A 255,427-nucleotide genomic window follows, 5' to 3' on the forward strand; every position below is an offset into this window, starting at 1 on the left:
CTTAATTTGCTTTTTCGTGAATGTCGTCTATCGGCGGTAAAAACTAAGTTTTTAAAAATTACGTGTCGCCTCTGTTACAATTGATACTTGTGCACTAGTTTGTCTGTGCACACCTGTTTGTGCACATCTTGGTACAGTAATACGTATTACATAATGACTGCATACTACTATTGCGTAATCAATTATACAGCGCGTTGCGCCCTCTACATTATACGAAGTAGAAAAAACTTCACACCAATTATATTCTCATTGTTTTCGATGACGAAATGAATGACACATTTTAGAGAGAAAATCTTAATGCATTAATTTATAAACATTTTCTTTTATGACTGTTAAAGAATAATTAACAGTTGCATACTGTAAACAGTGGTAAAAGTTTTAAAGGTTAAATCAATAAAGCAGAATTCATTTGGAATTAACGATACAGTATAAATAAAATTGCAATCAAACAAATAGTAGACTGAACTTTCGCCTATTAATTCACATAAACTTTTAGCCTATTCTCTATGAAGTTTGGCCAGTATCATATGTAAATTCCACTATACAGCACCACATATGAAACATATAAGGTCTGTAGAGCCTGTAACTTAAAAGCACTGATAATCGTGTGTAAAATGTGCAGTACCACATTGATCGATCAATTAAAAGGCTATCTCAGCGTAATTCCAATACCATTATGATAATTACAGTTTACTTGAATTCCATAATGGATTTCTAAATTGAAAGATCAAAGAATACCGACGTATTTAAACAATTTTAAAAGTTCTAATGCTTAAGCGACAAAGGTAAGGAAATAATGCATGGAATGAATCCTGTTAACGTATTAGAAAATAGAGGGCGCTATATTAATTTACAATAAATAAAATTGAGAATTGTTTAAATAATGTAAGGCACATACACATTCTTGCTGATTCACAAAAGTTCCAACTTTAAGAAAAATTTACACCTCTTTGATGTTGCTTATACTTTATTGCCAAGGCTTCATTATATATCGATGATATGGCCTTATCATATTATTAGCATAAGTTCACAAATCAGAAGACATCCCTATGACAATTAAAATTATATTTCAAAGGCAAATGGCAAATGAGAAATGCTAACCTGCAAAGCAGAGGAACAAACACAAATTGGGAACGGTAATAACGAAAAAAGTTGAGAGTGGAGCATTAGTACGCTGTCTTCATGTCATTTAAGACAATCGTAGGCCTACATAAACAGGTCCACGGGGATGAGTAATTGTTATTTTGAATTAGTCTGTTAAAATGCTGTTCAATCCAGGTCGATAACGCTTTTATGTTACATTAACTGGCACTATTTGTGGATCGTCTGTGTTCCTTTGCCTTATATATTTCTAAAAGCAATTTGCGTCCTTTGATCTAACATTAAGGTTACCGTACTAACTGATCTACGTTTTATCGGTGTGTTTAAATCTTTAATGTATTTCACGGGACTGCAGCTATTGTGGAATTGTGAAACATAAAAAGAAATAATTGTCTTGTCGGCATATCAAGTGGATTTCAACGGTTTTATATTCTAACAAAATAGCTTTTATAGATTGTTTAAAAGTATTGATCATTATTGTATTAACAAGAATAATTATTTCTGATCAATGTATTTCTGAGACGAACTGAAGAGAAAATTCGAATTTAAATAAAGCGCTCTGACCGATTTGGTAGGAAAGCGGCAGAGGTCGAGGTCGACACAGTAACTCGACATTTGAATAAGCCGGCACTAATAATTTTTCTTTAAATCAATAGGCATGTGGTCAGTTGATAATTGATAAATAAAGTGGTAACGTTACAAGCAAGAAAATACACTTACATACAGACGCAAATGGAAAATTTTAACATTGTAAAACCATCTGGTATCGGTGTTATTTAAGTATGTACGGTGTTATTTAGGTATATACGGTATGACGTAACGGTAACTACAGGGTTATTAATGATTTATTCATTCATTCATCTTTTTATTTCAGAATATCATGGTGACATAATATATCCATAGCAAAAGAGAAAAAAAAATCTTAATCTAAGAGCTCATAGAACAAAAACAAAAATATATATAAAAAGACAATGCAACAAGGCATACCATTGTATGTTCATTTAGTTTCCATTAATGTTCATGAATTAATTATTTGATTGATAATTTTTTTCTGGCAATTAATAGGCTTAATTTGTGTCAGCAACTCAATTGCTTATTGACCACCTAAACCCTAATTCTGACTGGCGATAGTCAGTTAAATTCTATTTAGCGACAGCTGCAAAATCAGGTGATTCTCCAATGAGAATATCTGCAAGTCTGTCAGTGCGTAAATGACCATAAGTTGTAAGAATAGACTTGAATAGCCTAGGCCTATATGTTAAAATCCCGGATTCATTCGGTAGTACACTCAGCAATACATTACCGGCAGGCCCGTAGCCAGGGGTGGGGGGGGGGGTTTATGGTTCGAACCCCACCCCTCCCCCCCCCCCCTTTAGAGCGAACCCCCCCTTAAGCGACTGCGAACCCCCATTCCCGACATGCCCAATACCTCACCCTCATCTCCGAAAATCGTCCAAATACGTGCCCCACAGTACAACAAGTTGTTCGTAAATTGAAAAATTCGTAAACTCGTTCGAAATAACTCATACAGTACCTTCTTCCCTGTATGAGCGTACTTCGAGCGATAGGCCTACGTGTCTGTAAATTTCTAAGAGTTGCAAATGAATTGCCGATTTTAACCTGAAAAATAAATATTTGGTCCCTGCATGTAACATGATATTGACGCGTCTCACAGCGAGCTGGGGCACGAACGATTCGTACAAAGGACACCGCCAGACAACTGCGTACCAATTGTTTAGATCACTGGCAGTCAGACAGCATGCATAAAGTATATAGCCTTCCGACATACATCGGTATTTATGTGTGGCTATGAAGTGTAATGTATCATAGAGGATTATAGTGAATATTAATATTTTACACTATAATATCTATGGTATCATGTACTGTAGTTCACATTATGGCATCCGATTATTTTTTTCTAGACCACCAGCCGATACGTACTCAAATGTATCAATATCACCTATTTACATTGGCATAATTAATTTCCTCAACAAATTGCTGTAAATAAATATTATAGATAGAGCTATAATAAGAATTGCATTTGCCTTCACCCAGTGTGCTTTTTTCGGGGCTTCTCCTAGACGTACGTTCGCATTGAACTTGAACGCAAAATAAAATACCGAGTAAATGATCAAACAATCGGCGGTTCCGCACAGAGCACGCGCATCTAACATACAGCAACAAATGTTATCGTTTAAATAGTCCACGAGTCCATGTACGATCGTTTTGCTCATTGGTAGCATGCTGCATGAGAGTGTCTTTTCCGGCCATCTAGGGGTGTCATTTAACAAAATTCGCTTCGCCTCAGGCCCCACCCCATGGGGGGGGGGGGGGGGGTGGTGACCCAAATACTTAGTGTCCGAACCCCCCCTTGACAAATCCTGGCTATGGCCCTGACCGGTATTGAAATTCAATTCAGAGAAACAAACTGCGTGGAGCTTTTCCGTAACAAACAATTTTCAAACCTATTATTACATCCCTAATGTAAGGTCATTCATAATTGGGTTTTCAGCACGCGACACGTTGGGAATTTAGATGATATTTCCAATGTGAATAAATGTACTGATTTCCCGACGGCAAAAGCCATAGGCCTACTTATTAAATCGATGATATAGATTATGAACCTAGCGCGCACTGCCGGTCACTGCCTGAAAACGTGGTTTAGTGTCAGTCTGTTGACGCATTAATGCGTCAACTGTTGCTTTGTCTAATGGTGAAGAAGTTAACAAAAGCGATATAATTTGTATATCATTCAAGAGTTATTTGATTGGATTTAATCGTTGACTTGAGATTGGATTTATTCGACTTATTCTATATTAATATTGTTATTTTTTAGGATCTAATTTGTTTAATCGATTTATTGGAACATGTGTAGTAGTTAAATCTACGATGAGGTAAATATTTATCAAACCTCGCATGAAAATTGAGAAATGAGTCTAACATGGTCAAACAATTGATTATTATGTGCATTTTGTTTTGTCATACATAGGCCTTTATTTATTTTTGAGGCAGATCTGAGAGGGTTGGTCACCACAGTCTCCATAACTTCATGCTCAGACTTCATAAGAAAAATAAATATTGGCCTGATATATTTATTGTTATGTATATATTTCACAATATAAATCTGTATAGGCCTTTAAAAAAAAAAATATATATATATATATAATATATACTTATTTATTTAATGCCTGTTTGGGTGATTAATGTCATAGCCTGTCATTACCCCTTGGCAACCTTTTAACCTATGCACGTTTTTACCGGTTAATGTTGCTTTGAATCTTGCTATTCTTAGATTTGAACATCAATACATGTTTATAGGTTATAAAGTAAGTTTAATTACTTTCGTCATTCTAGAATCTCCGTAAATCAGGCTTTAATAATCAGACTATTGGGGGATGAAATCGTCAGTAGTAAAAATCTGCTGCCGCGTGTGATGGATGAAATGATGAGATGGTTTTTTTATTTATGAAAAATTATATAAAGAGTTTTTGGAAGGTCATGAACCGAACAAAAATGAAACGTTGACTGAAATGGTGAATCGTGGATACTATACCCCTCCTCATTCCTTCACACACGTGATGGACACACTCCGTCCTTGCAAATAGCTATCCCCTCTGTGGTAAAAAAACGTAGGAAATGGATGATCAATATACTCGTATGCCCATTCTACAATAACCCTGCTTAGCCTGGATTGGTAAAGAGAAACTGTATATCAGGCTTTGTTCTGATGTGATTACAACAAGTAATACTTTTGGAAAGGTGGTTTAGAACTTTAGATGGTTCTGTTCCAAAGATATTTTTAAAGCGCATTTCACTGTAGTGTCCCATCAAGCATTTTTAAAGTTTGATATATATAGATTGGTTAAATGTTTGAAATTGTGACCTAGAACTGGAAGAGCTTCGAACCCACTTCTTAATGGGTTTAAGTTATGGCGCCCAACGGTGAGAAAAGATTAATGATTTTGCTCTATTTCAACTCGTTGTGTGTCTTCAAGCCATCACCACAAATTGCTCGTTTACAACTATCAAAGAAACAACAATTGAATACCGCGGGGATTTATAATTGTCAATCTGCCTCGTAAATGCCAGGAAGTAATGTTTTTGCGTTTCTTCAAACACTTTTTATAACCTTTAAACAGCATTATGGTATAATCAATTGACACTATTTTCCTGTAGTTCCCTGGAAACTGGCATTGTTTAATAGCAACCACTATTATTAATATTATTTATTCATAATTTACCACATTGGCATATCAGTGTTATGTGTTATTTATATTTAAAGCTACAATCATCATCACCCGGCTCTGCAGCTGTCTTTATCTGACAGACTATTGCCAGTCATCTAGAAAAGAGTAGCTCTTAAATACACGATATCTCTGTCATTGGGTTCATATATCCATCACTCCTGAGGATGATCAAAGCATATTGACCGAAACGTCGAGAAACTCAACAGTTCTTTTCAGACCTAATATACGTGGTGTGCCGCAAACTTTATATCAACAACATTTTATTTCGCCATGCAAACCTTCGAACAATATAATGTATAACGTGATATATGTATTCAGGATACTACCATCATAGAAGAGTGAGTGCTTCTATTTAGGCCTACAGAAAAGCAGCTTAGATATAATTGCTTGCCATAATTATGCTTTGATATACTTTCTCTTGCTTTTGAATCTAAAAATTCAGAAAACAATGTCGCGAGTTTCTAGAAACGAGAAGTGAGCTTATAATTTGTGTTTGTTTTATATTAGGCCTTTGTATGTATTACCGATACTGTTTATGCGTATATTACAGAGGCCTGTTACAGAACCTCATATTTTAATTGAGTTTGTTTAGCATGTTCGATTTACTGTTTATGCATATACGGAGGCCTAGTCACAAAACCTCATAGTTTAATTGCGTTTGTTACGTTTGCAATCGTTCATTCACATCACTTGGGAAACACAAGACGCCAGTACCATTGCAGAATAATGTTCAATGTATCAAAATACATAAATTTAATTAATCATATGCAATGAATTTGTTTGTCTCCACTGAGTTAAATTGTGGCTTACTGTTGTATTTAATTGATAAAACAGATTATTTCAATCATTAATAATAATAACGGTTTATATAATACAAATAAATCAATACTTACGGTACTTTATATTACAAAGGTTCGGAAACACTCAGTAATATTCATCATTCCTATTTAGTCATTTGCATACAACTTGAATAGAACTGCTTTGAGACACAAATGCAAAACAATGTAAAGTACATGTACTCGACAAAACAAAGAGTCACGTCATTCAGTGTCCAGCAGGCGGATAGAAACTATTGAATAAATATTGTTGGAGAGGTGGTGATGGACCGGCAATGTCTACTATGGTAGAACTTCAAAAAGTGTTTAGGAGATGTGTTTATAGTCTTGCAAGATAGAATGCGTTCTCTTATTTATTCGTTTACTTAAAACAAAAACGGATTCAATACGGAGAGCTCTACAATATTTTAATAATTTACTACCACTCGGCGGTTTAATCCACAAAGGTCTAGATTCTAGACGGCGATTGGACTATTATGGTAAACAGATACATAGTTTGCAGATATATTTTTGTGTGGCATGCACCACTTTTATTCAATTTCATTCAATAGCAACAATAATAGTTAAACGCACATATATGGCGTTTCATACAATACTTGAATTGCAGAAAAATGTAAACGCTGACTGGTGGACAATAACATACAAATAACAATAAAAAGACTTTGGGCAAATCTAGGTTCTCTTCACAAAAGTAGATTGATGTCATTAATTGTGGTATTTAAATTGATGCCATCGAAAGATGCTAACATTGTAAATAAAGTAAGATACGTTTCCATGATGTAGGCCTAAGCGTTGATTTGTTATTATAATTGAAATATAGGACAATCGCCTGAGAAGAATGGATCTCATAAACCTTTAAAAGCATAGGGTAATAATGTGACATACAATAAAACATTCAATTAAATGCTATGAATTCCTTTCACCCTGGCATATTTTCAACAAAATATTAATATTAATGTTCATGAATAGCATAGGCCTATTTTGTTTATACAAAATATAGTTTTAGAGTAGAACATGAAATAAAATAATAATAGAGTACCTCGGATGCTGATCTTGTTTGTATGAGAGAGATGAGGCAATGGAAGTGAAATAGGAAGGTCGGAGTTCTAGTAGTTTGTTTGGTCGGGACCACTCAAATAATTTAATTTTTCATCCATCGTTGTTATTATTTACGTTTCATCAAGGTGTCTTAAAGCAGTTCGCACTAGAAATGCCACAACGTTATATCATCTCTGTTGAGACGTACGCAAAATGGCACAGCGCATACGTCACTTTGGTCTATGCGCTCCTGCCTCTTAGTGGGAACCAAGCTTTAGCTGTTGTGATAATTTACAACAATCGTGTCGATATGTTTGCGTAAGTTGTATCTTTTTTTTTAAACAATAATTTTTTTTTTCAGCTGACAACTTCAAGCTGTATAATAAATATAAATCCACCAATCAATATAAATTTATCGAATGAAAAATAAAATAACTGTAATATATTAATGCATGAGTGCTTACAACAGTTGAATTGATTTGATAAATTGAGACACATTATTTTTATTTATTTTATACGATGAAGCTGTCAAGTTCATACATCGAATCCATTTATCACATTTGCGTATGAAAAGTGAAAAAGGGGGAAAATGCTTATTAGAATTTGATACGTTCATAAGCCGACTGTTATTAACTTGGACATCGATTGAATTAAGGTAATGACAAGTAGAGAATTGCTGACGTGTATCAATAACTTGCTATCCAGAAAGTCAACTATCGTGTGGTAATTGACACCTAAGAAATCAAACAATTAGGCCCTATTGTTCATATTCCCCGAAATTTGGAATATTAATTTCAATCATATTCAGTATCTAAAATGCTAATGTTGACACTAGCCATCTGAGTGGATTTACAATCCACTGTGTTTTACAATGGAAATATTGCGATTCATTAAGGTCGATTACATCTATTATACTGTTATTATACCTCAGCTATTACTGCGTCCGATAATTAGTGCATGATTTACTGACAGAGCAGTGCACTCACGACATTTGGACATGTTCGATTTTCACAGCAAATACTTAACACAGAATCGAAAAAGCATTATGAGTATGTGGTCTTGAACGATCATACAATGCGATTTATGACCAAAACAGGTGTTTTCGCATGCAGTCACATTAGTTAAATAATGTCGATAGGCCGGAAGGAGAGTCGATGCCTCAAAACAGAGTGTTCCGAATATGAAATATGATAGGCCTACTCCTTGTTTGTCAATATTGAGGACTTGACCAACCACAATCACATGATACATAGGCCTATGATGACCATAATCAACCCGGTAATCATAACAAGAATAATGAAGAATACAACGTCATAATTATTTCAAAACCATCGGAGGTTGTTGTGTTTGTCAAAATATCATCAGCACATAAAACGGTACTGAATAGTATAGTAGTATTGACAACCAACTCTTTCAGTTTTTAATAACTGAAGTATGACACATCAGGAAGAGATTTAACTTACTTGGACAGCATACTTGTTCTGGAAACACAAATCAAGTTTAGGGTTACTATCACCGACAATGGATGCATAATGACGGTTTAAAATAAATTATTATGGATAGCCTATATTAATTACAGAGACAGGCTGAGCTCACATATTACTCACGATTTTTCCAAAAAAAGTATAACAATTAAAATTCATATGTTTTTGACACCCTCAATTCATAAAACTGAAATTAAATCATTCGATGCTCCTAATTGTTTTCTTGCCCAAAAGATATTTTGTTAAGAAGGTGTCTTAAATAGGATTATTAAACTAATCAAATTAAATGTATGGTTAAATTTGATAGCTGAGTAAATCGATGAAAAATGTTCAACTTAAATACATTAATACTTGTAAGTTACAGTACGAAAGGCATCGAAAAGTGTTTTTAAATTTATACAATACACACTGAAAATAAAAAAAAACACTCCGATTAATGGTTCTTATAATGCCATTTTCGGTTCAAATGTTAAATCAAGATACTTCCCTATTGTTATTTGGAGTTACGGTTATACTATGTTAAGATACATTACACACTATTAAACATATCCGTGAGGATACGTACTATACATGAATAATGAAACACATTTACCGTAATTCCACGAAGATATGACTGTGACATTAATTTAATGGATTTAAATTAAGGCCTGGACAATTACTTGATGAAAGGAGAGATTTAGTGCATCTGTTGAACTATGATGTTTAAACGTAAGACCGTCATTCTTAGAAATATATTTTTATCATATTTATTACATATAGTATTAGTACAATTTTACTTTTCTCAGCCCCACGATGGAAATCCACACTGAAAAATGGTTTATTAAAAAGAGATTATGCAGTTTCAGTTTCGATTCGAAACAGAATAGAATAATTTAAATAGAACCCAAAATGCCAGAATCCAACAACGGAGTAAGTTAATAATTTTAATAAACGAAAATCTCTACTCACCGACAAGAATATACTCCCACTTAAAATACAACACAAGAGTCACGTCAGATTGCAACCACTACGACTGCCATGGGGACTGTCGACTTTTTTTGTCACTCCTTATGTTATTTGAAGGTACCTAGGTCTAATATAAAAGCATCGAAAGTGTTACTTGCGTACGCTTGATTACGCTGAAATATTGTTCTTACAAAATTAAGAATACGCACGCTTTATAAGCTCCTTCTCGCGTGACGTTTACCAGTTCAATGAATCTTCCAGCGAATAGTTATTGTTACCTTTTCTCAGTTCTGATTGCTTCTAAATTACGCTTGCAATAATTGGTCGATACTCAGCTTAGCTAAGTAGTCAAGAGAATCAGAACGTTAGGCCAGGTTCTCTAGAGTGCTTTACATTCTTCAGTTTAAATTCCAGCGGGAATTGTCGCATTGAATACCTGACAGACTATTCTCATCAGTTGCGCTGTAGATATCAATATATTACGGGATAATAACGATTTATTAGTAGAAAACTAACATTTTTAACTACAAATATACCATCAAATTCTTCCAATCGTCTATTTTGCTATTTTGTTTGTCTGTATTGTTGTATATCGGATGCTATTTTTCTCAGAATGTCCGCCACAAGTGCGATATTTTTCTTACTAATTATCATTTTTATAGTAAAAAAAAAAGAAAGAATATTATTCTTTTTAAGGTATCTTCGTGGCTATGCATTTGTATATTTGTATGTCGGTCCGTGGCGGAGATAATATTTCCTCCATGGTCGGTCAAAATCTAATACAAAACAACGACACTCTAAATCCATCCGTACTTTCTCTGGCTCAATAGCATGCAGTTGTACACTGGTGGTCTCTAATCTATGTTCGTAATGAACACGTCACATACAGATCGGGCAAACCCTTTATCCTATTCATGCTCGTTTATGCATAACGTCATTATAAGTATTTCATCACGCGTAACGGATTGTAACTAGTGCCATCACACATTGTAGAAAATGAAGTGGAAAAGTACCCACCAAAACAACATTTGTTTTTGTTCGGCATGGGTAGCATGAACATGTTATATAACTGTCTTACAAATAGTTCAAAGTAGACACAAAATTAGAAAGAAAAGAAAACCTAAAAACCATGACAAATGTATATGGCATAAAATTAATTAATACAGGCCAAATTATTAATAATGTACGTAATATAATAATTAAATTAATTCAATAATAACAGTAAGTTACATAATCCATTACATCGAATATTAAATATAAGTAGATCTGGTAGGCTTGTTGAGGTAAACCAGGGAATTAAAACCCACTACAAAGAGATAGAGATTATTTTCGTGCAATATTATTAGCAAATCAAATATCTATAAGGTAATCTGTTATTTTGTAATTCTAATTTGTTTTAATGTTAAAATTACAAAACTGTTCAACATAACAGCATTTACTAATTTTGATGTAATTTCTTTCTCTGGAAACAGATTTCATAAATGTTTTTAAAATAATGACGAAATAATCGTAGCCAAAATTAGGCTATTTATAATATTCCGTATGTAAAGCTTGGTTCCCACTAGAACGTAACGCAAGGACGTAAACGCAACGCAAGCGTTTTAACCATTGACAAGCGAAGTAATAGACAGTTAGCAATCACAAGCGAATAAGCCATCGCTTGTGATTGGTCAATTCACTTGCGTTGCGTTGCGTTACGTCGTTGTGTTGCGTCGCTAGTGGGAACCACGCTTCCGTCATCATACTATACACAACACCACCACAAATTTCCTTGCCTTCAACGTCGATTACAATGGAAGTAGTAGAATTATTGATTTGTTTAAAAATATATATAAATGTTTCGTACTCGTTGGATTTCATAGAAAATATGACTGTTATTGCAGTTTCTTTACTTGGTAGAACAATGTACCATTGTATACCATGTTTGTGTTTGTATCATTATCTATTAGCTTCTATAATCATCGTCATTACCGTCATGGTAATCATTATTGTCACCATAGTTTATTACGTCATAATTGTGACAATTACCAGAAACATCCTTCTTATGGTAAGCACGTCGTCAACTAGTAGGCAAGTCTACAGACTCCACTCTTATCAGTATATTATTATCACCATAGGCCTTACCGCCATTAATATTATCAGTTACCAAGAGTGACAGTTTTCATTTTTCTTGTCCATTATATATCTTTTAAACATTGCCTTAATGTACCTCTTTACTTTCAAAATTTGTGTTACAAAAGAATAGAGATTTTACTGTGTAATTTGAACTATCATATCCACTGATATGAAAGTGCTAATTTTCAACAAGCTCCTGTAACACAAATAAAATCCCAAAAATTATGAAACATGGGAGAAACTATAGATCGATAATTATTGGAATGTATGATCAATAGAAATGTGTTGCCCCCACCTGGCCTTTAATGTATACAGGTAGTTAGTCACTACCGTACATTGTCTCTACTGACGAAACTAAACTAATTCCTCCATTGTCGGATGTACCACTTCCGTCACGTCTCCATTGCAAAAGTAGGAATATCATGTGTATTTTCAGAACATTATAATACGGTGACAAATGTACAGTAATGTACTCATTGTCATTGCAAGAGCCATAAGCGAGCTAAATCACTCTCCTCAACGATCATGTTCCCAGGTTTTCAATAGGCCTACATAAACAAAATATTACGATAATAAGTCTCTTCTTTACCACTTGTCGTCGATAAGCTTGATCCAAACTAAATACAGTAAAGGAATGATATAGAGTGTTCAGTAAGGTAAGCATTTCTGATTATCATCACCGTCATTGGTGGATGTAATGAAACGCAATTAGTAACGCTTTCTAATCGGACCAGCTAGGTAATTACGCCTAATATCTGCTTTTAATAGAAGAAAACTTGCGAAATTCATGACCCGTACAGTAACTTTGCCGCACTTGCCCGACCTACATATGTATATTTCTATTTTATTGTCTCTATTTTCTAATTTTAACCTAAACCTATGCTTTCCCAAGTCGCATTATTTTTTGAAGTGGAGCTGCGTTGCTCATGTGGAAAATCTTAGAAGCAAGAACCTGCAAATTGGTAAATTAAGAATTTTAACTTCAAAACTATAGATAGCCTAAAGCTTGTATTCGTCGTTGTGTCACTATAAAGTTTAAATATTTTCAATATTTAATTCGCAATCATGAAATAAAGTAAAATTCGAGTAATGTATTTTAAATTATTAATAATACAGATTGATAGGTAGTCAATTGAGCAGTGATTAGACCTACTCATCTTTTCATTTTTTCAACTATACGTTCTACTTCTTTTATTACTTCAATTGCATTAGTGTCATTATGTTACCGCTTTTGTCAACTGAACATAAAGAGCTGACATACCGTATCCACTTTCACCCCAGTTACATCATGGCACCGGTTTTAGCGATCATAGACAGAGAATCGGTTGATGGTGGTACAGAAGTAGGCCTAATTATGTTTAAAAAAGGCTTCATCAAACATGTCACGTCACACATCCACGACAAAATTAATTCTGTAATAGGTCGCTAAAAGTCACACAGATGGACAAACAAACATACGCCTACTTACTTTTCACAAGTAATTGGACCAATCACGACGCGACGAAATTAACAGAACTTTTCCGTTGCACCGCCCATCAGTAAAAACCAACTTGATATAGCCTTGTGAGAATTGAACCACGCTTTATATCGTATAAAGTACGCCATGTCACTATGCCCTCATGGCCGTCATGTTGCCCTTTTGGTAATGTGTGCGAGTTATAACAATATAGTTATGGTACTAAGTACTAAGTCACACAATACAAACATAGTAATGCAAGAAGAGGGTGATAATAATAAATGCGACAATGACTGGCATAAATGTGCGGTTATTAATATCCTTGAAGTAGAAATTAAAAATGATTATTAAACTCACCAGAAAGTCAATGATTTCGAGAAATGTGACGACAGATAATAAGTCACAACTTAGTGCCGTATATTTAAGTAGAAATTGTTATATAAAATGTACCGTAGTTAATGACTTTAAATGCATATAATTAATTAGCTGATCCATAAAGATAATGTATAGAGATAATTGATCAGCATTGTGTGTACTTAATCCATCGTGTTTGAAATCGAAGCGAAAAGTCAGATGCCATTCCGGCGGGGGATAGTTTATTACCATTAGTTAAGGTCCTATGTAAAGCACCTAGAGGGGTCAGTGATCCATTAGGCGCTATATAAATACTGTTTATTATTATTATTATTATTATTAGTGTTAGTGTTATTGTTATTGTTATTGTTATTATTATTATTATTCACACTTTGTATAAGGTTAGACCTATACTTAGTTGAAATTGTAGGCATCGCGCAAACTGTTATCATGGAGATAATTAAAATGTTTCAGAAAGCGTCTTTCTGTAATCATCATCTCTTTTTGTCTAGCTGCTGTCTTCTTACGATATACTGTAAATTATAAATTTGAACAAAATTTTCAATTTCACTCGAAAGAGATCGTCTCTCAAAATGAGGTACTGTAGTTGCTTTTCACGAAAGAGATAGTAGCAATTTATTGTTATTGTTTTTGTGAAAGGTGTTTTGTTTCTTTTAAAAAACACGACTCAATTTTGAGATCGAATTCAGGAGTAACTTGTGCCATAACACCAATTAATATGTTAATAATTAATGAAGTTGCATTGTTAAAGGATTAAACATTAATATTGCATAAAATAATACCTTATACAAAGTGTGAATGGCATCTGACTTTCGCTCACGTTCATCAAATTTAGATAATTAAACATCGCAGTTCCATCTGCTTATTCTCGCGGTTCCTGACAATACATGACGTCGAATTGTATAAAAACAGCAAGTCAAACAGTTGTGAATGCCTTGGTTGCTTGCTAGTTAATCTGCGCTAATGGGACTTCTTCTGACTAAATAAACGTGGGATTATAAGTACACTATTAGTTGAATTTCACCCGATTCTCTTTGCTGTACCTCACATACTATAAATCTATAGTTCCGAAGTAGGCCTAGGAATATTTTAGATAGACAACATTTCATTTATATCACATGTGGTGCATGTAGCATTTAGGGTTTGGTTACTAAAGTTACACGTGAAACACACAGTGTTGTTTTACCAATAAATAATCCTATGATAGGAAATAGATACAGTACAGATGATTTGTTGTGTTTTTGATGCCAATGGCAATTACGATTCTCGATCCTGGCAGATTTTAGAGAAAAAAAAGTACAATGGTACTGGACGGACGGCTCTCTCTATAATCTCTCTTTCTCGAATACGACATAAGTTATATATTAGTAATATAAATACTGTAGGGCCTACAGCATCGTTACGAAATAATAATGTAGATGGATGGGCTTTGTATTAAAAGAAACCCACAAATATAAGAATGCCTCTTCCTTATTTTTCAAACGAAAAGAAATCTAAAAAAAAGTCAATTTCGAAATTAATTCACTGGGCTTCTTTTTTACTCGAGGTACCCGAGTCTAGGACTCGCTCATCTTCTCGTCTTCCATTTCCTCCTTCTCCTCCATCTGGACACTATTGAGACAACTTTCAAGTCATACTAGTTCTTTACGCGTCATGCATATACTAGGGTAGTAGGTGAACAAAGCTATAAAGAGAAAATGTTCGTACTTCAACTGGATGCAGAACTATGACGTCATAAACATGGTACCAATCGAAAAAAATTGCGATTTATAAAGTAATACGCCTCCCTTATTCGTTGGTATTGAGCTGGGATTTGGCATGAATATACTACAGGGACATGTCCTCAAAGCTATAGAGCCGGATTTTTAGTCGCGTGGACGCGACTCTATAGTTCACTATGTCGGTCGGTCGGTCTGTCGGTCTGTCTGTCGGTCCGGTATCACTATGCGTTTTATCGCTTTACTGTACTTTTTGAACTGTTTTGATGTAGAGACAATTAGTCGCGTGGGTGGACGCGACTCTATAGTTCACTATGTCGGTCGGTCTGTCGGTCTGTCTGTCGGTCCGGTATCACTATGCGTTTTATCGCTTTTCTGTACTTTTTGAACTGTTTTGATGTAGAGACAATTAGTCGCGTGGGTGGATGCGACTCTATAGTTCACTATGTCGGTCGGTCTGTCGATCTGTCGGTCTGTCTGTCGGTCCGGCATCACAATGCGTTTTATCGCTTTTCTGTACTTTTTGAACTGTTTTAATAATAATAATAATAAGATTTTTATAGCGCACATACCACTCCAGAGTGCTCAAGGCGCATTTAAAAATAAAAAAGAAAATAAATCATACAAATTCCTGAAAAATAAAATGCAATTTCTTTGGAGGGTCCCCATCCGTTGTCGTTCTGTCGCGGTCCCGGACCCCTACCTAGGTGACCAAACAAAGGAGCAGGATACACATTTGCCTTGCCACAGACGACCGGGTGCTCAGAGACAACAACCAAGACAGAGGCACCCCAAAGATAATGCTGGCCAGGAAAAGGTATACAAAACAATTCTAAGTCTAAAAAAACTTTAAGAAACCTCATGATTTCCATATGCCTTAATGAATAAATGTGTTTTTAATAATTTTTTAAAAGTATCAACAGTTTGGCAAAATCTTATAGAGCTCGGTAGAGCATTCCACAGACGAGGAGCAGTAACGGAGAATGCTCTGTCACCCCATGAGTGGTGAGACTTAGGCTGATGTAGAAGCAGCGAGTCACTAGAACGCAGATTACGTCCGGGAACATACAGCCTAAGCATGTCAGAAATATACTCAGGAGCCATGCCATTTATAGACTTAAAAACAAAGAGTAATATTTTAAAAACAATGCGGTACCTAACAGGGAGCCAATGCAATATTTCCAAAGTATTTGATATGTGTCCATATCTTGGTAATTTTTTAACAACTCGTGCCGCTGTATTTTGAATCAGTTGGAGCCTGTGGAGTTGTTTTTGTGGTAGCCCGTATAGCAAAGAGTTTCCCATATCTAGTCGTGAAGTGACAAAAGCATGAACAAGTTGTTTAGCTGCTGTCTCATTTATAAACTTGCGAATCCTTCGAATGTTTCGCAAGTGAAAAGACGACGCAGAAATAGTTTTTGAGATATGAGAAATCATAGTCATACCCACATCCATTTCAACCCCAAGATTTCTAACCTGCCTAGCCGGGTCAATTTGGGTTTCACCAATGTGAATAAAGCTTGGTGGCAGTTTTTCCAACTGCTGTTTTGATCCAAAGAGAACAAATTCTGTTTTTTCATCATTTAATTTAAGAAAGTTGTTTTTCATCCAGACACGCAATTCATAGATCCAATGTTGGAGCAATTCCAAAGAAATGTCACTGTGTTTCATAGTAGGTTTAAAAGAAATATAAATCTGAGTATCATCAGCATAAACATGATAGCACAGATCATATTTACTTATGATATCCCGTATCGGGTGTAAATAAATAGTAAACCATTGCGGCCCAAGAACAGATCCTTGTGGTACCGAAAAATTTAGAAAAGAAGCTTTTGAAATAGCATCACCAATACATACGTGTTGAGGTCGTTTTTCCAAATATGACCGACACCAATCAAGTGCATTTCCTTCAATACCAATATAAGTACTGAGTCTATTTAGCAACACAGAATGATCAACCGTATCAAATGCTGCACTTAAATCTAATAATACTAGAGCAGTTAGCTTTCCATCATCCATCCCACGTAGGATGTCATTATTTACACGAAGTAATGCCGTTTCAGTACTGTGATGCGCTTTGTAGGCAGATTGATACGGATCAAGTAGGCCATGTTTTTGTACATGCGACAAAATCCGTTTAGAAACAACCTTCTCAATTATTTTTCCTAAAAAACTAAGATTCGAGATAGGTCTGTAGTTTTTCAGAATCTCGGGATCTAGACCTGTTTTTTTCAATGTGGGTCGAACATGGGTGACTTTTAGAGACTCTGGGAAAGAACCACTTTCAAGAGACTTATTAACAATATGTGTGATTAATGGAATAAATGCAGAAGTACATTTCTTAATCAGTGAAGTTGGTACCGGGTCAAGTGCACACGATTTAGAGGGAGAATTTTTGACAATTTTTAAAATTTCCTCATCACTTGCAGGTTCGACCGTATAGACCTAGTTAAACCATAAGATATATTATATTTATCAGAAGCAGTTATAACTTCGGCAGTATTTTCATTTTCTAGTGAATCACGAATTGATTTAATTTTATTTACAAAAAACACAGAAAATCTTTCAGCAAGAGCTTCATCGGAGACAGACGAAGGAAGGACCGATGACTTGGAGTGATGTAAAAGTTTATTTACTATATTGAAAAGTTTCTTTTGATCACCTGTGCAGTCACTAACCAGACTAGAGTAATACCGCGTCTTGGCCTTTTCTATCAGTCCATTTACAACGCATCTTTGAACACAGTATTCCTGTCTATCCTTAAGAAGCTTTGATTTCATCCATTTACGTTCAAGTTGACGACGTACTTTCCTTTCAGATCGAATTTCATCGGTATACCACGGTTTAGCTTCCTTTTGCCTAATTGTTTTGTTCTGAACTGGCGCATGTAAATCAAGTACAGCTCTGAGATCAGAATAGCTTTCTACACTGTCTTCAAGAATTACACTTACATCGGTTATATTAGACACACAGGCTTTAATGTCATTTGTGAATTTCTCAATATCAATTTGTTTTAGGTTGCAACTTTTTCTTACAGCTTTGTGTGTTGTGGGCCGTTTAAGATCAAACTTGCAAAATATGGCAAAATGATCTGACAGGCCAGGGTGTATCTTTACATCCCTGCCTTGTGTGCAATGTCATCAATTTTCGCGCCTCTCATTGTCTGACAGATTACGTTCAGATTTGTTGACCTGCTAAGTCGTTTTGGTTTAAACTGTTTTATCATCGAATCTCCAATAATCAAAATTTTTTATCTAAAGCTGTATCAGAGTGTATCTGTTTGTGTTTGTTTCTATATTGGCTTAGTTGATCCTGGTATGCAGCAGACGCAGATGATTTTGATTTGGTCAGTTTTGAAGGAGTAGAAGATGGCTGCCTGTTGGTAAGCTCCTCAAACAGATTATCAATCAATTGTTCAGTTTGTGTAATAGAATCGTTTGTGTTAGAAGAAACTTTCCTTGTTTGCGTTGTCGTAGAACTTGTGTGACTTTCCATTATTTGTTTTCTCGTCCTACGTTGTAGTTCAAAATCTGAGGTGTCGATGGCAATTTGCATTCTTTTTAGTTCATATATTTCGTCTTTAGCTATGGATAAGCTACGCTCCGTTTCTGTAACTTGTTGACGTAATGTCTTTATTTGTTCTTCTTTGTTCATTGTCCGTTTTTCCCATAACTTCCAAGACTCAAAGTCAAGTTTCAGATTTTTGTTTTCCTTCTCCAATTTTTTCATTCTTTCATTAGATTTGTCGATCTCAGCTCTAATTTTAGAAATGTCATCATTTTTTTTTGGGACAGTGTATTTTTAGATGCCTTTGTTTCAGAGACTCAACCTCAGATTTTAGTGATTTGTTTTCTGTTCTGAGATTTTCATTTTCTGTTCTTACAATTTGTAGCTTAAGCTCATAGTTTTCTTCCATATAGTTGACAATAATATTGTTAAACCTTTTATCAAAGGTTCCAGGATGTTGCTCATTCATTGGAGAGAATTCATCACAGATTCTTAATAAGGTTGGCGGAGAACAAGCAGTTTGTGAGTTTGGATTAGAATCCATTTTTGTTAGTGTCGGGGGAGAATCAGATATGTCGATCCTCTCCATTTCTTTTTCCATATGTATACCATTTGTATTAGCTTGGCATTTGTATATCTTCTTTTTTTCGTTTTTCTTTTTCTGTTTCTTATCAGCCATCGCCTAGTCGTATCAAAAAGCTATTGTAAACCGAGAGTCGATCAAGCGTGAAATTTTTTTTTTTTTTTAACTTTAGAAACTTTTTCGAAATTGCTTCCTTTTCTGTTGGTGTGTGTGTGTGTCTGTTGATCTTTTTGTGTATGTGTAGTTATATGTTTACATTTATATATATAAGTATATAATATTCTTACATGGCTTCCCAACATACAAGTTTCAATTGGATTTTTGTTTCCAATTGATCGATACTTTCTTGGTTTTTTTTGCCTCTTTCATTTTGTATATAACTGAATCATCTTTTTATACATTATGATTTACTGTATTATATCTCTAAAAAAAAAAAATAATTATTTATTTATAAAATATCAGAAATTATAATGTTTTTTTTACTCAAATATGAATGAAAGAAATAAATGTTTATTTGAATTTGAAAAAATTTGAATTTGAAAGACCAAAAACAAAAGAAAACAAAAGATCTTGACAGTCCTTTCAGTGTTGCGTAATAGCTTGCACTGGGCGGCGATTCCTTTGATCTGACAAAAGGCGCTAAAAATACGTGTCAATCTTCTCAGTAAAATCAGTTTAAATTTGTAAAAACAGCTAACAGAGATATTAAACTTTGATATTTCTTGTAACTAAGGTCGAGATCTTCACGATCGTTGATAAGTTGATTCTTTACAAAAAAAGTTTAATGTCAAATATTAAAGTAGACGGAAATTATAGAATGGTCGATTCAATTTATTTGAGTAACCTACTATACGATCGGTTTTCGTGGGGGACCAACGTAACGGCTTAGCGTTACAATACACTGACTGGAGCCTACCTGATGATCAATTTGAAAAACCAAGTTTCAACACAGATTTCAACTCCGATGCAGGTTTATTTAAGTTCAGCAGTTTTCGTATGTCTTCAGTGCTATCTATATTAAAAATCCGTTGGTTAAGAACTGAGATTTTTCGATGTTTTTAGAGCAGCAGTATTAGACAATTTTAAAAACCAACCGTTGTTTCACGACAATTAGTCGCGTGGACGCGACTCAATAGTTCATTATGTCGGTCGGTCTGTAGGTTTGTCGGTCTGTCGGTCTGTCTGTCGGTCCGGTATCACTATGCGTTTTATCGTTTTTCTGTACTTTTTGAACTGTTTTGATGTACAGACAAGTTTTAACTATGTCGGTCGGTCTGTCGGTCGGTCGGTCTGTCGGGTATCACTTTGCGTTTTCTGTACTTTTTTAACTGTTTTGATGTACAGAAAAGTTTTAAAGTACATTACTTTTTGAAAGTTCATTTTTTCTGAGAGCACGCGACTTATGGCTGTTGGCCTTAATTTCAAATCTGATGCAGCCATATGACGTCTCGAAGATGGTACCTTGGTGCCAAACAATTTTCGTCGTAATATAGCCGTGTTTGGTGTAATTTCAAAGGTCTTGACTTGGAGAATAATAATATATACAGTAAACACCTATTTTTGATATTGTAACGTCACTTCTGCTCCCCGAAATAGCAAAAAAATCACTTTGAGATTTCATAATTTACCGTAATTATGCCATTTCCGGTTATGTGACGTAACTTTTCGGAAGATAGTCGTATTTGGTAGCGAGGTTATTGATGTGTATGTGACGTTACTTCCCGTCTTATGACGTCATTACAGCTTCTTTTGCTGTACCCCGAGTATCGCACATCCGTGCTTGTTTATAAAGTACAGTGACTACTGTCGAATAAGTAGGCCTACAGCCCTCGATTTTAATTCAATTCAAGATTCAAGATATTCAAACTTCATAAAAGACGGATTTGATTATGATGAAGATGATGGTGATGATGACGATGATGATAGTGGTGATGATGATGACGGTGATAATGACGACGATTGAAAAAAATCAATTTGAAAGCCCAATTTGTGTCTCAAGTACTTGCAACTTGTTACGTTTCTAACTATCCCCTGGACAATTACCACCCGTACAACTACCACCCGTACAACTACCACCCGGACAACTACCACCCGTACAACTACCACCCGGACAACTACCACCCGTACAACTACCACCCGTACAACTACCACCCATCCAACTACCACCCGTACAACTACCACCCGTAAAACTACCACCCGCACAACTACCACCCGTACAACTACTACCCGGACAACTACCCCCTAGGAAAACTACCCTCTAGGAGAACCACTTATGACAACTAAGATCCGGACAACTAATCTCTAGGACAACTACCACACGGACAATTACCCCCTAGAAAACTTTCCTCTAGGACAACTACCCTCTTAGGACAACTAACACCCGGACAACTACCCACTAGGATAACTACCGTACACCCTAGGACAACTATCCCCTAGGACAACTACCCTCTAGGACAACTACTTTTTACTACAATTGCTATGCCCCTAGGACAACTACCCTTCCAGAACAACAACACCTTCTGAACAACCGCACCTCTAAAATATCTAATATCATGACACCTACACCGCCTTTTTTCTCACACTTTGATTATGATCTTGTAAAACTTTCTGAACTTCAAAACATAGGGAATAGAGAGATTGATCTTAAATGAAAGTTTTGGATATTTCAATATTCGTCAGCAGTTATTTGACATTAAATGAGAATTGATAACACTCCAAATTATCTTAAAACGTATTCCAATCTTGAAAAATGGGGTTATTTATTCTTTCGTGACATGAAGATGCCGTATATAAATCTAGGAACATACAGTTACCTAGCTGCACCAGTCAATCGAAAATCATAATTTAAAAAAAAAAAAAAAATTATCATCCCCTTTATATCGATATTTTGTTCTCTCTCTTCTTTTCCAAAGAGTAAGAACTTATGTCATGCTGTTCAATGATATACGTTTACTGCAAGTCCAGTAATATGGAATATTAGTTTGGCTGTTACTACTCAGAAGAACTTGAATTATTTTTTTTAATACATTTTCTCCCCACTCCTCCTTAGAAAATAGAACAAAAAACGTGTTTAAAGAACCTAAAGAATAATTATACCCATGATGTGTTTATGTCTAACTTAAACATTTATCCTCATTTTATTTTATTCCAATTCGTAGGCCTATTCTACAGCAAATTTATTATTCATTTTATGTAAGTATTTCGATGTGGAGAGCCTCTCGACGGTTATTTTTATTTGTAACTTTTAGGTTATCCGGCCTCATTGACTTACTTTTGTATTGTTTTTTTGTAATGTTCTGTATATTGGCGAAATAAATGATATGATATGATATAAAGAACCTCCTAATTTTACTTTAGATTTTACAAAGCCTACACTATTAATTAATTAATTAATTACATTAGACGATTTGAAAATAAATTTTTCTCTCTTCCCTCTCTCTCCCCTTTGAAAGGTTCATAAAAGCCTTCCTATTATGAAAATATAGCTAACTGTGCCAATTGAGGAAATCATTTGCATTCTTTTTCCCAAAAAGTTTTTTGGAAATAAAAGAATCTTAGGTACATAGGCCTACGTCAATATAATACCGGTAGAATATTTTAATAATTTCACGTCAAATATTGTAAAATGTATAATTGTGGTACACCGCTTATGTAGTCCCTCTTCACACACAATTTGATTGGTCTAGGACAACTACCCTTTGGTCAACTAGGTCTACCACCCGGACAAACCGCTGGACAACTCCCTCTTAGGACAACTACCCCTTAGGACAATTACCCCCCTAGGACAATACCCCCTAGGACAATTTCCCCCTAGGACAATTTCCCCCTAGGACAACAGCCCTCTAGGACAACTACCCCCTGGACAACTGCCCCTAGCTAGGACAATTATCCCTAGCTAGGACAACTACCCTCTTGGACAACTGCTCCATGTAGTCCTACAACTACCCCTAGGACAACTGTACAGCTTTTGACAACTAACGATTGGTAACCAAATTCTTGGTAATTGTCCGGGTGGGAGGGAGGTTGTCCTAGGGGAAAGTTGTCTGGGTGGTAATTTAAAAGCAAATCATGTGATTCATATTTCATATTTTATTGTTTATAATTTAATATTTATCATACAAAATTAACCAAAGATTGTAGGCGGCGCTATACAATCTCTTATTTGACAAAAAAACTATAAATACAATTATTATACGACGTTCGTACGTGCCATCATCACTACTGCACTCCACTGATCATTTTTCTATGAAGATAAGGAATACCAAGATAAGTCTGTCCGAGTTTATCAGTAATAAATTATAATTTGAGATCCTAAATCTGACCTAGGCTAGGCCTACCTACCAGTGAGTATAATAACCTCATTAACAAAGTATATCATTGGCTTGACTCTGTAATAATAAGTATATCCACTGACTACTCGCCTCGCCTACACTGTTGTGTTGGCCTTCTCGCTAGTCTATACGGGGAACAGACGATGGTATCGGATCATCTCGGTCGCGTTTCATTTCGGTCGCGCTTCCGGTAAATCGAACTTCCGGCGATTTCTATGGAACGCCGCTCAATGCAGTACTGTACACTGTAAGCTCTAATTAAAGATCGAAGTGTAGTCTCTATTATTTTTTAGGTGTTTATTTAAAAATGATTTTATATAATTAATAATCATTATATTTAAATAAATATTGTAAAAACAGTATGTATGTTATTAATATTAGTTTAACTTTTTTTTAAATGTTTTTATAATTATATTATAAGCATTATATTTTGATATATTTTGTAAATATTCTATTTGTTTCTGACGGGAAAAATAACATACAAACTCACTTTACACTTTTGTCAATGATCATTCAATCTTTTTATTTTTAAAACAAAAACATAATTATACACAAATATTGTTTTGCATTAATGTAATGCAAAACAAACTCGTTTCACACTGTTTTTTAATTCAATCCTTTTATTTTTGAAACAAAAACGCATATACAATACAAATGTTTACATTCATCATTCAAATTGAAACCTTTTTATTTACATCTACAAACGTTATTTAATTTATCTATTTTTTTAATCTTTTATTTATTAGCAATATTTACATCTATCTCATCTACAAATCGCGAACATCATTTGATATACAGTAACGCGCGATCCAGCGTAAGGAGCGATCTCTCTGATCGTTGGCCTGCACGATACTCGTCCCAGAGGCGTAAGAGCGTTCTAGTTGCACGTCGGTAAGCTTGTCGCTGAAGCCGGTCAACAACTTCGCGATGAACTAATTCCTTTGTGATGTGAACATTCTGACTCTCTTCATGCAGCAGCCCGATTAAGAGGTAGAGTTGAAGTTTTGCAGAAATAACAAAAATAACGATATACTATAATTATCATGAGCAAGTTAACAACATAATACATAATATTAATAATTGATAAGTAATTTTCTTACCACGTCGTCCTTTTCGATTCAGTCTGTTGTGATACTGGTGTCTCGAAAACAGAGACCTCGAAAACAGAGACCAGGGTCTCTGTTTTCGAGAAAATCTCGAAAACAGAGACCCCCACTAAAACGTCTCAATATTACGTAATATAGGGGGTCTCTGTTTTCGAGATTTTCTCGAAAACAGAGACCCTGGGTCTCTGGTCTCTGTTTCCCCTATATAATACGTTATATAGGGGGTCTCTGTTCAACAGAGACCCCCACTAAAGCGTCTCAATATTACATTATATAGGGGGTCTCTATTTTCGAGAAAAACTCGAAAACAGAGACCCCCTATATAACGTATTATTTAGACGTTTTAGTGGGGGTGGAGTCCCCACTAAAACGTCTCAAGAATGACGTATCAGTAATAAACGGTAACTGATATGCCGATCAAAGAACATGCCGCAACGATAAGAAGAAATTAATGAGTTCTTGAACGCGTGTATTTTGGAATATATACAAGGTCGACGTCCTAGAAGTAAGATGTATAAATGCATGCTGTGCCTTTTAGAAGCTAAAAAGCGGGAGATTATTTAAAAAGCTGACACTAGTTTCGTAACATTTATTTACAAGCATAAAAAATAATAACGTACAATGCAATAACAAAATGATATGAGGTCAGACTTTGAGGCAGACTGGAGGATGAAGACAAATATATTGTGTTGGGCGAGCCTTAAAAAAGAAATGAATTAAAAAAAAAATAAAAAAATTGATAAATAAATAAACATAAATTCACGGTTTTTGCGATAAAAGTTGGGTGTTAATAATTTATGACCAAGCTTGGTGGGTATTTGCAACACTCTTAATAAACAGGGATTATATTAGGGGGTCTCGGGAAATCTCGAAAAAAGAGACCCCCAATATAATGATACGTTTTAGTGGGGGTCTCTGTTTTCGAATTTTTCTCAAAAACAGAGACCCCCTATATAACGTAATATTGACTTAATATTGAGACGTTTTAGTGGGGTCTCTGTTTTCGAGATTTTGTCGAAAACAGAGACCCTGTGTCTCGGGTCTCTGTTTTCGAGGTCTCTGTTTTCGAGACACCTGTTGTGATACCCCTCAAGGTCGCTGTTGGTCCTCTATGTTGTTGGGACAATATGGTTTCATTCTAATTCAATAGCACGAGACATAATGCGACACGTCAATGCATTATGCTTTTAAAAAATGTTACATTACATACATAATCGTAATAATATCTTTCAGTGCAATATAGTGTATAAAAAAGCTCAGTAAATTCTCTCACTGATTTTAACTGGCACCAAACAAATATTCCCAATTTATTCATTCATAATTATTAACATATTGGAGTCGTCTTCGTAAGCTACTTGTTGTGTCCTTAAAATATAGATAAACATTGTTACAAATGCAAACATGTTTATAAATTCGAACTGCACGTACCGAGTGCTGAAAGAGAGTTAAATCGGACAGTTAAGTCTCAATCCTACAATAGCATCCATTTTCGTATGCTTTATGCATAATTGACGCGCCATACACCACGATCAATATTGTTGAAAATTGACCTTAATTGACACGCGACCGAAATGAAACGCGACCGAGATGATCGTAATTCCAGACGATCGGGACCACGGACGACCGATCGTCCAGTGTTTTCAGAACCACGTTGGGCCCGATCGTCTTACCAGTTGGTCCCGATCGTCTTAGCGTTGGGCCCGATAGTCTTTTGTGTTATACAAAATAATGTGCCACATTTCATCATTTTTCCGCTAGTGCTCAGTGTCAACGTGCTTTTCTTGCGTACTTAAGATTTTAATTTAAAAGTAATAAATTATATTTTTTCTGATTTTATCATAATTTTACCCTATTTTCCCACAACTGGTTTTAAGAATTTCTTACCAATACTCTCGATTTATGAATAAATGTGATTGATTTTGATTGTTATTATTGTGTTGTTTGTATTCGCGTATTTATTTATTTTTTATTTTCCCGAGAATGTTTTGGGCCCGATCGTCTTGTTTGTTGGGCCCGGTCGTCTGGGCCCGATCGTCTCTGGGCCCGATCGTCTTTCACCCTTGATAGTCTCACGAATTGGGCCCGATTGTCTTGAAGTGGGCCCGATCGTCTGGGCCCGGTCGTCCGTGGTCCCGATCGTCTGATAACCGTCTATACTAGGCTAGGGAGGCCTAGGCTAGGCTTAGATTAGGTCTAGGCTAGGCCTCCTCCAAGCCTAGGCTATAGGGTTTATATTTTGACTCAAAATCTTAGGCCTAGTTATTTATAATTAAGTAACAAACTAGACTTTAATTAATTCTGACATTTAATTTTTTAAAACATGCAGACGCAGTGCTACACATACTGTACAAAAATACGATCACAAAACGTTTATGTAGGGCCCTAGGCCTAGGCTAGCCCTATGCCTAGGCTAGCCCTATGCCTATTATACAGGCTATAGGCCTACCCTTGTCATCCTCCTATGACCCGATGCATCAGTACGCATTATAAAATATTAACAGTAACTGTTGTGTGTAGGCCACCTATGTGTGTGTATTATGTGTCGTAGAATAATATTAATATATTGTCGAAATAGACTAACGCCCGTATTCTTAAACCGGACTTTAGTCGTAGTTCGAAGTTCGACTTGGAAAAGTCGTAGTTCGAGCTATTACTTCAAATTCGATTCAAAAACGAAGTATCGAAGTTTGCAGTTCGACTTAATGAAGTCAAGCTTTTAGTCGAGTTGCACACGTCTGGGTAACAAAGGCTATACATTGGCCAATGACAAGAGAGTATTTGAGGAGCAGACGAAATTTTTCGCATTGATATCACTTTCCATTTCTTACAACACTTTTTACGCATCAGGACTATATACATGAAAAATAATTTTAATCGTTAATTATTAGAACAATATCAGTATTAATTTAACAGTGAAGTATATTTGATTAACAACAAATAAAATCTTTAAAATAGATTTAGGAACCATGGCGGTACGGTAACTTTTATATTTTCTAGGCCCCCAACAAAGTATGATCGCCACGAACCACGCACTTCATAGCGTGACAAGAAAGCGCTAGGCCCCCTAAACATTCCATCGCGTGGTGAATTGCCGCATCTCCCATTGTCGCTATGGCGTGACGTAGCTCAAGTCGGACTTGCGCGAAGAAAATAATGTAATTTGTATACAGTTGTAAATAAAGATGATTTTCATTATTATAATTTATACCAATGTATATTTAATTAAGCTAATATAAATATAGATATTTCATTCTTCAATATCTGGCCAATATAACAACTCAATGACTGTTACGTTTTTTATAAACATCGTTTAAAAACCATTTAGTCGACCATTTAGTCTGCCCCCTCCAGGACTAAAAAAATCGATCAAAATCCGTCTCGATTTAGTCGAGGTTGGCCTGATTTAGTCGGTGATTTAGTTGAAGTTCGGTTTATGAATTAAAATGACGTCATTTTTTTAGTTTTAGCTCGAACTACGACTAAAGTCCGGTTTAAGAATACGGGCGTAAAAGTTGGTGAATGTATTAAGGATGGTGAGTAGAATGAATGTGATTTGTAAAATAAATCTTATATTTTTATGCTTTCTAAGTATCGTGCGCAGAAACATTTTTTTAAACATGCAAAAAGGCCTAATTTGTTACGTTTTAGATCACCGGTTATCTTTACTGTGTGGTCAACTTTATTACTGTAAGTTCCATCACCACCACCACCCAGCCCTGGCATCCAATCCCTGTAATCCTTTAATTAAATACATCTATCCAATTTTAGTATGTACTGTATTTAAGCTTAGAATTAGAGTTCTTGTGTTTCGATGTATGGCTTAAAGTATGTCAAATACAGGTTAAATGGCCCCTTTACTGTATGCTTTTCATACAATCCTTGCTTAATCTGTAAATTGTAAATGTAAAACTCTTTTTTTAACTGGTCAACAAGCTACTGTCATACAGTATGTTTTCAAATTTATTTACACTTTTGTACGATTTGTATTTTATTAAACAAATAATCCAACACAACCCTCCATTCCATGTATTTTCAACATCTTCAATGAGCAAACTAAGATTTTTGATGAACATACAAATGTAGAAATAAATGTATATTTTGACTAACAAAAAGTTTAAAATCAATTTTAGTTTTGAAAAGAGTCCTTTACAATAAAATGTAATGATAAAAAACAAGAAGATTGATGTTTCGGAACCACCATGGAACCATTTTCAAGATCAAGTGATCAAATTATACAAAAACAACAAACACCATTGGGTGACAGGAAATACTAATTGATTGGTTATTATTAACATCAAAGAAGGCCTACAATACAGTACTAAGAAATTAAGTATTAAGCTCCTCCTTCTTAATTAATAAACAATTAAAAATTTGGATTTGCACTTAGACAATATCCTGAAATGATTAAAAGTTTCAATAGGACTTATATTATGTTGCTTTAAATGCTCTTCTATGGTGCCTTTACTGTGTTCAAAAGAGTCCTGTAATTTAATTGAAAAGAAAGCTTTTGAGATACAAACAATGTATGAGGTGATGAAACAGGAAGTAAATTATGGGCATCATACAGTACATAGCAAAACTGTCATGCTAATTAATACAAATTTTAAAATACTGTACATACAGTACTAATTGTTTTAAACTTAGGGAAATTGTTATAAAATACAAACTGTACATTTTAAAATACTACAGTATATGATTTCTTAAAATGTAAGCCTTACTGTGTAATTTTAAGAATACAGATCTTTTGTACCCCCTCAAACGTACGACCATAATATTTAAATTATCTGAAACATGTGATTGAATGATATGATACCCATAATGCATTAAACAAATTATCGCCATTTTTATCAAGACTGCCTTATGATGCGCAGAGCATTTTTCTGTGCTTATTCTTCATTGAAAAGTCTTCTGAAAAGGAAAATTATCTGATTACTAATACTATACTAATTACAAGTAATCCATAAGTAAATATAGGATATTAAAGGTAAGAAATAATTAGCTTTAGAGTTTGTGACGTTCATTGTACAGTACTGTAGGTTCAAAATGCTAAAGCTGGTATTGTTGAGTAGGCCTACACTTTGGTATTTGCCATCCAAAATTATTATTATTATACAGTACTACAACTTTCAAATATTTTTAAACATTTAACCCTGAACATATATTTAGGTTGTAACTAGTTAGTAAAGGACATTAATAATAAAACTGTGCGTTTAGTAATTAATGTCGCCATTTTAATTCTGGAATGAATAATCATTGGATTACATAAACCAATTGGGCGTACTTGGCACTTCCTACTAGTATCAGTCTATTGTAAGGTTAAATGGCCTTACAGTCACAAGGAAATAAAATATGCAGTATGTCATTTTATAAACATCATTGTTTTTCCAAATTTAAAAACACAAATAAACCTGTCTTTATTACATCCACAGAAACTTGTTGGCTGCTTTCTTGATTGGTTTTTCAATAACTATATTAAAATATAGTAAATAATGTACAGTATAATGTTCAAATGGTTTAATATTAATCGTTAATAATTCACATCAATGACAAATAAAAATTAACTGTTAATCCTATATTTCAGCTTAAAAAATATAATTTGTACTAGGATTTTGTACCTTATATATTATGTTTTCCATAAATAAATTGTCCCCAATCTATTTTTAAAACATAATGTAATCATCATACAATAGTTCTGACTCATTAAATAAATAAACTGATAACCTGAATGATACAACAACACCTGATACTGATTCAATACTGTTACTTGTGATAAAATGATTATTAAGAAAATCATTAGAATTATTATTTTTACTCTTTAAAAATTATGTATATTATTATTAAAAATAAATATTTGTATCAAAAATGTTTAATTTATCACATTAATGAGTTTACAAAAAAAGTGGATATAGTTTGTTCTAATAATACATTGATATAACATTAGTATTCCAGTAAAGATAATTTTAAAATTGTGCACTGTTGCTTATCTTTTATGGTGTTAGTTCCATGAAATACAGTAGGGTACGGCAAGGGTTTATTGTGGGGAATCCCCTTTTAGGCTTTGTAAATGAAACTGGTTAAAGCCAGTACTGGTATGCATGTCAGAAGTTAGCACCCTTTAACTAGGCTGTGATTAGACAATTTTTATGTTTATGGATTTTCTAAAATAGTTTAAATTGTCTCCACAATTTACAGTTGTTTAAATTAGGAGGATTTTTTTTTTTAATTTCCTTTTTTTAACCAACTAGCAGCCCTTTGCTAGTTGTAAAAAATCTTTAACTTAGCAAAATGAGTAACCAAACTACAATATGAAGCAAGCAATTAATTTTTGGGTAAATTAACTAGATTAATTCTACGCAAAATGTAATCAAACAGAATTAAAAGATAAAAGCCTTTTCTATACCTTTACTATACTATTAAAATACACTCATTGACTGCCTGAAGATGGTTAAAAATAATGCCCGATATAACCATAACAAAATCCCTTTTATTAGGTTATAAGGCCTAAAAAAAAAAATTGTTTGTTTGCTGTCAAGTTTTTTTTTTTTGGTAGGGGGGCGGGTGGAAAAAAGTTTTTTTTTTTTTTTTTTTTTTTTTTTTAATGTTAATTTCTCTGTTAATTGCTCGCGAATTTGAGAGTAACAAAACACACTGAATAAAACAACGAGCTCAAACATCTATTCATAATTTGTTTCACACTTTAATTCTGTTTTGGGCGCGTTAGGCCCCGTGTCTAAACTAGCCTATAGGCTAGGCCTACTACACAGTAGGTCGTTGTTAGCAGGCCTAATTAAATATTTTTATTTTTAGAAGTTAGTGTACCGTATATTTCGGTGTATATAAAGTCGCACCTGTGTATAATAAGACGCACCCGACCCCTAACTGAGAGTAAAATATCGGTATTTTGTATATCGTCGATGTATAAGACGGCCGCGCCCAGCCTCAACAAGAAGGGAAGTCCCCCATTCCGTCAGTTCTTTCTAACTTGTTATGAATGAGTTTCGCACCCGCAACATCGAGTGCATGACCGCACGTGTGTGTGGGCTAGCCTCGCTCGATCCTTTTATCGAGAGGCGCACGTTTTCACGGACAATCGTATTCGATTAGTATCTATGTATCCGGGTATGTATCCTAGAAGTGTGTACGCTAAGGTCTATGCTATAATCAACTGGAGAATATACTAGTCGAATACTGTGTACACAATGTGGTTGCCAAAAGGAGGGCTCGCTCGCGCTGGGGGTACGACGGTTGTGCGTATAACTATAATACTATTCCAATCGTAAACGTTTTCAAATGAAATTTTATCGGAGCGCCTAAAACAGCTCCATAATAAACAAATCTTTTCATCATATTTAGTACAAAATCACGCTAAAATGCCTTGAAAACTAGCAGGTTGCTGTTACGCTAGTACACTGTAGCTAGGCTAGGCCTACTCTTTAGACTTTAGTAATACTAATAGGCCTAGGCCTTACCTTAAAAAGCCCAGGCTTGCCCACGAGGTGGCGATATCTGTGTGTTGAGGCATTTATGTTCGGTTTATAAGACGCACCCTTAATTTAGAGGTTAAATTTGCGTGTCAAAAGTGCGATTATACACCGAAATATACGCTACGTTATTATTTTTATTGTTTCATTCTCGCACACTCGATTTTTACACCTTTTCGGCCAAAAAAAATCATTAAAAAAACTTTTTTTTAAAAGCGCCCTCAACGTAAAAAAAAAACTTTTTCTTATTTCCGCCCCAAATTTTTGGCGAAATTAGGGGCGGCGGATGACAGCAAACAAACTATTTTTTTTTTTTTGGCCTAACTATATTTTCACCATTTACTGTAATGTATTGCCAATAAATAAGTTTGCACAGTAGCAAATGGTTATAATACAAAACTACCTAAGTACTGCTACTAAAGTACTACACATTATAATTGTATGTATAATTACACAGTACAATACAGTCAGTAGCAAAAAAGTAGACTGACAATTTAGTTTAGTTTATTAGCTAAATTTTTAAAAACAATTTTTCTCTGACTGTGCACTAACTGAACAGTAAACTTCTGATAACTGTACAAACAACGGATCATTCTTTTTAGCTGTGTACTTTTGATGATTATTGGTTTTAAATAAATAAATAAAATGTTATAATATATTATGACAATTTAGTAGTAGTTATTGAATTCGAAAGAAATATTAATAATAATTTAACATACCGTAATGTATTATTATTATACAAATATTATTTATTATTATAAAAAGGTATACTGTATGTAACAAATAATATTATACTGTACAACTTTTTTTTTTTTATTATTTTATTTTCTATATATTTCATAAAACAGTATACATTACTTAACTTGGTTACTGTACATTACAAAAGTAATACAAAATAATAATAAAGTAACCTTTTCAAGTTAAAAAAACATATGGCTATTTTTATACATAAATATCAAAACAGATTTCATTTAAACAAAAAAAAAAATGATGCGAAATAAAGTATTATTAAATACTGTATTTTTAAAAACTGTACTTTTCAATTTCTTTATACCTCTAGTCTCATATACCGATTTGAAGTGATTTATGTGAGGTTTTTGTTCGTTAACTTTGCAGTTAACTTATAAATATACAATTTTGCAGTCAGTATTAAGTTATTAATTGCATGATTATTTCTATAATTTTCAATACCAAAACATATCCTTTCTTGGGGTCTAGGACAACTACCACCCGGACAACTACCACCCGGACAATAACCCCCTGGACAATGACCCTCCTAGGACAACTACTCTCTTAGGAAAACTACCCCCTAGGATAATTACCCCCTAGGACAACTACCCGCTTAGGACAACTACCCGCTTAGGACAACTACCCTCTAGGACAACTACCCTCTAGGACAACTACCCTCTAGGACAACTACCCTCTAGGAAAATTACCCCCTAGGAAAACTACCCTCTAGCTACCCACTAGGAACAACTACAGCTTACGATTGGTAACCAAATTAATTAAGCTGCTTCTTTTGGGGCTAATTGTATTGTAAAATCAAATGGTGTGTAAAGAGGGGACTACGAGGGTGTTGTACCAAACTGTAGCGATATTTATTTTTTTTAAACTTCTAGTACAAACTATGAAAAACGATTTCCTCAATTGGCGCAGTTAGCTATGTTTTTTTAAAATAGGAAGACTAAGAAATGTATGAACTGTCAAACGGGGGAGAGAGAGATTGATTTTCAAATCGTCTAATGTAATCAATTGTTTTATATTATAGTATAGGTTTTTTTTAATCTAAAGTCAAATTAGGAGGTTCTGTTCTGTAGAAAACGAATTGGAATAAAATGAAATAAGTAGAAATTTTTTAGTCATAAACATATCATGGATATAATGATTCTTTAGGTTCTAAAAACGTTTATTGTCTTAATTTCTCAGGAGTGGAAAAAAAATGGAAAAACAAATCAATTTAAGTTCTTCTATGAAGTAGTAACAGCCAAACCAATATTTCATTATTACTGGACTTGTAGTAGTAAACGTATAATATCATTAAACAGCATAACATAATTAAGCTCTTACGGTAAAACATTTCTTTTGAAAAAGAAAAGAGAGAACAAAATCGGGCCAATTTTATCGACAATAAGGGGCTGCTCTCCAGTCCCATTATCTTACAAATTCCCTCTAGTCCAACTGCTATGCCCCTAGGATAACTACCCCTCTAGAACAACAACACTCTCTGAACAACCACATCTTCACCTTAGATTATAATTACGATCTTGTAAAACTTACTGAACTTCAAAACATAGGGAGAGAGGTTGATCTTAAATGACAATGTTTGATTGACTGGTGCAGACTGTAGGTAAACTGTATGTTCCTAGATTTATATACGGCATCTTCATGTCACACAAGAATAAAATAAGCCACCCCTTTATTTTTCAAGAATACGTTTTAATAATTTGATCAATTCGCGTTTAATGTAAAATAACTGCCGACGATACGCATATTAAAAAAATCAAAAGCTTTCATATGATCAATCACTCTCCCTATGTTTTAAAGTTCAGTAAGTTTTACAAGATCGTAAATTATAACCTAAGGTGTAGGTGTCATGATATAGGTGTGGTTGTTCAGAGGGTGTTGTTGTCCTAGGGGCATAGCAGCTGAGTTGGACTAGAAGGTAGTTGTCCTAGGAGGGTAGTTGTCCTAGAGGGTAGTTGTCCTAGATGGTAGTTGTCCTAAATGGTAGTTGTCCTAGGGGGTAGTTGTCCTAGTGGGTAGTTGTCCGGATGGGAGTTGTCCTAAGGGGGGTAGTTGTCCTAGAGAGTAGTTGTCCTAGAGGGTAGTTGTCCTAGGGGTAATTGTCCGGGTGATAGTTGTCCGGGTGATAGTTGTCCGGGTGATAGTTGTCCGGGTGATAGTTGTCCGGGTGATAGTTGTCCGGGTGATAGTTGTCCTAGGGGGTAATTGTCCGGGTGATAGTTGTCCTAGGGCCGGGTCATTGTCCGGGTGGTAGTTGTCCGGGTGGTAGTTTTCCAGGGGGTAATTTTCCAGGGGGTAGTTGTCCGGATACGCCTTTCTTTATCTAAAGTCACTTTTCTTTTAATCTTTTGTTCAATAATAACTTGTATTTTCCTCCACATGATAACAATTACTTGGCATTCCACGAATATGTGTATTAAAGTTTGTTCTTTTTCTAAACAAAATTCACAAATTGGTGATTCAACAATTGATATCTTATGTAGAAAAGAGTTAGTATAAATGATACGAGGAATAAATTTATATTCAAAGTTTTTAAGTTTGGTATTGATTGTGCATTTATGCAAAGTTATGAATATCATATCCCATTGAAATTGTGTATTAACTATTATCAAGTTCATTTTCCCATCTGGACTCGATTCTTTCAGGCACTGGTGCATATTATTCAACTTAATGAGAATACAAGTGTTTACAGCTTCTTTTTGTTTTCATCAAATTATTTATTTTAGAATTTTCGATTATTAAATTTAATGGGTTTTGTATCGGTATTCTCAAATATTAGTTGCTTCCAGTGCCTTGGAATTGAGTGTACAATTTGATGGTAAAATAAAAAATTTGGTTTAAAATTGAATCGTTAAGAATTTGGTTGCTATGAGTCAAAATATCTTTAATGTATTTGATATTTTTGTCCCACCAAACCTTATTTATACTGAATTCCTTGATTTCAAAACAAGAGCTATTCCATATTGGATTGTGATAAGATTTCTTTAACAGAGCTCGGTTCTTTGAAACTATACTCGCTCCAAGCTAATAGAACGTCTTTATTAAAACCATTGAACTGTTTAAGCATCGCGATAAAGTCGTTTCCAAATTTATGTAGGTCGCTTTAGAAAAAAAGTTTCCATTTACCATCGTTTTTTCCTAGATATCTTTTAACCCAACATGCTTTTAGACCCGCTACGTCCCATTAGGACTACTCAATCGGAAGCTGAAGCAAGCACCAGTTATAGTTCTAAGGACGACAGTTTTGCGAAAATGGAAACTCCACTATAATGACTCATTTATTAGATGAAATCAAGCAGCAGTTATAGTACTACACTTTGACATTTTTGTTAAAATGGAAACTCGACTATAATTTATAGGTACCAACTGTATTTCTGGTATTTATGAGTCCCATAACAATACTGTATTTGGCTGTCAGATAATCATTGAATTATTATCAAAACAGTCCATGAAAGTTTTTGTTTGTAATATGATACTTCACACTTGAAGTATCTAAGGGTATGTTCACTTCCAACCGATCTCTGAACTCAGGGCTTCCCCACAATGAAATAAGGTATTTTACTTCGGTTTCTCGCCAATGCGCACGCTTCGATGACATTTTAAATTAATTAATTATATAATAATATTAATAATAATACTGTACGTATAGTGTAACAACAAAAAAAAACAAATGGATCAGCTTGGCTATACGATGAGGAGCACATGTCACGATGTGATGTGGCGAATATTGTAATTTGATTGGCTAGATATCTAACCTAGGTCATATTCATCGATGCGTGACTTTCGTATTGTAAGCGACGTCCACTAAACTCATACCTTGAGCTTTCGTAGCGTACGAAATATCAGTGTCGTACGAGGTGGCTTCCACTAATCTTTTCCTGGTTCAGACCTATGGACTTGTGCACCGCGTACAATACGAAAGCATAACTCCGTAGGTCTGAACAGGCCCTAAGGCAGTGATGAAGTGACCTCCAGACTTGACCTTAGCAATAAAATAAACTAAATTGAGTCTGTTTCATATCAAAGTTATTCACTTCTGTAACAAAATTCACATTATAAAAAGAGAAAAGAAACGTTTAATTATAACTAAAAAACCATTGTCTGACAGACAATTGAAGTATTTTTTGGCTTTTAATTACATTTTTTCAGGTAAAATAACTATTATGTGACAATAAAATGACAAATTCAAAAACAAATTTGAAATAAAAAATATTTTTCAGAGGGACAATATATCTTTAAAACTGTTACGTCAATAAGCGAGCAGCGTTTTTTGTAAGAAATATTTCTTGTTTATTATAATTTCCACATTCTAAATTTAGTAAGTATTTCGTATTCTTTTCACCTTCCTCCACACATTTGGCTCTTGATCTAATCATAGAACCATGTATTTTAAATTCATAAAGTTGTTCAAGTTAATTTTTTTTAATTTTAATTTGTTCGTTTAGTGTTTGATCATTTTTATTGCAAAATTGATCTTCTAAAATTTGTATTTTATTTTGTAGTTTTTGAATGTTTTTTTTTTTTTTCATTTTATTTTGTTTACTAGCAAATTTGATTGTTGTTCTTCTTATGTTACATTTTGTCATTTCCCAAATAGTGTTAGGATTATTTTATGCACATTCTATCTTGGTGGTTTTTATTGTTTCTATAATATCCTTCACGTAGTTGGGATCCTGTAATAAACTAGTGTTCAGCTTCCAAAAACCAGGGCCTCTTTTGTGTATCAATCCATGTATTGAAAGAGATTAATGAATGGTCAGTTTTTTAAAGCCCGATATAATTGCAGTGTCGTTTACGTGTGCCCATAGAGAATATGAGATAACAAAATAGTCAATTCTACAAAATATTGGTGGGGAGTGATTTGAGTGCCATGTAAATAATTGTTTCTTTGGGTTCTGTACTCTCCAAATATCAATTAAATCTAAGTTGTCTATAACTTTATTAATTTGCTCGGTGCATTTTGGATGCGTTTGTCCCTTGCCATGTTTTTTATCGACAGATGAATTCAAAAGTGTATTAAAATCACCTCCAATGATAATAGGGTTTTTTCCGAATTCCTCAATTTTGTCACATAAAAGTTAAAAAAAAGTTACTGATTCAAGATTCAAGAATTTTTTTTTTAAACAACAATAAAAAACAAACATAAAAAATGTTGCAACAATTTAAAACGTGCAGTATTATAACAGATTAAAATACAAGATAAAAAGTTAAAAATAAAAAAACTGTTAAAAATGTAAAACTATTTAAAAATTGCATTATCGTCTTACATTAGAATTAAAAATATGAATGCTATTTACAACGAAGGATTTTCTAGTTCTACAAAAATTTGCTCTTGGAGGTCGTAGCCTAATACCTGATCTATTTAAGTTATAACAGTAATGTAACAGATGAGTGGGGTCTTTCATAATATTGTTTACTTTTTTTTAAATACTTTTTCATAGATAAATGAACAAGGCGTTAGATCAGCTTTAATAATACGTTGTGCAATTTTACGTGGTCTCTCAATCAGTATAGTTACCATAAAAACATCCAATGCTAAAAGATAAAATACTTTGAATAATACTTTGATAAAATAGAATTAAAATAGTGTTATCAACTCTAATTTGCTTGAGTTTTCTGAGAAAGTAGAGCCTTTGAGATGCCTTCTTGGAAATCATGAGAGAGTTTGACTCCCATTTTAATTTGTTGTCAATTATAGTACCTAAGTATTTGTATTGGGTTACTCTTTCAACCTCGGTTTCTTTAATAGTTATTACATTATGTTAAACTGCGGTTTTACGAAAATCTATTATCATCTCTTTGGTTTTAGTAATATTAAGTATTATTAAGTATTAAGTTCATATCCTCACACCAATTAACAAAACAATTACTGTCATCATTATTGGGTCCGTAAATGTTTGCAATGGTAAATGATTATGATTGTGTTAATTTGATTTTGATAATTTTAGGTTTAATTTTATATTTTCTTTTGTCCATTTATATACTGTATTTTGTTTACATTTATGTATTGTAGTTAAGAACTGAACCACTTTGGAAATCAGTACATTGTATTGAAAGTGTATTTCAGAATAAAGAAAGATTAAATAAATATTAAATAAATATATATAAATTTTTCATAATTGACATGTTTGCAATGATTATTTTACCATACTGGACAACCTGTCCTTAAAATAAAAAAACCTTTAAATTAGAGATAATATTTCTTCATAAAATTACTGAATCATCATTTAAAAATACCAAATGTTGTCATTTCCATATTATTTCCCAAATGATAAGTAATGTAAACCAAGCAAGTAATCATTTCAAAATAAAAAATACTTTACCACAATGCTTCTATATTGCATTGTTTGGCTTCCTCTAATCTGTTTACTCCTTTATATTTTACAGAAAATGGCAATCAAGAACTGTCAAGGGCAACTCCATCGTCCTCCGGACATCACCCAAGTTGGGAAATTAGTTGTTGTTGTGCAAGATAAACAATTTTCATCTGAACATATTACAACAATCAGTGGTCCTGATATTGGTAATTATCAATATCAGTGTTCAATCTATAGTGAAGAACATAGTAGTGAACCTACTGAAAAAGCAGGACCATTAAGAGGTCATGGTGATGTGAATTATGAACAAGGTATTATGGAAAGCTTTTTCATGCTAGTCCTGTATATTAAAAAATAATTAAAGATATATTGTCCCCCTAAAAAAAAAAAAAAAAATGTTTTTGTTGAATTATGCCATTTTATTATCACATAATAGTTATTCTCTTTGACCAAAAAATGGATTAAAAAAAAATTATTTGCCTTGAACAAAATGAAATTTAAAGCAAAACAAATATTTAAATTGATTGTAATGTAATTCAATGGGTTTTTTGGTTGAATAAAGTAATTTATTTTGTATTTTTACAAGTGAAACATTAATTTGTATCGTTTTCTACGGAAGTGATTAACTTGATTAAAACATTTTCGCGACCCATCAATTTTTTTTGCAACCCATAGGTTGAGGAACGGCGCAGTAGACCATCTCTGAATGGTAATTTACTTTTTTCCAAACCTATACTATACAGTACTAGTTACTGTTATTTGTTCATGACCACCATCTTGTTTCTTTTACAGTCACGATGACATCTTCCAGTGATAAAGAGAGCATTGAATATGGACATTCAGTTTTACACGTATTGGGCAAGAGCATCCTAACCGCAATTCCACAAACACACAGCAGTGACCCTAAGTTTGAGAGTACTGCAAGTGAAAGTGGGAAGCAATCTGTTGGAAATGACTCTCACAGTACTAAAGAAGGGAACAATTACCACAACAAAGATACACAGCAGAAGCATCAACAGGTATGGATTACATTTTTTTAATCTATTACCAAAATAAAATGTAGTATAAATCATTGGCACCTTGAGAAAAATTGGAGATATTGTGAGTAATGTCTGGTATGATAGGTCTGTAAAACCTGTTTTCCACTAGTTGAATTATTTGTGTAATTCAAAAGCTTAAATTCCTGTGCATATGTATTTAATGTATAATCAAAGCTCATTGTGAAAAACAGCCTTAAAAAGCACTCCAGTAAAGTATTAACAGTGTCCGCCCATTTATGCCCATGTTTGACGTTCTAAACTCTCTTTGCTGGCAAACCATAGTGGGGTTTCCAATGTTCCTGATATTACTATGTTTTTTCCTTTAATTTTTGTAAATAAATCTAAAAATGTTTCATTGTAGACTGGTGCTTGTGGAGATAATTCCTGTGATCCAAGTTTACCTAGCTCTGGTGGGTCTGGTGATGGAAGAGGGGGTGATGATGGCAACCAGAACAATGGTAATAGAAAGAAAAAGGAATTTATTCTTTCAAGCCAAGAAGAGGAGGAGAAGAAAGATGAGGATAGTAAGAAGCAGAAGGAAGACAAAGAAGAAATGAAGGAAAGTGAAGAATCTGGTAAAAAGTTAGTTGAGGGGGATGCCACAACAGTTACTGCCGAAGAAGAAAAACATCACAAGGTTTGTATAGAGGGTATAATTAGTTTAAATTAGTATGGAAACTTCGCTCCAACATGATTGTAAAAAAATGCCTCATGAAGTTCTCATTTCCACCATTGTTAGTCTTACTACTGTATTGTATTATTGGGGTTCATGCAAGCTACTTTCGAGAACATGGCATTCTTTGCCACCAGTTAAAGACACAAACAAGGCTACGTTATTTATAGTTTGATATTTCTAATAATGCCTTTATATAAATATCTGACCTGTTATGATTTATCACAATCTGCTTTCGCCAACCATCAAAAAGAAAGCTCTTGCCTTTAATTTCCAATGTTCGCTAAGCTAAAATATTTAAGAATCTTATAGTTGTTTTCTTAGTCTACTGTATTTATTTTGTTACTGCTTGTTTCAACGAAGAATGAATACATTGTCAATTTGGAAAGTCAATTTAAAATATTCAATTCTTTTTAAAATCCACCGCAATCTGTTTTTTTATAAACGTTATGTTAGATACATCCTTTAAATTTAAAATTTCTATTTCACTTCATCCTTTATTTTTTTTTATTCTGTCTTGTGCTGTGTTAATATTATTACTTATTAAATTAAAAAATGAATTAAAATTTAGAATGTTAGGGGTGATTCCTGTAATGTTGTGGATACAGATACTAAGAAAAGAGAAAATGAAGTTAATAACAAGGCTTGCAATAGAAGAAGGGTTTCACAGAACAGCAATTCAAAAGAGCACCAACAACCAGTTAGTAATATGCCAATGATTTTACTATTGTCCAGGAAATGTTCTTGTGTATTTGATATTATATGATAATTATATAAAGGAATAACAATATTAAATCAAATAAAGAAGCGGAAATGTAAAAGACCAGAAATGTTTTACCAGATAATATTAAACCCGTTTTCACATGGTTTAAATTTGGTTACAACTTAGTAGGACAAGTTCTTGCTCATACCCCAGTTCTGCAAATATGTAGTAAAAAATGTCTTTACATCTGTAGTCCTGTCTATTAAGAAATTAATGTAAAACTAGACAGACTTTTTGTAAAATATTCACAACTACTGATTTTCCTTTTTTAATAAAAAACCCATGAAAAATAAAACCAAACTTTTTCAGTTAATATCAATTTGTGGTGATATCGCAGGCTGTTCCTCTCAAGTAACAAATAAATGTTTTATTTTATTATATTTTTTCAGACATACATCAACATTCCTCAATGTATTGGGGAAGCCTGCAGAGATTGGCATAATGAAAGGAATGGCTTAACAGTCCGTCCGACTGAGTATTCACGATCTGGTGATTACTATCTAAGACACCTTCAAAAATGTTGTCTGGGGCATTTGCATTGTGAAGCTTGCCGTCTGTACCTAGACAGCTTTATACAGCTATTGTCAAACTTAGAGGAAGAATGTTCAGCTACAATGTATTCATTCCTTTCAGAATACATGAAGTCAACCAGTAAGCATTTTTATTCATTCAATTATTAGTACACAAGTACAATACATGGACTCAAGCTCAAATATTTATCAACTCTGGTAGAACCAGTGTTTCACTCAAACTCAAGACACTCTTACTTTCCAGTATGCTATCTCAAGGCAGAAATGTCAGTTTGAAGTTGCACTCACTGCTTCACTATACCAATGCCCATCAAATTTGATCAAACTGAATAAAACCATTATTGGAGTTAAAATGAACCCTTATACATGTTTTGTTTTGTTTATATTCAAACTCATGGATAAAGAAAACGATTATTCAATATTTTTTTGGTAGAATTTGCTTTCGCACATGTTCAGACTTAATATTCTACATTGATAACCCTGATGAATATGTAGTATACATATTATTATTTTTATCACTTATTTTATTATAACTTTTTTCACAGAAAAGGAAGACAAATATTGTATAATATTGAAATGGCTAAATGCAACCCGGACTGTTGAGGAATGTAGACTAGATCTGAAAAGACTGCATTTAAGCAATAGTACTAGCCAAGGAGCACGACCTAAAAAGAAAATAAAATATGCAGGAAGTAGCTCTAATGAGCCAATGGACACAACTACAACTCCTTCACCAGATGAGAGTCGGTGGGGGTTCCAAACACGTCCTAAAGTGGTTCATGGCACTAGACAAGACCTGGACAGATGGGCACGAATGAACATGAGTATGAATGATGCAACAGATTGCCGTGTAAATGATGGGGTTCTATTAAACAGAGTATGTTTTCCTAATACTGGTTATCATTGAAGTAAACAAATAAGTATTCCTCTTTATTATAAAAGGAAATTGAATTGAATTTAGTTTTAGATTGAGCTTAAAATTAATTTTAGTGTTACAAAGGACATTTGTTATTTTAAACATACAGTACTGTAAATATTTTGATTGATAGATGTAAATAAAAGTAATGAAGCATATAATTGGTAGGATGTTTGCATACCAAGCAGAAGGTTCCAAGTTCGATTTTCAATTGAGGCGACATTTCTCATTATCACAGATTTCCTCACCTTTTTCATTCCAGTATATCACTTTGGTTTTTGAGTTTGAGCTAATTGCACTAATATACAAAATGATCTCTCCTGTTTTCCTCAGAATTTGTACCCATGTGAAGGCTGTTATAGACCTACAGCCGAATTCACTCAATTGAAACAGCTAGGAAGTGGTAGTAGTGGGGAAGTTTGTTTGGCTGAAGATAACTCTACAAGCCAAAAGTTTGTTTGTAAATGTGTAAGTGTTTTTGTGTGTTTTTAAATAAGATTTCAATTTTAGAAAAATATGAAGACAGTACTCTTCCTTTTTTTTAAATATAGTATACACGCAATAATGTTAAATTTCTAATTTTGGAATTATTCAAGCCGCGTTCTAATAAAATCTACAGTTTGCACTGTTGTTCTTTCATAATTTTTTGTGGATATGAAAAAAAAAAAGAATCACTATTGTTTTAAGATCTTATTTTTTTTAGGTTAATATTGAGCAATATGATATTAACGAAGTCCTTGTATGGAAAAGGCTAGATCACCCACGTATTGTACCGCTGTGGGGTGTTGTGAGGGATGGCAACTACATTTACATGCTGAGCAAGTTCATTCCTTCAAATCCAATACCCACTCGAATTGCAAACAGTGACCTCTCCATCAGTGATGCGGAGGTTGTCAATTATATACAGCAGATTCTTGAAGTACTGGTTTATATCCATTCATTGAACATTGTTCATATGGATATTAAGCGTAAGTTTTGTTGTTTAAATAAAGCCTAGAGTACTCGGATTAAAACTCAGTATTACAACTCAGATTGCAAATCAAATTGCCACTCAGAATGCAACCCAAATTTCAGTCGATGCTTTCCCACCTTTCAGTACTTCCTATAAAATCTGGCTATGACTTTAACTACAATTTGCATTGCATAGCAACAAAGGCATTTTAGGTGGTATCATGGTGTCAGCTGTGTTGTCCTCTAGGGGTATTACTGTAGATGGTTCTCGTCAAACTGGCACCTTTGTGCAAAATTCAGTGCCCATTAAGAAATAAATATTGATATTGATGGTTTATATTTTTTAAAAAAGCATATAAGTGTAGGCCTAACAACAAGATCTAGGGCTATCTAGGCTGCCACATATTTATGCCCCGTCGACCTTCAAATTTATCCCACATCAGCTGTTAGTGTTATAATAATTTTAAAATAGATAGCTTTAGTCTAGCAGCAAGCCAATGAATCTAATTGAATTTAATTGTATTTCTAACAGCCGGAAATCTTCTTTTGACGGACAATGGCATAGTCCTGATTGATTGGGGACTCTCTGCAAATTTGAACGACAATGGCGTTCTTCGTCTACAAGAAGCTAGAGGAACAGAAGTCTTTATGGCACCTGAAGTTGTTTGTAAGTTTATGAAACTTTCTTAAAATAAAGTTGATAAGATTTTCCCATTTTGATCAATGTTCCATTATCTGATTACTAATATGGATCAACATGTGAATGTCACACAGAACAATAAGCAGGTTGTGATAGCAGAATTTATATTCTTGACAGCTGTTTGACCTCCTGAGGTAATTGTCTGTCAGATCTCATTGCGAAGAGTCACTATTTGTCAGAATTTTATGAAAGGTCATTGTCAAAAAACAGTGGCCTAAGACTAGCCTAGGCTAAGTTTACACCTTTCACTCTGCCTGGTGAAATCAATTATTACAGACAACATTTTTACTTCCAAACAACAATCTTTTCATAAAAATGTGCTTGCAATTTGTAATGTCTAGTATCAACTATTTATGTGTATTGATCCACGACAATAAAATCAATTTCATTTTTTTCTTGCAGGTTGTGAGAGCTTTAATGCTGCTGTTGATATATGGAGTCTAATGTGTACTGCCATACAACTGTTTACTGGCTTACCACCGTGGATGAATAGGTTTCCTCAATTGTTTACTTACCAACTAGTGGTTAGTCTATTTTAATTATTTATTTTTATTTTAGGATGATTGATTGTATACAAATATTGATTAGGATGAGGTTCATGATGCAAAATATATGATCTGCAGACTATACTACACTCCCTAGATGAGGTCGATATAGTACACAAGTTTTCATAGCATCGTTTTTTATTGAAGGTTTAGGTTTAATATCTAAAAAGTTAAGGTTGCGACTCTGCGCCACTGTTGTGATGCCAGGCCTCATTTCTAAAACCATGTAACAGCTATCATATGGTACTTATGAATCTTTATTTCTAGATTGGGAAATATCCTCCTCCCTTAGAGGATATACCTGAAACACTTGATCCTGCCATTAGGACATTTCTAAAAGCAGGATTAGAGGCAGATTTTCATAACCGACCAACAGCACATGAACTCCTTGGAAATCCAATTTTCTCAATGGGTAATAACAAGCTATTTTTTTTTTTAAATGATATACATGTTGAAATTAATGATGCTTCACCAGAAATTAGAGAATCACAGTATTACTTTAGAAGCCCTGATTCTGTTTCCAGATTCTTTTATTCTGAATTGTGGGCTAGGTAATCTACCTAATAAAGCCTGTTTAGCCCCCTCCTAAATCCGCACCTGATAATCATTTCATCATTTTTTATAAATAAATTTATATTTAAATATGTAAAGCTGTTTAGTTCTCTATACACAAAAAGCATGTGTCTGCAAATGTGTTTATTACATATTAAAGGCAATGCTACTGTATGTGTAGTGGGTTTGTTGAGCAGCGCCTAATTTTGCTTTGTTGATTGGTGCATAGTATCTAATTATTAATATTTAAAATATATTAAGATTTATTTGAAATTCTTTGATAGTTTTAACATTTGTCTTTGTCCTTATTTTACTCTTTTTTATTGATTATATTTTTTCAGACTCGTTTACCAGATTGCCAACACAGCACTTCAATGCAGTTCAGCCTACAGCAGATGAAATGGAATATACTCCAATACCACCACCTGATGAGTATATTGATGATGTAGCAATGTTCCCTGCCCTTGGGGAAGAAGAGGCTATATCAGTTTCTGTCGAATCCATCTTGAAAACTCATGGCAGTGTCAACCGAAAGCACCACCATCAAGAGGATTGTACACCAGGTCTTGATAGTAGCATCACTTCTCAGCAGCTGCAGGAGAGTGGATGCCATCATACATCTGGAGCTACTGGAAGATATCAGTACAGGGAAGATAGATTGGAGGATGAATTAAGTGAAAGCCTAAGACAGTTGCAGATTAGTGATGATGAGGATCTATATGGACCTGGTTCACCTAATTTCTTGGACCAAGAACCAATTGATGAAAGTGAACATGCAGTCCCTTCAAATTCATCAGATGATCACTTTCATTGTTTGTATGTAACTAGTGAACAACCACCTGTAAATTTGTTTGATGCAAACTTCCCTGATCTTGGTTCACCATACAAATTGTCTGAGCTCAGTAACACATCAGATGTGACAAGAAGAAGATTGTCAAGTTATAAAGATATTGCTGGTTCATACTCTGGTAGCGATGTGATAGAACATCAAATTGCAAATTCTGCTTCACCAGAAAAAGACAAATGGTCGTATCAGAACCACCAAGATGAACCTTCTGGTATGCTGTTATTTTTTCATGTTACTTATTTTATCTCTTTACTTATATGGTTTCTTTGGCTTATTTATACTTAACACAAGATAGATGAACATTTAATAAAAATAAATATTAGCTCATAAAAATATGAAAATGTGAAATGTATCAGTATACACTGACAGTATAGTTCAGTACAGTATATTTAAACCAGACCATATAAAAAATATATAATACATACACTTCCAAGCAATGAATACATGTCATCATGTCAGAGGTCAATATTATTTCTATTTCATTATACCTTTTTTTTAGTCTTAATATTGAAAATCCTGACATGACATTATTCAAATTTAATAAATTTTAAACTGAGTGTACTGCCAACTGAATGGTTATACATTTGTTTATCCTTTACTTACATTAAAGATGAAAAATAAATTAATAACATTCTTTTAGTCGAATATGCTATTTTATTGTTACATAATAGTTATTTAAAAAAATCGTTATTTACCTGGGAAAACTGTAATTTATAGGAAAAAACTAATTAATTAATTTGATTTTTTGTTAAATTCAACTGCATTTTTTCTTTGTCAAAATCAGTATTATTTTTTATATTACTACTACAGTAAATGGTCTATTCAAATTAATTTTCCATGTTTGAGAGACAATAAGAGTACAATTAAGTATTACATATATTTCTACTTCCTTGCAGAGGAAAATAAACAGTCTTCTTCAACATCCTCAGGTGGTCAGTTGAACCGTCAAAGGAAACGGAATGAAAGTCGAAGGTCCTCCAGTCATTCAAGTGTTTTTGAGCACATGTTTCCAGATCTTGGTAGCATGGCAGCCTCATCGGCAGATGAACTCAGTACTGCTGAAGAACCAAGTGAGAGATCATTAAGTACACCACATGTTGCCTCTTGTTGTTCTTCAATACCAGCAAGAAATGTGAAAGAGGATTACCATGAAAGTGATACTGCTGGTTCTTCTCCACCAACAGGTAATTATAGATGTGTGTACTTCCAAATCCTTGTAGTTTTTACTTTTTAAATTGTTTCATCTATATTATTTCAACAAAAACATTTTTTAGCAAACTAGTTGTTCCTTGACATATTTTAACATTTATAATGCATTTTCGTTATCTTTTGGATTGAGACACAGTAGAACCCAATCCAGCAACAAGAGATCTCAATTTTATTGATTTTAATATACATCATTGTTATTAATCGTTTTATGTATATTATATATATTATTTTTTTCAGATTTCGGAAAAAAATATACCCCGCCAAAGGTAATGTTTAAATGTAGTGTATTTATGATTTTTTTATTCAATATTCAAATAGTGTCATTAGTAACAAGCAAACAAACACATGCGATCGATTACATATACCTCCTTGGCGGAGGTAAATGATGATTTGGATTAATATTCAACACACATCTCATAATTTGTATATTAAAAATAAATTTTAATTACTCGGCTCGGGTACTAATAAAAAGACTACAGACAATGGCAATTTTTAATGACTTGTGACAAATTCTAAAGACGTGTGACAAGTCCTAGAGACTTGTGACAATCCTAGGGACTTGTGACAAATCCTAAAGACTTGTGACAAGTCCTAGAGACTTGTGACAAATCATAAAGACTTGTGAAAAGTCGTAGAGACTTGGAACAAATCATAAAGACTTGTGACAAATCCTAAAGAAGCGTGACAAGTCCTAGAGACTTTTAAGACAAATCCTAAAAGAGACTTGTTGCAAGTCCTACTGTAGAGACAATTTTTTCTGTAAGAAATAATATGTGATATTGAATTGAACAACATATGTTTATTATTGCTTTGTAGGTTGATAATGGCACCTCCGGGTATGTTTCAGAGGCAACTGCCCAACCCCACAACTCTGAACGTAGAAGGACTTCATCAGCAAGTAAGGAATTCATGTATATTTATCTTATTTGAAAGAGAGAGACAATCTAAATTTCAAAGTTTGATATAAATACTGTAATGAGAATGAGTAATGAGAATATCCAGAACATTTTCGTAGTATCTTCAATTCTAAGCTTCTTTCACATAGTGGCCAGATTCAATTTGTCGCGCTGAAGAAAATATCACTAGCTTGAGCATGCTTTCAGATCGAGCACAAATTTGGTTATATGTTGCCAAGCGAGGTCATTCATGCTTACTGTTGATTAGTTAAACAAAAAATTGTACAATTTCAGCCAAAAAATGGCTTCTTGACCAATCGCACTGAATTCGGAGTTCGATTCATGTACGTATTCAATCGTAGGATTTTAGTGTGAACAAAAAACCCATTTTCCATGATATTTTTCCTGGCACGATGTGAAAGCAGCTTTACCCTGTTCTTGCATATATTTGAGTAGTACTACAACATCTTGACACACACTCTATAATGATAATTATTATTAATGTTTGGTATTGCTTTTTTTAGATCATATTGTATCCATAAACGTGCTTGGTCAAGTAATATTTGCATTTAGCTCCACACTATATGGAAACCTGGCTGAAGGAATAAGCCAGGAGGTAGGTTATATGGCTCATCGAAGAAATTTAAAAATTGCTCCGATCGAGCTGAAGTTTGGGTAAAACCTTCAAACTTGATTGCAGATGCAGCTTAGTATAAGAAAAAAACAAGTTGTTATGTTGTTATGGTCAAATCTAAAAAATTTCCAAATTTCTCCGATCGAGCTGAAACTTTAAGTAATCCTGAGGATATAGGGCGAGTATGAATCTAATAAATGATGTTTTAAACTACCTTTGACCCATCGGATATACTATATTAATTGAGGAAATGTCTGTAATTAATTAAAAATTACACATTGTTCTTGCAGGTGTATAAAATATTTAAGGCAAAACATATCCCAATTAGCCGATTTATACTTACTGACGAGCATGGTGAACAATTTGATGAGAACAATCCAGTAGATCCATCAATTGAAGTGAGAGTGGCCATAGCTTGTGATGAAGACAAGTGGACCTGGTGCGTAACGCCAGAAAACTAAATACAGTAATCTTAAAATATACTTGGTGCATGCCTTTGCAGCTCAAAACCAAGTTATATTTGGATTGGGCACATTTAGTCAACAAAGATCATTAGTGTAGACTAGATGAACATATCTGGTTAATTTTGCTTTAAAAACTCGGTATCTTTTTCCGAATTAGTAATCCTCACCATATGATCAGTCCATGTTTAAAAGTGTTCTTTACCAAACATGGCTTTAAATTCTGAAAATTGTCGGTATTATCAAGTTGCCTAAGGAACAGTAGTGTTGACCAAATCATCATATCTGGTGAACATTCATTTTGTATTCTTTAAAAATGGGATAAAAATCAGTGCCAAATTGTTAACAGAATTAGTAAATTGTACATCAGATGATTGGTCTAAACTGAACTATGTTAATGTAATGAAGTCTCAACACAAATTGTTTGCATTCATTTAAAAAAAGTAAAAAAATATATATATTTTAGAAACGTATGTATCATATATATTGGACAAACCTTTTCTCAATATTTTCTGAAGCAGAAATACATTTTTACAATTGTTATGGATATTTTATCTCATTTAATAAAATAAGTTATACACTTTGCATTCTAAATATTTAAAAATCCGATTCTAATTTAATGTAACTTAGAAACCATTTAAAACATTCTGATCATTGAGGTGACATTATTTGATTAATGCTTTGTATATCCCAAAAGAAAAATTACGAAGAACCTTAATTTCACATTTATTTCTTTGGAGCAACGATGGCAGGAGCTATGCTATGTTAAAAGTGTGTACTCCCAATTTATTCCATGTATTAACTTTAATATTATTATACATAAAATAATGCAAGAATGCTTCTTCTTGCATGTACATAAAGTAATAATATTGAACAAATACATATTTTAATTTTTGCCTTTATAGAGAAATTTAATATAAATAAAATTATATGTATGTTAGTGATTAGAATTGTTCAATTCACTCATTTCATACTGTGTTTTAACCGTATTGTTTTTATAATTGAATATTTTATTTTCTAAATAAAAAAGAAATATATGTATTTTTTTATAAAAATTGTAAATTAAAAATGAATTATATTTAATTTATATAATTTATAATTTTAATCTCTGGTTATTCTAAATTTTGATTGAATCATTTGATTAGAATGTAAGGCATACATTTAAAACTTGGAAGCAGTCATTCCTCCATAATGCAATGAGGTAGATACTTACACTACTAACATACAAGAAGGGACAATAATAGTAATATAAAAACGGTACTTAACTTAAGGGACCAAACTTAAAATAACATTTCCACAAATGTATTAAAGAAATATATTTACAATGTACTTTGGCTCAAATAAAACTGCCCTGACAAATACATTTTACCAAAAAAGCTTATTAAAAATAAGGTTCTATGTGCTTTTTATAAATAATTTAACTTCCAATGTGTGTATATATATTTAAATTAAACGTTTTTGTCACCTGATGAACTTTCAAATTAATTATGATTTAGTCATATTAAGATTCATAATCTTATATTAGTTAATACCTTGAATATAAGCCTACTTTCTGTAAATCTTAAATGAAATCTGCATATAATGTTTACAAGTATAGGATGTTTTCATTTATGTATAATGTTCTGAATACTATAATCGATTATTAGTAAGACAATACAGTAATAATATGTAGCTTTCGATTTGCGACCACCAGTTTCGACGTCATGTTGCAATTAAGGTGCTTCATCGCCAAATTTCTCACCGGTTTTTTGTGGATTATTATCATGCGTACGCTTAGGTACAAATCGAAAGCACCCAGTAGAGATATTCAACAATTTAACCCATAACAATGCATTGGTATGAGCTGGTGCTGTACAATAGTCTATTGCTTGTGTTGGAAATGTAAGAAAAACATCGCCAGAACTATAATTGTACAGATCTTAAGTCTGGATTTGTTATTAGACTACTCGTTATTAAAGTTGTTTATGGTAGCAGCCAAAACAGCGATGGATATTATAAGCATTTAAACCATTATTAGGCTACAGTGGCATGTCGTTTTAAGATCATAACTAAAATGTTGTAGCATTTTAAAATTTTATTAAATTACCGTATCTATAGTTGTTTTTAGCATTTAAGATCGTGTCGTCTTTAAACATTATACGTACGTGTTGCCTTATTATAATATCTAAGTTGCGGACGTGACGTTGTTTCGGAGCAACAACATGTAGTGTCTGTAAGCGTTAACTGTATACAGTCAATAGCCACCATCTATCTAGTATAACAGTTATCAAGCACCAAGTTAATAAACTAATTGCAAAATTAAAATGTGGACTGTAATTGTGTGTTTGGATCGTGTTTGTACACAGTACATTTAGTGCGATGGCAAACATCGAACTACAGACGATAAACAACAAGTTTCCTTCTAGCATAATAGGGTAACCATAAAAATATTTGTTTTAATCTATACTAATCATGACGTTATTTCATTGAACGTGTAAAAATATTTTTTTCATCAAAGGCAGCATAAGTGGTTATCCTAGTAATTCTAGGATGAAACACCTTTTGTTTATGTAAAAGATTAAATGCATATTATCATCGTCATCGTTGATCGTTATCGCCCTATTATAAAAGGGCTTTCAGATAATTGTCGCTTGTGATTGGCCAATTCACTTGCGTTGTAACTACGTCGTTGCGTTGCGTCCAATAGTGGTAAACGCTTCTCCCACCACACGACGCAACGCAATGACGTTAGCGCAACGCAAGCGAGTTGGCCAATGACAAGCGACGGTTCGGATAAACCATCGATTAGTCAATTTGCTTACGTTGCGAATTTTTGCCTTATCACATGAATTGCTGCTTCTTCGCCATTGTGGCTTAAACATTATCTGTAAGTGCTGTACAAAATTGCACTCGTATCCCATTGATTCTGAAATTACTATCGTTGATTCTGATACAGACTGGTTGTGCTTTTAACAAATTTTACACAATGTTAAATACAAAAACATCCAATTACCATAAGCGAGTCTCTTATGTGTCAGACAAAAACATGTGCATAGACTCCATTTTATAATTCCCTTTAATAAAATGAGCTACTTCAAAAGCCGAATGTGGCGCCAAAACTTAATAAAATAAGGATTAGGCCTACATGAACACTTTTTTGATACAAAAGATATTAACTTAGCCTAACGTAAATGAATTTTTTCTAATTTTCTTGGTTATTTATTATAAAATTGAAAGCATTTTTAGTTGAATACTGTAGTTGGATTCGCTACGAACTTCATAACAAAATGATACGTGCGTGATGGCATGAGAACGGGTCAATGATCCACTTTCTCCCCTTCACCCTATATTTTATCTCGCAAAAATAGCATTCTGCCGTATGTCGCCCTCTATAATAATTATTATCAACTGTTATAGTTGAAAAACATTAAATTATTTCAAATATATGATCTACAATGACAATGTATTAATTTGAGGTAAGTTGGTCAAGTAAAATGAAAGTGGTGCATTGTTTAACCCTATATATTTCACAGATTTGTGTCAAAAACACTGGATCTTCTTACTATATATTATCTTAACTTAATTTATGTGTTGGTTTGATCAGGGATTAACAGCTTCCTGGTTTGACTAGGGAGATATCTCCCTGGTTTGATTGGCCCTGTGAGTTGATCTTGATATGCTGGTGCTAGTGGCATTCTAAATATGTTCTTGCTCAGATATATATCTTCCGAAATTATCATCTTTGTCTTTCATTAATGACGTCATTTAAAAAAATAGTACAGTATTTCCCCTCTGCTACATTGCATATCAGTATGTATGCTGTTTTCAGCGAGACAAGATGCAACAGAATAGAACAGAATAGAATAATAACGAAACCACAAAAAAACGTTAATTCAGTTTGAATATTTTAATACGTAAAAGATAACGGTACGAAATACTTCAGGAATACTGTTTAATTCAAGCATTACTGAACATCTTCTAAATTTGAACATATTATCTATCGTATAATATAATATTAATTTTGCCTCAGCTGACCATTACTCTGACCACCAACCCACGTAAACGAAACCTACGATAAATAAAATCAGACAGTACGAGTCAACTACCATAGACTACATTCTGTAGCCTCAGATCATTTTCAAAGACCGTCTCGAAGTAATCTTCGTCTACGACGATGGACGAAATACATTAAGACCAAATGTAATATTTCCCTCATTCAAATAAATCCCCAGTCCTCCTTCACCCCACTCTCATACACATGGAGTATGTTTTACAATACATTCAAGTTTAACATTAGCACTATGCTACAAACGGTGTGTAGCATGCACCTATCATGTTACGATCATATTTCTTAACTTTATCTCTCAGCAAATATTTATTAATTATATACTTATATTCATATTTTCTTTTAAACAAATAATTAATTTATATACAAAAACTCTGATAAATAAACCTTATAGACATCATGAGCACACGATTATCCAATATAAACTATCAATACATTTACAATAATTACAATATTTACAATAATGTATGACACAAGATGATGTCACAATATAAAATGTCGTGTAAAATTTAGATACAATAAGATTAACAATAACATTAACTGATATTTTAAAAAGTATACCCCTGGATTTGCCGATACAATGTATTAAATGTAACCCTGTTTGCCGTTCAAAAAATCTTATTTAAATGCTTTATAGGCCTACTGTATACAACCTAAATAGATTGTCAATACACGAGACACTAACTGGCTTACCCACATAAGTAATTGTTGTGTGTATCGAGCCTCTTGTCAGGCCATCATACGGTTAGAGGAGGTCAAGAAAGTAAGAATGTTGGTTGGGTACAGAAGATATGTCCCCTTAGTAGTGGATCTATTATAATTCCCCTTTTGGACCCATAATTGCTTACCACATCTATCTATTTTTAGTCATGGTGATTCCACCCACTGACAAAATGACGGATTTATTAAATGCTTACGGGTCACGGCAACATTATGCATTTTATCGACAACTTAAATTATATTATTAATGATTAATATGTTAATTACAATGTCATGCCTTGAATGTTAGATATAGGTCAATCACGTGAGTGTAAATAGTCGACACTCGCCAATAACGGGACACGTTTGATTTTATACGGTAACTAGTTATGACATTAGGATTAATTATTGTGATAAGCACCTTTTAAAAAACATAATCGCAAGCCCTACTGTATTTAAAATCACCAGTCTACTACTCAAATTAGTCAGTGACACATCAAAGAAACTGACAAATCACAGGAATTCAAACGGTATATACCGAATTGTGCTTGGCTTTGTACGCCGCCGGTATTGACGCTGTTTCCCTATATCATAAAAAGTCGAACGTGAACCGTTTTTAGCCTATGCCAATTATTGTTTATATTGGGTACATTTTTTAGAAGAACTGTCGTTTAAGTTAAGAATACCCAACAACATGGGTTTATGATATACAAGCATCATCATGATATGACGGAAGTGTTCACAGTATAACCATGGAGGAATATTTCCTCCATGGTATAACATACTGTAGTTAACTTATATATTGTATTCCTGGCGTCTAGATGTATATTGGATAAAACATTAAATGAATCATATTTATCAATCTATTAATGCATTTCCTATGGGAATATAATCTGTAATAACGATTTTTGTCAATAAAGATTTATAAAACATATCAGTCTAAAAGTACATTGACATATTATGTTAACGATTCTAACGTAAATGTGTTTGTGAAACCAAGTTAGACTCAAATCTTCCAGATGATAAAAACACGCGAATCTTCCATGTAAGATACCGGTCCCCATCTAATACAAATGTTATTAGTAACTTGTCTGACTCAAATCATCCAGACGTTTTGAAGTTCTTGGTAATGTCAATCTTATGTATAAAAAAGAGAACGACTGGAATTCATCACGTGACATACGGTACATCATACCATATCGTGCTTATCAATATTCATTTTAAAATGTTCTTTTTTCATTGAAAAGTTTTTAGGGAGATCATTTCTGTTCTGTTGCTTTGCTTCGTGCTGGAGTTTCCAGATATATGTATTGTTCAATTTACACTGTAAAAGATCAAGATTGTTGTCCGTAATTGTTATATTTTTCACATTATTTGCGTCCCAGAATTCTTGTCGCATAGATGTCGGTCGGTATTGTGGTAATTTATGTCCACTGTTGAATCTTTCGAAATGTTTTTCTTCGTTTTTTAGCATCCTAGCTGCTAACAATATTAAAATGAATAAAATGCAGGCGCCTCCGATTGGAACAGCGATTACTGCGGCTCGGAACCAGACAGTTCGGTTTACGGAATGGTATGGCTGAGTATTTCTACTATCTGAAATATTAAAAAAATATAAAGAAATATTAATTTAGCTATAACACTGGACCATCATTTCTGATTTGTTTATGGTATTCATTATCCTACGATTTTCTCAAAACCATGTTATTTAGACTCCATAACGATACGATGTTTTCAGAATTCTGGTTATTGTGGTAGAGTGCCTATAGATAATTGGTTTCTGAATAACCACTGTCATAAATTTTCCAGCTGGAATGGTTCGTTCTATAAATAAAGTTGAAATAAAATAAACAGGTACACTGCCCTCTACCTTATCATTTATTAGATGCGCGCCCATTTCAATTTTGTGAGTCTGTGTGTATTAGACATTCAATTGTATTCAAATTGTATTTTATCACCATTATTATATGCATGCTTAGAAAACAAGTAGACTTGTTCGTATTGTATACGTTATCTTCGTGTAACTGTACACAAGCACCCGTAACGTAAACACAATGAATGGCTCATAATTGCAATAACTTTCTTTTCGACAACAAATGAATGACACAAAAGTTTAATATTTGCTACTTTCAATGTAGAACAGAAGCGTAAATCAAGTGTACGACTTGGTGCCATCAACCTCAGTAAATAACGCAACAGAGCGTGGAGAGACCATAGGAGTATCGATATCAATATTTCCAGCTTATTACAAAAACCCAATGGTCCGTATGCTAGGCGACATTCATACTACTTACTAGACCAATACAAACACCAACTAATCGAATTCTACCGACATGTTTTTTTCGCGCATTACTGGATATGAACACAATAGTTTCTATTACACCAGACGATGTAGACCACTGCAAATTTACTTTATCATTCCAAACAGTTAATAATATATATATGTATATATATATTCGTTATTAATTGGTTTATTTGTAATAAATTCATTTCCTCGAATTAGCTAACTTGCTTTAATTAGAAAACGACGATTTAATTTTTGAAGACAATCAGCAGAGGCGTCGTGAATAATTTTGCCGCAATTAATCGCAGTCAACAATATTAGAAGTCGACCTCATTGCACGGTATTGTTTCAAATGAATAATGTTTATGCAAAAAACATATCGTCAACAGGCTCAAATGGCGCCAAGACGGAGAGGCTGATGTTTGTATTGACAAAAGTGCACGAGTTGTTTTACCATCAACAGTGAATGGTGTTCGTTGTAGAAGTGATTTTGAACGCAGTCGTCTTTATCGGAAAGTGCACTCCACGAGGGCCATCTCCCGTGGGATATAACGTATTTAATACATCACATGGGTAGATTTGTGTATTACGTCAATGCTAATGCAATGCTACTCAGTATGGCACTGTGTATTTGGCTAAGCACAATAAAAAATCATGGAGTGTAAAGTTATGATGCACACATTGCTGTAGGCCTATACGGCATCGTATCGGTATAATAGACGGATCCAAATTGGGATGGGAGTTATATATTATATGTATTAGGACACACAGCCCCACGGATAAAATTCGGTAAAAGACAATTCAACGGATAGGTTAAAAGTTCAGTATTTCATGTTACAATATAATTGACAGAGAACTGTACTACCGTAAATTTTAAAAAGAGAAAAAAATATTGTTAACAATAACGGAGTCAGTTAATTAGCCTGTAGCGTCAGTCCTTGAACGTGTTGCTAATTGTTGTGTGCGATTAATATGTATTGTTTGGTTTTTACTGGTACTGTAATCTAAACTTCCGGTGTGACAAAATGGCCGTCGGAGACAAGTAATCAAGCCCAATACAGTTACAGTAGCAGAAGTGTTATAAATATCGACAACATTTGTCCTCCACGAGAAAGACCATCTCAATATCAAATTCATGAAAACGGTGGTTTATGTGCATGGAAAACAAATGACACGAGGTTTGATGGAATCGCTGTGACTTTTTTTGGCCTATTGTTTCTATTGTATTTAGAGCTTGGCTTTTGAAGGTTTGTTGAGCTCTGTGTAGACAACAACAAGACGTCGTGCCGTGACGTTATATCATTCTTGTTTGTTTGATTTGTATGCCATATTTATGTTATGTTTGATAATCACTTTAACATTCTTTCAAGCACTGATGTTTCAAACTACTTTTAATTTTAAATTTATACTGAAGAAATATTAATTAGTAAACCTAATGTGAATCCGAATAACGATCGAACATTGTATTATTATATATTTATTTATTATCGTATTTTATTTAAAACTTTAAATAGTATACACATAGGCCAATGCGATATTACAGCCCTGCATATCCATACCATTATTTGTGACCGAAACCCAAGTCTGTATTATCTGTGAGCTCAGGTAGTATACGTATGAAACGCCATATGTGCCAAAATATTATCTTTAATATTAATTCTAACAGTCTATAACCTAGAATACACTGAAACCAACGTAGTTTCATTATGTATTATTTCAGGATTTGGCCGTTTAATCTTTGTTCCAAGAATTATTAGTGTGACTGCACCTTTAAATATATTAGGCTAAACGCACCAGTACCGAACCATATCAAGAGTCCTCCATGGTGTGAGATACGGAGATTATATCAATACTGGTGCAATTGTACACTGAAAGATAAATATCTAAAGTCCTTTTCATACCATACAATGTTTCAGTTATAATACAGGTTTCAGGTTGCCTGTATTTATTCTTGATACACCTGTCTATATAATTGTATCTAATTATCTCTATAACTTTACAACTGTAAAAATATAATAATTGTATCTACAGTAATTATCTTATATAACTTTACAATTGTATAAAGTATAAATTGTCTTGACCATTAAAATAACAAAGTTGAATTGACAATACATGTTTTGTAGGTTGTATACACATTCAGTCGCGTTGAATCCGTTTTTACTCAGTGATACAGCAAGGATGTTTTTAGTGGTATGGTGTACAACTGTGTACGATATGATACTGCAATTATCGCACTTTGTAATTACGTCGTCGCACTTTATACTTACATCAAAGTTCGCGCACTTTGACTTCGAGAATTTTCGTGATTTTGTGTTTAAGTACATTGCTTATTTCGAGGGTTTAGATTTGTTACATAGATAAATGGCCTATGTGGGTCTTTTATAAAGCCTATTATACACTGCAAGGAAAAGAGAAAATCCCTGTTAAGTTGTGCATTTTCTTGACAAACATATAGAGTGACAGCCTCAGTAACTACAATGAGACATTACAACACATTTCTCCATCCAAACAGTGGAAAACTCTGGGTTTGCAACTAGACTTAAAACATCACTATGCTATACTGTACATTCCTATTTTGTATACTAAAGTACGGTAGCCAAGTTGTCAGTAGGCAACCGTTATATGTCAAAATACATAGAATACTCAGAGCAGGAAATCATGTTTAATCAGTTGGCCTTCACGGGAGCCAGTACGATGCCTTCGGAAGCTAGTCTTGTAAATGCTAAGCCTGGTTAACTTATTAAATACTGACTGTATTCAGTATCGTAAACTACAAAAAAATGTTTAAATCACACACATTGCTTCAACATTTATGGTGTCATTTAATATTAATATATATTTTAATTTAACGGGAATACAATTATTAAAGAAAATGTTAAATACTTGCAGTGCGAAAAGGTCAGAGTAAGAAGTGATCCCTCCGTGATTATTTCCTTCATAACTCATGATATGGGTGTGTGTATGATTCGAGTCAACGGTTCTGTACTGTACAGCCATACCCAAATGACCTACAGTCCGATTACAATCTAACAATGACCCAGGTGAAACAAACTGAACCCCACCCCTCCCCGTAAGTTGTAACACCATAAAACAGGTCCATACTACAGCAACAATAATACTGTAGTAATATTAATAATACATAAATAATGACAATAATATGTTAAACAAAATCACACTGAGTACCGTAAATTAGAAAATATGCCTAGCGTACTTATTAACAAATCGACATGCAAAGAAAACAAATGTTGTCGGTGGGTGATCATAACGGGTGGTGGCAGGCCTAGCCTCTGACAGGCCTTTTATTACCTCCACTCTGCGTTTAGAAAGCATACAGCTGTTTTTCATATTTAACAATGTTAATATTATTTACACTTACAGACTATGTAACATTTTGTTCGTTTGTTTTTTGTAAACATATTGAGACGGTGGCTTTTGACGCATATTACTGTGTAGTGGCGATTACGTATTAATTTTTAGAAAAAAAAATGTTATTTTAAATTAGTTAAGCCATGGACATAATGCTATAACAAATATTTGTTTATTGCCGTTCCCCTTTCCTAGGCATATAGATAGGGTATAGGATAATAAGGATTAGTATAGTATTTCTCTACAAATCAGTTCATTTCAAATTTGTTTATAGTTTTACTTTCATTTTTTTACGCCAGAGGAATTAATGAAAGCCTATTTAGGACTATGCCATTTACTAAAAATATTTTCTGGTAACGCTTCATTCAAATTGTTTCGAAGAACGGAAGATGTGGCCGTCTTCCGTTCCGTTAAACGGGACATGCGTGAATGTATTGGCTTTAAGCAGTCAATTCTAACTTTTATTGACCTTGAACTTATAAATAAAATTATGAATTTTTGATGAATTAAAATTATTTGATCTCACTTTCAGTCACTTGGAAAGACCATGCATGGAACTACACAGACTACAAATATTGCTGTAATTATCGTTAATGACCGTTTCAAGACTGTGCCGTATGTGGGACTTACTCATAATAATTACGATTCCAACAGTGCGGTAAGTTAGGCAATGTCAAAGGCTGGATGGAACCCCACTGGCTTACATTATGTCATTCAACGTACCATGTTGTTAAAATACATGTTTCCCATTAATAATACATCATACTCCGCGGTGTGTTCGTCAAATTACTCAGGAGATTTTGGACTTGTAAAGGGTCACCTCTGTCTGGTATGTCCCCAATTACGCAAAATACAAATCACTTTGAACTAATAGGCCAGTGCCGCTCTTAGCAGATGATATTGACTTGACTGAAATAAACTTTTTCGATCACGAACAGGCAAGTAAAATTTATGGTAAATCTCCACATTATGACAATATTTGTCCAATAAGCAAATTCCGTGCACACGTCACATCGTGTTGTTTTTTAGGATCTCTAAATGCATGATGTCCCTCGCAACTGTATAAACCAGACCTCTGCGGTGTCTGTGGTTACGCAATTACGTACACTGTAAAACGCAAGTAATTTGACCAATCACAATACGACGATTTGCGTGTACGTGTATACGTCAATGTGCTGTGTGAAACAAGGTTTATAGTGTGGGCCCTACTTACATTTCAATATGCAATACAGTGTAAATACTCCGAGTTTAGTAAGATATTTGGCAAAATACTTCGCCCAAGGACATATCTGAGAAAAACCAGGGATCGGCGTGAGAGGGGGTAATTGGTCAGGCGACAAGTGGACGATCTAAACAGATTCCTTATCTTTTAGTTACATAAGGACAGTGTTGTCAAAATAGTATCAATTTACATATCCACAATAAAAGTAGTTTATGTACCGGCTATTAGATTCAACATTTGTGAATTTCGAACAACCCAGTGAAAAGTGAGATTCACAGGAAAAACGAATCAATGTGTCTCCTGCAACAGAGGGATCAATATAATCGAATCTGAACATATATTTAATTAATAATAAATATTTCATTATATTAATCATTATAATTAAGTGCTAATACTATCGTTATTAATACCGTAATCATTTGTGCTTTGCATACGGTACATCCCCCTCATTTCCACCTATTCGAACTCTGTATCCGCTTGTGTTGAATAACAAATATTCCTACAAAAGTGTCAGACAGACGCTCTGATTGTGTCCCAAAATACAATATTAACTTAATATTACATGTATATTTTAGCATTCGCTTACCTAATTCATTACGGTCTCTTTCCGGAATTGTGATTGGTCTATCCACACTTATATCATAATTACACATGTCACTGGTACAACATAACACCGTCAGTGTTTCTGTGTTATTAATATTTTCCCTGGTTTGACATAAATTTACTGCTAAATCCTCTACACAACCGTGTGTGTAGGAACGGCTGCCGTGGATAGAATCTTCGATATATTCCGTATAACAACCAGTATCTGATTTGCACATGTAACTGTATCCTACGCAACTCGGCGCGTTGCAATAACAATGTATTTCCCCTAAAATACACAACAAAAAAAACAACAAACAAATATTAATAATTGTTCTGTATTAAAAAAAAAGAAGCATTTTACGATATGAAGTTATGACACCGCCGCCGTACAATTAAATAGCTGCGCTTGGTGTAAGTGCGTCTAGTAAGAAAACGGGAACCTTGTGATTATTATGCATTGTAAGGAATTTACTAATATGCACAATAACAGTATTTTGCAATGAAGAAGACCATATGAAATACACAGTATCTAGTTATTAAATATTATATTTCGAGTATCTTTTCACTGAAAATCAAGATATTAATCAATCATTATAACACGATTTATTGAATTATCACATCGATACATGCACCAATAGTAACTTGTGATGGCATACCGAACTGCAAGATATAGGCCTAATAAGTAGGCCTAGGCCTACTTGCCGTACCATGGGCATCTGCATGTTTGCATCATAAGCCACATTAGGTATGTAGCGCTTTTTAGGCGATAATCAACGACAAAAATGGATTTCTTTCTCAATAAGATCGATACCTGCTTTCTTACTATGTGTTTAAATGTGTATAAGACTGTGCATGTAAAGCAGCGGCAAACGAAAACGCCACCTTAAAATTCCTAGTGCGGGAGACACAGGAAGTCAGAAAGTCATTCACCCTATTTTTCACAAACATACACAAGGTACAATACAATATGATGTCGTTAATTCTAAAATTCTAAATATTGCAGATATTTATATTTTCCCACTAAAATTACGATGGGAAAAAGTAAAATCAAAGAACCGGAATTTTAAACGACCGCAGCAACCATGCATGGTGTATCTTTGCATAAAACTACTAAAGAAACGTTAACAAAAGGTAAGCCGAGTCGCTTTATTACACCAACTTGACGTCTATAATTTTCTATTTTGTATTGTAGAACAACAGAGACAGTTTTTCAACGGTATTGAAGCGTTTGACTATGACTACTGATTCTATTGTGTTGTAGTAGATTGTATGTCCTATGCCTGTCAAGCGAGCAATCGTTTTCAAGCACAAAACACCGAAAATTGGTCATTAAGCCACCCGTCTGTGCCTAAATAAAGGAAATCTTTGTTATAGGTGATATTGGTAGGAGCCAGATGCAGAGAAACCCAAATCCCGAAATACTAACTCGATGACAACGGTAACGAAATAATAATAAAACGAAGCGACCAATCGATTTATGCGATGCATGTGCACTTCCAGCCAGTCTCCTAGCCGATTGTACTCCGTCACGTCGGCGACAGTGTAGAATCACTTACAACAGTGAAAGAGATGATTCAAATAATAAATTTAATTAGTCAAACCGTTAAAAAACAGTCCCCGCTTAATTGGGGCTTTTGTTCTTTAATGAAGTTTTGTTTTTACCAGCTACTTTCTTTGCGCTATCACGAGCAAGACAACGTAGCGCCACATCAGTAAACGTTAAATTTAATTTGTCGGTAAAGTAATAATTGCTCTAGTTTTTTTCTGAAACCAATAGTAAGTGCAACTATTTATTATAGGCAATCATTATTTCTACAGACTTATAATAACATTTTATTTTCTAAAGTACATGGCAAAACTACTATACTGGTAACACAATTTTACAACAGTTACATATGGATATAGATAGAAAGAGATAAATAAGGGTAGTTTTAACAAAGTTAAGGGTGGATGGGAAAACAATATTACATTTCACGTATTGAGATGTACTATGGAAGAGAACTTAAATATGATTTAGGGTGGAAGACTTTAGAAGATGGGTACCGCTAAACTCCACCCAACAATCCATTGTTACACTTTCGATTTTTAACAGTAGGCCTATACGAGCGCACATAACAGCAGACCTTTTTCAAGATTTTTCAACATCTAGATCATTCAATTTCTGTCATCGCTTTCTGTCAAATTTACAATTAAAATGCAGACACAAATGCTTTTTAATTCTTCATAAACCGCCAATACATTTATATTCGATTCGTTTTTCGAACATAAATATTGTTAAACTGTCTATATCATGGGAGTCATTAACGTACTTTTTCTATGAATTACAAAACACATAAAGTACACCGTGTAATTAACGTGCTACATTCAAATTCAAATCTTACTTTTAATTAGGTCATTGCACGTTTTAATTCATATCGATGGTTTTTCATTCAGACACATTAAAAAGTAATTGTGTGTTTTTATTATTGTTTCAAGCGCCAGACAACGGCTGTGTTCCCATTGTTGGAGGATCGATCAGATCTGAGGACTTGGCGTCCAAGATCTTGTGATTTTCCCCCGTTGGAACCAGTGAACAAAAGAGATGATCATCATTGTCTATGGTGGTTAAATCAAAACTACGCCTTTTTAAAAAGTGAGCGGCATTTGCACGAGGTCAGTTACAGTGTATTGTTATCCTTCGAAAACGTGTTATTTTTCTCGAAAATGTAATAACGTAACTAAAGGACATACTATACCCATAGGATCATGTGGTGACGACTTGTGTCTTGATTCACGTCCAATTCATATATAACAGTGAGCCACAATCACATCGCTAAAACCAAAGGCTAGACTGGCCAAGGCTAAAGTATATTCAGTACATTTTGTCATGTGATTTTATAGTTATCACTTTTATTGGCATAAAAAAAAAACAATTTAAACATAAACATAATTTTGAAATTGATGCAATGCTTATAGTTCTATTTTAACAGAAGTAGAATTTCCCCATATAAGAATTCTTTCTCGTTCGCCATTAAAAAAAAAATATTTATATAAACATATAATATTAGCATTAAATACTTTACATTATTGGGTATACAGTAAATACAAACTCTATTAGAAAGTTGATATTGAATTGAAATCGCCTTACGAATATTTTAATAGAAGGATGAGTTAGAAAAATGTTGTTTTTTTAATTTTATTTAATAGTATTTATGTATTAAAAATAACAACACTGCAGATAGGGTTGTAGTTAATCGTAAATTAAACAAACATTTGGTATGTACTGTAGGCCTACATTGTCAATCAGTAAGAACCCGTGAGAGTAGTTTGTACAAGGGATTTACAGAATAAGCAATTACGTTAGTAGACCACATACTGCTGTACACACAAGTGTGTATAGACACATCAATGGTATTAGTACCCTGACGATTGATATAATCTCAAGTTAATTTGTTTTAAGACGTCTTGATTCAACTAAAATCAGGGGTAAATCCAGGAAGGACACTTATCTTTAAAGCTAACGTAAATAAAATGCCAATTGAATCAATTTGAGATATCATTTGGAGACTAAGCAGAGATGGAATGTTAAATGTAAAAAGCCACAAGAACATAAAAATGACCGTGAAGCAACGGATGCCATTTTATGGATTAAATCGGTTTTACCTACAGGCGGATAACTTCCGGAAGAAATGAAAACCGTATTGATTGTACAGTACTTACGCCGTCGTACAATACCGGTACCTATGTACCGTATTAATAATGATATCTGTAAGGCCTATTAGTTCCGAATTGTTACTGTAAAAATTTAAACAATCTGTTGAGACCGTCCTGGTACGTCTTTTATACTGTGAATTGAAATGCTGTATTAATTAAGTTCTGTCATGGCGGCTTTTTTTGTACAGCTATACGTCATAGAAACATGACGAATAGACTAATAACGGAACATGACGCTGCTAAATTTCACGACGGTAAATATATTTTCTACGTCGTATGTTTCACGCAGTTGATTGATTGCATAATAATAACCGATATTATTCGTGTGTATATCATCAACAGCTTACATTTAGATGCTGCCCTTGTTCACCTTGTCGACGCGAAATATAAATCGTAATAAATATTGTAAAGATTTCGAAAGCCCTGTGCGATAACATATTTTCAGAACAGACTGTCGAGTCACGGATTCTACGAATATATTACATACATACTGAAATAGGCCTACATGTTAGATAGTAGGCAACATTTATCATGTAAAATGTAATACTTTAGTAGTACAATTATTTATTTAAAACGTGTTAAGGTCGAAACGAAATGTCACAAATTGTTGTTTCACGATTTTATTATTTGTTTTCCATGAGGTTTACTAACTAAACGACGAATACATTTTTGCTTCTACGATTTTAACCTACTTGTTCAATTATTATTATTATTTGTATTATGGTAATGGTATTACAGTACATTTTAAATTGTCAGCTACGGCCACGTGTTGGAAAGTACACTGTAGGCCTGTTGAAATGTTGACACTGTAGATGGAAACGCACAGTGAACCATAACAATCAAATAACTTACAGAAATCACACATGATAATGCTTTCTTTCCACAGTATCATGGAAATCAACAGTAGCTCAAATGGTTCACCGACGACATATGATTTTATAACATGAAAATGTCACTTGTTATAAATATAGCCTAGGTAAACATGAACGGGAAGACGGTATGCAATCCCTAAACACCGTACTCAAATGAACTGAATATCCATGGGGGATGGCTATATATTTTATATAAGAAAGTCGGTATGAAAATAATAACAGTTTTCCGGCCAAATAAATATTTTGCTAAGGGGTCATAAATTATTAGAGCAAAATGTGAACTTTAAGGAATGTTTCAGAACGTTCCCGAATAATGACATTTTGATGCAATATGTTACCGTATTGTACATAACTTTTAACAATAACATATCGTTGAATAGCCTAATGCCTACCGTGCTGTATAAGGCCTATTTACGGTAGCCTTTCTTTTAAGGATTCAGTTGAAAAGAAATACACTTCCAATACAAATGTGATTCAGTAGGCCTAACTAATAACAATTTAAAATAAATAGATAATAAAAAAAGTATATACATTTAGGCCTATAAACATCATAAACAGTAACAGTAAAAGGTAATTTGATTGATCTTTATTATGTTTCAGTAAATGTTTAAAAGTTGCAAGAGTCATGAAATGTTTTGAGAGAATTCCATAATTATGAACAGTTATACTGTAGGCGTACTGCACTCTGAACGGGTGTTTGTATACACAAACAACATTGTCCACTTAGGACCTTTTCTAATCGGATCTCATGTTATGATGAAATAATAGAATGAAGTATTTTATCACTCTAAACCATGCCTAATCATCGTGTTGGAATCAGAACCCATATGAAGAAATGGACTATTAAAAAAGAGTATTTCAAAATTGCAAGAACTTTCTTAACATTTTATTATAATGTTGAATAAAACGTTGCATTAAGTAGGGCAGAATGTCTGTTCTTGAAGCACGGAGTGGTTCGAGCATGGTTTTATGACAGGTAGAGATGGAAAATTCATGGGCATTTTCCTTCTCCTCGAGCCCGAACATTGCATCTGTTGCCAATATATCACGTATCGGCATGGCTTATTGTTGGTGATTTATGTGTTTGAAACACAAACACGGCGTGTGAGCACCAAGAACTTCTTTTTACGAGAAGACTTCTTTGGTTAGGGGCAATAGAAAGTTGTTTTAAGTTTGCTGGTTAAAACGTTTATAATTTATATAGGGTGAAACAATTTTTTTTGGGGGCGTTTTTTTTGTGGGGGAGGGGGAGGGGGATTTAGTACTAGCCATTCACCCGCAACTAACTTTATTGATGGTATTTTTTTGTAGCCTACGGATTAAATAAACTGAGTACGCCTACATAGGCTACAACTATATACAGTCGGGTCACCAGTATGGTCTAATCTCTCATATAAAAACATACATTGTTACACTTTGTTACGGCGTGTAACGTCACTAGTTCTGAGAATTACGTACCATCCATACCTTGAAAGTCAATTACATTGACTCAAATGTAATATATTGTTTGGCCCTAATGTAAAGAGAAAATATCGATGCTGTATGTATATTAAACTCATCATACTTTGCTATAGGTATACTGTAGTAAGTACGATTATTTTAATGTCATAATGCTTTTTCCAGTTCCTACTAAGTGACATAATCTAAAAATGACAATTAAAAAACAATCATTACAAAAATTGTGTTCATGAGACATTTTAAAATGAATTAGCTCTGGGTATACAGTACAATGTATAACTCGATTATGTAAATGACTAAAATATCATGCGCACGCAGACATATAATGTAGAAAACTGATTTATTTGTGAAATCTGTCGATCCAGAACTCATCAATTGCTTAGAGAGTTAGAGCTGTAGGTGCCACACAGCCTCGTGCATTTTGAAATATTGGATCTACTCATCCGCTTTCGTCTACTAGATAAGCATATAAATATGAAATGAACAGATTATGATTAGGATATCGTAGCCCCGATCGAGGAGAGCGGCGCCGGAGATCTGGAAGCCGTGCACTAGTAGATGAAAGATTTTTCCGGGTGTTTTTTAAACTACTTTAAACTCTAATTTACATCCGTCGTAAATTTATAGGCCGTGGTAATGAACCTGTTTACTGTATGAAGTAAGTGCAATTGAAAGTGGTTCGGTTTGTACATTTGTACTGAGTCGTATATATTTATGCAGCAAATGTAAAAAGCCCGTGACTCATTCTAACTGTGTAAAGACTCAAATTAATGATGCAGAATGTTGTAGAAAGATAGTGGATTTAGTTGTGCGTGTTGAAGATAATAAAAGTCAGTTTAAAATAGACATAAACTAAAAAACAAATATTTACAATTTTCTCAATTTGTAAACATAAACGTTAGGCTATTACTTTAATAGGCCTATATATTCAAAACTATAAACTCCGTCGTGATATTTGGGTAATTAAAATGATTATTGCATTCAGTTTAGTAATTTATATTCATCGTATTTTTATTACTAATATTCATCGTATTTTTATTACTAAATGTAATTGTGATAATACGTTGAAGGTGTATGGAGGAGTAGACAGTAGTATGCTGTAATATTCGTATTCGTATATAGGCGGCCATTGGGGTCGTAAATATTAATCACGTTGGCCATAAATCATAGTTATGTTTAAATATCCTTCATTGTTTATTTAACTTACGTAAATAGTGTCGTTAACAAACATTCATGATTCACTATCTTGTAATTAAATACAATATTGTAAAAATGATCTTTATCACGTAGGCCTAATATTTTCAAACTTCAATTGGGAGCTATACAACAATTAACTCTATGCTTACGGGTTGTTTATTTTTCGCATCCTGCCATAATGTACTTTGCTAGTGGGTACCTACTATAGCTACGTGATGACATTTGTAATTTTCGTTTTTTGTGTAAGAATAATTATGCATAGTCTGTTTTGAAAACATAAAAATATTAAAGCAATACTGTAATTATCACCGTCAAAACAGACTTATATGCGAAGTACAGAAACACACGTTGTAAACAACAATGAATCGATTATTTTAGTTAAAACATCACTTTGTAAAAAAATATTAATCACGATTGGAATGTTTTACCATTTTAAAGCATTAATGACACTGTAATGAGTGTTGTATGTTAATGAATAGATATTACTTGAATTAGATTAGAAATCTTAGGAGACCGTTCTGTTCTGTTAAGAAACTAAACTACGCCCTGATAGTACAAGTACCTGGAAAGGACGCCGACTTTATTCCTGAAAGCAATAATTAAGAAGCCAGACAGACAACGCGACGTCAGTCATACTCATCACAATTCTATTAAACTTTAATATATACAATAGTTATTAGATTGTTTGTGCTGTTTAGACGACGGATAATGCAAAGTTGCCAGGGTATAGTCAACAGCAGGTCAATGACACGGATAAATCGGAAGTCGGTTTAGCTTGGAGTGGCTCGAGTTCAATTGCTAACTACCTTGGAATTACATTAATGCACTGATATATTTAAACGGCTTTCGTAACCTGATGATGATGTATACCTAATACGGTATTCGATTTTAATTAAGTTTACTAAACTTCTAATTGACCACAGTATTAATCTTATGGCGTTACAGTCACTTGTAATTCTGTGTCCACACGCGCATTAAAATGTCGTTATGCTACGTGTAAAAATATGTCTACACGTAAACTATTGTGATTTTCCAGTTGTGTGAAAACACGTTTAATACCGTTGAACTACGAAAATAAACCATCTGAACTAAGATTAAATAAGTAAGAACGTTTACACGCGTATAAACACATGATCCGCCGACCGGTCTTCAACATTTGATTTTACATCACTACCAATGCGTAGGCCACTGTAGTACTGAGAGATTCTAGCAAAGTTGGTTCTTGAACAAAATATAAACATAGGCCATATAGCAACAGATAAGATTTACAATCTGAATTCGAATTCTTGGCAATCAAATATGTCGTAAGTCATTGCTTCAATCTCACTTATATAAATAAAGTAAACTAATACAAAATAAGATAAACAGTGCTTAAATTAACACAGGGATATCAATACCTCATGAGAATTATAACGGTATCAAAATTACACGAGAGAGTTTATTGTAACGCGATTATTGTCTCCAGTCTACACGGGTGAACGTCATGAATTTAGAACGTTCACAAATCCAGGAGCTAAATATTGTCCTTTTATTTAGCTTTAAAGTTTAATTAATTCACAATTTCTATTATTTGTATGTCCTATATCGGTAATAAATTAAGGAATTATAGTTTATAGCCTAAGTCAAGTAATTCCATTATTATATTTATATTATATAGATACATCGATACTTATTAGTTCTACTAATTTAGCTACATTATCCATATAGGTATTGGTAAGTTAAAAGACCAGAGAAAAGACTACACCAATTAGATAGGCCAATATCAACTGATTTATTAGTGTCTCCCAGACTTTTGTTTCTGTACATGGGTTCATACATACGGTAGTTAAAAGCTGGATTTGGTGTGTTGTCGGCGGTGGTATCAATGCCCGAATTAATTCGACGAAAAGCGTAGGGCCTACATTACAACTGAAGTCACTAAATAGATTAGCTAACAAAAACAACATGTCCCGGCGTATCGCCAAGACCATTCATTAGACTAAAGGCCGATTATAATGTCTACTACTGTATTGTCTAATTTTACCTCATTATCATCAAAAGGCTGTGTGTGGACAGGTCAATAATGATCTAAACAGTCATTATCGTTATACAGAAAACGACTAATCGATCATAATCAGCCACAAAAGACTAAAGCTCTGTCTACAGTACACTATCAAACTTTATGGATGTAACACAAAATGTGATGTGCCCATATTCAATTCAATTCACATTTATTTAGTTATCGTATTAGAATTACAATTTCAGTATCATAACTTATGGCAAGGATCCTGCATAAAGAAGTTTACAATGGACATGATGATGTCATATCACTACCATATTTGGTTATATCACTACCATATTTCGACACATCACGCTTTTTTTTGTCTAACTTTTTTGTCTAACTGTAGACATAGCTTAATACAAATTAAAGTAAGACTCGATAATATATTGTAAATGAAACACCAACGCAAGCACAAGTGACAGAGGGGTGTAACAAGGTATTATCAGATCCTTACTTATGATTTTTACATAATTTGGCCAATGTTTTTTTTGTCCATCCATCAATAGTACGGCCTCGGGCCGAAGGACGCTAGAGGTCCAGCAAAAATGTTTGTGTTTAAAGTTCTGGATTTCTCATTTTCTTTTTCTTGGTATGTTGGTTTTCATTACGACTATTCATACTTGCTTGATACTTGCTTGATGTTATGGGTCGGTTAGAAAGCTAAATATAGCTTATATGACCCTTCTTGTCTTCGTATGACTCCGGGCTCCGGGTACACATAATGTTCCAAAGTGATTATAAATATGAAAAGGTAAACTTGCAGTCAAGGGACTTCCAATGACCATTGAGGAGTGACTTGAACAGATTTAAATTTGGAGCATTTACAACATTAGATGGCAAGTTATTCCATGAGTCCACAACTCTACAACTGAAGGAAAACTTCCTGGAATTAAGCCTAAACTTGTTTTTATATAGCTTGTATTCATGACCTCTAGTTCCATGACAATCAACAAATGTAAAAAACTTTCTGCATTCAATAGCGTCAAGACCATTTATAATTCTGAAGATTTGGATCATATCCGCTCTTAATCGTCTGTACTCCAGTGTAGGTAAACCCAAAAACTTCAATCTATACGGATATGCCAAATGTTTTATTTCTGACAATGATTTGGTAGCTCTTCGTTGAACCGACTCGATTTTCTTAATCAGTCCAATTTGATGAGGTGCCCAGACACAACAGTTAAATTCCAAGATAGGGCGGACTAAAGATTTGTATAGACTAAGAAACATATCCTTATCATTGTAACAAAAAGTCCTTTTGATGAGACCCACTATTTTATTTGCCTTAGCAACACAGCAATTTATATGATAATCAAAATTCAATTTATGATCAAAGTATACTCCGAGATCCTTTTCTATAGCAGTCTCTTCAATTTTAACTTTATCTTGTACATTTACAAAATACTCATTCTTCTCATTTGTTTTCCCTATATACAACATCTTGCACTTGTTGGCATTGAAAGGTAGTTGCCATCTGGTCGACCAATTAAACATATTATCAAGTGAGATCTGCAATTTTTCTTTGGATTCCCCATAATCATAAACTTTAGTATCATCAGCGAACATCTTAACTTCTGATACTGCAACTTCAGGCAAGTCATTGATAAAGAGTAAGAATAAAATCGGACCAAGCACACTTCCTTGCGGAACACCACTTATCACATCCGACCATTTCGACAGAGTCCCATTTAACATTACTCGTTGTCTTCTACCTTTTAAGAAGTCTTGAATCCAATTATAGACGTTACCGGAGATACCATAAGCTTCAACCTTCCTTAACAGTCTCATATGAGGTACAGAATCGAAGGCCTTTTGGAAGTCCAAATATGCCACATCAATATCACGCCCTTCATCTAAAAGCTTAGACCAATGTTCTACTATCTCTAATAGTTGAGTTGTTGTGGATCTACCGGACCTAAAGCCATGTTGATGTTCCGATAATAAGTTATTGTTGACAAAATGCTTAATTAAAGAATCTCTAATAATACTTTCCATAACTTTACAACAAACAGCAGTCAAGCTAACAGGCCGATAATTATTTACTTCCACCCTGCTTCCTTTTTTAAAAATAGGTACAATATGAGCTTCTTTCCAATTCCGAGGAACAATACCTTCTTTCAATGAATTAGAAAAAATTTTACTTAGCGGCTCAGAAATATAAGCTCTGCACTCTCTTAAAATCATAGGGTGAATACCATCAGGTCCTGGGCTCTTAGTCACATTTAACTTCTTTAAATATTTTTCAACAATTTGGGGTGATATTTCAACTTCAGAACAAACTGTATCAAAAACTCTTCTTTGAAACTCTGGTACGTTATCAATATCTTCCCTTACAAAAACTGTAGAGAAAAAAGTATTAAGTATCTCAGTCTTGGACTGATCATCACTGTGTGCCACATTGTTCTCATCTTTCAGGGATGGTAGTCTCGCTTTAACCTTGGTTTTGGAGTTTACATATCGCCAGAATGATTTGGGTTTCTGTTTTATTTCTGAAGCAATCATTTTTTCAAAGTTCCAAATGGCCTTCCTTTTCATGGATGTTACTTTATTTCTAGCATCTTTAAATTTTGCTTTATTAGATCTGCTTGGACAATGGTTATACCTAAACCATGCTTTTCTTTTAAGCTTTATCATTTTCTTCATACCCTTGTTTATCCAAAGAGGCTCTTTGACCTTACTGTTGTCCCCCTTTTTTGCCTTGGGAATGTGCCGTCCACTAGTTTCTGCAATAATTTCACTAAACAAATTCCAACACTCTTCTGTTCCACCATTTTCAAATTTCCCCTCCCAATCAATCTTTTTTAGTTCTTCATTTATTTGAACATAATCACCGTAATGATAATTTGGTTTTAACAAGATATTGTCTTGCGACTCAATGTAACAATCAAATTTAAATGTTAATACTGCGTGATCGCTTTTACCGAGTGGTGCACTGTAACAAATGTCATCGATCATGTCCTCTTCATTTGTAAAAACCAAGTCTAAAAGACTAGGATTCTGTCCATCTCTAAATCTAGTTGCTTGTGTTACATGTTGAAAGTAAAAATGATCCTGAACCCAGTTCATAAAATTTGTTCCATCATGACTATCAGAGTATCCTGATGCTTGATTAATCCAATCAATGCTACCAAAATTAAAATCACCAGTTATTAATAAATGTGAAAAGTTAATGCAGCATATATTACTCAATTTATCCAAAAATAAAACGTTCTGCTCCTGACTATTACTAGGGCTCCTATACGCACAAACTAAAAGTAAGGAATCATTGTTTTTCAATGAAAGTTTCACATAAATAATATCTCCAATATCTCCACTGGATGATTCTGTCACATATCCACATAAATCTTCTTTTAAATATATGGCAACACCTCTACCGTCAAAATTTGTGGAAAAAAATACTTGATATCCATCCAATTTTAAATCAATCTCCTGTATTAAATTCTTCTTACTTGGATTCTTTGGGAATATCTCAGTCAACATAATTATACTTGGTTTATTAATTGAAATCAAAATCTCCATCTCATTCTTTTTACTTAAAAACGAGTCAACGTTAGAATATAAGACCTTAATAGAATTTTTTTCAAAACAGTTAGGGTCTCTTGCACCATCAAATAAATTACTTCTAAAATTAATGTTTTCTTCTTCCATTGTATAATTTGCATTTACAGGATCAGCGAAAATTTTCTTGGGGTCTTTGTATAATTTTACCCCTGGAGATAAATAGATTAGGTTCACCTGCACTAATTCGCTCCTGCAACTCTACTCTCAGCTTTCTATTGGTTTCTCTTTGTTGGAATGTTAAATCCGGTGAAATATATACATTGTTTTCCCATCCTTCTAGTTTCTTAAGATTTTTAGCTCTTGACAGAATTTCTCTTTTAGTTGCTATTTCCTTACACCACACTCTTATCATTCTTGACCTTCTGATATTTTTATTTTGACCAGACACGTCCTTGGGTGTTATTCTTGAAATATGCATTTCGCTTGGTTGAAGTCTTAATTTATCAAGAATACAATTTATTTTATCCTGGTCATGACTAGATTTTTCCTCTTGGGAAACACCAACTGGAGCCTCAGGGACTCCTTTAAAGATCAAATTATTAACTCTCTTATCCCTTTCTCGATGTTCACGCACCACAATCTGGACCTTCTCCTCAATTAATTTTTCTATTTCAACTTTTCTAACTTCTTCTTTTTTATTAATAATATCAACTGCAGAAGCCAAGCTATCCAATTTGAGCATTATTGTTGATAGCGCTTTCCTAACACCAGACAATCCAGTTCCCAAAGATTCTTTGCTAGGGCTAGGCCTACCCAGGCCCATCTGTGCTTCCACACATCCATCACACATCCAGATTAGATTTTTATTTCCCTTTTGTAAAACATTGTATTCTTTAGTGGACATCGACTTTGTACAGCTTAAATGGACCCAAACATTACAGCTTTCACACATTAATGCTTTGTCCCCTTCATTTACCGCGTCTTCACACGTTCTACATTTTACCTTATTAGGCACACTTTCGTTACTGCTGGCATCGGCCGAAACACCTGCATCAGGCAGAAGAGAAGCCTCGTTGGACCTTTTTTTATTCATATTTAGATATTCATTACGCTTTACACTAAAAAGCCTTGGCGAAACATAACTCAACCATGGAGAAATTGCAGCTAAAAACTGTTTAAAAACCCGTGTATAGGATATTACGACCGAATCAGAATCAATTAAAACCGTCCGTTATATTGGTGTTTTCTTCTCTGTTGGAAAAGAAAACATCATTTATTCAAAATAACGATTATCCTCTTACTCATAGAAACGATCCCAGTACTTATCTCAATAAGTGTAATGAGCAGTCTTTACATAATAAATACATTATGCCTAAACATACAATATAATTGTAGTTTGGGAAATATGTGAAAACTGTTCGCAAGATTATCATAAATTAGTAATTTAGATCAATTAAAGTTAGACAGAATTATGTCTTCAATGAACGCTAAATGAGGAAAGTAGACAAGAAGTGACCAGCTGTGTAATTGATAATAAGTTAATTTGGTTGGTTAGAATTTGGGAAGGGGTTTTCCTTCAAATTCTATTGGTCAGTGGCAGGCGTCTACTGTACTTAGGAAACAAACTCACGTATCATTTTCCCCCAACAACTGTTTTTTGTAGGCCTACTTTAATGTAAGTTATCTTTGAGGGTTATAATGTCCCTTGGGTGGGGAGCGTGTCGCTAGATTCTCGGATGCTTCCCAAATTATACAATAATCCTTGCCGCCTAGATTTTAATCAATTTTGATAAGCGACATTTAATGGAGAAACATGTTCTTTAAATGAGAATGCCATTGATGAATCATGACATGACAAGGTTAGCTTCTTGTTCAAGATGAGTCCATTAACGTTAAGATATCCGCTAATTATCGCCAATGTTAAAGCACGGCCAAGCTGGCAACCTTTCCAACATATTGTACTTTTTTATTCGTTTGTGCTGATTATCATACTATATTGCACGGTTCGCAAAAACGTTGTGCCCAAAGGTTTTCAAAGAAATGAAACTTACGGTACCGGTAACTTCTCGTTTCTCAATCAACTTTATACCTTCCAAAAATATATATAAAAATGTAGGCCTATTCCTTCAATAATGAAAACATAAACTAAAAAATCTTTCAATCGTTGTGTTAATGTGCCAGGTTATTACAATCACTTACATTTGAATGATTATTAATTAAGATAATCTATAACCATCTTCGGATATTCTCTGGTTCTATTACTGTATACTGGTAGTCCACTAACAAAGAATTTAACATTAATTATTTCGTCCTTTTGAAAGAACGTCAAGCCGTAAATCCCGTGTGGTTGGAAGCAGTTCACTTATCATACCGTCGATTAATTTACTTTTGGTTAATTACCATGCAGATAGAAGTTGGTGGATTTTATAATCGTTGATGTCGACGATTAAAATGCCAAGCTAAATTTGTAAAACAAACTAAACCCACGACATTAAGGAAACCAGGCGCCATCATCAGTAACTAGTTGTAATGCTTTCTCTTATCATGGAAAGTTGATTTTGTTACAATTTAAAAAAATAGGCTTAATTATGGTAGAATTATTTTTACTCTTACTATAAACCTACTAGAACACAGAAACTTATGAACATAATACCCATATTTTGAATCGAATCAGGGAAGAGTTTATTCTATTAGAATCAGTTAAAAACAATATGAACAACCTAAATTAGGAATGATTATTTGGTATCTGGTTTACTGAATACAACATAGCTTAAAACAAGGGTATACACCCGAATGAAGATATGGACACTTGTTCAAAGAATTGTTTTAGCTTTTAATTTAAGAAGTTTATAAAAAGTCAATTGATTTCTGATGGAGATCGAAACGTTCGAGTAATACTCTGTTTTTTACACTTATAGCTCTTTTTAAAAAGGAAATTGTATTGTTTATGATGGAAACATGTTCGACGTTTCATTTATCTATTCGATCATACAAGAATCTGAAATTTACATAATAGTTTTATCGAAAAGATAATTATACTTTAGCAAATTATTTGGGCGTAATGTTATTACTAGGGCTGGTTATTACAAGGGAGAATAATACAAAATAAACAGTTTAAACAAATAAACCAATTACTAGTACTTAATTAATGAAATAATTGAGGTTTGCTAAGTGTTGACTTTATCTATAATCAGTATACAGTCACAATTAGTTGTTTATTTAACTTCTAACAATTGATTAGATTGCATAATGGTGGTGTGGCACCAAAATACATTGGCATGAGGTTATACCCTTCAAATATAAAATCTACTACACAAAGTTGAAAAGGATCTCATGTATAATAGCCCTCGCCATGCCCATGGTGTTCGTAAAAACTGGCATGGTAAATAAATAAAGCGACTCATGTTTGTATAGCCAAGCTTGTAAGGATGGGTCGCTTTTATTATAAACAAACTGAAACGTAGAGTGTATAACTTTATAATTTAGATCATAAATTGTTGTTGGTGACAATATAATTTGACATATTGAAATCTAAGTTAAAATAATGTCATGTAGTTAGCAGGCTTCAAAAGTAAAAGATATACCAACATAATAGAAGCATAGAGGGATTTTTTACCTCCGTGATAGAAGTAAAATAAGTAGGCCTATGCACATCAATTATTAAAAACTCACCTTCAACTTTTGCGATGATGAGGGAAAGTAGCGATAGAACTGCAAACTCCCAAGGTATATGTAAAATCATATTGAAGTCTCAACCAACGTCAACGATCAATGCTGTAAAGTTTTCAAAATTAAATCACTGAATAAAGAAGAGTCTACAAAATAGTGTTTTTAATTCCACGTCAAACACACACTGAGCTTCACTTCCTGTTACAACTTAATTTGGTTGAGTATACCGAGACAGAATGCCTGCTTAATATCCTTTTACAATCAGGCAACTGATGTTGATAAAAAATGTTCTCTCTGCCATAAACAGTAGGCAATTGGTGGTCCTTACTGGGAGCACTTAAGTACACTCACTAAACGGCTGACTGACTTTGCTTGACTGTGTACAGTTCAGTAGTATTGGGTAGGCGGAGATAAAGGCGGGTCTTAGCAGCGTAGGCTAATTAGTAGGTAAATAGCGGCGGGCGCCGGCTAGGCGCCCAAGTTTACATTGCAAATTAGTGATGTGTAAAGTATCAAACAATCGATGGACAACCGTGGCTGTTATATAGTATTGTAACGAGGTTTACACAATAGTATTGAAAATAGCTTGTAACAAATACGTACAGAATATTGATGAACATAAATCCTCTTTATATTCAAAGTCACTGTCTATGTGGTTTTAGCGCTATTCATAATGTTTTTCTACGGATATCAACTTTCATCCGATCTCTGCGCTCACACGTTTTTGTTTGTTTTTCCGACATTGATCAGTAAATGCGTTGTCCATACTGTACTGTTGTACCAAAAAATAGGACAAGTCCATGTTTTACCGTTCACCGAATTAAATATTAATTTTACCAAATCACAAACATAAACACACGCTTACGATGCTCTTCCCGAGCACTTTTACATAAATATTGTTTGTAGATATTGCATTATGTTTTATTAAATGACGCCCAGGGCCTCTTCTTGAAACGACACCTCACAATGAAGCGGATTGATTAATACCACCGCTATAGATCTTTTAAAATTGTATATAAATAATAGGAATTAATTGTATAGCCTACTAATTATAATTCATTTTTTTTTCAATAACGATAACTAATCGTCTAAAAATATGCTTGTATTGATTGGAGGAAAATAAACGTCTACAAATTGTATAGAATAGGGTAACAAAAGCTATAGAATTAATTGTATAGCCCTAACTGTACTGTACATTTTGTTTTGCTGGTGTTACTATGATAATAATAGTATCATTTGATGCTCGTTTCCCTACTAAGTAACACCAGCAAAACAATACACATACAAAACAAAAACACATACTAAATATCTCTGAACTAATTCCGTTCGGTATTTCTTACAATACGGTACTGATATTATATAGGCCTATAGGCTTAAAATAAATGTAGGCATCTTTTTATTTTCGATTTTTTTCAATCGTTTTACTCATATTCTATATCATGAATTATGTGATTATAAATACTCCGTAGAATATTCATAGAATGATTATGTTTACGGTATTGTTCTGTAACCAGTCTGTCACTTCAGCTCAAACATAATGACCAGCCTATTGTAATCGGTACCATCATTGTCACACTGGTCAGTAAATGTCCTGGTACCGCCACCACTGACAGATTATTCTGTGATTGTTTTATTTTTATTGTTAATTAAGAGATTAGTCTAAGCTTGACGGGTAGACCTGTAAATAAGAATGCCAGGCACAGGTTCGTGTTGATTATAGCATAGAGTAATACTGTAGTTACTCCATGATTATAGATAGCCGCTTTGAACTAAATGCTAATTATAATGAACAGTTTATACACATCGTACATAGAAAAACACACAACACAGAAAGGGGGTGGGGGCTATTCTACGTAGCCCATTTAGAGAATGGCTGGGTCTCCGTCTAATTGTAAAATAATGAAAAAAAGTAGCCAACACAGATCACGGTCAAATTGAGTACAATAACCGCTTTAGTATTTTCTGATAATAATATAATACGGAACAGGTATAATATAAAAAAGACATGACTGATAATTATGATGGTATATAATTTGTTCGATAGGATTCATGACATAAAACGGCTACCGTACCTTTAAAAAAGCACAATGCGTAGCGTCCTTGTGATGTTTTTTATTTTAGGAGTGGAGTTGTGGCTTATGATGCTTGTCTACCACTACTCCAATGCTCCTGGGTTCAAGTCCCGTCACATTTCAGGATTTTTTCTAAGGACCAATTTACTCCACTCCCAACGACTTGTAATAAGAATTTGTTTATGTGGAGCATCTTGTGTATATGTTTGTCTTGTGAACCTCTGAGGGTCCCTAATGATCAGCAATAGGTGGATGGATCACCCTCATTAAATATGGTTAAAAAAAAAAATGTTTTCGTATTAACATCAATTAGCTGCGTGTGTATAACACTAATGTATTTATAGAAATCACAAAGGTGTAATACAGTAGGCTATCCATATTTGCATATAATTCTAAACAAACGAACGCCTGAATGATCTTGGTAGTTTGTATTGAACAAACTGAAAGTAGGGCCTAATAATCAAGTATCAAGTACAGTAGTCTGTAACTTTTTAAAACTTTATTTTCAAGAAGCGACTTTGTATAATAATATTAGGATTGTAATTATAATAGCGATTGACGAAATAACGTTGGTATTCTGGTCTCCTTATTAATTATAAGCCAATATACTAATAACCGATATATAACAATAGGCCTAACATTAAATTATAAATGTTTAATAATAAAACTAATACCGGTATTTGATGTAATATTTGGAAATGTTGTCGTCAAGAGCATAGGCCTACCAAAAAATGTATAGAAACATAATCGGTAAGTTATATTCAAATGATTGTTATAAATTGTTATCATAACATTTTGAAGATTCAGTATGCCCTTAATTGTTGAGCTTATAAACACACTAGTCAAATGAAAATCCCCGAGAAAAATCAATTCAGGTTCGTGTTGATTTCCTATGCTAATTCTTGTTGTAAGTAATTATGAATTGAAATTAGGCCCAACTGAAAAGTTACGTCTGTAGCAATGTTGAGGGCGCTATATGAATAGTATTGTCAGAGCCATATATATAAATATGGCTCTTTGTATTGTAATACCAGGTTATTTCCATATATTAAATAGCACATGTTGGTAAAATATGAAACATTAAAATGATGATTTTTTTTTCATTCATTCTTAATACAATTCCTTGACGAAGTAGAACACATGCCACAACACACAATATTATTATATATCTCAATATATGTATTTATTATGCTAGGACGGAACAAAGTGGGCACTGACCAACAGTATCAAATTTAATGATACCTCTATATTATTATTTATATAATTATTTATGTTATGCTTATAATATTTTTAAATTTACATAGGCCTATCTGTACATATATTAATTGAGGTGTTAATGATTTAAATTTCTTCTTTTCTTCTTCTTTAAATATTGCACAATGCATACATGTAAACACAAACTAATTGCACTATCGACAGAAGATATTTATTTGTTGTAATATTTAAATTTAAAGCCTACTTTATATTTATTCACAAACGTTTTTTTTATTTTGAGTTGAGTTTTTTTTTAGTTTAATGTTAAAGAACATCACACATGGTTTCTTGAGTCATTACATACGTGACATTTTTTACATCAACATTCATTTTGAAGGTAGTGTTTGAGGAATTAGGGCTGTGTTCTAAAAATGCTTATAGGGTATTTATTTATAAAAGTCTAGCGATGGTTACTATAGGATGGTATAACATAGTTACCCATTGCGATGTGTTCATGGACCTACAAGACAAAAACAAAACATTATAAATTGATTTATTGAATAAATAAACAATGAAGAATGAGATTTATTTAGTTAGAATAGATTATTGCTTTAAAATTGAGACTAGGACTGTTTATTTCCAGGACAACCACATGGGAGAGACCTTGGCATAATCTGTGTCTGACATCACCATGGTTGCTATTAGTTTTACCCGGTTTGATCATATGTTAGAGAAAAAGAAATGTAATGGCCACCCAAAAATGAGTGAGTGACTTCACATGCCATGTGAAGAGTTTAGGTTACTCTTTTTGAAACAAAACTGATGGCAACTCCAATTTTGGACCAAGTATGGACATCATTTTGGTACCAAATCATACAATACCATGACAAATAGATGAAATAATTGTTACTAATGACATATGGCGGCCATATTGAATTCCAAGATTTTTTTTTTTTAACCATATATTTTATATGGGCCATGTATGTAATGATGGATCCTTGAATTATTATTTTCTCATGAAGGCTGTTTTAAGACTGATATCAATAGTTACATGAACATCAACTTACCACTTTGACATGGGTGATCACATGTACAACCAGTGTACAATGGGATGGCACCATCTTCAAGTTCTCCATTAGGACATGTCAACTTGATGATGTCATAGGTTGGTCGTTCGTTGCCATCATCATCACGTAATGGTGCATCTATGTAACCTTGGCAGCAACGGCAACCAGATGTATTTGGCGAGTCTAAAATTATCTCACTGCTCATTTGACATCGTCCAATGCAAACTGGAATGCTGACATCATCTGCGCGGCATCCACGGCTGTTGGTAACGTTACGTGGCTCGATCGCTAAATGGCATGAATCTTCAGGTTCTAACAAAGAAAAAAAAATATTGGTAAACAATTTGAAAAGAAAATAATTGATACATTTCTATTTACCTTGGTTTATATATTCACACACTATTAAATATATTTACATTGTGTATACATATACTTCAATATTATACACATTTACTATGCATTATGCATCTTATTGTTTCATCGTCATGGTAAATTTCCAACCACAAACATGCATGTCTAAACAAATAGGAACCAATTGTGAGTGATGTGCCCAAATATGGTAGTGATATGATGTCATCATGTCCCTATATGGACACACAACATAAAGTTTGGTAGTGTAGACAGTCCTTTAGTCAGAAATGGTGTAGGAGGATATAGTTTGAACACTGGCTTACCATATGTTTTCTCACACACAGGACAGCATTCACCTTCTTTAACAACCAGTTCATATCCCTATTTAAAATTAAACATAACATAACATATACATAAGCATAATAATAAACAGAAATGTATTCACATACTGTTCATAAGATTGTTCATACAATTCAAACATAATTGAAAGTCATATAAAAGCATTAGTATTATGCAATGTTTTTTTATGAATATTGATATTGAAGTTACTAGTCAAATTATCATTTTCTGGATTTATAATATTAAGGTGTTTGAATTTGTTGACATGCATTTCATATTTTCTTCTTGTAAATATACAATAAAAAAAAAAAAAATATGTACATTTTTAGATTTAAGTTGGTCAAAATAAGCCCTTTCACTATTAATAAATATAATCAACTTAGGAAACTGAGGAAAATGTAGACCACATACAGTCCATTATTTTCTGTGCTTTGGTTCCTTTTATTTTTTACTTACGCTTTCACATAGAGGTACTTCACAGTAGCTGTAGCATTCTACTTCTCCATTCTTACAAGAGCACTCTGTGCAGTTGTCTGTCTTCCAGATATCACCAGCTTCATGAACGGTGCCTTCATGTACGCACTCACACTCATGTGGTGGAACACATTCTCCGTCTTCGTTCAGATAATAACCGACATCGCAGATACAGGCCTCATATGTTTCACCATCACATTCTAGTTCCTCATTGGAGGCATAATTGCGACAAGACTGAATCATGCAGTCTTTGGTGTAACGATTGAATACCTCATTGTCTTCACATACTGTGAATATTAAAAGTAGAAACGTTTTTTAATTTGCATACTGTGCAGTACATTAAAGAGACTATCCTGTAGTAATACATTAAAAATGTAGAGTAAAGTTCTGTTTACACTATCAAACTAGTTGGACAAAAAAAGTAATGTGCCCAAATTTGGTAGTGATATGACATCATCGTGTACATTTACGGACAGATCACATTTTTTTGTCACATAAAGTGTGATAGTGTAGACAGAGCTTAAGAAACTAATGAAACAGGATTTGTTTTAGTATTAGATAACACTGGACTGAAGCCTTGTTCTGAATTTAGCAGAAGGAGCTTAGAGATATCTGATTTAGAGAAGGTGTCAAAAATGTTATCAATATACGTACTGCAGTCTCCAGCATAACATTCCTCTTCTTTGATGTCCTCTCCGTGGCACTCTTCACCACCATATTGTCTTGCTGGGTTATTGGGTGTACGTGTGGCAGCTCTTCTTCCGGATCCACAATTGGTGGAACATTCTGACCAATCGGACCAATTGCTCCAACCACAATCAACTACAAATATTAAATAAATCAAAATTATTAGCAATCGGGTATGGTGTCAATACAAACAGTGAAACAGAGGTAATCATGGGTTGTTAAGTCTTATACACATATAAGTTAGTATATGTATTAAAATCTGCTCAGTTATGATAAAACTAAGTGTGTAATATAGTATTTTTATAATTTTTAAATATAATAGCTACTCAGCATAGTCAATGGTCACTCACAATTTTAGTATGCGGTTTTAAAAATGCATGTTTGTATTTTATATGATAAGAAATTGTAAATTATACAGTAAGCATTGTATTATAGTCTAATCTGATGGTGAGTGATATTCATAACATTATGTAACATCTCTGTCAATAGGAAATTATCAAATGATTTTAATTTTTAATTTTAGATAATTATCACATACCATCACAATCTTCATCTCCGCAAACGAATCCACCCATCTCGCATGTACAGTTGTTACATTTATGTTGGATGACCGTTCCTGGTACATATTCTTCGTCGAGCAATGTCAAAGGACTTCCACCAAACACAGATGGTTCAACAACACAACGGCATTCGGTTGGTTCAACACATTCTCCATCTTGTAATACCTAAAACAAAGCAAAAATTGAAAAGTATTTATTTTCGTCCTCTGGCTTAAAGATGTATTGTCCTCCAAAAACATGAAAAATGAAGATTAATTAAAGCAGACTTTGAATAGGTTATTTTGTAGTTTTAATAAGTGGAGTTGTGGCTTGGTGGTTATGATGCCTGTCTACCACTCTAAGGATCCTGGGTTCAAGTCCTGTCACATGTCAGGATTTTTTCTAAGGACAAAATTATAACTCCACTCCCAAAGACTTGCAAAAGACTTTGTTTATGTAGAGCATCTTGTGTATATGTTTGTGAACCTGTGAGGGTCCCTAATGATCAGCAATTGCTGGATGGATCACCCTCATTAAATATAGTTTAAAAAAAAAGAAAAAAAAAAAATTCAACCAACCAACCAACTTTTTTCAGGTAAACAAATTTTTTTTCTATCAAATTTTTGGTCAAAGTGGATAACTATTATAAGACAGTAAAATGGCATATTCAACAAAAAAAATTTTAATAATTATTTTTTCAGTGGGACAATACATCTTTAAGTGGAAATACACTGAAGAAATTTGGATTAGGCCGTTTAGGCCTACCCAAAATCAGCACACCGGAAGACAATCCCATACACTTTCTAAATAGGGTTCAGACACATTCTTTAAGATGCACTGTATGTACATGGGACCAAAGGTGGATTTACCTCCAATCTGAAGAACAGGACAATGAGACAAGCATCTTGCCTAAGGATACAATCAATATGGCACAGACAGGCACAAACCCATGCCTATCACATCCTAGTCTGATTGCTTTATCATTACACCATTTCTCCTGGTCTATACAGCATGTGATTTTCCGGGTGCAACATTGCTTAACCTTGGTTTGTCTGTGCAATTAACTGACAATGAATAACAGTATGTATAAAACAAGAACCATTCTTACCATTGCAGCTGGGCACCTGCAGCCAGGTACACATTCCTCTTGTTGACAACTGTTGCCATCATGCATGTCACCACATGTTGTTGGACAGATATTTGCACAATCAGACTCAACCAATGGGGCTTCACATATGGCTAGAGAAGAACAAATATATGTATTTATATTGTTACTATATATGCATCCAATTTACTCATATTGTAACTATTGCCATAGGTTTAGTGTGCCAAAGAGTAGTATTTAGTTTATATTTACATATTTAGTTATTCATCATCATCAACAACAATAAAAATAATAAATTACACTATGATTTTTCATCATGATAATGAAATATAACTTACTACATGGGTCCATGTTACAGTGTTTAGTTGCTGTAAGTGGTTCTGTGCACGGAACACCATTGAACATATCTGGTATCAAGATCTCACGAGACTTGTGCATCTCACCACTATCACATGTGACTGGACAATCGCTCCAATCCGACCACTCGGAGTAGATACAGTCGACTAAAATATAATTAATAATATAAAAGTCAGGGAATAAATTTAATATAGAGGTAGTTTGGAAAATAATTCTGACTACTATAATTATAAAATTCTTTAATTCTGAAACTACTGTAACCACTTGTTTACCCTTTCTTATAATGCAGCAGACACTACTACTACTACTGTATTGGTTGTATGAGCAGAGCTTGAATTTTGTACATAACAATTACAAAGAGATTACATATTACAGAACAAGAACTATGTACGCAGAAGAAAACATTCTGTTGGTATTTTTCTAATAAACACTACACAATATTTTCGTACCTGGGCATGGATTGATATTGCAGTGTCGTTCATCCATTTCTTCTCCAGGGCAAGGGTTATCAGCAGATTCTCCAATGCAGATACGCTCACGTATTTGAACTCCAGCATTGCATGTGGCAGAACAAATTGTCCACTCTGACCATTCTGTCATGTAAGCGCAGTCGTCATCTACGCAGTTGAGGGCACCATCCTCGCAAGTACTAAGGGAAATAGAACATTCTTTAATTAATCACAGATTCTCACACATTTTTATGTAATATTAAAGGGACGGAGGCCTAATTTAAATATATATGTATATTTACATGTCATTTCACCTACCAATTCAAACAGTTGAAATGTAACATCTCGCCTGGTAAGAATACTCCTTCAGGGCCTGAACCAGTTGGCACTGGTAGTGGTAGACTAGTTGTTGGGCTTGGTGCTGGTCGATTTGTTACACCGCCAACAGGTACAGGAGTCAAAGCTGGTGGTTCTTGTCCTGCAATCATTAAAGTAATTTTATAAAGTTCACATTAAAAATATTTGTTACACTGTTTATTGTAAGTAATTTTCCACTCCTTAACTGGTTCTTTTTTAGTAATTATGTCCACATGTCTTGACTCATGCATGCACCTTTAATATTATTACAGTAACACACATTTATTTAATGAATAATAGCACCAGTAAGATTATCTGTTCTGTAAAATACTGTTGTAAATGTCGATAATCAGTTTACAGTTACTACATTATACTGGAAACAATCAAAGACGTTGTAGATTATAATAAAATGTTAACATATTGTTACCTGTGTATGTGCATCCAAGTATGCTCATTCTAAGCTTGGCTGGGTGGTCTGGGCTGACTAGTGGTACGATTGAGATGGACTGAGCTCTTAGGCCACCAAAAGGTAGTGGAACTTCAACAGTAGTTGAATCGTCTACATTGGCATTGAAAATCTATGGAATACACAATTAAGCAAACCTTTTAAAATACTGTATGCAAGTACTAACAAGGTTTGGCCCATGTTAACTAAAAAATATATTGTATATATTACAAACAATCACATAATTCTCATGTCATACATAAACAACTTACAAGAGGTGTTCCATCTTGTCCACGTAATGTTTGTAAATTATCAGCGTTTTTCTCCTTGTAGACAATTACTAATCTTTCCATGTAAGCATTTGTTGAAGGACCAGCTCCAGAAATTGCTAATTTAGTTATAAACTTCTCTTCTTCATAGGTGATTGTTATGAATTCACCAGACCAGCCTTCTCCCTCTGGAAGAATTTCCTCTGGGATATCAGCTGGCATATCCAAGGGTTCAAGACAGTCCTCTGGAGAAGATAATATAATAATACATTGAAGAATTAACAGAAATGTGCTTTGTAGTTGTCAGAGGTGGTGAGGATACACATTTCCACTCAGCCTAAAGTTTTCTTTTACAAACCTTATGTCAACCCAGCACCCTACACTTAAAAACTCTAGAAGTAAAACTATAGTTAATGTAATTTTCAAAGCTTTCTTTACAGTATTTATTTAATGTCAAAATATGATTTGCTGTGATTGATTGAATTACATACATATTTCTTTCATGGTAATTAGTTAACAGTATCATTGACAGTTAATGCTGTTTTTTTCATGGCTTTTGAATTAGCTAGGGATATACACATTTTACTGTAGAAAACACTTATATAAGAAACTCACCTGGGAATTCAAAGATGAAATACTCCTCTGATTTTGGTTTTGATGGGAGAACAGGTGTGACCTCTTTGTTTTCTTCAATGACCTTTTGGAGAATTGTCATATCCATATTACAATAGCATTCTTCTACAGGCACACAGAAGCCATCTTGCATGTACTCTCCTTCAGGGCATTTACATCCAGAAAGACAAAAGTCTTCTTGGACACATTCAATGCCTTGCGATTTCTCCAAGCATGTAGTCTGGCATTCATTAGCACAGAAATCAAATACCATTCCCCTTGATTCACAATCCTCACCTAACGGTCATAAGAAATGAATTAATGACATGATTAGTTACAATACTTTATTGAATACATGTGGGTTTTAGTTAACAAAATACAAAATGATAAAATGATGAAAGGGTATATATTTATTACATTAATATTACATTTAATTGTTTCATATTGTTGTGACATGCTTACCTGGACAAAGGTGTGTATTACAATGTTCAATTACACTGAGTACGCCATTACATGGCTTACCACCGAACAAATCATACTGTTCAATACCGCGCCATCTACTGCGGTGTCCGCCATTACATGCTGCACTGCATGGGGACCATGGATTCCATTCAGCGAAAACACAATCAACTGTAAAAAAAAAAATACCATTTGATAAACATATCTATATATAATAACTATTACTGATTTATCATGGAAAGTGAGAGCTATGTATGGCTGTCAGAACAACTATACAAATGTATTCATTCAAATCAAATTGGTTATTAATGTGCATGCATACTAAAATTTGCATTTATTTTTTGTGACATGAAAAAATCTGCAGCCAATCATAACTCAATTTTTACTACTATAACTACTATAATGACTTAAATACTCACTTGGACAAGGGCTTCTTGTTGGACATTGAGATGTTTGCATTGGAATACCTTCACAGCCAATACCACCATCTTCAACTGGTGGGTTTGGTGAGGGGTTGGTGCAAGACCTGTATCGTACCACAGTGCCAGGTTCTGTTCCACAGGAGACGTTACAATCACTCCATGGCTCCCAGTTACTCCATCCTCCTGGAACTAGATATCAAATAATAGGATAATGATAATTATTTTACTGAACAGAAGGAAGTGGAAAAACATACAACAAGCAATGAATAGATGTAAATTAGATCATATAAAAAAAAATTACCTTTGCATTCTATTTCTGAGCATTTAAGATCTCCAGATTTGCATTCACTAATAATAAGAAAAATCAAATATTTATAAAAGGAAACACTGAAAACTAAAACCAGACAAAGTTAATTATTATTAATTATAAATGAATAGCCTTCTTAAATTAATATTGATAAGTGAGTCATAGTCTGGTATGATAGATGCTTATAAAAGTGTAAGTTTTTAATTTAAATCATAAACACTTGTAAAGGGACAAATCATGTGAAACTATAAGTATATAAAAAAGTCATCCATTTGATAAGAACATTTTGAGTAGCGTTTAAAATGTTATGGATTGAAAAGAACGAGATGTAGGCTGTGTTAAAATAGAGAAGTACAGCTGTATGGAGGAAGTAGACTGTCATGGACCTGCAAAATGGCAGATGACAACGTAGACAAGGTAGGCAAAGAAAAGTTGCTTCCATTTACGCTGACTCTCACCAGCTTGAAACTCATAGATACCGTAATATATAATTAGAATCTATTTATACTTCTGAATTCATAGTTAGACAATTCTTACCAGTAGGCACAGTCAAGTGTTATGTTCATTCCGGCTTCAACTTCATAACCAGACAACGGATTGGATCCTGATGGTGTTGTTATAGATGGCAGTTGGTTGTATATATCTTGAATGTCTACAACACATCTACACTCTTCTGGTTTAACACATTCGCCATCTTGCATTACAGTACCCTACAGTAAACAAAAAAATGTATATATAAAAAAAAAAATAATATTCGTATATGCAATGAATGATTCTAATTTAAATTACCATAGCATAAGTAGAGTTACCTACTGATAAAATAGACTAGCCAATAAATAATTAGGTACCTTTCATATCGATGTCTATAACGAACTTATTAAAAGCATGAGCATATCTGTTTAATATTTTAAGGTGTTGAAGAAGCAGTATACCAACCACATGCACATAAGAATATTCTGCGACCGTACCCTGAAGCCTAGCTATTCTATGTCTAGGCCTAAACAGTGTTTATGGACTATTGTAGAAGTTACAACTAACCTCTGGGCAGCCACATCCATAAACACATTCTGCATTGTCATTAGCACATTCAGAAGTAGAGCTGAGATCAACACAGCTAAGTTCACACTCATTCAAACAGTCTCGGAATACAAGTGGTTCTTCGCAAACTATTATAAGAGTAAAGAAAATCATATAAATTATAATTACATATAATGTATCTTTCTTATAATAAAAATAATACTGCAGTTTAGTTTTTACTGTTATGAATGCATAGGGCTTATAGCATGTACAGACTGTTCTATTATTCTATAGGGATGACAAAGTACATTTAAATTTACACCAAATGGCACATGGAATGGTAATCCCTTACCTGGACAGGCAGGTATTTCACACATCCTAGTCTTTGTTACTGCTCCAACACATGGTTCTCCACCATTTTGTTCTGGAAGTCTCTGTCTGGTTGTGAACTGCTCTTCAGTTCCACAATCTTTGGTGCATTCAGACCATGTTTCCCACTCAAGCCATTCACAATCAACTATACGTATAAATAAAAGATAGTATAAAACGCATAAGATATCAATGCTGTTGTTAATTTTCTATTGAATAATCTGTTATTTGTGGGCATGATAATTCCATTATACAGTACCTGGACAATACTTCTCATAGCAAATCTCAGTCTGTGTATCATCACCATCGCAGTCTTCTCCACCGTACTGTGGTTCTGGACAGCCACACTCCCGTTGGCGTATGATCTCACCCATACCGCATTCTTCAGAACAATTTGACCAAGGTTTCCATTCACACCATTCACCATTAACTGTAGGAAGTAGGAGATAAAAACAATTGTTGATATTGGATTGCTTCTTTGATACTGGAGAGAAAACTTTAATTGGTTGGAAGCTCCGTCTTTACTTGGGGCATTGATCCCTTTGCAGCTCAAAAAATGAAGCTTTACTGGGATTGGGTGCAGATAAAGCGTCAAAGTCAACTCATAGATATTTATAGTATTTCTATTTATAGTAGGTCTTTATACTGCAAGTGTTGAAAAGATGGTTATCAGGGTTAAAAATTCCAATATACTGTACCTGGACATGGGGACATGGTACAGTTTTCAGTTTCAGATGCTGTTCCATTTAAGCACACAATTCCAACCTCGGTTTCATTGCAGCTACGTGTACGAACGATACTTCCTTCACCACATGTTACGCTGCAGCTTGACCAGCGAGACCACTCAGGTGGAACATCTGCAAACAATTATATAATATATAAGTTTAACTAACTTAGAATAATTGTATTATATTCCTAAAGTTTCTATTAAACTATTAACTAGAACGTACTTAACCTAATTGTATATATTATATATTTTAAACTTACAAGTACATGTTCTTGTGCATTCCATAAATCCATTTCGGCAAACACTGTTGGAATAAGGAAAACAATTGATTATTATGTTTACTCTACATATATGGTTTATAATAGGATTGCTGATTTAATAGAGAGTCTAGCATTAGACTTTTTAACAAGCCTTTTAAATGTTTCATTTATTCTGTTTTTTTATATTTTACTTTATTATGGCTATTATTATTCTCAATTTAGTCATAGGTGACAAACATGTTCACAGGACAAACATGCCTCTAAGTTATGGGCTCACAAAATACAATACAAAAAGAAAAAGAAATGTTACCATTCAGAGCATTTGGTTTCCACAACTTCATCTCCTTGATAGATAACTCCTTCATGTATGCAATACACAGGACAATCTTCCAGGTCACATGACTCACTTTCTTGATTATCTCCCTCACATTCCTTTCCTCCATTGGAGGCTGGAGGGTTGTTACCAGATCTAGAAATGTTGAAATTTAAATGTTAATTATTCAGTTCCCAGCTATTTTTTCATACTCTTTTATGTTTACTATTAGAAGTCCTTGTATTCAAACCCACGATCCGTAGTCTAGTCCAACACACTGCCCCACACGCCCTTACATATACTATTTCCTTACCTGTATCTGTATTTAGTTTCGTCTCCACATTCTTGTGTACATTCATACCACACTGACCATGAGCTCCACTCACAATCAACGGCGCAAAGTTCTTCAGTGCATTCAATTCGACCATTCATACATGTACTGGAGGTTAATATAAATAAACAATTGTTAACCCCGATTGAAGAAATAATGGACTTTATCAGAAAATCAAACATTGTTTTATTTTACTATCATTTATATTACTTTAATATAATTATTAAAACTCAAATAGGAAAATACAGTACCATTAACATGATAACTACAGATCATATTTTTATTAGAACAATGAATTCAATAGTATTATAAGGGAATTCAAACTTTACCGTAGATGAATTATTTATCAAATTCTTTCAAAAGATTTATTTTTATATTTTGCGATATATTTCAGAATGAATAGTAGGTACAATTGAACCTCCTTAAGCGACCACCTACTGTAAGCAACCATCTCCCTTAAAGACTGTTTGTTCTCCCTATCTAATTAGTGCATTTGGTACCTCCCATAAGCGGCTACCTCCCTTAAAAATTAATTAACATGATAACTACAGATCATATTTTTATTAGAACAATGAATTCAATAGTATTATAAGGGAATTCAAACTTTACCGTAGATGAATTATTTATCAAATTCTTTCAAAAGATTTATTTTTATATTTTGCGATATATTTCAGAATGAATGAATACACATTCACATACCAATTGTTGCAATCAATTTTCTCTGTAGCTCCAACAGGCCACAGTTCATTATTCTCATCCAAACATTCACACTGACTTTGCTGGACACAGTTACCATTATAATCTGCCAGCATGCCATCTGGGCATCTGCAACCAGGCTCACAGTCTTCCTCGTCGCTGCACTCCATACCCTGTTTCAGCTGGTCACAGCGACTAGGGCAACGGTTAGCACATATTGGGTCATACACCATGGGAGATTGGCATTCCTCCTCTAAAAATTGTAAGTTGAAATCACATTAGAAATCAGATTTGAATATTGTAAAAAAGAGAACCACTTTGTAGTAAAGTGAAAGCAGTATCCTTAGATTAGTTACTGAAGTTTTTGTAACAAATTTACACCCATTTTAAAGCATAACCTACTACAAACGTACAAAATAATGTAATGCCTTCATGATGAAAATTAGTATATGTAGAGTACAATCTCGAACCTAAATAAAAGCAATAAAACAGAGCAGTAAAAATAGAACCTACCACAAGGTGCAACATTACAGGTCTTAGTCTCCTCACTGGATCCATTACAATATTGACCTCCATTCTTTGGAGGTGGGTTTGAACAGGTTCGCTTTCGGGACATTTCACCACCTTCACATTCTGCTGTGCAGTTGGACCATGGTGTCCATGGCGACCACTCACCAGGTACTAGAATAATTTGTAGAGAGTGTATTATAATCTGATGTTGGTCATGACCTCACTTTTGTTAAAATACAACATAGGCCTAAAACTTATAAACACATCCGATGACCTGGCTGTTAATTGACTACTATGTCAGAATATGCTCCCAGTAGGCATTCATTAATTATGTGGGAAAATTCATACTGTAGATATAGTTTTTGATATTTTCTATAACGGATAATAAACAATTACTAACAAACATATATGACAAATTATTATGACATGGTAACCTGTGTATCATATGCAATGTGTTGTTGTAACAGACTGCCAACTTCTTAGAATTACTCTTACTATAATTAGACCATACTGAAAATACTACCGAAATACCACATTCATGTACACACAGTATAAAGAGTCAATCTCATATAACATTTATACATACTTGGGCAAGCATCTGTGTTGCAGGATTGAGTTTCACTTATTATTATGGGAGAATCACATTCTTCGCCACCGTTTTCAGGAGGATTGTAAGAACGTGTTCGCTTTTGTCCACCAACACCACATGATTTGCTACATTCTGTCCATGGAGTCCAATCACCATAAGAACAGTCTACTGAGCATTCTGGATCACCAGCTTCACAAACTGCAAAATTGTTAGATATTTTATCATATAAAACTAAAGTACATCACATACAACAAATAATAATATATTTTCTGATAAGACAAAAACAATCTTTTTGACAGCTTTTTTATATTTTATTTCCAAGGTATTGTATTTAGAATATAATATGTTTGGTTCAATTTGTAATCAAACTATTGCCAGTATACAATTTCAATATTTAAATACAATGATGTTATAGAAATATGTGAGCATATGTAAGCATACCTATTCCTATTGCAATGCAATAAAACTTATACCCAAGAAAAGCCCAAGTGGTTAATGGTCACTCAACATTTTCTTATCATATTCTCTTTATGAACTTTTTATCACTGGATGTTTCTCCTCCCTTTCCGATATAACATAGGTAAATATACTTACTATGGAAACAACCAAAGTATTCAACTTTCATGTATGGTGTAGCACTCTCAGGCCATGATATTATAGCAAGTTTCACTGCTTTAATTTCTCCTAATGATTCAGGTAGCAAGAATGTTTGTAGTACGTCATAACCATCAGCTGGTATTTGTAACGCCTAAAATGAAATTAAATAATACTAAGTGAATTAAATGTGTGAAATCATGCATTTTCTATCCTTTAAATAACATATTTTCAACTAAAGTTTTCATATTTTATTCAGCAACATTTTATGGTGGTAAATGTACTTGACAACTGTTATTATTATTATTATTATTATTATAATAGACAGGCAGCCCAGAGACATTTGGTTAGATGAGCTAGGTACCAATATCTGACTATTTAAGTGTTTTGGGAGTCACTTGAAGTCAATGAAAATGGGAGTCTGCCGGGTACCCCCTGCTGCGTCTAGACCGGGGGGACCCCAAAACGTGCTAAAAAATCGACCCAGGTTAGATGAGAGAGATACCACTTAATTTTACCACCATGGGATGCCCATTGGCATCCTTATACCAGTATCACAAACGAAAATCTCTGTTGCAAAAGGCCCGCCAGATCCCCCGAGGGAGGGCCTAAAAAGGGGTTAGCATAGATGAGTGAGGTACCACTCAAAATTAATGCCAAATGAACAAGTTGTGTTCATACAATACTAAATGGATAACAACAGACTAATTATCTGCTGCACCGCAAGTGCCAGACACCCTAAAGTTAGACTAGAGATCCCCCTTCCCCCAACTAGCCCAGCTTAGATATTGTAGATACCACCAACAACCAATGTTATATGATTTAGCACATTGTAAGCAATACCAAATTAACCTATTACAAACTATCTGTACACTGCCTTGGCCCTGGCAGACCCCTCTAAAGGTGACTAGAGACTCCATTTTCCCAACTGGTATCTACAATATCTAAGCTGGGATAGTTGGGGAAAGTGGGTCTCTAGTCTAACTTTAGAGGGGTATGCCAGGGCCAAGGCAGTGTACTAGTCTGTAATAGGTCATTTGGTATTGCTTACAATGTGCTAAATCATATTCATTGGTTGCTGGTGGTATCTACAATATCTAAGCTGGGATAGTTGGGGAAAGGGGGTCTCTAGTCTAACTTTAGAGGGGTCTGCCAGGGCCAAGGCAGTGTACAGATAGTCTGTAATAGGTCATTTGGTGTTGCTTACAATGTGCTAAATCATATAACATTGGTTGCTGGTGGTATCTACAATATCTAAGCTGGGCTAGTTGGGGGAAGGGGGGTCTCTAGTCTAACTTTAGGGTGTCTGGCACTTGCGATGCAGCAGACAATTACGCCCGTATTCTTAAACCGGACTTTAGTCGTAGTTCGAGCTAAAACTAAAAAAATGACGTCATTTTTATTCATAAACCGAACTTCAACTAAATCACCGACTAAATCAGGCCAACCTCGACTAAATCGAGACGGATTTTGATCGATTTTTTTAGTCCTGGAGTGGGCAGGCTAAATGGTCGACTAAATGGTTTTTAAACGATGTTTATAAAAAAGTAACAGTCATTGAGTTGTTATATTGGCCAGATATTGAAGAATGAAATATCTATATTTATATTAGCTCAATTAAATATACATTGGTATAAGTTATAATAACGAAAATCATCTTTATTTACAACTGTATACAAATTACATTATTTTCTTCGCGCAAGTCCGACTTGAACTACGTGACGCCATAGCGACAATGGCAGATGCGGAAATTCACCACGCGATGAAATGTTTAGGGGGCCTAGCGCTCTCTTGTCACGCTATGAAGTGCGTGGTTCGTCGCGATCATACTTTGTTGGGGGCCTAGAAAATATAAAAGTTATCGTACCGCCATGGTTCCCAAATATATTTTGAAGATTTTGTTTGTTGTTAATCAAAAGTACTTCACTGTTAAATTAATACTGATCTTGTTCTAATAATTAACGATTAAAATTATTTTTCATGTATATAGTACTGATGCGTAAAAAGTTTTGTAAGAAAATGGAAAGTGATATCAATGCGCAAAATTTCGTCTGCTCCTCAAATACTCTCTTGTCATTGGCCAATGTATAGCCTTTGGTACCCAGACGTGTGCAACTCGACTAAAAGCTCGACTTTATTAAGTCGAACTTCAAACTTCGTTTTTGAATCGAATTTGAAGTAATAGCTCGAACTACGACTTTTTCAAGTCGAACTTCGAACTACGACTAAAGTCCGGTTTAAGAATACGGGCGTTAGTCTGTTGTTATCCATTTAGTATTGTATGAACACAACTTGTTCATTTGGCATTAATTTTGAGTGGTACCTCACTCATCTATGCTAACCCCATTTTAGGCCCTCCCTCGGGAGGGTCTGGTGGGCCTTTTGCAGCAGAGAAAAAGTCTGTCGTTTGTGATACTGATATAAGGATGCCAATGGGCATCCCATGGTGGTAAAATTAGGTGGTATCTCTTTCATCTAACCGGGGTCGATTTTTTAGCACGTTTCGGGGTCCCCCCGGTCTAGACGCAGCAGGGGGTACCCGGCAGACTCCCATTTTCATTGACTTAAAGTGACCCCCAACACACTTAAATAGTCAGATATTGGTACCTAGCTCATCTAACCAAATGTCTCTGGGCTGCCGGTCTATAAACTACTACTGTTATCATTATTATTTTCAAATACAATAAAATGCCTCCTTTGGAAAGTCTCTTTAAGCCCTATAATTGCTACATAAAGGGTCACTTTGTTGAATCCTAAAGGACCCTTAATAGGGGCTCTATTAATTGTATTAAAAAAACATATTACAAACCTCTGGGAAGTATATGAAGTCTTCACTATCTTCTGGTATGTATTCCATTGACAGTTCCTTTACTTTGCCTATGATCTTCAAAGTCCTTAGTATGACTGGGGTACTAAAATGTGCTGTGATCGTTGGTAACTGACCCTCTGCAACATTTGGTGTCCATTGTTTCTCCGTGTACAAGAGAGTGTTCTCGACAGGGGCGTTATCAGATGTTGTACGAGTTACGATGAGGCCGTCAACTTGACTGAGGTTCTCATCACACTCAGCTGCAAAATTGAACATTATTTTTCCAGTTGCATGGAATATTCTATTTTCCTTACAAGGGGTTTTCATATTTGGGAATAATGGCAGATTTAGAGTATATACAGGTAGGGATCTTACAAAATAAACTATATTTTTGAAGATGAATTTTTTAAATATTACAACATAGTTAAATATCTAGCAATTAGTGGTTAATGTGCTACTTCTTATAATTGTTTGGCCAATAATTTGGCACTGCACAACATTTGCACAATTAATAATAAATTTAATAACAAACTTTAAGAAATATTCTTTAATGAATAATAACTGTTCTTACATGGACATGGTCCTGAATTACATTCTTCAGTCTCAACACCTGCCTCGATGCCACCCTCACATTCACCCTGAGTTGGTGGTATCATGCATGTTCTGCTACGGACAATCTCTCCAATACCACACTCTGATGAGCACTCTGACCATGGTGACCATATTGTCCAACCTGGTAATGATGTGGTTGGTCGAAGTGTAGTAAATATTCTTGGTAAGGTGACAATCGTTGTACCTGGTTAATAAAACAGATTATCTGTCTGTGTTAGAGCATGTATCAATCAAAATGTACAGACTTATGGATTAATTCAGCTGTACTACCAAAATAATAGTTTAGTTAAACAAACAAGCAATAGTGTATACAAAAGCTCTGTTTACATTATCAATCTGACAAAAAAAGTATGGTACCAAATATGGTAGTGATATGCTTAAATATGGTAGTGATATGACATTATTATGTCCATATATGGGCGCATTGCATTTTTTTTGTCACATACAGTTTGATAGTGTACAAAGATTTTAATTGAGGTTGTTAAATGGTCAATTCATACCTTCATAGTCACAGCCAATCAGTTCTACTCTAACTCGGATATTCTCTAGATCACTCTGCAAAAACGCAATGATGACCTCGCTAGCATAGATGACCTCTTTGAAAGCGATTGTCTTGGGTACTATATCATTTACATTTGCCTCATATCCCTGTAAAGAGTCACAAAATATATTTGGTCAACTCATAATGAAACAACATGGCATGCTACTTTTGTATATGTTTATTGATCTAGTGTATGTTATCTTTATGGTTAATGCAATGTAAAAACACTAGATTTATCACAGTAAACATTTTTCAATTTTTTAGGAATTTGATTTCGGTGTCTGCTAGTTTAAACTTCCTTGGTTTATTATAAAGGAGTGCTTATTTAACTTGGTAAAATTCAATGCATCACTTACGACTTGATCTTCTGGTTCTGAAACCATCAACCTCTCATCAGATCCAGGGGTCTTATAGTAAACACGGATACGTTTGGCATAAAGGTCTGTATCAGATCCACCTCCACGGATATTGAGGCCAGAAACTTGTTTAGGCACATCCAATGTTATCGTGAGAGATGTACTGTTATCACTTGGTGCCCATCCATAGATACCAATCTCATCAGCTGGACTTGTGAATGACACACTTTCTGGTGTTTCTGGGCCAGTCTCCAAGATTTCACTACAAACTGCGATTAAACAGACACTCAGTTGTTATTGAGGTTATCTATATGCTATGATAATGTATATTCTATGGTTGTTGTATTAGTGGTGGAACAAGCCAAAAAGGGCAATGTATATTTTATTGATACCAATGGTTTAATTAAAATTCAATTATTCCATCATTTTCCAAGTCAAAACATCTATACAAAACAAGTTAAAAAGCTTGTTCTTAGGATTTGAAAATACACATACCTGGAGGAATGATAGTTGTGAGCCTACCAACTCTTGGAGTTACTGGAACTTGCAGTGTGCTCTTAAGCATGGCATTTGTTACAAAAGTTGTTGGTGTAACTCCTGTGGTTGGTGATACAGTAGAAATTGAGGCTGAAGTTGGAAGCAATGTTGTAACTACAAGTTAAACATTTAAAAAAAGATAATTAGTACATAACAAATTACAAATAATTGACATCAAATTGCCATTAAAGATTTCAACATTACATACTTTTAGCATATATGAGATTTCTTACCTTGAGCAGCACATCCAAGTACCTGAAGCCTAAGACGGACTTCTCGATTGATGTTGAAGAAACGCAGCAAAAGTCGTGATGTCACAACTGGTGTTGGCAATTCAATCATTGTTGGAGTTGAATCATCATCATTACCAGTAAATCGCTATAAAACAAAGTAACAATGTTTAATCAATCTAAAAAAAATAGACTTATAGAATTTAGCCATTGTAAGATTCCATAAGAAGTTAGATCACCAACATCGTCAGATCAGGTCTGAATAATTATGAGGTTAAAGCAAGGGTACACTAGGTTTGACATGATTAGGCCACTGAGGCATAATACAGTTTACTGCTGGTAGTTTGTAATTTCCTGGATATATTGTGATGTTAAAAGTTCAATGAATATAGCCGCAGTATATGTCATTGCAATATTGCGGATACAAGCCATAACAAGATATTTATTTATAGTATAGTATAAATATAAACCAATACATATTATTAAACAAATCCTTTACCTCTGGAATGGCAGTAGGACTGTTGCTACCAACTGGATAGTAATAAATCAAGAGCTCTTCCACATATTGGTCAGTTCCAATTCCACCTCCAACAATGTTGAGAGCGCTAACTGTCACCATTTCGGAAAGCTCTATCTCAATGTTGTCTGCTCCAGACCAACCAAATGAGTTGTCTTCATTAGGTAGACTGTTCAAGTTTAGGTTAGAAGGTGTGTCTTCAGCGAAGTCAATTACATTATAGCATGCTATAAAATGATAAAAATAATTACACACATTAAGTATAAAATGAGGCCCAAGGCAATAATAAAATAATATTTTGATTTTAGAGTATTTATTATTGTATTAATTAGGAAGAATATGTGGATTACCTTCAGCAGTTGTAGTAGCATTGAATGCTGGGAAAGCAGTAGTTGTTACTGAGAAAAAAAAACAAGATGATTAAATTTACTAAAACTAAAGGCCGACATTTAGACAGCGTCATACAACAAGGTTCATCGAGTCGTCTCATCATGATGATGCTGTCTTTGTTGGCCTTAACATAATCAAAATCAATTAACTAGATATTGTTCATTATATGTTTTACAATCCGTGTGCATCTCAACATACAGTGATGCGATTTATTTTAAATTACATAAATTGTATTCACATCTAGATAATGTAAAGAAAGGCCACTCGGCACGTATTATGTATTTTGATTTTCAGTCTGCGTTTAATACCATACAACCCCATATCTTAGCAGACAAAATGTTGAATATGGAGTTTCCCCGTCCGATTGTTCGTTTAGTTTTAAATTTCATTTGTGATAGAAAACAATTTGTTAATATTAATGGTGTTAAGTCAGAAATCGTAACCTCTGACACCGGTGTTCCTCAGGGTACTGTCAACGCACCTAAATTATATTCCTTGTATACGGCCAATTACAGATCTTTAAATGATGAGCTTTGCCCCGTTGTTAAATTCGCTGATGACACTAGTACTATTGGTCTCATAGTTTCAAACAATGATGAAAATTATCGTAGCGAAATACAAAGATTTGTATAAATTTTGTGACGATAATTATCTCCAAATAAATGCATCAAAAACAAAAGAGATGATCATTGATTTTAGGACTAAACATAAATTTAATTTTCAACCAATCACTATCAAAGGTAAAGAAATTGAAATTGTTGACCAGTACAAGTATCTAGGAATTGTTTTCAATGATAAACTGAATTGGGGAGACCATATAGACTACATCAGCAAAAAATTAAATCCCACAATGTATTGTATGAGAACTTTATATAAATTTAAATCCTGTGATTTGATGTTACTTTCGTTTTATAGATCCGTTATATGTAGTGTTTGGACGTATTGCCTCTCCTGTTGGGCTGGTAATGTTACCGGAGGGAATAAAGGACGCCTTGAAACTTTCATCCGTCGGGCTGGTAAAATGATTGGTCTGGAACTGCCTTCCTTTACCGATGTGCACCTAGAACACCTCCAGAAAGATTTCGAACGCATTGAGTCGGATGCCTCTCATCCTCTCCACAAAGTGATCATAGACCAACTTAATCCAAGTGGTAGATTGAGGCTCCTCAGTGTGAAAACAAATCGATTTGCTAAATCCTTTATTCCCTCCGGTATCATCCAGTACAACGGGAAGTCAAGAAGATAATTTCATCTTGTAATTTTTTAGATGTTTTTATATGAATGGTTTTATGCTATATTTGTTTTTATTGTGTTTTCTTTGTTATTATGACGAGCTATGAATTTCCTTGTTGAGGATCAATAAAAAAAAAAAAAAAAAAAAAAAAAAAGTTATCTTATCTTAACATATTACCTTCCAATCCAGCAGATAATATGTGAAGCAAGCGGGATATATTTGGGCATGTTATAAATGTATATATGTATGCATACAGTTTGTATGCAATAATGTCTTAATGCGTTTAGACAAGAGAATATACATACCTGCAGCTTCCATACATCCCAAAAGAGACAAACGGAGTGTTGGTGAACTTGAGTTCTTGTTTGTCCAGTCAATGATGTTGATTCTGATTGATGTCACAGCTGGAAGTTGTATCAGAAGATAATGCTCTGTGGCTACAGAGTTGTCATCTGATGGAATTACTTCAAAGTTCTGTAAATTTTAAGATCATGTTGTAATTACAAATTGTTTATTATTCAGATATAATTTAAGTTAGATTCAAAATAGCACATGCCCCTATGTTGCAATAATAGACCTTGTTTGATGTACCATTAACTCTAAGATATGTACAATTGTTGTTTATACTTGTGTTGAAATTACAGACGTTCTTTTGATACATGTGTTAAAGACGTTTATATGGTTACAGCGTCTGGACCCGTTCGATTCCCCTTTGAGAGAATAATGACAATTGTCTATACAGATATTAAGGATCTCATGAAATTAAATTAAATATCAAAATAACTTAATTAATGCAATACCATAGTTTCTAAATTTATTACACACTTTCTTTTAGTTAGAATCAAATATATTTTGTGAAGATAAATTGTTTAAATTTCCAATTGATGTATAAATACTGAATAAATCAACAAAATAAAAAGCTTTTACCTGATTTAGACTTCTGTATGTGCTTTCACCTTCTGGCATATAGTCTAGTGCCATCATAGTTACAACGTCATCCTGATTTCCTTGGGTGATAAAAGCTGTAATGCGAACTGGTGTTATGAAATTGACAATCACATTCAGAGGAGACTCGCCATTAGCAGAGTACCAAGGTTGGGCATCATCAAGAGCAGATTTGCTACCATTCTGACCGTCGGATAACTCACGACCACTCTCTAAATAGTCCAGGTTTTCTTTACAAACTTCTACAAAAAAAGATAATTTCCACAATAAAAAAGAGCACTAAATGGACAAACATATTACAAAACAATAGTTTTTCTTCCCTGCTAACAAATATAGTATGGTTTGTTCAGTTTGTCAAACTGTCCAGTGCTTTAGAAATACATGTTTAGTAATTAAATATATAAAGTTAGTATTATTTTATTTCAAAATATTATACCTTCTTCGCATCCCAAAACTTCCATTCGTAAGCGTACTTCTTTCTCTGAATTAAATATTCTGAATGAAAGTTGTGAAGTGACAAATGAATCACTCAGAATGTTTGAGTTGTTACTGAAGTCAATGGTGATCAGTGCACTATCACTATCACTCACAGTAATAAACTGTAAGAAAAAAAAAACAAGAATTAGTGCTAAAATGCGTTTATATAAACAAACACATGAAATGAATAATAATTGCCATTTTCTAAGTGATAATCTGAACAGAAACAAATCCAATAGTTGCATATTGCTTGTACAATGAAATTCAGTGTTCCAAAATAACAGGTCATATAACCTCTCTATACGGAAGATGATGAATCAGTAAGTCTCTGCTCAGCCCTATGTAAAACATCAAACTAATCGTCCAGGGAATGGAATCTTTCAAAACTGAATTAATTTCTTATGTAATTTATAATATTAAACAAGTTTATTTTTATCCATAAGGCATACTTATATATGTAAATAATAGAGAAGCAGATGTCGATATGGAAACATTGTTTTTTTTATACAATAATTATATATTATCCTACCAGGCTGCTAATGCTAACTGGTGTGTCCGAGTCTTCTGGTAAATAGTACACAAGCATATTATCAACATACGCATCTGATCCTAGACCACCTCCTAAGATGTTAAATCCTGTGATTCTATAGGTACCATTAAGGTTTACAGTAAGAATTCCTCCAGATGATGCTGTGTAGCCGTAAACTCCATTCACATCTGGTTCACTGTCAAAGCTTAGACTTTGTGGAGCATCTAGCATCGGTACAACTTCAGTACAAGCTAGACATTGAAACAAAGCTTGGTTACAAAATTGTTTGGAATTATCGAAAAAAAAAAGAATACACATTTCTCTTATTATTATATAGTCAAAACTATTATTTGTTTACAACTCAGGTTAAGCAATAAACTCTATATTTAAAGTTGACAAAGGTAATTAATTGATCCTTTACAGTAATATTCATAATTTCAGTATTGTTAATATATAATTACCCGGGATTGATGATGTCATTAACATTCCAGTGGTTTGGCTATATGTGGTCGTAGACTGTCCAGTGGTTGATGTGACATTGCTTGCTGTAGTTGTACCACGAGCAGCAGTGGTTGTAGCTCGTTCAGTAACAGCAGCAGTTGTTGTAGCAATTCCTGCAACAGTAGTAGACTGACGAGCAGTGGTAGTACTCTGTCCAGCAATTGTAGTAGCAATTCCTGCAACAGTAGTAGACTGACGAGCAGTGGTAGTACTCTGTCCAGCAATGGTAGTAGGAAGTTTAGCAAGAGTAGTAGACTGACGAGCAGTCGTAGTAGCCTGTCCAGCAATGGTAGTAGCAATTCCTGCAACAGTAGTAGACTGACGAGCAGTGGTAGTAGCCTGTCCAGCAATGGTAGTAGCAATTCCTGCAACAGTAGTAGACTGACGAGCAGTGGTAGTACTCTGTCCAGCAATGGTAGTAGCAATTCCTGCAACAGTAGTAGACTGACGAGCAGTGGTAGTACTCTGTCCAGCAATGGTAGTAGCAATTCCTGCAACAGTAGTAGACTGACGAGCAGTGGTAGTACTCTGTCCAGCAATGGTAGTAGGAAGTTTAGCAAGAGTAGTAGACTGACGAGCAGTGGTAGTACTCTGTCCAGCAATGGTAGTAGCAATTCCTGCAACAGTAGTAGACTGACGAGCAGTGGTAGTACTCTGTCCAGCAATGGTAGTAGCAATTCCTGCAACAGTAGTAGACTGACGAGCAGTGGTAGTACTCTGTCCAGCAATGGTAGTAGCAATTCCTGCAACAGTAGTAGACTGACGAGCAGTGGTAGTACTCTGTCCAGCAATGGTAGTAGGAAGTTTAGCAAGAGTCGTTGCCTTACCAGCAGTAGTTGTAGCCTGACCAGATGTGGTTGTAGCCTGTCTTGCTATAGTTGTAGCCTGTTTAGCTGTAGTTGTGGGCTGGCCAGCAACAGTTGTAACATGAGCTGTTGTTAACTCAATGCTGGATGTTGATCCTGCAATTGTCCATACACCAGTTGGACTAACTGTTGGCATCTGAGGTGTAGTACCTTAGCAAAGTTAAATTATATACAGATATCAATAAATAAATTGATATATGCATTTTGTATGTAATACAGTACTTATAATGTATTGTAAACATAAATGTGTAATTGTTTGAAAAGAAGGTAATTAATTATTAAAATACATTACATTCCAATACATTCAATAACGTAAAAACAAAATCAATTAACATGTTTAAAAAAATTACTTTTTTTAGTTGTTGCTCCTGGTAGTGAGGTTAGTGTCACCAAAGGTCTATTGGTTGTTATTCTTTGCGTTGTCGTCGATCTTAATGTGGTAATAGCTGGAGGTGCACCACGCGTTGTTACAATGGGTGTGGTGGGAACAGCCGTAGGTGCTTCGGTTACAACTGGAATTGATGTTGTTGCTTTAAAACATAAATAATTGGAATCAACAAAATAAAACAAATTCAAAAGTCCAAATATCTAAAATCTAAAAGTTAGACTACCAATACCAAGATGTGAACACTGAAAAGACAAATAGTAAATCAAGTGAAGACAGTGTGCAGTAAACAAGATAAAGGAAACCTACCTTTATGACAACCAAGGACTTCTACACGTAGGCGCAACTTCTCTGGTTCAATGTCAAGAATGCGAATAATCAAAGTCTTAGCTTCAACTCTTGTATCAAAGATAATGGTTTTTGGAGTCACACTGTCAGTGTTGGCTGATATTATCTGCAAAAAGATTACAGTATTTAATTTTCTGCTAAAATTTCTTAACATATGGCTGCTTTAAGAATGTAGTCCATGCTGTCACCACTAAAATATGGAATAAAGCTAATAATTAAAAAATAAATATCTTATACAATTTGACTTCATCAAATTTCACAAACTTTGTCATAGTAAATTTACCTGGTCATTATTTTGAGTAAACACCTGAGGCACAATGACTTCTTCGTTGGTATAATAGATCACAATTGTTTTTGCATATAAATCGGTTTCTGGTCCTCCACCAAGTACATTAATACCAGTAACCATCATCTCTGATATCAAGTTAATGGTCAAAGATTCAGAATCAACTGGTTGCCAGCCATATGCGCCATTAATCATTTCGCTATCAAAAAATAACTCTGGTGGTGTATCCTCGGAAAGTGGTAATACTTCTCGACATACATGGCCAGTTGTCTCTGGTTTAGGTGGCAAATTGGTAGTAGATATAGATGGAGGTGAACCAGTTGTTTGTGGCATAGTTGATACCACACTTGTAGTTGTCATCCCTGGTGCTACCGTAGTACTTGGTACTCCAGGTGTTTTCGGAGTTGCTGTAGCAATAGGTGGCTCAAATGTAAGTAGAGGTTTGGTTGTTCTTTCACCAGAAAGAATGCCTGTAGTTGCCTGAAATATTCGTGCAGTTGTGGTTGCTCCAACTGTTGTCGTCTGCTCTACAACAGGTGTTGTTGATGGCTGAGCTGGACCAGTAGTCTGTCTTGGAGCCTCTGTGGGTGACCTAAATGTTGGTAAAGGTTTGGTTGTTCTTTCCCCAGAAAGAATGCCTGTAGTTGCCTGAATTATTCGTGCAGTTGTGGTTGCTCCAACTGTAGTTGTCTGCCCTTCAACAGGTGTTGTTGAAGGCTGAGCTGGACCAGTTGTCTGACTTGGAGCTTCTGTGGGCGGCTTAAATGTTGGTAGAGGTTTGGTTGTTATTTCACCTGAAAGAATTCCTGTGGTTGCCTGAATAATTCGTGGAGTTGTTGTTGCTATAAAACAAGTGTAATTTAATAAATTACGAAACAAAACAAACACATGAAGCACAGTTTATAAAAAAAAAATTTCTTATGAAACTGGAAATTTCCTAACAAATTATCTGTTTAGGTTTTAAGCAATTAAAAAAAGCAGACATTATATAAAGATATTTTTAGCTGTCTTAAGGTTTTCCAGTTTGGAGAGAGAAATTGGAAGTAAAGGTACCATACTATAAATAATAAATCTAAGAATATAAAACTGAAAAAAGACTTTTACTACTACATGATATAAAACATTTCATTAGCAGATAATAAAACTGATTGAAGCGAATAGCTAAAATTGTTCATGCTTAATTTGAGTTTATGAAAATAAGGATATAAATATTTCACCTTCTAAATGACATCCATAGACTGTAGCTCTCAGTGTAAGTGTTCCAACATAATCCAATATTACAATTCGCAGTCCAGTTACCAAAGGCAGATTTGGCATAAATGTTTCTATTTTACCACTATTATCTGCAGTCGGTACAATATCAAATACCTAAAAGAAGTATACATTATATTAATAAAATAACGATGACAGTATGTATAATGTAAGCATGCGAAGAAATGTTTGTCAAACAAATTTATTCAATAGTTTGTCACCTTTCATGCAGGGGGTAGGGGGTGGTGGCATAGGTTTAGGTATTAACTGAATTAAAAGCATTACTTGTTGAGATTCTGTGAAATCTGAAGCACCGACTCTTCTAAGGTCAACACGGAAACGTGTTATAACATTGTCATCTTCTCCTTGAATCACTATGCTAGCTGGTTTAACATTATCAGTAAATGTAAATTCTAGCCACGCATTCTCTACACCAAAGATATTTGGTGACCAAGGATTAATGCTATCGATTTCGGTGAGAGATGGTGATTGATTATCCGACGTACTCCGTGTTGTTTCAACACCAACATTCATTCCAATATTATCTCTGCAGGCTAAAACAAAAAAAAAAAACACGCAAAAAGGCTCAATTTAGCAATAGCTAATTATTAACTATTCTATTAACAATATTAACTCCAAAAATTGGGCAGGTATTAGCACAATTGAACATGTTTTATTACCATGAATAGTTGTCATCACAGCTTCTGAAGTAGTTACTGGTCTTGTAGTTGGAGCAGCTGCAGTGGTTGATCTATGGGACAGTGGAATTGTTGTTGCAAGAGCTACTGTTGTTGATGCTTTTGTTGTTCCTGGTGCTACAGAGGTTGTTGATATTACTGATGTTGTAGCTTCTGTGGGCAAAACTGTTGTGACTTCATGAAGACATCCAAATACTCCAACTCGTAATGTTGGCACAGAATCATCGTACAAAGAAATCTGGATTCTAATTGCTTCAACAATAGGGAAGTCTTCTGGAAGTTCAAATGCCACTGGTATTGAATTATCCTCAAAGTATGGAACTGTTAATACTTTTTCCCATCTAGTCAGTAATAAATCACTGGGTTCCTTGTAGAATAATTGCATAGTTGTTACAGCATCAGGACCATTTCCTTGTACTTGAAGGGCTCTAACACTGACAGGTGTTTCAAACTCAATATCTACAAATGGATTGGGTTCTTCCTGTAGATTACTTGGATACCATGGTTCCTCGCTGTTGAGTTTGGTACTGTCTGGGTTGTTTACATTGTCAGAAGTACTTCTGGTGGTTGTCAGTTGTTCAACCTCATCCAAGTTCATTTCACATACTGAATAAAAAATAATATTGATTTTAGAAATTACATTAAAACATTTGTTTGGCTGTGAAATATATTTCTGAAAAAGTATAATAGTTAAAATTAAACCTTACCTGCACTAGTTGTCATCACAGCTTCTGAAGTAGTTACTGGTCTTGTAGTTGGAGCAGTTGCAGTGGTTGATCTATGCGACATTGGAATTGTTGTTGCAAGAGCTACTGTTGTTGATGCTTTTGTTGTTCCTGGTGCTACAGAGGTTGTTGATATTACTGATGTTGTAGCTTCTGTGGGCAAAACTGTTGTGACTTCATGAAGACATCCAAATACTCCAACTCGTAATGTTGGCACAGAATCATCATACAAAGAAATCTGGATTCTAATTGCTTCAACAACAGGGAAGTCTTCTGGAAGTTCAAATGCCACTGGTATTGAATTATCCTCAAAGTATGGAACTGTTAAAACTTTTTCCCATCTAGTCAGTACTAAATCATTGGGTTCCTTGTAGAATAATTGCATAGTTGTTACAGCATCAGGACCATTTCCTTGTACTTGAAGGGCTCTAACACTGACAGGTGTTTCAAACTCAATATCTACAAATGGATTGGGTTCTTCCTGTAGATTACTTGGATACCATGGATCCTCACTGTTGAGTTTGGTACTGTCTGGGTTGTTTACATTGTCAGAAGTACTTCTGGTGGTTGTCAGTTGTTCAACCTCATCTAAGTTCATTTCACATACTGAATAAAAATAATATTGATTTTAGAAATTACATTAAAACATTTGTTTGGCTGTGAAATATATTTCTGAAAAAGTATAATAGTTAAAATTAAACCTTACCTGCACTAGTTGTCATCACAGCTTCTGAAGTAGTTACTGGTCTTGTAGTTGGAGCAGTTGCAGTGGTTGATCTATGCGACATTGGAATTGTTGTTGCAAGAGCTACTGTTGTTGATGCTTTTGTTGTTCCTGGTGCTACAGAGGTTGTTGATATTACTGATGTTGTAGCTTCTGTGGGCAAAACTGTTGTGACTTCATGAAGACATCCAAATACTCCAACTCGTAATGTTGGCACAGAATCATCATACAAAGAAATCTGGATTCTAATTGCTTCAACAACAGGGAAGTCTTCTGGAAGTTCAAATGCCACTGGTATTGAATTATCCTCAAAGTATGGAACTGTTAAAACTTTTTCCCATCTAGTCAGTACTAAATCATTGGGTTCCTTGTAGAATAATTGCATAGTTGTTACAGCATCAGGACCATTTCCTTGTACTTGAAGGGCTCTAACACTGACAGGTGTTTCAAACTCAATATCTACAAATGGATTGGGTTCTTCCTGTAGATTACTTGGATACCATGGATCCTCACTGTTGAGTTTGGTACTGTCTGGGTTGTTTACATTGTCAGAAGTACTTCTGGTGGTTGTCAGTTGTTCAACCTCATCTAAGTTCATTTCACATACTAAATAAAAATAATATTGATTTTAGAAATTACATTAAAACATTTGTTTGGCTGTGAAATATATTTCTGAAAAAGTATAATAGTTAAAATTAAACCTTACCTGCACTAGTTGTCATCACAGCTTCTGAAGTAGTTACTGGTCTTGTAGTTGGAGCAGTTGCAGTGGTTGATCTATGCGACATTGGAATTGTTGTTGCAAGAGCTACTGTTGTTGATGCTTTTGTTGTTCCTGGTGCTACAGAGGTTGTTGATATTACTGATGTTGTAGCTTATGAAAAATAATGTTGATGTTAGAAATGATACTAAACATTTAGTTTAGCATTTATCTATATTGACAAAAACATGCTAACTTTTCTGGCTGTTTTACTTTATCGTTTTGATTTAGCTTTTCACTTTTTTTTGTATCTCCATTGAGATCCAGCCACTGATACCCACAGCATTTTCATTTTTTCAATTATTTGCCTTTGGATTTATATATATATATATATATTCCTTCCAAATTCCTTCACTTGCACTGATAAAGGGCTAGTGTTGCCCGAAAGCTCTGCTAACTTTTCTGGCTGTTTACTTTATCGTTTTGATTTAGCTTTTCGCTTTTTATTTTTGTATCTCCATTGAGATCCAGCCACTGATACCCACAGCATTGTCATTTTTTTCAGTAATTTGCTTTTGGATTTATATATATATATATATATAGTTATATTACCTAGACTAGTTGTTACGACTTCTTTTGGAGTAGTAACTGGCCTTGTACTTGGGGCAGCTGCAGTTGTTGATGCTCCTGAATGATTGAAAAATAATTGTAAATTATTAATGGAAATGATATCAAAACCTGTAGTCACTAATAGTTATAGTCTAGTATCATTGAAAAAATAATTATTGAAAGTTGTATTACCTGGACTAGTTGTTACCACTTCTTTTGGAGTAGTAACTGGCCTGGTACTTGGTGCAACTGCAGTAGTTGGTCTTTGAGACAGTAAACTTGTAGTTGCAAGCACTGTGGTTGTTGGTGCTTCAGATTCTGTTGTTCCTTGTGCTGCAGAAGTTGTAGATATTACTCCTGTTGGGAAAAATAATATTTTAAGTAGCTTTTACACCATTAGATTTTAAATATTTCGTTTGTTTTTTGCTTGCAAAAATGGCAATAAAAGTAAATGAAAAATATAATAATTCAAATTATAATAAAGAAGCATAAGAATAATTACCAGAGACAGATGTTGCTACAGATTCTTGAGTTGTTGCTGATAAACCTGTATTTCTTGTACTTGAAGAAGCTGCCATTGTTGTTGTACGTTGATGGAATGGAGTTGTAGTATGAACTGAAGACAGTCCCGTTGTAGCTCCCACAGTAGTGGTCTTTAGTTCTGAAATAGTAATTTAATAAAAGTAAAATCCACATGCCATACCCTATCAGAATAATGTTCAAAGCATTGCAAGGGGTCCGGCCGTATGTAAAACTTATACAATATCTTAGAAGATTACAACTGTTACAAATTATAACATGTAATAAAAAGCTGTAACACATTTCTGTAGTTTAAGCAGGGTATTAGACTGCATTACACATCTGTATGATCAATTTGCACTATTTATGAAAGTTGGGAATACTTGTAATATAAATATACACAAAATTTAGTTTTACCAAGTTTTGTAGTAGGCAAAATGGATAGTGTAGTTGAAGGAACTCCAGGTCCTTTAGTACTTGCTGAAGCAGTGGTAGACTGTTGAGGTAATGCAGTAGAGGTTCCAACTGGCACTGCTTCTGTTGTAGATCCTATTGTGGTTTGAATTTCTGTAAACAAAAAACATTGTCAAGTATTCTATAAATAACAATAACTAAAGTGGATCACATACAAGTACACAAATATTCATGTATTATTACTCATACTAGCTTATTATATACTGTATTTTATTTACTGTATAAAAAAACAATTTTCCATTTATCTTCCCTTTAACAACACAAACTTTTAAATAGACTACCATATCACATTTCCACACATGTACATTATACGGATTTTGGCTCCAACATTTCCTGAATAATTAGAATCCAGAGCAAGTGGGAATGACCCAAGACAGCATTGTGGGTACCTTGAAGAATGTGATAGGTGGTGTGAAAGAGTACATGCAGCTATCAAATCCATAAGATTGAAACTGAGAAAATCAAGATGGCTGTGAAAGGTGAAAATCAGATTTGTGGGAAACCTGGTTGCGGCAATCAAATCGGTCAAGTGAACACTCTATGCTACATTGCCACAAACTTCAAAGCACTCTCAGACTAATAGAAAATACATTAATATTTATCTGTTCACCTTGTTCTGTAGTTGCTAAAACCGATAATGTTGTTGAGGGAACTCCAGGCCCTTTAGTACTTGGAGCTGCTGCAGTAGTAGACTGTTGAGGGGACGATGTTCCAACTTGTCCTATTGTGGTTTTAATCTCTGTAAGTTTGAACAAATATCAGTTCATGAGGATAAAACATTCAATACAAATATTAATATTTTAAAAATGATCAAAATTGATTGAATATTTCAATATGACACAAATGTTTTATTACCTGAACTAGTTGTAATCACAGGTTGTAGAGTAGTTGCTGGCCTTGAACTAGTAGTTGTTGCTTTTTGAGACAGAGTTGTCGTTGCAAGCACTGCTGTTGTTCCTGGTGCTGCAGATATTACTGATGTTGTAGCTTCTGTGGGCAATACTGTTGTGACATCATGTAAACATCCAAATACTCCAACTCGTAATGTTGGCACAGAATCATCATACGAAGAAATCTGGACTCTAATTGCTTCAACAACAGGGAAGTCTTCTGGAAGGTCAAATGCCACTGGTATTATATTATCCTCAAAGTATGGAACCGTTAACACTTTTTCCCATCTAGTCAGTACTAAATCATTGGGTTCTTTGTAGAATAATTGCATAGTTGTTACAGTATCAGGACCGTTTCCTTGTACTTGAAGGGCTCTAACACTGACAGGTGTTTCAAACTCAATATCTACAAATGGTTTGGGTTCTTCCTGTAGATTACTTGGATACCATGGTTCCTCGCTGTTGAGTTTGGTACTGTCTGGGTTGTTTACATTGTCAGAAGTGCTTCTGGTGGTTGTCAGTTGTTCAACCTCATCCAAGTTCATTTTACATACTGAAAATTAAAAATAAAACAGTAAAAATCATGTCAGATGGTAAAAATTTGTTTGCACCACCTTTCAGCTTCAATAATATAATTAAAAGAATTTTAAATTACCTGGGCCAGTTGTCATTTGTACTTTTGGTGTAGTTATTGGTCTCTTTGTACTTGGAGCTGGTGCAGTGGTTGACTTTTTAGAAAATGGAGTAATAGTTCCAAGTGGAGCAGTTGTTGGTGCTTCTGACTCAGTAGTAACTGGTGCGGCAGAAGTTGTAGATATTACCGAAACGGTTGTAGATTCAGCTGGTAAAGCTGTTGTTACTTCATGTAAACATCCAAAAACTCCGATTCTTAGTGTTGGGTTAGTATCTTCATATTTATACATTTCAACTCGTAGAAGCTCAATGGCTGGAAAATCTTCAGGAAGATTAGCATTCAGCAAAACTGAGTTATCGGGTTGGTCTTGAACAATGATTAATTTATTCCACGATGTCAGCTGTTTAGAATTAGGTTCTTTATAGTACAATCTCAGTGTGGAAACCGAATTGTCACCATCTCCTTGAATCTGAAGAGCAGTTACGCTTACAGGTACACTGAATGCAATATCTACATAAGGTTTTGTATCTTCTTCTAGATTATTTGGATACCATGGGTTATCATTGTCAATCTTGGTACTGTCTGGATTTGCTACTTCGTCAGAAGTACTTCTGGTAGTTTTTAACTCTTCAACCTCATCCAAGTTCATTTCACATACTGAAAAAATAAACAAAACAGTAAAAATCATGTCAGACGTATCTTTGCACACCTTTGCCACTTCAATGATATGATTTTAAAATGTTAAATTACCTAGACCAGTTGTCATGTGTACTTCTGGTGTAGTTATTGGTCTCTTTGTAGTTGGAGCAGGTGCAGTGGTTGATTTTTTAGAAAATGGAGTTATGGTTCCAAGTGGAGCTGTTGTTGGTGCTTCTGACTCAGTGGTACCTGGTGCCTCAGAAATTGTAGAAATTACTGAAACGGTTGTAGATTCAGCTGGTGAAGCTGTTGTCACGTCATGTAAACATCCAAATACTCCAACTCGTAATGTTGGCACAGAATCATCATACGAAGAAATCTGGACTCTAATTGCTTTAACAACAGGGAAGTCTTCTGGAAGTTCAAATGCCACTGGTATTGAATTATCCTCAAAGTATGGAACTGTTAACACTTTTTCCCATCTAGTCAGTACTAAATCATTGGGTTCTTTGTAGAATAATTGCATAGTTGTTACAGTATCAGGACCGTTTCCTTGTACTTGAAGGGCTCTAACACTGACAGGTGTTTCAAACTCAATATCTAAAAATGGTTTGGGTTCTTCCTGAAGATTACTTGGATACCATGGTTCCTCGCTGTTGAGTTTGGTACTGTCTGGGTTGTTTACATTGTCAGAAGTGCTTCTGGTGGTTGTCAGTTGTTCAACCTCATCCAAGTTCATTTTACATACTGAAAATTAAAAATAAAACAGTAAAAATCATGTCAGATGGTAAAAATTTGTTTGCACCACCTTTCAGCTTCAATAATATAATTAAAAGAATTTTAAATTACCTGGGCCAGTTGTCATTTGTACTTTTGGTGTAGTTATTGGTCTCTTTGTACTTGGAGCTGGTGCAGTGGTTGACTTTTTAGAAAATGGAGTAACAGTTCCAAGTGGAGCAGTTGTTGGTGCTTCTGACTCAGTAGTAACTGGTGCGGCAGAAGTTGTAGATATTACCGAAACGGTTGTAGATTCAGCTGGTAAAGCTGTTGTTACTTCATGTAAACATCCAAAAACTCCGATTCTTAGTGTTGGGTTAGTATCTTCATATTTATACATTTCAACTCGTAGAAGCTCAATGGCTGGAAAATCTTCAGGAAGATTAGCATTCAGCAAAACTGAGTTATCGGGTTGGTCTTGAACAATGATTAATTTATTCCACGATGTCAGCTGTTTAGAATTAGGTTCTTTATAGTACAATCTCAGTGTGGAAACCGAATTGTCACCATCTCCTTGAATCTGAAGAGCAGTTACGCTTACAGGTACACTGAATGCAATATCTACATAAGGTTTTGTATCTTCTTCTAGATTATTTGGATACCATGGGTTATCATTGTCAATCTTGGTACTGTCTGGATTTGCTACTTCGTCAGAAGTACTTCTGGTAGTTTCTAACTCTTCAACCTCATCCAAGTTCATTTCACATACTGAAAAAATAAACAAAACAGTAAAAATCATGTCAGACGTATCTTTGCACACCTTTGCCACTTCAATGATATGATTTTAAAATGTTAAATTACCTAGACCAGTTGTCATGTGTACTTCTGGTGTAGTTATTAGTCTCTTTGTAGTTGGAGCAGGTGCAGTGGTTGATTTTTTAGAAAATGGAGTTATGGTTCCAAGTGGAGCTGTTGTTGGTGCTTCTGACTCAGTGGTACCTGGTGCCTCAGAAATTGTAGAAATTACTGAAACGGTTGTAGATTCAGCTGGTGAAGCTGTTGTCACGTCATGTAAACATCCAAATACTCCAACTCGTAATGTTGGCACAGAATCATCATACAAAGAAATCTGGACTCTAATTGCTTTAACAACAGGGAAGTCTTCTGGAAGTTCAAATGCCACTGGTATTGAATTATCCTCAAAGTATGGAACTGTTAATACTTTTTCCCATCTAGTCAGTACTAAATCATTGGGTTCTTTGTAGAATAATTGCATAGTTGTTACAGTATCAGGACCGTTTCCTTGTACTTGAAGGGCTCTAACACTGACAGGTGTTTCAAACTCAATATCTACAAATGGTTGGGGTTCTTCCTGTAGATTACTTGGATACCATGGTTCCTCACTGTTGAGTTTGGTACTGTCTGGGTTGTTTACATTGTCAGAAGTACTTCTGGTGGTTGTCAGTTGTTCAACCTCATCCAAGTTCATTTTACATACTGAAAATTTTAATAAAACAGTAAAAATCATGTCAGATGGTAAAAATGTGTTGGCACCACCTTTCAGCTTCAATAATATAATTAAAAGAATTTTAAATTACCTGGGCCAGTTGTCATTTGTACTTTTGGTGTAGTTATTGGTCTCTTTGTAATTGGAGCTGGTGCAGTGGTTGACTTTTTAGAAAATGGAGTCATAGTTCCAAGTGGAGAAGTTGTTGGTGCTTCTGACTCAGTAGTAACTGGTGCTGCAGAAGTTGTAGATATTACCGAAACGGTTGTAGATTCAGCTGGTAAAGCTGTTGTTACTTCATGTAAACATCCAAAAACTCCGATTCTTAGTGTTGGGTTAGTATCTTCATATTTATACATTTCAACTCGTAGAAGCTCAATAGCTGGAAAATCTTCAGGAAGAAGAGCATTCAGCAAAACTGAGTTATCGGGTTGGTCTTGAACAATGATTAATTTATTCCATGATGTCAGCTGTTTAGAATTAGGTTCTTTATAGTACAATCTCAGTGTGGAAACCGAATTGTCACCATCTCCTTGAATCTGAAGAGCAGTTACGCTTACAGGTACACTGAATGCAATATCTACATAAGGTTTTGTATCTTCTTCTAGATTATTTGGATACCATGGGTTATCATTGTCAATCTTGGTACTGTCTGGATTTGCTACCTCGTCAGAAGTACTTCTGGTAGTTTCTAACTCTTCAACCTCATCCAAATTCATTTCACATACTGAAAAAATAAACAAAACAGTAAAAATCATGTCAGACGTATCTTTGCACACCTTTGCCACTTCAATGATATGATTTTAAAATGTTAAATTACCTAGACCAGTTGTCATGTGTACTTCTGGTGTAGTTATTGGTCTCTTTGTAGTTGGAGCAGGTGCAGTGGTTGATTTTTTAGAAAATGGAGTTATGGTTCCAAGTGGAGCTGTTGTTGGTGCTTCTGACTCAGTGGTACCTGGTGCCTCAGAAATTGTAGAAATTACTGAAACGGTTGTAGATTCAGCTGGTGAAGCTGTTGTCACGTCATGTAAACATCCAAATACTCCAACTCGTAATGTTGGCACAGAATCATCATACAAAGAAATCTGGACTCTAATTGCTTTAACAACAGGGAAGTCTTCTGGAAGTTCAAATGCCACTGGTATTGAATTATCCTCAAAGTATGGAACTGTTAACACTTTTTCCCATCTAGTTAGTACTAAATCATTGGGTTCTTTGTAGAATAATTGCATAGTTGTTACAGCATCAGGACCGTTTCCTTGTACTTGAAGGGCTCTAACACTGACAGGTGTTTCAAACTCAATATCTACAAATGGTTTGGGTTCTTCCTGTAGATTACTTGGATACCATGGTTCCTCGCTGTTGAGTTTGGTACTGTCTGGGTTGTTTACATTGTCAGAAGTACTTCTGGTGGTTGTCAGTTGTTCAATATCATCCAAGTTCATTTTACATACTGAAAATGTTAATAAAACAGTAAAAATCATGTCAGATGGTAAAAATGTGTTGGCACCCCCTTTCAGCTTCAATAATATAATTAAAAGAATTTTAAATTACCTGGGCCAGTTGTCATTTGTACTTTTGGTGTAGTTATTGGTCTCTTTGTAATTGGAGCTGGTGCAGTGGTTGACTTTTTAGAAAATGGAGTCATAGTTCCAAGTGGAGAAGTTGTTGGTGCTTCTAACTCAGTAGTAACTGGTGCTGCAGAAGTTGTAGATATTACCGAAACGGTTGTAGATTCAGCTGGAAAAGCTGTTGTTACTTCATGTAAACATCCAAAAACTCCAATTCTTAGTGTTGGGTTAGTATCTTCATATTTATACATTTCAACTCGTAGAAGCTCAATGGCTGGAAAATCTTCAGGAAGATTAGCATTCAGCAAAACTGAGTTATCGGGTTGGTCTTGAACAATGATTAATTTATTCCACGATGTCAGCTGTTTAGAATTAGGTTCTTTATAGTACAATCTCAGTGTGGACACCGAATTGTCACCATCTCCTTGAATCTGAAGAGCAGTTACGCTTACAGGTACACTGAATGCAATATCTACATAAGGTTTTGCATCTTCTTCTAGATTATTTGGATACCATGGGTTATCATTGTCAATCTTGGTACTGTCTGGATTTTCTACTTCGTCAGAAGTACTTCTGGTAGTTTGTAACTCTTCAACCTCATCCAAGTTCATTTCACATACTAATCAGATAAAAAAATGATATACAATATTTAATTCATACATTATATTTATTGAACAAAAAACAATACATAATTCAAAATTACATTTTATTAGAAACTGTTGATTACCTGGGCCAGTTGTCATCACAACTCTAGGTGTTGTTGTCAGTTCAGCTGTAATTGGTACTGGTTCAGTTGTCTGAACTTTTCCTGTAGTAGTAACTGGTCCTTTAGTAGTGGGTGCTGCTGCAGTGGTCGTTATTGGTTGCAGCAGTGTCGTTGATGGAACGGATACTGATTCTGGAGTAGTAGCTGGTTTGCTAGTACTTACTGATGCTACTGTAGTAGTTAAAAAGTGCAGAGGTGTAGTTGAAGTAAATGGTCGTGGTCTTGTTGTCAGAACTTTTCCTGCAGTAGTAGCAGCTGGTCCTCTTGTAGTTGGTGCTGCAGCAATAGTGGTTTTTAGCTGCATAGGTGTAGTTGATTCAACTGATACTGGTCCAGTTGTCTGACCATTTTCTGTAGTAGTAGCTGGTCCTCTCGTACTTGGTGCTGCTGCAGTGGTGCTTATTGGCTGCAGAGGTGTAGTTGATGCAACCAAGACTTGCCCTGTTGTCTGTACTTTTTCTGTAGTAGTAGCAGCTGGTCCTTGTGTACTTGGTGCAACCGCTGTAGTAGATACATGTTGCAGAGGTGTAGTTGACTCAACTAATACTGGTCCTGTTGTCAGGCCTTTTTCTGTGGTAGTGGCTGGTCCTCTTGTACTTGGTGCTACTTCTGTAGTAGATACATGCTGCAGAGGTGTAGTTGATGCAACTGATACTGGTCCTGTTGTCTGAACTTTTCCTGTAGTAGTAGCTGGTCTTCTCGTACTTGGTGCTGCTGCAGTAGTGGTTATTGGCTGCAGAGGTGTAGTTGATGCACCTGAGACTAGCCCTGTTGTCTGTACTTTTTCTGTAGTTGTAGCAGCTGGTCCTTGTGTACTTGGTGCAACCGCTGTAGTAGATACATGTTGCATAGGTGTAGTTGATGCAACTGATAATGGTCCTGTTGTCAGAACTTTTTCTGTAGTAGTGGCTGGTCCTCTACTACTTGGTGCTGCTGCAATAGTGGTTATTGGCTGCATAGGTGTAGTTGATGCAACTGATACTGATCCTGTTGTCTGACTATTTTCTGTAGTAGTGGCTGGTCCTCTCGTACTTGGTGCTGCTGCAGTAGTGGTTATTGGCTGCAGAAGTGTAGTTGATGCAACTGAGACTTGCCCTGTTGTCTGTACTTTTTCTGTAGTAGTAGCAGCTGGTCCTTGTGTACTTGGTGCAACCGCTGTAGTAGATACATGTTCCATAGGTGTAGTTGATGCAACTGATATTGGTCCTGTTGTCATAACTTTTTCTGTAGTAGTGGCTGGTCCTCTAGTACTTGGTGCTGCTGCAGTAGTGGATATTGGCTGCAGAGGTGTAGTTAATGGAACTGATACCGATCCTGTTGTAGTTGAAGCCAATGGTATTACAGTAGTACTTTGTGCTGTTGCAGTAGTAGATACTTTCACTGTTGGTTGCACTGTTGTAATCTTTTGTACGCAGCCAAACAAACCAATTCTTAATGTTGGTACACCATCATATGAATCAATTTTAACCCTCATAAAATGTATTACAGGGAATTCGTCAGGAAGTGTAAGTGTTAACGGACTAGAATTATCAATCTGATCTGGAACTGTTATTAAATTATTCCATAAAGACATTGTGTTTGAATTAGCCTCTTTGTAATACAATTTAAGTCTAGATACAGAATTTTGATTATGTCCTTGTATATGAATTGCTTTCACACTGACTGACTCATCAAACGAAATATCTACGTAAGGATTTGGTTCTTCAGCAAGTCCACTTGGATACCATGGTTGATTGCTGTCAAGTTTGGTACTATCTGAATTTTCTACATTATCAGAAGTTGTTCTGGTTGTAGCCAACTGTTCAACTTGATCCAAATCCATGTAACAAACTAGAAATATTGACATGATAAAACATATTGAATAGTAATTTTAGATATAAGAAAATATTGAGATTTTTAAGGGAATATTTAGCAAACAAAAGTCTATTTTACACAGTGTTTTTAATGGATGAACTAGAAATGAAAAAAAGTTGTTTATTTTATCATTTGACTAACATTTTTTGTAAATAAAATTAAACTAATAAAATTCAAATTATTCCATACATGAATTGGATTTATTTTAAAGTTATATTTAATATGGGTTGGGGAACATGTGGGGAAGATGAATGTCTTTACATCTTTACTGTTTCAATACTAAACTAAACTCTCACAACAATAGGCTAATTCTGGTTTGCAGAAAGCATTGTAGAATACATTTTACATGGTAATAAATTATTTGAGAGCTTTCAATTGTTAGAAAACTGGATCTTAATTACCTTTAGTTGTAGTTTGATAACTTTCTATTGTGGTTGGTGGTTTGAACGTCTTAGCTGGCAAAGTAGTACGTTCTCCTGACAAAATGCTAGTTGTCAAATCTAAAATAAAAAAAAAGAAAAAAGGTAACAATTAATATAGCCTTTATCTATTTTAAGACACATCATTATTGACAATTTGTCCATTCAATCTTTTAAAATGGCATTTGCCATAAGGCTAATTACCTTGTTCTCTAGTGGTTGATACGCTAGAAGTTGTAGCTGGTACTTTTGTGCTTGGCACAGTTCTAGTTGTTTGTCCTTCTGGGAAGGGTGTTAGTGTGCCCAGTGGTGGAACTCCTGTTGTTGATCTAGATATTCCAGCAGTTGTACCTAGTGCTTTTGTGCTTGATACAACTCCAGTTGTTTGTCTTTCTGGGAAAGGTGTTATTGTGCCAAGTGGTGGAACACCTGTTGTTGATCCAGATACTCCGGCAGTTGTACCTGGTTCTTTTGTACTTGATACAGCTCCAGTTGTTTGTCCTTCTGGGAAAGGTGTTATTGTGCCAAGTGGTGGAACGCCTGTTGTTGATCTAGATATTACAGCAGTTGTACCTGGTGCTTTTGTGCTTGATACAGCTCCAGTTGTTTTTCCTTCTGGGAAAGGTGTTATTGTGCCAAGTGGTGGAACGCCTGTGGTTGATCCAGATAATTCGGCAGTTGTACCTGGTGCTTTTGTGCTTGGTACAGCTCCAGTTGTCTGTCCTTCTGGGAAGGGTGTTAGTGTGCCAAGTGGTGGAACTCCTGTTGTTGATCTGGATACTCCGGCAGTTGTACTTCGGGCCTTTGTACTAGGTACAGCTCCAGTTGTCTGTCCTTCTGGGAAGGGTGTTATTGTGCCAAGTGGTGGAATGCCAGTTGTTGATCCAGACACTCCAGTAGTTGTACCTGGTGCTTTTGTGCTTGGTACAGCTCCAGTTGTCTGTCCTTCTGGGAAGGGTGTTAGTGTGCCAAGTGGTGGAACACCAGTTGTTGATCCAGATACTCTGGCAGTTGTACTTGGGGCCTTTGTACTAGGTACAGCTCCAGTTGTCTGTCCTTCTGGGAATGGTGTTATTGTGCCAAGTGGTGGAACTCCTGTTGTTGATCCAGATACTCCAGCAGTTGTCCCTGGTTCTTTTGTACTTGATACAGCTCCAGTTGTTTGTCCTTCTGGGAAAGGTGTTATTGTGCCAAGTGGTAGAACGCCTGTTGTTGATCTAGATATTACAGCAGTTGTACCTGGTGCTTTTGTGCTTGATACAGCTCCAGTTGTTTTTCCTTCTGGGAAAGGTGTTATTGTGCCAAGTGGTGGAACGCCTGTGGTTGATCCAGATACTTCGGCAGTTGTACCTGGTGCTTTTGTGCTTGGTACAGCTCCAGTTGTCTGTCCTTCTGGGAAGGGTGTTGGTGTGCCAAGTGGTGGAACTCCTGTTGTTGATCTGGATACTCCGGCAGTTGTACTTCGGGCCTTTGTACTAGGTACAGCTCCAGTTGTCTGTCCTTCTGGGAAGGGTGTTATTGTGCCAAGTGGTGGAATGCCAGTTGTTGATCCAGACACTCCAGTAGTTGTACCTGGTGCTTTTGTGCTTGGTACAGCTCCAGTTGTCTGTCCTTCTGGGAAGGGTGTTAGTGTGCCAAGTGGTGGAACACCTGTTGTTGATCCAGATACTCCGACAGTTGTACTTGGGGCCTTTGTACTAGGTACAGCTCCAGTTGTCTGTCCTTCTGGGAATGGTGTTATTGTGCCAAGTGGTGGAACTCCTGTTGTTGATCCAGATACTCCAGCAGTTGTCCCTGGTTCTTTTGTACTTGATACAACTCCAGTTGTTTGTCTTTCTGGGAAAGGTGTTATTGTGCCAAGTGGTGGAACGCCTGTTGTTGATCTAGATATTCCAGCAGTTGTACCTGGTGCTTTTGTGCTTGGTACAGCTCCAGTTGTCTGTCCTTCTGGGAAGGGTGTTAGTGTGCCAAGTGTTGGAACTCCCGTTGTTGATCCAGATAGTCCGGCAGTTGTACCTGGTGCTTTTGTGCTTGGTACAGCTCCAGTTGTCTGTCCTTCTGTGAAGGGTGTTAGTGTGCCAAGTGTTGGAACTCCCGTTGTTGATCCAGATAGTCCGGCAGTTGTACTTCGGGTCTTTGTGCTTGATACAGCTCCAGTTGTCTGTCCTTCTTGGAAAGGTGTTATTGTGCCAAGTGGTGGAACTCCTGTTGTTGATCCAGATACTCCAGCAGTTGTACCTGGTGCATTTGTACTAGGTACAGCTCCAGTTGTTTGTCTTTCTGGGAAAGGTGTTATTGTGCCAAGTGGTGGAACAGATACCCTGACAGTTGTACCTGGTGCTTTTGTGCTTGATGCAGTTCCAGTTGTTTGTCCTTCTGGGAAAGGTGTTATTGTGCCAAGTGGTGGAACGCCTGTTGTTGATCCAGATACTCCGGCAGTTGTACCTTGTGCTTTTGTGGTTGGTACAGCTCCAGTTGTCTGTCCTTCTGGGAAGGGTGTTAGTGTGCCAAGTGGTGGAACTCCCGTTGTTGATTCAGATAGTCTGGCAGTTGTACTTGGGGCCTTTGTACTAGGTACAGCTCCAGTTGTCTGTCCTGGTAAGGGTGTTAGTGTGCCAAGTGGTGGAATGCCTGTTGTTGATCCAGACACTCCAGCAGTTGTACCTGGTGCCTTTGTACCAGGTACAGCTCCAGTTGTCTGTCCTTCTGGGAAAGGTGTTATTGTACCAAGTGTTGGAACTCCTGTTGTTGATCCAGATACTCCAGCAGTTGTACCTGGTGCCTTTGTACTAGGTACAGCTCCAGTTGTCTGTCTTTCTGGGAAAGGTGTTATTGTGCCAAGTGGTGGAATGCCTGTTGTTGATCTAGATATTCCAGCAGTTGTACCTGGTACTGTTGTGCTTGATACAGCTCCAGTTGTTTGTCCTTCTTGGAAAGGTGTTATTGTGCCAAGTGGTGGAACGCCTGTTGTTGATCCAGATACTCCGGCAGTTGTACCTTGTGCTTTTGTGGTTGGTACAGCTCCAGTTGTCTGTCCTTCGGGGAAGGGTGTTAGTGTGCCAAGTGGTGGAACTCCCGTTGTTGATTCAGATAGTCCGGCAGTGGTACTTGGGGCCTTTGTACTAGGTACAGCTCCAGTTGTCTGTCCTTCTGGGAAAGGTGTTATTGTACCAAGTGGTGGAACTCCTGTTGTTGATCCAGATACTCCAGCAGTTGTACCTGGTGCCTTTGTACTAGGTACAGCTCCAGTTGTCTGTCTTTCTGGGAAAGGTGTTATTGTGCCAAGTGGTGGAACGCCTGTTGTTGACTCAGATACCCTGACAGTTGTACCTGGTGCTTTTGTACTAGGGACAGCTCCAGTTGTCTGGCCTTCTGGGAAGGGTGTTAGTGTGCCAAGTGGTGGGATTCCTGATGTTGATATTCCAGCAGTTGTACCTGGTGCTTTTGTGCTTGATACAGCTCCAGTTGTCTGGCCTTCTGGGAAGGGTGTTAGTGTGCCAAGTGGTGGAACTCCTGTTGTTGATCTTGATATTCCAGCAGTTGTACCTGGTGCTTTTGTACTAGGTACAGCTCCAGTTGTCTGTCCTTCTGGGAAGGGTGTTAGTGTGCCAAGTGGTGGAATGCCTGTTGTTGATCCAGACACTCCAGCAGTTGTACCTGGTGCCTTTGTACTAGGTACAGCTCCAGTTGTCTGTCCTTGTGGGAAAGGTGTTATTGTGCCAAGTGGTGGAAATCCTGTTGTTGATCCAGATACTCCAGCAGTTGTACCTGGTGCCTTTGTACTAGGTACAGCTCCAGTTGTTTGTCTTTCTGGGAAAGGTGTTATTGTGCCAAGTGGTGGAGCGCCTGTTGTTGATTCAGATAGTCCGGCAGTTGTACTTCGGGCCTTTGTACTAGGTACAGCTCCAGTTGTTTGTCCTTCTGGGAAAGGTGTTATTGTGCCAAGTGGTGGAACTCCTGTTGTTGATCCAGATACTCCAGCCGTTGTACCTGGTGCCTTTGTACTAGGTACAGCTCCAGTTGTCTGGCCTTCTGGGAAGGGTGTTAGTGTGCCAAGTGGTGGAACTCCTGTTGTTGATCTTGATATTCCAGCAGTTGTACCTGGTGCTTTTGTACTAGGGACAGCTCCAGTTGTCTGGCCTTCTGGGAAGGGTGTTAGTGTGCCAAGTGGTGGGATTCCTGTTGTTGATATTCCAGCAGTTGTACCTGGTGCTTTTGTGCTTGATACAGCTCCAGTTGTTTGTCCTTCTGGGAAAGGTGTTATTGTGCCAAGTGGTGGAACTCCTGTTGTTGATCCTGATACTCTGGCAGTTGTACCTGGTGCCTTTGTACTAGGCAAAGCTCCAGTTGTCTGTCCTTCTGGGAAGGGTGTTAGTGTGCCAAGTGGTGGGATTCCTGTTGTTGTACCTGGTGCAGCTCCAGTTGTCTGTCCAGCAAATGGTGTTACTGTTCCAAGTGCTGGAGATGTTGTTGGAATCGATGTTGTTACTGCAAATTTGAATATGAATATATATTTTACAAATCAATAATTAAAATGTGAAAGCATTTGTTGGTTGGGAATCAAATTTTATTTAAATCTTGATTTGGGTGATAATAATAATATTTAATCAATTTTACAAAGCAATACTTTTTTTGTGACCATTAAACAATTTTCATAACAATTAATAAAAATAAATTATCAAATGAATACTTACGGTCTAAGTAACAGCCCAATACTTGAATTCGTACACGTGGCTTAAGACTACTTTCAACAGGAGTAATAACCAGGGATGCGGCTTCAATGCCTGGTTCGAGTAATGTAATGGTAACAGAATTCAATTCATCTAAATTTCCAATAAACACCTATTATATATAAAAAAAAACTTGTAATTTACATCTTAGATAATCATTGTTAGGGGACTGTCATTAAGTTTTATTTTTCTAAAAAGGGGTAAAATATTTAAAATCTAGAATCTTCTTATACATCATTTTAACTTTTTATGAAATATTTAATTGTTATATAATATAATATAACTTTATAGTGTTGTTTGAATCATTTGAACATACAGTATTTCATCCTGAAATATGTGCAAAAGAAGTCATTATGTTATTACAAATTGATCATAGCTTGTACTAGTATAAACCAATCAAATAAAAATTATCATCCCTTCAACCCAAGTTGAAGGGAATATGGTAATAAATTACATACACTTTGTCCATCTGCAGTTTGGACATCTAGTAAATCAACTTGACCTGGACGTCTGTATTGTAGTGTGAACGCTTCCAAGTATTCATTGCTACCAGATCCACCTCCCATTAGATTAAATGCGGTTACCAAAGCTGGGCTGTCTAAATCAATGAGTAACTTGGGCTCAACAGGAGAAGATGTCCAGCCATAGATTCCATTCTGATCAGGTTGACTGACAAAACCAAGACGGGGGTCAGATGCTTCTGAAAGCTCTATTATCTCAGAACAAGGACCTGTATATGAATTTAAGATGCCATTTCATGATTTCAATATAATCAGAAGTAAATGTTGAAATATGCATTCAGCTATGAATGTACTACAATAAGGAACATTAAAAAAAACAGAATCCAACAGTGGTGTTGGTAGTCTATGGGTGAGAGTTGTTCTCAAATACGAACAGCCATTCGACATGAATATAAAATTGGAGAAATTATTCTATTTTATAATTGATCCAAATTTTATTGAACAATGTATATAAAAATCCAACTTTTATAACACTGTAATGTCACCAACAATAAAAAGGAACCTTCTGGATTGAAAAACAGAATTTACAATTCACAAATGGAAAGCAGAAAGAATGTTCATCCTGCATCTCTTACCTAGTGTCTTAATTATCATAGGTGTCGTGGAACCATGTGTTACAGCTACAGTAGTCGACATGATGGTTGTTGGTGCTTGAGATGTTGTCATCCTTGGAGTAGTAACTAAAAATATTTACAAAATAAAAGTGTGAGATGGCAACATTGTTGTAAATATTAAACAAAAAAATAAATACGAGAAGAGAAATCATACTTCAGAAAAAAGGAAAAATGTTAAAGACATTATTTTTCACAATTTTTCACTCAGTCCGCCTCCTGAAAATATAACCTTTCATCTGTCATAAACATTCATATGTATAGTAGTATCTGTATAATTCATATCCCAATAATGATTTACTTGAGGAAATGACATTAACATACCTGTGTAATCACACCCAAGCAACTGAATTCGAAGACGTATCTCAACATTTGCATTAAAAATTTGAAAGGCAATGGCATTAGTATAAATGCTTCCAAGATATTCAGGAATAGAAATGCTTATCGGGTCCATGCCATTGGTGTTGCCTTCAAAGGTCTGTATTGGTAAATTGAAACATATTTTAACATAATTTGCATGCTTTTGGTAACACTTTTGAAAATATGTATATATAACATTCAACCCTCTCAATATCAAACTCTCTGAAAACCAGAAAATCTCACAAAACCAGATTTTTCTTGAGGTACAAAAGGTCCCAAATTCGTTTTTACCATTAAAAACACATTCTGAATATCAGACTTCCCAGAAATCCAGACATTTTAGGTCAGCACAAAGGTCTCCGGTATTGGGAGAGTTGACTGTTGGAAGAGCCATGCTCTTAATTATGTTTGTTTACTTGGAGTTACACTTGTATTATCTATCTATCTGATTGTTATAATTATTATATTGTTAAAATTGTATTCATTAAAAATTAAAAAAATGATTGATTATATTAATTGTTTAGATGCAATAAAAAGCTCTATGTATAAGTATATACATCCAAAACACAAAAATAATATAACATACATATAAACTAGGAATTTAAAATATAATGATAATTGTTATCAAACCTTCGTCTGAGGTGAACTAGCATCAGATGCTATGGAAGCATATTTGTCAGAATTTGGAGGCAAGTACGATATTTGGAACTCCTCTGGATATGCATTCGAGCCTGGACCACCTCCAAGAATTATGACTCCAGTTATCTCCATAACCTCTGGTAAAGAAATGAGAAGAACTGGATACTCTGGTCTTGCTGGGCTCCAGCCATATGTCCCATCTTCATTTTGCTCAGAGTCAAAGTTTACTTCCTGTGGATTGTTTGGTCCAAGATCAATGACACTATCACAAGCTAAAATAGAAATACAATTTTAGTTGAAACAAACAAAAATATTTATTATTTAGTTAAAAAGATAATTTAATATCTTTTGTATTTGTAGGGAAATACTTTAGTGCACGTCAGGGATGATTTGATTTTTTTTAATTCCTCAAAAAAAAAAGGAAACATGAGGATTGGATTGAGGAAAATATTGGGTAAAAGACAGAAAGAAGAGATCAAAGAAACATGGAATGACTAATATTCAATAATAAAAGGGAGAACATATTTTTAGATTATTTGCAAGAATAAACTTACAATATTGTGTTGTTAATTTCTTAAATTCTGTTGTCTCCGGTGCAGCTGTTGTTCCTGGTGCCATTGTTGTCTTCCAATTATATGGTGGTGTGACCTTTTTAGTGGTCTGAAGTTTGGTAGTAAAAACACTTGGCTGACCAGTTGTTGTATGACTTGGACCACCAGGTGTGGTCATTGGTTTAGTCAGCATAGGTGTAGTGTACACGCTTGGAATACCAGAAGTGGTCTGACTGGGTGGACCAGATGTGGTTGAAAAAACTACAGTAGTTTGTCCTTTATAAGGAAATAAGAAAACATGAAATGTTTATGATTAACAATACTAAAGCTGTAAATATGGAAAATTAAGTTTTAATGACCTAAAAATATATAAATTAATACTAAAATAATAATTGGTTTAAAGGAATGGTTGAAAATAACTAAACGTTAAAGTAGTGAAACATTATTTATATAAGAGGAGACTGAACTGGACTATTTTTGTTGTTTGTTATATTGATTTATATAAGATCTTTATCTTATTATTATATTATTGAGTCTAAAAGCAGTAATATTATTAATAATAATATATCTTAATTATGGTCTATTTTATATTCATTGTTAATTTCAAACATTCAGTTAGAAAAATTACTGACTCACAGTGGCCTAGGTTGCTTTTGTTTTTCCTAACCTGTTGATATTGGTTTTTTTGTTTGGTCAAATAAAATAAAAGAAATGTTGGTTGGACAATTCATACATTAGTTTTTGGAATTAGTTCTAACCTTCCTTATCACATCCAAGTGGTTGCATTCTGAGTCTCACTTCAAATAGTTCATTAACTGGTTGAATGATGATACTTGATGTAAGCACTGATTCTGTTAACTGTACAAGTTGAACAGTACTATCATCTGAGTTTCCAGGGTAATACTATAAAGAACAACACATAAAGCAAAACATTTAGGCCTGTATTCTTGAAAAGGGACTAACTTTAGTTCTGGACTAAGGACAGTCCTGAACTATCTTAGATCCCGTATTCTTTAAACCTGGACCAACTGGTTATGGACTAAACAATGAAAATGATTGTCTTTTGAGGTTTGAGATTTTACAGGGGTTCTAAAATTAAGTTAAGAGTGTACTCAGACTAACCAATCACATGAGACCTTTGATATGTAATATAAAAAAAACATACAAAACCAATAATGGTTCAAGAATTTACAAGATTTGTATTATTTAAGTGAATAAAGTAATAACAGGAAAATGAAAATGATACTTATTTTTTGGTTTAAACAAAAAACCTGGTACCTTAAATAAAATACAAAGTTAAACCTACTGTACCTGCAGACCCTCAGGAGGTGGTACTTTCAAGGCGTCGCCTTGCTCATCGACGTACACAACTTCAAATTTCTCAACAAATGCATTTGAAGATGGTCCACCACCCTGTATAAGGATAGCTGTTACGTAAGATTCTGTAGCCAATTGTGCAACAATGAAAGGGACATCTGTTGGAGTCCATCCATAAACATTGTTAACATCTGGTGTGCCATCAAGATATGCTTCTGGATTGATGGTCTGGAATGGTAGGGCTTCTTGGCAAACTGAATAAGTAAATTAGTAATGATTAAGTATTACAGTTATAGTCACATTAAATAGCAATTGCAATAAAATACATATTTTAAAATGTTATAACTGTAGATTTCAAACTTATTCATAATTCATCTCAGCTTTGCAAACAGCAACGTTCCTTACAGTGAGGCATATTATATTTCCATGGATATAGAAAAAACATTTTAAACTAAAAAGGTATGAAGTAAAAATATAAACAGAAATACAGAATTTCAACATTTAATTAATATATGAAAAATGTTACATACCTTGTGGTGGTGCAGTTGTTGGACCTGAAATTTAAATAAAATAAATTAGACCATGTATTTTTTTATGTTGTGGAACCTAAGGTAATTGCAATAGATAATGGCAACTAGGTAGGAACTACATAACCTTTTGTCTTCATCATATTATTTCATTGAATCAAAGGTATACATTTCCTTTTTAAAGTAGTTGTAGACATTTGATTTAAACATAAAAGATTTCAGTAAAGAGTGAATGTCTAAAAACAATGAGAAAATGTTGTTTTACCTGAACATCCAAGTAGCTGTACTCTAAGCCGTATAACATGTTCAATGTTGATAATTCGAATCATGATCACTGATGCATACACTGGACTCGGTAAGGATACAGTGACAGGTGTGATACCATCCGTGTTGCCAGTAAATAACTAATAAAATATAGAATAAATAGTTAAGACAATTTGCTATAAGTAATATAAAGAATTATAGGCAATAAGTACTACTGTACTACCAATTATGTTTGCATCAGAGAGGTATGTTAATTGGTCAGATGTTTTGCCATACTCTAACCCAATTGTTTTGGAAACTCAGTACATTAAGAATACTAAAGTAATTACAAGCTTAGTGGTCTGGAGGTTATCTGAGCATCCAGTAAAAAATGTTTGTTGCTCAACATAATAATTTGATAAACTGAATTTAGGAATTACCCCAAACAGTTTACAATAACAAAATTGATATCTTCCTTTGCAAGCATCTTATTAAATTAACCTTTAATTCTTGTGTAGCAATGGCTAATTTTGCTTTCTTTGTTAGAGTAGAATGCATGTATTTCTCACACAATCACATCTGTTATGTTTATTAACATTGCAATCAATAGTGCGTAAAGTCAACTACTGCATTTACCCCAGGAATAGTATGAAGTGCCCCTGGTGCATCTGGTGTACTGTACATCATGGTGAACCTTTCTACAAAGGCAATAGAGTTGGCTCCTCCTCCCATCAATATTATAGCAGTTACAGTCTCAGGAGATGCAAGTTCTAGTGAAACTAGTGTGTCTCCATTTACAGGTGTCCATCCATATAAGCCTGACTGGTCTGGAGAACTATCAATTAACAGCTTCGGATCTGTATCAGCGGATAACTCTAATGGCTTGTCACATACACCTATATATTGCACAAATATGAGTAATTTAGAGCTTCATTTTATTTTTTTCTTTTACTTTTATTAGCTTAAAGGAAGTTAGCTGTATATATATATATATAATAGTCCCTGTGCAATGTTACCCAGGGTGCAGACCTTATGTTGTTAAATATCATATATTGATATCAATTGTTTTGATTAATACTATCTATTTAGATAAATTTTTGTAATGAATCAAATTAGTGAATAGTAGGCAAAGTACAACAAGTAAAACCACAAACTTTAAAAAATTAATATAAACAATAATTTACTTGGAGTGACTGATGTTACTGGTACATGTGGTGTTGCATTTGGAGTTGTTGGTTTCCTAGAGGTCACTACTGGACTTCTGGAAGTTGTTCCTTCTGCTGGTGTAGTTACCTCTGGTTGTGCTGGAGTTGTACCTATAAATGTTGAACAATTTAAATTAATTTTGTAACATCTTTTAACTTTACAATAGAAAAAAAAAAATGAGTATAAATAAATGCACCATGTTATATAGCTTTACACTGATGATGGGAAGTGCTTCTCGAAACATATATGCATGTATTTTATTTTGTTAAAATAAAAGATGAAATTAAAACAGCTCAAACGAGTTGTTTATCAAGTAAAACAAATAAGTAAAATAAATTACCTTCATGTTCACAGCCAAGAACTTGAAGCCTTAGCCTGACATCGTTATTGTTTATATTTAAAATTCGAATTGTCAGCGAGGTTGCCACAACAGGTGTTGACAAAATGACGGTTTTAACAGTAGAATCATCATCATTACCAGGGTAACTCTAAAATAATAGAATGAAAAAATATATTAAGAAAACTAAAGTTGCCTGTGTTAAGCATCCACCTCGCAATAAAGTCCTTTTGCACTATTTCCTACATTATATTAGTGAATACTAATATGCCGATTTTAACTCTTGATAATGAATACTCTTCATCCTATGACTGCAATCCACTGCTGAATGTAACCCTTCTAAAAAAATTGCATTTTAACTTATCAAGTATGCTTATCGTTAATCTTTTAAAGAAAAAAAAAATTACCGATTGTCCTTCTGGTGGGCTGACTTGTAAAGCTTCTCCAGGCTTTGATGGCGAAACATACATAACTAAGAAATTCTCCACAAAAGCATTAGTTCCATCTCCTCCTCCCAAAATATTTAAACCCGTCACAATCATTGGTTCCAAAAGGTCAACTTTCAAGAGGTTGAAACCTGCACTTGCTGGAGCCCAACCATAAACACCTTCTGCATCTGGTGAACTTTCAAATGGCAACATGGAGTCTTCTGGCAAATCGAGCGGAAGGATTTCCTGGCAGACATCTAATGGAGCAAACAGTTTGTAGCATCATTTTTAATTTTGGTGAAAGCTCAACAGTTACAAATTATTCATTACATTTTACTTGCTATAAAACCAGAAAATCAAAATACTTACGTGGTGTGGTTGAGCCTACAGGTTTTGCTGTGCTTGGGGCACCTGCTATGGTGGTTGGAATCTCTGGTGGTCCTGTGGTACTAAGAGCTGCACCTGTAGTCCCAGAAGCTGGTCCTGTTGTACCAAGAGCTGGTCCTGTAGTACTAGAAGCAGCTGGTCTTGTAGTACTAGGTGCAGCTGGTCCTGTTGTACTTTTAATAGGTTCAATCGTGGCAGGTCTGATTGTTGTTCCTTAATAAAAATGTATAACCAAATTGATTATATCTACTGGTTTTATTAATAACACTACTGTATGTTACAAGACAGTTCACAAGACAGTTTCATTATACCTTTGAGAGGTATTTATTCTGGAAATAACGTCTTGTGTAGAATTGTGTAGATACTGTATGAAATAGACAGAATAATAAATAACTTACCTTCATGTGCACAACCAAGAACCTCAAGTCTTAGTCTGATGTTAGTATTATCGGTATTGAAAACTCTGAGAGTCAATGATGACGCATACACTGGTTCTGATAACATAACAGTTTTGACAGTTGAAGCATCATCATTTCCAGGGTAACTCTAAAACAACAGAAGTAAAATGTGTTCATTAGATTGTGTGTATGTAACACATGAAGAAAGTAAATCATATAATTACATTATTAATCTATTTTATGAAGCAATGGAATTATAATAATTACCAATTGTCCATCTGGTGGGCTAACTTGTTGGTTTATACCAGGCATCGATGGTGAAACATACATAATAACTAAACTCTCTACAAATGCATCAGAATCTGCACCTCCTCCCAAAATATTTAAACCAGTCACAATCATTGGTTCCAAAAGGTCAACTTTCAAGAGGTTTACATCACTTGCTGGAGCCCAACCATAAACACCTTCTGCATCTGGTGAGCTATCAAATGGCAGCTTGGAGTCTTCTGGCAAATCGAGTGGAATGATCTCTTTACAAACATCTGGAAAAAATATATACAAAATTAAACAGATTTAGATATCAAAGAGTAGATAGAATTGATATAGAATGTGTCTTTTTAAAATGTATTACAAAGATATATGTTATTCTTTTTTTCTTTAAGAAGAAATATCTAAACTTCCCAGTGAAAATGTTTAAATAAATGATGACAAAGATAAAAGTATACAATTGAAAACAAACTGAACCAAGAAGTCAAATATGTCTACGATATAAACCACCATAGAAAGTATATTGAATTGTTTTTAAAATTCACAAAACAGCATTTTTTAATAAATTTTTTGGTTAGGATTTCAGAACTATTATACAGTATTATATAAATATTTAAAAATATTTACGTGGAGTTGTTGGTCCTTCAGTTTGTACTGCACTTGATGTGGTTCTTGGTACAGATGTTGTTACTAAAGATTTACAAATTATACTCAATAAGTTCAGAGAAAAAAGGTGTCAGTATTGAATAAGTTAGTTAAACATAATAGAGTATCTATGTACTGTTAACTAGGATTATGAGAAAACATTGAAATGGGAAGTGGGTCATGTTAGGGTGAAAAAGTTTCCTACAAAAAAGCTATAAAAATCTTTGTTAATTCATTGAAAAGAAAGTAAAGATTAACTAACCCTCGTGTTCACAACCCAGTACTTGAAGTCTTAGTCTGATGTTTTTATTATCGGTATTGAAAACTCTGAGAGTCAATGATGACACATACACTGGTTCTGATAACATAACAGTTTTGACAGTTGAAGCATCATCATTTCCAGGGTAACTCTAAAACAACAGAAGTAAAATGTGTTCATTTGATTGTGTGTATGTAACACATGAAGAAAGTAAATCATATATTTGAATTATTAATCTATTTTATAAAGCAATGGAATTATAATAATTACCAATTGTCCATCTGGTGGGCTAACTTGTTGGTTTATTCCAGGCATCGATGGTGAAACATACATAATAACTAAACTCTCTACAAATGCATCAGAATCTGCACCTCCTCCCAAAATATTTAAACCAGTCACAATCATGGGTTCCAAAAGGTCAACCTTCAAGAGGCTTACATCACTTGGTGGAGCCCAACCATAAACACCTTCTGCATCTGGTGAGCTATCAAATGGCAGCTTGGAGTCTTCTGGCAAATCGAGCGGAATGATCTCTTTACAAACATCTGAAAAAAACCCAAAATATTTGAAGTGAAAATTCACAATAGACAGAATTAGAAACCACTAATGACATTTTTTTTTGTATGTGGTTTCTCTCTGTAAAGTGCTTTGATATTCTGAAAAGGTGCTTTATAAATAATGAATAATAATAATAGAATCATTTTTTTCAATTTAGTATATTTCTTATTAGTTGTGTTTTAAAATATGACCGGAGATATAGATAAAAATAACACTTACGTGGAGTTGTTAGTTCTGCCCCAGTAGTCAACTGGATGTGTGGTTGTGTAGTCATAACAGGTCTTATTGTTGTTCCTAAAGAACACATTTTAAAAACTCTTAGAAACTAAACAGACCTCTCTTTTTCTAATTACAACATATTTTGTAATCTAGGCTCAAAGCTTTCTATTTCTATTAGAAACCTGTTAATTAATCTATTCTTAAAAATTAGTTACACTATTCTATTTAAATATAGAATAAAATAAGAGTGTATTGGTAAAAACAATGTTTGTTGGCTTTTAACAGTATAATTAGTAACCTTGCAATATTGTTACATTTTAATGGTTTTTTTTATTATATATATATATATATACAGTATATGTCTTTTTTGTATGTTAAATTTTTGTGTAGTTTTGCTGTGAATTTGTCAATTTTTGGTCCGTCATTTTAATGTTTCAATGTACTACAATATTTTCAGACAAATATCTGCTTTTTATAAATTCTTTATATTATACCTGAATAAATAAATAAATATTGTTTCTGTATGCAGCATATGTATCTATAAAAAAAATCACTTATACAGTACTAATGTTTTTAAGGTTATTGGAAAGTATATTAAATCAAACAATTTACCTTCATGTGCACAACCAAGAACCTCAAGTCTAAGTCTGATGTTATTATTATCGGTATTTAAAACTCTGAGAGTCAATGATGACGCATATACAGGTTCTGATAACATAACAGTTTTTACTGTTGAAGCATCATCATTTCCAAGGTAACTCTACAAAAAACAAACTTATTACTATGTGTTGTGTATGTAAATTTAAAACAATAATGATGAAAGTAATCATATAATATTAATCTGCTATATAAAAGAAAGAAATTATAATAATTACCAATTGTCCTTCTGGTGGGCTAACTTGTTGGTTTATTCCAGGCATCGATGGTGAAACATACATAATAGCTAAACTCTCCACAAATGCATCAGAATCTGCACCTCCTCCCAAAATATTTAAACCAGTCACAATCATTGGTTCTAAAAGGTCAACCTTCAAGAGGTTTACATCACTTGCTGGAGCCCAACCATAAACACCTTCTGCATCTGGTGAGCTATCAAATGACAGCTTGGAGTCTTCTGGCAAATCGAGTGGAATGATCTCTTTACAAACATCTGGAAAAAATATATACAAAAATTAAACAGATTTAGATATCAAAGAGTAGATAGAATTGATATAGAATGTATCTTTTTAAAATGTATTACAAAGATATATGTTATTCTTTTTTCTATTTAATAAGAAATATCTAAACTTCCCAGTGAAAATGTTTAAATAAATGATGACAAAGATAAAAGTATACAATTGAAAACAGACTGAACCAAGAAGTCAAATATGTCTACGATATAAACCACCATAGAAAGTATATTGAATTGTTTTTAAAATTCCCAAAACAGCATTTTTTAATAAATATTTTGGTTAGGATTTCAGAACTATTATACAGTATTATATAAATATTTAAAAATATTTACGTGGAGTTGTTGGTCCTTCAGTTTGTACTGCACTTGATGTGGTTCTTGGTACAGATGTTGTTACTAAAGATTTACAAATTATACTCAATAAGTTCAGGGAAAAAGGGTGTCAGTATTGAATAAGTTAGTTAAACATAATAGAGTATCTATGTACTGTTAACTAGGATTATGAGAAAACAGTGACATGGGAAGTGGGTCATGTTAGGGTGAAAAAGTTTCCTACAAAAAAGCTATAAAAATCTTTGTTAATTCATTGAAAAGAAAGTAAAGATTAACTAACCCTCGTGTTCACAACCCAGTACTTGAAGCCTTAGTCTGATGTTTTTATTATCGGTATTGAAAACTCTGAGAGTCAATGATGACGCATACACTGGTTCTGATAACATAACAGTTTTGACAGTTGAAGCATCATCATTTCCAGGGTAACTCTAAAACAACAGAAGTAAAATGTGTTCATTTGATTGTGTGTATGTAACACATGAAGAAAGTAAATCATATATTTGAATTATTAATCTATTTTATAAAGCAATGGAATTATAATAATTACCAATTGTCCATCTGGTGGGCTAACTTGTTGGTTTATTCCAGGCATCGATGGTGAAACATACATAATAACTAAACTCTCTACAAATGCATTATAATCTGCACCTCCTCCCAAAATATTTAAACCAGTCACAATCATGGGTTCCAAAAGGTCAACCTTCAAGAGGCTTACATCACTTGGTGGAGCCCAACCATAAACACCTTCTGCATCTGGTGAGCTATCAAATGGCAGCTTGGAGTCTTCTGGCAAATCGAGCGGAATGATCTCTTTACAAACATCTGGAAAAAAAACAAAATATTTGAAGTGAAAATCCACAATAGACAGAATTAGAAACCACTAATGACATTTTTTTTTTGCATGTGGTTTCTCTCTGTAAAGTGCTTTGATATTCTGAAAAGGTGCTTTATAAATAATGAATAATAATAATAGAATCATTTTTTTTAATTTAGTATATTTCTTATTAGTAGTGTTTTAAAATATGACCGGAGATATAGATAAAAATAACACTTACGTGGAGTTGTTAGTTCTGCCCCAGTAGTCAACTGGATGTGTGGTTGTGTAGTCATAACAGGTCTTATTGTTGTTCCTAAAGAACACATTTTAAAAACTCTTAGAAACTAAACAGACCTCTCTTTTTCTAATTACAACATATTTTGTAATCTAGGCTCAAAGCTTTCTATTTCTATTAGAAACCTGTTAATTAATCTATTCTTAAAAATTAGTTACACTATTCTATTAAAATATAGAATAAAATAAAAGAGTGTATTGGTAAAAACAATATTTGTTTGCTTTTAACAGTATAATTAGTAACCTTGCAATATTGTTACATTTTAATGTTTTTTTTTATTATATATATAGTATATGTCTTTTTTGTATGTTAAATTTTTGTGTAGTTTTGCTGTGAATTTGTCAATTTTTGGTCCGTCATTTTAATGTTTCATTGTACTACAATATTTTCAGACTAATATCTGCTTTTTGTAAATTCTTTATATTATACCTGAATAAATAAATAAATATTGTTTCTGTATGCAGCATATGTATCTATAAAAAAGTTCACTTATACAGTACTAATGTTTTTAAGGTTATTGGAAAGTATATTAAATCAAACAATTTACCTTCATGTGCACAACCAAGAACCTCAAGTCTAAGTCTGATGTTATTATTATCGGTATTTAAAACTCTGAGAGTCAATGATGACGCATATACAGGTTCTGATAACATAACAGTTTTTACTGTTGAAGCATCATCATTTCCAAGGTAACTCTACAAAAAACAAACTTATTACTATGTGTTGTGTATGTAAATTTAAAACAATAATGATGAAAGTAATCATATAATATTAATCTACTATATAAAAGAAAGAAATTATAATAATTACCAATTGTCCTTCTGGTGGGCTAACTTGTTGGTTTATTCCAGGCATCGATGGTGAAACATACATAATAGCTAAACTCTCCACAAATGCATCAGAATCTGCACCTCCTCCCAAAATATTTAAACCAGTCACAATCATTGGTTCTAAAAGGTCAACCTTCAAGAGGTTTACATCACTTGCTGGAGCCCAACCATAAACACCTTCTGCATCTGGTGAGCTATCAAATGGCAGCTTGGAGTCTTCTGGCAAATCGAGTGGAATGATCTCTTTACAAACATCTGGAAAAAACATATATACAAAAATTAAACAGATTTAGATATCAAAGAGTAGATAGAATTGATATAGAATGTGTCTTTTTAAAATGTATTACAAAGATATATGTTATTCTTTTTCTATTTAATAAGAAATATCTAAACTTCCCAGTGAAAATGTTTAAATAAATGATGACAAAGATAAAAGTATACAATTGAAAACAGACTGAACCAAGAAGTCAAATATGTCTACGATATAAACCACCATAGAAAGTATATTGAATTGTTTTTAAAATTCCCAAAACAGCATTTTTTAATAAATATTTTGGTTAGGATTTCAGAACTATTATACAGTATTATATAAATATTAAAAAATATTTACATGGAGTTGTTGGTCCTTCAGTTTGTACTGCACTTGATGTGGTTCTTGGTACAGATGTTGTTACTAAAGATTTACAAATTATACTCAATAAGTTCAGGGAAAAAGGGTGTCAGTATTGAATAAGTTAGTTAAACAATAGAGTATCTATGTACTGTTAACTAGAATTATGAGAAAACATTGACATGGGAAGATGGTCAAGTTTGGGTGAATCAGTTTCGTTAAAAAAGCGGTAACTTCAAGAATGCTTATACCCGGGTCAGTCTGGTAAAGCCAATATTATGGGTGTGATTCATTTTCCTCAATCCAACTATTTCAAACAAAATTTTAAAGTCGAATTTGATTATATTAAGTCTCAATATAGAAATGTATGGTATGAATAAAATCATTACAACAGCTATTCTATTAAAGACACTTTATCTTAATTTTTTTTTAGGTTTTTTAAAATAATGCATAATTACTTTACAAATATTAAATCAACAGCATTTGTATAACATTCTGTTAAACCATAAGACAAGGTATATGGTTAATATGATAAAAAGAGACAAGGACATTCATTCACAAGACCCATATAGTATTCTATAAACATCTTTGTTAATTCATTGAAAAAAAAGTAAAGATTAACCTACCCTCGTGTTCACAACCCAGTACTTGAAGTCTTAGTCTGATGTCTTTATTATTGGTATTGATAACTCTGATAGTCAATGATGATGCATACACTGGTGTTGACAAAATCACTGTTTTTACAGTAGAATCATCATCATTTCCAGGGTAACTCTACAAGAATTAAATTGTTTAATATAATTATTATCAAATTACTGCAAAGTGGCATTGGATTACATTTTATTTTCCATCTGACAACAATTAGATGTCTAACTATTTACTAGTTTGTCTACATAAGCAGTATGCTTAATAATAAACATTAATTAGTTATACAATAATTACCAATTGTCCTTCTGGTGAGCTAACTTGTTGGTTTATTCCAGGCATTGATGGTGAAACATACATAATAGCTAAACTCTCCACAAATGCATCAGAATCTGCACCTCCTCCCAAAATATTTAAACCAGTCACAATCATTGGTTCCAAAAGGTCAACCTTCAAGAGGCTTACATCACTTGGTGGAGCCCAACCATAAACACCTTCTGCATCTGGTGAGCTATCAAATGGCAGCTTGGAATCTTCTGGCAAATCAAGAGGTAAGATCTTCTGGCAGACATCTAAGAAAATAAAATATGTAGAGTGTATTTAATAGAAAAGACTATATTGAAGTAGTGTATTTAAAAAAAACTGAACTGTCCACAATTATGTTATCATTACTGTAACTTCCATAAGGATAGTAACATAGCTGGGGACATAGTTGGGGACAGACTATTCAGAACTCACACAGTATGTGTACATGTATGCAAGTCTCGGCCTAGTCTTGTCCGAGTCTCTAATTATTGTCTTTTCAATGTTGTTAGTGTTAGAGGCAAGCACCACCAGCAGATCATCACATTTTGACAATTTTGTCCAAGTTAATTCCATCTCAAGTATACATATGAAATGCCATATGTGCAAAAATGATTATATTTTTACCAATAATAAGAAGAATCACTGAACCTAGATTTATCTTAGCCAGACATTCCCTTAAATTGTTTGATTAAATAAAAATAAACTACCATAATTAGTTGACATTGTTACTTACGTGGTGTTGTTTGTTGTGGATGTTCGGTACTTGGTGCAGCAGGGATTGTGGTTGAGCCAACAGGTCCTGTTGGAGTGACAGTCACAATATGTGGCTGTGTGCTCTGTGGTTGAGCTGTTGTAGTAACTAAAAGATACAACCACATTTAATATTCAACTGTAAACCTTGATATTACTAAATAAGACATTGCATAAATTAAGTTTGAAAAAAAAGAAAACCTGAATAAAAAAATCAGTTTAGATTATTGCTTTCTTCTTATGATGCTAAAGTTCATGTAAAAGTTAGTTGTTCCAACAGTAAAATCTTCCAATCATTTACATTTTGAATTTAGGTTTTGGTCACATTTGCAGAGGATAAGTGTAAACTTGTAACTGTAAACTTGTCAAAGACACTTTGGTTAAACTGTCTACAGAAAGTTAATCACAAAGATAATAATAGAGATATTTGTATTGACATATGTTTCTAAAACTGTTTAAAAGAGTTCTCATTTTCTTCTTTTTTTTTACGTATTACTATCCAAGTTATTGAAGCCAAATGAACCATTTACTTTATATAAACATGAAACATGATGTGACATGGCATGGTTGACAAAACAGGTTGACTTGGCATGATTTTAGTTTAATTCAACTGCAGGATGATTTAAGAATATCTTTAGCTGCAGTAACTTACCTCGTTCATAACATCCAAGAACTTGAACTCGTAGACGTGCAAGCCTCTCTTGCAGACCAACGTGAATAATCAACTTTTCGGTAATGATAACATCAGGTAAAGTCAAGACAGCTACATTTGTGTCATCAACATTTCCTTCAAATAACTTAAATGCAAAGAAAATTAATCTTTAAAATAACATTGAAATCTCTGCTTCATAAAATAGAAATTCAACCAATTTTTTTTAAACAATTTTTAAAAATTGCTGAAAAAAAGTTTTAAGTCCATTTGATCATACATTTTTAACCGATTGATCTAAGATCTGCGAATGGGAAGGGCATCTAAGAAAACAGGGAATTATTTTTGTCAAATCATGAATATATAACCAGATACGTCAATCAGAATAACTTTAAATTAAAATAAATAGGTTAAATGAGCAAGGGTTGAGTCTATTCGAGTCAGCTGTACGGCAGATATTGTCAAATAATAATTGCATATAGTATAGAATTACATTAAAAATAAATAATTTGACAACATAACATAGCTATTACAGCCAAATAGGGAAAAGAGAATTAAGAAAGCAGACCATCTTAAACAGCACAAAAGATTTGGTCATGTAGTTCAGGATGAGATAATTTTAAAACATTTCAGATGAAATATTATAATTTATATAGAAAAGCAAAAATAATAATAGTAAATGTAGAGTACCTTTGGAAGAAAACCACTGTCATCCATTACATAAACCTCTCTGTCACTGCCAATCTCAATGGAAGAAATTTGGAGACGTTCAGAGAACTCGCCAGTATTAGATCCACCACCAAGAATATTTAGGCCTGTGATTCGAACTGGTTCCGTAAATATTAATTCTACAGAGTTATCTAGAATACTGGGTGACCAGCCATAAATACCATCGGCATCTGGTGCACTGACAAAATGTAACTTATCTGGTGCATCAAAGGCTAAAGTTTTGCTACAATAGCCTGCAAATAAAACAGATTTAATTTTTATTATTAATTTAATATAAAAAAAAAATTAATATTACATTAGAATATAGTAGAAAAATAAATTTATTCATTCATTCATCAGTGAAAAATGACAGATAAATAAAAAACAACATCAACAATATCTTTATATATGTAATAAAAAGGGTGCTTTATTACCTGTTGTAGCAAGTACAGCTGTAGTTGGTATAGGTGTAGTAAATTGTCCTGAAAAAAAAAGAAAATTAAATGAATACATATCAAATTATGTATTTGTGTTGTTTTATAGTTCTCCATTTCGAAATTGTTTATATCTAGCAAGCTATCTTCATTGTTTTCTACTCTCTCCACCCTCTATTCACCAGCCTGTCTGTCCTTTGTTTTTATTTCTTTTATTCCAGACCACTCAGGCAGCGTTTGTCTGCTTTATATTGTCAATTCTCACTTATACTGATGAAGGGCTAGTGTTGCCTGAAAGCACTGCAAATTGTTCTGACTGTTTTACTTTATTGTTTTTATTTAGCTTTTTGCTTATTTTATTTGTATCTCCATTGAGATCTTGCAACTGATACCCACAGCGGTGTCATTTTTTAAGTCACCTGCCTTTGTATTTGTTTCCGTAATTTGATTTCATTTGTTTGTTTCTTTTCTATGTAGCTTAGAAATAAATACAATACTGTGATTATATATTTTAGTACAGAATTGATGATATTGTTTGTTATACAGTAGTATTTAAATTGTCTTAAACTCCTTTAGATTTCCTTACAATATTTTATTTTTCCGTCTGGAAAAAATCCAAATATCACATCTAAATATTTTGTTCGTTATGAAGGCTTGCATGATACTTACCAACTTGTTCACAGCCGATAACTTTGATTTTAAGTTCAACTGGAGTAACTTGCTGAAGAACTCGAATCATAAGCTTTGCTGTTCGTTGAGGAAGAGGAAACTCAATGAGCACTGGTGTTGAATCATCAAAATTAGCAGCAAAGAACTAGAAAAAAACCATTTGTTTTAATATTATGTCTAGATAATTTTACCTGACATAAAACTGCCTTTACCCTACAGTTAAGAGCATTAATTTTTATTTGTTGCTGTTTTGATTAGACAAATTTCTAAAAGCTCTGACTACACTATCAAATGTTATGTGACACAAAATGGTATGTGCCCATATATGGACAAAGTCATATAACAAGTCTTTAGGAGTGGAGGTTTTTTAATAAACTGAGAAAAATAATTGATGAAAAACTGTTTCCATATTTTAGAAGGTGCACTGAATGTACACAAGTCTTTTATTTAAAGTTCTGTCTACATTATTAATCTCGTTTGACAAAAAATATGATGTGCCCAAATATGGTAGCGATATTAGGTTATTGTGTCCATCGCATTTTTTCGTCACATAAAGTGTGATAGTAGACAGATCATGTAGATTTAAACTTACATTTTGTTGTGTCTCACTGATTATGACAGATGGAATATTACCATCTTCTGTTAGGTACATAATCTGTATATTCTCCACATATGCATTGCTTCCTGGTCCTCCCCCCATTACAACCAATCCTGTGACTGTGCTCAGATATTTTAGTGGGATGTCAAGCATGGGACCATCCTCAGTTGGACTCCAGCCAGGTCCTGCACTGTCCACTAAGACAAAGTCAGGTACGGAATCAGCAACAGGGATATCTTGATCACAAACAACTATAAGAAAAAAGATTACATTATTTAGATATGTTGAAAATATGTTGTTGATACAGTGTCACCTCAGTAAAAACATTGATAGTTTTAAAGTACTGTGTAAGAATGGTTTAACCAACTCTTAATCACACATCACCCACTTTAATCAATCTAGTAACTTATCTGAATACTTACGAACTTTCGTGAGTGGTTTAACCGTAGAACAGGACTGTTCATCACTCTGATCAAAGCAATCGTAAATGCCATCACATCTTTCCTCGATTGGTATACACTCATGGAATTCCAAACACTGCCATTCATTCAAATCACAACCAATGTAGGGTGTGGTCACTGTGATAAAAACAAACACATCGTTAAAATAGTCATATTAACAGACTCTCTACAGTAGGACTCAACTTGAAAAATAGAAATCTCATTTGAAGTACAAAAGGAGCCGATTTTGTTTGTACTACAGTCAAACCTACCAATACCAATCATCCTTGGGCTGGCCTAATGTTTGGTATTATAAATGTGTTTGTAATGGTAAAGCACATTTGTGACCTTTTGGATGATCTCAAGAATATTCTAGTTTTCAGAGAGTTTGTAGTTTTCAGAAAGTTTGATATTATATTAGGAGAGTTGTCTAAAAAAGAAGAACCGGAATATTATTGTCTAGTGCAAGGTGTCGAATTTTACTAACAACACAACAATTCATAATCCCAAATATTGGGTAATAATAGTGATTTTATAAAATTGTAAAGTAAAAATAGGTTAAAACACTCTCTTAGAATATTACCTTTATAGTAATGCATAGAAATTAAAGATAGACACAATAAAATATTACTTATCACAGGGAAAATTTTCATTAGGAAAATGTGATTATCCAAAACAACTGATCAATCTGAATTTGTAGTAGGACAAGTGTTGTATTGCGTTTCTGGCTATACTATTAATAAATATGTAGGTACAGTAGGTATTTTGTAGGATTTGACTATGTTCCCTGCATCATCACCTAACATTGTCATACACCCCCAACTCTAACAATTGTACTGTCCATAATAGGTGGTTATTGTCCTACATTCCATCTGTAGGATCACCTATGGTATACATACTCTTGAAGCAGTCTTGAGGGTGAACCAGGCACATTCCACCATCCTCGGCCTTTACTGCGCTGTCATCACAAAAGCAACTAGCGCACATTGGGTAATCACTTTCACATTCACCATCTACGAAGTTGCCATCACAGTCCACATAACAAGTACACTCATCAGGACAGGGCCCTATTAAAAAATATGAACAATTTAATATGATGATGATAATACATTTAAAATGTAATACGAAAATGGTAACATGGCAAAATATAGATGGTAATTGTGATATCATTTTGAAATTCCAATAAAATATAAAAATATAAAAGTCACGAAGTTTGCTACTTTTTAAAAGTAAATTATAGAAACAAAAATACATTTTGTTATTAAAATCAATTAACAATAGTTGACCAATCATTATGACAGTGTTTTGTTTAGATAAACAATAATCAAAAGGTAGTCACTCATACAAGTATAGTACCATATTATAGAAATTTTCATAAGATAGAAGAGTAAGTTAATACAGTATTTAGAATTCCTTAAATGTCACCAAACTGTTTTTGAAATTTAAAATTTTAGACTATCCTCACGATAAATTTAATGTACGTAAAATTATGGTACATAATAATTAGACAATAGATAATAATCGTAATAATTTAAGACACATTAAAAGATGAAGAACATTTTATTGTATCCTAATGCCATTTAACATGGTACAGATTTGACACTGGGAACAACAGTACATCAGTCAGCAATATGAATTGAACCAAATTCAAAATGACAATACTGTACAATGACAATTCCTTTTTTGAGTGCTACTTACCATCACAGCCTATCTCATCACTACCATCTCCACAGTCATCATGCTTATCACATAGTTGTGGCAGTGGGATGCAGGTGCCTTGCGTGTTACAGCTAAATTCGGTGGGTGCACAGGTTGGTTCTTCTACAAAAGAGAAAAACAAAACATATTATATTAGTAAGTAAAAATATATGTTTACTGCATCTCTAAAGAATGATTTGTTTTTGTAGGTAGTGTGAACTACATAAACCAAACTAAATAAATTGGGCAAAAAATATGTGAAACACAAGCAATTGATCTATCACATGCACATGTTTGCTTCTAATTGGTCAAATTACTTCCATTCTGCCGTGTATTTGTTATAGCTTAATGGCTGGATGAGTGGTATGATGTGTTATGATATGTTACAGTATGTTTTGTCCATGGAAATCCAAGAATAAATAGTGTGCAGGTTAGTAACAGTTTCTTGTTGATGAAGCTCAACTAATATAATAATAAACATCAGGAACATTTTCACCAGTGTAGAATAGCAAAAAGCTATACAGAACAACCTTATTGCTACACATTTTGAAAATTGTGTAGCAAAAAATACAATACAAAACTATGTTTCTCGACTTAAAAATCAGTTTGATTAGCAATATTGCTAAACAAAATTTTTAAATGAAATTTTTCCCTGAACATTTCTCCAATTTTTAAGTATGGACATTACAATATTATTTTTAAGTTAAAGAATTTAATGTACAGTTTTAACAATCCTAAACAAAAATAAAAATTGTTTTAGACTTAATATTATAAATATGTCTGTCAATATCCTCAACTTTCCTTAATAGGCACCTAATCATTTGGCAGCTAGCCTAGGCGAGTCTATACTGCTAAATCTTCTACCTAGCACTTACCGCATGACTCTTCATCAGAATTGTCGCCGAATCCGCAATCATGTTCACCGTCGCAAACAAAAGTATGTGGAATACATACACCATTGCTACAAAGAAATTCCAAGTCGTCATCACATGTATTGGGACCTGAAATCAGATTGAAAGAATGTTTTACACTACAAACATATATAAACAACAACACCAATATGACATGCCAATTAATAATAATACTAGCCTAATAATTAATTAATAGAAATCTATTATTATTAGTATTAGGTGGGTGGAGATGTTGCCAAATTTAGTAGTCATCCTCTAGGTATAACCTACTGTACCATATTGTATCTAACTAGCCTAGACTCAGTCAGGGTCACATTCGACCGCTGTTGATGAGCGTTTTCGCAACTTAGGATTTAAGGGAAATATCTCACTTAAGTGTGATTGGTGAATACGGCCACTGGGCCTAAGGACTAGGCCGAGGCCTAGTTAAGCCTAGGCCTAGGCATAGCCTTATAATAGCTCAGTAGCTACGAAAATTCACTCTATCGCAGGAGGAAGTCTTAACTTTGACGACTGTCTATTTTAGCTCACTCAGGCCTAGGCCTAGACCTAGCCAAGAAAGTAAAGTAATTAGATATTTTACATCTTTACATTTGTAAAGTAAATAAAATCTGACATTTTTTGGCACTAAACAAAACTTTTTCAAGTTGTTTTGGTCTCAAGTTTCAACAAAAGTAATCCTAAAGAGGGCGCTATAACACTTAACTGTACACACAGAGCTATGGCCCTATAACTAATATTGTTATGCATAGTAATAATAATTGTGTACAGTTAATTAATATTTGTCTAATGAAACTGTTTCAAAATGGAATTTATTTAGTTTCTTTTAGATAGATATAATGATTATTTTGAATAGGCATGGGCCATTAAAATTTTACATAATGATGTTTCACTTTTAAATAACAGAAATTGGATGGGAAAAAAAATTAACAGAAAAGTAGTTAAGCTAATAATGTTTCTGGTTATGTTTGATTTATTTTGTCTTTTTAAACAACCTGTATTTTTTTTTGGCAAAGGTGAATAATATTCAAAGTTTAAAGTGTGTTCATCTTATTTGTCATTATTTGGGAAAAATGAACGTTAAAACACAACTTACCACATTGGAACTCATCTGATTCATCTGTACAATCCGGCATTCCATCGCATTTGTAATTAATGTTTATGCAATGTCCATTTCTACACGTGAATTCATTAACTGTACAGTTGTAGACTAAAAAAGAACGAAGTCAAATATTAATATTACATTACAATTACACATTAATATAATTCAAACCTATTTGGTAGGACTACACCAGTAATTTTGCGGGGTGGGTGGGGGGGGGGGGGGTAGGAAAACATTTACATTAATATGTTCCCATTCCAGATTTTCACTGAATATAGATTGTCCTTAGTGTTAAAAGATAATTATAATGCTTATAGTTCGTTCCATGAAAAAGTGTCCGCCTAATAGGAGTGTCAATTGAATCATGTGTCACAAGTTATGGATTCTACAGTTTATATAGGATAATAAAAGGAATCTGTATCTGTAACATACATTTTTCTTACATAAAACAAAAGAAATGTTCATCCTAGAACTAAAGAATAAAAATGTCCAATCAAATGACGTCATGATGAGTAGGAGCAATAAAATCGGCAAGATCAAATGGTTTGTCTCTGTGGCAGCGACAGGCACCGCGAGTCGCGGAATATATGTACATAATACAGTACTGTTGGTATTTTTCGCAGCCAGACCTAAGATCAAAGTGTGAAATCCTATCTTGGAAAGGGGAGAGCTCAGCGTCCTGTTGTTAGATTGAAATCGGTATCGGGAAGATGTTAAGTATTGTTCCAAACGTGTTATTTTGTTGGATTTTATAAAATATTGTTTTTGATCAAAAGACAGCATATGTTATCCTATGGTTAATTTCTTAGGCCTGCGATAATCTTACCACAATCAGTTTCATCACTAGAATCTCCACAATCCTCAGCAGCATCACAAGTCCATTCAACAGGGATGCATTTACCATTGTCACAACTGAACTCATCAGGAGCACATGTCTCGATTCCTACAATAACAAATATATATGAATCATAGTATATACACGTACAAATACTGCAGCAAATAATTGTTTCAACAATAATGGAGAATGATTATATAAAGTAATTATGTTGTACTAAAAGCTTATCTTGTTGTATGAACATTCCAAAGTCCAACTTACCGAAACATGGATCTCCAAGACATGTTATGTTGCCATTCATGCATGTGCTGTAAATATTTATTTTGGGAACAAAACAAAGAATTAATTAATAAACCTGTACTGTTAAAAACTAAAAGAAAAGCAATTCACTTGATTTTTGAAATTCTGAGTTTAGGTTCTATTGTCATTGTACACATGCGTTATGATTATATCGGAGATAATTAGGCCTAGGCCTACTTACCAGTTTTTACAATTGATTGAAAATGAACTTCCAGTGGGATAAATGACATTGTTATGTTCACATGGGCATTCTTCAGCAGGAACACATTCTTGGCCTGTCAATTTAAATCATAATTCAATGAAATCCTTGTGTTTTTGCAGTCATATTAAATTTATGCATTCTATACTCAATTGTAAATAGGTAATATATTCTGTAACGTACAAGACTTAAACTTGGTCGGTTAATGGTTTTGTTTTATTTAGAATGTTTGATTATGGATAAAATAATTGTAAAAAATACGAAGTATCGAATGGATGTTTGACACCGAGAATGAAGCGCTCTTGCAAATCTTATTCATTAATGTTGGAATGAAAGTAGTTAATTCTATAAAACATTATGATTGCTTCTTTAGGAAATCACTTTGCATGTTTCCAATAAGCTTTCATGCTTACCTCGTAGTACCATTCCACTTGGACAGAAACAACCCTCCACACATCCAGTACAATACTCTTCTGGGATTGGATGTCTTTCGTCACACTTCTCCTGACACACAGGCCCACATGCCATGTATGTTGTACCGTAATCACATTGCATTGCTACATATAAGTAGGTGTTTAAATATGAATATGAACATTGTAGTTAAGTCAGTATACAGTAGGCAGCCTATACCGATACCAAATGTATTGGCACTCTTTGATCTTGAAAATTATACTGATATTTAGTTATAATTATAAATATCAATTATAACAGAAGACAGATAATAGGTCTCTGACTCATCACAAGTCTAACGTGTAAGTCTAAAGTATAGATGCCATCCATGTAAGACGGAGGTAGGTTCTTCTTTCTTACTTATCAGAAATAATAGGCCTACATACCATATTTGTTGGTTATAACCGTTTGGTTGCTAATGAAAAATATATCAATAACCAAAACCATTGAAACTTACGACATAGATCCTGTGATCTCCATCTAATGTAGATACCATGTTTGTTACACTGTTCAGCATATGCAGCAATAGCTGTACACAAACATTCACAATCTCCGCCAAATGTACAGCTAAAAGTAACGATTTGTTTGGGTTTATAATTGTGAATGTATTTTGTGAAAATGTTTAATAATCATAAAAGCGACATACATTTTACAAGGCATATTAAAATCCATTGAAACTAAAACGTGTCTCGATATAGAGGCGCACTACAAAACAAGGTCTCAAAAGGTTTGACAGATTCGTTCCGTTCGTTCTAAAAGTAAACATTGAATATTTACAAATTGTGTAGAGGATTTGAGGATAAATGATTAATATCAACAGAAATATCTAGCTTCAAATTTACATCAAGCAAAACGTGTGCCGATATAGAGGGCGCACTACAATTTAAATATGCATAGCCATTATGCTCTGGAAATATGACACTTCTTTCAGTTTTCATTTTTAATTCAATCAATCAAAGTAACATTTATTTCTCTTCTTGTCATTCATAGAAAATAAAAATTAACAGTAAATATGATAAAAAATAAGAGGGGAAACATTCCTAAAAAGCGAAGCTTGTATAAGGCAGCCCATTTAATTTATTTTACCATTTCAATTACTGAATATAAAAGATAACAACTTATTTGGGTGGATTACCGTAAGGGCAAAGCTCGTTTAAATTGCCGGTCATCCATTATTAGTTCAGTAACATTACAAGCAAAATGAAATCAGGACAAAGGTGCAATACCTAACAAGAAATGTGAAACCTAAAACTGTCAGCACAAGTTGTGTAAATGACTTCAGTCTATTTTTTTCAATCTTATTCATTTATGATGTTGGTGTTTTAGTTTGGTTTCTTGTGCTAATGGATCAGATGTGATATGATTGTATCGGTATTTTCACTTTCGATATAATAATTATAATGATATTATACTTACGCGCATGCATCGTATTCACACCATCTTATGAATATTTCTGGATCGACTGCGGTATGACACGGCTGAAAGAGGTCATGTCTCATGATATCACAACTCTTTTGGGCCCAAGTGAGCCTGTTGCGATTTACCTACAAAACAAAAATGAAATCCATAAAATGATACACGATTACATTAAATAAACTCCTTTACTAGGCGTAATAACCCGCGTTTTCACAACAAAAATAAGTTAAAATGAGCCTAACAATTGGATACAGCTTTTGTCAGATACTTTTGAAAATACCTTTTCCAGAAAATCATTTATCGAAAAAATTGCCTCTCGCATACAAATCTGTATCAAGTTTAGTATTTTTCATTGTTGTCACAAGCGCTTTGAGCACTTTGTGGATATGTGCACCTTATCAATATCATTATCGCATATTTGCTTATCGCATTACACAAAAAAGCAAGTCAGTTCTCAACCTACCTCACAAGGGTCAGGGATAATATCAGAATTCACATCAATGCACATATTTTCTGAAACCTTCCATGAATTAGCAAAGTTATCAGCCCTAGCTTCAATAACACCATCCTGGCTAAGAAAATCATTGTGGGCAATTCCATCGTAGTTACCACATAGACCTTCTACTTTACCATTATACTCGGGTTGAATTGTAATGTACAGTCTTGTAGCTGAAAATAAATTATGAAATGATAATACACGTCACTCTAACAAGTTTATTTTTTCTTCATAAGCTTAAAACACCTAAACGTAAATGTTTATTTTCATAACATTTCCGTTTCTATTAAATCGAATGTTTCATATGGACAGAAGATTCATAAGGTTGACTACTTCTATGTTGATATAATATAAAGTTAGCGGTACACCACGCATATTGGTTCTGAAAAGAACTGTTTTCCCGACGTTTCGATCAATATGCTTTGACGGCCCCAGGAGTGAGAATGTGTATTACTACTTATAGTTTTGATCCCAGAAACAACAAATCTATTTATAATGTGGTTAGTTTCTAAATTGCTTTGTAATATTGGACGTGTTTGAAATAAATCAGTAAAAAGATAATGTTCTTGTTCTATTTTCCTAAAACAGCAGTTTACATTCAAAGTGCAGTGGTGTATTTTGCTGTGTTGGCTGTGTAGCCTATATACTAGCATTACTCTTCAAATGTTTCGATTCAAACAAAGGCCAGGTTAGGTGTTAGGATAGCGACAATGCAGTATGCACTTTTTAAAACTGATCAGTAAGAATAAAGAACCTACCTCCATCCCACATGATATCCAAACCAACATCTGAACGCAAAATAACGTACATTCCAGAGTAGTCCAACCTCAGACTATTGTAAACCTTTGGTAGCTGTACGCCTAGGTCATTCACCAGAACTTCTCTTCCTCTGAGAAGTTCAACTGTAACGGACCCGATAGTGGCGTGGACTGACTTTGTGCAAGTAACACCTGCAGCACCACATGGTACGTTTTCAGCAGTAACAACAAAGGCATTGTCTACCTCTTTAGCCAATACATATCGACAATTACCCATAAAAGAGTATTTTTTGCCGTCAAAGGTGATGTAATGAGGATCACCAGTGGCAATACATGTTCCTAAAATAAAGAAAAAACAATATGATTAGAATCCTTCATTAGTAGCATTAGTTTTATGAGATCAAACAAAAATAATAAACACAGTTTTTAAATATCAGTAAAGTAGTATTTACCTGAACATTTATGTTTTGTACAATCCCAGTGACGCCCACCGCAAACGCTGTTGAACACAACAATACATTTAAATATTAATAAAGAAATTAGTAACAACTATGCGAAAGAAATAGGCTTTGATCAGTTTTCTTCATTGCACATCAAGAGGAACGATCATTGGAATGGCTCAATTGGATGTTTAATTGTTTATGATTGAGTACAGAGTTAATTCAATTGTGATAAAGGAATCAGTTAAATACAAGTTACTTACCATTCATTGCAATCTTTTTTTATTTTTTCTCCATTTTCATATCTCAAACCGTTATGCCTACATGAACATTTATGTGGTTCAACGCATATATCATCCTTAAAAATGTAAGTATATTTTTAAATACATTAATAAATAATGGTACTAATTACCTATACACAATTTTCCTATTACTGACAGGTCACATGGTTGAATTTGTCTAGTTCATACCTTTACGGCCCCACAGAAAGTTATCTTAGGTTATGGGCCACACAAATATTTTGAAAGATCATCATCTTCTTTCACAACATATATATTTACTTTGTATACTTTTTGTACTTATTATTTTATTTATTTTATTTATTTTATTTTTGCAAATACTAACAACACAAAATTTTATTTTAGTACTAAATGAGAAACGAGACAGAATGCTCATGTTGCCATTCCAACCAAGCCAGAACATACCAAAACAGGGTATTTATGTTTAAAACAATTGTTTAAAACATCTTTAAAATGTTTCAAACCTTCACACATAAAATGAATCTCTGGGATCAAAAATATCAATTTATAAAAATAATTATCAAATATTCACGTCATTTTATCATTCCTCCTCATGATACTTACATCAAGGACAAGGCCTTCTGGACAGGTGCAACCAGGTGTGTATGATAATCTACAGGTGGGTTCCAAGTTAAAGTTTTCACACGTTTTTGGACATTGAGTTGTGAATTGCTGGAAAACTTGATTTTTTGGACATACTACATCTACGTCACAATCATTGTAGTCGCATTCGAATGTTCCGTTCAGACACGTGCTATAAAATCATTTTAGTAAAGAAAATCGTTGTTGTAAATTATTTTAGGCCTACATTCATAATTGTATTTTATCTATTTCTTATTCTTATTTAGCCTCAAATAGTCATAATGTCAAATGTACTACAGTGCATCGGTCAACAACAGCTTATGACTGCAGACCAGTCGACGACCCAGCATCCAGACTGCTCTCCACATATGACATTTGGAACGGCCTCAGGAACATCATGGTTTGTATATTAATTGTATTGTAACTTTTAATAAACTAACAGATCTTTTTTGTTACCTTCTTCTAAAAAAAGGATTAGTGGTATCTTAAGTGATGTAATATCTATTTGCCTTGCACAGGTTAAATTTTCTAATTTGCTATTCTTGAGTTAAATATATGATAACGATACGTACCAATTCTGACATGGATGTTCGATTACACTCCTTGATGGATATGTCTTCCCATTATATACGCAGCTACATGCGTGATGCGGTACGCACTGTCCAGTAGAGTCCAACACTTTGCCTTCTTGACAGTTGCAACCAGCCACACATTGTTTGTATGAACAATCTGATTTGTATGTAAGATCTGCGCATGAATGTTCACAAGCATTGCCACACTCTTGGTACTCTTGTCCGCCAACAGAACATGTCATTTCTACGAATATCAGATATAAGTACAATAATTGTATGCGTTTATTAATGTGAATGAATTAAACAGGAATCTCAACAGCATATTTCGAATAAAGGAAGCATATTTTCAACTTACCACAATTGCTTTCACTGAGATCCTCATGTAACCTCCAGTCATGTACTGGTGTACCGGCAAGAGCACATTCTCTAGCATAAGCCGCTATTGATCCACATAGATCTACGTCATGGTCATTCCCACCACATACGTCATGCATACAGTTTTCATAGTAAAGATCAACCTCAACCAAACCATGACAAGCTTCAAAAACTGAAGACTTTAGAAAGCTACAATCGTTCTCAGCTCTGATTACATTACGGGCGTTGATACTACATGATTCATACGTCAAACGGTCAACAAGCTCTGGACAGTCTTCATTCTCAAGAACGTAACCAGCAGCAAAGAGAGCAACACTGGCCTCGATATCCATATCACGTGTAGTGAAGTCGTTCTCTTCAACACCGTCGTAGGTTCCACAAAGACCACGGACCTAAAATGATAATATTTTTTTTTATAAAGTTATAACTGTTATCGAATGTGTAATAGCCTAATGTAATCATTATTCATAATCGAGGGTCTGGACTGTTTAGCTTCGGCTACCGATAAGTTTGCATCTTTGATGATTGCTTAAATTTGCTTTTGTTTATTGTGCAGTATTTGGCACAGAATGTGTAAAGCAATACAATAATCTACAAACATATAATTACAAAAGCAAACATCTCAACTTACAGAGTACATATAGACAGGGTTAACATTTAGGTAAACTCGTCTTCCTCCATCGTAAGTTACTGTTAGCCCGAAAGTTTCCACAATAATGAACATTGAAGAGCCAAAGTGTACGTGCATATCGGTGTTCTTATACGGCAAAGAAGCGACTTCTCCGTTGACTGAGACTTGGTATCCTGGACCAAGCTTAAGTATTGTATCGTCAACAGTTAGCGACAATGATGTGATACACACCAGTGATCCGTCACTACCGCAATCCTCAAATGTAGCTGACACGTGAAACTTCTTGCTTATAAATTCCTTTAAAGAATAAAAATAAAAATAAGAAAAACATCATCGAATGTTGTTCTTAAAAGGCAACTACAGATATTTAGGACGCATACATATCGATGCCTATAATGACGAATGTAAAATTGTATTGAAATAATGTTAATGGTCAGGATCGAAGAATAAACGTGCAGTACACCGTTTTCCGATAACGTGTTAATATTATCATTGACACGTTACCTACGCTGTCCAAAGTATCGAACGGTTAACACCAAATTATTGTGGAGGTGATCCATGCGCATTACGAAAAACCTAAAGCTTGGTTCCCACATAGATCAACGCAAGAACAAGCGCAACTTGACACACATATATCATCCGAACTTTAGCTTGCAATTGGTCAACTAGCTTGCGTTGCGTGAGTGAGTGGCCGAGCGGTTAAGACAGTGGAACCGTAAGAGTGAGTGGCCGAGCGGTTAAGACAGTGGAACCGTATCACGTAGCCATAACATCGGCAGGGGTTCGAGGCTCACTCATTCCATGGTTCTGGTGGTAGAACGAGTCTTCTCGGATAAGGACCTATAAACCGTAGGTCCAGTGAACACAACTTGCTCGTGTGCACTTTAAAGAACCTAGTATATCTTTCGAGACGAGTAGGGGGTTACCCCGGTGTATTAGTACATCACAGTCACTGATCACCAACTGGGCCCTATGGGAGATCAGTCTTTGACTGAAGAGGTCACCCAGTATAAAGATAAAACAAACAAACAAAACAAACAAATACGCCATTTTGTCTTTAGTGAGAAATAGATTTAACAATTATTGGTTTTATGCCGTAATGAAGTATCTTACCTCGAGAAGCATGTATGAGCATAATCCGTGGAAAGTATAGTCCTTCTTATCTATTGTGGTGATGTGACCTGCTCCAGTGATTGAGCAAGATCCAGTACATATTTCAGATTCACATGTCCACTTGCCATTCAGACAAGTACTGAAATAAAGAAAGTAATTAATAAGCCATTTTGAAATAGAATGTAAAATGATAGAAGTGTTGATTTACAGCATCTATGAAGAGGTATATGGTTTAAAGGTTTGCATGGCGAATACACACAAGTAAAGTTAGGTTTGTAGTAACGTTTACACAGAATGTACTCCAAACTTAACTTTAACTCAACTCAAACCATAATATTTAATACATCCTGGCGTTAAGTATGTAGAGTGTAGTCACTCATAATATGAACAGCTTGGAAGTCAGAAAAAGTACAAGGCAATAATACCAATGTATGTGTACCGTCTGAAAGTACAGGCCTACTGCGGTACTGAAAGGAGTTTATCTAGGCCTAATTTATTGTCGCATTGTACAGTGACACCTCCTTCTTACAAGAAGTTAAACAAACGTGTCTTACATACTGTAGTGTTTATATTATATGTATTATACTAGCCTATATAGCTATAAGATGACTTACCATTGATTACACTCCTGCATAATAAAAGACCCATTGTAGTACTTTTCCCTGTTATATATACATGGACACAACTCCCTCTCTATACATTCACCCTCTTCCAGATACGTTCCTTCTGGACATTGGCAACCGGGAAGACATGTGGTAGGGCAGTACTGCTCAAGATTGTAGTTTGCTGAAGCGCATGTGTTTTTACAACTAGACTTGCATTCGGTGTACACTTGCTTACCGGGACATGTTTTAGCTATAATAATAAAATAATTTCAAATAGTAGGCCTATTGCTAAAATTATAAATACAACGCCATTCAGAGACCCGATACATAAAAATGCACGTGAAAAGACAATTTTACACATATATATTTTTACACAAATTGTGCTGACTATGCAAAAAAATATTGTCCTTAAAATTATACACCTTCCCCCTATAGTGAACACAGCCGGCCAACTCGTCGACAACATTTTGTGGAGAACCATCTTTTGGCCACGGCGATGTCGACAGAGATTTGCCAAAATACTTAGCCGGCCGAATAACAGTTGACAACTCGTCGACAACAATTTGTGAAAAACCCCTTTTTGGCCACGACGATAAAATACTTCACTTAACATACTTTAAAGTGAAACTTACGACAAAAGTCTTCAGATCTCCACTGTAATGCTACATTGTTGCTGGAACATTCTCTTGCGTATGACGTCAAGACGTTACAAAGAGACGATTCAGATTCGATGCCCAATGAACACAAGTCACGCATACAGTTATCGTGATAGAAACTTGGATCAACCTAAATAAAATATATGTAAAAGCATTATGATTACATAGCCTATGTAAATACGTGAACGTGATTGCTTGAAATGGCATCACAAATATAATTGCCTCGGGAAATCTCAAATGTTATAATACACCTACATTTTGACTGAACGCGTACATGTTTGCTAGCAAACCAAAAAAAATTCCATAAGCAATGTTATTCATATATTTTCTAGATTACTGTAGGCATAGGATAACTGGCTGTGTTTTTAGTTAGTTATTGATTGTAGCCTACTTATTAATTATATCCTAAATCTATGTAAAAATTATGTGTACGGTGTATTTTGGTTAGATTGCTGTTTTTTAAAGTAACTAAGTAGAAATTGTAAATGTGTGTGATCGAGCGTCTGAGATCCAATAGAATTTTCTAGATTTTTAAATATTTGTGTAAATAATAATAATAAAACGTAAATAAACGCTACTGATATAGTTCGTTTCAAATTCAATAATAACACCTTTGAAACAAAACCCTAAAATATTTTGTTTTCCTTTATCATAATATAATATAAATGGTACAGTAGTAGTCTAGTCAACAAAAAGACAATGAATATACTCACATGTTCATGACATGGTGCAAATATATCTCGCCTAAGGTTGTTGCATTCCATTCTGGCGTAGTCAGCAAGTTCGGGATAGGTGAAACATGGATGCTCAATATCGGGTACATCGTCACATACCTAATTATAGTGTTAACATGTCAAATGTTAGTAGAAATACACAAATATATATATTTAGCATTAGTTACACATTTTTATTCGAAAGGATAATTATTCTTGTTCGATCGCTTACCTCTCTAAATGACAGAGACTTCCATGAGTTACCAAGTGATGACGTAAAACGGGTCTGGAGTCCGTTCCTCATTGTCATATCGTCTGGTGAGAATAGTATGAAATTAAAATATCATTTATAATAATGATAATACTAGCCTTACATCGAAAAAAACGATTTGATTCTAAGCATAACTATAACTGTACTTAATTATGTTCTGTCCATATTTTTGTTTGAAATAAATAATATAATATGTGATGTAATAATATAACTGTCATTTAAATTGTTATCATTATCATCATCATCATCATCATCATCACTGTCAACTCCATCGATCAATCCTGGTCTTACCTGACTGATCTCCATTATAGTTTCCACACAAACCCTCCGTGAGGCCTTGGAGCTGTTGTACTAGCGTGATGTATATCCTGAACTCATTGTCCCATTTTGCTCGTATACCTATGCCAGTCTCCAAAAAATGTAAATCACCGTCCTTCCAAATACTGGCACCTATAATATTGAAATAAATGGTGGATATACTGTATATTATACATAAAACACAATAACGCTATTTGGTATTACTTTTATTGATAAAATAAAAGTAAAGTGATATACTTTACATTTAAGATAATCTTTTAATACATTCACAAGTGAAACGTTTCTTGATAGAATTTGCATATACAGGGAGTAAAACATGTTGACAATTGTGTTGACATGAGTTACAAAACAAAGTAATCATTGCGGCAGATTCACATTTGCTATAGCAACAGCATTCCATAAGTGAGTAGTTTTAGAAGATAGCATTGTGGAATAGAGTCTCTGAAGATTACAAATAAAATAATAGTTTGTTTACCTTTATCAGCAAACGGTAATTGTGAAACCTCTACGCCATTAAAGTTAATCGAATCACCATCTATAATAAGACTATCTACCAGTCCAAGTTGAATCGTCAAACGCTTAAATATAATCAAAGAGCTTACATTATGTTGATCAATAAGAAAAGCTAATAAGAAACAAATATCTTAAATATATATATATTAATTAATTAAATTTCAGTATATCACCGGGCGGTTTCGAATTAATGTTCATTGCCTAATGTGTTTATATATATATATATATAAACACAATAGGCAAAGAGCATTAATTCTAAACCGCCGGTGATATACTGAAATTTAATTAATTAATTTGAAACGATAAAGATGAGGAAATCTGTGAGAATGAGAAAAAGTCGCCCCAACCGAAACTCGAACTCGGACCGCCTGCTTGATATACAGATGTCCTAACCATTAGACCACTTGGGCTTTCATGGTATTGTTCGAACTCGATTGGATAACGACTCTTTAACATTCTGGGCGTGGTACGGCGGAACAGCACTAGTCCTCAGTTGTACGCACGCGCAACAGAGATCAAATTGATACGCCCTCATATATATATATATATATATATATATATATATATATATATATATATATATATATAATAGAATTATAATTCTTTGCCTCTATAAGAAGAAGAAAAATATAATATAATATGTTTAAAACCATATATATATAAATCAAAGAGCTGCATAGGCAGGATATAGAAAAAAATCAAGATCAAATAAGTTAAAACTGCCTCAATATAGGCTAGATTTATTTTTACGACATGTTTCGGGCATAGCCCATCATCAGGTGAAGAGAATTGTAACAAAGGATAACATATATAAGTCACAAAATGACATAATAAAACAAATCAGCCAATCAAAGATGTTAACAAACAAAAGGCATAGTTATAAAGACACGCCTCCAAAAGCTATGGGGTACAAAGCAGGAATGGTTGCTTATAAAGCAGGAAATTTAAAACAAAGACAAAAGCTTCAAGTGTAAATAATTGTTAATATGTGAATGTCTCTGGCAAAATTAAAGTTTAAAAGATCTAAATTGTACATTTATGCCGGTAGGGGCATATATATATATATTTTTTCACCAGTGAAAAGATTATCTTAATAATATATATATATATATATAAATCCAAAGGCAAATTACTGAAAAAAATGACAATGCTGTGGGTATCAGTGGCTGGATCTCAATGGAGATAAAAAAATAAAAAGCGAAAAGCTAAATCAAAACGATAAAGTAAACAGCCAGAAAAGTTAGCAGAGCTTTCGGGCAACACTAGCCCTTCATCAGTGCAAGTGTATATATACACAAATCAGGCAAAGAACATTAATTCTAAACCGCCCGGTGATATACTGAAATTTAATTAATTAATTTGAAACGATAAAGATGAGGAAACCTGTGAGAATGAGAAAAATATTAGCAGACGGTCCGAGTTCGAGTCTCGGTTGAGGCGACTTTTTCTCATTCTCACAGATTTCCTCATCTTTATCGTTACAAATTAATTAATTAAATTTCAGTATATAACCGGGCGGTTTAGAATTAATGTTCTTTGCCTGCTGTGTTTATATATATAAAAGTATCTCTTCGGAGATCCCGCCTCGTGAATAAAAATACTGAAAGATATATGAGGGCGTATCAATTTGATCTCTGTTGCGCGTGCGTACAACTGAGGACTAGTGCTGTTCCGCCGTACCACGCCGAGAATGTTAAAGAGTCGCTATCCAATCGAGTTTGAACAATACCATGAATGCCCCAGTGGTGGTCTAATGGTTAGGGCAACTGCATATCAAGCAGACGGTCCGAGTTCGAGTCTCGGTTGGGGCGACTTTTTCTCATTCTCACAGATTTCCTCATCTTTATCGTTACAAATTAATTAATTCAATTTCAGTATATCACCGGGTGGTTTAGAATTAATGTTCTTTGCCTGTTGTGTTTATATATATATATATAACAGTTATATTTGGATGATGTCGAATACCTGATTTTAGTATAAATAAGAACAGTATGTTAATCCATATTATTTGTTTGTGGTTACTATTACACCTCATGTGATTTATGTATTCATAAATATTAACATTGTGTATATGTTGGAAAGAAAGAGAAAAGAGATTATGTTTGGTATGAATTCATTTTAAATCTCTCCTAAAATCTATTATTTTAAAGCAATAGCATTAGACCTATTATATTTCATTTTATTTATTAAAATTACAAACGGCAGTGAAAACAAAATCAAAAGTGTAAAATCGTATTATAACCTTTGTTATAAGTACTGAACACCAACAGATATAAAACAAGTGTTTTTGGAAATGTATAGGCCTAACATGACATTAAGCGGAAATGGCAGGAATTGTTTGGCCTACTGTTGCATTTACTTACCTTTCGACACAAGAGTGGGTCGGTACAGTCGATATTCCGCACGAGCACACTCCACGTTTCATCGATATCAGCCGCTAAGATGTATTCACAACCTCCGAGGAAGTTATATCGAAGACCGTCAAATGTTCGGAAATGTTCGGTTCCCCAAAACACACATGTTGCAAATGGAAGTAAGCTCTCTGTTGTGCTTGTCACGTTTTCAGCTAAAACAAGAAAAAGATAATATAATATGTTTAAAACCATATATCGATATAACATATAAAGCTTGCGGTACACCACGTGTATTAGTTCTGAGTTTAGAGTTTCTCGACGTTTCGATCGATATGCTTTGATCGTCCTAAGGATGAGGACGATCAAAGCATATTGATAAACTCAACAGTTCTATTCAGAACTAATACACGTGGTGTACCACAAGCTTTATATCAACATTTGATTTCGCCATGCAAACCTTCAAACAATCAGGGAGTTGTTATTACAACTCCCTGAAACAATATAAAACCATATACATGTATTGTTATAAAATTAGATAAAATCTTTGTTAATATAAAATAGTGTTATTTGTTAAGCTTTGTCTACGCTATTAAACTATTTTGACAAAAAAAAGTGTTACGTGCCCAAATGGTAGTGGTATTTCAAAATATGGTAGTGATATGACATCATACAGTCCATATATGGGCAATTAATAAAATGTGGTAGTATAGACAGAGCTTGAGAGAATTAAGAAACATAAAGGTTGGGTTGTTTTCTCAGAATGGTTACACTTTACAAAAAGTCTACAAATTATCAAATTCCTGTGACGAGTCAACATTGACATAGTGGATCAAGAAACATATCAATTCATGTTTTCTACTTACGTTCCAATAAGTTACACTGGTCTCCGAAAAAGTTAGTTGGACAATCACACTTGTTAGGCTCTAGACAAATACCTCCATTCTCACATGGCAATGAGCATATTGCTATTTTTGACAAACAGAATAGAAATAAAAATCAGAAAGAAGAAATATACTGACATTTTGGTATGGTATTTTGTATATGATATAATTTGATATATCTATATTATAAGTGAGAGAGTTTGTCTGTTTGTCTGTTTGTTCGTTATACAAATTTTTGTTACTGCACGTAATCTTACATATGGGGTATCAAAATGACCGCAATTGTACCGGGAATGTTTACCGTTACTGTGTTCAACTACATCACGATGCCTCCAAGGAAAAAAAGTATTTAATTATTCCTGGGAAGCGGCTGGGAGTTTGGGGTGGGCCTATCACCATGACCGAAACTGTATTTGGTTTGTTTTAAACTACATTTGAAAACTGCTACTGAGGGATTATGGGTTGGGAGTGATAATAACATAACTTCAACAAATCACCCAGTGTATCTGGGGTGTGTTTGTAGGGGGAGGTGGAAGAGCGAAAATATTGTCGTAATGAAGTAGCCTATATGCTTGGAATTGTACTAGGAAAAGTTACTATATTTGAACTGTCATGGGGAGGAGTTAAGGTTTGTTGTTTGTGGCTGGGGTGGTGAGAGGAGAAAGAAGGCTGGGGGACCGCAGTATCTAAATTAGATATTTTAATTATCAGCCAATATAACACCTATTCATTTACACAATTTACAACGTACTTCAACCATTACTAGACCCATCATAGCTATGTATACTCCTCTCAATTTGAAGCTTACGTTGAATTGAATTTGTCCATCACTGGGAAGAATTGGTTTTTAAAAAAGAGTATGGGGTGTTATTGAAGAAGGGTGGAGATTGGTGAGTATAGACAGATACTGGCGTCGGGTGTTGAGAAGGCTTTAAACTAATTTTGAAACCCGCCCTGGGGCGGGTATAATTGCTAGTCTATATTATAAGTGAGAGAGTTTGTCTGTTTGTCTGTCTGTTTGTTTGTTTGTCTGTTTGTTCGTTATACAAATTTTTGTTACTGCACGTAATCTTACATATGGGGTATCAAAATGACCGCAATTGTACCGGGAATGTTCTAAGCTATATTTCAACATCATCCGCCACCTAGGATCTATGTTAGGGACCAAAATGTGGTCAAAACCCCCACTTTCGATGTTTGTTCGTTATACAAATTTCCGTTTCTGCACGTAACCATACGTATGGGGTATCAAAATGATGGCAATTGTACCCGGAAGGTTTTAAACTACATTTAAAAAAATTCCCCCGACTCCTGGGGTTTTTGTGGGAGGGGTGGGGGCGGGGGGTGGTGTGGTGGTTTGTGATGTCATTTTTTGCTAGGGCTCGGGGTTGTAGGCTATCGAATTGTAAAATTATACTACAAAAGTTTTACAGTATTTTAATTATCGTCAGCAAGGCGTATATAGATTTACATATTTTATTCATTAACCAATATGACACCTATTCAATTACACATTTAGCAAAGTACTTTAACCATATCCAGCTACTATGTATCGGTCTCTTGGATTGTCTCATTACAGACATCCATACATGTGTGAACATACACATGTTGTTTACTGTTACTGTGTTGAACTACATCACCAATCCTCCAAGGAAAACACGTCAATTGTGGGAGAGTGGGGTTGGGAGATAGGGTTTGGGTTTCAGGAGATAGTGGGGATTTCGCTTACACCAGAATTGTGGTTGGAAAATGTATTTAATCATCCCTGGGAAGCTGATGGGAGTTTGGGGTGGCGTATCAAAATGATAGCAATTGTACCCGGAAGGTTTTAAACTACATTTAAAAAATTCCCCCGACTCCTGGGGTTTTTGTGGGAGGGGTGGGGGCGGGGGGGGGAGCGAAAATACTAGCGTAATGAAGTAGCCCGATTGGATTGTACTAGGAAAAGTTACTAAATTTGAACTGTCCAGGGGAGGAGTTAAGGTTTGTTGATGGTGGCTGGGATGGTGAAAGGAGAAAGAAGGCTGGGGGACCTTAGACCCATCGTAGCTATGCATACTCCTCTCAATTCGAAGCTTAGGTTGAATTGAATTTGTCCATCACTGGGAAGAATTTGTTTTTAAGAAAGAGTATGGGGTGTTATTGAAGAGGGGTGGAGGTTGGTGAGTATAGACAGATACTGGCGTCGGTTGTTATATACTGAGAAGGCTGTAAACTAATTTTGAAACCCGCCCTGGGGCGGGTATAATTGCTAGTTACTTATATGTATAATGTAGGAAAGGCAAATTATAGTCGTATAGGTAGGCCTACATACAATAATGAATGATCAGAATGTTATTATCATTCCAATCATTAGTCATTATTATGTTTACTAAAAATATTATTAATGTATTGATATAACTTATATGGAATAAGATTAACATTTTTAAAATGTACTTACGTATTGTACATAGCTCGCCTCGATACCCTTCGCAACATGTCTTGACAAAATCGAATACCTCGACATATTCGTAGACGGCAGGCCTAAGAAAAAACAATGTAAAAACAATCACTTTTTAACCGTCTTAACCGTTTATTTGATGGAAGAGTCGAACAGTGCCGTACCAGAACTGGAAATATTATTCCACCTCCTAGATTTGAATGCTATGGTAGAATGCTGAGAAATTCAAATAATCTATCACAATAAGATGAAAATTAAGCCATTTGCTTATTTATTCCCATGCATTTTTTTATGTTTTATATCACTTTGTAAATCATGTGCAATTTACAGATGTGACATCTGTGACATGTGACTGTTTAATTAAATTAAAGATTATTAATAAAAGATACAGTATCATTTTGAGTTAGGCCTAAACAAGGCTCTAAATAAGGCCAAATAAACTTAAACTACTAATCAAACTTTTAAGCCATATGTCTATCGTTTTTACTATTAGCTTTTTTACAAAAAGGAATAAATGTTTTACAATAAAATTTAATGACAAAAAAAACAAGAAGATCGACGTTTCTGAACCATCATGGAACCATTTTCAAGATCAAGTGATCGAATTATACAAAACAACAACTTAAGTTCTTAGTATTGTAGGCCTTCTTCTCTTAATTAACCAATCAATTAGTATTTCCTGTCACCTATTTGTGTTTGTTGTTTTGTATAATTCGATCACTTGATCTTGAAAATGGTTCCATGATGGTTCCGAAACGTCAATCTTCTTGTTTTTTGTCATTAAATGTTATTGTAAAGTTATAATAGCAAGCGTCTATTATTTATTAAGAAATAAATGTTACATAAATAAAAAAAATCAAAAGAATGATTTTACATTTGAAATTGCACGTTATTGTTACGGTCCTTTATAGTTACTTTGGCTTTTGCTATTCTAATTCATTGATATAACTTACAAATGGTGTATTTTCAATAAATTACTTGTGGTTCAGTTATGCTACATAAAATATAAATCAAAATATAGGTGTGTAGGTGTTTAGTTTTAATTACGCTATTAGACTATTCATAGGTTTTACTCCATAACTTAAAATGCATTAAAATGATACGATATTTGGAAATATCTATTTAGGCTACTCCTGTTACATTTACAAATACAGACAATACTATGGTTACGTAAAAATCCAGTTTCCATGGCATTGGATGTATAGTTTTTCCACAGCTGCGATAACGAATCCGTTTTAAATTTCTTTGGTTGATAATATATATATATGAATATGGTATTCAGTTACACTATAAATAATGGATGGGTAACAAAAGCAGGAATACAATATCTGAATGTCTGTGAATTATTATATAGTTTTATATACAGCTCAGATTATATAACAATATCATATTCATTAAAATTGAATGTTTCACATCAGATCCAACTGTAATATATATAAACCATCTTGCGATTGTAAAGATTATTATATAGACCCATCTGAAAATTATTTTTCATACAGTACAAAAGTTCGGTTGTCGTACCCTGTTTTTACTTTGTCAACGTTGTCAATGCGTTACCAATTGTAATCTCTATTATTTAATAAACCTGTATTATTAATTACGGTTTTAGCAGGTAAATACCTTTTTTTCGATCGAATGTTTGGTCAATAGTTTGATCAACAATGGATTGAGATTCCAAAATATTTCGAATTTTACACTAAAATTACCATGACGCAAAATGTTCAGGAATGTGTAAAATAAATACACTACCGGTATTAGCTATAATTGTCAAGGAAATGTGTTTGACATTATTATATACAAGACAGATTTAGGAAATTTTAAACATGTGTTCATATTTACAATTGCATCATAATGAACAGGTTGTGCCAATAATATACATGCACCTTTTGTTTAAAAGAACGTTTGTCGAAAAACAAAGCAGCATGGATTATCTCTATTTGTTTACACAGTAGTAACACCTTAAGGTGTGCGGTACAAACAAAAAGGTATTGTAAAGGTGAATTTAAAATTCAATTTTGAGCACCTAAGTAAATAGCTCACATAAAACCATGGCTTATAAAAATAGGAATATTAGTTTTGTGGAAACCATTATTATGACGTATAGATTCACATCAATTGGCCTATACGAAAATAAAATCGATCGAACATCATTAGGAAACACAGAAACTTTAAAGACAGATACATTGTCCATGAAAACATGAAATGATACAATTAAACTTAAAGGTAAATGTGTGGTTTTAATAAAGTTTATTCAATCATTTACTATGATTCAATTTAAGTCTCACCTTATCAACAAGTAACAATTTTCGGAATAGATAATGATGAATATTGATTCAAATTAATCAATATAATTATTCTGATAGCAAAGTTGTCTATAGGCCTATGCCGATATAAACGTAAATCTGTTAAATGTCTTCAATAAGGACCTTTCCTTTAAAAATATTACAATATGAATTCACAATAGTATTGTTTATTTGTATATTAATATTTAATTGGAACGGGTTAACTTTCTTTCATATGAAATGTATACTGTTTTGAAACAAATGTATAATGGAATCAATTATAAATCCAAAGGAAAATTAAAGAAAACAAGGCCAACAGCCATAAGTCGCGTGCTAAAACGCATAATAATACCGGGCCAACAGACAGACCGACAGACCGACCGACCGACATAGTGAACTATAGAGTTAAAAATGACAATGCTGTGGGTATCAGTGACTGGATCTCAATGGAGATAGAAAAAATAAGCGAAAAGCTAAATCAAAACGATAAAGTAAAACAGCCAGAAAAGTTAGCAGAGCTTTCGGCCAACACTAGCCCTTCATCGGTGCAAGTGGAATCAATTATAAAAATATATTTTTTAAATCACTTAATTTAACCAGAAGCCATAGAATACAGTCTTTAATTTTATTTTTCAATTTTTTTGTTTGGAAAACATGAAAGAAGTAGCTCTAATAATTAACGTCAATATAATAACCCGCTTATAATCCTATGCTGTTATTTATATATAATATATGTTATTTATTTCTTTCTTATAAACTCAAAATGTTTTAATTCTAAACTATTTTCATTATACGATATCAATTATTTAATATTAATAACAATTTCAATTCGACTTTTATTTCAGAAAATTGTCCATATGATATAATACATTTCAGAGAAAACAAAAAAAGATGAAGGAGAGAGGACCAAAACTTTTATCTATGTTTTTATCAAATGGCAATTACAAATCTTATCAGAATTATTGACATTAAAAATATTGGCATCGGATAAAAAATCAAATATGTTTAATTAAACTTAAAAGTAATTTTGCACATAACTATTGGATAGTTTGCAACACATTGTGAAGAGAAAGGACAATTTACTTGTAAACATTGTGATGCACTTTTTAAAAATAGGTTTAGTTACTTGATTGTTTCTGCTCTTATTACATCCCAGCCTATTGGTGCTCTTTGTTTTTATGATCTAAGTTCGTTGTAAGTAGTCTATATAACCTGCATGTGATTTAGAATTTTAAAATAAAGAGACCTAGACCTATATAATACTATAACTTACTTGAAAATTGGACAATCTTCACTCTGAACGTTTGCCTCGTAGGCATCAATATCTAATTGGAATCCATTTTTCTCAAACGCTTGCACGGTAGCACAGTTGACGGTTAAGTTCAAACGAGGCGATGATTCTATTTGTTGTGTACCCTTCAGAATTTCATCGCAAAAATGTGTCCTACAAAAGAGAATAGTAACAAATAGTTAGTTATCTGTGGTTTTTAGCCAGGTGGTTTGCAATGATAGAACGATATACTTTTCATTTTCTGTTTGTGAACATCAAAATGAAAACAATTATAATAAGTTACAATAGATATTGCAATATATTATAATGGTTCAGAAATAATATTCTTGTTAATTTCAATAGGAAATGAATTGTAATAAGAATGGAATCAATTCAAACGAACGATAAAAATAACTAATGATATGATTCAAACCAGTATTTATGTGAATATGCTATTAAGGAAATAATTCATAACGATATTGAGCAATTTTATGTTGTACAATTTTTATATTACGAAATTTAAATGATGTTCTGATAATCTTTGAAAATCATCGTTTATTGATAAATTAAATGAGTGAATGCACAACGATATATGAAAGAAACGAATGAATGAAAGGATAAACGAATAAAAATGGTATAATGTAAGAATAAATGCATGCCTGATTGAGCGAGTGAACTAAATTAATAAATGGTGGCAATGAATCAGTGAAATGAATCGAAGGAAGGAAGAAAATACGAACGAATGAATGAGTGAATAAAGAAAGAATTAATTAATTATGTTGATACAATAGTAAATGATGTATGGGTGATCGAATTTGTGAATGACGGATATAAATTCGGATGAAGAAAAGGAGAAAATTGTGGAGGAAAACAGATCATGCTTTTAACAAAGCTTACGCAAAGTGAAAAAAAAAACAAGTTAAACTAAAAACCATATAATTTAATTATTTAAAATTAAATAATGACTAATTTTACTCACGTTTGTGCTTTGGCTATTGAAAATATTAGAATTGCTAAATAGCATTCTAAGACCAAGCGGTAAACCATTTCTGGTCCCTGAGCGAAACACTACAAAAATATTCCCAGTGATATAGCCGTAGTTTTATCAAAAATTAAAACTTAAGCTTAATATCTATTAATTAGTCGGTTACAACTTTTCGCTCGTGTATCTATTGTACAATTATCGCCTCTGTGATTTTGAGTTTCAATTTAAGGGTTCGCTGTTGTATTACATGCGTCAAATTGTATACTTATCTCCACTTGTTGTATACCTGTTGACCAGGGTAGGCGACAGCTGTGAGGCGTAACAATGGTTCAGCGGGGGAACTTACTGTCCGTATCCTTGTGTTGGGCACTTCACATTTGCTAAGTCAGCTAAATTCAATTAGTTTATGTGTTCAATTGGCACTCCTGCGTATATTGCTCTTCCCACAGGTTGCCATAACGAGTTGCTTCTTTACAATTTTCATTAAATAAAAACAATCGCATACTGAATATTGCTACCTACTTCAGTTAATGTGTGATTGAATAACGTTTGCCTGCTAATTTCATTTGCAAATGATTTCAACTTTAAAAATCTCTCTACTTGTAATGTTGTAAATTGTGTTTTAATATGGACCTGTCACAATAAACTAAATAGATTTCAACGTTTTGTTTAGTATAACAAGGTGGGCTACTTATAACATCAAGGATTGGAAGTTATACTTTAATTTATTTCATCACAAATATACTGTATAATTATTAGGCTATACATTGAAATAATAATATTTACAATGTTTGTATTTTAAGTTACTTTTCGGTGTCTAGCTGTTGTGATCGACTATGTTGTTGAAATCTCTGTAGCTGCAAAAAAATGAAGAATGTATTTTCATACTTTTACATGGCAGAATCAATATTTAATGATTAATATTGGAAAGGATTGTTCTAATTTGATTTACACATCATCATTACTCTTTCGTTATTCTTATAGATATTATTATCTATCAAATATAAATCTATGAATTGACAAATCTATGATTACAAGGATGGGCCTAAGCATTTGACATAGCATCTTTAAATTCTTTATCATTAGGTTTATTTATTAAGAAGAAGTAAGCACGAGAAGTTGATGATCAATCTTTTTTAAACTGATAACAAACAAATCAAATAACACTTAATTACAAATCGGTTATACTAAAAAACACAAGGTATACATCTCACACACACTTGACACACACGCTTGACGCACAATTGACACAAAATGCTACTCTTATTATAGTACAGTATTATTAATTACGCCTTCTTATAAAACAAAGAGAAAGATATTTTGAATAGCAGAAATAACACCTGTAGCTGTATATTAACCATTCACACTTAGGCTAAGGGAAACACTTAACCTTAAAATTAAGAGAAATAAATCTGCTAAGTTAATAAAAATACTTAAATATGTATTGAGTTAAGTGAAATATTTATTATGGTGTTTTGTAGAAGAACATTTTTCTCAATTGTTATTGTAAAACACAGACTTTTGTATTGCTTTGTTGGTAAACACTACAGAAACAGACTGATGCCATATATTATATGATATTATTAGACCATTTTCGATTTCCTACTAGGCCTATACTATAACACTAGTAATGAATGTGTGAGAAGTTTAATAGTTTTGAAAAAATGCAAATTTCTTATAATACACTTCTTATCTAGTTTACATTTTTCTACCAGGTAAATTATTAAGCTGATTGAGTATTTCTTCTGCACCTACACTCCAGATGCAATGTTTTCCACACATTTGAACGTTGAGTTTGGTTCAGCCAATTTGTTCAAATCTTATTTTGTTTTAAACACCCGCTTTGATTGACCCAGCCTACTGAAGTATCTTTTAACCATGTTTACGTTGGATTTGGGAGATTAATTTAAACCTCAACAACGACAAAAACCTCCTTCTTTAAAAAACGCCCTTTTTTCGGGGACACTCCTATTCAGCAGCAAGGGACACTCCTACAGTTTAGTGGACACTTATCTTTTAACCCTATTATTATAAGGTTCCCTATTATTCAACGTACACTCCAATTGTAAAGGGTAGGCTTAAAGATGTATGACCCCCATGAAAAGTAGAGATTAAAAAAATCAAATTTTGAATAGGCCATTTTGCAGTTTTAAAGTTATTCAATTCTGTATAGAAAAAACTCAATAAAAATAAGTTTTTCCTTATAAAAAGACAAAATAAACTGTAAATTTTAACTAAAAACCATCGCTGACAAACAATTTAGGTTTTTTTTTGCTTTAAATTACAATTTTTTCAGGAAAATATATATTTTTTCGATCCAGTTTTTGGTCAAAGCGAATAACTATTATGTGACATTAAAATGGCATATTTAACAACAGCAAAATCAAACTAGATTTGAACTCGTCACTTTGACGATTTCGGGTTATCCACGAAAACGCAACATGCACATACTTTAATACGTTAACAAAATTTGGGGTCACTTTCGATCCTGAAGAGCTATAATAGATTCAAAATTTGCATTAATAGAAATTAGAAATTTTAAATGCGCGTGCGTGCGTAACTTTCTATGAAACATGCCATTTTTAATCCATAGAAAGTTTGCTCTTGATATGACTTAAATTTTCACCAAGTGTCAATATAAAATGACTTCTGGTTTTTAATCTATGATCAATCATTGAAATTCATAAAATTGCGCGTAATTTACGCTGCGTGACTCTCTAAAATCATAAAACGAAGTTTCCTGCACTTCTACAGTTAGAGGTCAATCAAGTTTTACGATGTAATGTTGATCAGAGAATTAGAGATACACGTGACACAAAATACTGGGAAAGAAAGAAGAATATAAAAAAAAAGATCGTGACAATAACAAGGGTTATCCGCCAAAAGTGCAGATAACCAAAAAAATATATTTTTCTAGAGTGACCGTGGTTCCATATTATATCTGCTGCCCCCAATAGTCCTATGTGAGATTAAACAAAATGGCAGCCTCCATTGCCAAATGTGTTGAAACATGTTATGTGGCTGCTGGATGTAATCGTGTGCCGCATTGTGTGAATTGGGGCCGTCAAAATGTTGTAGCTTATGGTTCGAATATAAATATTATTCTGTATGACCCAGGTGTAAGTCATCATAATCTACGACATATTGTTAACCTAGGCTAGTTTGTAGGCCCATTAAAACATGTTTCTTTGTCGATTTATCATTCATTGATTACGTACGTGGTGGTGTAATTATTGCCTGGATTCTGAGGAATGTAAACCATGATGCCTCCTACAACCGTCCTATAGTTAACGCCGTTTCCAAGAGGTTGTAAAGTAAAGTTTAGTATTGAACTCAATTGAATACTTTGTATAATTAAATTTTTACATTAGAAATGTAAAAACCCAGAATTTAACAGTAACAAGCAGGATCACTGTTTCACTGACTGCACAGCATGCAGTAGCCTGTATGTAGTTGTAGGCCATCATGGACTACTAGGCCCTAGCCTAGGCCTAATTGGTAAAAATTAAAAAAATTGTTGGCTAGTGGGGTCATTATAACATTAACACATGTTACCTCCTGGTACCACACGAAACCTACTATTACTATTAAACACTGCCTGATTTGGTGTTCGTATTTCTGTTTATTTACTAATTTGTCTAACTCTAAATTTACCAAAAGTAAAGCTCAGATGAAATCGGTCGCGCTTGAAATCGGTCGCGTTTGAAATCGGTCGCGATAAAATCAACTTTCGGTATTTTGTATGGCGCGCCGCTAGAGCTATACTTTTGATGATATCGGTCGCATTTGAAATCGGTCGCGTTCGCGCTATTTTGTATGGATCGAGTGGGATGCATGCTCTAGAGCGAGGGATATACATTTTTCGTTTATATAGATTTAATTGATATTTTTTAGGAACTAGATTATTTATGTGGATATTTTTTACTTGGTTAATAAGTATTTATTATCAATCTTTAAATAAATTTTGTTTTTTGTATTTCACAGGTCTCGGAGAAGGACTGTGTCTTTTCAAAATGGCCATTTCTAGACACGTTCGTTTAAATATTATATTAGGCATAATGTTATATTAGGCATATAATAATTTCTCTATTTATATGTACTGTAATTAATATATTATATAGAGAATATACGTCTGTCGTGTCTTTTATTATGCAAACAATTACGTATGGTTTTAGGATATTAATAAAATATATAGATAATATGCCGTTATAAATCAATCTACCGGCCATCTACAGTAGGACTATGATGTACAATGATAGATGTGAGAATAATAATGTATGGATAATAAAGGTGGACACGATTTTCAAAGATCTGCACTGATATTTAAACATTTAGATTTACGAACGGCGTATGAATGCGAGACACTGAGTTGCACTTACTTAATTATTTACATTAAATGATTATTATAAATGAAGAAATAAAAGATATTCAAATTAAAATCTATAGTAGGCCTATCGCCGACGTATATACGTAAATTATATATAAATCATACTGTCAAATTATAGAAACAGTGCTTTATTCGGAATGATTATGGATAAGCAAGCCTGTGAGCTACAGCGACTTTAATTGCTTTTGCTTATCCTTGCCTCCTTAGATTTCCACGTGTCTTGATTTTGTTACCTATGTTTTAAATGTATTTCGATTTTAAAGGCTAAATGAAGAAGGAATGAATGAATGAACATGATCTCATAATCGCGTCGAGCATCTATAGCTCATTGGATCGTTTCACAAAAACACATGCAGGAGGCCTATATGCCTATAGACGTTTCAAACGTATGGTTATTAGTAATAGACGTCATCTTTACCTCGCCATGGACAACGATCGTACGTATTTTGTCCATGATTTAACACTAACAAGTGCGTGTTTTTTAAAAAGGGGAAACCCCGTCAGCAAAATAACGTATTGTTAGGGGAAACAGCTGCACGATCATAGAAGGCGCATCTCCACAATATGGCTTATTCGGGGGTTTATTTCAGTAACTCGCCTTTTAACCATCCGCATATAATGATCATTTTACTAAAAACTATTTGAAACATTAGAAATAAAAATATACACATGATTTGCCTTAACAATAATCATTATAAATACATAATAGAAAAATAACGCTTAAAAAAAGAACAATGTTTCGACTCCATCATGGAGTCATTATCAAGTTCAATGAATAAAATTTAAAAAAACAACTAATTAAATAACACAAGCCAAGGGTCAAAGTTTAAATAACAAAAGACCTATAATCATTATACACTTAATATTATCCTACATAACGGATAGAAATAAAATAGAAATAAAAATAAGGTGATCGAATAGTATTAGTATGTTGTTAACGACATGGATATGATATAATCTGCCACAGTATGCATAAGTATAAAAATGGATACGCTGGCTTTACGGGCTATATTGTAAAAATTATTGTTTTTAAATAAATTGTTCTCTTTTACGTAATTGTTTGCATAATAAAAGACACGACAGACGTATATTCTCTATATAATAATATATTAATTACATTACATATAAATAGAGGTAAATTATTATATGCCTAATATAACATTATGCCTAATATAATATTTAAACATGTTTTAGAAATGGCCATTCTCCGAGACCTGTGAAATACACAAAAAAAATAATTTAATGATTGATAATAAATATTTATTAACCAAGTAAAAAATATCGACATAAATAATCTAGTTCCTAAAAAATATCAATTAAATCAATATAAACGAAACATGTATATCCCGCTCTAGCATGCATCCCGCTCGATCCATACAAAATAGCGCGACCGATTTCAAACGCGACCGATATCATCAAAAGTATAGCTCTAGCGGCGCGCCATACAAAATACCGGAAGTTGATTTTATCGCGACCGATTTCAAACGCGACCGATTTCAGACGCGACCGATTTCATCGTAAACCGCTGCCAGTTGGCCTAACCCTTTTTGCCCTCTAGCCGTTTGTGATGTATCGGCCAGTGTATAGTACAGTAAGACCATTTTTTTTGGTAAAATTTATTAAAAATTTACTATACTTTACTTGCTTTATTTTTTAATAATTACTTTAATTGCAGTCAAAATTTACAACAGGGAAAGTAACATCAGTTTTACACGATCACACTGATAGAGTAAACTCTGTAAAATGGGTACAACAAATACCACAGGTCAGACAGACAGACTGTGTGAATGAGTTGGTATCGGCTTCTTCAGACAAAACTGTAAAAGTTTGGAAAGAAAAGGCAAACCAGGTATTATAAATTAATTAAAATAGTACCAGAATAAGTTTTGAAACAAAAGCTAAATATGAATATCGAATTAAATTAATGTCAGGTGTTCTATTATTATTTATCTTTATTTTATCCCTATCACCTCCTCTCTTATTAAAAATATTGTTCAAATTCATCATTACTAACCATTCACACACAACACCCTTAAAATAATACAAATAAATCTCTTAAAGTAAAGTTTAAAAAATTATTTTAGTAGGCCTATTCTTAGAAAATATCTGTGTGATTGGTGAATACGGCTGTTTTCTTTAACTTCAAATAGTAATAAAAACAATCAAATTACTTGTTACTACTTAATAATAATAATTTTGATGATTTACTTTCACAGTATAATGTTATATCAACATTAGAAGGCCATGATGGGATAGTGACCATAGTTGACGCCATTTATCTACCTTCAGATGAGCAGGCCCCATCGTCTACCCTTAGAACTTTGATCGCATCAGCATCAACTGATTCGACCATCAAAATATGGGAAAGGGAACACGATGGAAATGAATTTAAACTTCTACAGACTATATCGCGGCATAAAGGCTTTGCTTTATGTTTAGCTTGGAGTGTATTACCAAATACAAACAGTAAGATTCAGTTATATTATATGAAAAGAACCCTCTTTTGAAACACCTATATTCATTGGCACATCCCCAATAAGAAGACACCAAATTAAGGGTATATCTTGTAGTTGTTACACTGTTAGCCTTTGTGTTGCCAGCTATATGATCATACCAATTTAATTTTGTCACACATTTTTCTCTAAATTTGTTTACAGCTCCAATCCTAGCAGTTGGTGATGATGACTGTAACATACTGTTGTATGTTGAGAATAATGCACAATTTGTTTTAGTAAATACAATGCGAGGACATGAAGACTGGGTAAGAGCTGTGCAAGTGGTTACTACAGGTAGGTTGTATTACTAACTTGTATCCTAGGAAAGCATCTGAAGTTGGTTATCCTGAATATAGTAGTACTTACTACTAGGGACTTTTAGATTGAGTGACTTTGCACACGACGGTCAAGTCCACATGGGTCAGATATAGACAGATATATATATACAGATTTAAGAACTTTTAGATTTAAGTGGACATTTTCGTTGACGTGCCAGTGAACGTATGACTTAATGACCTTGTAATCTCTAAAGTAGCGCTCATCCGTGGTGCTATTCCACCGCACTGGGCCGGTGGAAGTACACAGGCATAGGCCAGGCTAAGTGTGTAGCTTACGCCTAGCCAAGATCCTTAATTTTCAGAACAAAGGCTGCCATCCTAGCAATAAGACCCAGGGAATTACCTGTATTATTAAAAGCTTTATTTAAAATAACTAATACAAATCAGTAATTCACAGTTTGCAAATATAATTTGACTGAAAATCACTTTACTACATTCTCAGAAAATCATCGCGAGATTCTCAGCCATGGTTTTGGTAAACATTTGCAGTGTTATGATGTCATACGGCCAGTATTCATGTCACAGAGAATCATCAAAATGCCACTGAGCAAGCACTCAAATTTGCCAGTTGACGTACCAGTCGCCTAGCGTATGAGCATATTTAAAAAATTACGTAATAGGGTAGCAGTCGACATAGTCGACATAAAAATCTAAAATTCCTTATTATAGTCCCCAGATCACCATTGGCTATGCTGATATGTTAGACTTGATAGCTGCATACTGTCAAATTTCAAAATACTTTTCAGATGAAGGTGATTTATTGTTGGCTAGCTGTGGGCAAGATTGTTTTATTCGTCTGTGGAGAATATCGCCTGAAAAAGATGACACTTTACAAAACCAGAATCAAGATATTAAAATACAGGGAAACAGATTCTCTGTTACTTGTCAAGGTATATATTTAAAATACAAATTGCAGATAAGTGTGTTAATAATAATGATAATAATGGTAGTCTTATACAGCGCCTAATTCAAATTTGTGCTTTACAAAAACGATCGAATAAATATCTTAAGATAATCAAAAATAAAGAAGAACCAGAGGAACCATTTACACCACTCCCATATGAGAGCTTGCCGGAACAGAATTCACAGGAACTCAAGTGGAAAAGACATCTATCTATCATACATGATCTGTTGCCATAAAAACAATGGCCAGTTTTGAAACATTATGTTTATTTTGCATAGGAGAACAATATGGTGTGATAAGCTCATCAATGTAGGATGGCGAGTCATCGATGATCATATAAATCAATCATATTTTCTCAAAACTTTTTAGCGTTATGGTAGTTTTCTGATATCAAGTTTGTGGTACACCATGTATATTAGCTGTTGAGTTTCTCAACATTTCGATCAATATACTTTTTCCTCAGGATTGAATGCGGGAAATCCAGAAAACTTGAAATATAAATGAAATTGTGTGAGATTGGTGTAAAAGCTAAAACAATAGCACGGTTTACAGTGGGAGGGATTGAAACTAGCTATACAAGAGAATTGTTTCTCATAAACAAAAGAAATGTCAAGAAACTCAATAATTCTTTTCAGAACTAATATACATGGTGTCCCACAAACATTGATTTCGCCATGCAATAATGTATTTGATATAGGTGTTTTTAACATTTGTTTTTTAGACAAGACCAAAGAGTTCATGGTGTCATTGGAATCTGTGCTGGTAGGCCATGAAAACTGGGTGTATGATATTCACTGGAGGTCTGCGGAATTTCAAGGTAATTAGGGAGCTTTAAATTTGAAGACCGACGACTTTTCCTAGGTCAGGTCAATCAATGTGTTGTAAGTTTGTCTGGACTTAGAAATTATCATCATCTGTGTTAAGGTGGAAAACACGTCCCAATATCACAGTTGATTACTTACATACTTTAGTTGTCAGTCATCGCAAACCGAAAAATCCATATTGACCAGCACATATTAAAATGTTTTCTTCAATCAGGATATATTTCTAATAATATAATTATATATACATCGAAACTGCTATAAAAAAAAAAAGATATTCCTTGATGTCAAACATTGACGTACAAACCATGTCAGCCAAAAAATTTGACCAGAGTGCCATTGGTAACAACCTATCACCCTAGGTTGCCTCCATTACGGGCTATTATTGAGAAACATATGCCCATTCTACAGTCCACAAAACGTCTCAGGACTGTTTTTCCGGAACCACCCATTATTGCATTTCGTAGACCTCCCAACCTTTGTGATATACTTTATTAGTCAGATCCAAATTTAAGAGTGAAATTAACTCTCATGTCACCTTTGCAGCAAATCTTGCAAAACTTGTTCATTGGTTGATTCTACTGAAAAATTTAAGAGTAACCAAACTGGCCGCATTTTTCGGATAAAACAATCAATTAATTTTCTAACCAAAAACGTCATTTATCTCATATACTGTAATATTTGTGGCAAACAGTATGTCGGAGAAACAAAAAACACTCTCCGTATAAGAATGACAAAACACAGATCAGCTATCAAAACATTAAAGCTTGATCAACCTGTAGCCGAACATTTTAATTCAGCTGGTTACTCGATTGCAAATTTCAGAGTTATTGCAATAGACCACGATGTCAAATGGAGCGACAAAACTCGCAAAGAAAACCACTGGGAATTACAACTTAAAACCACCGTAACCTTTTGGACTTAACATTAGGAACATACTCCCAGATTGGTAAGATTATTCCATTGACTACCAAAATGTAAGTTTCAATATTAATCACCATTTAAGCTGTTTTTTAGTTTCATTCCAAAATTGTTTATCTCTCTACCAAGCTACCTTCTTTGTTTTCTACTCTTATTCAGAATCCACCCTGCCTCCTTTGTTGTATTTCTTTTATTCCTGTCCACCCAGCCAGCACTTGCCAGCTGGGTGTCACGAAAGCTCAGACCACGAAAGCTCAGACCCCCTAAGACCTAAGATCACGAAAGCTAAGACCCAACACCTAAGATTACAAATATTTATCTTTCGCACCTGCCTTGTATTTTAACTCCTAACATTTATTCTGAATACCACACCTTAGAATTGGCACTTTCATGAAAAAGAATCACATAAAAAGTAACAAATACATTTTTAAATTGATGATTTTACAGACGTTTTTCTGGCACACAAAATGACTAGCCTACAGTACAGTAGGCCTACCCCATGGGCCATGTTCAATGTTTTTGTTTCTATGGAACGTCAAAAGAGCAAAAATTATATAGAGGGCTGAAAACTCTGTGGAGTCCATCTACAGTGTGGATGGAACAATGTAAAATTAAAATTGTAATGATAATAGTATAATCATGCAAGTACGAAGAAATAAATACTGGCAAATAAATTTTAATTTAAAAATCATGATAAGTTTTTTTGTTTCGTTTTCTTTCTGTTTTTATACTTGTACTATTATTGTTGCTCTTTTGGCGCTCCATAGAAACAAAAACATTGAGCATGGCCTGGGGAGCTCGAGGAGTTACATTACAGTATACAAAGAAACACATCTGTAAAATCATCAATTTAAAGGATTTATTTATTTGTTATTATGTGTTTCTCCTTCTGAAAGTACTTATAAGTCCTAATTTTAATGTGTGGTGTTCAGAATAAAGTTAGTCAACAAATTTGGAGTCAAAATACAAGAAAGGCAGGTGCGTAAGAAAAACATCCTCTGAACCAACACAATGGAGTAAATATATACCAACAAACAACCCGTCAAGTTTGTTTGTTGTAAAGAAAAAATATACATTTACTCAACGGGCGAAAATAATGTGATTTTATCTATGTTTTGCGGTAGTATTAAATTATATTTATGGTAATAAATGAAACCTACTGTGTTTAAAATTATGTATGGATAAACAAGTATTGTTTTTAAGCTGTAGTATATCTTAGTATTTGTAATCTTAGGTGTTGGGTCTTAGCTTTCGTGATCTTAGGTCTTAGGGGGTCTGAGCTTTCGTGGTCTGAGCTTTCGTGACACCCCTTGCCAGCTCTTATACAATGACGTTATCCAAATTCCTTCACTTGCACTGATGAAAGGCTAGTGTTGCCCGAAAGCTCTGCTTACATTTCTGGCTGTTTTACTTATCGTTTTAATAATATAATTATGTAATACATTTACCGTACATCGTGACAATAAAATATTTATTCAGAAGACCCCTCAAATTAAAATTATGCTGCTATAATAGACTCATGCTTTTCATTCATATATTTATTTCTTTCAATCTACTTATAAAGATGGAGTGCACCACCAACCTATGCATTTAGTGTCTGCATCGATGGACAAAACAATGATCATCTGGAAGCTTGATACCGATTCAGGAATTTGGATGGACAGTGTAAGGATTATAAATAATTGTTTTATTAAATTACTTAAAATTATACTGTATATTCTTGTTAAAGGAGCTGTTGCCTTTTGGTTAAATCATGAAGTTGTAATTACAACTGCCTGGTTAAATCAAGGCAATCTAACAACAGGACACTGTTTAATGGGCAACCGTATTTGCTGTTTTGGATGAAAATCTTTTGTCATATGTTGTTGTACACTGGTTTGTCTACAGGTACGTGTTGGTGAGGTTGGAGGGAATACTCTAGGCCTGTATGGATGTCAGTTTAGTCCTAGTGGTGATGCAATACTAGGGCATGGATTCCAAGGAGCATTCCATCTTTGGCACAAGGAAGGTATAGATGTAAGTAAACCAGTGATGGATGGTTGAGTGACATGATAGAATAAAAAAGTGGACGTTGCTGTGGAAACAATACCTAAACACTTGTTAATTGTTTTCTGTATTTGTGGTGATGATATTTTTTTGTTCAACAATATATCAATCAAACCGTTTATATTGGTTTTTTTTTTGTGTTTATTTTTATTCATTTACATTTTTTTAAAAATGATTTATGATATTTTTGCTTTATTTGTGTGGTTGATTTGTTACTGTCATTCTGTTCAAAGGATAGGTGTAATTAATTAAAACTTCAACAACGCGATTAGTGGATACGGTTGGCAGGCTGCCGAGACTAAACACTTTTAATTTGACGGCCTGGCATGGTATTTGTAGATCCGGCCATGGCGGTACACAATAAAGGAGGTTGCATAGTTGATACGTGACGTAACGACTCGTGAAACGGTTATTTTTTACTTTTTTTAGTGTTTATTCTTAAAATGCAGAAAAGTGATATAGCCTATCGTGTATAGAAACATCGGTGTGCCACATGTGAGCACATATCATTCAGTGGTTTCGGAGGAGATACAACAAATTATGTGAATAATAGCATTAATATAGATAATAAAAATGAATACTTTTTTTTCCAATAGTGTGATAATAAATGGTCCCCGGGTGTGGTTGTTAGTGGTCACTTTGGGTCAGTTGAAGGTCTTGATTGGGATCCTCAGAATGGAAACTTTTTACTGAGTGTTGGTTCAGACCAGACTACTAGATTACATGCACCATGGGTACAAGATAATTCAGTAAGTTGTTTTTATATTATGTATGTCACAGTATACGTAAGGTTAGATAAATATAGAAAATTAAATATATCCCATAAAAGATGAAGAGAATAAAATATAAAGATAAAGTAAAAATTTACTATATAAAATTATAATTTATGTATAAGATAATGTATCGTTTATTTTATTATTTTTATATATTTTACCGTTTATATTAAACCGTGTTCTACTGTATTATTGATGTTTTATAAAAATATGGATTTTTTTTTTCCAAGAAATAATTTCCCAATAAAAGAGAAAAAATACTATCCAATAAATACAAATAAGAGATTTAAAATCTGATACAATACAAATAAGAGTTTACACTGATTAACATTTGGTTTATTTATTAATTGCCACTCTACATATATTAAGGCCAATTTACACACATGAGCAGTATCGGTAAGTAAAATACCGCAATTTAACTTGTCCCACAAAAAATCTGTATCCATCCTGATCTGAACCAACCGGCCGCTCCAGTGTTTTGTGTAAATAGTCATAAGAAATAACATAGACTCTATATATTTGTTTTCTGGTTACTATTACCGGTTACCATTACCGCTCGTCTGTGTAGATTGCCCATGTTTATTTTTTCAGTTACATTGTTACACAAAATTGATTGACTATTAAAGTATTAGTCATGCAATACATGAAACATATCTTTTAGATTTTGAAGATAAACATTTTTAAATAAACAAGCTAGATACACAATGTAGTGTATTTATTAATTTATGTAGTTTAGAGGGGTCATGCTAATTTTCACCCGGTAGGGTTTAATGAGATAAAATGTTATCAAGTACATGCTAACATAATATTTAATGTTATTGTGATATTTAATTTATTACATTTTTTTTAAATAATATAAAAAATTGTCAAAATATCTTATATTTTTTCCGAAACTCATGAGCGCCCTCTGTGATAAGTGATGTTTTGTTGACACGTTGCGACGAATGAAAGGTTTAACAATATTTGAACTGATTTTAACTTGTTTCTGGAAAGAAAAATATATATATCTAATGGCCCATTTACACTTGGACGATAACAATCGACGATAAATAGATAAGCATGTACTTTTCATTATAAAACAAGAAATCTAAATTTTATACACAATAATATCGTGACAATACAACGATTTTATAGTTTTTATAATCAGGACAACATTTGGTTGGGTTTTAAAAAATATTATTTTTATCAAAGACAGCATAAATGATTATCCTATAGTTCTAGAACGAAAACCTTTCTAATATCTTTTGTTTAATGTAAGAGAAATGCATGCTTTTCTATTTATCGTCAATCGTTATCGTCCTAGTGTAAAATGGGCCTTACATCTAAATAACATGTACTTGACATATTTATATCATAAATTCTTACCAGGTGATACCCCCTACCTTTTGATTCCGGCCCAAGTACATACGTGGCACATTGAGTCTGAGGCAGGTCGTTTCCAATAGGTGAAAAATACGCGGTATAGGCCTAAACTAGACTAACAGGAATAGGCCTAGTGTATAAATTATAGAATATAAAAAAAAAGTTTTGATTGGTTGAACAATTGTTCACCTATTGCCTGTGGTGGTGGGGTGGAAACAACCTCCTTAGGACTTGATGTGTTGCATGTACTTGTGCAGGTTTCGATCCAAGTCGGCCCTAAACCGTCTCGGCCAAAGTCAAGTCGGCCCCAAGTCAAGTCGGCCTCAAGTCAACTCGGCCGCAAGTCAACTCGGCCTCAAGCCAACTCGGCCTCACGTCAACTCGGCCAAAAAATAATCGGTCAACTCGGCCCATTAAAGTATGGAACGCAAAAAGTGCAAATGAAGGGGATTGATAAAATAATATTTCTTCACAATTTTTTAACTATGAATAATTCTGACTTTTAATGAATATTATTATTTAGACAAAATATTTAGCAAAAAAATAGGAATGATTTCACCAACTTTCCTTTATTTACGTTTAATAAAATTTCGTAGCTGAGCCTCCCTGTGCGTTTGCCAGCTTTTTCGATATCTACAACTGCTACGTGTTTTCGCTGACCGGGGGATTCCCCTTTTTTTTAAACGCAAATCATGCACAAAAACGATGTACGATCATTTTTTCTATGGCCAAATGGTGGAACGTAGGCCTCCGTCTTCGATTTCCTAAAATACGGTACCTGCACGTGTTTTTTGTAACACGCGGGTACTTCTATTCATATCGGCAATGAGTTCATTTTTTTATATGATATTATATTTTTTATTTCTTCATTTTTTTTAAAACGTGGATAGTAAGAATCGTAATAATATTAAGCACTTTTTGCGTTCCATACTTTATTGTGGCCGAGTTGACCGATTAGTTTTTGGCCGAGTTGACGTGAGGCCGAGTTGACTTGAGGCCGAGTTGACTTGAGGCCGAGTTGACTTGGGGCCGACTTGACGTGGGGCCGACTTGACTTTGGCCGAGACGGTTTGGGGCCGACTTGACCTGCACCCCTTGTGCAAGTTTGAGCAAGTTGGCTCCATGCAGCAGTCACATTTTCTTATTTGACCCGATGTCAAGGGTCATATTTGTTGAGACGGCCGAAATGGTAAAAGAGCTGAAGGTAGTAATGGCGTTCCATATACATATACTGTACATACCTACCATAACGCCATGTACAGCCATATCTAACATCTGAAAATATACTATTTACAGTCTTTTCACTTGCATTTGTCTTCTTATCACAGATCAGTTGGCATGAGTTAGCACGCCCTCAAGTACATGGCTACGATATGCAGTGTTTATCAATGGTTTCTGGCAATAGATTTGTATCGGGTGCTGATGAGAAAGTAAGTCAAGCTACATTGTCAGGAAACTCCTGCGATTGATAAACGGAGGTCTGCTACGTAATGCATAGCTTTTGAAAAATGTAACTTTGTTTCTAATTTGTTAAGGTTGTTCGTGTATTTGATGCACCATTGAATTTTCTAAAGAATTTCTTACATTTATCAAAGATTGAGCTTTCAGCAGATGAATTGGAAAAGGTAAATTTTTTATAAATATAATACAGTATGTAAACATAATATGTTGAACTCCGATAGTTTCAAAGCATATACCTTTCAATTCAATTCAAAATTCTTTAATCATCCCACACGGGGCAATTCAAATAAAAAGGTCTGGATTAAAATGATCTTACAAAATATACAAAATATCACAATACACAGTAAAAAAAAACAAGAGTCAAGGTTCAAGAATTTAAGAGTCGAATAGCCACTGGCAAAAATGAATTCCTTTTCATATCATCCTATGAACAGTCTAAAACCAGTAGATTTGATACTAAGAAGCCTAAATATAATGACATTTTAAATTTGGTTATATCCATTTACAATGAGTGTAAAATAGGCATGTTCCTTTTTAGCCTTTAATCTTGTTTTCTTTTATAGTCTGCTACAAATGCTCCAATGGGTGCAAGCGTTCCTGCTCTTGGTCTTTCTAACAAGGCTGTATACAAAGTTGAATCCACGGCACCAGAACCAGACAGAGAAATTAACCATCCCAGTGAGCTGTATACAGAGATATACTTCTCATCTGTCAACTTAAACAGTGAGTTAATTTATTATATGATTTTTTTCTTGTTTATCACCATTTATCTAGTTTTCTCCAGTATCATAGGAATATATTGTAATACTGTAAAACGTAACATATATCTCCTCAGATCATTTATTATCATATCAAGGCCTACATTAACCTTTAACCTAGTCTGGGTTCCAGACGGAGTTTTGTCTTAATATTAGTAAAAAGATAAATATTTTGGCACATATGGCGTTTCATACGTATACTACTTGATTTTGGATACTCCGTCTGGGGAAACATGCACAAGTCACGTGGTTTGACACCAAGAATTCTTGGTGCATACGATTATCCGGTTGACTAGTTTCAGCTGCATGCGATTGGCTACTCACTCGTACACCGTTTTAATATTCATATTTAAGAATTTCAAAGGACTCAACAACTAAGATGATGCGCATGCGCTATGTTACGTTCAGACAATGTGTACTTGGGTACATTGATGAAAGTTTCTGAAGGCTAGAAATGATTTTATATGCCTAGTATAGTCTGATAAACATTTGATCGGATTTTTCCCAAGAACATGAAAACTCGTCTTGATATGATAGGCTAGCTTCTCCGCAAATCAAACATTGAATGGATCATTTATTACGCGGAGATACTTTGATTTAATTCCCACCCGGCCCGTTTTATTTGGCAGGTCATACGTGCGAGGGTTCACCCATGCGAGTTGAGTAGGACCTACGAAGGAGGCCTAGGCCAAGGACTAAACAATTAATAAACCAAACAACTTGGCAACACGATTTTATATTTCAACAGTCTCGATCGTACATTCAGCACTGTACGTACTCGATCTTTTTCATTTTGAAACAAAATTAATGATCATTAGTTGATTTTGAAATCCATATTTACATACCGCCCGCCCCATATAGTTTATAGCCAAATACGCTATGATAACCTACGTCAATCTTATCGAATGTTTGCGGTCTGCAAATCGATTTCTATACGTGTTTCACAAGTCTGTATTTTCAGACAAAAATTGCGGTTGAAATAAAAACAAATAAATTAAAAAAAACCAATACAGACTTGGGGCAAGTCTACCTTTAACCTAACCTTACAATAGTAGAGGCACTTGTGATACAAATTAGATGTTGAATTGCCAAATATTCCTATGATACTGGCAAAATATTATATTATGATAATATTAATTTATGGTTTTTTTTGCAATAAAAATGTTTGAATTGAATTCTGATATTTTTAGACTTGAAAATATATTTCTTCATTTCCAGAACCTCCAACTGAGGAACATCTACTGCAAAATAGCCTCTGGCCTGAAACACAAAAGCTGTATGGACATGGATTTGAAATATTCTGTCTAGCCAGCCATCCAGCAGGCACATTGGTGGCTTCTGCCTGCAAGGTAAGATATTTTAGCATCATGACAATGGCTGGTTTAAAACTAATCCCAGGCCTATTATGGCACAATGTAGTTCAGGGAATTACATAGGAAGATACATTTATAAGTAGTTGAAAAAGGGGAGATTTATGATGTTGTTTCTAAGTCTATACATGTAGTTTAAGAAGTATTAACTATATTAAACTATTTTAAACTGATAATCAGGTAGCTTGTATACTATAGCTGGGCAGATTATGGCCAAAAGTCCTCTAGAAAAGTTGAGGTGGCAATGGAAGTACAGTACTACCAGCTAATAAGCAAAGATGTAATATTTAATACAATAATTACATTGATAATAAAGATACGTAGATACATAGTTTATGGGTTAAGATACATAGATACAAGTGGCTTGTCTTTGTAGTCCTAAGCATAAACATAAAACATATACGGACGCATTACAATTACATTAACAAAAAATGACATTTTGAGACAGAAAAAGAAAAAAAAACAAAGTGAGATAAGCAAAATATTTACAACCCCAATTTTGAAGTAGCAATAGTAGCTAGCAATATGCATCTAATCTGCCGACCTAATATGTCCAGACTGGGCTTTTGGGCCCAACACATGTATAAATAGATCAGGAATTGGGATTAAATAAATACTCATACATTTAAGTATTTATGTTTATATACGGCTTTACCACGTTGAAACACCGGTTTTCGTCAGATCACCGAAGTTAAGCGACGTTGGGCCTGGTTAGAGCTTGGATGGGAGACCATCTGGGAATAACAGGTGCTGTATACGGAGCTGGGGTCCCATTAGGCATTTGAAATCAGCACTGCTGACTCTTATGGCAGCCCCTGCATCTAGTATCTGCCTCAGACCTCTGGTCAAGGTGGGCACTGGACGAGAGAAGCCCTTGATCAATGTTAGGACCAATCAAGGTGCTTTAAACAGTCCTGGCTTTGTTTGTATCAAACCTGTTAGTGGCGGTAATTATCGCTGTTGGTTTCGATTAAATAAAATAAAATAAAAAAAATTATGAGCATGAATCCCTTTTTAATTAATTTTCATAGCAGCTTAATACACTATAGTGCAACGTTAAATAAATATAATATTCATTTATGAATAACTTAATTTAAATACGGGTGCAAATGTTTATAATGTGTAACAAGGCCATATAGATGGCTGCAGTCGCGTGCTTAGTGTTTACCGACCGACCGACAAACCTACCAACTGACCAAAATTACTGAACATGTTTAAAAATGTTGAAATGTTTAAAAACAGTTATATTTTTTAAATTTACACGTGCGTAGCCTGTCACTTTTGATGTGCTCGTATAACGTAATTTCGAGTTGAAAAGTAAGTCAAGAAAACAGAAATCGGGCAAAAAGAGTGCGCAATAACATTTAACGCGCAGTGCGCATGCAAAAATCAGCGCACTCATGGCAATTTTGTAAACGCTTAAAATTGCCTGAAACGTACTCTTATTTCATCGAAAATAAATTTGGAAAATTTTAAGCGCGCGTACGCATGCGTTACATGCGCTACGCACGTAATTGTATTGCCATATGATGATTTATGCCCTGAAATTTATGAGTACCAAATTTTATTTTATTGTGATTCATGGTTGTGAAGATATGATTACAAACGTGATTTTGTTAAATCGTGCGTAGACCGCGTAATTTTTTATTGCGCACCGTGAAAACATAACCACATCGATTCCTGGCCATAATGAATATACTGTGAAAAATTGACTTAGCTAGATTAAACTGATATCAAGATAAGGTCACAAAGCGATAAAACGCATAGTGATACCGGACCGACACACCGACAGACCGACCGACATAGTGAACTATAGAGTCGCTTCCACGCAACTAAAAATTAATGCACCATGTAATATAACTTCCCACTGAAGACGGGATTGCTTCCCGAAATATGTATGCATGTTTATAACCATCATTTAATAAAGATGTTTTGTTTATGAAGTATAGATCTGAATTTGTATTTTCTCCATGCATTTACTAATTCAGGCTACAAGACCTGAACATGCTGCTATCATATTATGGGATACCTCTACATGGAAGAAACAGTGTCAACTCTACTCACATTCATTGACCATTACACAGCTTGCTTTCTCTCATGATGGCAACCTCTTGCTATCTGTATCACGTGACAGAACCTGGTCACTGTTTAAGCGTAACCAAGATTCTCCACAAGATGGCCCATTGTACAGTAGGATTGCATGTACAGATAAAAAGACAATGATACATGGGCGTATCATCTGGGCGTGTTCCTGGTCACATGATGATCTATATTTTGTTACTGCTTCAAGAGATAAGAAGGTATGAAATGAATTTTTATTTATTAAGGTCATGTGTTATTGTATTTGAATATTATTAATAATAGTATCGTTAGTTGTGAAAGATCTGTACATAATATTATTAACCCAGTTAATTGGATCAAACATGTATGGAAACATACTCACACAATGCAGTTAGTAACCAGCGCAAAGTTGTGGATTTACCTAACCAGGTACCCATTTGAACACCTCAGTGGAGAAAGCCAAACGTAAGTAAAGTGTCTTGCCCATACAAGCAATGTGACAAGCGTTAGATTTGAACCCATGATCAGTTGACTAACGTCCAACACACTGCGCCACACACCCTGTGTTATAGGATCAAACTTTACCCTAAAATAAACTTTAACTAAAAAACATGTTATGGTGTTTAAACCCTACCAATTGGAAAGCTAAATTACTAACCATTCAACCATTGAGTTGGCTTGAAAAAAAGCGTTGACATAACACTTCTGAAAAAGAGGCTGTTCTATGGTGTCAGAAGATGCTGTACAGTAGCCCATGTGAGATGGAGTTTTCTGCAGATAACACAAGACTACAGGTTTATTGTCCATGTACAAGTATCGAGTGTAATCACTACAGTACACTGTAAAAAAACATAGTATATTTTAAATTATTTCAACATAAAAATTCTCTAATTAAGTTTAAACATGATGCTTGTATGAAAATGATAAGAGGTGATAGTGAGGCCATGCTTAGGAGGAGGAAAATTAGGAAAATTTATGTGTTAAATTTATTTTATATTGTATTTTTTAAAGGTAATAGTCTGGGGAAAAGGCTCTCCTCCAACAACTGAAAGTTGCCTTGGTGACTATAAAGCATGTTCTGTACCTCTTGATATCAAGGATTCAGCCACTGCCGTTGCATTTGCCCCTGTCTTTGTTCAAGATGGAAGGTATTCTAGCTATTTCTTGCTATGTAAATAGTTGATCAATTCTGAAATAAAATAATTATTGATTGATAATTACTAATGATGATTCTAGTAGTTCTAATATTACTAATTTTCTTTTTATTATTAATTCAGTTATATATTAAGTATTGGAACTGAATTGGGATTAATAAAACTGTACAAATGGCATCCGAAAACAATGGAATGGACACTTTGCTTGGATTTCAACCAAAGGTAATGTAATAAATGTCATTAACCATACTACACAATTTTTTTAATACAGTATTATTGTATAATCCTTTTGTAAAACGTATATAAAGCAGGCTCTGAATGCGCTGTTTTATATCGTTTTCCCACAATTTTATGCACTCATCAATACCACTTTCAAGTTAATTTGTTTGCCAATAATAGTCATTTAATACTAACCACCACTTCCTATGTTATACTATCTCTCATTCGTCATTCCAAAGCTACCCCTCGTAACAATTCCACAATGTACCCTGGTTTCATTAAATGAGATTGCCTGTTCACTCTTTCTTTAAACCTAACACCACACATCCATCTTTATTGCTCTTTTTAAAATATTACATTTCATTCACTTTTTAAAATTTTTGTTAACATTACTAATTAATTACTTTTGCAGCTTGTGCCATTCACTTACTGTCAAACGCTTACGATGGAGACCTAAGGTAGGACGAGCTGGACACAAGGTTCTAAAGGAGGATGGAGGAAAGAACTGGCTTCAACTTGCTAGCTGTAGTAGGGACTGTTCTGTGAAAATATTTGATGTTAATCTTGATGTATTATGATGTCAATATATTATTATTGTATGATCTTGAAAATACTTATTAAACATGTATTGGCACGTTCAACCACACAATCTACTATTCGCATGACCATCTACTGTATGTCGCTATTGATACAGAAGGACCTTTGACACTCGGAAAATTCATGATATTTTCCCCAAAACAATTATAGTCTTTTCACAGAGGTAATCTGATGTCGAAAATGTTTAATACTGTACACACACACACAGTTAATCTGGTATAGAAATGTTTAATTGTACAAATGACACTTTGTAATACTGTCAACACTCACAATTCAATACACACTTAGGCTGGCCTAATATATCTTCTAGAAATTTGGAAAGAGTTTTTAAATAAAAAGAAAGTTTTGGGAGAGTTCCAGTCTTCAGAGAGTTATCCAGTATTTGGTATTTGGAGAGTCAACTGTCTGTTGCCTATGATATATCGCACAAATAAAGTTGCTGCGCTTATTATAATTGAAGTGCACCTAATGTATGTTTTTTTTAATAAGAAATATAGACTTTGCTCCCTGCTAATTAATATTTAGAGGAGCATTTTTACGTTTGTCTGTTGCTACTGGTTACTACACGCATCCATATACATGGAACCAACATGACCGGGATTGTACAGGGAAGAAACTGAATTTAAAACTGAGCTGAACCGGTACCTTTGCTAGCAAATCAATTGTATTAACCTTTATTTCAGACTTGCTGTCCATATAATAACATTACGTAGAGAATAACGGGACAACTCAGTGAATATTGAATCTGAAATGTTTGTTTCCAATCCAATATTCATAGTTATGTTCTCATTGTCACAAATGTCCCTATATCCTATCAGTACGCCTATTTCACCGGGCGGCTTATACACTGTATTTTGTTTTGTACATGTTTATTATAGTGTTACATATTTATATATTGTTCATCCACATTTGTTAATTTGTTTGTATCATTCTTAATTCTTAATTTGTCTAGTAGGCATAATGTATCTGTGTAAAAAATAATTTAAAATTGATATATATTTGATGTCAATTTGAGAACAAAATTGATAAATGTGAATTATACATTATTGGGAGGGGGTGGGGCGGAGTATATGACAACTTGTTGTTTATGTTAAAGCCATGCACCTATAACACTGTGTTAATAACAGTTGGTGCACGACCTTAGTTAATATTTTACATTGTGCTTGATACCGTTATAAGCAGTGAATCCGTAATTCTAATTGCATAATGATTACGGTTTTGTTATCTTATCAATCATGATTATGCTATTTGTAAACTGGTACAGTAATAATCTTATGACCGATCATCGCAAACACCATGTAGTATACCATCTGTTTGATAATCTATTAATTTATTTTGACAAAGACAAACATTATTCTTCTCAATGTTTGTATGAGGCTTTACGTTTCCAGCGATCATTTTGAATACCGCAGTCAACGGGATCGGTCGCTCATCATCTTCGGCGAACTATTAGTCTGGGCTGTTTTTATCCATTTTATAGTATGGTTGGAAACAGCAGCTATCTGCTACTATGTGTAGCCTGTATTGTGGCCCTACCAACGTTTACCGTGTCCACGGCTGAAATTGCTTTCTTGCCACCGGAGGCAAGACAGATGTTTAAGGATTTCGGTAGATTGGACATCGGACAAGTTGAGAGAAATGTCACCCACACGACTGGTATTTTGAAAGATATTTTAGTAAGGCTACTCGCGCCAGATTACATAGACGCCATAAAGAATGCAAAAGGTGTATCGGAAGAGTGTAAAGAGAATTTTCTGACTTACATTGAAGATAAACAGAATAACGAAGATTATGCAAACAGAAGTAAGAACCTAGTCCTATTTAATTTTCTATTTTTTTTTATGTTAACCGATCATCTACAAGCTTTACTTTCTTGTTTTTGGTGCTTGTATTATACTTGCTGTACTAAATAACTCATACATCATGTTTTGATTTGTTAATTTATACAAAATTTTTATTTTCTATGGACCAGAAATATATTTAATTTAATAGATATTATTTTATACGAGTGAAAACAAATCAGTTCAGCAGTTATCAGTTATTGAAATGATTCCCTGTGAATTTGCCTATTTAGTTTATACTAGATACCGTAACTCTTACGATTTGAAATTATCTTATCGAATTGATAATTTAATAAGATAAGCTCAAGAATGCAAGTAGAATACATATGATGCATGATTAGATACCTCCACAATTTTAATTTACCTACATTATCTGCCCCTAATTCGTTTTATGACTTAATTATGGTATTTATAATATCTAGAGTGGTCATTACCATCTGTATCTGTTACTATTGCTACAGTAGGCATATAGGCATACAGAATGTAACTGAAAATAGAACTAATGTAGCCTTACAAAACAATACATTATATAAAAAAATAAACAACTTACACACAATGTTCGTTAAGCATACCTTGTTTCATTTTCTTTTAGTGTATTACTCTAATGGTGACCGAGATTTTATGAGGAATCTATACAGGTTTAACTTTGCAAATTGGGGCAATTATGAACTGTGTACTAATGTTTATGAATATGCCTATGCACCATTTAAGACCAAGCAGTGTGCCATTGGTATTCCCTTTTATGTCGTAAGTTAAGAACTAAAGAATATTTCTAATTATGATATTGACAATGCATAAACGCATTAGGCCTACATCAACATTTATTTGACTAACCATGGGAACAATACAACTCAGCAGACAAGATACAAAACAAAGGTTGCACGCCCTGTTCAAAATGTTTTACTGTAAAATTCGAGAGATTGTATACGCATGCGCGCGTACTAAATAACTAGTTCTTATGTTATATTTTGTACTTCTGGATGAAGTATGAATCCTCTTGTCGAGACAATAGTTAACTGTTTTCAATTGTAAAGGCCTACACAAAAACAGTGTTTTTAAAGACCTTGATACCAATATTCATTCGAACCTTTTTTTAATCTTCTTTTTTATTTTAGCCTACAAAGACGGCAATCTGTGTCCCAGCATCATGTAGCAAAGCAGATGTCAGACTGCTTACGATAGCCGGTAAGTTAAATACACCTAAAATAATCCATAAATTCAGATGTAGAATATTACGGGGCGCCGTTTGGGACATTGATAATTTTGTCGAAATATTACAATTTTGTCAACACAAAATTCATTTTGTATTGACAAAATTCATTTTGTGTTGACAAAATGTATTATGTGTGGACAAAATTCATTTTGTCTCGACAAAATTAATTCTGTGTAAACAAAATTCATTCTGTTTAGACAAAATTAATTCTGTGTTGACAAAATTAATTCTGTGTAGACAAAATTAATTCTGTGTAGACAAAATTCATTTTGTGGCGACAAAATTCATTCTGTAACGACAAAATTCATTTTGTGTAGACAAAATAAATTCTGTGTGGACAAAATTAATTCTGTGTAGACAAACTTCATTCTGTGTGGACAAAATTCATTTTGTGGCGACAAAATGTATTCTGTGCAGACAAAATTTATTCTGTGTAGACAAAATGCATTCTGTGTAGACAAAATTCATTTTGTTGCAACAAAATGAATTTTGTTAGCCGAGCCTACTCAAACATTTTGTCCCACGCTTGAGTAGGCTCGGTTTTAACATTTAAATTAGAAGGCGGAGTTTAAACGTGAAAAGGGCAAGACAGGGTGAAGCTATGATGACAGCGCGCGAATCTTTGACATTTGTTATTGGTTCAGTTATTATGCCTCCGTCTCTATTGCTATCATATTAATCTATTTTATAATATCAGGGACCCCTGAAAATATCAGATATGATCAGTATTCATACTTTGACAATTTAATATCTACGTCGTCAGTAATAATAATTATTATTATAACTAGATGGTACGCTCGCTTCACTCGCGTACCATCTAGGTCGTGCCCACAGATGGTTCTCGAATACATAATAATTTCAGCGTTAAAAAACTGGCGATTTCAAATGTACGTACCGCAGGACAATAATACATGTCGTTTACAGGAACGAATAAATAGACACTGTGATTTATGTACTCAACTAAAATTAGCACACTGGGAATTACTTCCGAAAGAGAAACTTGTCACAAAATGAGACCAATTGTTTAAGTCAAATTTAAACAAACTTAATTTGTGCTTTGTATGTAACATTAAGGTTGAGGGATGGGGAAGAGGATGGGTGCAAAGAGGAACAATTTTTAAATATATTCTTTATTCATTTAGTAACGAAATATTAATTGAACTTATTCAACCTTATGTTCCTAAGCGGTCTCTGAGATCTAGATCTGAGTCTCTTCTTGCCCATATATTAATTCATCCTTCCATCCACTAAGTTTTATGGAAATCGTTCATTTTCTTCGACATCCGTTTCTCTATGGAATGCGTTGCCTATTGAAATCCGTCAGGCTACGGTACTTCCACCAGTGCAGTGTCTTCAAATCTCTCCTCAAAACCCACCTTTTTAATTTGTAATTTTCTAAATTTTTTCTGTCTTTGTAAAGCGCATTGAGGCTTTCAGCATAATGCGATATATCAAGTACCAGTTATTATTATTATTATTGTTTTCATGTTTTACAAATAATATACGACTAAACACAGTAAAACATTGTGATGTAATACTTTGTTTGTTGTCACCGTCCTAGTCGATTGAAATAGTACAGTACATGTAACGATACATCACTACGACGTGTATATGTTTATATGTGCCTTGAGCACTCTTGAGTGGTATGTGCGCTATAAAAATCCTATTATTATTATTATTATTATATAATGTAAAACAATTTGTGAAAACCACCTCTATTCGGGGAAAATCATAAATTCGATTTAATCGTCAATAAATATTAAATTATCTAACTCAACTTAATTAGTAGGCCTAATGGTTTTTCAATTGTTTCTTAGAGCCAATTCATACTTAAGTTGGTTCCTACCCTACCCACCAAAGTTGTTCGGCGTTTAGGGCATGTGATGTACCGTAGGCCTATCCTCTACTGGTTTTACAACGCTACCCATGCCAGTGAGGGAAGGGGGATGATGTGGGTGGTTTAACTGCAATAATAACGATTTGTACATAATATACGGCGAGTGAAAACGCTAGCTCATTATCCATTTAAAAAAAATGTATATCCAACCTCTGCAGCACAAAAAATGGATCGAATTTCTGTTATGAGTATACAGTACTTGCCTTTACGACGCCTGAGGGAATAGACACTTGTGGAACAGAGATTGGAATGTTCCATTCATCGCAAATCAATACATTTGTATAAACGTATATTAAATCTATCAAAATAGTATTTTTTAAAGAAAATCGGCCTGTCTTCAACATTATGATGCTGTACTCGAGCTGTTCAACCGGTTTTCAGCCATTAAAAACAATTATCGTAGGAGGAGATAGGAAAATGCGAAGCATCCTCGTATTATCGTCTGCGGGTATTTTTCAAGACGGACATCCATTAGACAGTGTATACCACGATCGAAAAACACCCCTATTTGTGGCAAATCGTTGAACCTAAATTCGTTTTAATCGTCAATAACTAATTATCGAACTCAATTTAATTAGTAAACAGGGTTACATCAGGTGGTTAAAATCAGTACCGAAAGTACGAACCAACTTTATATACCACCGAGTAAACATTCTAGAAATAACGCGCGATTTACCTAATTTTGCCCTTACGTAAATTTATATATAGATGTATTCTATATAAAAAAATCGGAAAATGGTTTTCATTAGAGCCCTGCTTATTACTTAAGTAAAATTGTAGTAATGGGGCTATTTAATATTTTGTCGTTTAAAATATTATTTATTAATCTTATAAAATGTATATAGGCCTACTTTATTTTAAAATTAAAGATGTATTGTCTCCCAAAATCATGAAAAATAAAGATTTTTAAAATCGGACTTTGAATAGGACATTATGCAGTTTTAATGAAGTTGTTCACTTCCATAAGAAAAAAGAAGGGGGAAAAAAATTATTTCACCTATAAAAAGACAAAATAAACAGTTAAATTACCCAAAAACTCAAGACAATTTGACCATTTTTTGCTTTAAATTACAGTTTTTTCAGGTAAATAATCTTTAAGATAATAATAATCATTGCAGAAATAATGATGCTGAAAGCTGTCCGTTATTTGAAGAAAAAAAACATTTAAAGAACTTACTACAAACGATTGCTCACGTTAGTGTTATTATAACAGTCATCCACCCTGCGAAACCTATTAACCTCTAACCTACAGTAGTAAGTAGGCCAGGTAGCCTACGTTGGCTAGGTTCAGGACTGATTGCCCATAAAACATTCGATGTATAATATCAACACCCCAGACTGTAATAATGACCTTCCCAGACCGAAAACCATTCTGGTTTGACTGAGGGTCTGGGCTTCTCCAAGATTACGCAAGTTGTCTAGGACCTCTTGAGGTAAAGCTTCAATAATGGGGCTATTCGATTCGATTCGAACATTCGATGTATAAATATCAACACCCCAGACAGTGTAATAATGACCTTTCCAGACCGAAAACCATTTTGCCCGAAATTACGATACTCTCTCGATACAACTCCATATTTTATTAGTGGAAAATGCATTTTTATTTAACATCAATTTTATCAAGCCAGCCAAAGACTGAATACGTACATCAAAAGTACAAAGAAGAATGTAAACCTATAAACAATTATTTGCAATTAGCAATGTATAATAAATAAAATTGTAAAATAAGCATAGAAACATAACATTTATATCTAGCATTTTTAACATTATTATATTCAAACAACAGCATCGGACTCTGTTTTCAATAAAAATCGTTTGATTCGTGAGTCGAGGTAAAGAAAGTGCTTTACCATTTTTCTTTCAAAAGCATATAGCAAACAATTGGACAACAGCCACTGTAAGTCGCGTGCAGTTCAAAGAGTACAGAAAACGCGATAAAACGCAAAGTGATACCGGACCGACCGACCGACAGACCGACAGACCGACCGACAAAGTGAACTATAGAGTCGCTTTCACGCGACTAAAAACAAACAATCGGAATTAATTTTAAATATACATTGTTATACGTCAGTATAAAGTGTACTTATACTCGACGCAAAGTATTCAAGTTCCATATTAGACTGTTGCTTAATTAGTTTGCTTTTACTCACGGTAGATAAATTAATTTAAATTGCTTACCTATTAACAATTTGTTGGCACCGGTGGTAGAGGAGGTCGTAAAATGATATTCGCGCGCTGTTTGATCGTAGGCCTATAACTGTCAATCTTCGAGTTTCCAATAACAACCCCGCCTTCTTAATTTAAATGTTAAAACGTGTTGTCCCACGCTTGAGTAGGCTCGGCTAACAAAATTCATTTTGTCGTGACAAAATTAATTTTGTTGCAACAAAATGAATTTTGTCTATACAGAATGAATTTTGTCTACACAGAATGAATTTTGTCTACACAGAATACATTTTGTCGCCCCAAAATGAATTTTGTCCACACAGAATTAATTTTGTCTACACAGAATTAATTTTGTCCACACAGAATTAATTTTGTCTACACAAAATGAATTTTGTCGTTACAGAAGGAATTTTGTCTACACAGAATGAATTTTGTCAACACAGAATTAATTTTGTCTACACAGAATGAATTTTGTTTACACAGAATTAATTTTGTCAAGACAAAATGAATTTTGTCAAGACAAAATTAATTTTGTCCACACAGAATAAATGTTGTCAACACAAAATGAATTTTGTCAATACAAAATTAATTTTGTGTTGACAAAATGAATTTTGTATTGACAAAATTAATTATGTGTAGACAAAATTGTAATATTTCGACAAAATTAGCAATGTCCCATACGGCGCCCCGTAGAATATAGGCGTTTTATATAAATGTAAAATACAGCATAAACTTGAATGGTACAATAGTAGTGAGGTTTAAAATGTATACTTTTTAATTGAAAATGTAACCATAATTGGTGCTGGAGAAAATAATCAAATATAATTATTATATTCTTTGTATACTTTTTCAGTAATCGACGAGCGTCCTTTGCCGGATTTGTTGGAGATAAAGAAGAACGGATATTACGAATGTATTGACATGGTTCCTTGGTCGGCTGGTGCAATTGTATCAATGTAAGTTGCTGCATACTAATGTCACCTTAGAAGTGATCATTTGTGACACCGCCATTCAATGGGATTCTCTATTAAAGGCCAGGTGCGGGCAAAACATTTCTATTGATCATACATTCCAATAATTATCGATCTATAGTTTGCCCTTATGTTTCATAATTTGTTAGACTCGCTTCGCTCGCGTACCATCTAGGTCGTGCCCACAGATGGTTCTCGAATACATAATAATTTCAGCGTTAAAAAACTGGCGATTTCAAATGTACGTACCGCAGGACAATAATACATGTCGTTTACGGGAACGAATAAATAGACACTGTGATTTATGTACTGAACAAACTTAATTTGTGTTTTGTATGTAACATTAGGGTTGAGGGATGGGAAAGAGGATGGGTGCAAAGAGGAACCATTTTTAAATATTCTTTATCCATGTAGTAACGAAATATTAATTGTTTTCATGTTTTACAATTGCGATGTAATACTTTGTTGAAACTATCACCGTCCTAGTCGATTGAAATAGTACAGTACATGTAACGATACATCACTACGACGTGTATAATATGTTTATATAATGTAAAACAATTTGTGAAAACCACCCCTATTCGTGGCAAATCATAAATTCGATTTAATCGTCAATAAATATTAAATTATCTAACTCAACTTAATTAGTAGGCCTAATGGTTTTCAATTGTTTCTTAGAGCCAATTCATACTTAAGTTGGTTCCTAACCCTCCCCACCAAAGTTGTTCTGCGTTTAGGGCATGTGATGCACCGTAGGCATATCCTCTACTGGCTTTACAACGCTACTCATGCCAGTGAGGGAAGGGTGATGATGTCACGTGGGTGGTTTAACTGCAATAATAAAGATTTGTACATAATATACGGCGACTGAAAACGCTAGCTCATTATCCGTTAAAAAAATCTATATCCAACCTCTGCATAGCACAGATTGAAAAAATGGATCGAATTTCTTTTATTAGTATACAGTACTTGCCTTTACGACGCCTGAGGGAATAGACACTTGTGGAACAGAGATTGGAATGTTCCATTCATTTCAATTCAATACATTTGCATAAACGTATATTAAATCTATCAAAATAGTATTTTTTAAAGAAAATCGGCATGTCTTCAACATTATGATACTGTACTCGAGCTGTTCAACCGGTTTTCAGCTATTAAAAACAATTATCGTAGGAGGAGATAGGAAAATGCGAAGCTTCCTCGCATTTTTGTGGCGGGTATTTTTCAAGATGGACATCCATTAGACAGTGTATACCACGATCGGAAAACACCCCTAATTGGGGCAAATCGTTGAACCTAAATTTGTTTTAATCGTCAATAACTAATTATCTAACTTAATTTAATTAGTAAACAGGGTTACATCAGGTGGTTAAAATCAGTACCGAAAGTACGAAACAACTTTATATACCATCGAGTAAAAATTGTAAAAGTAAGGCGCGATTTACCGAATTTTGCCCTTACGTAAATTTATATATAGATTTTATTTGTGTTACACGAGCTTGTTGAAAATAAGCACTTTCTTATCAGTGGAGGATAGTTCAATTTACACAGTAAAATCTGTATTCTTTTGTACACACATTTTGTAAATAGAGAGGCATTTTAAAAAGCTATGAAAAATAAACGGTGTGGTAAAAAATTTTATCAGATGACTAAATATAGGTAATATAACTTGAATATTACATTTCTGATATTTTTATTCGACTTCAGATTTTTATTTTCATGCTATAGCAAAAATTATCCACCATATATCCACCATCTTTTTTCACCGTCTAGGGAGTCACAAGGCATGTTATTACATTAGGTTAACTACCTAAACTACAGAAAAAAAGTCTTCCTGGTTTTTATGGAAGAATTTTGCCATATTATGGGAAATTCATGTTTTTTCGTTTTGATTTCTGTTACAAATATTTGATTTATGTACAATTAACCAAATATTATATTTAAAGTTCATGCCCGTACCTGAGCTTTAAGGGGACACTTTTGCCTGAGACGAACGAGGGCAATATAGACGACATTTATATTTCTCTTTATTAGAGATTGATCTAAACTAAAAAGTCTTCTTTATATACAGTATATTTATATCATGTCTTTAATTTCAGTATTTTAAGCTTTATCTTAATTTTTTATCTTCTGTTACATACACTAAGTAGTGTATGGCACAGGACAGATTGAATGGACTAACATAAACTAAATTAGGCATAGCATTCGCCATTTTATTCCTCGGTTTATCTATAATCTTGAGATGACCAGTAACCATTTAATCCAATCTCCATGGAGATCTACTTACACACATTCGTTTTGTGTATACTACAAATACACAATCTTGCAGTCCATATACTCAAAAATCTATATAATTGTAAAGAAATATTATATATCTCTAAAGGACTATCATATCAGTTCTAGCTGCTCTTGTGATTGTTGGAACAAGTTTTGAAATGGGAAGGAGGTGGTTTAAACAAGAACCTCAACTACCAACAGGAAAACCAAACCCGAAAGCTCAACCTATTACAAATCATGCTTACACAAAAGACGACGATTTACCGAAAGAATCGGAAGAAATAATGAAGGCTAAAGATGGGTTTGAGCTTGACAACGACTACAAGCATCGAAGCAGTGAGACATCTTCTGGTATTGGCACTGATTCAGAAACGCTTTCAGATAACCGACAAGTTGATGACACTACGGCTATACGCATGGAAGTTGTTCAACCTTCATTACGTCAAAACACGTCATGTGAAAGTATGCCCTTTTAGTTTATTTATTAACATTTTTGTCAAATCCAAACAAATATAAAAGACAAGGATATAACTGTACAATCCAAAGCGTAAGTCCAGGCTTTGAAAATATATACAATTTGTTGTATTATTTGTTTTAGAGTTCATTACCAAATTCTTGATGTGTTTCTCTGCAACAACAAATGGAACAAAAGTTTTAAATGTCAGTAATTCTGGAGGACAGTTAAATTGCTTAAACGGTATCCGAGTCTTAAGTATGTGGTGGGTGATTCTTGGACATTCACTTCTCTTTATATTAGGCCACATAGGTAAGTTAAAAAACAGATTGTTTATTTTGTTATAGACCTACCATCATTATTATAATTAATATTTAGGGTTTTCATTGTTATAATTTAGTTATATATAACATAAATGTCATGACCACATTTTGCTAATGTATGCAAATCAGTAAGTTGCAAATACTCTAAAACATTACATTATTTATATTGTGTGTTTGATTGGCAAATTAAATTTATGTTGTGTTGTATGGCCACACTGTAAGCGTGCGTACATGATGATGTCATATCACTACCATGTTTGGGGTTATCACTACCATATTTGGGCACATCACACCTTTCATCAAACTAGTTTGATAGTATAAACATAACTTAATAAAAGTAAAAATCAAATTTACTCCAGAATCATCGTCTTATTTTTCAGTACGCCATTAAATGAAATGGAGCGTTTACTAAATTGAACATGTTGTTTTCATATCTAACTTTGGTTTTGTTTTTCATTTGTAATTTTAAGTACTTTGTAAGTAAATGAGCAATTTAATTTATCATTTTTAGATGATTATGCGTACATTGACAGAATGATTGGACAATCATTTACCTTTCAAGCAATTACGAATGCGTCATTTTCTGTTGACTCATTTTTTGTCCTAAGGTAAGTTAGTTTAAAAAACGAAATAAAACCAATCAGTTTTATGTACAACATGGTAGCAATAGCATGATGCACACGTCCGGACTATAATCCGTACTCGTTATGGACACACATTTATGCATTTTACGTCATTCATTAGTATTTATTCAAGCATAACGGATTGTTACTAGCGCCATCAGATTTAAATACCCATTCCGCCTGCCAATTAATTACTGACATCTTGTGCGTTTAAAAAATACCGGTAGTTTAACAAATTGTTTGTTGATTTTGCCATTTCAAAAAGTCACATAATTGTTTATCAAGAATTATTATTTAATGAAGAAAAACAATACATAATATGATTAGCCTGTTTTCTGTAAGACAGTTAGACGTAATTTATTATCCATTTTTACAATAGAAATCACTGTTCTACTCTTTTTGGTAAAAAATAGTAAAATAATAATTAAAATTGATATTTCACATCTTTCAATAATTCGCGGTATGTTGTTTTCTTTTTTCAGTGGTCTTCTTCTTACCTATCACACTTTCAAACATTTGAATAAAACCAACGGTCGTATGAATTGGGCTTTGTTTTATTTCCATCGATATTGGAGAATAACACCTTTATACATGATTGCGATTGCGATACACGCAAATCTGTTCGTGTACTTTGGAAAAGGTTTGTCAATGATTGGATTTGCTGAATATATGCACTATGCTTGTGAGAAATACTGGTGGACAAATCTGCTGTACATTAACAACCTTGTACCCTTTCCAGGAAATCTCGGTGAGCAGGTAAGAATTTCTCATTAAGGCCGGTGCACACCGTACTGAACAATTTTGACGCGACAAACGATGTCAGTGTATAGACGTTTAGGCGTCAGTTTGTTTTAACTTCAACGCGGTGAATTCGTTTGAGTTGCTTCTTAGGCATCTTGTTGCTTCGATTTGACGCTTGCCGCGTGTCGCGTCGTGTGTTATATTCAGTGTGCACCGGCCTTTAGCTGTGTCCACACTTACTAGAGTTAAGCTACGTTCACACTGAGCGCGGATTCCGGTCCGGTGGCCAGAGAAAAAATCGTGGAAATGGGTTTAGTGTTAAAGAATAGAAGCGTTCACACTAACGCACACCGCACGTATTTGATCTGGTGTAAGATTTAAATGTGTCCAGTGCTTGAAAGTTTCCACTGGACAATTTTCAGCATTGAATAGTGTAATACCAGCTGTTGAAAATGGCTGCAACCACCCGGGCAGCTTTCATCGATAAAAAAGTAGGACCATCGACATCGACATCATATTAACCCCATAAAAACTAGGGCACTGGACGTTCACCAACTCCCGTTAGGGTAATTATAATTCCTTAGAATACCAACTTGAATCGCAAAATATCAAGTCGATTGAAATAAATATTACTATTATTATATCTGGAGACTTAGTCTAATCAAATTAAATTGTTTGTTTTTGATTGAGTATTATACAACCTGTTGTCAATTTGAAGTAAATCGACAACTTGAAAAAATATATAGCCTACCGGTACTGTATTATTATTTCTAGGGAATGAATATCACTAAATCATATAGGCATAGGGCCTACCTATTTTCGTTCTCTCGAAATATTATTTCATTGGAATTCGAATTACTAAATCGCGAGAGAACGAAATAATTTCCCTCGAAATTATTTCGTTCTCTCGATCATTCCTTGTCTCGAAGTAGTAATTCGTTTTTTATATTGTTCAGTTCTTGAAATCTTATTTTGTTCTCCCTAAATATATTTGTTCCCTCAAAATATTTTTCAGTTCTCAAAATATTATTTTGTAATATTCATAATACTGTTACTAATTTAATAATATTAACTGATAACAAAAGTGCTTTAAACAAGTAACAGAGGTAGTCCCTTTTAAATATTAAAGGTGGTCGCTAACAAGGGTGGTTGCTTACGGTCAGAGTGCTAAGTTTTGAAAGCCGATCACTGACTGACAGCAAGTAGAGAAATACATTTGCACATGATTTAGACATTTAGGTTTGTAAAATATATAATATTTTATTAGCTGGCGATATTAACTACATTAGCTGTGAGGCAATTTTCGTTACTACATTACCTGTTGAGTTGTATATAGAACGAATATAAAAATAGTAGGCCTATAAATTATTTTGAAAATCGTCGTGCAATAATGTCAAAGGTCAAAAGTGATATTTCCCGCCAAATTTCAAAAATATGTTTCATTAAAGCTTATATAAATATGGATATTCTGAACAAAAATAGACAAAAATAGAATCTTTATGACCAAGGGTTACCGAGATATGACCCTCAGTTGAAAACAAGGTCAAAGGTCAAAAGTTGTATTTCTGGCCATTTTGTATGAAAATGTTTTATTATAGTACATGGGAAAGTGCATATTCTGAACAATATAAGACCAAAATCAAACCTATATGACCACTGGTTGTCAAGATATAGAGCGAATACAAAAACAGTCAAAATTATTGTGAAAATCGTCGTGCAATAATGTCAAAGGTCAAAAGTGATATTTCCCGCCAAATTTCAAAAATATGTTTCATTAAAGCTAATATAAATATGGATATTCTGAACAATTTATGAAAAAAAAACCCTAATGACCAGGGGTTACCGAGATATGACCCTTATGTAAAAACAAGGTCAAAGGTCAAAAGTGGCACTTCCGGCCATTTGGAACGAACACTTTTCATTATAGTACATAGAAATGTGCATATTCTAAACAATTTAAGACCAAAATCAGACCTCTATGATCACTCTTTGTCGAGTACCGTCTATATTTAGGATTTTGATAAATCCAAGATGGCCACCAAAATGGCCCCCAAAAAACCCCATGGGACAATATTTCGTCTTGGGAACATCAAAAAATGTTAATTATATATATTCAGGATTACAAAAATGTACATTAAAAAAATACATCATGAGGGTGCACGGTAACCCCTCCTTCCTACCCTACTATAAACAAGTATCGCGAGCGCGCAGATGTTCTCACTTAGCAACAAAAGAAAACAAGAGAGGATCTCTCGGCACCCATGGCTAGCATCAAATGTTTCTTTTTGAACGACTAATTACCGTTAATTATTGAATAAATAATATCTCATCTGGAAATACATTAACAATAATTTAACTATCAACTTACCAAGTGGACAGTAGTAGCGTTCTCCTTACAGCAGAGCATAATATTTAGCAAATAGATATAGCAATACGTTTGTTCATCAAAAGAGAAAAGTAAAATGTGAAATAATATAACATACACAGTAAACATACGTAACCAAGTAACCCACGTATAAACTTGCGCGCTTTACATCAGCACATGCGCAAAGGCTATAGTCTTTGTAATAAAGCGCGATTACGTAACTTCAACTATGGTTTGATAACTTCTAACTTTCTTATATTTCTTTAAATGTAACATCCACATATGACTATAATATAATTACCAATGAATAACAATTAAAATAATAATAACTAACGTATTTATATTTACCGTTATTAGTGCTTGTCATGGAGTTGGTACCTTGCTAATGATATGCAGTTTTTCGCAATCAGTCCTTTGATATTCTTACTCTTATGGAAGTAAGTATTCAAATAGAATATCTGTCTGACATGATTTTCCCAACTTCTGATACGTGGTATTGTAACTTCTGGATAGTACTCCGTGGCTTTAGTATTTTGAATATTGGGTCCTAGAGCCTAGTTGTATAAATTAAGTGTTGAATTTTATATCAAATGATACCAGTTATGATTTCCGAAAAATGCTCTTTAAATTGCGATAAGTATTATACATACGTGGACGAAAGTATTTTCCTAGTTTTCCTAAGATATATGTATATATATATACATAATACATGTATATACATATATATACATATATGTGGGGTTAGATATGTTACAAAGAAACCTTTGTACATGTTAGTTCCGTCGTCACGACATGAACATACTAATATATAACAGAGCTAAATTTTTAAATTTATATTTAGTAATTTAACTATTTATATATACTATTTACAGGAATTGGAAGGTGGGATTTGCTTCCATATCTAGCTTATGTGTGTTGTCATTTGCTGCCACTGCTTCTATCACTAAGTATTGGGGTTTACCAGCGGATGGTTCTTGGGACAATGCGTATGTATTTTTAGATCAATATTTAATTTAAAACATAAATTACAACAGTTAGGTTATAGAATAACGTAAAATCATTTATGGAAATTTAAAGCACATAGGAGCCTAAACAAGAAGAGAGAAGCAATTCATGTTAAATTGAGAATTTACTAATTATGTAATAACCGAAAATTAGAGATACTTATAGCAATGCTAATTGCTATAAAAGGTTAATCTATAAAAAAGGCGTTGGAAAGTTCGGAGATGCAAAGCATTATGTGTGTCACGATATCTCATCAAACAGCAGAACTGGAAAACCGTACTTCAGCTGTAAAATTAAAATAAAATTAGTGCCGTTCTGTTTCAAACCTGCTCTATCTACACTATCAAACTGTATGTCCAAAAAAATTGATGTGACCATAAAAGACACGATGATGTCATATCACTACCAAACTAGTTTTATAGTGTATACAGAGCTGCTGTCATAATTGGTCATAGCAATTTTTGTTATTTTGTCCAAATTAATATACGGAACAAACTTCTGATTCATAGAACAGAATGAGTCTTTAGATAGAAAGCTGTTTTATTTTTTTGTATATGCCGTTTGATTCCTAACCATTCGCCATAATTGTTTAATCGAGGTCCAATTCAACACAAACAATTTTATATAATAATTCAGATGAAAACAAGAATTATTGCAAACCCTCATCACTATACACCGAGGCCATAATTCAGTATACATTTTTAATTCCCATAGCAAATACAACAATCGAACATATGAGTCGGAGTACCCGGATGGCGACAGAATCTACGGAAAGCCTTACTGTCGGATTCCAGCTTATTTGGTTGGCGTTTCTCTTGGTTACATCTTGTACAAAATTGATAAAAAGAAGCTGAGAATTCCAAAGGTATTTTTTGTTATCCAACACAAATTGTATACAGAATTTCCAAACAAATCAGTGAAGGAAACTTGTCTTTAGAACAAGGGAAAGTTCATTTATTTGAATAGTATTGAATGAATCAATCGGGCTAGCAGAAACACGTCATTATAACAAAAAAGGAAACGTATGTAGTGTAGGGCAGTAGTTCATATGGGATGTATACTGCTGTCAGCAGAATCGATACTGTAAGCTGTTTATTGTCGCTGAAAATGATACAAGTGTATCTGGTAGACGTGTGCGTTATTTCGCAACATTTGAAAACATTTAGGAGCATTTACAAACAAATTCTCTATCCAAGGCATGTCTTTTTTCATTGAAGTTCTTGTGATGAACCATGAGATTTGTAGAAATTGTGAAAATACTGCACTGCACTGCACCAGTCAATGTTACTTATTCATTCATGTTTTCGTTCAGTACCGTAAATAATTGCAAAATAAACGACGAGTCGAGTCTTTTTTTGTTGTTTCAGGTAGCTATTCTTCTAGGCTGGTGCGCAGCCATTGCCACCGGCCTTGCTGTGGTATATGGACTGTGGAATTCGCACAAGGGTGAACAGCTTCCACAAGCATCTGCAGTTGTTTACAATACTTTATCACGATTCGCTTGGTCGGTAGCAGTAGCATGGGTGATCTTTGCATGTGTTACCGGTTATGGAGGTAGGAATATCAATTCATTCGGCATTTTCTAGTATATAATTATTATGCCACCAATATTTTTATTTTTGACCTCAATTTTAAATATTCAAAAATGTATCAAAATCAAAATTAACATAATTTACCTAATTAGGCCAAATGTTTAAAAATAACTTTTGGGAGTTTTATTATTATTTCCTGACCAGAAATTTATTTTCGTCCAACCAAATCGTAATTCACAACGTCGTTCTGCCACTTAAATTACGCGTTTTGTTTATTACTATGCTGAGAAAATAATACTTTCAGCCCTTTTCCGAGCATGGACCTATAAATCTAATTTATAGGTCTATGGTCCGAGTAAGCATAGCAAATCTGTTCTAATATTTCAATAAGCCTAAGTGTACTGATATATTAGATCAATGTAGTTAAATCTGATTACACTCTTTCATTTTTTATTCTAGGCTTTGTAAATAATTTACTATCGTGGGGTGTTTGGTCACCACTAGCACGACTTTCATTTGGTGCTTACCTCTTTCATCCTATCGTTATATACGCCGTTATACTTACCTGGAAGACTGAAATGCATTTGACAATTCCTAATCTTGTAAGTATAATACTAGTTTAGGTAATAATAAGACTCAAGCTGAAGAACAAAGTATACTTTTGTTTTTATCTTAGAACGTTATGATACACAGGTTGTCCTTAAATGCCATTAAACATTTGCATATTGGCTTCAACTAGTTATTGTTTGGAACTTTATAGGAACTACCCACTGATTATTATTTTCAGATTCATCTTAATAATATATAGTAGATCTAAACTGAAAAAACCAAATGTTTTACTGTATTTGTAGACGTAAATTATGCACAGTTATGAATCCAAATCAGAGTTCAGCAATAGGCATTTTCCGTAAAGAAGATTAAAGATTTCATGAACCACACCCTATTCATATCTCCACATTGACAAACACTTTAAAAAAAGCAATTTGTCGTGGAGGAACCGTTCGAGAATTTTAAATGTTGCCATTTTTCTCGCTACTAACTAATCTTCTCAATATCTCTCCCACTTGGATTTTCGAAAAATAAATACATATTGCATACTATACCCTACTGTACATGATATTTGAGTCACAACACGTACGCCAATATCGACAAAGAGCATTTGTGTCAAAAAAGTAAGTGTGCGCATGCTCAATCAATGTTACTATGCCCAGTTTTTATTCCTGATTTTGTATTGCTTGTGTTTCAGTCTACTTTCTACATTTCGAACATTGTGCTATCGTACGCAGCAGCCTTTGTAATGTCCATACTTGTGGAAGGACCATTTGCTAGTATGGAAAAATTGATGTTTGGAAAAGCTAAAAGAGAGTAAAATCAAGAGAATAATTGATAAAGTTATCAATTCTATCAAACAAAATATAATAAAGACAAAGCATACTAGGTCAAAAGTGATTATAGAATTCGATTGTGTTTATTTAAATTATAATAAATTAAGTAAATAATAAAATGTTCATTTCATTCAAATATATAAAATTAAATCAAATTAAATTTAATAATTGAATTAATTTATTAATGGATATAAATAAATAATTATAAATATATATTAGGCCCGTAATATTATGAATATGTTTTTGCTATGAATCGTAACTTTGGTAATTTATACATTAAGTGTATTTTCTATGGACTATAGATTCCAAAATAAGAGATTGAATTAAATTACACTGTTTCTTGGCATATGATTAAACTGAACCAATATAAACATAGATGTCGTCGTTATTTTGTTGGTTTTGCGTTTTTTTTTCTTTTTTTTTTGTGTTTTTTTTTAAAGTAGGCCTAATTTGTTTGTTCGATTTTTGGAGGAGGGGAGGGGACATAATGGGAGGCAAGATTATGTTTCCAAGATTAAAAACACGATCATTGTCATATTTTCAATACAATATTGTTTATAAGATTCAATGCACATAGTCAATAAAACAAAGCAATAACAAATGAAACATCTCTTCATATTCAAAAAGTTGTCACTGTGTGCATGCAGGGATATTGAGAGGTGTTTCTTCACTCCTTACCTTAATACACTTTTGATGGTTTCTAGATCCAAAATACGGCCGTAACTCTTTACTGTTCTGTAGTAATAAAGCACATCTATATATAAATTATGGTTAATTCTGACATAGGCGAGCACAATGCACAAACTTCGGTACAAATCTCCGCCTTGGATACCTACCTTAACTATCTCATATGTACCGCGAAACGTAGATTTGATAACATTAGTTTTCACATCGACGCTATTGTTCTATATTTCTATCTTAGGGAGATATTATAAAGAGTTTTTTTAACACAATTTATGATTTCAACAGTAGATTTTCAACTCAATTTTAACTCTTCGCGTGTCAAAGTAATTTCCGGGTTCACCTTGCAACAACCTGGTTTCAACTATTTTCTCTCTTTTATACACAAGGGAGCAGTTAAAATAATAGATTTGACCCTAAAGGTGACTGGAAACAGACACTTTCCCTCAATCAATACAGTGTCCCTTTGGAAGAATTTATATAATTGTTATTTGTTAGGTTTTAAGAAGAGATTACTTGGGGAGAAAATCAGGATGAGCGTTTATGACGTTAAATCTAACAGAGTATCTGTTTCTGTCACAATAACTACAGAGGTGACGTAATCAAGTATGCTGCCTTGCACGTAGAGACAGCATTATTCTACTGTAGTCCGGTGGCAGGAGAGGGGGGGGGGGGGGAATCACCACCCGAAAGGGGACAAATTGCCATCCAACTTTTCTAGACCAGAATTTTCCGTAGATTACGAATATGGAAGGTAATCGATCAGGATATGAAGCGTTTTCGAGATATAAGGGGTCAAAGTTCAAAATTGACCAATTACAACAATGTATTATGTATATCAAGCAATATCATCTGTTACACTGAATATAAATGTATATCTTGGGAACAATTTGCTCCTATTTTTAATTCTCTCCGACCTGCAGTTACTTAGATATAGCGAATGGAGGTCAAAGGTCAAAATTGCTAAAAATGGGGTTTCCTGTCAATTTTACAACGAAAGTTATGTTAGAGCTAATATAAATATATACATTGTGAACAATTTGACACCACAATTATCTCATTACGTCCAGTATTTCCAGAGATATAGCATGTTATAAAAATAATAGCGGCCATTTTGTTTATGCTAATTATGCAAATTGCTAAATGCTTACATCCGTCCAGTAAAAAAATCTTTATTCTGATGGTATCAAGAATCAAAATCCATAAAAAAAAAAACTATAGAAAACATTGCAAGGTTAAACCCCTTGGCTGCCGGACTATAGGTACGTTCTATGATTGGTCAATATTGACATTTGACCCTTAATCACAAAGAGATTTTTTTTTTCATAAGGTGATTAAATAGAGACCTATAATCTTGAAAATGTAATAAAATACCAAATTGTGCTTCAATAAATTTGTTATAATACATATACATACTACATTGTTGTAATTGGTCAATTTTGAACTTTGACCCCTTATATCTCGAAAACGCTTCCTATCCTGAACGATTACCTTCCATATTCGTAATCTACGGAAAATTCTGGTCTAGTAAAGTTGGATGGCATTTTGTCCCCTTTCGGGTGGTTATACCACCCCTCCTGCCACCGGACTACTGGAATTGCCAGTCTGTCGCGAGAGATAAAGGCTGCTGGATCCATGACATCATCACCGAAGATACTATTACTATAATTGAATTTGTATTTACTCCACTTCAAGTATAAGTGTTTGATATACATCTTTATATTAAATAGACGTACCTATTACCACTCATTAATTCATATCAACTTGTCCAATCAGCCGATTTGTTTGCTTGTTAAATCTAATCTACCATTGATACCCACTATGACTAAACATCACGTTGGTTAACAAGGATCATAAGGTCGTCGTTTGATATAAAACAGGGGAAATCATGTCTCTAAAGGTAAAAGTATTACATGTAATTCTTACATGTATCGTGATCATTCCAATAAATGTAAATGGTATTGAAGAAGCGATATGCTTTGCTGATGTACGCAAAGAAATTAAACAGTTGGAGTTTCGTGACCAGCCGATATTAGACAGACCAAAACTAGACTTGTTGAAGGAGCTACCACACATATTCAGCCCAAAACACAACAATTCTATTAAGAATGCAAACATTTCTGAAGAGTGCCGGGAGGACATGTTGGTTTTCTTAGAGGGATTGGAATCTGATGCAGACTACGCTTTAAGGAGTAAGTTAGGTTGTCTAATAAACCGATGTATGTAATCTCTCATCTCATATCATAGCCTATTTCACCCACTGGTCTATACCAAAGCTAAGCACCACGTAAACAACCAGGCCGTGATTGATGAGAATGCTCCTAGCTTTAGAGTATGTGTTTTATGTTTGTATCTGTAAAATACAACATTGGAACCACTATTAAGGATTTTGGGACCCATCAAATTGTCCCCTTAATATAGGCCTATGGGTAAAGTTTATCTTGAATGGCCGTAGTGTTATTGCCTCCCACACCTTTCGCGGGAAAGTGTCCATTAAAAAGTGTCCTAATAGAGGGGTTCTATCTATCAAATACATAGTGCAGTATTTTGTATTAATATGAATTATAATTATTAATAATCATTGCTTCATTATTTCTCTTCTTAGTGTACTATTCCAACGGGCAACTGCCGGACATCAAAGCCCTCTACAATTTTTACTTCCGGGATTTTGGTAATTATGAACTCTGCGTTAGAGTACCAGAAGATAGTTTGGATGCCGTTTTCAAAACAAAGCAATGTGGTCTTGTATTTCTTTTACCAGTTGTAAGTATACTTTTCTTTAAAACAAATTCTGGTACAATAAGGTGATAGTTATGCATGTAAAGCAAATATCCCTATACATGTAACTTTTCTTTGTGGGTTTAAAAACACATGTGTAAAGAAATAAAAGAAAACGCAAAATAGAAATGAATTAGAAAATAAAAATTAAAAAAAGAAGATGGAATTATCAAAACAATTGTCAGATTGCACTTGGGATTATAGAGAGCGACAGATAAAGATTTAAGGACGGTCATCTGACAATTAGCAGAGCTAGAGCTGCGGCATGGACAGAACGCTCATCATGTTTTAAGACGGCCAATGAAACAATGGAGGATAGCAGGAGAAGATGTAGACCTGCCTGAGCAAGTACATGACAAAGTGCAGTGTAATTTGTTTGAACACATCGTTTGAAATAAATTCCTTCAATGCATATTGTTAACAGGTTATTTTCTTGTTTCCTCTCTTTGAATTTGTAAACATCATTTTTGTGTTTTCAAATACTGATCAAACTACTGAGACTAGTTATCAATTTAAGTATATTATTTTCCCTGCTAGGAGATCCGAACGTCTTATTGTGTTCCAGTGACTTGCAGCAATGAAGATTTGAAACAAATCACTATACAAAGTAAATATACAGTTTAACAACCAGTTTTATTTTGAAAAAATCCTATAGTAGAATTTAGTTTTACAAGCAATAGTTATCTAATTATTACTTGCTAGGCCTATTATATAAGTTACTTCATCTTAGTCATACATTTGCGGCTACGTTGCTTTCACAAGGTCACAAACTTGCCGTCTCAAGCAAAAACAAGGTTGGTGGTTGGTATTTAAATCGACTCCAACATAACACGTATCAGTAGAATATGCAAAAAAGAAATAGAAAAAGTAACCCACACAAACAATAAAACGTGTTGGTAACCATTGTTGTTGGACCTCGTCCAGTGCATGGCTACTACTAACACATCAATTCGATTTTTATAAGGTCTTGAAATGTATTACAATTAATACCGTGTTTATTAAATGATGTTAATTTCGTTGTTTTAGTTCTTGTCGATTACCGTATCCCATGGCCAAAGGAAGGTCGAGAATACAATAACTTTGTCTACCAATGTATTGATGAGGTGCCTTGGGAAGCCGGTGCCATTGTAACGCTGTAAGTTATAAAGTACATAATTTTTACTTTGATGCATTAACTCATTGTTTAGGAATTAGTATGTTTTCTTGGTTTTTACCTATGTTCCTTGTTTCTTTGGGTTTATTGGTAAAAAACACTGTCAGCTTAATAATAACCAACTATAAATAACCAGTGCTGTATCTCCACATATAATCTATTTTGTTTGTTTTATCTTTATACTGGGTGAAGTACCATATGTCGATTACCGTATCCAGTACCATATGAATATTTTGTAATGCAGCATCTCATTTATATCTGATAATGGTTACTAATTGAGATACATGTGAGACACATGTGATGTTGTATTATCAGTTATATGATGATGGACAAAATAGATAGATAGATTGAACAGCAATCTAGACATAGACCTTCAGACAATACATATAACAATCTCAGTGCCGTCAGTGAACTCTGCAATAATATTGCAATAATAATGGAAAAACATAAACAATGACCAAATAAATTGTATAACTCATATTTGTATGTTTTTTTTCGACTTTTGTAGACAAATATTATATTTATTTAAATTGCTTTTTGTTTATATATTATTATATTGCCTTGTTAAAGAATGAGTTTCTGCCAAAAAAAATCGCCCCTTGGATAAATCAGTAGTATCCAATGAATCATATTTCAAAACTTTCTACTTTTTTATAACAATATGAAAATCAAGTTTTATTATTTAGATGCATAGTGTCCATCTTTTTGTTACTGGTTATTATTGGCACTACGCTTGAAGTTATTATGGGGCTAACCAGTCAGGAAGATGTAAGACCAGTCGGGCTTAAGTATCAACAGACAAAGACAACAACATACGGCTCTACAGACACGAGTTTCGAAAAGAAGATAGAAACTCCACACATTGGTACTATGAGCGCAAATTCCGGTGTTAGTGAAAAACCAATGGTAGAGAAGGAAACCTTTCTCGAAACCTCTAGAAAAAGTAGGCATGTACATGAAAGATGAAATGTTCTATTTTAACTCGGCCTCATGGAATAGCCTTTCATCTCTCATCTCATGAAAGTCTTTTCCCTAACCCTAACCCACTCATTAGCATTCAAAGTGTTGATGAGATTTTTCTTCCAAATAATAATACTAATTGCTATATTACTTATATTTCACAATACATAGGAACTATTTACAGTGTTTTACTCTGTTTTTCGGTGCTCACGAATGGCCGAAAAGTTTTAAAGGTCAGTTCGAACTCGACTAAACTGGATTGTCTCAATGGTATACGAGTCCTAAGCATGTGGTGGGTTATTCTTGGACATTCAGCTTCTTTTATATTTCCACGAATAGGTATTAAAACTTTCATTATTTGTATAATTTTATAAGTTTTCAGACGATGAAGAATGAATAGAAAATGATCTAACATCAAACTCGTTGATAAAAATGATTTTTTTTAGTAATGAAATATTAGGAATAGGGATTAATTCGTTTAATAATAAAGATGTATTGTCCCCCTGAACAAATAATTATTAATTTCTTTGAATATGCCATTTTAATGTCACTAATAGTTATCCACCAAAAATTGGATCGAAAAGAAAATGTATTTAACTAAAAACTTTAACTTAAAGCAAAAAATTGGCTGCCAGTTAATAAGTTTTGGGTTTAATGTAACCATTTATTTTGTCATTTTATAAGTGAAAACAATAATTTGTACTAGTTTTTTTTTTCTACGGAAGTGATTGACAAAATAATCTATTTCAAGTCTGATTTATTAATCGTTATTTTTCATATTTTTTTGTACAATACATCTTTAAATGTTTTGAACGATATCTTAGTCTCCATTTTCTAAATTTTATATAGATGGATTACGAATTTTATTCTTAGTTTGTCTGACAGGAAATAAGAACAAGAGTACCGATCATCAGGCCAACCATGGACGCTGATAAGCACTTTCTTATTTTAAAATACTTCCTAACTGTATGTTTACATCGGTACCATACACATGGATATGTACATATGTGTACATGTACATGCCGATATGTAATATAACGGCAACAGATTGTCTTGCACCATTTCTCCACCGTTTTGCCCACCATTGCCGAACTGAACTAGTTTTAGGTCATAAAAAAATTAATACACATACAATTATTATTAAATTAATACTTTGAATGATATCTTAGTCTCAATTGTCTAAATTTTTTATAGATAATTTTGGTGGTGTTTATCGGATGGCTATGAATTTTTCCTTCATGGTAATTATGAACGGGACGTTTTCAGTGGATTCCTTTTTCGTTTTAAGGTATGTGTGATTTAACAAGTAGATATATGAATGCAAGAATATTGTTAACAGTAGTATTTAAGATTTGTTTTTTATTCTTGTATTAGAACTGTTGTTGTTTGATTTGTTTGATGTTGTTGTTTGAAATTATTCTAATTTTAATTACTAATCAATCAATACATATGCATCTATAACAAACCATTGAATGTCTCAGCATTATATGTATGTCACTTATACCAGATTAGTTCTAATTTTATTTCATAGGAAAATTGACATTAAAGTTAGTATATATTTTTTTGTTATTTGTAAATCTGCGTTTTTAGTTTTCATAGTAGCAATTCCAATTATTCATTCATTATATTTTTTTTATTCATAAATCGTGTATATTTTTTTTTATTTTCCTTTATTGATTTTTTATATAATTCGATTGTCTATTTCATTCTCTTTCAGTGGATTACTTATAACTTATCTAACACTCAAACATCTTCATAAATCTGATGGAAAAATGAACTGGGCAATGTTTTACTTCCATCGTTTCTGGAGATTGACTCCATTTTACATGGTAGTTCTGGCAATGCATGCCAACTTATTTGCACATATTGCCAAAGGACAGGGATTTAATGAGTTGATGCAACAAGAACATGAGAATTGTGCCAATTACTGGTGGACAAACCTCCTATATATTAACAATCTTTATCCATTTCCCGGAAGTATAAACAGACAGGTACTATTTGTTGATGTTTTGTAGCCAAACAAAACAATATTGTTACAAGACATTTGTAAGAGTATTGAAATGCAATGATATGTTAAAAGTAAAGCTAATCAAGATAATATACATTCAATGCAATTATTTGGGTCAACCGGCTCAGCTACAGTGATTAAGTTCACTTAGGTTGACTCTGGTCTCCCCAATGTCAGTTTTTTTGTTTTGTATATACTTAAATAGACCAAATAAATAATGAAATGAAATGAAATACAAACGTTTTATTAAATATGTATTGTCCCCCAAAACCATGAAAAATAAAGATTAATTAAATAAGACTTTAAATAGGTTATTTTGTAGTTTTAATAAAGTGAATCACTTCCGTAGAAAAAAATCGGAAAAAATAAAAAATAATGTTTTCACTTATAAAAAAGCATGATAAATGGTTAAATTCAACCAAAAATCTATTGGCTGGCAGCCAATGTGACCATTTTTTTCTTTAAATTACAGTTTTTCAGGTAATTAAATTTGTTTCCGATCCAATTTTTGGTCGAAGTCAATAACTATTATGTGACATTAAAATGAGAAATTCAACAAAAAAATGTAAAAAAATATTTTCAGGCGTACAATACATCTTTAAGTTAATTTATCCTATTAAAACTATACGATGTCAAACCCGATATAAATAAGTTTCGTCCTTTCTTGTGATTTTCTAAAAATATTTTATTAACAAATTATGCCTGACCATTTTAGTTTAACTAGATTTTTAAAAATCATTTTTTAGTGTATTGGCTGGTGTTGGTATTTGGCTAATGACATGCAATTCTTCATTATTAGTCCGTTCATTATTTACCTTCTTCACAGGTAAGTTTTCTTGCGATAAAACACATATTAGTACCGGAATATATTTAGTTCATGCCACGAGGAAGCCAAATTTGGCGGTTTTTAAAATTACATATTATGACAATAATTCAATTAAAAATGGTATATATATATATAATTTGTTTTCCTCAGACGATGGAAATTTGGTATGTCAGCGATATGTTCGTTGTGTTTGGCCTCATTTGGTGCAACCGCATACATTGCAACTTACTGGGGACTCGTTGTACAAGGAGGTGCCAATGGGCAAAAGTGTGTAAAGCAATACTTAAAACATGTCACTAATTAACCCCATAGTATGTTATCTATTAAAAAAACAGTTCATAACAAATATTTAAATTAATGCGCACGAAGCAACGATTGCAATTTTAATTTGGCTTTATCGACAACTATTTGTTTTTTTTTATAGAAATTACAACAACCGAACTCAAGAGTTGCCTCCTGGAAATGACGATCTTATCTACGGCAAACCGTATTGCAGAATACCTGCCTATTTGGTGGGTATGGTAGTCGGTTTTTGCCTGTTCAAAGTTCATACAAAGAAGTATAAACTACCAATGGTTAGTTAACAAAGTAATTACTATGATTCTATTTTTTGATTTAAAAACCTACTTATAAAACCTGTATACTATACAGGTTTACATTCGTAATATCATGTACGATTCCTCCATGATAATAACAAAGTACTCTTGCCATTTCTTTGGTTTTTCATAATTCATCATCTTTGTGCAATACAGTGTAGGCCATTGTGTTTTAAATTTTGTTTAAACCAATGTCTGACTGATATGTTTTAAGCAATCATTGAGACTTCCAAGGGAGAATAATACAAGATAGTTTTTTTTTAAATATTAATGTAAATAGCTGATGTATTGTTAAGTTATCCTTGTTTTACGTCTAGGTGGAAATTTTTACTACCAGATTTTTCACGACAGAATGAATAGTTTCCATACAAAAGTATCCGTATCGACAATACTTTAACTTTACTGTATTTTCACCGGCAATCTTTAACAAAAATTAAAATAACAGATATTCGCTTTACTTGGCTGGTGCGCAGCCATTGCGACTGGTATGGCTGTCATCTATGGATTGTGGGGTACCTTCAAATATGAAAAGCAATTGAATCAAGGCGTTGCTGTATTTTACACAACCGTATCACGGTTTGCATGGTCAGCAGCTGTAGGATGGGTGGCGTTTGCTTGTTCCACTGGATATGGAGGTAAATATTTCCCATATCATCATAGTTAATGTATATAATATTATATTTCACTTCGGTTTATCGCGTAGTTTTATATTAAACATCATGTCAGTGCGTACAATCAAGAACATTAAAAATTCCTTATTTAATGCACTCGCTTACATAGTGATAATCTACCGTATTAGCAATACAACGAAAGCATAAGTCAACATATTAACAGTCTGCGTTTTAACGGTCTTTAATGTTTTTTCACTATCGAATTTTCTTTTCATGTCATTATTATTTGTTTTTAAATAGTATATGTTTTGTGTTACCGTCTTATTAGAACCTAAATCATAATAATTATATCCAAAACAACCACAAAGCTTTCATTACGTCGTTCATTATAAAAGTTCATATTTTTTTTTATACAAAGTGATTTCATCCTATTTTCAGGATATGTTAATACTCTCCTTTCGTGGAAGTTATGGGGTCCATTAGGCCGTATGTCGTACGGAGCCTATCTTGTTCACCCGGATATAGTAATGACTAACATTTATATAATGAAGACATCATTTCATTATACTATTCCTAACCTTGTAAGTATAGACTACATAGAATATCAAACTAACTAGGTAACTTGTTTATCAATGGGAAAAGACAAACTATAGACCACATAAAAAGGCATAATAAATTAATTTCCGATCTGTATCTTCAATTTATTTCAGTCTTACTTCTTTATGAGCATGGTTGTTTTATCCTATGCATATGGCTTCTTGATGTCTCTTCTGGTCGAGGGCCCTTTTATGGGGATGGAGAAAGTGATATTTGGAAAGAAAAAGAAAGAATGAATCAGATGTTAAACCTAACGGAATGTAGATGTTCAGACGTTTATTATCCTCAGTGACAACGGATAGTACAACTGAATTCATTGTTTTCATTTTCTGCATTTTTTTTTTCTAAATTTTAAAAATAGATAACGAAGGAAACTTTATTTACCATATTTGATAATGATATTGAATAATACTAAGATGTTAACACAATTTTTGATAAACTTATTATTATGCTAGTATTTTGTTTCTGTTTTTATACACTGAATATGTTTTCTGCTTCGTTTGATACCTTCGTAGAGGCCGAAACTATAATAAGTTTCTTTTATGCATATCAATGTCGCAGCCGAAGCTGAATTTCTCTGTATTTACATTAAAATGTATAAAACGATACAAGTATTTAAAAAACCGTTAAGCATTATACATCTAGGAAACAACAAGAAAAAAACATAAACAAATAAAAAGCACAAAAAACAGAGGTAAAACAGATTTTAAAACTTTACTGAACTGTAGTCATGATATAAGTTATACTGTATTGCAATGTACAAAAGAAAGATTGCAATTTCTAAACGTTTTGAATAGTTTTAAATCCTAGTGTAAAACAGTATTCCAATATGCTCAATTATTATATAATGTTTTCGTAGGAAAGTCATTTCTTTCAAAGAAATTAAGAAATCGTGCGTGTCATGTCACGATTGGGTTTAACTTCAACAGCGTCCATTAGGTTTGGAACCGTTTTTTTTTTCTTTGGTAAATGTTATGCTATTCCGTATAAATCATGTACAACGTGTACAAAATAACGAAGACAAATACAGTATCGAAACTTATCTATTTATACCGTTTATGCATTACGTAACAATCCTACAATTAACCACGAATAACAAATTACTGTTTTTATGAACAATGTTATGTGAAGACGATTCAAATATTGAAGTTCTACATCATTAGTATCATATGAAACATCAAATAGCCTTGACATTTAAATGGAGGCTTGATAATGACGAATATAATTTTAGATATGACTTAACTTAACGCTAATACAAATATAGACGGATCAGAAAAAAATAGGTGTGTTTAGTTTTGGAGGATATTGTTTATTATTGACACAGTCGTAGAGGTTAGACAGATCTAGGTCACCGTACTTCTAAAGGAAGATTTTCTCTCTTGTGCCAATCAAATTTACACTAATATTAATTATTTCTTGATGATTCCAGTATCATTCGCTCTTCCTCACTGAATATCGAAAAAAAATCATCTTCCGTTAGCGATTACATGTTATTTTAAGTAACATGTTTTATTTGATAAGTGATAATTCAGTACTGTATACATAAAATGATGGTGATGATGATATAGCAAGGATAAATATTCTCTTTTACATTTTGTTCTTGTTTGACATCGTCACGTTAGGATGTCATAGCAACTTTTATATACAGTTTTCCTTTGTACAATATTTGCAAAGTATCGTGGAAGTACTCCTTAATCCTCAATTGTCTTACACTACAGTTCGTGTATTCTATGTTTGTTTCACAAACAGACATCTTTAAAGGATCAGTCAGATTTAGCCCGCGTTGCAGATGAATTTCAAGATGGCAGGGGCCGTACATACCTTCACTGTTCTCTTCGTGTTCTGTCTTCTTTTGGCCAAATTCGCTGACTGCGAGACGTTCATACCTACCAATAACAATGGAAATACAACTTTTCCAAATGTTACCAGAGTTTATGGAGAAATTCGCTCAATAATAGAAATGGCAAATTTTAACGTGACTATTTCCGAAAATGAGATATCAAGTTTTCTCGATAATGTACCAATTGATGTTTTTAACGATATTCCTGTCGAAACGGTAACGTCATTATTAGCTGTATTTATTGATGATGCAATAGAGTCTGCCTTTCAAGATTCCAGTAAAGTGTCTGAAGCGTGTTTAACCGATCTAACAACGTTTTTGCAAGATTTATTGAAGATAAGTAGCGACAATTATGCATACCAATGTAAGTTATAAAAAATATGTTGTTTTTCGATATGTGTGCGGTTAATATGAACTGATTTGTTATTTTAGAAACGGGAGTAAACTCAGATGAGGCATAATGTAGTGCATTTTGCGTATCTATATATAAATTCTGGTTAATTCTGACATAGGCGAGCACAATGGAAAAACTTCGGGACAAATCTCCGCCTTGGATACCTACCTTATCTATCTCAGATGTAGGCCTACCGCGAAACGTAGATTTGATAACATTAGTTTCCACTATTACGATATTGTTCCATATTTCTATCTTAGGAAGATATTATAAAGGGTTTTATAAGAAAATGTCTGATTTCAATCGGTAAATTTTAACTCTACGCGCGGTAGAAGTAATTTCCGGTCCACGGTAAGGTGTGTCAATCACCTTGCAACTTCCCTGCATGATTGGTTTCAACCAGGGAGTTGTAAAACAACTCCATGTTTCAACTAAGTTGGTGCTTGGTGGCGATAGCCATTTTGTTTGGATTTTTTCGGACCGCGCGTGTGAAGGTATAGACATGGAGGTAAAGGTATAGAGGTACATAACGATCAAATTAAATATATTCATAAAACATAGAAGTATATTTTGGGAAATAAGTATATAAAATTACATCGAGAGAACTGATGATAAGAGCTTTTGTTCGAAATCGAATAAAACCCCGATAGCCGAGTTGTATTATATATATAACACAATTATACTATTTTTAGTAGATTTCATCGGACTGTTATCTACAATTTACCAAGCATTTGTTATTCTTTTTTACCACTTTTCATATCTACAATAAACACTATACGTAAAATGCTATTAATCATCTAAGACACTGTGAAACAGGTTAGTGAATATCAAAAGAATTCACGCCGACCGAAATCGTCCAGGCCAGAATGTCCTTCTAAAACTTTTTACCCGAGTCATTAACATTTCAAGAAATCGTCTACACTTTCTAGAGGGGGAGCGAACGAAGCGAGTCCATCCTCTTGTTGTCAGAATAATAATAAATAATTTCCTGAAATAACTAGTCTTTTTCTTTTTAGTGCTGGCTTCTAACGGGAAATTACCGTCAGTAAGCGATGTGTATAACGCTAATTTCCAGTCTCTCGGAGACTATGACTTGTGCGTAGGGGCAAAATCGCCATTTGAAACTAAACAATGTGGAATGACACTGTATTTAGCGGTAAGTTCAATTATTTTAAATTTGTTAAGAGAATCTAATATTTACTTAACGAAAGGCAACCTAACCTGGTCTTTACTTTAATAGCATCAGTCATTTGATGCTGTATCAGCAGCTGCGTCTATTAAACTAAGATGCATAGAGATACCTCAGGTATATCATATTGTAGGACTCCCTATTATGGGTCCTATGACAAAATGTTTATATCATTGTTTGTATACCGACTGAGACCCACTAAGACTACACTAGAACAATAATGAATGACGATACATAAACATGTATGTTTTCCACATGGAGTAATATAAGTATAGGATAACCATTTGTAACTGCTTTTAATGACAATTTTATTTTCACAAATCTAATCAAAGAACGATAAACTGGATATAACAAATTATTCATAACATCTAAATTGTCGGTATTAACATGAACGGCCCTTTAAACTTTTTATCTCTATTACATTGTAGTCAATCGGTATAACAATCGCTATATGCAGTCCCGCATCTTGCAGCGAAGATGATTTGAAAATTATCATTGACGGAGGTAAGAAAACTTTGTTAAATTTTATTTTATTTCGGTTTTTCATGTTCATTTACGTCAAAAGACGTTTTGTCGAACGCCACTTTGCCTGCAGACTTCTGGTCAACAGACTTTTGACCGACGAAAATTTTTCACTGACCGTATATTTCGTCAATTGTCATACGGAAAAACGTTATTTACGTGTTCAATGTTTAAAGCTGTTCTTTTCAAATCATGCTTTCAAACAAAAATAGTTGATCTACAGTACAGTGTACAATGTAAGTTTATTCTATCAGATATAATAATTGCATCAATAAATAGTCATATTAATTCATAATTACCTTTCTTTTTATTTAACTTTGCAGTGAAAACATTACCTGTATTTAATGAAACCAGTAATGTTGACATTAGCTGGATTCACGTTGGATTTCAATGTATCGACGAAGTTCCTTGGTCAACTGGTTCAATAGTAACCTTGTAAGATATTTCTTTCAATATTTAATTATTTTTTAAATATTAATTTTTGTTAACTACATAGATTCCAGTTTGATTGTAAGTGCCCTATCAATCGCTACAAAATAGCGCGGTGAATTCAGATTTTGACTGGATTAAGCTCGGAAAGCGTTTCCTCATGATGATAGCATAACAATAATGCCTAGCGCATGCTCCACAATCGTTTACCATTCAAACAACCTAATAATGGCATTTTAATGTATGCTTACGTCACACTGTTAAATTAACATACTATATATAGTATAAACTCAATATAGAACCACTGTATTATTAGTTTTGTGAATCATCTAAAAATAAACAATGATTATACGTTATCCTTAGAAATAAATTGTTGGTTTGTGATCTCTTTAAGGTTGTCTTGGTAATGCAAAATACTCTTTAGTTAGAGAGACGCACCTTGTGTAAATAATACCACATGAGCCCACATCCTCCCTGCTTATATAATAACTTATGTCTATATGGTAATCTACGCCTACATTTTAAACACTAAGTTGTATGACCTTATATTTTAGTACAATCATTTGCTAACTGTGTAATTTATTGACTGGCCAAACATGCTATGTCACAACAACGTAATGCTTCGCCAATAACGTTAATTTGAGATTTCAAAAATTATGTAGAAGCCATTCTAATCAATTAGTCGGCTCCTCTATGTTAGATATTTATTGAAATAAAAATAAAACAGGCATTTGCAAGGATTGCTCACGATGTATGTATGGGAAAAATGTGAGTCGAAAGACAAAAAAAAAAAGGTTGTTCACGACCACTATTAATAGAAAATTCTTTTTTTAAAATTTATATTATATATTGACATTTATATAATTATTTAGTTATTATTATCATTTAATATCGAAACTATGTACTCTAATCAATGGCAAACATACAGTAACAGCGGGTATACGCACTGGTCTTCGTGGATTTCCTTATTTTTAATACCAAATATTAGGATTGTAAAGTAACTCAAAATAGCACTATGTTGATAAACCTTTGTTTCAGTGTCACATAGTCGTCCAGAAAAAAAATAGATGACAATTACACACGTCTGACCTATGGGATGACATCAGTTAGACAACATCCAAACTCTTCATATTGAAATGGACACGGTGAAGAAATGAATTAAAATCCCTGATGTAATATTTACCAATCAATCGGTATACCGTACCATTTATCTAAATATTTTTCTTCTTTTTGTAGAGCTCTACTGTCAATATTTGCATTATTGGTTGTCCTGGGAACTGTCCACGACTACACTATAAAACAGAAACTTAAAAATAGAAACCACGTTTATGAAAAGGAACAAGACATTCATATGGAAAAGAACAACGACAACCTCGGATACCACGCAAAGGAAAGTAAGATTGACTTGGATTCACAAGAGAAGGGCGAGGTAGATAACAAGGCGTTTGAAGCAACTGAAGAAAGTGCCGCATCATCTAATACACGTGAAATAAAACGGTCAAGCAGCAATAAAAAAGCTTCTCCGCCAGACGAAAACTCTAATGAGAAACGACTTCAAACCAATAAGAACCTTCCAATACAGAAATGTTCGTATTACTATTATAATTATTTCGGTTGTTTATGTACAAACAATAGAAGTGTATACGTATTTTTTCATACATTTGTAAAATATAAACACAATAACAATTGCCACAAGCGTTACAATAAGCAACTTTCAGCGGTATACATTTTTTAATCGTGAAATGGTAAGAATGTTGACCGTCATAGTTTGTCTTATTTTGTCGTTGATGAAGACATTTATTCCCAATCCATCGATACATAGATGGGACTTTCAGCTTTATTGTCGCCTGTTGGTGGGTTGACATTAATTAAATCGAATTCCCGCTCTTTACTAAACATCCTTTACAATTTAAATCATGAGGCCGTGGTTTGAACAGCTTATATCTTTTGTTAATAACATTTTCTTTATAGTGACGAGTACTGAAAATGTCTTTGAAAAAGTGTTACTATCATTTTCGGCAACAAGAAACGGATCCAAGATATTTGACATTGGGAACAGTTCCAGACAACTGGGGTGTTTGAACGGAATCAGGGTTTTAAGTATGTGGTGGGTGATACTTGGACACTCTTTGTATTTTGCCATTGCACGATATGGTAAGACTTTTATTATGAATAGTATATTAGCGTAAGCATAACACACTGTTCAACTAGCTATATCAGTAATCAATTATATACCAAGCATCGTAGTAATAGAATGAGTTAGAACGTTAATATCGCATAAAACCACCCTATTGCACCAACAATTAGTGCGTCTGATTTAGCAAAGTTTCTCTTAGCGTTAACCGTATACTGTTACTATAGTTGGAATAGGTTTAGATTGAAGAAACACGATTAACAATTTTCTGTGATTTTACAATTAGATAACCCAGCACATGTATACAGCCTTGCCACTGATCTTACGTTTGCAGCAATTGTCAACGCTACATTTTCCGTAGATACTTTCTTTGTGTTAAGGTAATGAACATACATTTTAGATTTGTTAAAAGATCAATAATAATAGTTCGAATGTTGATCTGAATGCAAAATAAGATTTCGAAGTTTGGAAAAAGCTATGGGTTTTACATTCTTTAGCCTTTGATTATTATCATTGTCATGTCATTGTTGTTTATACACAAGTACATTAAACAATGAAGTTTATGACGACGATAATTATTATAACTTTAATGATAAAACAAGCTTTATTTATTTTTTAGTGGCCTTCTTCTTACGTATCTCACTTTGAAACATCTTAAAAAGACAAATGGTCGAATCAACTGGTTACTGTTCTATTTTCATCGATTTTGGAGATTGACGCCCTCATATATGATGAGCATTGGTATATTATCAACCCTATTTGTCTATTTCGGCAAAGGAATAGGAAAAAATGAATTTGCTGAATATTCTACAAACACGTGTTCAGATTACTGGTGGACAAACCTGCTTTATATCAATAACCTTTACCCGTTTCCTGGTAGCTTGGCAAATATGGTGAGAATTGGATTTTTCAATGAATCATACTGTACGCTACGTAATTAGAATTTGTATTTCAATTATTTCCGTAATGTACATTTCACGATTATTCCAGCGTAACCCTAACTATTCCTGTGACAAACTAGGCATATTTATAAAGAGTTGTCTTTACAGGCCCGTAGCCAGGGTTTTTTGTTGGGGTTCGGGCGAACCCCCCCTTTTGCGCGAACCCCCCTTTTACCAGCGAACCCCCCTTGAAAAACAAAGGCCCCACTTTCAAAATCGTGCAATCAATTATCAATTATAGCAGATTTTTTGGTAATTTTACTTCTATTGACTATGTTTAAATCGATCGAATATATATTGTCCGATGTCAAAGTCACTGCCGAGCGTGAGATCGAGAGATTGTTGAGAGATGATGGTTATAAATATGACAGAAAAATGGACTGACCAATCGCGTGCTTCGGCCGGGCTTTTCGGAACGCACAAGATCACGTTCAGTTCAGTTCAATCTTTTTGGGGATTTTTATTTTTTTCCTGGAAATATTTTTCATTAAACCAAAGAATTTCACTGTGTAAACTTGAATAAAAATGGTGCTGAGTTAAATTGGTACGTGTACGTAGGCCTACCGTATATTTCGGTGTATAAGACGCACTTTTGACACGCAAATTTGACCTCTAAATGTTACCCTAATTAATTTAATTACCTACTTTATTTTTTTATTTTTATTTTATTCAATCAAAACCTATTTGTCTATTTCGGCAAAGGAATAGGAAAAAATGAATTTGCTGAATATTCTACAAACACGTGTTCAGATTACTGGTGGACAAACCTGCTTTATATCAATAACCTTTACCCGTTTCCTGGTAGCTTGGCAAATATGGTGAGAATTGGATTTTTCAATGAATCATACTGTACGCTACGTAATTAGAATTTGTATTTCAATTATTTCCGTAATGTACATTTCACGATTATTCCAGCGTAACCCTAACTATTCCTGTGACAAACTAGGCATATTTATAAAGAGTTGTCTTTACAGGCCCGTAGCCAGGGGTTTTTTTTGGGGTTCGGGCGAACCCCCCCTTTTGCGCGAACCCCCCTTTTACCAGCGAACCCCCCTTGAAAAACAAAGGCCCCACTTTCAAAATCGTGCAATTAATTATCAATTATAGCAGATTTTTTGGTAATTTTACTTCTATTGACTATGTTTAAATCGATCGAATATATATTGTCCGATGTCAAAGTCACTGCCGAGCGTGAGATCGAGAGATTGTTGAGAGATGATGGTTATAAATATGACAGAAAAATGGACTGACCAATCGCGTGCTTCGGCCGGGCTTTTCGGAACGCACAAGATCACGTTCAGTTCAGTTCAATCTTTTTGGGGATTTTTATTTTTTTCCTGGAAATATTTTTCATTAAACCAAAGAATTTCACTGTGTAAACTTGAATAAAAATGGTGCTGAGTTAAATTGGTACGTGTACGTAGGCCTACCGTATATTTCGGTGTATAAGACGCACTTTTGACACGCAAATTTGACCTCTAAATGTTACCCTAATTAATTTAATTACCTACTTTATTTTTTTATTTTTATTTTATTCAATCAAAACCAACAGCGATAAATACCGCCACTAACAGGTTTGAAACATAAAACAATACAACATCATCAAAAACGGTTAACAATAAAATACAGATAAAATATATATATATATAAAACATAGATCGGCATGCCATAAACAATTTCAATTAATCAAACAGGTTATACAGGCTGTTCAAGAAGTGAACACATAATCGTCCTCTTAAAATAACCAAGTCTATCATTAAAAATATCGATATGATTGCTATTTAGATTATTAAATGTATAAGGTAGTCTATGAAAAAGTCCCCTCTTAGTACAGTCGACACGGCTAAAAGGAATATGCAATAAATGTCTATTTCGTGTACGACCAGGAACATTTAAACTAAACAGTGAAATTAATGAACAGTCATATTTAGAATTTAAAATATTATATAAAAAAAACATATCAGATATCGTTCGACGGTTGCTGACAGAATCAATGGAAAATTCAAAATTAACACAGTTAAAAGACAGGAATCGAACAAACTTCCGTTGAACAGTGTCGATTTGACGGGCCTGACATGGAGAAATTGAATTGAAAATTACGGAACAATATTCAAGGTGAGGACGTATAATAGATTTGTATAAAGATAAAAGTGCCCTGCCGTCGTTCATAAACCTACAATTTCTCCATATTAAGCCCATCATTCTATTAGCTTTTGACAACACATGATTAATATGTGAACAAAAATTTAATTTACTATCAATAAAAATACCTAAATCTTTCCATACATAAACCATCTCAAGATCATGTCCATTCAGATTATAATTGAAGAGCACAGGCCTTTTTTTAAGTGTTATAGATAAATATTTGCATTTATTAGAATTAAGTTTTATCCCCTACTTCTCCGTCCATTCCACGAGACCATCCAGATCCTCCTGAAGTGAAAAAGCATCCTGTGGAGTGGTAATCACTTTAAACAATTTCAGATCGTCAGCAAATAAAAGAGACTCGGAATGATTAAATTTTAAAGGAAGATCGTTGATAAATAAATTAAACAAAAGCGGGCCCAGGATCGAGCCCTGCGGAACGCCCGATAACACAGGGAGCCAATCAGATGTCTCTCCCCCAATGACAACACGCTGTTGTCTATTAGTTAAATAGCTTTTAAACCAACTTAAAAGTGAACCGGATAAACCAAATTTTGAAAGTTTAAAAATAAGCAAATCATGGGAAACGGAATCAAAAGCCTTAGAGAAATCAGTGTAAATCACATCGCACTGCTTCTTGCTGTTAATTGCATCGTATGATGTAGCAAGAAGCAGTGCGAGGTTGGTTTGACGTGATCTCCCAGAGACAAAACCATGCTGCCTAGGACTTAAAGCATTAGCAACATGTGATGACAAACCATCATGCACAATGCGCTCAAAAATCTTAGACATAGTAGGCTACTAATACTTAAATTAATTAAAAATAGTGTACTACTCTGCAATGTTACTCACTCCTGTCTAACCACAGTGTGGTAACAAGTTTATTGAATTTTTAGTTAAGGTACAGTAAACTGTCATCCTCGACTGTATTAATTAATATTACAGTACGCATTAGATATTCTACCCAGGCCTAGTAATACTCTCTGAACTCGCGGGTGTGTATTCTAGCAGCATGCAGCATCACAGCGCAACACATTTATGGAAGAGTCCATTAATTACGGTGGTGTCACATTTTAATTACACAATAACTATTTCCCTTGATCACGGTGGTTTATTTTTATTACATCTCTATGTCAACAATCACATAATTTTATAATCATGTAGGCAATAGTTCGTATGTTAAGCGATATCTAAAAGAGTGTGTTGTTATTATGTTAAGTAGCTTCCCCTAATCTCATAGTGTATATGGCCAACAGTGCTGGCCACCAGGCAAGGAGCACATGGTTAGTGCGTATCCGGATATTCACCCCCTGGACATTTACCACCCGGAAAACTACCCCCCGGACAACCACCACCTGGACCACTACCCCCTTAGGACAACTACCCCTTTAGGACAACTACCCCCCGGACAAATACCCTCCGGACAAATACCCCCCGGACAACTACCCCCTTAGGACAACTACCCCCTTAGGACAACTACACCCCGGACAACTACCCCCCGGACAATTACCCCCTAGGAACAATTACCCCCCGGACATTTATCCCCCGGACATTTATCCCCCGGACAATTACCCCCCGGACAATTACCCCCCGGACAACTACCTCTGACACAATACTCCCCGTAGGACAACTACTTCCTGGACAATACTCCGAGGGAAAATAATCTTTTAGGACAATTACCTCCGTAGGACAACTAACCCCTGGACAACTACCCCCCGGACAATTACCCCCAAGGAACAATTACCCCCGGACAATTACCCCCTAGGAACAATTACCCCCTGACAACCCCCCCCCCCCACCCGGGTAATTACCCCGCGGACAACTACCTCTGACACAATACTCCCCGTAGGACAACTACCTCCTGGACCTGGACAATACTCCGAGGGCAAATAATATTTTAGGACAACTACCTCCGTAGGACAACTAACCCCTGGACAACTACCACCCAGAAAACTATCCCTTTAGAACAACTACCCCCCGGACGGACAACTACCACCCAGACCATTCAACAACCTGACTCTGCAACAGTGTATAATAGGAATTAATAACTATATTTTAATTCGTTACTTTGACGAATTACTATTCATTATTGTAAACAAAAGTAAAAGATTGAACATAAATATAGCCTGGTTTAAACTGAAGATTGTCACACATGATCATAGGATAGTCGAACGTATTATATAGTACTCCCTGTATTTACTGTAAAGACTGGGTTCGCTAATAATAATAATAATGTTTGCGTCAGGACAATGCTTCGATAACCACTGGTCTTAAAAGAATTAATTTTTGTCTCAAATTTGTCATATAGGCCTATGTATTTTTGTACACTTGAAGAATAATATCACTTTTGATATTTGACCTCAATGTTCACTCACCGAATAAACGGTGATCTTTAAATAAATTCCCCTCAAATAAACGGTGATCATGTCACTCCCATGAAACATCATATGGAATTAATAATCGGCGTCTATTTCCATTAGATTATACCCCCTCCCATTGAATAAACAACTTTCTTCCAATAAATGTCCACCTAAAAACCACCTAAACAATAAACAGCCCAGGCCGTTTTGTCAATAAATACGGTACTTTAAATCTAGCACATCTAGGGTCTAGCGTGCTGTTAAACAGAATAATCGGTTAAAAACGGGTGTTTCGAAACTAGAGACCCGAGACCAGAGACCAGAGACCCGAGACCAGAGACCAGAGACCCGAGACCCAATACGAAAAGGGAGACCTAAATATACGAAAAGAGAGACCCACGTACGAAAAGGGAGACCCCACTATACGAAAAGAGAGACCCTAATATACGAAAAGGGAGACCTAAATATACGAAAAGGGAGACCCAAATTATACGAAAAGGGAGACCCCACTATTAGCCTGGGTGCAGAACAATTATTATACGCATTTGCGGGAAAAAAGTATAGGAAAATTTTTTTTTGGTTTTTCTAATAGAGTATACCATATAGAATGTCAGAAAAAAAATCCCCATCCCAGGGTCTTGGGGAAATTTTTTTATGGCACTTTTAAATTTTGGCCTATATAACACACACAAATTCCTATTAACACACACAAAAACCTATATATATGGGATAGGGAAAATCAATTAACAGTTTTTGTTACTTGCAGTTGTGTTTTTATGATTAAAATTAGTAGAGGCTTACTTTAATAACTACTTCTCATAGTAGTGGATGAATCAAGTCGATACGATGACATCATCATGCCAGAATCCAATATGGCGTCCAATTTAGTGGGAAAAACAGGGTATTGCTAAACCCCCGCAAACCCCTGGAAACCTTCAAAAAACATAGAAAACCCCACCGAACCAACATAAAAGTGATTGAATCATGGAGTGTACGGCCCACTGGATATGTTCATGTTAAAAAAAATTAAAAATTTCCACTGTTAACTACTTATTTTTGGGTTAAAACATCATTTATTTGTTAAAAATTAGCAATCATTTTTTACCAAAAATGATATTTTACCCCAAAAATAAGTCGTTAACAGTAGAAATTTTATTTTTTTTAAAACATGGATATACCCAGTGGGTCGTACACTACATGATTCAATCACTTTTATTATGTTGGTTCAGTGGGGTTTGCTATGTTTTTTTGGAGGTTTGCAAGGGTTTGCGGGGGTTTAGCAATACCCTGTTTTTTCCGCCAAATTGGACGCCATATTGGATTCTGGCATGATGATGTCATTGTTATCGACTCGATTTATTAACCAATATGAGAAGTAGTTATTAAAGTAAGCCTCAGCAAATTTTAATCATCATAACACAACTCCAAGTTTAAAAAAACATGAATTGGTTTTCCCTATCCCCTATATAGGTATTTGTGTGTGTTAATAGGCATTTGTGTGTGTTATATAGGCCAAAATTTAAAAAGGCCGTAACAAATTTTCCCCAAGACCCTGAGATGGGGATTTTTTTTCTAACATTCTATATGGTATACTCTATCAGAAAAATAAAAAAAAAATTTTCCTATACTTTTTTCCCGCAAAATGTGTACTGCACCCAGGCTATATACGAAAAGAGAGACCACACTATACGAAAAGGGAGACCCTAATATACGAAAAGAGAGACCCAAATATAGGTCTCCCTTTTCGTATTGGGTCTCGTGTCAGGTCTCTGGTCTCGGTCTCTAGTTTCGAAACACCCGTTAAAAACAGATGATTTCATTTTTACAGAAACCGTTTGTCTACTTTTTGGATTGGGGGGGGGGGGGCGGGTAGTTGACCGGGGGGTAGTTGACCGGGAGGGTAGTTGACCGGGGGGTAGTTATCCGGGGGTAGTTATCCTAAGGGGGTAGTTGTCCTAAGGGGGTAGTTGTCCGGGGGGTAGTTGTCCGGGGGGTTGTTATCCTAAGGGGGTAGTTGTCCTAAGGGGGTAGTTGTCCGGGGGGTAGTTGTCCGGGGGGTAGTTGTCCGGGGGGTAGTTGTCCTAAGGGGGTAGTTGTCCGGGTGGTAAATATCCGGGGGGTAACTGTCTAGGGGGTAGGTGTCCTAGAACCGGTTAGTGCTCTCCTCTCCTCATATTGCTGTAATGCATGCATGGAAATAGGAAAGATTTTCATATAGGCCTACCCAACATGATATTCCTGGTTCATTATCAGCCTAAAAAAACTGAACATCATTTGGATTCATTTTATAATGGTCATACACACAATAAGAAGGTATATATTTAAATAATATGAAATTAAAGTTACTTAAATAGACATAGGCTAGCCCTACCCACACAGTGCATCGTAACTGAAAAAATATGGGGATTTCCCTTTTCATTGAACGTTCAGTTGAAGTAGAGACTGACTACGATGTAATAAAGGCAATCAAACAAAATTATATCATTTGATTCTAATAAATATGTCTCAAATATCGTTGTTTTATTATTAAAATACCATTGTTTTGATTGTAAAATGTTTAAATTTCGGCCTACTAAATAAGTGCGTCTTATGCATCGACTACATAAAAAATACTAATATTTCAGTCTCTGTTATGGGTGCGTCTTATACACAGGTGCGACTTTTACACCGAAATATACGGTACTATTTGTTTTTTATGTTTATAGGATAAGAAATTATTTAAGGGCCTAATATAATATACTTTTTTGCAACAATAAAGCTGTATTTCATGATCAGTACTACTAACTTCCATAATACTGTACTATATAATTTATCTGCATAACTCAGATTTTAGTAGGTAAAAAATGTCTCTGTAACCTTATTAAAACAACCGCAATTGCTCTGAGAGCCAAAGCTTCCAGGGGCCTTCGCCCCCCCTGGACTCCGACTGGGGGCCCTTGGCGGCCCCCTGGCCCCCAGCCTACGGTTGCTCGCTGAGCTCGCAAAATACTTGGTGTCAAGAAACCCTCTGATGCATTCTGGCTACGGGCCTGCTTTAAGTTAAGTGAAGTGGAGATGCAGTGAATAAAGATTGTTTCTTATATTGGCCTCTCTGACCTCAAACGCTTTATCGAAATACTGTGTTATTATAAAACCAAACTCTGACGATGCAATCCATTGTGATTGTATGCTTCGAACGTTATCTGCTCATCTTCAATCAATGTATTAGTGGATCCTGAAATTGCTATGCACATTGACTGAACTTGGTCGATAAAACTTGATTGTAGATTGTATCAAGGTAAACAAGATAGAAGGCCGCACTTATATCTCTAACCTGATATTTAGAATAATTTATTGTTCAACTCATTTTATTTTGCAGTGCATGGGTTGGAGTTGGTATTTGGCAAATGATATGCAATTCTTTATTATAAGTCCAATTCTGATTATATTACTCTATAAGTAAGTTTAAACAAAACCACTTTCATCTATGTAAAGTATCTGTTATTGTTACGATGTAAACATACTGTAATTTAAATATTATAGAGCAAAATATTATAGAGTGAAATATTATAGAGCAAAATATTATAGAGTGAAATATTATAGAGTGAAATATTATAGAGTGAAATATTATAGAGTGAAATATTATAGAGTGAAATATTATAGAGTGAAATATTATATAGTGAAATATTATAGAGTAAAATATTATAGAGTAAAATATTATAGAGTAAAATATTATAGAGTAAAACATTACAGAGTGAAATATTACAGAGTGAAATATTACAGAGTGAAATATTATAGTGTGAAATATTATAGTGTGAAATATTATAGAGTGAAATACTATAGTGTGAAATATTATAGAGTGAAATATTATAGAGTGAAATATTACAAAGTGAAATATTACAGAGTGAAATATTATTGAGTGAAATATTACAGAGTGAAATACTATAGAGTGAAATATTATAGTGTGAAATATTATAGAGTGCGAGCTGATTGGTATTTCGGCCCATATTGCAGATGTGTCATGATCTTCGGTTGTCTCTCCGATTAATAAATCATGAATAATGTATACATCAACCATGTATTCGCCCATATTAAAGATTAATCAATTAGAGATTAAGTATTATAATTGAAAACTAATGCTTTAAGTTATAATTATTTATATTTTTCAGGAATTGGAAAATTGGTCTCCCTGCAATCAGTGTCTTGTGTGCAGCCTCGATCGCTATAACGGCTTGGATTTCATACTACTGGGGACTACCAGTTACCGGTTCTGTGTTGCAGTTGAGTATTTTTCTCTTGATGTTACATAGGGATAATTATGCTAATTCAATTTTGTTACAATTGTGTTGATAGAATTTTAATAAATTTGAAAACGGTTAAAATAAAATTTGCAAAGAGTCCCTTCTGAAAGTTAGACGCTTTTATCATGCTTGGAGGAACGTACATCCTACTATTGTTAATAGTTACTATCCTAACTTTGTGATATACAATGATTACATCTACTTGTTTTCCCTTTTTTATTCATTTTTTTTTCATTTTCTATTCCTTCTTTTTCTTTACTTTCTTCTCTTTCTTTTCCTTCTTCATTTCTTCTTTTTTTCCTGTTTTTTCCCCGTTTTCCATATTTCGTTTTTGTTTTTCCTCCTTTCTTTTTAATTTTACCCCTTTTTTCTACTTCTTTTTCTTAAATATTTTCTTCTTTTTTTGTTGGCACACAATATGATGTGAATGTATTATTACTACTATGCTAGAATACAAATACAGAGTGAAATAGCGGTGTAGGTTATATTTTTATTTTATGACTCTCGCTAGTCAGTAAAGCCGTCTCTAGCGAAAGTATCATAAGTATGATTTTTAAATGTACGAGGCCTTGTATAATATCATTTATTTTTGTATATTTTATTTTTCAACTAGAGGTTATTACAACAACCGAACTGTGGATATTCTAGATGATCGCATGTACGCGAAACCGTATTGTCGTATACAAGCATTTCTTGTTGGAATGGCTGTCGGGTATATTTTGTACCGTCTGGACAAAAAGGCAATTAAAATCCCTCCAGTAAGTTTTCTTTTTTCTTAAGGGCAGTCAGAACCTTCAGTTGTCTCTTTTAGGTCCTTATACTTCACAGTTTTTGAAATTCACAATAATTGAATTTAGAATATTGGTTTTATTTTCTAGAATAATTAATTGTTCATACAGAATTCTCTGAAAATCACTTTATATGCTATTATTAATAAACATACAAATGATATCTCACAAAGTAAGTTTTATCACATTAGATGGTTGTTTTTCTCGGTTGGACTGCGGCCGTTGGCACGGGTATAGCTATTGTATACGGCACCTGCGGAGCAAATCGAGGCAATCCACCGACACATGAGGTTGCTGCATTCTACAATGCAGTGTCACGGTTTGTTTGGTCGGTGGCAGTTGGATGGGTCATCTTTGCCTGTATTACAGGTTATGGAGGTAATGCATTACCAACTTTAATTCCTTTTTGTGTCTAAATCATTTTTAAATTTATTTTTATATTTCAGAAATATCGTAACTTTTACTTTGCTCTCTTTGATTTTATTAGTATACATTAATTGGTATTATATACTTGATGCCTTTCTATTTTTTTATACTATGTTTCCCCTTTCGTATTTTCTCCCTCACTTCTTATTTCAATATTTAGTCAAAATGTCTTTCCTTCGCGTATTTTGCTTTCTTTTTGTCTTCTTTTCTCCTCGCCATGGATGTTTTTCGACTACTTCTTTTTTTGATGTAGTTCTTTGATTGTAAACCAGTAATATAAACTTACGTTTACAAGATAGTTTCGTCTAGCTGTCAGCTTGACTTCTTTAGTTGCTATGCGTTATGACGCCGATTGGCCTTCTTTTCAGCCACTGGATGTTTTTGGTTTGTAGCCTAGGGGACCAGTCTTGTAAACGTAAGTTTATATTACTGGTTTACAATCAAGGAACTATATCAATATACTATCGAAACCATAAGAAATGTTTTCACTACTTTTCTTTTATAACCCATGCTCTTCTAATTGTATGCTATACATGCTCATGGTTTTTTAGCAGCACATTCTTTTCTTACTGTATATAATATTTACCCCAAAGATATTTGTCAAATATTTCAAAGGTAATACAACAATATAATTGTACTTAGTGAGGCAATGCAAGTTGCAAACTTCATAAGTAAAATGAATAATAATTAACTTACAGTACTTTGCTAACTTCACTAATACTATTAATAATTAATAAAATCGGTTACCTCACTTCAATAACAAAAAAAAGTATATACTTATATATACCTATTTCTTCTCAATAGTTTACTCAACTGTATGTGTTTATTTTAGGGTTTGTCAATACGCTGCTTTCATGTGCATTCTGGACTCCACTTACTCGTCTTAATTACGGAGCTTATCTTCTCCATCCGATTGTTATGTACGCTGTGATATATTCATGGAAAACATTGTTTCATTTCAGCTATGTTAATTACGTACGTATAGTTAAAACACATATTTTTTTGAATATATTAATTTGACGAATATTAAAATATAAATTTAAACTATATCTTGGGCTATATTAAAGTAAAATGCATTATAGGTTTCTAATTCATTTTTTGAGCCATTTTACATTAACTCAATTTTACTTTCTTTTACGTGAGTATGGCTAGATCTTGTTCATTCGTTTATTTTATCAAAAAAGCACATTGTACATACAATAAGGACAATTTTCATGACTAAAAATATTAATACAAAAAAAAAACATGTAAAACAATGCTAACATTATTTAAAAAAAAAACTGTTATCAACTATTCAATTTAATTGGTTTATTGCACAGTGAGTAATAAAGAATGGTTGAATAGCTGATTTAAATGATTAATTACACATTTTTTCAATCTTATTTCAGTCGTTTTTCTTCGTTGGAAGCATTGTGTTTTCTTATGTGTCTTCGTTCATTCTCTCCATTCTGATAGAAGGACCCTTTATGCAGTTGGAAAAGGTGATTTTTGGAAAAGCCAAGAAAGCGTAATCCTACACCTACAAAAACAAATATTGTTCTACCACCGAGTTGAATGACAGTTTGTATTACCACCGGTGGTATTACATTACCCTACCTCTTGCTCGTTGCAGTAAAATATTACATTATACAACATTACAAACAAAAAAATGGTACACATAGGTTGCAGAAATGTTACAGTAATCCCTCTCTTTCATTTTTAAAAGATAAAACCGATTAAAACATATATTAAATGGGGAAAAATGGTAAAAGTCATTATAATCGTAGAATAGTACTATTTGTTCTTGTTTAAGTAGAAACTAAAACAAAAATGGATGAGAGAAATGAGAAAAATTCAAACTTTTGAAAAATAAGATATTTAGAATTCAAGTTGTAATTTAATAATTTTATTCTATATATGATACAGTAGTACGTGTATGTAACTGTAAGTTTACATCCAGACAAGCATACTAAAGTTATAGAATTAACATTTTCACATGGACGTTAACTACCTAACTTTGTCAGCAAGCTAAAGACTTTGTCAAACATCTACACACACGTGTGACCACTTTTGTATAAGCAAACCTAATCTACCGTTTTAAAATTGTTGTTTCTTTTTTATTTAACTTACCATATTAACCATTAAAATCCACTGTAAAGATAAACGTATCGATATCGTAAATCAATTAACTTATATGATAATATTGACTTAAACACTAGTTCATAATAGCAAAATGTAACACATTAATAATTCTTAATAAAAAAAATAATAGCCAGCGAATTATTTGTTATCTGTTCATAATAGCAAAATGTAACACATTATCATAACATTATTAACACATTCTTAATAAAAAATGATAGTCAGTGAATTATTTGTTTTTTGTTTTTAATGATATTACATTCATTACTAACAAATACAGTAACAGTATTAATGACAGTTGTTTCTCAACGTTTGTATTAGTTAATACTTACAACAAATAAACGTCGTAGTGGTGTATTGTTACATGTACTGTACTATTTCAATCGACTATGACAGTGACAGTTAACAAAGTATTAAATCGCAAATGTTTTACTGTATGGTATATTTTTTATATAGGCCTATAAAACATGAACACATTTCGTTACTGAGTGGATAAGGAATATAATTTTTATTTAAACATTGTTCCTCTTTGTATCCATCCTTTTCCCCATCCCCAATCATAATGTTATATACAAAACACAAATTGGACTCATTTTGTGACAAATTTCTCTTTCGGCGGAAGTAATTCCCAGGGTGCTAATTTTAGTCGACTACATAAATCATCGTGTCTATTTCTTCGTTTCTGTAAACGACAACGTATTAATTATAGACCTGAGCGGTACGTACATTTACAAAAACAGTTTTTTTATGCTGAAATTACTGTATATTCGAGGACCATCTGTAGGCACGATATAGATGGCACGTGAGCGTACCGTCTGGTTTATTAAATAACCGTTAATGTGGTTTACAATAGGCTCCACAACCCTTTTAGTCAGGTGGCTTAGCGACTAAAACGTTACACGGTGGACAAAAGCACCAAATTTTGCATGAGGCTTCTTTTAGGCGTACTAATTGATTTTTGCCTAGGAGCCACCCGATCAGCTTCCGATTTTCTAAGATGGCGGCCAAAATCCAAAATGGCTGCCAGTAAATTGATATATCATAATTATATCTCTGACTGTAAAAGTTACAAATAGACAAATAATGTAATGAATCAAGAATTTTTGAGGTCAGTAAAACAGATTCAGGAAATATTATATAAAGTGAGTTCCAAGATGGCGCCCAAAAATAAAAATGGTAGCCATTGAAATTGAAATAATATAATCGTATACAAAATCACAAATAGTTCATTCCTAATGTATTTTAGTCTGCAAATCAGAAGAAAAGTGCAAGCATTGCATTTTATGAATGTTTTAACCATGCCAGTTATAAAAACCCATGTTATCAAATTTCTAAAGTTTTTCCTTGACCTTTGACCTCAATTTGAATATTTTAATTCAATTGAAAACTAAATAACCATATCTCCGCAACGCTTACATTAAATTATATAATTTTAGTGTCAAATTATTTGGAAGATGCATATTAATATTCGTCCTAATGGAAACATTTGTCAAAAAATGGCCGGAAGTATGATTTTTGGTATTTTTGACCTTTGACCTACATGTCATATAACTTGGTAACTAACAGTTGGACAAACTTTAAATAGATCTCAAATTAATCAGAAGATTGATGTTTCTATTCAGTCTAATACAAACTTTTCCAAGAAAATGACCCAGATTCTTGTTATTGACCTTTGACCTGTACTGGTAGTACACATTTCTATATCTCGAAAACTAGTGGTCGTAAACATTTTTTTATGAGAAATTGTTAAAATAAATATATATTTATATGTTTTATAATAAAACAGTTTCTATGAAAATGTAAAGAATCCTATTTATGATAACTAAATTTGTAATTTGTTAACATCCAATAGTATTTGTTATGTATTAAAATGTGTTATATTTGTTGATTTTAGGCACTTAACGTAAATTTATCTGAACTATGGATATTTAATGTAAAATTTGTTTTATTTAATATAAAGAAAATGTAATTATCTATCAAATAAGACCATTTAAAAAATATTCTGACAAAAACTTAGTTAGTTACAGGTAAAAAAGTGTACTTTTACTTATGTGAACAGCGCCCTCAATCTTTATTTTCCCAAAAATACCACCTTTTATGTGGTTTCAGAAACTGAACTGGTTATAACTTTTTTTTTATAGATTTTTTTTACAGTTACTTGTAATTTACATACCACCTCTACCATTTACTACAGCTACTTCATTTACATACTTCTGCCATCCACAGATACTGTATGTGATTTCCTAGTTTACTGGCAGCCATTTTGGATTTTTCCCACCATCTTTGCAACGAGTGACCTATATTATGTACCATGTCTAAATATGTTTCAATGACCATGGTTAGGCCTACTCCATGTTTTCCTACTTCGTTTGATACCTATATGCGAGTTCTGCAACCAAAATGATATTCCAGTTTAGACTACTGGCAGCCATGTTAGATTTTGGCCACCATCTTAACAATGAATGACCTATGTCATGCAAAATGTCTCAAATATGTTTCAATGACCATGAATACTTATGTTTTGATAGTTCATTTGCCTATAATATGTGACCTCTGCAACAAATGAAATCTGATTTTCCAATTCATTGGCGGCCATTTTGGATTTTGGCCGCCATCTTGAAAAATAAATTACGACCAGAGTGGCTCCTAGGCAAAAATCAATTGGTAGGTCCCAACAAAGCTCCATGCCAAATTTGGCGCATTTGTCCACCGTGTAATGATTTCCTCATTTTTTGTTGTTAAGCCACCTGACTATTTATGGTTTTTTCACCAGTGGTCGGATTTATCAAACTTGTTTAGCAATAAAAACGGCTTAACTTTACCCTAAATCCTTGATTTGCTCAATTTAGATTTATTAATAATACTAAGCAACAGTATTTGCTTCATTATATCTTAAATCTAAGGCGAACAACACCCTGCCTTAAGAACAATGTCGTATTATCTAATTTCTGCAACAACAAACAAAATCTGTTTTGACAACGCAAGTGCGCTAGGCCGGAACATCAAAAAGCTAGTGCGTTTTCCGCTGTACCACGGCGGACGCTAAAGTAATGATATCGATCTTCGGTAAGATTGCCTAGAAATTGAAAGAGCAAAACTCAAATTTTCGGGATAGGTACGACCTATTTGACTAACTTTGAAACCTCTATCGGCTGCCAAGGGTCGCTGTCATTGATACAACATAAATAAGTGTTGATTTGATTTATTTTTAGAGGGAATTATTTTCGTTTGTATTTCCGAATTTGTGTTCTTTTTCTATTTCAAGTAATAAAAGCATAGTAACAAGAATGCAATGCGTCCTCTCTTGCTGGCAGAAAAAAGCTAATGCGCACGCGTAAGCAAGAATTTTTCATCTTAAGACATAAATTACTGTCCTCTAGAGTTTAATATTACGCACGCAACAAAACGTAATATTTACCTAAGCCAATTTTTCTGCTAAGACGGTTTGATAAATAATTTTAAGTTATTTGCTTAAGCACTTCCTAAAAGTTCCAGCTTAAGCAAAAATATAAGCAAATATTGATAAATTCCAACCCAGATGAGTGGATATTTTTGCTTCCACCTATATCATTTACAATTCCATGAATTGTTTGCATTTACTTTAGTATTGTTAAAAATATTTTCATAATATGATCTCTGTGCATTTTTACATGTGTGCATAAATGACTTATTCAACTTTTTATACGCATGTATACTCTTTATACAAGTTGGCCTTTACGTGGTTCTCTGTGCACCAACATTATATTACATTTCTTTTAGTATTTATTGACGATTTACATAATACATGCCAAAAACTGCTTCACGCAACTGGCCAATTCACCATCGAATTAAGAGCATGAATCCATGATTGCAAGGCATTGCTCACATAAAATTTACTACTTTTCATGGGTGCTTTCTGGTGTCTGATTACCTTATAAACTATCAGCAGCTTAAAAGAATGATAATCAGGCGTACATGACATGTACTGTCATTATATAAGCTCTCTCAGTCACTGTAAACAAAACATAATAGATAAACAGATGATGTAGCTGGATTGAATAAATTATATACAAGTTATCCAAGTGAAACGATAAATTAAAAACCGTATTTTTAACATATGAGAGTGTTTGGAAACCTATAATATTACCTTTTACTTGTTCAAAAATATAAAAGTAAATGTAATTCGTCCTCACTGTTAACCCATGGGAACTGAGAAGGAAATTCAGTTTTGGTCTTCTACGAACTAACGGTAGCCTAGAGGGCCTACACAGATCATCACACCATTTCGAAAGATGAGGAATTGAGAGTAATGCCTAAATATACAATAAATAACGACACAGGCAGGCTCGAAACCATGTCTCGTGCTTGCTATCCGATTTCCATTACACCACTTTCTGTTCTATAAATCTGCTATAGGCCTACCCTTCGGTTAACAATGGTAAAGGTAATTGTATTTATATTTGTCCTCAAGCTTAACCGGAAACTGAGGAAATTCGGATTAGGCCCTCCACGGACCCATGACAGCCAGCGGTGCAGCGCCTACCAGATCAGCACACCGGGAGAAGATTCCCTACTCTTTTCGAATAGTGTACCAAGTTCTTTAACATGCACTGTTAAGTACACGGGACCAACAGCTTTACACCCCATCCGAAGGATGAGGCAATGAGAGTAAAGCATCTTGCATAAGGATGCAGTTAGTATGGTACAGATAACCTCGAGACCATGCCTATCACATGCTAGTCCGATATTATCATTACCCCATCACTCTCCAGTTATACAGCACCCGCCGCAATTTAGACGACGGTCTCTTATCCAGAACGCAACCGGGCCCAACGTTGCTTAACTCCGGTGATCTGACGAGAACCGGTGTTTCAACGAAGTTGGTCAGGTTTGACGTAAAGAAATAGTTCTCTATGTAAGTAAGGCTTCCCTTAATACCTACATATTTGGAAATCAATGTTTTTAGTTGTACATTAGAGCATGTTTGGACACGTATCCTGCCAAATTAACAAAAATAATCTCGTCTACTTCTTGCGTAGCCAAGATTTTGTGGAGTGGTTCGAATTTCGAAAGTAGCGCCTTTAGTAGGTTTAACCACCACCCAAATGATTACGTTTGTGTAAACTGTCGTGGTTCGGGAATCCTTAATATTGATTTGCTAGGTTTAGACCATTAAGGTTTGGTTTGTGAAGCCATGTATCCCATGCAACGAAACAATACGCAAAATGAGGCTGTATTTACTCTGTATCGTTTATTTTTCTAAACAGGAACAACAAACCCTGTATAAAACAACGTCATAAATATTATGCATCAGCAGTGTAATATAATTCAACAATAAAAACAATCACAAGCAAGCTTACTACAATATGGTCACTTCACTAATTATCAATTAGTATTACTGTATATAACATTTAACGAACTTATACCTGGATCCAATACACCAATTTCATACTACTAATCACGTCAACCTGGTAAGTTATCCAATTAACTTCAACATGGTATGTTATACAACTAACTTCAACATGTATGCTATCTAATAAGACAAAGCTGTATATCAAAGAGAAATTATTAAACAGTGAATTCATGGTCGTTACAAATAATGAACGATAACAACTTAACTCGGTTATGCACATGGAGTAATACTGTAAAACATTATGGTTGTATAGAAAATATCTACTCACAGTATTGGCGAGAATCCACACTTTAAAGAAATACAGTATATAACATGTCTTACTCAGACAACAACTAAAACAACTTCTGCATAACCAACGCTCACGCAGCCTATTCAATATAATCATTCACCTGATATGCAAATACGCCCGCGAATACCAGTAGTGAACAATAGCAATGCAATGCAATATATTGCGCCACCAATAATGTAGATATAAGAAACTTCGGAAGCTTTCCGATCCATTACAAAACGTTAACAAGTTAATCGGAAAATGGTAGGGACGAACTGTATCAGACACACCATCGGGGCCGCCGGAACGTTTTAAAATGTGGCACATGCAAGGGAAAGAAGGCATAAGTTGGAATTTTCAAAATTGAGATTTTCACAAATAATAATAATAACTACATAATCCAAGATTTAAAATGCTGAAAAAAATATCTTTATACCAAGATTCAAGATTCAAGATTCAAGAAATTTTATTTGTCCATAAAAATGGAAATTCACTTTGCTTGGTAGATTAAAACAACAATAATTGCAACAATTTAAAAACGTGCAGTATTATAACAGATTAAAAATAAGAGATAAAAAGTTAAAAATGTGAAATTATTAAAAATTGCATTAACGTCTTACATTAGAATTAAAAATATGAATGCTATTTACAACGAAGGATTTTCTAGTTCTACAAAGATTTGCTTTTGGAGGTCGTAGCCTAATGCCTGATCTATTTAAGTTATAACAGTAATGTAACGGATGAGTGGGGTCTTTCATAATATTGTTTACTTTTTTTAAAATAGATAAATGAACAAGGCGTTAGATCAGCTTTAATAATACATTGTGCAATTTTACGTGGTCTCTCAATATTTTTCTTATCATTTTCAGTAAAGTTACCATAAAAACATCCAATGCTAAAAGATAAAATACTTTGAATAATACTTTGATAAAATAGAATTAAAAATAGTGTTATCAACTCTAATTTGCTTGAGTTTTCTGAGAAAGTAGAGCCTTTGAGATGCCTTCTTGGAAATCATGAGAGAGTTTGACTCCCATTTTAATTTGTTGTCAATTATAGTACCTAAGTATTTGTATTGGGTTACTCTTTCAACCTCGGTTTCTTTAATAGTTATTACATTATGTTCAGCTGCGGTTTTACGAAAATCTATTATCATCTCTTTGGTTTTAGTAATATTAAGTATTAAGTTCATATCCTCACACCAATTAACAAATCTTCCAACTTCATTAACAAATTCATTTACATTATGCTTACTATCGCAAAGAAAACCATGTCTACTTCCAGAGATATCTCAGTCTAAATTTTGGGCTGTTACAATCAGTATTTTGAGAAAAAATTCTTTTAAATTTAAGTTACAGAAAATGATAAATACACAAAAACTCGTCTTAGCAAAAGGATATTCTAATTGTTTTATTTCAATGAAACTTCACACCTTCGTTAATTAACTATTGTTCTATTATTATGCAAAATTTTCATTAAAATCAACCGACTGGAACACTTTCAATTTAAGCATAAAACATGATAGATTTTATGAAAATCATACATAATTTACACCATCTTTTTAACAAACATACCACACAGAATGTTAAAATTTATGTAGTTATTTGTCTAAAAATAGAAAAACACCAAGGTAATATAAATAAATATAAATCATTTTCTGTAAAAATAAAAAATTTTAATTTTTTCAGCCTTTTATTGTTTTGGCTGTTTCTATAAATCTACAAATGCGACTAATGTCCAATTTCCCTTCCATGTGCCACAAATGAGGAATATGAAAGTCATGGTAAATATGAATTTTGCGACCAACCTAACCAGCAGGAGAAGCATTCAGTGTTATAAAATGATAATTTAGGAAAATGGACTTCCAGGTGCCTGAAAGTCTCACTACTCTAAACAAATACGGAAGGGGGTTGGTTGTAGGTGGTACATTTCTATTAGAGCTTAGAAAATAGCTGATTAAATTGTTTCAAGAAATAAACATAAATAGGATATATATCCTGCATCGTAAAACGAAGACTCGGCAACCCGTTCCCTTTTAAAAGAATTTTAATTACAATAATTTTTCGATTTAACTATAATTTTTGGGTCGGCGCACCAGAAAATTTACCCCGACGCGTGCACTCTCACTCTACAGGTGTAGAATTCTCCACTATACCTTAGGCCTGGAGCAACAACAATTTAAGAATATAAACTTTTAGATGGTATCAAATTTCCAGCTTGTAATTAAATAGCATTGGGCGTTGTGATTTTACTAACCAAGGTATAGTTTTTTTACAGCTCCTGAAATATAGTTAAAATTTGACGTTTTCTAAATCTCGATTGATTTCTAAGTGAGTATAATACAGTGAATAAGTCAAGTTAAACCAAGTCTTTGTTAAGGTGGAAGTTTTTTACCTGAAAGAAATACTAGGAAAAAACAATTTGTATATCATTCACGTCTAAGCCCGGTTAAAGCCAAACAATGGCGTCAAAAACCCATAGAAACGGGACTAACAAAGGAATGTACAGTGCTGCACAGGCTGACGGTGACGAAATCAGCAGGATGAACGGGCAAACAGTAAACAAAGAACGTAGTGTAGTGAAGCCAATCTTTTTGAAAGCTGATCAAATACCAACAGGAAAAAGCTTTTTCAAAGATGAAGACCTATGTATAGCCCTACTAAAAATAATTGCTGCAGAAAGTATAATCGGTGTTCAAAAAATACGGAACCTATGGCGAATTTATCTAAATAATAGAAATGATAGAGTGAAACTAATTACGAATGGACTAAACATTAGGAATTGTAATATTACAATTCATGATAAAAATCCTTATTTGGCATACAACAACATGGAAACAACGAGAATAGTCATAAAAGATATAACATTATCGGTTGCTGACGTAGAGATTGCTAGCAAGTTGAAAGCGCTAGGATTCAAACCAATAGGAGATGTTACAAGGCTAAAAATAAGGGTTAATGGTCAATTAACCAGCTGGCTAAACGGTGACAGAGCTGTCGTTGTAGAAAAGCTAAAATCGCCAATACCAAGACAGATAATAATACATGGTTTTAGAGCACGGGCTTTTCATGACGGTCAGGAAGTGAAATGCAACAAATGTACAAAGACTGGGCATTTAGCTTTTCAATTCAAAGCTGATATAATCTGTTTCAAGTGTCATTTACCAGGGCATACTAGGGACAGATGTAATGTTGAAGCGCATAATGTATCATCATCTGGTTCACCTGGTGCATACATTAATAAAGTTTGGGAATCGGTTTTTAACTTTGAAAACCCAAAAAATAATAATGCTAACGATAACCACTACGGGAAAAGAGCTACGGTACAATCTGATACAGAAACACATGATGAAGTGTTTAGTATTGATGGAAGTAGTGAATCATCAGATGATGAAAATGCGCAGAAAGAAACAAGTGTGATCACTATATAACAACACACAAACCAAAATAAGCAGGAAGATGATGACAGAGAGGAGCAGAGAGAAGAGCAGGAAGTGGACGAAAGAGAGGAGGAGGAAGTTGAAGAAGGAGAGGAACAAGAAGTACCGGGAAGAAAGTACCAGAAAGCTGAAGAAAGAGAGGAGCAGGAAGTTGGGGAAAGAGAGGAGCATGAACAGAAGAAGGTAACTGACTACTTTGAAAAAAGTATGCAAAAAAGTAAAAGTGTTAGCACAAACAAGAAAGTAGCGAGAGATCTGAAGGAACAGTCCGGAAATGAAGGCAGGACAGAAGAAAAAACAAAGAGTATTGAAAAAAGAAGTTTAAGAAAGAGAAACAAAAACAAGTAATTTAATCTTAATAATATGTATTCTAAATATTGTAATTTCCCTAGGAAGCTCTTTACTCTAATCTTATGAATTTACATTGTATAACACTAAACGTTAGAGGAGCTAGAAATATAAATAAGCAACATAAGCTATTCCAATGGGTAAAAGATCAAAAAGCGGATATATGTCTGCTTCAGGAAACCCATCTAACAAATGAGATTATTAATAAATCAAACTTTGTTTGGGAAGGTGAAGCGATCCATAGTATAGGTAATTCACATAGTAGAGGAGTGTCGATACTATTACGAAAAGGTCTTGAATGCAAAATTGTTAAAAAGTTAACTGATATTGATGGAAGATATATATTTCTTAATTTAATGATAAATGAAAAGGAATTGGACATTATAAATATTTATGCTCCTAATGAAAACAAAAATAGAAGTGCATTCTTTAGGACCATACAAAAACGTTACAATGACTTTGATGGAGGGAAGGGTAATTCTATCATTCTAGGTGGAGATCTGAATTGCATCATGAATAGTGACATTGGCCAAAAAGGTAGCGCAAATAGGTCTGATAAATCTGTTTTTACGATTAAAAACCTAATGAAAAATTTAAATTTAAATGATATTTGGAGATCCAAAAACATGAATAAGCGACAATTTACGTGGCGTAAGAGATTTAACAACATTTTCCGTAGGCTGGATTACTGGTTAATATCAGAAGATCTCTTTTCAAATGGAGATGTTTTAGCCTGTGACATTCGTCCAGCTATTCTCACAGATCACCAGGCGGTATCAATTAAAATAGATTTGCATGAAAAAATACGCGGTCCTGGTTTATGGATGTTCAACAATAGCTTTCTGAAAGATGAAACATTTACAAAATTAGTAATTAAAATAATTGATGTTTCAATACTAAAAAATAATAGAGAACCTGTAAGTGCAAGTTTGTTATGGGAGCTTGTAAAAACAAAAATAAAAGAATTTTCAATTGCATACGGAAAACAAAAAAATAAAAACCAGAATAAAAAGAAAGAAAAATTACAAAAACAAATAAAAAACTTAAATGAAACAATTATGAATACTCAAAATTGTGATATAACCATTGAAAATAAAATTGAAAACAAAAAAATAGAGCTTGAAAACATTTATAATATAGAAGCAAAAGGCGCGCAAATTAGGTCCAGAGTAAAATGGATAGAGGAAGGCGAGGGGAATACAAAATACTTTCTTGGGTTAGAAAGATCCAAAAGTAAAAAGAAACACATAAAAAGTTTAATTACTAAAGATGGGAGCTTAGCAACGAGCCCAATTGATATTTTAAAGGAACAAATACAACATTTCGAAGGTTTATACGCAAAAAATGTTATAAACCCTGGAAAAATTAATAAATACCTTTGTAAATCTATTATAAACAAGCTTTCAGAAATAGAAAAAGAAAATTGTGAAGGTTACGTCACTATTGATGAATGTAAAAAGGCCATTTCAATGATGGAAAAAAATAAAACACCTGGATCGGATGGTCTAAGTGTTGAATTTTATGTGTTCTTTTGGAATAATTAAACATTTAATTTGCGATGCGTTAAATGAAAGTTATAATTCTCAAGAATTATCCTTTTCGCAAAAACGAGGTGTAATCACCCTTTTGTTCAAGGATGGAGAAAGAGAAAATTTGAATAATTGGCGTCCCATTACCCTCTTAAACACCGATTACAAAATTCTTGCACATGTATTAAGTAACAAACTTAAAATGGTTATTAAATCAATAGTAAGTTCAGACCAAAAAGGTTATATAAAAGGCCGTTTCGCTGGTGAAAACATTCGGTTAATAGAAGACCTGCTTTATTATACAGAGTGTAATGATATCGAAGGGGCAATAATTACCGTAGATTTTAAGAAGGCTTTTGACTCTATTAGTAGAGATTTTATGTTCAATGTTCTAGAAAAGTTTAACTTTGGAATGTTCTTTTGTAACTGGCTAAAAGTATTATACAATAACGTTGAATGTGTCACAGTTAACAATGGTTGGGTTTCAAACAATTTTAAAATGGAAAGAGGTATTAGACAAGGTTGTCCTCTATCTGCTCTGTTATTCATTTTAGTGGTTGAAGTAATGGCATCTAGAATAAGAAACAAAGATGACTATAAGGGTATTAAACTTCCAAATAATGAAAATAACATAGAAGCTAGAATAAGCCAATTAGCCGATGATACTGTTTTGTATGTTGGTAATGACAAAAGTATTAAGTCAGCAGTCAGTGTAATTGAACGTTTTTTGTGAAGTATCTGGAATGACACTAAATAAAAAAAAACCAATGCTTTTTGGATTGGTAAATGGAAGAACAGAATAGATAGACCTTTAGAATTAAATTGGGTAAAACACCCGATCAAAATTTTAGGCATATATGTAGGGTATAATACAGAAGAATGTACCAGAAAAAACTGGGATGTTAAATTAATAGAGCTAGAAAAGACTTTAAAACAATGGAATGCTAGAAATCTCTCAATTTTTGGTAGAATAATAATGCTGAAAAGTCTTGCACTATCTAAATTAACATATGCTGCAAATATCACTGATGTTCCAAAATATGTATATACACAAGTTACAAATCTAATATATAATTTTATTTGGAACAATAAAAGGGAAAAGATAAAAAGAAAAACTCTAATTGGTGATGTTGAGATGGGAGGCATTAAAATGCCTGATTTTACTCTTCATGTTAACGCACTCATGTGTGGCTGGTTAAAAAGAATTATGAATGATGATGGTGCTAAATGGAAAAATATTCCAATGTATTATATTAAAAAAATATGTGATGTTAATGTTTTACTTAATATGTCATGTTATAACATTATTGATGTTAATTCTGATAAAATTCCAAAAATTACAAAAATATGATAAAAGCCTACATAAATTATAACAGAATCTCAAAAAAAAAACCTGAAACTTATAACGATATAATGAATGAGCAACTGTGGGGAAACCACTACGTTAAACTAAAAAAAAAAATCGCTTTTCTACAAGCATTGGATTGACGGTGGCATTATCAGTATTAAAGACATTGTTAATAAGAACACTTTTTTAACATCAAACGAAATACTGGTGAAACTACAATGTAAAACAAACTGGTTAAATGAGTGTTTGTGCATTATTAAGGCAATACCAATTCAATGGAAACGTATTATTAAGGAGGTAGATATTTTCAATTGTGATGATAATGATGAATTAGTTGGGACCAAGTATGAGATTAATACTACCAAACTAATATACTCATGGTTTGTGAAAGAATATTTCATTATTCCAATGTCACAACTAAAATGGGAAGAGTACTTCAATGATAACAACATTGATTGGAAAACTTCTTGGTTACGGAAAGTATGTAAAATGAAAGATAAGAAACTAGCACAATTCAATTATAAGATGTTACATAGAATACTGCCTACCAACAAACGGCTGTATCAGTGGAAAGTTAAGGAAACACAAACGTGTGACAAATGTGGAGAAATTGAAAACGAAAATCATTTGTTTTTTAGTTGTAGATTTATTCAGAAATATTGGAGGAAAATGCTTAGTATCTTTGTAAGTTTAAATCACAATAATATATCATTTAAACAATTAATACTAGGAACGGGAGATAAGCTAATAGATTATATTTACACTTTTGCAGCATTTACTATTTATAGAATAAAAATGTTATCTGCACTAAATAAGCCAGTGGGTAAATCTTTATGGAATTCATTTAAAAGCAATATGTTATATAACATTGAATGTGAAACATATAACAATAAAGAAACAAGTATAGAACAATGGGTAGCTTTAAGAAATAAGATTATGATAATATAATTTCTAATTTGATACGATTAACTGAAAAAGAATTACAGTGACTAGAGGGTGAGCTCGCTTCGCTCGCTCCCCCTCTAGGAAGTGTAGACGATGGTTCTCGGAATGATAATGTTCTCCTTATACATTTTCTGTCGGTTACCATTATTGAAAATGCTTGACATTCGTAAAACTAAACTACTTTGTTTCACAGTGTTTTAGATGATTAATAACATTTTAAAGTATAGTTTTTATTGTTTGGTAGGGCCCTTTGGGGAGGCGGAGGTCATTTGAGGGAGGTGCTTATTCGAGGGATATATGTTAAATTTTTTAGTTCTAATAATATGGTAACATTTATAATCAAATGAAATCCTCTCATAGATATGAAAAGTGGTAAAAAAGAATAACAAATGCTTGGTAAATTGCAGAACAGTGCGGTGAATTCTACTACAAATAGTATAATTGTGTTATTATAAATATGTGGATGGACGTTTATTAGATAGTTGGGTTGTGGGGGGGGGGGGGGGTGGTGTTATTATTCAAAGTGATGTTTTATTGGAGAGGCGTTTATTCAAATGAATACCATCCTAATAATTATTAATACATTATTTAATTTAATCATCTTTTGAAACTAACTGCCGTGACAGAGTGGGCCCAAGAAAGAAGACATTACGGCTTGCAACATGGGCAGACATCTCGGTCCTAACGGGACACAGGAAGATAGCCTACAGTTATTCCTGCAAGCTTACTCAATAAAACTCAGCTATCGGGATTTCACTCGAAAAATGTCTTATCAAATCTCCCTATGTAATTTTATAATACTATTCCCCACAATATATTCTGATTCTTTATGGCGTATATTTAATTTGATCTTTATTAATTTGCAGTATAATTCCTATTATTTAACTACTGTACCTTCACACACGTGTGGTATGTTTTAAAATAAACAAAAAACTGAAATGGCTATGATTAATGGCCAATTTTTTTTTCGTCTTCCAAAGGGACACTGTATTGATTGATGGAAAGTGCCTGTTTCCAGTCACCTTTAGGGTCAAATCTATTATTTTAACTGCTCCCTTGTGTATAAAAGAGAGAAAATATTTGAAACTAAGG

The 255,427-nt window shown here is 33.9% G+C and overlaps 10 protein-coding genes and 1 pseudogene across 13 annotated transcripts; 6 read left to right on the plus strand and 5 right to left on the minus strand.

Moving 5' to 3' along the window:
• The first annotated feature begins 23,660 nt into the window (after positions 1-23,660).
• LOC140063657 (uncharacterized) lies at positions 23,661-52,405 on the plus strand. Of its 4 annotated transcripts, none has more exons than XM_072110100.1 (18): positions 23,661-23,748; positions 39,455-39,695; positions 40,177-40,403; positions 40,786-41,061; positions 41,669-41,797; positions 42,250-42,511; positions 42,936-43,267; positions 43,640-43,774; positions 44,010-44,274; positions 44,790-44,924; positions 45,360-45,481; positions 45,770-45,914; positions 46,396-47,112; positions 47,798-48,085; positions 48,348-48,376; positions 48,927-49,008; positions 49,531-49,622; positions 49,931-52,405. In XM_072110100.1, the coding sequence occupies exons 2-18, from the start codon at positions 39,458-39,460 to the stop codon at positions 50,099-50,101; spliced, it is 3,645 nt and encodes a 1,214-aa protein (XP_071966201.1). In that variant the 5' UTR covers positions 23,661-23,748; positions 39,455-39,457; the 3' UTR covers positions 50,102-52,405. The 4 variants fall into 4 exon arrangements, with proteins under 4 accessions (XP_071966201.1, XP_071966200.1, XP_071966202.1 ...); XM_072110099.1 differs by lacking the exon at positions 23,661-23,748 and adding an exon at positions 29,512-29,826; XM_072110101.1 differs by lacking the exon at positions 23,661-23,748 and adding an exon at positions 29,512-29,826 and having other exon boundaries at positions 47,831-48,085.
• Positions 52,406-53,968: 1,563 nt separating this feature from the next.
• On the minus strand, positions 53,969-79,088 carry LOC140063658 (BMP and activin membrane-bound inhibitor homolog). Its single transcript, XM_072110103.1, has 3 exons — positions 78,737-79,088; positions 62,304-62,588; positions 53,969-56,441 (listed from the first exon to the last, which is right to left on the minus strand). The coding sequence occupies exons 1-3, from the start codon at positions 78,804-78,806 to the stop codon at positions 56,035-56,037; spliced, it is 762 nt and encodes a 253-aa protein (XP_071966204.1). The 5' UTR covers positions 78,807-79,088; the 3' UTR covers positions 53,969-56,034.
• Positions 79,089-82,007: 2,919 nt separating this feature from the next.
• On the minus strand, positions 82,008-112,597 carry LOC140043958 (uncharacterized). The gene is made up of 53 exons (XM_072088448.1): positions 112,417-112,597; positions 112,107-112,271; positions 111,918-111,992; positions 111,312-111,479; positions 110,588-111,211; positions 109,864-110,487; positions 109,139-109,762; positions 108,744-109,012; positions 108,425-108,575; positions 107,205-108,049; positions 106,883-107,027; positions 106,539-106,718; positions 105,283-106,338; positions 104,822-105,072; positions 104,289-104,414; positions 103,798-104,094; positions 103,176-103,344; positions 101,597-101,644; positions 101,229-101,473; positions 100,733-100,877; positions 100,458-100,613; positions 99,963-100,231; positions 99,566-99,713; positions 99,025-99,249; positions 98,454-98,713; positions 95,645-95,798; positions 95,048-95,248; positions 94,465-94,632; positions 93,955-94,204; positions 93,238-93,363; positions 92,922-93,080; positions 92,612-92,655; positions 92,323-92,481; positions 91,884-92,054; positions 91,608-91,772; positions 91,277-91,404; positions 90,776-90,948; positions 90,233-90,279; positions 89,929-90,120; positions 89,513-89,680; positions 89,054-89,347; positions 88,442-88,683; positions 88,152-88,302; positions 87,686-87,845; positions 87,368-87,567; positions 86,900-87,064; positions 86,565-86,695; positions 85,456-85,642; positions 84,885-85,052; positions 84,213-84,517; positions 83,741-83,798; positions 83,067-83,378; positions 82,008-82,519 (listed from the first exon to the last, which is right to left on the minus strand). The coding sequence occupies exons 1-53, from the start codon at positions 112,490-112,492 to the stop codon at positions 82,512-82,514; spliced, it is 12,027 nt and encodes a 4,008-aa protein (XP_071944549.1). The 5' UTR covers positions 112,493-112,597; the 3' UTR covers positions 82,008-82,511.
• Positions 112,598-112,681: 84 nt separating this feature from the next.
• Positions 112,682-122,837, minus strand: LOC140043971 (uncharacterized). Its single transcript, XM_072088459.1, has 14 exons — positions 122,112-122,837; positions 121,890-121,988; positions 119,596-121,464; positions 118,852-119,487; positions 118,115-118,750; positions 117,386-118,081; positions 116,649-117,284; positions 115,920-116,555; positions 115,182-115,817; positions 114,453-115,088; positions 113,763-114,350; positions 113,518-113,646; positions 112,851-113,000; positions 112,682-112,695 (listed from the first exon to the last, which is right to left on the minus strand). The coding sequence occupies exons 3-14, from the start codon at positions 121,454-121,456 to the stop codon at positions 112,682-112,684; spliced, it is 7,254 nt and encodes a 2,417-aa protein (XP_071944560.1). The 5' UTR covers positions 121,457-121,464; positions 121,890-121,988; positions 122,112-122,837.
• Positions 121,882-143,233, minus strand: LOC140043982 (uncharacterized). The gene is made up of 37 exons (XM_072088468.1): positions 143,207-143,233; positions 142,520-142,664; positions 141,851-141,976; positions 141,109-141,383; positions 140,793-140,940; positions 140,167-140,229; positions 139,537-139,811; positions 139,274-139,421; positions 138,670-138,744; positions 138,162-138,436; positions 137,895-138,042; positions 137,615-137,677; positions 136,986-137,260; positions 136,723-136,870; positions 136,111-136,185; positions 135,604-135,878; positions 135,337-135,484; positions 135,057-135,119; positions 134,430-134,704; positions 134,163-134,310; positions 133,747-133,977; positions 133,357-133,634; positions 132,953-133,100; positions 132,591-132,722; positions 132,043-132,302; positions 131,429-131,567; positions 131,167-131,190; positions 130,631-130,890; positions 130,078-130,222; positions 129,323-129,595; positions 128,760-129,040; positions 128,094-128,247; positions 127,734-127,838; positions 127,096-127,367; positions 126,602-126,749; positions 122,112-126,395; positions 121,882-121,988 (listed from the first exon to the last, which is right to left on the minus strand). The coding sequence occupies exons 1-37, from the start codon at positions 143,231-143,233 to the stop codon at positions 121,882-121,884; spliced, it is 10,416 nt and encodes a 3,471-aa protein (XP_071944569.1).
• A 2,993-nt stretch (positions 143,234-146,226) lies between these two features.
• Positions 146,227-170,892, minus strand: LOC140043991 (SCO-spondin-like). The gene is made up of 30 exons (XM_072088478.1): positions 170,825-170,892; positions 169,849-170,019; positions 166,294-166,376; positions 163,836-163,937; positions 162,982-163,184; positions 160,581-160,683; positions 160,079-160,237; positions 159,749-159,831; positions 159,517-159,636; positions 158,780-158,933; positions 158,157-158,397; positions 157,543-157,681; positions 156,430-156,726; positions 155,779-156,190; positions 155,424-155,667; positions 154,834-155,023; positions 154,234-154,328; positions 153,983-154,029; positions 153,531-153,869; positions 152,740-152,945; positions 152,298-152,404; positions 151,318-151,427; positions 150,824-150,967; positions 150,393-150,486; positions 150,173-150,219; positions 149,903-150,019; positions 149,071-149,184; positions 147,939-148,064; positions 147,064-147,186; positions 146,227-146,432 (listed from the first exon to the last, which is right to left on the minus strand). The coding sequence occupies exons 1-30, from the start codon at positions 170,890-170,892 to the stop codon at positions 146,227-146,229; spliced, it is 4,644 nt and encodes a 1,547-aa protein (XP_071944579.1).
• A 2,916-nt stretch (positions 170,893-173,808) lies between these two features.
• LOC140044003 (elongator complex protein 2-like) lies at positions 173,809-193,388 on the plus strand. The gene is made up of 17 exons (XM_072088489.1): positions 173,809-173,949; positions 176,893-177,066; positions 177,434-177,683; positions 177,875-178,006; positions 178,797-178,940; positions 179,676-179,771; positions 182,261-182,361; positions 182,584-182,712; positions 183,339-183,491; positions 186,206-186,307; positions 186,413-186,502; positions 186,902-187,061; positions 188,315-188,445; positions 190,455-190,766; positions 191,539-191,675; positions 191,805-191,903; positions 192,313-193,388. Exons 1-17 carry the CDS (start codon positions 173,809-173,811, stop codon positions 192,476-192,478), a joined length of 2,517 nt encoding a protein of 838 aa, XP_071944590.1. The 3' UTR covers positions 192,479-193,388.
• Positions 189,108-189,225, plus strand: LOC140063703 (5S ribosomal RNA; annotated as a pseudogene).
• Positions 193,389-193,978: 590 nt separating the features above from the next.
• Positions 193,979-211,329, plus strand: LOC140044014 (nose resistant to fluoxetine protein 6-like). Its single transcript, XM_072088499.1, has 14 exons — positions 193,979-194,300; positions 194,931-195,085; positions 195,454-195,523; positions 200,468-200,570; positions 202,969-203,324; positions 203,461-203,628; positions 204,151-204,247; positions 204,745-205,018; positions 207,726-207,805; positions 208,241-208,354; positions 209,088-209,238; positions 209,741-209,927; positions 210,365-210,507; positions 211,152-211,329. Exons 1-14 carry the CDS (start codon positions 193,979-193,981, stop codon positions 211,272-211,274), a joined length of 2,343 nt encoding a protein of 780 aa, XP_071944600.1. The 3' UTR covers positions 211,275-211,329.
• Positions 211,330-213,859: 2,530 nt separating this feature from the next.
• LOC140044023 (O-acyltransferase like protein-like) lies at positions 213,860-221,736 on the plus strand. The gene is made up of 14 exons (XM_072088508.1): positions 213,860-214,163; positions 214,577-214,734; positions 215,287-215,356; positions 215,776-215,884; positions 216,589-216,845; positions 217,034-217,201; positions 218,057-218,150; positions 218,580-218,853; positions 219,617-219,696; positions 219,847-219,963; positions 220,121-220,271; positions 220,738-220,927; positions 221,342-221,484; positions 221,614-221,736. Exons 1-14 carry the CDS (start codon positions 213,860-213,862, stop codon positions 221,734-221,736), a joined length of 2,238 nt encoding a protein of 745 aa, XP_071944609.1.
• Positions 221,737-223,301: 1,565 nt separating this feature from the next.
• Positions 223,302-240,459, plus strand: LOC140044035 (O-acyltransferase like protein-like). Its single transcript, XM_072088519.1, has 14 exons — positions 223,302-223,704; positions 224,751-224,890; positions 225,352-225,427; positions 225,769-225,880; positions 227,111-227,460; positions 227,846-228,028; positions 228,295-228,388; positions 228,628-228,901; positions 236,813-236,892; positions 237,603-237,713; positions 238,348-238,492; positions 238,714-238,900; positions 239,781-239,923; positions 240,337-240,459. The coding sequence occupies exons 1-14, from the start codon at positions 223,302-223,304 to the stop codon at positions 240,457-240,459; spliced, it is 2,421 nt and encodes an 806-aa protein (XP_071944620.1).
• The last annotated feature ends 14,968 nt before the right edge of the window (positions 240,460-255,427 follow it).

The sequence above is a fragment of the Antedon mediterranea genome, chromosome 1 (assembly GCF_964355755.1).
Source record: "Antedon mediterranea chromosome 1, ecAntMedi1.1, whole genome shotgun sequence".
In the NCBI taxonomy this organism is placed as follows: Eukaryota; Metazoa; Echinodermata; class Crinoidea; order Comatulida; family Antedonidae; genus Antedon; species Antedon mediterranea.

Coding starts and splice junctions, on each gene's coding strand:
- LOC140063657 (XM_072110100.1), top strand. CDS start 39,458: ATGGCAATCAAGAACTGTCAAGGGCAACTCCATCGTCCTCCGGACATC. Junction 42,512..42,935: donor AGAATACATGAAGTCAACCA/GTAAGCATTTTT, acceptor CTTTTTTCACAG/AAAAGGAAGACAAATATTGT. Junction 48,086..48,347: donor TGGTTCTTCTCCACCAACAG/GTAATTATAGAT, acceptor TATTTTTTTCAG/ATTTCGGAAAAAAATATACC.
- LOC140063658 (XM_072110103.1), bottom strand. CDS start 78,806: ATGATTTTACATATACCTTGGGAGTTTGCAGTTCTATCGCTACTTTCC. Junction 62,589..78,736: donor CATCATCGCAAAAGTTGAAG/GTGAGTTTTTAA, acceptor TGTGTATTTTAG/GGGAAATACATTGTTATTGC. Junction 56,442..62,303: donor AAGAGACCGTAATGAATTAG/GTAAGCGAATGC, acceptor TTAATATTTCAG/ATAGTAGAAATACTCAGCCA.
- LOC140043958 (XM_072088448.1), bottom strand. CDS start 112,492: ATGGCAGCTTCTTCAAGTACAAGAAATACAGGTTTATCAGCAACAACT. Junction 95,799..98,453: donor ACTTCATATACTTCCCAGAG/GTTTGTAATATG, acceptor ATTTCATTTTAG/GCGTTACAAATACCAGCTGA. Junction 90,121..90,232: donor CTCAGAAATAGAATGCAAAG/GTAATTTTTTTT, acceptor TTTGATATCTAG/TTCCAGGAGGATGGAGTAAC.
- LOC140043971 (XM_072088459.1), bottom strand. CDS start 121,456: ATGGATTTGGATCAAGTTGAACAGTTGGCTACAACCAGAACAACTTCT. Junction 115,818..115,919: donor ACAAATGACAACTGGCCCAG/GTAATTTAAAAT, acceptor TTTAATTTTCAG/TATGTAAAATGAACTTGGAT. Junction 115,089..115,181: donor ACACATGACAACTGGTCTAG/GTAATTTAACAT, acceptor TTATTTTTTCAG/TATGTGAAATGAACTTGGAT.
- LOC140043982 (XM_072088468.1), bottom strand. CDS start 143,233: ATGGATGACAGTGGTTTTCTTCCAAAG. Junction 140,941..141,108: donor GCTCACCAGAAGGACAATTG/GTAATTATTGTA, acceptor TAATTCTTGTAG/AGTTACCCTGGAAATGATGA. Junction 127,368..127,733: donor TATGATAATTAAGACACTAG/GTAAGAGATGCA, acceptor ATTCATATACAG/GTCCTTGTTCTGAGATAATA.
- LOC140043991 (XM_072088478.1), bottom strand. CDS start 170,892: ATGGTTTACCGCTTGGTCTTAGAATGCTATTTAGCAATTCTAATATTT. Junction 156,191..156,429: donor ACCCTGTCTATATGTACTCT/GTAAGTTGAGAT, acceptor TTATCATTTTAG/GTCCGTGGTCTTTGTGGAAC. Junction 155,024..155,423: donor GAACATCCATGTCAGAATTG/GTACGTATCGTT, acceptor ATGATTTTATAG/CACGTGTCTGAACGGAACAT.
- LOC140044003 (XM_072088489.1), top strand. CDS start 173,809: ATGGCAGCCTCCATTGCCAAATGTGTTGAAACATGTTATGTGGCTGCT. Junction 178,007..178,796: donor TGTGCAAGTGGTTACTACAG/GTAGGTTGTATT, acceptor AATACTTTTCAG/ATGAAGGTGATTTATTGTTG. Junction 186,308..186,412: donor TATCGGGTGCTGATGAGAAA/GTAAGTCAAGCT, acceptor TAATTTGTTAAG/GTTGTTCGTGTATTTGATGC.
- LOC140044014 (XM_072088499.1), top strand. CDS start 193,979: ATGGTTGGAAACAGCAGCTATCTGCTACTATGTGTAGCCTGTATTGTG. Junction 194,301..194,930: donor CGAAGATTATGCAAACAGAA/GTAAGAACCTAG, acceptor ATTTTCTTTTAG/TGTATTACTCTAATGGTGAC. Junction 205,019..207,725: donor CAGGAAATCTCGGTGAGCAG/GTAAGAATTTCT, acceptor TACCGTTATTAG/TGCTTGTCATGGAGTTGGTA.
- LOC140044023 (XM_072088508.1), top strand. CDS start 213,860: ATGTCTCTAAAGGTAAAAGTATTACATGTAATTCTTACATGTATCGTG. Junction 217,202..218,056: donor TTTTATATTTCCACGAATAG/GTATTAAAACTT, acceptor AATTTTTTATAG/ATAATTTTGGTGGTGTTTAT. Junction 219,964..220,120: donor GGAGGTGCCAATGGGCAAAA/GTGTGTAAAGCA, acceptor TTTTTTTTATAG/AAATTACAACAACCGAACTC.
- LOC140044035 (XM_072088519.1), top strand. CDS start 223,302: ATGGCAGGGGCCGTACATACCTTCACTGTTCTCTTCGTGTTCTGTCTT. Junction 225,881..227,110: donor ACTGGTTCAATAGTAACCTT/GTAAGATATTTC, acceptor TTCTTTTTGTAG/AGCTCTACTGTCAATATTTG. Junction 236,893..237,602: donor CTGATTATATTACTCTATAA/GTAAGTTTAAAC, acceptor TATATTTTTCAG/GAATTGGAAAATTGGTCTCC.